General features: G+C 40.6%; 17 protein-coding genes and 3 long non-coding RNA genes across 30 annotated transcripts; 11 read left to right on the top strand and 9 right to left on the bottom strand.

Annotated features, from left to right (window-relative positions):
• The first annotated feature begins 1,166 nt into the window (after nucleotides 1-1,166).
• On the top strand, nucleotides 1,167-7,805 carry LOC112567518 (ficolin-1-like). Its single transcript, XM_025244213.1, has 7 exons — nucleotides 1,167-1,303; nucleotides 1,506-1,589; nucleotides 3,216-3,327; nucleotides 3,864-3,985; nucleotides 4,354-4,450; nucleotides 6,955-7,119; nucleotides 7,555-7,805. Exons 1-7 carry the CDS (start codon nucleotides 1,301-1,303, stop codon nucleotides 7,803-7,805), a joined length of 834 nt encoding a protein of 277 aa, XP_025099998.1. The 5' UTR covers nucleotides 1,167-1,300.
• Nucleotides 7,806-19,110: 11,305 nt separating this feature from the next.
• LOC112567519 (ficolin-1-like) lies at nucleotides 19,111-28,333 on the top strand. The gene is made up of 9 exons (XM_025244214.1): nucleotides 19,111-19,282; nucleotides 19,568-19,650; nucleotides 20,403-20,530; nucleotides 23,638-23,790; nucleotides 24,256-24,519; nucleotides 25,554-25,675; nucleotides 26,475-26,571; nucleotides 27,034-27,198; nucleotides 27,633-28,333. Exons 1-9 carry the CDS (start codon nucleotides 19,280-19,282, stop codon nucleotides 27,878-27,880), a joined length of 1,263 nt encoding a protein of 420 aa, XP_025099999.1. The 5' UTR covers nucleotides 19,111-19,279; the 3' UTR covers nucleotides 27,881-28,333.
• A 9,391-nt stretch (nucleotides 28,334-37,724) lies between these two features.
• On the top strand, nucleotides 37,725-48,561 carry LOC112567520. The gene is made up of 8 exons (XM_025244215.1): nucleotides 37,725-37,859; nucleotides 38,142-38,224; nucleotides 38,984-39,111; nucleotides 39,356-40,603; nucleotides 47,016-47,168; nucleotides 47,641-47,898; nucleotides 48,209-48,303; nucleotides 48,478-48,561. Exons 1-8 carry the CDS (start codon nucleotides 37,857-37,859, stop codon nucleotides 48,559-48,561), a joined length of 2,052 nt encoding a protein of 683 aa, XP_025100000.1. The 5' UTR covers nucleotides 37,725-37,856.
• Nucleotides 48,562-50,679: 2,118 nt separating this feature from the next.
• Nucleotides 50,680-53,042, top strand: LOC112567521 (ficolin-1-like). The gene is made up of 4 exons (XM_025244216.1): nucleotides 50,680-50,861; nucleotides 51,658-51,754; nucleotides 52,214-52,378; nucleotides 52,813-53,042. Exons 1-4 carry the CDS (start codon nucleotides 50,835-50,837, stop codon nucleotides 53,040-53,042), a joined length of 519 nt encoding a protein of 172 aa, XP_025100001.1. The 5' UTR covers nucleotides 50,680-50,834.
• A 4,147-nt stretch (nucleotides 53,043-57,189) lies between these two features.
• LOC112568995 (ficolin-2-like) lies at nucleotides 57,190-61,951 on the bottom strand. Its single transcript, XM_025246627.1, has 9 exons — nucleotides 61,942-61,951; nucleotides 61,532-61,631; nucleotides 61,074-61,213; nucleotides 60,710-60,862; nucleotides 59,979-60,107; nucleotides 59,556-59,677; nucleotides 58,969-59,065; nucleotides 58,485-58,649; nucleotides 57,190-57,661 (listed from the first exon to the last, which is right to left on the bottom strand). The coding sequence occupies exons 2-9, from the start codon at nucleotides 61,606-61,608 to the stop codon at nucleotides 57,414-57,416; spliced, it is 1,131 nt and encodes a 376-aa protein (XP_025102412.1). The 5' UTR covers nucleotides 61,609-61,631; nucleotides 61,942-61,951; the 3' UTR covers nucleotides 57,190-57,413.
• A 480-nt stretch (nucleotides 61,952-62,431) lies between these two features.
• On the bottom strand, nucleotides 62,432-70,693 carry LOC112568993. 2 transcript variants are annotated; one of them, XM_025246622.1, is made up of 11 exons: nucleotides 69,893-70,693; nucleotides 69,519-69,557; nucleotides 69,154-69,239; nucleotides 68,693-68,805; nucleotides 68,045-68,203; nucleotides 66,980-67,129; nucleotides 66,468-66,578; nucleotides 66,056-66,129; nucleotides 65,801-65,897; nucleotides 64,599-64,763; nucleotides 62,432-64,157 (listed from the first exon to the last, which is right to left on the bottom strand). In XM_025246622.1, the coding sequence occupies exons 2-11, from the start codon at nucleotides 69,537-69,539 to the stop codon at nucleotides 63,910-63,912; spliced, it is 1,224 nt and encodes a 407-aa protein (XP_025102407.1). In that variant the 5' UTR covers nucleotides 69,540-69,557; nucleotides 69,893-70,693; the 3' UTR covers nucleotides 62,432-63,909. The 2 variants fall into 2 exon arrangements, with proteins under 2 accessions (XP_025102407.1, XP_025102408.1); XM_025246623.1 differs by having other exon boundaries at nucleotides 62,434-64,157; nucleotides 68,693-68,802.
• Nucleotides 70,694-70,813: 120 nt separating this feature from the next.
• On the bottom strand, nucleotides 70,814-77,485 carry LOC112568994. 3 transcript variants are annotated; one of them, XM_025246624.1, is made up of 8 exons: nucleotides 77,206-77,485; nucleotides 74,574-74,897; nucleotides 73,450-73,473; nucleotides 73,024-73,080; nucleotides 72,712-72,738; nucleotides 72,345-72,443; nucleotides 71,916-72,134; nucleotides 70,814-71,160 (listed from the first exon to the last, which is right to left on the bottom strand). In XM_025246624.1, exons 1-8 carry the CDS (start codon nucleotides 77,402-77,404, stop codon nucleotides 70,973-70,975), a joined length of 1,137 nt encoding a protein of 378 aa, XP_025102409.1. In that variant the 5' UTR covers nucleotides 77,405-77,485; the 3' UTR covers nucleotides 70,814-70,972. The 3 variants fall into 3 exon arrangements, with proteins under 3 accessions (XP_025102409.1, XP_025102410.1, XP_025102411.1); XM_025246625.1 differs by having other exon boundaries at nucleotides 72,345-72,434; nucleotides 77,206-77,483; XM_025246626.1 differs by lacking the exon at nucleotides 77,206-77,485 and adding an exon at nucleotides 75,113-75,472.
• Nucleotides 77,486-78,073: 588 nt separating this feature from the next.
• On the bottom strand, nucleotides 78,074-83,071 carry LOC112568986 (zinc finger protein 184-like). The gene is made up of 5 exons (XM_025246608.1): nucleotides 82,769-83,071; nucleotides 81,791-82,082; nucleotides 81,023-81,198; nucleotides 80,249-80,296; nucleotides 78,074-79,651 (listed from the first exon to the last, which is right to left on the bottom strand). Exons 1-5 carry the CDS (start codon nucleotides 83,043-83,045, stop codon nucleotides 79,104-79,106), a joined length of 1,341 nt encoding a protein of 446 aa, XP_025102393.1. The 5' UTR covers nucleotides 83,046-83,071; the 3' UTR covers nucleotides 78,074-79,103.
• Nucleotides 83,072-83,460: 389 nt separating this feature from the next.
• LOC112569004 (zinc finger protein 239-like) lies at nucleotides 83,461-103,421 on the top strand. Of its 3 annotated transcripts, XM_025246640.1 has the most exons (4): nucleotides 95,862-95,953; nucleotides 100,666-100,712; nucleotides 101,113-101,617; nucleotides 102,027-103,421. In XM_025246640.1, exons 1-4 carry the CDS (start codon nucleotides 95,929-95,931, stop codon nucleotides 102,392-102,394), a joined length of 945 nt encoding a protein of 314 aa, XP_025102425.1. In that variant the 5' UTR covers nucleotides 95,862-95,928; the 3' UTR covers nucleotides 102,395-103,421. The 3 variants fall into 3 exon arrangements, with proteins under 3 accessions (XP_025102427.1, XP_025102426.1, XP_025102425.1); XM_025246642.1 differs by lacking the exons at nucleotides 95,862-95,953; nucleotides 100,666-100,712 and adding an exon at nucleotides 83,461-83,574; XM_025246641.1 differs by lacking the exon at nucleotides 100,666-100,712 and having other exon boundaries at nucleotides 95,819-95,953.
• On the bottom strand, nucleotides 84,148-95,687 carry LOC112567522 (zinc finger protein 37-like). Its single transcript, XM_025244217.1, has 4 exons — nucleotides 95,584-95,687; nucleotides 93,995-95,190; nucleotides 89,646-90,013; nucleotides 84,148-89,119 (listed from the first exon to the last, which is right to left on the bottom strand). Exons 1-4 carry the CDS (start codon nucleotides 95,656-95,658, stop codon nucleotides 87,951-87,953), a joined length of 2,808 nt encoding a protein of 935 aa, XP_025100002.1. The 5' UTR covers nucleotides 95,659-95,687; the 3' UTR covers nucleotides 84,148-87,950.
• Nucleotides 103,330-105,724, bottom strand: LOC112569037. Its single transcript, XR_003100276.1, has 2 exons — nucleotides 105,588-105,724; nucleotides 103,330-105,103 (listed from the first exon to the last, which is right to left on the bottom strand). It is a non-coding gene; the product is annotated as an uncharacterized LOC112569037 (long non-coding RNA).
• Nucleotides 105,725-105,832: 108 nt separating this feature from the next.
• Nucleotides 105,833-138,933, top strand: LOC112567523. The gene is made up of 19 exons (XM_025244218.1): nucleotides 105,833-106,382; nucleotides 107,072-107,818; nucleotides 112,123-112,193; nucleotides 112,565-113,411; nucleotides 115,795-115,865; nucleotides 116,239-116,946; nucleotides 119,647-119,826; nucleotides 120,031-121,048; nucleotides 124,114-124,218; nucleotides 125,326-125,526; nucleotides 125,860-125,909; nucleotides 126,924-127,678; nucleotides 130,888-131,095; nucleotides 132,403-133,046; nucleotides 133,683-133,689; nucleotides 135,164-135,889; nucleotides 136,087-136,985; nucleotides 137,251-137,269; nucleotides 137,504-138,933. Exons 1-19 carry the CDS (start codon nucleotides 106,103-106,105, stop codon nucleotides 138,392-138,394), a joined length of 8,427 nt encoding a protein of 2,808 aa, XP_025100003.1. The 5' UTR covers nucleotides 105,833-106,102; the 3' UTR covers nucleotides 138,395-138,933.
• On the top strand, nucleotides 115,872-119,717 carry LOC112569014 (gastrula zinc finger protein XlCGF7.1-like). Its single transcript, XM_025246651.1, has one exon. It carries the CDS (start codon nucleotides 116,269-116,271, stop codon nucleotides 117,085-117,087), a length of 819 nt encoding a protein of 272 aa, XP_025102436.1. The 5' UTR covers nucleotides 115,872-116,268; the 3' UTR covers nucleotides 117,088-119,717.
• Nucleotides 138,934-149,328: 10,395 nt separating the features above from the next.
• LOC112567525 (hemicentin-2-like) lies at nucleotides 149,329-167,258 on the bottom strand. Its single transcript, XM_025244219.1, has 33 exons — nucleotides 167,128-167,258; nucleotides 166,681-166,822; nucleotides 166,107-166,372; nucleotides 165,278-165,541; nucleotides 164,568-164,831; nucleotides 164,202-164,461; nucleotides 163,685-163,945; nucleotides 163,269-163,529; nucleotides 162,772-163,032; nucleotides 162,239-162,514; nucleotides 161,777-162,040; nucleotides 161,275-161,546; nucleotides 160,847-161,087; nucleotides 160,169-160,429; nucleotides 159,532-159,652; nucleotides 159,234-159,376; nucleotides 158,921-159,044; nucleotides 158,532-158,674; nucleotides 158,100-158,223; nucleotides 157,828-157,964; nucleotides 157,348-157,611; nucleotides 157,010-157,083; nucleotides 156,704-156,902; nucleotides 156,266-156,449; nucleotides 155,778-155,857; nucleotides 155,193-155,359; nucleotides 154,758-154,869; nucleotides 154,367-154,550; nucleotides 153,918-154,051; nucleotides 153,273-153,572; nucleotides 152,741-152,884; nucleotides 152,127-152,243; nucleotides 149,329-150,924 (listed from the first exon to the last, which is right to left on the bottom strand). Exons 7-33 carry the CDS (start codon nucleotides 163,926-163,928, stop codon nucleotides 150,875-150,877), a joined length of 4,881 nt encoding a protein of 1,626 aa, XP_025100004.1. The 5' UTR covers nucleotides 163,929-163,945; nucleotides 164,202-164,461; nucleotides 164,568-164,831; nucleotides 165,278-165,541; nucleotides 166,107-166,372; nucleotides 166,681-166,822; nucleotides 167,128-167,258; the 3' UTR covers nucleotides 149,329-150,874.
• Nucleotides 167,259-177,236: 9,978 nt separating this feature from the next.
• Nucleotides 177,237-182,329, top strand: LOC112569036. The gene is made up of 3 exons (XR_003100275.1): nucleotides 177,237-177,525; nucleotides 179,807-180,399; nucleotides 181,368-182,329. It is a non-coding gene; the product is annotated as an uncharacterized LOC112569036 (long non-coding RNA).
• Nucleotides 182,330-183,333: 1,004 nt separating this feature from the next.
• Nucleotides 183,334-191,703, bottom strand: LOC112569015 (splicing factor U2AF 35 kDa subunit-like). Of its 3 annotated transcripts, XR_003100273.1 has the most exons (9): nucleotides 191,601-191,703; nucleotides 191,001-191,088; nucleotides 190,798-190,864; nucleotides 189,176-189,252; nucleotides 185,117-185,188; nucleotides 184,661-184,794; nucleotides 184,368-184,466; nucleotides 183,708-184,023; nucleotides 183,334-183,628 (listed from the first exon to the last, which is right to left on the bottom strand). XR_003100273.1 is itself a non-coding variant. In XM_025246652.1 (8 exons), the coding sequence occupies exons 1-8, from the start codon at nucleotides 191,642-191,644 to the stop codon at nucleotides 183,801-183,803; spliced, it is 804 nt and encodes a 267-aa protein (XP_025102437.1). In that variant the 5' UTR covers nucleotides 191,645-191,703; the 3' UTR covers nucleotides 183,334-183,800. The 3 variants fall into 3 exon arrangements, 2 of the variants coding, with proteins under 2 accessions (XP_025102437.1, XP_025102438.1); XM_025246652.1 differs by having other exon boundaries at nucleotides 183,334-184,023; XM_025246653.1 differs by lacking the exon at nucleotides 189,176-189,252 and adding an exon at nucleotides 185,980-186,053 and having other exon boundaries at nucleotides 183,361-184,023.
• Nucleotides 191,704-191,743: 40 nt separating this feature from the next.
• Nucleotides 191,744-194,103, top strand: LOC112569033 (gamma-secretase subunit PEN-2-like). Its single transcript, XM_025246682.1, has 4 exons — nucleotides 191,744-191,880; nucleotides 192,241-192,350; nucleotides 192,976-193,080; nucleotides 193,373-194,103. Exons 2-4 carry the CDS (start codon nucleotides 192,290-192,292, stop codon nucleotides 193,510-193,512), a joined length of 306 nt encoding a protein of 101 aa, XP_025102467.1. The 5' UTR covers nucleotides 191,744-191,880; nucleotides 192,241-192,289; the 3' UTR covers nucleotides 193,513-194,103.
• Nucleotides 194,104-194,251: 148 nt separating this feature from the next.
• LOC112569039 lies at nucleotides 194,252-196,131 on the bottom strand. The gene is made up of 3 exons (XR_003100278.1): nucleotides 195,940-196,131; nucleotides 194,965-195,119; nucleotides 194,252-194,740 (listed from the first exon to the last, which is right to left on the bottom strand). It is a non-coding gene; the product is annotated as an uncharacterized LOC112569039 (long non-coding RNA).
• An 11,941-nt stretch (nucleotides 196,132-208,072) lies between these two features.
• On the top strand, nucleotides 208,073-236,913 carry LOC112569035. Its single transcript, XM_025246684.1, has 12 exons — nucleotides 208,073-208,227; nucleotides 226,497-226,571; nucleotides 227,088-227,298; nucleotides 227,667-227,786; nucleotides 228,077-228,268; nucleotides 229,030-229,319; nucleotides 229,469-229,733; nucleotides 229,768-230,221; nucleotides 231,511-231,609; nucleotides 232,665-232,685; nucleotides 233,699-233,812; nucleotides 234,271-236,913. Exons 1-12 carry the CDS (start codon nucleotides 208,202-208,204, stop codon nucleotides 234,513-234,515), a joined length of 2,112 nt encoding a protein of 703 aa, XP_025102469.1. The 5' UTR covers nucleotides 208,073-208,201; the 3' UTR covers nucleotides 234,516-236,913.
• Nucleotides 236,914-237,856: 943 nt separating this feature from the next.
• On the top strand, nucleotides 237,857-251,982 carry LOC112568978. Of its 4 annotated transcripts, XM_025246587.1 has the most exons (14): nucleotides 237,857-238,022; nucleotides 238,616-238,774; nucleotides 238,999-239,088; nucleotides 239,355-239,509; nucleotides 240,935-241,149; nucleotides 241,496-241,537; nucleotides 242,856-242,987; nucleotides 244,361-244,479; nucleotides 244,688-244,892; nucleotides 245,307-245,453; nucleotides 246,149-246,269; nucleotides 247,057-247,169; nucleotides 247,605-247,723; nucleotides 248,118-251,982. In XM_025246587.1, exons 1-14 carry the CDS (start codon nucleotides 237,976-237,978, stop codon nucleotides 248,119-248,121), a joined length of 1,668 nt encoding a protein of 555 aa, XP_025102372.1. In that variant the 5' UTR covers nucleotides 237,857-237,975; the 3' UTR covers nucleotides 248,122-251,982. The 4 variants fall into 4 exon arrangements, with proteins under 4 accessions (XP_025102372.1, XP_025102374.1, XP_025102373.1 ...); XM_025246589.1 differs by lacking the exon at nucleotides 242,856-242,987; XM_025246588.1 differs by lacking the exon at nucleotides 241,496-241,537.
• The last annotated feature ends 4,016 nt before the right edge of the window (nucleotides 251,983-255,998 follow it).

Genomic DNA, 255,998 nt, shown 5'->3' on the forward strand with positions numbered 1-255,998 from the left:
AGATGTTACTGACTCTGCATAGCTGGTTACTATTATTCGTGGCGTTAATGATGACTTGGATGTCACCCAGAAGCTGCTTTTGATGGAGTCAGTAAAGTTTCCAAGCTCTTAGTTGACAGTATTGACAAACAACAATGACTTTAATGCAAGATGAGGACGTCCTCCTCGCGAAGTCATTCGTTCTGTGAGACCACGGTAGCTGTGAAAGGAACTCGAAGTTTATTAAATCTTGAAATCATGGCAAAACAAACGTGTATTGAGTGAGTCAACATAATAAGTGAGGGAAATATTAGCGATACGCAAGTAAGGTTCATGTCAGGACAAACAGGACACAGACGAGCACGTGACGTCAGAGGCACGTATGCTTTTAGTTGGTTGCCTGTGTCACGTGACTCAATGTCTGTGACGGAATGATCGTGAAGGTATGGTCTGCGCATGAAGACTGTCGTTACCGCTGTGTATATCGTCTTGACCGTAACACGAGGTGAGGTCGACAGTTCACAAACGTGTGGTCATCAGGTGTCGCTGGCAGTGAAGTCAATGGACAAGGACTAAATGAGCTTTGTCCATTTTCTTTGCCGTCAGCAAAACCTGATCGTCATACATAGGTCAACCGTCGTCCACAATTTGTTTTATTGTCCAGATTGTAGAGAGACCTATAACTCTTACAATCTTTTTCTCTGTTGCAGCCCCTTTCTAGGTCTTGCATGATTAAAAAACAAAAAGCAAAAAGCAAAAAAAAAAATTATTAAAACTGCCATTAGTATTCCCTGACAATATACATATATCGACCACTCGTGTAACATGTCTGGTCAGCCATTCACAACACAACACCAAGGAAAACTTTTAGATTGCCTGTCCTGGACATGGAAGCAAGACCCTCAAAGTACTCTATACTTATCAGTGATCTTTTCAATTTCTATCAGTAGTGCCTTTCAAGGACGGCAATAAGCCAAAGAAAAAAAAGTTGCACGTGAGCTGCTTCAAATATTGTACGATTTGTGATGTGGACTTTGTCCTTTTTAATCGTTATTCGAAGGGGAACAATATTAGATGTCCAATCTTAACGTGCAAGAAAATGAAGTTCATCAACAGATGTTTACATCATCTGCTGCTATCAGATCTTCAATTTCTAATTATCTACAGCAATCAAAATAAAATGTATCTCTCAGATCGGTTTCCAGCGCTCGCCCATCACGTGCAGTAAATGACTCATTGGCAGAAGGCTCGGTACAAATGGTATTTAAGAAAGTGAGTCCCGACGATCACCTGTGTGAGACTGTGGCGCCTCCTACGACATATGGTGAGTTGACAGGTGAACATGTTAAGAAATGTTAAGAGTAAACAATTTGAACTTTCATTTTATTATATTAATAGCTTGTGCACACTAGCAACTACACAAACAGCAAATTACTGTTGACAAGACTTGGAGCCTGTGTTTAATTAAAAGAAATAAAATCATAGAAGAATGTTTAACTCATTTCTGTCTTCCATTATTCGTACAGGTGGTTAACAACATTGACGACAATGATTTTACCCTTCATAGTTCTTTGTGTGGCCTCTTGTCTTCAAGCCCAGACGAGAGGAAGGTATGTCCTGTGTGTCAAGGGTGGTCATAGTAAACACAAATATGTTGTCTGACATGCTGATAATGTGTTACTGGTGTAGCTGAATGTTGTGTACAGCACATTGAACTTGTAGGTTACGGCGTCTGGATACATTCACTACATACTGTTACACGTCATCTTTGTAAGAAACATTTGAAAGATTATCTTTCTGATAGAGTTTTATATTTCTACAGTTCCTAAATATCAAACATCGTTAAACTAAAGTAGAAATATTTTTAATAATACCGCTGCTAACAATAATATATATATATAATTTTTAAGGGTAACATGTTTCCTTTAAATAAACTGTTTTATTTATATTCTAGTAAATAATTGTCTTTCATCGATCCCTCTCTCCGCGTAGTTGTGGGTCGTGGTGTGCTACGAGGGTAGTGTGGTACAACACCTGGGGTTGTGGGTAAACCATGGAGGTGTGTAGGTGGCCTGCTGTCTGTCTGCCGAGACCAACGCTTAGCCACTTGCGTAGTTCTCCGCTGTTAGTCTCGGCGAGCCTGAACAAAGAATGTGACTAAACCGGAAGCTATGTACACGCGTGCCTCGTTTTAGCAGTTAATCTTAAATGTGAATAAACTCGAAGCTTTGTACATGTATGCCTCGTTTTAGTTGCTTAACTGAACACAAATTATTTGTCCAGTATAATAAGTTCGTGCTGAAATGAATTAAAAATACAGAAGGGAGAAAAATCCTGGTTTATCCAGGATTACTTTTAACGTTAATTACTTCCCTTTGTTAGCCGAAAGTGTGAGCCAATCAGGTGTTTTGTTATGTTTTAAAATAGTTGACCATGCGCCATTTGTACAGTAGTTGAGGGATACTCAATTTCACATGGATTTTTCTTCAAATGCAAATTACAAGAAAAGAGTAATACTTAAACAATAATATCTATTTAATAAAATACGTGTGTTCTTGCATTAAATGTTTAAATATAAAGTAGAAATACTTTTTGTAAGAAAATTTCAAACTTTTTTGACATTTTTTCGATTTTTTTAATCCATACCATACTGCTACAATATTTTCTCTTTTGTTTAGTACAAGAATACAAAACGTTTTATTGTTATAAATCACACCATGTAATACTTTTTAGAAAAACTCAAACGATGTGTATAAGTCGGTTGTCTTTATTAAAAGTTGTTCGTTACAAATATTCAAAAGAATTCAACCGAGAGCTTTTCAGCCCAAAGTCAGGCGCAGCGAAAGAGAAATAGTTCGTTTCGATCATTCTAGTTGCTTGTCAGGTGAATATTGCTTATTTTAAAATATTATTGCAGTGGACAATAACATTTTTAAATAACAAACAATAAAAAGTGTTAATTTCTAAATAAAAAAATGGAACCGATTCAAATCGACTGCTACTTTACTTCAGCAACTCTTGTTCGATCTCTTTCTTTTCACACACATCTAAAGAAACCCAGACTAGGATACACAAACACAAATTCTTTTTTTTTTATTGTTTAAATCTTTTTTAAAGATGCTCACGATCTCAGTCTATCAAGCACTCACAGATATTTAGTGTGACAGTCTCATACAACTTATAATAGCACTGTCACTGACACTCTGATGACAGTCCATGATGAACTCTTCCTGCAGTGTCCGCAACAAACAAGTCATGCTACAGTTACTTGCCATGGTCTACTCGCTGTTCGGCTTCAACAGTCTCAGGGATGCCCTGTGACCTCAGGACGTGACCCTGCTTTTACTGGTGAGTTTCACGTGACCCCAGACTTTCGCTATAGCGTGCCACGTGGCGTGCTTCTGTCCCACGATGTGTCATGTGACACGTCGTTTACGTCGAAGGTGGTGGAGACGCCGTACGACCTGACCACGCTGCTGACTGGCACCGCGCGACTCGGTGCTGATAAGTGGGGGCCTCCCTTCTCGGCCAGCCGACCTGACACTTCTGCTCACGGAACCGCCATCCTTTCATCCGTCGTTTGTGGACTGGATGATTAAACTCAACAACACTGATGACGTGGACATGCACATTAAGTTTATTGACACCTACGGCACATACTTTATGTCACGAGTCTGTTTTTTTTTTTTTATATATACTTACCAGAGGACTTGCAGAAAAAACCACATTATTTGTTAATAGACTTTCACCCCCACTGCTGTGCTACAGGTCAATTAAACTGTGACAATACCGGTGTTGTTTGCTGCGCTTTTAGCTGACTATAGTGCTATACAATGAGTAAACATTTTGATGAAATTAATATACAAACATTTGTACGGAAACAGATTCATGTGGAGACTGGAAGACAGAAGGAGGCAAGTCAGGTGTCTACTTTATTCAACTGGTAAAGTACAGAGAGAACCTGAGAGTGTGCTGTGACATGGACTCTGGCAGTGGTGGCTGGCTGGTATGTCTTTGTGTTTGTCAGTGTGTAATTTGCTAATTTCTTCAAAAATAACTGTTCTTAATCGTTAGGCAGTAAGATATATTTTAGAGTAAGGGATCAAAGGTTGCAAGTGTACATCCGGGCTTGAAGTCTGCATGTTGTTAATGACTGTCCTGGTCATCTGTCCGTAACATGGATCCCAGGGACCAAATGTCTGTACAACATGTCACAACTTTCTTGTCGCAGTCAGAAACAATCGCTGAACATTTTCACAAACCATCTTTACTGTTCCCAGCTGCTAAATGACAAATGTTGACCAAGCACTAAACCATAAACAAACGACAGAGTTCCTATGTTTCCAAGGCAACAACCTTGTCTGTCACCGTCAGGTGTTCCAGAGACGCACTAACGGCTCCGTGGACTTCGACAGGAACTGGACACAGTATGAACAGGGCTTTGGTGACATCACCGGGGAGTTCTGGCTGGGTGAGATTTCTGTTTAATCTTTCTCTCACTGTCTTGCTCGTGTTTTACTCAAACGAAGCTACTCTTGACTTCTTGCTAAAACTGTTCAATATTTTATTTGAGAAAGGCACCTTCCCATGCGAATGGTTCAAATCTATCATAGTACCAATACATAAAAAAGGAAATATAAACGAACCAGAAAATTATAGAGGAGTGGCACTAACTAGTGTTATTAGTAAAATTTACACAGATATATTGAATAGGACATTATCAAGATGGGCAGAAGCAGAAGAAAAGCTTATAGAGGAGCAGGCAGGCTTTAGAAAAGACTATAGTACAATTGACCATTTCTTCACTTTGTTTGCTATAGTGCAGAAGCATTTGCTAAGAAATAAGAAGATGTATGTTGCATTTGTGGACTTTAAGCGAGCTTTTGATTCAGTTAATAGAAATTTGCTCTGGAGTATTCTGAGAAAGAATGGTGTGAAAGGTAGAATGTATATGGCTTTGCGGGCAATATATAGATCAGTTTTTGCATGGGTTAGAGATAACTCTGTAACTACAGACATGTTTGAATGCCCTCAAGGAGTCAAGCAAGGCTGTTTACTCAGTCCTTTAATGTTCTCCTTCTTCATTAATGAACTAGCAATTGAAATAAGCAAGGGAGGTAAACATGGACAGTTAATACCTGAGGCTGTAGAAATTTTTTTACTATTGTTTGCAGATGATGTGGCTCTTATTTCGAATACAGTTATTGAATTACAGAATCAACTAAATTTACTGAAACAAGAAGCAGATAGATTGAAGTTGACCGTTAATTTGGATAAAACTAATGTTATAGTTTTTAGGAAGGGTGGTTACCTCTCCTCCAAAGAGAAATGGATGTATGGTAATTTAGAAGTTAAAGTAACAAATAACTACAAATATCTGGGAGTATATTTTTCTACTAGGATGAGCTTTACTACAGCATGGAATGAATTATGTATGAAAGGAAAAAAAGGAGTGATAGAAATTCTTAGGGTACTTAGAAAGCTGAGCTCAAATAATCCATCCATCTTTTGGAAACTCTTTGACTCCCAGGTAAAACCAGTGTTGACATATGCTGCAGAAAATTGGGGCTTATATATAAATAACCCTATAGAAAAAATACATACATTTGCAATTAAACGTTTTTTAAATGTTCCCCTGCACTCTTCAAATTTGGTTGTATATGTGAAACTGGTAGATACCCCCTGTACATAGATACTTACATGAAATGCATAAAATTTTGGCTACGCATCCTTAAGTTACCCATAACAAGACTTTGTAAACAAGCTTATGAAATGCTTCACCAGCAGCATGAGTCTGGAAAGCTCAACTGGATATCTAATATAAAGAAAGTACTTTCAGAAAATGGGTTTGGGATAGTGTGGGTCAACCAGGGGATGGGGGATGAAGATATGTTTCTTTCAGAATTCAAAGACCGTATAATATGTTCCTTTAAGCAAAACAGACACGCCAACATGGAGAAAGGCACAAAATATGAATGGTTCCTATCATTTAAAGATAATTTACAGCCAGAAAAATATTTATCGATTATAAACAATAGGTGGAACAGAAGTGCCCTAGCTAGACTTAGAACAAGAACCTTAGGTCTTAATGCGAATAAAAGATGGTTTGAAGCCCCTTTGGAATTACATCTAGGTTGCCCAGCTTGTGGAAAAACAACTATCATAGAAGATGAAGAGCATTTCATGTTTAGGTGTCATTATTATAAGATCCTTCGGATGAATAACCAACTCTTCAAATCACATACTGTTCAAACAATAGAGGTATACCTCTCCCTTTCTAACGAAAAGTTACTGAAATGTTTAGCAAAATTTGTAGCTGAAGCTAATAAGACGCGACTAAAAGAACTCCTTAATAAAGAAATAATAAGTAGAACAGAGATTAGTTAATTAGTAGGTTTGTTGCAATAGAGTTAGAACATGTAAGATTAGTAGTGTGTGTGAGGGTAAGCATGTGTAAAGTCTCACTCTCTGATGGCCAAAGAACTAATACAAAGAACTAATATATGGAGATGTATATGTGATTGTTGTAAAATATGATGCATTGTGTTATCACTATGTATAAATACCCCATGTCAAAATGACTGCATGAGCCATTGACATTAAAAAAATGTGTCGTGTTGTGTTGCTCATGTTTTATCTTTAATCGACATATAAATATGTCTGGTAGATTATAAGGGACTAAGAAGGTTTCTGCTTTTTATGTTTTTAAAATATTCACATAATGCAGTTTTTTAATAGCTTTACTTGTTATATCCCGAAAAAAATAATACTTTTAACGAATTGCTCAAGCGAAAGAGAAATTTTTTTTAATACTGTTGCAGATGACAAAACAAAGCTAGTCCAGTACTTAAAGATAAAGATAAATGTACAATGAACCATCTCATCTCTCCGCTTTTCTCAAAATTCTGAGTTAAGGTTTTTCAGATAGTATGATGTTTTGACACTTATCGTCTTCACTTTGATTCCATACTTTAGGTTTGTCAAAGCTTCACACCCTGACCAAAGGGAGACCCACCCGACTGCGTGTAGACCTCGGCGAGGTGAATGGACATCGTCACTACGCTGAGTACTCGACATTCAGGGTGGGCGGTCCTGAGACAAACTACAGACTGACCGTGTCCGGCTACTCGGGTAACGCGGGTACGTGTGTCTAGTAAACAATATTCAAATGTAGCAGTAATACTGCTTAACCAATTGTTATTTTACAGCTTGTGTGTACAATAACCAGCTATGGAAATGATGTGTTAATAAACGTTTGTGTCGACTCTTATATTGTCTTTCAGCACAACTCTCATGACTACAACCACATAGACACAAATCAGTTGGTACAATGCACAACATTTGATGAGCGACATCAACAAATCAGCTGATAAAATGAATTGCACGAGACTAGTGACATAAACAGCAGAATGCACATTCTACATTTGTTTTCTGTGATTCTTTTTTTTTCTCTTGTTTTCATTTGTGTTCGTATCGAGTGGGCTACTATTGATGAATTAATCCAACGAGAAGTTTTTTTTTCCTTTCACATTGGAACTTTATAACTAATTTCTTACTATGTGTGTGTGATTACAGTTGACAGCTTGCAGTTACACAACAACCAGAGTTTTTCAACGTTTGACCGAGACAACGACAAGTGGTCTAACTCTGGCAACTGTGCCGTTGACCATCACGGCGCCTGGGGGTACAACTCGTGTCACTTCACCAACCTCAACGGCCGATACAAGGCTGACGGCGCTAGGGGTCCTGACGGCGTCAACTGGTTTTACATCCACAATGACAGGAGGAGCTTCAACTTCAGCGAGATGAAAGTACAACCAGTGTAACACCGCCTTGTCTCCTGTACTCTCACTGCTTACACCCTCAGTCTACTGTACACCACACGTGACACTCGTGATGTCACCTCAGTGCAGATGACTGGTCTCGTAATATTGGAGAATATAAACTCAGTGCATCCTGTTGTCCCTTAGTTGTTTACATTGATGATGTTGCTAAAAGATTCTAATATACAAAGCTTAACACCTTTGATTTTTATTAATGAATTTAGCATATTAATTGCTCGTAAACATGTCATGAACTGTAGTGATATATAATAGTTTATACAACTTATGTTAGTGTCACACGGTGTCAAAAATATAACTGTTAACTGTTAGTTTCATTTTCAAATAATACAGAAAAACTGATTGTATGGAAGACTGTTGCTTACTGACGACAGTAATACATGACACAATTTGCATTGTACGAAAAAGAATTAAAAATAAAGTTTAGTTGATATTATGTTGTGAAGCTTACTCTATCTTGTCTTCCATGGATTCAAGCGAAATTTCACACTTTGCCAGACCTTAGAGCAAAGCCTACTTTTTAGATAAACTATTAATTGTAAAGAATCAATTGGCGTTTTCATTAAAGTAAACAAAATTGTTAGTTGTATTGTTGGTGTGAATTTCAACATTTGACTACATAAAATAACATTTTTATAATATATACTAATATACTTGTGTCGCTGACAGTAACACGTAGTTGTGTGGACTGTGTGAACTGTCCCTTGATTCTCCCCATCCGCGCGCACACACCCACAGACAGGTCAGCACAGTACGGGACGCCCAACACTGACAACAACACAAATCGCCGACACGCGACACAGAGTAGAACACAAAAATAGTTTAAAAACTAATTTTATTTACATTTAGTCTCAGAAGGCTCTTTTTCTTAATGAGCACATAAAAAACACATAAGTGTAATAATTATGATTTAAACAAAATATAACTGATCACTATGACAACAGATTAAACCACAAGAATGTCATCACAGTAAATTAGCTGGCAGTTCAGGTGTCTAGCAAAGGGAGGTAACACGTTAATGCGCCTGTCACCATGAGAGTGAGAAGCGTTGTCTTGGGTTCGTATCTCCACTTCAACCTCTCTCTCTCTCTCATTCGACTTTTTTCTGGATATAAGCTATTGAAAAAGCTGCAGAGAAAGTGTATTCAAAGGAACATACATTGAATACTAACTAGACCTCAGCTTGTAAAAGTACGTGTACGCTCTAGGACTAGTCTCTTTGACCTCCCTTTAGTTGAAATCAAGGTTATCCATCCTCTTTTGTAGTTTCTTCCCACCCTGCTTGAGCAGCTCAGCTGCCACACTATCAACACCTGGCGACTTTCCTCCCTTCACACTGTGTTCACCTCTCTCGACCTCTTCCCGTAGGTCTGGTAGGTCTGCAGGTTCACTGTCTGTAGTCTGTTGTCTTCAGCTGAAAGTTAAATAACTGAGAGAAGCCTGATGATATTTTACATCGCATTTTGATAAGCTTTTGTTTCTTGGAGTGTAGAATATTGCATTATATATACATACACATCTAAACACATAGCTGTGACAACAAAACACTACATGGAGTGTAGAATATTACATTATATATATACACATATACGTAATGATAATTTTTGGCTACAACTCACTACACGGTGTGTAAAATATTACATTTATATATATACGTGCACTCATCTACAGAATGATTGTTTTGGCAACAAGGGAGGTCATGACTACTGTACTTTACTACTCGGTTCCCAAATTATCTCCCTTTGATCACTTTTCACAAGCTGATCCATTTCCTATTTCTTGATTCAGATCACGTGCTGATCAATGACCAACGTACATGCAGTTAATTTTACACATATGAGGACACACAGGCAAGTGACTATACATGCCAATGTGCAGAAACCAGCAAACTAAAGGTCAGTCATCCCCTGACCTTCTCAGGTGAGAAGCGAACACGGAGCCAGCTTGACATGAGGGTGGAGCCCATCTCCTGTAGAGAGAGAAACAGGAATCGTCAGGGAGCGTCGGTTGTCGGTGTCGGGTCTGCTGTTTGTGCGATTAATGTTTATGTTTGGCTTCGACATTTGTGTAATAGATCGGTACGATTTTCTTTTTTATCGTACTCATTATTAAATGTAAAAATTACAAAGAGGAATAGCAGGTAGGTATGTAATGACATGAAGTCAAATGTTTCAATGAATTTTAACATTACAGCATATAGAGCTCCGCTTTTGCAGTAGTCAAAACACTCGACTATAACCACAAGAGCCAGAAACTCAGGGTTCACATCTCGTCTCGGGACACTGTACATAACACTAGTTCGAATGGCTGGGCGTAAGGGGTTTACTATGGGTCGCCATAGTGTGAAAGGTGAAAGCAGGAGATAAAAGAACCAACGGGCGAGATATCATCCTGTTCGACAAAGTGGGAGGGGATCATTCCGTCCCTTTTCCCTTGTTTGGAGTAAGGGAGAAGCAACAGTGGTCGGTGTAGGTGTTGTGATACGCCTAGAAGTGGTTCACGTACCTCGAAATATCGCCTTTATTGCAAACCGCATTTCGAGTAGGTGATGTAGATGTTTTGATTCCTTTTTAAGTGGCTCACAGGTATCACAATCGTTTGTTTTCCCTTTCATAAATATCTCTGATAATTAGAGATATAAAAAAATAATAGATTTATGAGACCTACTCGGAATTAACACTTTACATTAATAAATCTATTTGTTATCAAAAGTGTGTAAGCAAAACTAACGGGAAAAAAACAATACAACAATTTTATTTCAACCGTTTAGCTCATCGTTTAAATCATTAGAAAAGGACAGTAGGCTCCATTGAGTCTTCACTGCGAGACCAGTCATCTGCACTGAGGTGACATCACGAGTGTCACGTGTGGTGTACAGTAGACTAAGGGTGTAAGCAGTGAGAGTACAGGAGACAAGGCGGATGTTACACTGGTTGTACTTTCATCTCGCTGAAGATGAAGCTCCTCCTGTTCATTGTGGGTGTGATACCTGTTGACGCCGTCATGACCCTCGGCCCCATTCGCCTTGTATCGGCCGTTGATGATGTAGTAACTTTTAGTTGACACACGAGGTGTACCACCACCGTTGTCTCGGTCATAGTTTGTAAAACTCCCATTGTTGTGGTTATTCATGCTGTACCCATAAAAATGTCTATATACACGCAACTTACATAGGAGCATACGTACTCTGTAATGTAACAACCTGAGTTAAGGCCAGACCACAACTGCAGTCTATGTTCATGATACGTACGTGGCGATCTTGCTGGTCCAACTGTGTGTCACCTGTTGTCATCTCCGTCAGTAGTGACAGCAGTGTGAAAAGCTAATCCTAAATCCGTCGATTGGTCGTCAAGGAGAGTTAGTTATATGCATTTTCTTAACTCAAAACGTAAACAAAAAAACATAGGCTTACATTACTATTTATTATTGTCGTGGTCTCTCGCAGGACAGATTTGCATCCGCGAGCACAACTGCAGTCAAACATTTAGCAGTTATTCAACAAGTCCAGAGATAATGCTAATCAGTCCATGAAGAACGATTTTTTGTGACAAATGAACATTATAACCTCGCTGAATGTACATCACCTGTAACATTCCTTCTTTCCACACAAGCGTATCCACTCAGGGCCTTCCTCCCTACAGACATCACCAAGCCTGACTGACATGATGAAGACTAGAAATACAACTGTAACAGATCCGCTCGTGCAATGAAATTTTTTGTGAAGCTTTACAACACCACTGACTCAACCACCTGCATCCACACAAGCGAAAAAAGGAGATATTAGTAATAATGACATGCAATTACGGTAAAGAGCCAAATCGTGTGAATAAAATATATACAGCTATGAAAGTATACAAATCATGCACACTTATCTTTGCAAACTCTCGGGATGTCGTGGTTGTAGAACCATGGACATGTATCCATTGTTAAATCTACTCAACTGCAGTCCTTACAATTATTCTCTTCTCTTGCTCTCTCTTTCTCATTTTACGGACAACTATCATGTGTCAGCGCACCGAGGCCTACTAGAGCTCATTACCAATTTAAGACCAAAATTGACATATAGCTTATTAAAATTAAACATTTTTTAGAGAATTTGTTCTCTGTCATATCGATTGCACACTGATTCAGACAAGAATTCTGCAGCACCTCTTTCTTGTCGTGTTTGCTGTTTGGTCTCAAACTCAGTCTGTAACACCTTCTACCATCTACACCACCCTAGCCACAGGATCCATTCTAACGAGATACGCTAAAACTACAAAGTTTCGTAAGGTTGTAAGTGGTGTCCAGGTGCTTCCATAACACATTCCAGTAGCCAGCCACACTCGCTGTCTCACCTGATAGAGTTTGTTTAAAACTACAGAAGTATATAGCCTCCAGGTCTTAATATTCATTATCTCTTAATAGCCAACCTAAAATATTCTGTCGATACAGCATAACATCAAGCTATACGTTCACACTCTATGGAAACAAATAAACTCTTTCGTAATAAAAAATAAATCAAGATAAACAAACATTACAATCTTAGAAATAAACCCGTTGAATCCAAAATAATTCATAATAATTAATCTATCTATTCCTCTTCGTGCATCAGGTTGTCCACACAAGGCCTCAACCAGAGTCCGTCACCGATGTCGATCGGCTGAAACCCGCTCTAGGTGACCCCATGTCCAGCCCTTTCCCTTTCATCTCCCTTTCCACTGTTCTTCTCCAAGTTTCCTTTGGGCGGCCTCGTTTTCTTCGGCCGTCTGGAGTCCATCGTAGGGCGACTGTGGAGAGGTCTGCTGTCTGCTGGCGGAGCACATGTCCAATCCATCGCCAACGCCTTCGTTGAACCTGCGTGGTGATGGACTCGGTTTCAGTTCTTCGGTGGAGTTCTTCGTTGGTGATGGTGTTTGGCCAAAAGATGTTAAGTATGCGCCTGAGGCATCTGTTTTGGAAGACGTCAAGCTTGTTACTGATGGTTTTGGTCATCTTCCAAGATTCGGATCCGTAAAGGAGGGTGCTGATCACAGTTGACTTGAAGATTCTCAGCTTGATCTTCTGGCTGATGTTTTTTGCCTTCCATGTGCTCCTGAGTGAGGTGAAGGCCTGGCTGGCTTTTGCCAGTCGGGCTCCAATCTCCACCTCCACATCTCCGGTGTTTGACATTTTGGACCCAAGATAGGTGAAACTGTCAACTTCCTCAATCTCTTCTCCATTTAGTTTGATGCTGTCTTGGATTCTGGCGTTCACTCTCATACTGTTAGTTTTGTTTGTTTGGTTTTTTTTTTTTGTGCTGACCTTCAAGCCAAGGTTTCCAGCTGTTTCTGAGAAGGCATTTATTGTTTCCTGCATGTCTTGGTGGCGGTGTGACAGCAGGGCAATGTCATCAGCAAAGTCCAAGTCTTCCAGCGTTGTTGTTGCTGTCATAGACATGGTCCATCTGATCCCTCTCCTCTCACTGTCGGTTGAAGTCTTCATGATCCAGTCCATGGCCAGGATGAAGAGGAACGGCGACAGAATGCAGCCCTGCTTCACCACAGTACTGACGTTGAAGGGCTCTGTGAGCTCCGTGTCACAGACAACCTGGGATTTGAAGTCGCTGTACAGCATTGCAATGACCTGAACAAGTTTTGCAGGGACTCCGTATTGCCTGAGGATCTTCCATAAGGACTCGCGGTGAATGCTGTCAAAAGCATTCTCCAGGTCGATGAAATTGATGTACAGCGGTGTGTTCCACTCGTTGCTCTGCTCCAGAATTTGTCGCAGAATGAAGATGTGTTCAGAGCAGGATCGCCCAGGACGAAATCCTGCTTGTTGTGGTCGGAGGTCTTTCTCAAGGGTTGCCGTCAGTCTTGACAAAACAATCTTGCTGAAGACCTTGCTGGTGAGGGAAAGAAGTGTTATGCCCCTCCAATTGTTGCAGTCTCCAAGATCTCCTTTCTTGGGTAACTTGAAGATGAGCCCTGTCTTCCACGCAGCCGTGTCTGCCCTGATTCCCAAACTTGCCTGAAGATTTCAGTCAGCTTTGGAGCTATCACATTCACATCTGCTTTCAACATCTCTGCTGTTATTCCATCTGCCCCTGGTGCTTTCCCACTCTTCATTGTCTTGACTGCTGCTGTCACTTCTTCCAGGCTTGGCGGGTCTGCGCAGATGTCAAGGTCTATAGCTGCTGGCTGGATGTCTGCAAGCTGAGGGGGATCTGGTCTGTTAAGAACCGACTCAAAATGTTCCTTCCAGCGCTGTAGTTTTTCTGCCTCACCCTCAACGACATTACCGTTCACGTCTTTCACTGGCACATCACTGTTCTTAAACCCGTTGTTTAGCTGTTTGTTTATCTTGTACAGTGTCTTCAGGTCATTTTTACTTGCTGCATTTTCTGCATTATCGTCCAGTTTCTCTATGTGGTCTCTGTTGTCAGTTTTTGTCATCCTCTTTACCTCTTTGTTTAGTTTTGTATATCTTTGTCTGTGTTGTTCCTTCAGGCGTTCAGATCTGGTGCTGTTGATTCTTTGTGTGGCTGACTTTGTCTCGTCTTTCTTCTTCCATGTCTCTTCTCTGATCCAGTTTTTTTTCTTTTCCGTTGAAATCCCAGTATTTTCTCTTCTGTTTCCTGTAAGACTCGATTGAAGTCGTCTAAGGTCATCTCTTGTTGGTCTCCTAGTGCCTGGAACCTGTTCTTTACTTCCATAGCAAAGGCCCTTTCGGTGGCTGGATTTTTCAGTTTGCCGGAGTCCACTCTCTGCTGACGTGCCTGTTTTCCTCGTGATCGACGCAGCTTCAGATAAACTGTGGCTATCACAAGAGTGTGGTCACTGGCAATGTCTGCTCCTCTGTAGGCTCTAACATCTTGAAGTGAGCTCCTCCATTTTCTGTTGATGATGACAAGGTCTATCTGGTTCTTTGTGATCCCATCTGGTGATGTCCACGTTGCCTTGTGGATGTCTTTGTGTTGGAAGAGTGTGCCTCCAATCAGTAGGTTGTTTTCTTCACAAAAGTCTGCCAGTCTCTCTCCGTTGTCATTGATGGTTCCAATTCCATGCTTGCTCATGACATGCTCCCTGCAGGTGTTGTCACTTCCTACCTTGGCATTGAGATCGCCGATGATGAGCAACATGTCGTGGGCTGGAACGCTTTCTGAAGCTGCCTGAAGCTTATCGTAAAAAGCATCCTTGTCTTCTCTCGGAGTCATTTGTTGGTGCATAGCAAGCTAGCACTGTCAGCTTGGTGTACTTTGAATGGAATCTTGCTCTCAAAAGCCTGGGTCCTTCAGGCTTCCATTCCAGCAGTGCCTTTTCCGTTTTCTTGTTGAGGAGTAGAGCTACTCCTTCAGAGTGCTGAGCGTCTGATCTTCCTGAGAACAAGATGGTATGTCCTGACCTCTTTCCGATGCCGGTCATCTGACTCACTGACTGTTAGGAATAGGGGGTTGTTGCCCCTCTCTGTGTTAGTCGGGGATTATTTGCCCTTACCAGTATCAGAGAGTTTTGTTGCGTCGTGTTTAGCGTCAGAACACGACGTCATTTTATGACGCAATTTGAGAGGGACGTAAGGGGAAAATTATTTGGAAGAAAGCAGACGGCTGTGTGGAGTTAAGAGAGGCGGACTGAAAGTGTGTGGTGTCCGCTCTGGATCTTGTGTGTCGATCCCAGAGAAATTAGTTGTAGTATTCGCTTTGGATCTTATGTGTTGATCCCAGGGAATATATTCGTGGTGTTCGCTTGGTGTGTTGATCCCAGAAAATATATTCCGAGTCATCAAGTGTGTGCTGGAGGTGTCTGCCAACTCAGCACTTACTATTATTAAGTATCGGAGCGTGTATGTGGTTTCCTCTAAAAGTTTTGTGTGTGGATATCCGTCAAGTGTTGCCAAGACTGCACAACTTCTAGACAAGGGGAAGGGAGGATTTTACCAGGACGTTTCCTTTTTGGGTGTGAGTAACTAAGACTCTAACGAATTATTCAAAAGCATTCGACAGTTTTGAGTTACAGGCCGCTGCGTGGAAGACCTACGGACTTTTTATATATTTAGTTAATGTTGATTGATATAAAGTTTTGTTGCCCACGACAAATCTATGTGATTTGTGATTGAAAGAACACGAAAGGGGACGTGAGCGTACAGTGAGTGAAAGTGTGATCGAAAACCGCGTCCCTGACACTGACTCCCAGGATGTCCAAGTTGTAGTTGTCAAATTCCTTGACTAGTTGGAGCATCCTGCCAGTCTGGTACAAGGTCTGGAGTTCCAGCACCCCACCCTCAACTTTTGCCTCGGCTTCAGTAAATCCACTGTCGGGGCGCCAGCTCTCTTTCGGGTTTGGCTGTCGTCTGTCATTAGTCCAGTCTCCTGGTGTGCTTCATTACCTCCGCCATCTGTGACGAGTTCTCTGGTTTTAGTTTCGGTAACATGCTTTTTTTTTTACATGGTGGGATTGTTAGCCCTACCACAACCTACTGTACCTCTAGGTGAGGTGTCCACCTTAGTCGCCTCTTACGACATGTCTGGCTGGATGGCAGAGACCCTATTCTTACAATGCTCGTTAGGCAAGCATACCCCGGGGTCCCACAAAAATAATTCGTCATAATTAATAAAGAAAGGTAAATATTCACGACCTTGAGTAAGTACAACAGTATAGGTGGTCAAATCTTAACTCATTCGTTACGTCAGGGTTCAGCTACGTCACATTCCCCTTGCCCCCATGGAAATTCACCAATTTCAAAAAATCATAAAAAAAATAACTGTAAGAGATAGAAAAATATTGTAAACTGATAATACGAGATCAAGCTGTGTGAACAAAATTGTTTACATTTGAATCCTACATGAACAATCACTTATTAGGTAATGCAAAGCAAATTAGGTAGGTGTAATTGAATTTTAATAAAACATTTTCACACAGGGTTGCGTAGGATATATCATGCTAGCTCAAGTTACACCTCCAGGAATCACAGTTTGATAACCGCATATAAACTTGCAATGAAAAAAAAACCACTGTTCTTGTAAAAAAAAAAAATCAGAATGACGCATTTAATAATATTATTAATCCCCAATAGTGTCATCGCTATGAGTGCTTTTGTACTCTTATGAACAAGTACAGTGTTTGGCAGGAAAGTTGATTTTATTATCTTTCGATAAAAGGCAATGCTTCTCGATGCACCCTTTCACTTTCCTAAGATAATTCTCGCCTGTTGTAGTGTCTTTCATTGACTCCATCAAAAGCAGTTTCTGGGTGACATCCAAACCATCATTAACGCCTTTATGCGCTTACTGACCAATCACAGCACAGGTCAAACGTCATAGGTGTATTACGTTCCAAAACACACAACACTAAAGAAGCATCAACGGGTGGCTTCACTTTGTCCTGCAGACTGCACAGGATATGTCTGAATATACACACGACTTTACTGAATAAAAATTGTTCTAACAAGCTTAACATATCACAAAAGTTAATAGTTTCTTATCATTTTTGTTAAATTGATAATTATTTATTGTATCATGCGATGTTTCTACTGTATAAATCTAGTTAACCCCAACATTATCTATCTCAACAACAACAAAAATCTCGAAACTTGAAGAAAAGAAACTAATGAAAATAGTCGCAAATTAGTACCTGCTAAATGTGAAACTTGATTTTATTTAACTTATCAAAGTGGAGAAAATATTCTCAAAAACGCTTTGCGTTTGAGTCGCACAGATGTGTCCGGACATTCGTCCTCTTGTGTCTGTCCTCTTTAGTATTATTTACTCCTAAACCATGTCAAAGACAAGATAGAAATTCAAGCATTTATCAAAGCAAGTAGCATTTAACAGATTGCATACCACAGCAAGGGAGCTAAAGACCTTTATTTGAAGATTTCAATTATTTAGGATGTGTAGGGCTCTGGGTAGTGGTCAGAGCACTCGCTAGTCACCACAGCAACCACAGGCCTGGGTCCTGGACTCATCTTGAGACACTCTGTATGTCACACCTGCTTGCACCTGGCAAAATATTTATCTTCCTCATTATTCAAATCCACTAAACGCAGATGTGGATTCAATCGTGTGGAAGCAAGTATCAAACTTTGCTGTGTGGAAGTAAGATTTTGAAAACCTCCTTTTCTGTGCATTTAAAAAACCGCGATTGTGGGGGACAACACACTCGTTATCTCTTACTCTCTGACTAGACATGTTTACAAGACAAGCCATCGCGTGCGGGCGTGTATGGCTGTGCGTGCATACGAACGCACAGTCAGTACAGGGATCTCAATGACTTGAATGGAACGATGGGGACCGTCCAGCCCGGGAAGTCATTCGTTCTGTGACGCAAAGGTTACCGCGGGAGGAACTCGAAATATATTATATCTTGTATTCATGACTAAGCAAACGTGTATTGAGTCATCATAATAAGTGAGAGGAGAGACACGTATGCTTTTAGTTGGTTGTCTGTGTCACGTGACTCAATGTCTGTGACGGAATGTTCCTAAAGGTTTGGATGCACATGCGCATAAAGACTGTCGTTACCGCTGTGTATATCGTCTTGACCGTTACACGAGCTGAGGTCGACAGTTCACATACGTGTGGTCATCAGGTGTCGCTGGCAGTGAAGTCAATGGACAAGGGCTAAATGAGTGTTAACGAGACGAGACACAAACACGATTATAAAGTCTATCGTCTGCACAATAAAACAAGGTGCGGACAACAATTCACATGCGTATGTCGATCAGGTTTCTCTGGCAGTGAAGAAACTGCACAAGGACTAAATGAGCTTTGTCCATTTTCTTTACCGTCAGCAAAACCTGATCGTCATACGTAGGTCAATCGTCGTCCACAATTTGTTTTATTGTCCAGATGATAGACACAGCGATAATAAACTCTGTCTCTTGCAAACTTTTCCTCGGCTGTCACCCTTTTCTAGTTCTTCCATGATTATGGCACCAAAAATACAGAAATTAAGAAAACGGCCATAAGTATTCTCGTCAATATATCACACTCTTGTTAACAAGTCTAGAAAGCTATTCACAACACAGCATCCAGGTAAACTTTTGAATTTGGCTGTCCTTTTTATGGGTTCACATCCCTCTAAACACTCTTTACTAATCCGTAATTCTTATCAATTTATATCATTAGTCCCTCTCAAGGACGGCGACACGTCAAAGAAAAAAAAAGTTTTTCCACATGAGGTGCTTTAAATATTGTACGATTTGTGATGTGGATTTTTTTCTTCTTATTCGTAATTCCAATGGGAACAATATTAGATGCCATATCTGTAATTGCAAGAAAATGAAGTTTATCAACAGATGTTTATATCATCTGCTGCTAACAAATCTTTAATTTCTAATTATCTACAGCAATCAAAATAAAATGGATCTCAGATCGGTTTCCAGCGCTCGCCCATCACGTGCAGTAAATGACTCATTGGCTGAAGGCTCGGTACAAATGGTATTTAAGAAAGTGAGTCCCGACGATCACCTGTGTGAGACTGTGGCGCCTCCTACGACATATGGTGAGTTGACAGGTGAACATGTTCAGAACTGTTAAGAGGTTAAGTCCCCTACGAAATGCACTCTACCTATTATTGAACTATTTATTTTGTTATCATTATTATTAGTAGTAATGTAACATTACTAATAGCTGTAAACATTGATTTAATAATTTTAATAGTTTGCGTACTCTAGTGACTTCACAAATCCTACTTTATGTTTACATGACTTGCAGCCTGTGCTTTATCGGAAGAGATAAAATCGTACAAGAATATTTCACAAATCTTTGTCTACCATTTTGCTTACAGGTTGTTAACATGTTGACAACAATGATTTTACCCTTTATACTTTTTTCTACGGCCTTTTGTCTTGAAGCCCAGAAGACAGGAAGGTATGTCATGTGTGTAAAGAAATAGTAAATGGTCATAGTAAACACAAATATGTTGTCTGACATGCTGATAATGTGTTACTGGTGTAGCTGAATGTTGTGTACAGCACATTGATTGTAGGTAAGGGCGTCTGGATACATCCACTACATACTGTTACACGTCATCTTTGAGTAAATATTTTAAAGACTATTTTTACGATAGAGTATTACGTTTCTATATTTCCAAAATAGCAGACATTGTGTTACTAAAGAAATATGTTGTAACAGTACCACCACTAAAATAAAATTATCAAATTTATTACAAGTCACTTTTATATTTCTATATAGTGTTTCTCTTAACTAATTTCTTTGCTTTTTTCATATTTCAATATCTAATCGTCTTTTATTGTTAATTTTAAATAATTTGTTTATATCCTTCGAGTTATTAGTCTGGTGCATATTGCTTATTATATCATCGCAGCAGATCATTGAATTCTAAGAGAACAAACAATTAAAAGCGTTAATTTCTAAAACAAAAAAAAATTAGTACGAATTCAAATTAACTGCTACATTACATCAACAACTCTTATCCCTTCTTTTCCTTTACACACACACACAGAAAGACAATACTTTCAAATATTTGAATTATTTTTACAGATGTTCACTATCCCAGACGGACAAGCACAGACAGACATTCACTCTGACAGTCTCCTAGACCTTACGATATGATTGTCACTGACACACTGATGACAGTCCATGATGAACTCTTCCTGCAGTGTCCCCAAAGCACAAGTCATGCTACAGTTAGAAGGCATGGACTACTCGCTGTTCGGCTACAACAGTCTCAAGGGATGCCCTCTGACCTCAGGACGTGACCCGGGCTTTACTCTCCCCATCTTTTCTGGTGAGTTTCACGTTACCCCAGACTTTCGCTATAGCGTGCCACGTGGCGTGCTTCTGTCCACGATGTGTCATGTGACACGTCGTTTACGTCGAAGGTGGTGGAGGGACGCCGTACGACCTGACCACGCTGCTGACTGGCACCGCGCGACTCGGTGCTGATAAGTGGGGGCCTCCCTTCTCGGCCAGCAAACACTTTCACAAACTGTCCGCGCAACTCACACAACACGTCTTGGTCGTTTCCACAACTGTCTGCAGTTTGTACGACCTGACACTTCTGCTCTCGGAACCGCCATCTTTTCATCCGTCGTTTGTGGACTGGATGATTGAACTCAACAACACTGATGACGAGGACATGCACATTAAGTTTATTGACACATACGGCACACACTTCGTGTCACGGGCCCGCTATGGGGCTTCCATAACGGACATCTACAAGATGGACGACAATGTTTATCGGCTTCTAACAGAGGATCATGTGACATCAGCTGCCAGCTACTCCACTTCTGGACACCCCCAAACCTTGACTTCTGAACAGCAAAAAGCAACAGCAGAGTTTCGAAATCACGAGACAACAACTTTTGCTGTCGGTGTTCCTCTACCTGATGGCGGTAACAGCGCGACGTGGTTGACAGCAGCGAAAGCTAACCCCTCTGTCATCGACTATGACTTGACCTCTGTAGAGGTTCTCTTTTCAGACACTTTCATGGGTGCCGCAAGTCGTACACAAGAATATGGCATTGACCACGACAGGATCAAGAAGAACATCATGGCTGTCAAGACCAAATACTGTCGGACTTTAAAGAGGAAAGACCTGTTAGTTGACTGTAGAGATACCGGTAGGACACTGCTTTCTACAAAGTTGATTGGTAACACGAAATATGGAGCTGCCGAGTCCTCTGACCAGTGTCTTGAGGAATGTTGTCAACTTGCAGGCTGCGTGGCTGTGAGTTTTTGTCGTGGGTGTACGAGGGACAACAGAGGCAGCAAGTGTCAAGTGTTTAGTGCTGGCGACATCCACAGGGCAGTCACCGACCGTCAGTGGCAGACGATCATGTTAGTTGACAAACTGGAGACATTTGTAAAGCTGCACAACACCACGGTTGTTGTCAACTCTAGTTCTCAGTCTGACGTCCCTCCTGTCACCTCCGTACAGGACTGCTACCCATCTTGTATTCAAGATACCCAGTGTGTGGCCTTCACCTTGATTGACACTTCAGGTTCGTTAATTAAATGCACGCACCACACAGACTCACTTCTGTCCTTGACACAGGGAACAGGTGTCAGCGTGTACTTCGTCTCCTTGATGGTCAAAAGAATTATCACAAGTGGACAGACGAGAGGCCTTGCTCCCTCCTCCATGCTGAACGACTGGTACAAGGCCGCCTGTGTCATCGACGACGAGTGTCGTCAGGAAAACTCCATGTGCTTTCTAAACAGGTGCCGCTGTCGACCTGGGTTCTTCTTCTCAACACGTGACTACACGTGCTCTGAGAGTGAGTATTAAAGGTTCACAGATTTCAGAACAAAATCTTTTCACAACACTAACCTATACTTTTAACAGTTAACTGTTTTAACTTGGTTACGACACACAAAATAGTTTTAGAAGAATCAATAAACTGTAAAGGTTTATGCAGGTCGTGTCCTATCTTGCCCAATTTTCGCTTTTTTATGTCTTGGCTCGAGTCAATTCAACCTGTTCTTTTCCACACTCAGTTATTGGAGATGTTTTCAGGCCATAGTTTTACCAGAATAGGGCGTAAACATCGTTTGGTAAATGTCGGATGCTTGTTGTGGATGGTGTTTGTCACTTTCTCAGTCCATACAGTAGGACTGCCTTTACCTTGGTGTTAAAGATGCGGGTCTTACTGTTGAAGACCAATGCTTGGGATTTCCAGATGGGGCGTAGGCTGTTAAAAGCTAGTCTGACCTTGTTGATGCTTTTTTTGATGTCATCGTTGACTCAACCGTCCTTATTGACAATGGTCTTTAGATACGTGCAGTGGTCTGTTTTTAGAATTTCGATTGGGAGCTCCTGCTTTTTGTTTAATCTCATCACTTTGGTCCCAATATATATATATAGAGAGAGAGAGAGAAAGAGGACTTTTATTCAGTAGACTACTTAGTGATGATAAGGAGGGTGGTACTGTTGTCGGTGCTTGTTCTGGTCTCAGTCTCTTGTCTAGTGCCTTCATAAGTCTCTCTGCAAATACCCTGTATAAGTCATCACTGGGTAATGTACAGAAGCATAAACATATGCCAATTGTTACACTGAGACAGGTCAAATTTCTTCTGTTATTACTGCTATAGATACTGATAATAAATAATGTCCTTAGAAGGTGCTTAAGATAAAGAATTAAGGAGGAAATATATACCCTAAAACCTAATGTTTAGTCCCGATGTACTTGGATCATACATTTGAGCTGTGTGTCTTGTTTCAAGAGGAAAGGAGCTACACCGTACTGCTAAACATCTTCTTGTACAACATTATGCGAAATGATCCCACCATACCTCCATTTTTTGCGATAAACAGAAACAGGATCATTGATACCATCATTGATACCATTATCCATACCATCAGCCTTTCTGCAATAAACCAGTCCACAGTCTACATATTTCTGTTTTGGCCTTTCGGATAAAATATGAAGACTATGATTGAGCATATAAAAATCGACGATTTTTAACCTAGCTTAATAAATAATTTGCACCATGTCTCTGGGATGGTCAACTCACCGTCTTCCCTGTACCTGTACGACTATGGTCTTTTTGAAAGTACCCTGGGGTGAGACCGTCTCTGCAGAAAACAACAACAACAAAAAATTATAAACAACATGAACGCCACATAACAGGCCGCGAATGACACACAGTATCAGCAGCATAGCATCGCAGGTCATTAGCTGCTGCTAATAAAATACTCAATAATTAACAATTAAATTAAATATGTAGGAGTAAATAAAGAGAAAAAGACATCTCTATATTTAGAATCACACAAAGATGTATGTGTGTATAAGTACTGCTCACAACATTCTGTAGAAGAAAGCTGAACACTACAGTTGTATTTAAAGAGCGAGTTGTGTGTAAGTAGTAACTGAGAACAATGATGTGTATCAGCATGTAGTCCAGCCCACCTGCACAACACCTTCATGGAGTATCCTGAGAGCGGACTGAGGGGACACAGTATGGTGGCACGGGATGGAGTCAGTTTGCAGACGTGCAGCGACCTGTGTGTCAGCAACAGAGGTTGTCTGTCCTTTGACTTCAGAGGTTTGTATGGCTGTTTGTTTGGTCCTAAGTTTACAAAATATACTGTTAAGCTTGGGCATTATTTTGATTTATATAGTGTTTTCATTACGACTTTTACATTTTAATACATATTCTACTAGACGTTCGTTCACATATGTTGCATTGGTGAACGTATTTTCTTTTAATTACTCAATCGCAAACATATTGTAGTTATGTTACCTTGGATATTACTTTCTCTAACATTAATCAGCTTTTATATCTTTTACGTGTCAACCACTCATTATCAAATGTTTTGTTGCCAAAGGCAAGTTTTAGAATTAGAATCTTGTTTCCTTCTGTTAGAAACATGCCAGCTGTTGTATTTTACATAGATTCTACATTGGGTTTTTGAACATACAATATATGTTGTTTGTGGCGCAATACTATTTGGCTTCTTATCTCTTTAATGCAAACTCTGGGTATCGCGGTAAATAATGCTTGTATTAGTCACAGGAGGGCGCTGCCTGCTTCATGACGTCACCGCATGTGACGCTCAGTCAGGGTGGTATCCTCACATCAGTACAGGGTGGACCCACTACCAGAGAAGCTGCCTGCAACCTCCCGCCTCATACCCGGGACCAGAGTGGTACAACGCACCCTGCAAAAGACACGTGGAATGTCCTGAGCCTAACAGTCGGTGTGTGTCGGGTAGATGTGTGTGTATTGACGGCTTGGTTTACATGGAAACTGACTCCTCGTGTGGTGCTGCAGGTAAGTTAGAGCACACAGACACTATGTGCCCCGTTACTTTATGAGCTTTTATCTAAATATAATCCCTTTCTTTGGTTTTGCTCCATCTATGGCCTGCTTGAGAGTCCTACTTCAAAATTTTCGATCCTATTCATCATCAAGGGCTGAGCATTTGTTTGGGATCCTTCCCACCACTCCTGTACAAAGTCTGTACGCAGAAGCAGGGGAGCCTCCAGTTTCTCTCCGTCGTCTGAAACGCATGCTATCCTTTGTCTGTCGTTAAAGAGCTCATCCTGGAAACCCTGTGTACCCTGCTCTTTATCGGCCTCAGATTGCTGCTCTCCATGCCCTCCGTACCAACAGCAAAAGCCATCATCACTCCCTGTAGGAAATTACTTACAAGCTGCCGGAGTAGATATTCAACAGGTAGAGCCTCTCCCTCTACTATGAGTTCCTCCTTGAACTCTTTATGTTCCAGAGAAATTCATTTTGATCTTACAGCCTGTATGAAATGAGACACTAGTGCGTGGTTTGAAGGAAATAAGAATTAGTATACAGAGTTTAGATGTCAGAATGTAAACCATTGTTTGAGGATATAGTGTGAGTAGTAAGCATTTTCTTTAACACACTCATCTAGAGGAGAGTATGAGAACCGACAGAGTACAAATTCCAGGCGCTGGTGTGCAAATACCGCCTGAACATTATTTTCCGCTCGTCTGTCAGCCTCCCCTCTACACTGACACAAACACAAACAGTTTGTATTGGCACAAAATGTCCATGTAAAATACAACAACAATCGGAGAAGATAGCATAAAAACTGCCAAATATTCGCCTAAAAATATCCTTAGTGATAGTGAGGGTGCGCTTTCGGAAAATATGTCATCCGTGACGAGATGTACCTACTACTGTACTGTCAGTTAATTCAACTGTAACTACTGTCCTGGTGTGTTGGTGCTAATGACTACTGCACTCTTAGTTAACTGTGATGTGATGTAATGAGTTTATATTTTGATGGAAATGATACATTAATGGAGAACTGTGTTAATGGCAAACAGAGTCATGTCGGGACTTGCAGACAGCAGGAGGCAAGTCAGGTGTCTACTCCATTGAACTGCCAGAAACCAGAGAGAAACTGAGAGTGTGGTGTGACATGGACTCTGGCAATGGCGGCTGGCTGGTATGTCTATGTGTTTGTCAGTGTGTGATGTATGCTCGTTTGTTAGTGTGTTAATCATATGTTCGTGTATGTCAGTGAGTGACATTGTCATATCTATCAAAGTGTGTAGTGATGTCTTAGAAAGTAGATGTGTTTCAGGTGAATGTAGTAAATCTTGTGTTTAATGATAATCCTTTTAATTTTATGTTTTAATTATTTTGCTGGCATCTGCCCTGATTAATTTTCTTTACTCCTCTTCACTTTAGTCCAAGCCATAAAGCTGTGCTCCTCGTCTGATTATCGTCTTCTTAATCTTCCTATCACCAGACAAACAACATATGGCCACAAGATGTTTAGTTATTGTGCAGCAAAACAGTGGAATTCTCTCCCTTTCCATACCCGCCACCTACTCACTATTGAATCCTTTAGACTTGCAGTTAAAACTCACCTCTTCCGTAACCATTACTTCTAACACCCTTAACCATAATGCTAGTCCTTTGTCTCTTCTTGTTGCGATACCATGATACTCTTAGTTCTTGTTGTTTGGTTCCTCTTTGCGTTTTCTGTCTTTGATTGCTTTCTTTGATAGTGCTGTTGATTATTGTTTACAATGAACGAATGTCCTCATTAAAGTATGTTCAAACATTCATGTCAGTCAGTCAATATCGTGCAATTATCTTGAGTTTGATCAAAACTAGGCAGATTCTTTATACCTAGCACTTGCTAAATGACACGTGTTTACCAGTCACGTGACGATGTGAGTGTAAACAAATGCTAGAGTTCACGTTTCCAAGGTAACGACCTTGTCTGTCACGGTCAGGTGTTCCAGAGACGCCGTGACGGCTCCGTTGACTTCTACAGGAACTGGACACAGTATGAACAGGGCTTTGGTGACATCACCGGGGAGTTCTGGCTGGGTGAGATTTCTGTTTAATCTTTTTCTCACTGTCTTCCTCGTGTTTTATTTTTAATCGACATATAAATATGTCTGGTGGATTATAAGGGACTAAGAAGGTTTCTGTTTTTTATGTTTTTAAAATATTCACATCATGCAGTTTTTCATTAGCTTTACTTGTTATATCCCGAAAAAAATAATACTCAAGCTCAAGCAAAAGAGGAAATATTTTTTAATACTGTTGCAGATGAAAAAAGAAAGCTTAAGTGAAGACACTTTTTTTCAAACTAGCTGTGCCGTCGTTAGTCGTGTTTTGTATCAATATAAACTTACACATTAAGCAATAGTCCAGTATTTAAAGATAAAGATAAATGTACAATGATCCATCTGATCTCACCGCTTTTCTCAAAATTCTGAGTGAGGTTTGTAAGATAGCATGATGTTTGCTGTCACTTATCGTCTTCACTTTGATGCCATACTTTAGGTTTATCAAGGCTTCACACCCTGAGCAAAGGGAGACCCACCCGACTGCGCGTAGACCTCGGAGAAGTGGATGGACATCGTCACTACGCTGAGTACACAACATTCAGGGTGGACGGTCCTGAGACAAACTACACACTGACCGTGTCCGGCTACTCGGGTAACGCGGGTACGTGTGTCTGGTAAACAATATTCAAATTTCGCAACATTACTTGTTAACCAATTGCTATTTTACAGTTTATGTGTACAATAACCAGCTATGGAAATGATGTGTAAATAAACGTTTGTGTCGACTCTTATGTTGTCTTTCAGCACAACTCTCATGACTACAACCACATAGACACAAATCAGTTGGTACAATGCACAACATATGATGAGCGACATCAACTAATCAGCTGATAAAATGAATTGCACGAGATTAGCGACATAAACGGGACCATTCACCTTCTAAATTAATTTTCTGTGATTCTTTCTTTCTCTTGTTTTCACTTGAGTTCGTATGGAGTGGCTACTTTTGCTGAATTAAACCAAAGAGAAGTTGTTTTTTTTTCTTTCACAACGGACCTTTATAACTAATTTCTTACTATGTGTGTGTGTTTACAGGTGACAGCTTGCAGTATCACAACAACCAGAGTTTTTCAACCTTTGACCGAGACAACGACAAGTGGTCTGATGGCAACTGTGCCGTTGCCATTCACGGCGCCTGGTGGTACAAAATATGTCACGAGACCAACCTTAACGGCCGATACAAGGTTGACGGGGCCGATGGTACTGACGGCGTCAACTGGTTTTTCACCCACTATGACAGGAGGAGCTTCACCTTCAGCGAGATGAAAGTACAACCAGTGTAACACCGCCTTGTCTCCTGTACTCTCACTGCTTACACCCTCAGTCTACTCTACACCACACGTGACACTCGTGATGTCACCTCAGTGCAGATGACTGGTCTCGTAATATTGGAGAATATAAACTCAGTGCATCCTGTTGTCCCTTAGTTGTTTACATTGATGATGATGCTAAAAGATTCTAATATACAAAGCTTAACACCTTTGATTTTTATTAATGAATTTAGCATGTTAATTGCTCGTAAACATGTCATGAACTGTAGTGATATATAATAGTTTATACAACTTATGGTAGTTTCACACGGTGTCAAAAATATAACTGTTAACTGTTAGGTTCATTTTCAAATAATACAGAAACACTGATTGTATGGAAGACTGTTGCTTACTGACGACAGTAATACATGACACAATTTGCATTGTACGAAAAAGAATTAAAAATAAAGTTTAGTTGATATTATGTTGTGAAGCTTACTCTATCTTCCATGGATTCAAGCGAAATTTTTCACTTTGCCCGACCTTAGAGCTAAGCCTACTTTTTAGATAAACTATTAATTGTAAAGAACGAATTGGCGTTTTCATTAAAGTAAACAAAATTGTTAGTTGTATTGTTGGTGTGAATTTCAACATTTGACTACATGAAATAACATTTTTATAATATATACTAATATACTTGTGTCGCTGACAGTAACACGTAGTTGTGTGGACTGTGTGAACTGTCCCTTGATTCTCCCCATCCGCACGCACACACCCACAGACAGGTCAGCACAGTACGGGACGCCCAACACCGACAACAACACAATCGCCGACACGCGACACAGAGTAGAACACTAAAATAGTTTAAAAACTAATTTTATTTACATTTACTTTCAGAATGCTCTTTTTCTTAATGAGCACATAAAAAACACAAAAGTGTAATAATTATGATTTAAACAAAATATAACTGATCACCATGACAACAGATCACGTGGGATTAAACCACAAGAATGTCACCACAGTAAATTAGCTGGCAGTTCAGGTGTCTAGCAAAGGGAGGTAACACGTTAATGCGCCTGTCACCATGAGAGTGAGAAGCGTTGTCTTGGGTTCGTATCTCCACTTCAACCTCTCTCTCTCTCTCATTCGACTTTTTTCTGGATATAAGCTATTGAAAAAGCTGCAGAGAAAGTGTATTCAAAGGAACATACATTGAATAGTAATTAGACCTCAGCTTGTAAAAGTACGTGTACGCTCTAGGACTAGTCTCTTTGACCTCCCTTTAGTTGAAATCAAGGTGGGTTATCCATCCTCTTTTGTAGTTTCTTCCCCACCCTGCTTGAGCAGCTCAGCTGCCACACTATCAACACCTGGCGACTTTAATCCCTTCACACTGTGTATACCTCTCTCGACCTCTTCCCGTAGGTCTGGTTGGTCTGCAGGTTCACTGTCTCTAGTCTGTTGTCTTCAGCTGAAAGTTAAATAACTGAGAGAAGCCTGATCATATTTTACAGCGCATTTTGATAAGCTTTTGTTTCTTGTAGTGTAGAATATTACATTATATATACATACACTTAGCTGTGACAACAAAACACTACATGGAGTGTAGAATATTACATTATATATACATACACATCTAAACACATAGCTGTGACAACAAAACACTACATGGAGTGTAGATTATTACATTATATATACATACACATCTAAACACATAGCTGTGACAATAAAACACTACGTGGAGTGTAGAATATTGCATTTTATATATACCCAATACTATTTGATAAAAAACTGAACATATAAAATACATTTTACTAGAACATAATACTGTATATACCATACAAAATTCAGCGTCGTTCAGCTTTTCGTCAAGAGCGCGATGTGAGATGTTAAATTGTTCTCCTCCGATTGTTGGGGAAAAGCCGCGCGTGTACTACAAGTTAGTTTGCGCATGCGCGCACGTGGATTTTCATTTGTTTACAGCGTGCAGCAGGTGGGGCTAGGAATACACAACGAAAAGTGCTGGACTTAGTTTTCCTTAAACACATTTGATAACACATTAATTAATTTATTAATTAAATGTTGATTTTGAGTAGGTCGCACAAATGTATTATTTTTTAAATCTTAATTGTCACCTCATCAGAGATATTTATGAAGGTAAAAGAAAACGATTGTGACACCTACATGTACATCACCTGCTCGAAATACGGTTTGCAATAAAGGCGATATTTCGAGGTACGTAAACCACTTCTAGGCGTATCACAACACCTACACCGACCACTGTTGCTTCTCCCTTACTCCAAACAAGGGAAAAGGGAAGGAGGATCCCCTCCCACCTTGTCGAACAGAATGACATCTCGCTGGCTGGTTCGTTTATCTCCTGCGAAAATGCTTCCACCTTAAGGTGATTTCACACTAAGGGGACAGACAGGAAACCGGTTGACCCATAGTAAACCCCTTACGCCCAGCCATTCGGACTAGCGTTACGTAGTGTCCCGAGACGAGATGTGAACACTGAGTTTCTGGCTCTTGTGATTATTATCGAGTGTTTTGTCTACTGCAAAAGCGGAGCTCTATATGCTGTAATGTTGAAATTCATTGAAACATTTGACTTCATGTCATTACATACCTATCTATTATTCCTCTTTGTAATTTTTACATTTAATAATGAGTACGATCCATTGCCAACGCCTTCGTTGAACCTGATGGACTCGGTTTCAGTTCTTCGGTAGAGTTCTTCGTTGGTGATGGTATTTGGCCAAAAGATGTTAAGTATGCGCCTGAGACATCTGTTTTGGAAGACGTCAAGCTTGTTACTGATGGTTTTGATCATCTTCCATGATTCTGATCCGTAAAGGAGGGTGCTGATCACAGTTGACTGGAAAATTCTCAGCTTGATCTTCTGGCTGATGTTTGTTGCCTTCCATGTGCTCCTGAGTGAGGCGAAGGCCTGGCTGGCTTTCACCAGTCGTGCTCGAATCTCCACATCCCCGGTGTTTGACATTTTGGACCCAAGATAGGTGAAACTGTCAACTTCCTCAATCTCTTCTCCATTTAGTTTGATGCTGTCTTGGATTCTGGCGTTCACTCTCATACTGTTAGTTTTTTTGTGCTGGCCTTCAAGCCAAGGTTTCCAGCTGTTTCTGAGAAGGCCTTTGTTTTTTCCTGCATGTCTTGGTGGCGGTGTGACAGCAGGGCAATGTCATCAGCAAAGTCCAAGTCTTCCAGCGTTGTTGTTGCTGTCATAGTCATGGTCCATCTGATCCCTCTCCTCTCACTGTCGGTGGAAGTCTTCATGATCCAGTCCATGGCCAGGATGAAGAGGAACGGCGACAGAATGCAGCCCTGCTTCACCCCAGTACTGACGTTAAAGGGGTCTGTGAGCTCCGTGCCACACACAACCTGGGATTTGAAATCGCTGTACAGCATTGCAATGACCTGAACAAGTTTTGCAGGGACTCCGTAATGCCTCAGGATCTTCCATAAGGACTCGCGGTGGATGCTGTCAAAAGCCTTCTCCAGGTCGATGAAATTGATGTACAGCGGTGTGTTCCACTCGTTGCTCTGCTCCAGAATTTGTCGCAGAATGAAGATATGTTCAGAGCAGGATCGCCCAGGACGAAATCCTGCTTGTTGTGGTCGGAGGTCTTTCTCAAGGGTTGCCGTCAGTCTTGACAAAACAATCTTGCTGAAGACCTTGCTGGTGAGGGAAAGAAGTGTTATGCCCCTCCAATTGTTGCAGTCTCCAAGATCTCCTTTCTTGGGTAACTTGAAGATGAGCCCTGTCTTCCACGCAGCCGTGTCTGCCCTGATTCCCAAACTTGCCTGAAGATTTCAGTCAGCTTTGGAGCTATCACATTCACATCTGCTTTCAACATCTCTGCTGTTATTCCATCTGCCCCTGGTGCTTTGCCGCTCTTCATTGTCTTAACTGCTGCTGTCACTTCTTCCAGGCTTGGCGGGTCTGCGCAGATGTCAAGGTCTATAGCTGCTGGCTGGATGTCTGCAAGCTGAGGTGGATCTGGTCTGTTCAGAACCGACTCAAAATGTTCCTCCAGCGCTGTAGTTTTCCTGCCTCTCCCTCAACGACATTACCGTTCACGTCTTTCACTGGCACATCACTGTTCTTAAACCCGTTGTTTAGCTGTTTGTTTATCTTGTACAGTGTCTTCAGGTCATTTTTACTTGCTGCATTATCTGCCAGTTTCTCTATGTGGTCTCTGTTGTCAGTTTTTGTCATCCTCTTTACCTCTTTGTTTAGTTTTGTATAACTTTGTCTGTGTTGTTCCTTCAGGCGTTCAGATCTGGTGCTGTTGATTCTTTGTTTGGCTGACTTTGTCTCTTCTTTCTTCTTCCATGTCTCTTCTCTGATCCAGTATTTTTTCTTTTTCCGTTGAAATCCCAGTATTTTCTCTTCTGTTTCCTGTGAGACTCGATTGAAGTCGTCTAAGGTCATCTCTTGTTGGTCTCCTAGTGCCTGGAACCTGTTCTTTACTTCCATAGCAAAGGCCCTTTCGGTGGCTGGATTTTTCAGTTTGCCGGAGTCCACTCTCTGCTGACGTGCCTGTTTTCCTCGTGATCGACGTAGCTTCAGGGAAACTGTGGCTATCACAAGAGTGTGGTCACTGGCAATGTCTGCTCCTCTGTAGGCTCTAACATCTTGAAGTGAGCTCCTCCATTTTTGGTTGATGATGACATGGTCTATCTGGTTCTTTGTGATCCCATCTGGTGATGTCCACGTTGTCTTGTGGATGTCTTTGTGTTGGAAGAGTGTGCCTCCAATCAGTAGGTTGTTTTCTTCACAAAAGTCTGCCAGTCTCTCTCCGTTGTCATTGATGGTTCCAATTCCATGTTTGCCCATGACATGCTCCCTGCAGGTGTTGTCACTTCCCACCTTGGCATTGAGATCGCCGATGATGAGCAACATATCGTGAGCTGGAACGCTCTCTGAGGCTGCTTGGAGCTGATCGTAAAAAGCATCCTTGTCTTCTGCCTCGGAGTCATTTGTTGGTGCATAGCAAGCTAGCACTGTCAGCTTGGTGTACTTTGAATGGAATCTTGCTCTCAAAAGCCTAGGTCCATAAGGCTTCCATTCCAGCAGTGCCTTTTCCGTTTTCTTGTTGAGGAGTAGAGCTACTCCTTCAGAGTGCTGAGCGTCTGATCTTCCTGAGAACAAGATGGTATGTCCTGACCTCTTTCCGATGCCGGTCCATCTGACCTCACTGACTGTTAGGAATAGGGGGTTGTTGCCCCTCTCTGTGTTAGTCAGGGATTATTGCCCTTACCAGTATCAGAGAGTTTTGTTGCGTCGTGTTTAGCGTCAGAACACGACGTCATTTTATGACGCAATTTGAGAGGGACGTAAGGGGAAAATTATTTGGAAGAAAGCAGACGGCTGGGTGGAGTTAAGAAAGGCGGACTGAAAGTGTGTGGTGTCCGCTCTGGATCTTGTGTGTCGATCCCAGAGAAATTAGTTGTAGTGTTCGCTTTGGATCTTATGTGTTGATCCCAGGGAATATATTCGTGGTGTTCGCTTGGATCTGGTGTGTTGATCCCAGAAAATATATTCTGAGTCGTCAAGTGTGTGCTGGAGGTGTCTGCCAACACAGCACTTACTATTATTAAGTATCGGAGCGTGTATGTGGTTTCCTCTAAAAGGTTTGTGTGTGGATATCCGTCAAGTGTTGCCAAGACTGCACAACTTCTAGACAAGGGAAAGGGAGGATTTTACCAGGACGTTTCCTTTTTGAGTGTGAGTAACTAAGACTCTAACGAATTATTCAAAAGCATTCGACAGTTTTGAGTTACAGGCCGCTGCGTGGAAGACCTACGGACTTTTTATATATTTAGTTAATGTTGATTGATATAAAGTTTTGTTGCCCACGACAAATCTATGTGATTTGTGATTGAAAGAACACGAAAGGGGACGTGTGCGTATAGTGAGTGAAAGTGTGATCGAAAACCGCGTCCCTGACACTGACTCCCAGGATGTCCAAGTTGTAGTTGTCAAACTCCTTGACTAGTTGGAGCATCCTGCCAGTCTGGTACAAGGTCTGGACGTTCCAGCACCCCACCCTCAACTTTTGCCTCGGCTTCAGTAAATCCACTTCGGGGCGCCAGCTCCCTTTCGGGTTTGGCTGTCGTCCGTCATTAGTCCAGTCTCCTGGTGTGCTTCATTACCTCCGCCATCTGTGATGAGTTCTCTGGTTTTAGTTTCTGTAACATGATTTTTTTTTTACATGGTGGGGTTGTTAGCCCTACCACAACCTAATTTACCTCTAGGTGAGGTGTCCACCTTAGTCGCCTCTTACGACATGCCTGGCTGGATGGCAGGGACCCTATTCTTACAATGCTCGCTAGGCAAGCATACCCCGGCGTCCCACAAAAATAATTCGTAATAATTAATAAAGAAAGGTAAATATTCACGACCTTAAGTAAGTACAACAGTATAGGTGGTCAAATCTTAACTCATTCGTTACGTCAGGGTTCAGCTAGGTCACATTCCCCTTGCCCCCATTGAAATTCACCAGTTTCAAAAAATCATAAAAAAATAACTGTAAGAGATAGAAAAATATTGTAAACTGATAATACGAGATCAAGCTGTGTGAAACAAAATTGTTTACATATGAATCCTACATGAACAATCACTTATTAGGTAATGCAAAGCAAATTAGGTAGGTGTAATTGAATTTTAATAAAACATTTTCACACAGGGTTGCGTAGGATATATCATGCTAGCTCAAGTTACACCTCCAGGAATCAAAGTTTGATAACCGCATATAAACTTGCAATGAAAAACCACTGTTCTTGTAAAAAAAATCAGAATGACGCATTTAATAATATTATTAATCCCCAATAGTGTCATCGCTATGAGTGCTTTTGTCCCTGAAACCAGCTTCAGTGTTTATTATGAATAAGTGTGACACTTCTTCAGACTTAGGATAGAAGAGAGAAGGTGAACTGGTGAGCTGGCCACTGTTAATGTCCTCTCAAGTAACAAGGTTCTCCTGTCATACATGTACACACCAATTAATACATGTACACACCAATTAATACATGTACACACCAATTAGCACGGTGGTTGAATTACAAGCAAAGATGTCCTGCTAATGTCATGCAAAGAAAACTATATTTTCCCCGAACATAATCCATATTAAAAAAAAACACAAACAAACGAACAGCAGGCCGGTTCTACCAGTAGGCGGTCACTCAAAGATCAGTGACGGAGAGGGGAGCAAACATAGCTACTGTTCTTTGTGGAGGTAAAGGGAGGAAAACACACTTAAAGCGAGCCAGCGGTGGTGTCCCTTTCACCTTTGGCAATCTAGTCTATCCCTTGTCTCCACAGTTCTGCCACACTTACACACACACAATCTGCAAGTATAATCAATTAGAAAAAATCCATACAATGCATAATAATAGTTTCAATAAAAAATAATTAATAACTCTGAAGTTAAAAGAATTATTTCTACTTTGTTTATCATGATAAAGTGAAAACCACAAAGGCAACAAAACAGGTAACGGTTGCAGAGTCAACTTCTTAAAATACATAATTCATCCTTAAAGCAGCCTAACAGTTAATATTTACAATACATTAGAAGCTACTCTTATCAACAAGTACAGTGTTTGGCATGAAAGTTGATTTTATTATCTTCCGATAAAAGGCAATGCTTCTCGATGCACCCTTTCACTTTCCTAAGATAATTCTCGCCTGTTGTAGTGTCTTTCATTGACTCCATCAAAAGCAGTTTCTGGGTTACATCCAAGCCATCATTAACGCCTTTATGCGCTTACTGACCAATCACAGCACAGGTCAAACGTCATAGGTGTATTACGTTCCAAAACACACAACACTAAAGAAGCATCAGCGGGTGGCTTCAGTTTGTCCTGCAGACTGCACAGGATATGTCTGAATATACACACGACTTTACTGAATAAAAATTGTTCTAACAAGCTTAACATATCACAAAAGTTAATAGTTTCTTATCATTTTTGTTAAATTGTATAATTATTTATTGTATCATGCGATGTTTCTACTGTATAAATCTAGTTAACCCCAACATTTTCTATCTCAACAACAACAAAAATCTCGAAACTTGAAGAAAAGAAACTAATGAAAATAGTCGCAAATTAGTACCTGCTAAATGTGAAACTTGATTTTATTTAACTTATCAAATTGGAGAAAATATTCTCAAAAACGCTTTGCGTTTGAGTCGCACAGATGTGTCCGGACATTCGTCCTCTTGTGTCTGTCCTCTTTAGTATTATTTACTCCTAAACCATGTCAAAGACAAGATAGAAATTCAAGCATTTATCAAAGCAAGTAGCATTTTAACAGAATTGCATACCACAGCAAGGGAGCTAAAAGACCTTTATTTGAAGATTTCAATTATTTAGGATGTGTAGGGCGCTGGGTAGTGGTCAGAGCACTCGCTGGTCACCACAGCAACCACAGGCCTGGGTCCTGGACTCATCTTGAGACATTCTGTATGTCACACCTGCTTGCACCTGGCAAAATATTCATCTTCCTCATTATTCAAATCCACTAAACGCAGATGTGGATTCAATCGTGTGGAAGCAAGTATCAAACTTTGCTGTGTGGAAGTAAGATTTGGAAAACCTCCTTTTCTGTGCATTTAAAAAACTGCGATTGTGGGGGACAACACACTCGTTATCTCTTACTCTCTCTAACTAGACATGTGTACAAGACAAGCCATCGCGTGCGGCGTGTATGGCTGTGCGTGCATACGAACGCACAGTCAGTACAGGGATCTCAATGACTTGAATGGAACGATGGGGACCGTCCAGCCCGGGAAGTTATTCGTTCTGTGAGGCAAAGGTAACCGCGGGAGAAACTCGAAATTCATTTATCTTGTATTCATGACTAAGCAAACGTGTATTGAGTCATCATAATAAGTGAGAGGAGAGACACGTATGCTTTTAGTTGGTTGTCTGTGTCACGTGCCTCAATGTCTGTGACGGAATGTTCCTAAAGGTTTGGATGCGCATGCGCATAAAGACTGTCGTTACCGCTGTGTATATCGTCTTGACCGTAACACGAGCTGAGGTCGACAGTTCACATACGTGTGGTCATCAGGTGTCGCTGGCAGTGAAGTCAATGGACAAGGGCTAAATGAGTGTTAACGAGACGAGACACAAACACGATTATAAAGTCTATCGTCTGCACAATAAAACAAGGTGTGGACAACAATTCACATGCGTATGTCGATCAGGTTTCTCTGGCAATGAAGAAACTGCACAAGGACTAAATGAGCTTTGTCCATTTTCTTTGCCGTCAGCAAAACCTGATCGTCATACGTAGGTCAACCGTCGTCCACAATTTGTTTTATTGTCCAGATGATAGACACAGCGATAATAAACTCTGTCTCTTGCAAACTTTTCCTCGGCTGTCACCCTTTTCTAGTTCTTGCATGATTATGGCACCAAAAATACAGAAATTAAGAAAACGGCCATAAGTATTCTCGTCAATATATCACACTCTTGTTAACAAGTATAGAAAGCTATTCACAACACAGCATCCAGGTAAACTTTTGAATTTGGCTGCCTTGTTATGGGTTCACATCCCTCTAAACACTCTTTACTAATCCATAATTCTTATCAATTTATGTAAGTAGTACCTCTGAAGGACGGCGACACGTCAAAGAAAAAAAAAAGTTTTTCCACGTGAGCTGCTTTAAATATTGTACGATTTGTGATGTGGATTTTTTTTTTCTTATTCATAATTCCAATGGGAACAATATTAGACGCCCCATCTATAACTGCAAGAAAATGAAGTTCATCAACAGATGTTTATATCATCTGATGCTAGGAAATCTTTAACTTCTAATTATGTACAGCAAATCAAAATAAAATGGATCTCAGATCGGTTTGCAGCGCTCGCCCATCACGTGCAGTAAATGACTCATTGGCTGAAGGCCGGTACAAATGGTATTTAAGAAAGTGAGTCCCGACGATCACCTGTGTGAGACTGTGGCGCCTCCTACGACATATGGTGAGTTGACAGGTGAACATGTTAAGAACTGTTAAGAGGCTAAGTCCCCTACGAAATGCACTCTACCTATTATTGAACTATTTATTTTGTTATTATTAGTAGTAATAATGTAACATTACTAATAGCTGTAAACATTGATTTAATAATTTTAATAGTTTGCGTACTCTAGTGACTTCACAAATCCTACTTTATGTTTACATGACTTGCAGCCTGTGTTCTATCGGAAGAGATAAAATCGTACAAGAATATTTCACAAATCTTTGTCTACCATTTTGCTTACAGGTGGTTAACATGTTGACAACAATGATTTTACTCTTTATACTTTTTTCTACGGCCTTTTGTCTTGAAGCCCAGAAGACAGGAAGGTATGTCATGTGTGTAAAGAAATAGTAAATGGTCATAGCAAACACAAATATGTTGTCTGACATGCTGATAATGTGTTACTGGTGTAGCTGAATGTTGTGTACAGCACATTGAACTTGTAGGTTAGGGCGTCTGGATACATCCACTACATACTGTTACACGTCATCTTTGAGTAAATATTTTAAAGACTATTGTTACGATAGGGTATTATATTTCTATATTTCCAAAATAGCAGACATTGTGTTACTAAAGAAATATTTTGTAACAGTACCACCACTAAAATAAAATTATCAAATTTATTACAAGTCACTTTTATATTTCTATATAGTGTTTCTCGTAACTAATTTCTTTGCTTTTTTCATATTCTAATATCTAGTCGTCTTTTATTGTTAATTTTAAATAGTTTGTTTATATCCTTCGAGTTATTAGTCTGGTGCATATTGCTTATTATATCATCGCAGTAGATCATTGAATTCTAAGAGAACAAACAATCAAATGCGTTAATTTCTAAAACAAAAAAAAATTCGTACGAATTCAAATTAACTGCTACATTACATCAACAACTCTTATCCTTCTTTTCCTTCACACACACACACACACAGAGAAAGACAATACTTTCAAATATTTAAATTATTTTTACAGATGTTCACTATCCCAGACGGACAAGCACATACAGACATTCACTCTGACAGTCTCCTAGACCTTACGATATGATTGTCACTGACACTCTGATGACAGTCCATGATGAACTCTTCCTGCAGTGTCCCCAAAGCACAAGTCATGCTACAGTTACAAGGCATGGACTACTCGCTGTTCGGCTACAACAGTCTCAAGGGATGCCCTCTGACCTCAGGACGTGACCCGGGCTTTACTCTCCCCATCTTTTCTGGTGAGTTTCACGTGACCACAGACTTTCGCTATAGCGTGCCACGTGGCGTGCTTCTGTCCCACGATGTGTCATGTGACACGTCGTTTACGTCGAAGGTGGTGGAGACGCCGTACGACCTGACCACGCTGCTGACTGGCACCGCGCGACTCGGTGCTGATAAGTGGGGGCCTCCCTTCTCGGCCAGCCAACACTTTCACAAACTGTCCGAGGCAACTCACACAACACGTCTTGGTCGTTTCCACAGCTGTCTGCAGTTTGTACGACCTGACACTTCTGCTCACGGAACCGCCCTCTTTTCATCCATCGTTTGCGGACTGGATGATTAAACTCAACAACACTGATGACGAGGACATGCACATTAAGTTTATTGACACATACGGCACACACTTCGTGTCACGGGCCCGCTTTGGGGCCTCCATAACGGTCATCTACAAGATGGACGATAACGTTTATCGGCTTCTAACAGAGGATCACGTGACATCAGCTGCCAGCTACTCCACTTCTGGACACCCCCAAACCTTGACTTCTGAACAGCAAAAAGCAACAGCAGAGTTTCGAAATCACGAGACAACAACTTTTGCTGTCGGTGTTCCTCTACCTGATGGCGGTAACAACGCCACGTGGTTGACAGCAGCGAAAGATAACCCCTCTGTCATCGACTATGACTTGACCTCTGTGGAGGTTCTCTTTTCAGACACCTTCATGGGTGCCGCAAATCCTACACAAGATTATGGCATTGACCACGACAGGATCAAGAAGAACATCATGGCTGTCAAGACCAAATACTGTCGGACTTTAAAGAGCAAAGACCTGTTAGTTGACTGTAGAGATACCGGTAGGACACTGCTTTCTACAAAGTTGATTGGTAACACGAAATATGGAGCTGCCGAGTCCGCTGACCAGTGTCTTGAGGAATGTTGTCAACTTGCAGGCTGCGTGGCTGTGAGTTTTTGTCGTGGGTGTACGAGGGACAACAGAGGCAGCAAGTGTCAAATGTTTAGTGCTGGCGACATCCACAGGGCAGTCACCGACCGTCAGTGGCAGACGATCATGTTAGTTGACAAACTGGAGACATTTGTAAAGCTGCACAACACCACGGTTGTTGTCAACTCTCGTTTTCTGTCTGACATCCCTCCTGTCACCTCCGTACAGGACTGCTACCCATCTTGTATTCAAGATACCCAGTGTGTGGCCTTCACCTTGATTGACACTTCAGGTTCATTAATTAAATGTGCGCGCCACACAGACTCAATTCAGTCCTTGACACAGGGAACAGGTGTCAGCGTGTACTTCGTCTCCTTGAAGGTCAAAAGAATTATCACAAGTGGACAGACGAGAGGCCTTGCTCCCTCCTCCATGCTGAACGACTGGTACAAGGCCGCCTGTGTCATCGACGACGAGTGTCGTCAGGAAAACTCCATGTGCTTTGTAAACAGGTGCCGCTGTCGACCTGGGTTCTTCTTCTCAACACGTGACTACACGTGCTCTGAGAGTGAGTATTAAAGGAATCACAGATTTCAGAAGAAAATCTTTTCACAACACTAACCTATACTTTTAACAGTTAACTGATTTTAACTTGATTACGACACACAAAATAGTTTTAGAAGAATCAATAAACTGTAAAGGTTTATGCAGGTCGTGTCCTATCTTGCCCAATTTTCGCTTTTTTATGTCTTGGCTCGAGTCAATTCAACCTGTTCTTTTCCACACGCAGTTATTTGGAGATGTTTTCAGGCCATAGTTTTACCAGAATAGGGCGTAAACATCGTTTGGTAAATGTCGGATGCTTGTTGTGGATGGTGTTTGTCACTTTCTCAGTCCATACAGTAGGACTGCCTTTACCTTGGTGTTAAAGATGCGGGTCTTACTGTTGAAGACCAATGCTTGGGATTTCCAGATGGGGCGTAGGCTGTTAAAAGCTAGTCTGACCTTGTTGATGCTTTTTTTGATGTCATCGTTGACTCAACCGTCCTTATTGACAATGGTCTTTAGATACGTGCAGTTGTCTGTTTTTAGAATTTCGATTGGGAGCTCCTGCTTTTTGTTTAATCTCATCACTTTGGTCCCGTCTTCTTATCTTTGTCTACTAGGTTAATCTCTTTGGTTTGGGCTTGTTGTTGTTGGTGAGATAAGAGACTAATGTCATCTGTAAAGTCCAGGTCCTCTAGCTGTTTAGTGAAATGTCCACAAGATACCGACGTTATTGTCTTGGGTTGTTTTGCTTAAAATCAAGTTCATGTGTATCAGGAAGATTGTTGGTGATAATATTCAACCCTGTCTTACGACTGTCTTCATTACAAAAGGTTTCGTGAGTCTGCCATTGTGAATAACTTGGCAGGACCAGTCTTCGTACATTCCCTGAATAATGTTTATGAGCTTAGGTGGAATGCCGTAGTGGATCATCAGCCTCCAGATTACGTAGTTGTCTACACTGTTGAATACCTTCTTAAAGTCCTCAAACATATATATATATAGAGAGAGAAAGAGGACTTTTATTCAATAGACTGCTTAGTGATGATAAGGAGGGTGGTACTGTTGTCGGTGCTTGTTCTGGTCTCAGTCTCTTGTCTAGAGCCTTCATAAGTCTCTCTGCAAATACCTTGTATAAGTCATCACTGGGTAATGTACAGAAGCATAAACATATGCCAATTGTTGCACTGAGACAGGTCAAATTTCTTCTGTTATTACTGCTATAGATACTGATAATAAATTATGTCCTTAGAAGGTGCTAAAGATAAAGCATTAAGGAGGAAATATATACCCTAAAACCTAATTTTAGTCCCTATGTACTTGGATCATACATTTGAGCTGTGTGTCTTGTTTCAAGAGGAAAGGAGCTACACCGTACTGCTAAACATCTTCTTGTACAACATTATGCGAAATGATCCAACCATACCCCTGTGGGACCCCGGGGTATGCTTGCCTAGCAAGCATTGTAAGAATAGGGTCCCTGCCATCCAGCCAGGCATGTCGTAAGAGGCGACTAAGGTGGACACCTCACCTAGAGGTAAATTAGGTTGTGGTAGGGCTAACAACCCCACCATGTAAAAAAAAATCATGTTACAGAAACTAAAACCAGAGAACTTCTCACAGATGGCGAAGGTAATGAAGCACACCAGGAGACTGGACTAATGACGGACGACAGCCAAACCCGAAAGGGAGCTGGCGCCCCGACAGCGGATTTACTGAAGCCGAGGCAAAAGTTGAGGGTGGGGTGCTGGAACGTCCAGACCTTGTACCAGACTGGCAGGATGCTCCAACTAGTCAAGGAGTTTGACAACTACAACTTGGACATCCTGGGAGTCAGTGAGGTCAGATGGACCGGCACGGGAAAGAGGAGACTAGCATCAGGACATGCCATCTTGTTCTCAGGAAGATCAGACGCTCAGCACTCTGAAGGAGTAGCTCTACTCCTCAACAAGAAAACGGAAAAGGCACTGCTGGAATGGAAGCCTTATGGACCCAGGCTTTTGAGAGCAAGATTCCATTCAAAGTACACCAAGCTGACAGTGCTAGCTTGCTATGCACCAACAAATGACTCTGAGGCAGTGTAACGGACAACTGCGTAGTAGAGGGGGCAAGACGGGATGGGGGAAGGTTGACATCCGGTGTTGACGGTTTGTTTTAGAAAATGCTTGCGACGCAATTCAGCGAAGACCACGTGCGGGCCCGGCAGTGCTGACACCTGGTCTAGAGGGACTGGGGTGGTTATATTTAAGCCCGACCATAAGTGGCCAGGGGGCGGCTGATAATAATTTGGTGGATTTGTGGTTTTAATTCACCGACTGGACGATCTCTGTGGACGTGATACTGTGTATGTATTACGGGAGAAGTACTTTGTGGTTTTACTATCTCTGTGGACGTAATAATATGTATGTATTACGGGGGATCTACTTTGTAGTAGTACCATCTCTGTGGACGTGATACAGTGGCTGTATTACGGGGATGTACTAGTGCAGATGTACTACTGTGGATGTACATCGTGTTCTTTACTCCTTATCATCGCCGTGGGAGCTCTGTGGTGAGAGCATCCGGCCGTGCAAATTCTTGGGGGCCAAGAAACTGCACACCGACGTGGGCGAGCTGGAGCAGTGGACTCGGAGTAAGGAGGGGGCTACCCTGCCCTTCCTTACGCGGACGTACCGACCACCACCAGGGAGGGTGCCTGGTCAGCTGAAACTAACCGCCGGAGGAGGGATGGTTTCCCTCTTAGTTTTATCCCAGCTGCATATTGTTCTACCCCGCCTGACAGTAACTTATCGGTATGGTAAAAACACTCTTTTATCATTTATTGAACTGTAGAAGAAAGGATTTAAGTGGACTAAAAGAAACCGGGGACTGGAGAGCTGCAGGGACTAAACGGCTATTAACATGTTGAACTTTGATGGTGTGTTATTATGGCAATTCTTCATTTGATGCCGTGTGGATTCCGGCAGTGACTTGTTAAACTTTGATAGTGTGTTATTATTGTGACTTTAAATTGGTGCCGTGTGGATTCCGGCAGTGACTTGGTAAACTTTGATGGTGTGAACGTGATGGAGTGTTATTATTAGTGACTGTGGATTACTGTTGATATTTTGTCTACTTGTAAACTTGTGTTTGGTTCTAATAATTATTGGTGCCTCTAAGGAGGGACGCCCACCCTTAAGCGATCTTATATTGGTTTTTGGAAAGAATGCGCATGTCTTCGGATGGTCCGTGACAGGCAGAAGACAAGGATGCTTTTTACGATCAGCTCCAGGCAGCCTCAGAAAGCGTTCCAGCCCATGACATGTTGCTCATCATCGGCGATCTCAATGCCAAGGTGGGAAGTGACAACACCTGCAGGGAGCATGTCATGGGCAAACATGGAATCGGAACCATCAATGACAATGGAGAGAGACTGCAGACTTTTGTGAAGAAAACAACCTACTGATTGGAGGCACACTCTTCCCACACAAAGACATCCACAAGGCAACATGTACATCACCAGATGGGATCACAAAGAACCAGATAGACCATGTCATCATCAACCGAAGATGGAGGAGCTCACTTCAAGATGTAAGAGCTTACAGAGGAGCAGACGTTTCCAGTGACCACACTCTTGTGAAAGCCACAGTTTCTCTGAAGCTGCGTCGATCGCGAGGAAAACAGGCACGTCAGCAGAGAGTGGACTCCGGCAAACTGAAAAATCCAGCCACCGAAAGGGCCTTTGCTATGGAAGTAAAGAACAGGTTCCAGGCACTAGGAGACCAACAAGAGATGACCTTAGACGACTTCAATCGAGTCTTACAGGAATCAGGAGTGAAAATACTGGGCTTCCAACGGAAAAAGAAAGAGCAGTGGATCAGAGAAGAGACATGGAAGAAGATAGAAGAGAGAAAGTCAGCCAAACAAAGAATCAACAGCACCAGATCTGAACGCCTGAAGGAACAACACAGACAAAGATATACTGAAGTAAACAAAGAGGTAAAGAGGATGGAAAGAACAGACAAAAGAGACCACATAGAGAAACTGGCAGATGAAGCAGAAAATGCAGCAAGTAAAAATGACCTGAAGACACTGTACAAGATAAACAAACAGCTAAACAACGGGTTTAAGAACAGTGATGTGCCAGTGAATGACGTGAACGGTAATGTCATCGAGGGAGAGGCAGGAAAACTACAGCGCTGGAAGGAACATTTTGAGTCGGTTCTGAACAGACCAGATCCACCTCAGCTTGCAGACATCCAGCCAGCAGCTATAGACCTTGACATCTGCGCAGACCCGCCAAGCCTGGAAGAAGTGACAGCAGCAGTCAAGACAATGAAGAGTGGCAAAGCACCAGGGGCAGATGGAATAACAGCAGAGATGTTGAAAGCAGATATAAATGTGACAGCTCCCAAGCTGACTGAAATCTTCAGGCAAATTTGGGAATCAGGGCAGGTCCCTGTTGCGTGGAAGACAGGGCTCATCTTCAAGTTACCCAAGAAAGGAGATCTTGGAGACTGCAATAATTGGAGGGGCATAACACTTCTTTCCCTCACCAGCAAGGTCTTCAGCAAGATTGTTTTGTCAAGACTGACGGCAACTCTTGAGAAAGACCTCCGACCACAACAAGCAGGATTTCGCCCTGGGCGATCCTGCTCTGAACACATCTTCATTCTGCGACAAATTCTGGAGCAGAGCAACGAATGGAACACACCGCTGTACATCAATTTCATCGACCTGGAGAAGGCTTTTGACAGCATCCACCGCGAATCCTTATGGAAGATCCTGAGGCATTATGGAGTCCCTGAAAAACTTGTTCAGGTCGTTGCAATGCTGTACAGCGATTTCAAATCCCAGGTTGTCTGTGACACGGAGCTCACAGACCCCTTCAACGTCAGTACCGGGGTGAAGCAGGGCTGCATTCTGTCGCCGTTCCTCTTCATCCTGGCCATGGACTGGATCATGAAGACTTCCACCGACAGTGAGAGGAGAGGGATCAGATGGACCATGACTATGACAGCAACAACAACGCTGGAAGACTTGGACTTTGCTGATGACATTGCCCTGCTGTCACACCGCCACCAAGACATGCAGGAAAAAACAAAGGCCTTCTCAGAAACAGCTGGAAACCTTGGCTTGAAGGTCAGCACAAAGAAAACGAAAAGTATGAGAGTGAACGCCAGAGTCCAAGACAGCATCAAACTAAATGGAGATGAGATTGAGGAAGTTGACAGTTTCACCTATCTTGGGTCCAAAATGTCAAACACCGGGGATGCGGAGGTGGAGATTCGAGCCCGACTGGCGAAAGCCAGCCAGGCCTTCGCCTCACTCAGGAGCACATGGAAGGCAAAAAACATCAGCCAGAAGATCAAGCTGAGAATCTTAAAGTCAAATGTGATCAGCACCCTCCTTTACGGATCAGAATCATGGAAGATGACCAAAACCATCAGTAACAAGCTTGAAGTCTTCCAAAACAGATGCCTCAGGCGCATACTTAACATCTTTTGGCCAAACACCATCACCAACGAAGAACTCCACCGAAGAACTGAAACCGAGTCCATCACCACGCAGGTTCAACGAAGGCGTTGGCGATGGATTGGACATGTGCTCCGCCAGCAGACAGCAGACCTCTCGACAGTCGCCCTACGATGGACTCAGACGGCCGAAGAAAACGAGGCCGCCCAAAGGAAACTTGGAGAAGAACAGTGGAAAGGGAGATGAAAGGAAAGGGCTGGACATGGGGTCACCTAGAGAGGGTTTCAGCCGATCGACATCGGTGGCGGACTCTGGTTGAGGCCTTGTGTGCAACCTGATGCACGAAGAGGAATAGATAGATAGATAGATCCCACCATACCTCCATTTTTTGCGATAAACAGAAACAGGATCATTGATACCATCATCGATACCTTTATCCATACCATCAGCCTTTCTGCAATAAACCAGTCCACAGTCTACATATTTCTGTTTCGGCCTCGCGGATAAAATATGAAGACTATGATTGATCATATAAAAATCGACGATTTTTAACCTAGCTTAATAAATAATTTGCACCATGTCTTTGGGATGGACAACTCACCATCTTCCCTGTACCTGTACGACTATGGTCTTTTTGAAAGTACCCTGGGGTGAGACCGTCGCTGCAGAAAACAACAAAAAAAAAATAAATTATAAACAACATGAACGCCACTTAACAGGCCGCGAATGACACACAGTATCAGCAGCATAGCATCGCAGGTCATTAGCTGCTGCTAGTAAAATACTAAATAATTAACAATTAAATTAAATATGTAGGAGTCAATAAAGAGAAAAGACATCTCTATATTTAGAATAGCACAAAGATGTAAGTGTCTATGAGTACTGCTCACAACATTCTGTAGAAGAAAGCTGAACACTACAGTTGTATTTAAAGAGCGAGTTGTGTGTAAGTAGTGACTGAGAACAATGATGTGTATCAGCATGTAGTCCAGCCCACCTGCACAACACCTTCATGGAGTATCCTGAGAGCGGACTGAGGGGACACAATATGGTGGCACGGGATGGAGTCAGTTTGAAGACGTGCAGCGACCTGTGTGTCAGCAACAGAAGTTGTCTGTCCTTTGACTTCAGAGGTTTGTATGGCTGTTTGTTTGGTCCTAAGCTTACAAAATATACTGTTAAGCTTGGGTATTATTTTGATTTATATAGTGTTTTCATTTATGACTTTTACATTTTAATACATATTCTACTAGACGTTCGTTCACATATGTTGCATTGGTGAACGTATTTTCTTTTAATTACTCAATCGCAAACATATTGTAGTTATGTTACCTTGGACTTTACTTTCTCTAACATTAATCAGCTTTTATATCTTTTACGTGTCAACCACTCATTATCAAATGTTTTGTTGCCAAAGGCAAGTTTTAGAATTAGAATCTTGTTTCCTTCTGTTAGAAACATGCCAGCTGTTGTATTTTACATAGATTCTACATTGGGTTTTTGAACATACAATATATGTTGTTTGTGGCGCAATACTATTTGGCTTCTTATCTCTTTAATGCAAACTCTGGGTATCGCGGTAAATAATGCTTGTATTAGTCACAGGAGGGCGCTGCCTGCTTCATGACGTCACCGCACGCGACGCTCAGTCAGGGTGGTATCCTCACACCAGTACAGGGTGGACCCACTACCAGAGAAGCTGCCTGCAACCTCCCGCCTCATACCCGGGACCAGAGTGGTACAACGCACCCTGCAACAGCCACGCGGAATGTCCTGAGCCTAACAGTCGGTGTGTGTCGGGTAGATGTTTGTGTACTGACGGCTTGGTTTACATGGAAACTGACTCCTCGTGTCATGCTCCAGGTAAGTTAGAGCACACAGACACTATCTGCCCCGTTACTTTATGAGCTTTTATCTAAATATAATCCCTTTCTTTGGTTTTGCTCCATCTATGGCCTGCTTGAGAGTCCTACTTCAAAATTTTCGATCCTATTCATCATCAAGGGCTGAGCATTTGTTTGGGATCCTTCCCACCACTCCTGTACAGAGTCTGTACGCAGAAGCAGGGGAGCCTCCAGTTTCACGCCGTCGTCTGAAACGCATGCTATCCTTTGTCTGTCGTTAAAGAGCTCATCCTGGAAACCCTGTGTACCCTGCTCTTTATCGGCCTCAGATTGCTGCTCTCCATGCCCTCCGTACCAACAGCAAAAGCCATCATCACTCCCTGTAGGAAATTACTTACAAGCTGCCGGAGTAGATATTCAACAGGTAGAGCCTCTCCCTCTACTATGAGTTCCTCCTTGAACCCTTTATGTTCCAGAGAAATTCATTTTGATCTTACAGCCTGTATGAAATGAGTCACTAGTGACCTTATTTTTGTCTAACGCTTTCGGGAACTTCATTCTGACTACATGTATATGGAATTTTATTCTATCTCTACAGACGACTCCAAAGTTCCAAGTGGTGGCACTGTTGCTGTGGTATCAGTTCAGTCCTGCCAACCGCAATCTTGTTGCCGTGATATAGTCTTAGTCGCTGGCACGGCGTTGAAAACAAACAAACAAACCTCACTCAGTATGTTCACGTCCGTCTCCAAGACCATTTATTGCTAAGGCGAGCGATTGTGGCTTCTTTCTCTTATTCGCTTTCACTTTCTTTGGTCCGATTACACATAATTTTAGTAACAAAAATACGAAAAATTGAAGGCTAGTGTAATAAGCTTTGTTTTGGTTCTTTAGTATTTGGTCTGAAAAAGCGGATTGTCTCAATAAGCAGATTCCACTTGACTTCTTCTAATACTTAAGTAGTAGTCAGAGACACATCCCATGTCCTGTACTTCTATTGCTGGCTGTGTGTCAGCTGCACAAGCTGCTCATTAAGTTTTCGCCTAGTTGGATATGACAGACGAAGAGGAACCCATCACCTACTGGCAGAAACATATACAATAAGCATGTACAGCTGCGCATCGAAAGGGTTAATTCTTTATTAACGAGAGGTAAAATAAGCAAGAACATGTTTTGCCCACTTAACCCTCGCCCTTTACGGTAAAAAAATAAACGTAACTGAAGTAAGTAAGTACTATGAGAATAATTAGTATAAACATCAGGTAAGGTATCACAGGAGAGTGGAAGGTGAATATGTACAAAAGTGGTCGCTACCAAAAACATATATTTAAAAGGTTTTCTGGAGTTAGGAGGTATCTCTAGAGGCTTCATCTAATTTTCCTGCATGTATTTCAGTAGATGACATCAAAAGCAGTTCAGGGAGTTCTGTTCATTTAAAAAGGTCTCATGAAGGATAATCGCGGTCTGGAGCTCCGAGTCGACCCAAACTGATTTAAGGCTGTGTTTATCAATGTCATTGTCATTGTCATTATGATTGTCTTCAGTTTCACTATTTATTTGACCTATTTTCTGTCAACTAGCAATCAAGAGAGATTTAGTGTCTTTTCTGCAGATGTTTATAAAATACTTTACCATTTTGTAGACTTGCAATCGCCTTTATTACCTTTGAAGTGTTCCTATCAGTACTTTAATTATTATTGTGAAATTTTTAGTAAATTGAAGTAATTGAAGTGATGTAGTAATTCTCGAAGACTGTTCAAGTAACAGTGTCAGAAAATAAATCTTAGGAATATTGTCAGTATTCAATTACTTTTCAATTAATGTCATCTATACTAGAGTACTCAGTATGGTGTTAGTAAAGTAATTTTCCTCAAGTAATAATGTCAGCACCTAAGTACTCTACATAGCCTGGGTCATTAAACAGTTATTGGTGCCCAGGGTCTTATTGTGATACCTTTTAAAGATCACTTTGTTTGTAAAACACTTTAACACATAGGTATCCTTTTTGTCTCTTTGTATATTCAGGTGTTGTATTTGTTGTGTCTAATCAAAGAGAGGGGCTTAGTATAAAGCAGGGGTGGGCAATTAATTTTCCCAAGGGGCCGGATGAGAAACTGGAATGGTTCTAGAGGGCCGGACTAATATAGTTAACTCAGTTTTACCCAATACTGTATATATAGTATATTTACTGGTGGGCGGCCAGCGGCCGGGCCGGTCAGAGACAGGAGGCGGGCCGGCGTTTGCCCAGGTCTGATATAAAGGGAAACATTTCATGAGTGTGGGCATAGCTGTATGAAAAACTGATCACACGTATAAATCGTGCGTGGTTTGAAAGAAATAAGAATTAGTATACAGAGTTTAGATGTCAGAATACCTTATATAAACCATTGTTTGAGGATATAGTGTGAGTAGTAAGCATTTTCTTTAACACACTCATCTAGAAGAGAGTATGAGAACCGACAGAGTACAAATTCCAGGCGCTGGTGTGCAAATACCGCCTGAACGTTATTTTCCGCTCGTCTGTCAGCCTCCCCTCTACACTGACACAAACACAAACAGTTTGTATTGGCACAAAATGTCCATGTAAAATACAACAACAATCGGAGAAGATAGCATAAAAACTGCCAAATATTCGCCTAAAAATATCCTTAGTGATAGTGAGAGTGAGCTGGCATAAAATACGTCATCCGTGACGAGATGTACCCCACTGCTGTACTGTCAGTTAATTCAACTGTAACTACTGTCCTGGTGTGTTAGTGCTAATGATTACTACACTCTTTATTAACTGTAATGTGATGTAATGAGTTTATATTTTGATGGAAATGATACATTAATGGAGAACTGTTTTAATGGCAAACAGAGTCATGTCGGGACTTGCAGACAGCAGGAGGCAAGTCAGGTGTCTACTCCATTGAACTGCCAGAAACCAGAGAGAAACTGAGAGTGTGGTGTGACATGGACTCTGGCAATGGCGGCTGGCTGGTATGTCTATGTGTTTGTCAGTGTGTGATGTATGCTCGTTGTTAGTGTGTTAATCATATGTTCGGTATGTCAGTGAGTGACATTGTCATATCTATCAAAGTGTGTAGTGATGTCTTAGAAAGTAGATGTGTTTCAGGTGAATGTAGTAAATCTTGTGTTTAATGATAATCCTTTTAATTTTATGTTTTAATTATTTTGCTGGCATCTGCCCTGATTAATTTTCTTTACTCCTCTTCACTTTAGTCCAAGCCATAAAGATGTGCTCCTCGTCTGATTATCGTCTTCTTAATCTTCCTATCACCAGACAAACACATATGGCCACAAGATGTTTAGTTATTGTGCAGCAAAACAGTGGAATTCTCTCCCTTTCCATACCGCCACCTACTCACTATTGAATCCTTTAGACTTGCAGTTAAAACTCACCTCTTCCGTAACCATTACTTCTAAACACCCTATACCATAATGCTAGTCCTTTGTCTCTTCTTGTTGCGATACCATGATACTCTTAGTTCTTGTTGTTTGGTTCCTCTTTGCGTTTTCTGTCTTTGATTGCTTTCTTTGATAGTGCTGGTTGATATTGTTTACAATGAACGAATGTCCTCATTAAAGTATGTTCAAACATTCATGTCAGTCAGTCAATATCGTGCAATTATCTTGAGTTTGATCAAAACTAGGCAGATTCTTTATACCTAGCACTTGCTAAATGACACGTGTTTACCAGGCACGTGACGATGTGAGTGTAAACAAATGCTAGAGTTCACGTTTCCAAGGTAACGACCTTGTCTGTCACGGTCAGGTGTTCCAGAGACGCCGTGACGGCTCCGTGGACTTCTACAGGAACTGGACAGAATATGAACAGGGCTTTGGTGACATCACCGGGGAGTTCTGGCTGGGTGAGATTTCTGTTTAATCTTTTTCTCACTGTCTTCCTCGTGTTTTATTTTTAATCGACATATAAATATGTCTGGTGGATTATAAGGACTAAGAAGGTTTCTGTTTTTTATGTTTTTAAATATTCACATCATGCAGTTTTTCATTAGCTTTACTTGTTATATCCCGAAAAAATAATACTCAAGCTCAAGCAAAAGAGGAAATATTTTTAATACTGTTGCAGATGAAAAAAGAAAGCTTAAGTGAAGACACTTTTTTTTCAAACTAGCTGTGCTGTCGTTAGTCGTGTTTTGTATCAATATAAACTTACACATTAAGCAATAGTCCAGTATTTAAAGATAAAGATAAATGTACAATGATCCATCTGATCTCACCGCTTTTCTCAAAATTCTGAGTGAGGTTTGTAAGATAGCATGATGTTTGCTGTCACTTATCGTCTTCACTTTGATGCCATACTTTAGGTTTATCAAGGCTTCACACCCTGAGCAAAGGGAGACCCACCCGACTGCGCGTAGACCTCGGAGAAGTGGATGGACATCGTCACTACGCTGAGTACTCGACATTCAGGGTGGACGGTCCTGAGACAAACTACACACTGACCGTGTCCGGCTACTCCGGTAACGCGGGTACGTGTGTCTGGTAAACAATATTCAAATGTCGCAACATTACTTGTTAACCAATTGTTATTTTACAGTTTATGTGTACAATAACCAGCTATGGAAATGATGTGTTAATAAACGTTTGTGTCGACTCTTATGTTGTCTTTCAGCATAACTCATAACTACAACCACATAGACACAAATCAGTTGGTACAATGCACAACATTTGATGAGCGACATCAACTAATCAGCTGATAAAATGAATTGCACGAGATTAGCGACATAAACGGGACCATTCACCTTCTAAATTAATTTTCTGTGATTCTTTCTTTCTCTTGTTTTCACTTGAGTTCGTATGGAGTGGCTACTTTTGCTGAATTAAACCAAAGAGAAGTTGTTTTTTTTTTCTTTTCACAACGGACCTTTATAACTAATTTCTTACTATGTGTGTGTGATTACAGGTGACAGCTTGCAGTATCACAACAACCAGAGTTTTTCAACCTTTGACCGAGACAACGACAAGTGGTCTGATGGCAACTGTGCCGTTGCCATTCACGGCGCCTGGTGGTACAAAATATGTCACGAGACCAACCTTAACGGCCGATACAAGGTTGACGGGCCGATGGTACTGACGGCGTCAACTGGTTTTTCACCCACTATGACAGGAGGAGCTTCACCTTCAGCGAGATGAAAGTACAACCAGTGTAACACCGCCTTGTCTCCTGTACTCTCACTGCTTACACCCTCAGTCTACTCTACACCACACGTGACACTCGTGATGTCACCTCAGTGCAGATGACTGGTCTCGTAATATTGGAGAATATAAACTCAGTGCATCCTGTTGTCCCTTAGTTGTTTACATTGATGATGATGCTAAAAGATTCTAATATACAAAGCTTAACACCTTTGATTTTTATTAATGAATTTAGCATGTTAATTGCTCGTAAACATGTCATGAACTGTAGTGATATATAATAGTTTATACAACTTATGGTAGTTTCACACGGTGTCAACAATATAACTGTTAACTGTTAGTTTCATTTTCAAATAATACAGAAACACTGATTGTATGGAAGACTGTTGCTTACTGACGACAGTAATACATGACACAATTTGCATTGTACGAAAAAGAATTAAAAATAAAGTTTAGTTGATATTATGTTGTGAAGCTTACTCTATCTTGTCTTCCATGGATTCAAGCGAAATTTTACACTTTGCGAGACCTTAGAGCTAAGCCTACTTTTTAGATAAACAATTAATTGTAAAGAATCAATTGGCGTTTTCATTAAAGTAAACAAAATTGTTAGTTGTATTGTTGGTGTGAATTTCAACATTTGACTACATGAAATAACATTTTTATAATATATACTAATATACTTGTGTCGCTGACAGTAACACGTAGTTGTGTGGACTGTGTGAACTGTCCCTTGATTCTCCCCATCCGCACGCACACACCCACAGACAGGTCAGCACAGTACGGGACGCCCAACACGGACAACAGCACAAACGCCGACACGCGACACAGAGTAGAACACAAAAATAGTTTAAAAACTAATTTTATTTACATTTATTTTCAGAATGCTCTTTTTCTTAATGAGCACATAAAAAACACAAAAGTGTAATAATTATGATTTAAACGAAATATAACTGATCACCATGACAACAGATCACGTGGGATTAAACCACAAGAATGTCATCACAGTAAATTAGCTGGCAGTTCAGGTGTCTAGCAAAGGGAGGTAACACGTTAATGCGCCTGTCACCATGAGAGAGAGAAGCGTTGTCTTGGGTTCGTATCTCCACTTCAACCTCTCTCTCTCATTCGACTTTTTTCTGGATATAAGCTATTGAAAAAGCTGCAGAGAAAGTGTATTCAAAGGAACATACATTGAATAGTAATTAGACCTCAGCTTGTAAAAGTACGTGTACGCTCTAGGACTAGTCTCTTTGACCTCCCTTTAGTTGAAATCAAGGTGGGTTATCCATCCTCTTTTGTAGTTTCTTCCCCACCCTGCTTGACCAGCTCAGCTGCCACACTATCAACACCTGACGACTTTCCTCCCTTCACACTGTGTACACCTCTCTCGACCTCTTCCCGTAGGTCTGGTAGGTCTGCAGGTTGACTGTCTGTAGTCTGTTGTCTTCAGCTGAAAGTTAAATAACTGAGAGAAGCCTGATAATATTTTACAGCGCATTTTGATAAGCTTTTGTTTCTTGTAGTGTAGAATATTACATTATATATACATACACACATATACGGAATGATAATGGTGGCTACAACTCACTACACGGTGTGTAAAATATTACATTTATATATATACGTGCACACATCTACAGAATGATTGATTTGACAACAAGGGAGGTCATGACTACTATACTTTAGTACTCTGTTCGCGAATTATCTCCCTTTGATCACTTTTCACAAGCTGATCCATTTCCTATTTATTTATTCAGATCACGTGCTGATCAATTACCAATGTACATGCAGTTAATTTTACACATATGAGGACACACAGGCAAGTGACTATACATGCCAATGTGCAGAAACCAGCAAACTAAAGGTCAGTCATCCCCTGACCTTCTCAGGTGAGAAGCGAACACGGAGCCAGCTTGACCTGAGGGTGGAGCCCATCTCCTGTAGAGAGACACATGAATCGTCAGGGAGCGTCGGTTGTCGCTGTCGTGTCTGCTGTTTGTGCGACTAACTTTTAAAAAAATTATGTTTGGCTTCGACATTTGTGTGATAGATCGGTATGATTTTCTTTTTATCGTACTCATTATTAAATGTAAAAATTACAAAGAGGAATAGGAGATAGGTATGTAATGACATGAAATCAAATGTGTCAAAGATATATAATTTCGTCTACTTTTGTTGGAAACAAATGTAAAATACAGAAAGTCTCTAATGGTCATGAATTTTACCAATTTGCAGTGCACATTACTTATCTGCAAAATGTCAGGCCTGGTTATAAGTATTTTACCTGTCCCAGTACAACAGAAGTTTGACATCAGCCAGCAGAAAAACAAACTTTGCCCACACTATTCCTAGCCCCACCTGCTGCACCCTGTAAACAAATGAAAATCCACGTGCGCGCATGCGCAAACTAAGAAATTAAGTTAGCACACGTGATTGCTGTTACAATGTACAACCTAAGGTGTGTTTACTGTTTGTTTAACCGATGAGGAAAGGGGAGCTAATGTCAACTGTCAAAGTCACACAACTCTCAACACCTACATGAGATCAGTAGAGTTAAATGATTTGTAGCAAAGTACAGGGGTGAGTACATACCATCATCAACCAATCACTGAAGCAGAGCATTTCACAAGTTCTCTCTAAAGGTCTGTAAGAGTCACGAAGGTCTGACCCCAGGATATGATGATATACATTGAAGTTCTGCAGTGGAAACAGACCGTTAATGAGACTAACAGCCAGGCAGATGACTGAGCTCTGACTAGACTCAGTGTCAGTGTAATGACCTGTACTTCTTATGACATCATACACAGTGTGCTAGAATGATTTCACATGACCCCTGAATAAATGTGACCCTCCACGACGAGGGGAGTCTTTAGTCGCGCTGAGCATTTTGGGGCTAGAGGCCATGAAATGTCATATTTTGTGCAGTTTAACTTTTTTTTAATGGATTCCTTGGGTTTAAACTTTCAGGAAAATACGCTGCGATGTTAAAATAAAAGTTAGAAATTGACTTATAACACGTTTTATTCCAGCTACCCTACTGCGATCCGTACCGATACTACTTCTTCTTTCTTTTTTCTTCTTCCTTCTTCTTTCTTTCTTCTTTCTTTCTTCTTTCATTCTTTTTTCTTTTTTCTTCTTTCTCTTTTCTTTCTCAACGGCAATGCACAAGTTGCCTTTTTTTTGGTTTTGTACCGACCACGTGTTATAAACACTTTTCCAAAATACAGTGATACCTCGGTTCTCGAACGCCTTGACTTTCGACCAAATCGGTATTCGACCAGGAAATTCGAGAAAATTTTGTCTTGGAATCCGAACAAATATTTGGAACTCGAACATCCGAACGTCCGAGATGAGCCGAGTTGAGCCGAATGGCGTTCATTGGGCCAGCGCGCCTTGCTTGCGTCATCAGTGTCAGTGCAGAGAGAGAGAGAGTGTGTGACGTTTTTGTGAAGAGAGTCATGAAATGTGTGCAAAATGGGCAGAAATCGCAAATTTTGTTGAACAACATCACCCTGATAAAGTGGTAGCAAATAGAGCAGTTAACATTTTTAATGACAATGTTATGTCCACTTTCCAAAAAATTTTGCAAAGGAGAAAAAAACAGCAAACAATTGACAAATTCTTCCGTAAAGAAATCAGACAAGCAACTGCAGAGCAAGATTCTGATTCTCCTCAGCAAAAGATACAGAGAACAGAAACACCGAAGAGCAGTTACCCTCTGTTTTTATTGAAGAGGACTCCCCTTCAAAACAATAACCATCCCCCTTCCTTCCTCCCTCCACATTCATTCCCTCCTGCCATAAAGTTTGGTACAGGTACAGTAAATGAAACACAATTTACTGTACTGTACAGTACATTTTATTTTTTGTTTTGTTTTAATAAATACACTTTTATTTCTTATTTCTTGTTGAGACTCATGTTTTTCTACATATTATATACAAATTAGGCCAGTAAATAGGCATTTTCTGGGGCTTGGAACGAATTAATCCAGTTTCCATTATTTCCTATGGGTTTCATTGCTTCGGTTCTCGAACAATTTGGTTCTCGACCGTCTTCCCGGAACGAATTATGTTCGAGAACCGAGGTATCACTGTAATAATTACCATCTAATATTAACAATAACACAGGTTGTTTGTCCAAATCAGATTTAGAGAAAGTAATTTTATTTTGATTATAGACATCCAGTTTTACTAGCATACGTGTCAAGTATAGTATTGTAGTCCCGAATGTGTGAGGATAAGTAAAAATTAAGAAAACATCAGTAGGGGAGTAGGGGGTCAGTTTTTGCTCCACAGTATAGTTGCAGGAAATTCACTGTTGTGGTTAGTACAGTAAGGTGCTGAGTTCAAAGAACAAAGCGCGGTACTAGGCTGGTTTGATTTTCATCTCGCTGACCCTCTGTCTCCTATACCTCCCAGGGCTGGAGGACCAGACGACGCCCATCAAAGGACTTTTCCCGGGGTCGTTGTTGTGAATGCCGTTAAGAGCGGAGGTGATACAGTCATGATACCACCAGGCGCCGTGATACTTCTGGGCACATTGCCCAGGTGTCTTGTCATTGTCATAAGTTGAAAAACGATGGCCATTGTGACCAATCAGGCCGTTGCCAGCACCTACACACACACACAAGCAAGAAACACATACAGAAACAGCACACTCACACAGACAATACACATACACACACTGTCACTCTATTCTATCAGCTTATATTCATGATGGTCGCTAAAGAACTGACTGCAGCACAGTCAAACAGATCTTCAACTATGGCTTCCTGATAGAAAAACATATTCAACACGGTACAGACCTTTACTATAACTTAACTGGGGTGAAAAAAATATCAAAGGCCTTTAATAGATTCGATGCATCATGCGAACCATGCAATCGCTTTATCCTAGAAATATAAGCTGTATAATATTGTTCAACGACGGTATTGGATGGCCAAAGCTGACAGTGTCCCCTGTGTTTAACATCTGTCTTGGAGAAAACTTTGAAAGCGTGGGCACAATATCTTCCTCATTATCGGAGAAAGATCACTAAGAAACCTCTGCCTTGAGGCAGCAACAGCTACAGGTCATCACGAGAACGAAGACCACGAAGTACAAAGAGGATAGAAATCAGCTCAGGCAGCAGCACAGAAGTGATGAAACTATCGGTTTGTCTACACAAGGTTACAAAGTAATTGTCAGTTATTATTGTTTACATAAACTGACAAAGCAGCTCCACGTCGCTCGCTCACCGAGACAAGAAACTGTCTTCTGGACGCCTTCCTGGTCGCGAGCCAGTACACACACGGCATTGCTATTTGTTTACAGGACATTTCTATAGTTGTTTACTGTATTCACACAAAGTGCACTTTTCTTTAAAAACTTACTGCTTTTTGCAAGGTATAACAATACACTAACGACATTTTAATGCAGGGTTAATGTATTCACATACTTGAACTTCCCAAGTAGCCGAACACGAGAATTCTGTAGTTTGTCTCAGGACCCTCCACACGGAAGGATGCGTACTCAGCGTAGGACATTCGTTGAGAATAGTCTTCCAGGTCAATACGAAGTCGGTGTGGTCTCCATGTTGTTATTTTGTGAAGCTTGGCTAAGCCTGAAGTAAACATCACATTGAGAAGGTCATGGTCACAAGTTAACAATGTTCTTTGGTTGCATACAAAATATTACAGCAGCTTAACGCATTATTATAATTCAGGAATGCAGTTGATTACCCAATAACCCGTTTTGTGAAATAGATATAACACACTGATTTCTGAATGTTTTTCTACCGCTGTTCAGTTTCTGTGTTCAAGTTCCGTCTTTCGGAGTTCTTTTTGAAACACAGCACACACCTCTCCTACTTTTTGTACACCTGCTTATTGTAGAAGAGGTAAGATGTTGAGAACAGTGAGTGAGTGAGAAAAGGAACTTGCCCAGCCAGTAGTCCCCCCGGATGTCCCCAAAGCCCTTTTCATATTCAGTCCAGTTCCTGAAGAAGTCAACTACCCCGTCAAAGCGTCTCTGGAAAACCTGTGCGCGACACACAAGGACAATGATCGTTGCCATAGATACTGATGCGAAGAGATGGGTTCTGTGAAGAATTTAATCTTTTTTTAATGAACACACATACTGTACTTATAACTGATCGTCATGATCATGCATTCTTGAGGAACTCGAAACAACCTGGTTTTGTACCTCCCTGATAATGATCGTACTCAGACTAGGCACAGTCCGTGTTACAGTCGTGTCACGTGTTAACTGACAGTTTAATTTTTTTTAAAAGAGGCTGTAATCGACTGTTGTGCCAAACCTGTTCTACGAGTGAATACGAGGAGATATATCAACATTAGACATTACTGTACGATGAGGTTGTAAATAAAGAAACGAAAAGATGATGAGAAAAATCACTGACTAAATATACACATCATGGCTTGGTTATCTAAAACTAAGATGCTTACAATGTGTATGTGATGTGCTGAGTAATAAGCTAAGGCAAGCCAATGAAATATGTGATGCTTACTAGCCAGCCTCCGCCACCCAAGTCCATGTCACACCAGACTCTTTGGAGGTTTGGTGTGTGGGGCAGTGGAACAGTGTAGACACCGGACTTGCCATCTGGCTTCTGTCGATCGACACATGTCTCTAGCCAATGTAAGCAAAGTATAAACTGTACTACACTCGGTAGAACAAGGTCATAATAGTAATATTTATGCGCATTTCTCCACAGACCACTCAAAACGCTTTACAAATATTTTCGGACTACCAAAAACTTGAAACACACATTCAAACAAGTACAATATGTATATAAATGTATATAGCATTCATACATACACAGTGAGACAGAAGCTCAGGTTAGGTATTTTATTTCACAACAAAAGATAAGAATTGTAAGCTCCTATACACAGCAGCTAATGTAATTCCAAGGTTTTGTACTTATTATTACCAGGATATGTGTCCGGATTCTCTAGGCAGGTCTTCTGGTAGTGGGTCCAGCCGTGACTGATCTTAGGATACCATTCTGACAGCGCCTCTTGTGATGTGATGTCATGAGTCACACATTGTCCTGTATCACCTGAGGTACATCAGCACATACAAGCCATATCTCAGTACAGACAACAACCACAGCTCAGGACAGACAACTGCCTCCTCAATATTGTTTCAATTTAAGGACACTGTCAAGAACTGGCCAATTCACCGACTCAACAATTACGCATTCTTTCAACAATAGAACAAACGATTGCCTTGGGTTGCCCGGATAGAATGTATTGGTTTATTGGAATGTATTGGTGAAGGACTTTCACGGGACACCACAAACCCTCACAAAGACCAACTGCCGTCTCATCTGCGTTATCAAGCTTACTGAATGAATTGTTATCATTCAAATGGTAGATGGTTACAGTCGTGAAAGGGAAATGAAACAATATTACATTCAAACAACACAAATAGTTATGCAAAAATAGAATACCTATGTTTCTATTCTAGTCTTATGCTTTCAAGTCTTCTTTCCTTTTCCCTGAGGCCAGCAGACTAAAGAAGAGCCAGAGAGCTAACAAAATCATAATAATGAGAAAGAACTGCAAAAAGGGTGGCAAATGATCTGAGAAATTAAGAAAGGCTTATGTATAAAGAAATCGTCCTTGTAAATATGTAAATTGAGACACTTGCTGCACCAACCTTTAAAGTCAAAGGAAAGACAGTTCGTAGCTGTAGTACACAAGTTCTTGCATGTCTGCAAAGTCAGTCCATTCTGTTTTACAATATTCCCTTTTCGTATTCTGCTGTCAGGGTACACCGTGTAGTCACCCTGCAGGTCGGCCGGGTAGCATACTGATACATCATTGGAATACGCAGTTACTTTTTTTGTACTTATACAAATATATTTTTTACTTTCTTCTTGCATTGGTTATAAATATTTTTAAAACTCATCGCAGTAAGCAGTAAATAATTTATTCAACATCTTTTCTTTCTTTCGACAGCAGAAATATGATTTATTTCCTACTTTTGTCTTGTATATCGTAAGAAATATGTTCATACTCACAAGAAGAGCACGTGCCATCGTATTTTGTGAAAAAAAGGCCCGGACGACAGAGGCACTTGTCCAGAAAACACACAGAACCTCTCTGACTACAGATGCGATTGGCGGGGCAGGTTGAATTAAACCAGTGCGCAGTGTGGTGTCTGTAACATTTTGTGAGTTAAATTTTAGAATACTATTTATGTTCTATTACGTAGGCAGTCATGTGACCTGACCAAAAGAGTAACTAAGGAAACGTAGGTCAAGAGTCGCAGATGACTGAGTCATCTTGCCGCTATAGGCGGATAACTATGTTGTGGTTGTTAATGATGCTAATTAGTAGACAAGTAACACCCTAGACGCAGGTCTCTTTGAACATTAAAATATCAAACTATCACAAGCTGCAGACATAAATGATAGGAAACAGTTCAAAGTTGTGCTGCCTTTGTCATGAATATGGTCGTACTGGAAGTAATAAATACCTGTTTATACTTTGTGCCATATATGATGGTCTCAAAGAGGTAGCCAGAAGAAAAATCAAAGTAAAACTTGTTGACATCGTAGGAAACTGTTTGGATGAAACTGTTAGAGACATTTGAATTCAGAAAATCTCAGGCGCATTTCTGTGTACAATCTCTGTGTACATGACAACATGGCAAAACTCAGTAAATGTTTATAAAAGATTTTAAGATAAGGTTAATGTAAGGTCAAAAGACTGAAATCAAAGGTGAAAATAATGCAAAGAGACCGACGAGAAATGTGGGAACACACACACAAGATAAAGAGAGATGTTTACAAAGTCAAACGCGTCAATACACTAGTAAGACATCCACACCTGACAGTTTACACAGATAATGTTTGAAGCAGTGCTAAGTGTCGCTCCTCACATCACCTGTCTCTCTCTCTCTCTCTGCCTCCCAATAACCTTTCGGAGCGTTAAGAGAACGTCAGGCAGGTAACACGGTGACGTCGTCATTATTTATCTTATCATCCACTCTCGTCTTAGCCTGTGACGTCATGTGTTTGTGTTTACATGTCGTATATTCCGAGCATTTCCTCTTAACGATCTTATCCTCTTCTTTCGAGCATCATTCCCATCCCTTCAGTCTATTAAGGAAATTTGGATTTGTTTTAACATTCCCTAAGACATACAAGGGTCATTAATCGATGCCACAACACTCTGAAAGATAAGAAAGAAAAGAGTTATCCCCAAGTTACTTACAGAGGGAGGCAGGAGCAGAGTTTAGCGTATTGTAAACTACGAGATTCGATGGGATCTCTTCCTCAACTTCATCAGCTTTCAAAAACAAAACAAAAAGTGTTCGACACAGCTTAGAAGAGTCCGTGACGAGACGAAAATTCAGTTTAACTCAGTGCTTCGTTGAAATTATCAAAAGGGATGTACAAGCCATTGAGGGACTGAGTGACGATTAACACACACGACTTTCTTACTGTTAAAACACCAGAAATGCCAGTGAAAGACTTACCTGATGTCACAGCACCACACATTGCAGTCAACACGCGAAGTCGTCGATGAATCACAAACAAAGGGAGGTCATCATCTTTAGAAGACACGAAGTTGCACATGCAGTTGCGTACCTTGACTGGGTTCTTGGCGATGACTTTGCTTGTGACAGGCACAACTAAAACTGTAGTGATCAGGCTAGAGTACGCCCTGCTGTGGTTGTGAAGCTGCTCAATATAAGCGCTTTAGTAGTAGTAGTAGCAGTAGTACGCTCCCTTCTACTTAATGTTTTAAAATCTACCTACTCTTACTAACATCAGCAGAAGGCAGCAGCAGCGTTGTTGTTGGTAATAAATTGTAATTGTACGAGTGATAAACTATTACAAACCAACCAAAAGTGAGCGAGAAGAATACAAAATCAGTAACGGGTATATCCGTGGCACTTTTACTATTTTAACTTATTTAAGATTAGTTAGAAATACAATAAAACAGCCTCTCCCCTCATCATCGACTGAAGCAATGATAGTATATATTGCTCTTGACACGGCAAGCCACTTGAAGTATGTGACGTCACAGGTAAGGTAGGAACAGCGGCTGATAAAATAACTGATAGTGACGTCACGTGTATCTCAAGAATGGTCTAGATGCAAGATTGCATTTGTGTATGCTTTCTATGATGCACAATCTTACCTTCCTCTTCTCCTCATCTTTGTCTTGTAACTAGCGGTTATTTTATTTATGATTTATCTGGTAGCTAGTCCTTGTTGTGTTTATTTTTTTCTGTACTTTTATCTCAAAGCACACTTTCCTAGTACACCTGCTTACTGGAATTAATAAACTTTGTCATCATCATTGTTCTTGTTACCTGCTGGTCAGTTCTTTTGTCCATGCTGACAAATATGACAACTCAAGCCCCTCGCAAAGACTTTGCAACTGGTATTGAACCAGCCTGCATTAGGGTTCAGATGTCAGCAATCTAAGCACTGTAGATACTCTTCATATACCCGTATACCAGGCATGGTGAGATGCACTAAACATAATCTTCATATACTGCATGTAGCAGACAAGGAGGTTACTCATATACCACGGACATACTACTGATTTACATCTACATACGTATGCAGACATAAGCCATATTTAGAAGAAGGGTTGAAGGAAATATGCTGTCACATAAAATATTTCTTTTTCCAATTAGTCAGACACACGCTGATGTGACAATATTTATTTCCCCTTGCTTAATTATTGAGAAAACTTTAAAATTTTGTTTATTTTCAATGTGAGAATATTGAACATGTTAAAGATCTCAACCAACGTCAAAATCACAAAATTAAAAGTCTTATATTTTCGTCTACATCATCAACATTAGCATCGACTTCACAGCAGACTGTACATGGTTCAGGGGTTTGGCCGTATTCTCATCTCGGTGAAGAAGAAGCTTGTGGAAATGTCTGTGGGCTCAAGCCAGTTGATACCATCAGTGCCTTCTGTCCCATCCTCCTTGTAGCGGCCATTGAGGTTAGCGTGGTGACAACTGTTATACCACCAGCCTCCATGCGATTCCTTGGCACAGTTCACTTTTTTACGGTCATTGTCTTGGTCATATGTTGTGAAAGCCATTTTGTTGTGAATTTTCATGCTGTCACCTGCAAATAAACACACACACAAACGCTGTTGCCGCCTGCTTTGACAGCAACGCCACCTGGCTGCCATCGTTGTCATCGCCGATTCGAAATCAAGAAACATCTCGTTATCATCTCTCCTACCCTCAGCGCCTCTCACTCCCCCTCCAGTGACCTTATAATGTCTTTGATGACTCCTATTTTGCATTGCTTAACGGATTCATTGCATCTGTTCTCTAATCTCACAATGTAGACAATGTTTATTACATCCGACGCATTTATCCATGTGTACACAAGTTAACTCTGTAAACCCAGTTATTAAGCCAGTCATTAAGTTCATTTTACCATCGAGACTCAAATCATATGAGGATATGGAAGAATAGCAGTTCCTGCACAGACAAAACCTGAACTTCAAAAGAAATGAGCACAGTTTGAACTGATTTTATTCATCAGTTTCCACAGTACCTGCAGTCCCGGTGTAGTCGGACACACTTAGTCTGTATTTCGTCTCAGGGCCCTCGACAGCGAACGTTGAGTACTCGGCATAGGGACAACCTCCTTCGCCATCTCCAAGGTCTATATGGAGTTTGTACCTCATCCGGCTGGTGATGTTATGAAGCAAACTCAATCCTGTTATCATCAGATGAAGCCATGAAGTATACATAAGATAGTTTATACAGTAAAGACAAAACTTTAGAAAAGTATTTATAGGAGAATATCTTAGGATTATATTCTGTGTGTTGGGGGTGAGGTGATCAGAGAATGCGTGTTTTCATGTGAATTACTTACAGTATTATGTCACTTCATCGTGATGTTGATAATACAAAGTTTTCAACCGTTCATGTTTCTTTAAATCTTTTTACCGTCGCTTCTTTTGGCTAAGGTTCAGACATGATGGACAAATGATGGAATACAAAGCTGGCATTCGCTTCTGTCTTTATGGTAAACATTGCAAAGAAGCTGTTGATGACACGAACGATGTGTCAGGATGTGAATCCCATAATTTTATCGCAGAATGTCACTCAGGCCACGTGATTTCTGATGCGACCCGGTCATTGATCACACCTTTTCACGTTCCATCAGTCATCAGGACTGAGCCTCGACATCTTTACACCCTTCTCAGCTTGCCAATGCTTCTATGTTACTCAGCTGCTGCCACTGCATCCTACTCGCATCACTTATCTTCATCACAAACTACTTTCTTGAGACACTTTGTTCAGTTACCACGTTTGCTGGGAATTATTTAATTACTCGTACGCTGCTAAATGCTTTCAATGCCGTTTGACAAGGTTCTATAAAGAGCTGATGTTATTCGAAACCAAATGAGAAACAATTTGTTCAGAAAATAGACGGTACAATGAGATGAGTTCAGTCTGCAGAACCGCAGTTTTGTATTAGTCCTCGCTAAATATAAAGCTGCGATCAACACGTGTACATATATATATACTGGATAATGTTAACTCCTGATTAGAATTTTGTTGCCTTAATCTTGTGCTCAAGGGAATGTCCTCAATCCTAAGAAGATCTTGGAACTCACGCCAGTCCAGGAGAAAATTCAGAATCAAGAAAAAAAAAAAAGCTGGATAGGCAGAAATGTAGAGATGCACATAAAACAGTCAGACATGATGGATGGTGAAGAAATGATTACGCTTGAGAAAGGTACCTACCCAGCCAAAACTCGCCCTTGGGGTCACCAAAGCCCCTTTCATACTCGGTCCAGTTCCTGTAGAAGTCCACAGACCCGTTCATGCGTCTCTGGATAACCTGCGGATTTTGTAATTGTTGGATACAAAGAGGTGTTGACAGAAGCCAAGCGTTCTTATTCTCCTGCTGATATGTACTAACAAAACTACACCAGCGAGAACGAAGCAAATACTAAGTCATCAAACCCTCCATCCAGAAGCTGCATGAAGCGAACGTACCATCCAACCGATCCTTTCGTCATCCTTCACACATCTTCTAGCCAATTCGGTGAGCTGTGCTTCCTTCGTCCAATCTTTTCAAAAATAGGAGACAAAATACAAAGAATATTTTTCTCCTTTCCATCTCACTGGACTGCTTAAAATGATGATATTACTAATTATTAGGATGTCACTGGTATCTTGCTGATGTTAAGAAAGAATCCACTGGAAAAGATCATGTCATTTTAAAAAGAAGCAAACAGTAATAAATACGTTTTACAGAAACTGTTATGTCTTCCATAAAGTCTGCTATCAGTCATCGTTTTGAAGTACCTTGCATTTCTAGAATCGTGCAGAATTCCTTAAATAATTCAATGTCTGGCATCTACATTATCTTTAATGTATGGTATGCATCACTCTTAATTAAAAGTACCTGGTAGACAAGTTCGCTGGTAGTGGGACCAGCCTTTGCTGCTCTTAGGACACCAGAGTGAAGAATCTTTGAGTGCTGTGACATCATGGAGCAGGCAGCGACCTCCCCAGGCTAAAGAGAAAATTAAATAAAACCAGAAATAAAATAAAGAAGGAATAACTTTGACTGTCGGACTGAGTCACGACCATCATACCAACACACAAACAATTGAACGAGCAGACCTGCTTGGGAACTTGAACCCAACGCACTAGCGTTCACCCCACTCACCCATATGCAATATCTATAATAAAGACAATTTTTAATTCGTATTTTGCATTTTTATGTATGCTTTAATACTCTTACCTGAACCTCACCCTATGTTTATAAGCGTGTGCTCTGCGCAAGAGGTAGGAGCAGCTGCGTTTGCCCATGGTGTGGTCCAGCAGTAGTAACGATAACCAGCAACAAATGAAATACAAAGCGAGATAATTACTCTTCCTCTACAGTCTACACGACATGGCGAAGATGCAAACCTCGGTAGCCGAAGGACAGGCATTTATATTGGATGCAGAGTTTCATGCAGTGGTGAACACTCAGGTGGGTATGGACGCCTATGTAGTAGCCATGGAGGACACTCACGGGATACTTCACAAACGTGTTGTGCAGTGTGGAGTCGTTGCATGCTGTAATAAGATAGGTCGTCAGGGTCACTCACTCTCTATCTCTCGTTCTTTGCTTTACATTTCAACGGCTTAGATACTAACATAAAATGTCTCCTTGCACTACCTAGAAAATACTAAAGATCTCCTTTCAGAAAATATAGAAATTAGAAGGGCAAACGACAAACGCCTTATTAATGGTGAACTAGCTTATTAAATAGTAAAAATATAGAAACGTAACAAAATAAAGGTACAGTATAATAATATAACGGGTCTTCTCGTAATGGAGTCGTGTTTGACTATAGTCACTATACCGTCACGTGCACTAATACCGTCACGTGCACTAATACCGTCACGTATTGCAATCACGTAGTGTGAGGGTGAAGAACACGCATGGTTGAGGACAGTCAGTGATGGTAATATTGTCACGTTCCAATCGCATATACAGTAGTATTGTAGACGCATCGTGATGTATCATAGTATCCTGTGTATTATAGTCGCTTGTCTATAACCATCGACTTCAACAAGAAGGTTAAAGGTCAAAAAGTAGTTGAACGGTGTAGGTACATCACAAAAACATGGCGAAGGTAAAGGTCATCCTCTAACCGTTTGTAGTTTGTGGTGGAAGGGGGAGGGGGAGATAGATGATTACTAAAGACTGTGTGTGTGTCTCCTCCTCTCTGCCTTATCCTTCCTCAACCCTCATTTTCAAAAAAAGGTACTGAGCTTGGAGCTCTAAATGACTCAGCTATGCCACCTGTTGTCCTCCTTTGAAAATGAAGAAAAACCTTGTCGTAAAGTGCATTCCAAACTGTCTAATTAGGACAACAGTGTACAAATCAGTCTAAACTAACATGAATGTCATGATCCACGCCAACATCATCAACGTTGTTATCAGACACGTGGTACGTGACACGTGACACAAGACACAACACTTACTGGCGGAGCAGGCGCCTTCCATTGTCTGTAGAAAGAAACCCGGTTGGCAAAGACAATTGTGGAAAAAACACTCGACGTTGTGACCTGGGCATTGGTTGTCATGGCGACAACTGTTGTTGATGTTTAAGGCCCTGGCATCATGGGGCTGGCCTGATTTCACTGAAAGAACATTTCAATCAAGTGCATCAGTTGCCATTTGTATTGTTTGTTTATGATGGGTATATATATATAGGGGACAACAAATTGAAAGTAGATACATTGACCTGGGAAATAACTGTCAACAATAAATATTAAACAATAAACAATAATCTGTTTCAAGGGAATCGCTGTCGCTGCAGTCACCATACACAATGCTACAACTGTCATTAAACACCATTGTGACATTCCTGATTGCTACTGCACAAAGACAACAACAATCTTTATTAAACGGAAGTAATGAGATGCAGTTGCTCTCACTGTCACCAACCACGTCAACGGCGATGTAGGTCCTGCTGCTGCTGGTGGTGTACATATTGCGAGTGGTTGTACAATGTTTCTTACTGTAATGAGCATCATGTCAGCTTATTGCTGCTCTGTGTGGCGTGTGATGTAAACATGTGTGATGTAAACATGTGTGATGTAAACATAGTTGCTTGTTTGTGAGCTCACTTGTTTGTTGTTTCGTTTCCATAACCCTTCTTTTCACCCGGGGTGTGTTTGACCCTTGCGCAGGAGATGACCCTCCCGGCGTCTGCGTTGGCTTTCGGCTGAGCTGTGGTCTGCTGGTCAAGATAACGACTTGGATGATTACAAACCAAGTTTATAAGAAACTGTGGTCAGCACACTGCTTCATTATGATATTTCTTGGGTAAATTTCATGGTCGTGTTTTATTTTGAAGTTTAGTAGCATTTTATAGAATGTTGCATGGCGAAATTCAACAACAATTCATAGCGACATAGTTTCATTTTTATTGACATTATATGTTGCTGTTTACTTTAGTGGAACCTGTCTGTGACATTCACGGATTTCCTTCTCTCCTCTAAACAAACCACGTGCTGCTGGGTTAAAATAAACAAATGCTATAGACAGTCGGATGAGGACTTCTAGTACTGGGGATCGAAATACTTACCCTTCCTTTTTCTCGTTCCACATGTTTGACATAGCAACAAGAGTAAGGATGAACGACAACATCCCCCACTTTGTGACCTCAATCAGCTGCAATATCCAATTGTCAACATCATTATTTTTTCCCAAGTCATGTATAAGTATTGACGTATGATGCATACAACACCTTGGCAAACTTATTTACAGAGCCACTCACTCTACTAAGAATAGTACCTATATCTACTCATCTGTCAACCTCTCAGTCCGCCAATACAGAAAGGATTCATCCAAACGAAACATTAAATGCTTGCATGTGTGTGTGTTTGTCATGTCTATGATAGAAATTTCAAGAGAAGAGGAGAATTGTAGTATTTGTAATTTTTATTTTACCGTGCTCCTTTGCCGTGCCATCTTCTACTTGTTAGCTATCTATAACAAACAAACAAAAATAAACAAAGGGGCCATAAGTTAAACAAAAAATAAGATCAAGTCAAATTTCTTCAGAGCTACAGGATAATTTACTGACAACATGAGCCGATGATGATGATGGTAATGAGCATTATGTTCACAGACACAACACATTTGTGACTTATAAACACGACAGGCACATCTACAGACAGTGTTGTAGACGAAGAAACATGACACTAAACTATTTATCCTCAATTAATCTGAGATACTTTACCCACTCCCACAACATTGTAGCATCTGCCTTGATGATGATTAGAAATTACCCTTCCAATTATTAAAAAAAGTAAATGAATCACCGCCAGGCGTTTTGTAGACCACACATGGAGACGACCACAGACAGGTGCAGGTTCAGGTGTAGGACTCAGACAGGTAAAGGTAATATTCTAGGACGCAGGTGCAAGAACAGCGAGTGTTGAAAACAAGCTAACGATGACAATCTCACGTTTGTCGTCTCTTGTGAGCCACCAACACTAGCAGCAACATCACAGCAGCCACCCGTGTGTGTGTCGTCACAATCAGGATTGTATTTATCACCAACGACTGATATCTTCCTTTAGCATCATCGCTATTTTTGGAAACAAACTGTATGGTTGCGATCCTGCTACTTCTAAAGATGCTACTCTACCAGGGTGACTGTTGTGCTCAGGTGTGTCTACCTGGTCTGATGCCAGCCTCTTCTTCTGCTCGCAGCTCCACAGCGATGGTGCTGATGAGTTTCTGTATTATTATCAGCATGACTTTGATAAGGCTTCTGATTCTTTAGTTCTGGCACCGTTTGATGTTTCATTTTTATTGTCAGGAGTGTGACTGGAGACATTCTTTGGACCATAGATACGAAAAATAAACATTATTCCGAATTGGTGGAGGGAAGAGGAACATTGACGACACCTTCTGTGGGCAGACTTAGAGTGGGGATAGCAAAAAAAAAAAACAAAAAAACAAACAAAAAAACCAAACAAACAAAAGCAAAAAAAAAGATCATGACGAAAACAAAACTCATATCAGAGGATGTGACATCTACAGGGGTTAGTCATGACAAGTTGTATACAAGCTGTACACACCTACATCAGCTCATGCACATGATGTTCACATTAAAAACCATTTCATTGCTAACCCATTTTAACATAGAACTAATGTGGTGTAAAGATCTCATAAACATGTTTAAAATGTTTAATCTCACAGGCTCTCTCAGAAAAAGACAAACAACCAAACGTGAAGCTTTTGAGAAATGTCTGTATTGGTCACTAAATGAATTATTTAAATATTGTTTAGGTGTGTTCTACTGCAAGGCAATAAAGCAAAAGTTGTATTTGTGGTGGACAGTCTCGAGGTCTTTTTTCCAAATGTCAACCATCGTTCTGTGAGGTGAGGTGTGGTCATTGTCCCGCGTTGTCCTCCAGTAGTTCCCGTGGTTCCCCCCTCATCATGGTTCCCTCGAAGCCCGGCAAGTAACACATGACAGGGTTTGGTCGGAACGTGGTCAGTCGGTTGGAAAAGTCGTTGTCCAGGCAACTCCAGGGCTCCTGGTACTGCCCCAGTAAATTATTCCCATGGTTTCCATTCTCTGTACATCACAACGCAAGAGTAAACGTCTGGAACTATTTTGATGATGATTTGAGAACAAGTAACGGTTACTAGACGGTAGACTACAATAGTAGAGGCATTGACATTGAGTACTACTCTGCTTAAACTATTTTTCATCAAGAAATAAAAGTTCCACCCTGTAAATAAGCACAAACTTAGAGAAGTAGCCCACCTTTACACTACAATATCAACTAGACATGACAAACAGCGAGCCAAAAAAAAAAAACCCAACAAAAAATAAGAATAAGGAACAGTGAAAGCAAAATATAGCAAACATGCAAATTACAAATAAAATAAACAATAAAATTGCAAACAAAGGAAAGAAAGGCAAACATAAGGATAAAAAAACACTTTATGTTGGTGTCAGTACGTGTCTATAGATGTCTGTAGATGTCTATATGAAGCTCGTGTCTAGCCTCACATCATCAATCACATCAAACCGTAAGTCACGAAACAAGAAAGCAAGGACACACAGAAACCAATTCCTCTCAAATCTCTAACTCTACCCTGAGGGAGTTGCAACTCGAACCCTCCCTAATTTAAAACAAAATCGTAAATATGTACCTGTATTAAACTACCAGAGCGAACCAGTCAAATAAATTAAAGGACAGTGAGCACTATGCTCCTAACACTTCTCGTCTTCCCAATGCTGTCTGTTGTGCGAAAAAGTTTTGGGTTTTTTTTTTTCCTCTCCCCAAAAAGATAGAGACAGATTGGAGGAGGAGCAGCGCGCACCTCTATACGTCATCCCATCAGACGACAGGGGGAGCGGCCTCTGGTACGGCATCACCAACACACTGGCCGGCGTGTCGGGGGGCGAGCAGGCGGGCGGGGGGCACGACACGTGACGTTTGAGAGTGTGATGGTCACGGTCGTACGACCCGCCCCCGAAACTGCGCCGGAAGGACATCAGCTCGAAGTCACGTGATGCTCCCGCCTGCTGTTGTTTTCGGGCTGTGGAGTAGAAGTCGGTGTTAAAATCTTCTTCCTGTGACTGTCTAACCCTTCTCTCTCCTTCTCTCCCCCCTCTCTCTCTCTCACACGCGATTTTTCAGGTAAGTAGAGATTAAAAAAAAAAAAAACCATGTAAAGTAAGACAATATGTGGGTAGGTGGGCGTGCGCTTATTTGTGAATATTTGTGAATAAGCGAGATCTTTACTTACCTCTGATGAGGATGCACAGCACGACGACAAACAAGGCGATGAAGATGACAAGGAGACTGGCGATAACCATGACGATGGTCGTCAGTGCGCCTGGAAGACCTCAACAGTTTCAAGCAGACAAAACATGGCCACAGCAAGATTTGCTGCAAGATTTCGTGTGTGTATGTGTGTGTGTGTGAGTGAGTGAGATATATATATAATTGTTTCGAACACAGTAGGCAGTTAAAGAACTCGCCTCTGGATGCAATGTATTCTTATCGAAATCCTTCATTGCTGTGTTAACATAGTCAAAGAATGTCAATTATGTTTGTTTGTTTGCTTTTTTTGTTTCGCTTTAGTTTTAAATCTGACTTCAAAAGACTTCTACCTTCGTCAAAGAAGTTTGATGATCCAACTGCGATGATTATGTCCCATTCACATGGCGCATTTTGGAAACGTCATGACATTTTGAAAAAAGGGCAAAGTTCATTACACATTAAGTAAATAGTCATCACACCATTAAACTACTTTCATTACCAGAGTTACACAACCGTAATTAAGTTACCAATTACGAAAGAATATTGAACTAACAGTACACGTCTGATGTCTGAAATACCCATTAACCTGTGATATAACCGCTCACCTCTCACATGACCTTTCACCTATGACAATCTCTCTCACCTATAAAATACTCCCTCACCTGTGTCGCTGCGTCCGACTGTGGGTGTAGTACTCACTGCTCCTTCTCTCTCAAGCTCTGAATTGAGAAAAGTGTCAAACATTTCCTGTAATATTTCTTTTAATTTCTATTATATCTTTTACTTTTTACAGTTAGAAGAAAAAATAACTTTTTTATCGAAAATTAGAGTTTAAACATGATCCCCCAAAATATGTCTGAAGCTTCTGGGATATGTTGCCACTGTCACGTGTTTCTCTTAATACAAGTTGTATGATCAACACGCCATGTGTTTTATATTTATTCAACCTTTATTCACTTTATACTTAAACGTATTCCATGATCACGTTTTATACCATGTTCGTATAAATAAAATTTTAAACATCGCTTTTATTTTGTTTTAAAGGAGTTTTGTTTCCGAAGACCTCTGTGTACGCGGCAGACACTTACCTTGAGTCGTGTGAGTTATTCTCTCTGAAACAAGGAGACAAAATGCTAAGATAACTCAAGTGGATGACATTTTTATATCACATCTACATTATTTCCAACAATATTGCTCTCTCTTTCTCTCAGTCTCTCCTTCACGCTGGCGCGCGCACGCACACACACGCGCGAGGAGAGTAATGTCCCTTGGCCTACCTGGCTAGACGGGATTAACTCTCCCTCGCTTCTCGTCTTCTCCTGTTAATCTGGGAGGTTTTTTTTTTTGTTTTTGTTTGTTTATTTTTTTTTTGGCAAGATTGCTCTGTGCATCTACAATGCAATTTCATATATTTCATGTTGTTTCTGTGCCACTTTTCTTCATTTCTACACAATTTTATTTCTACTGCCTCGTCAGCACCATCTTGTCAAGACACATTTTACATCTGCTTCATCAGTGTGAACCTCAAACTGAATCATTTTCTACAACTGCTTAAGTTTTGGTGATGAGCTGTTACAGCAAGCTTCGTGCACAGTAAATGCAGGTCTGAGAGACTTACATTGTGCATCTCTCTGAAACTGGTTTCTGACCGCTATTGTGATGCTCTAACAAGAGTTGTCATTATGGAAACTTATTTCTGTCTGCAGAAGTTGAGTCCCTCCACCAAAGATTGACAGTTGAGCTTCCAACTATTTTTTAAAGCGAAACTTCATTGACTTACCAAAGATTTCATACAATGGCAAGGATACAGACCCCATATGACACACACACACACACACACACACACACACACGCACGCACGCACGCACGCACGCACGCACGCACGCACGCACGCACGCACGCACGCACGCACGCACGCACGCACGCACGCACGCACGCACGCACGCACGCACGCACGCACGCACGCACGCACGCACGCACGCACGCACGCACGCACGCACGCACGCACGCACGCACGCACGCACGCACGCACGCACGCACGCACGCACGCACGCACGCACGCACGCACGCACGCACGCACGCACGCACGCACGCACGCACGCACGCACGCACGCACGCACGCACGCACGCACGCACGCACGCACGCACGCACGCACGCACGCACACACACACACACACACAGAGACATGTCTCTTCCAACCTATGCCCTTACCTGGAACACTGACATTGAGGTAGCGGGTCAAACTTTCATCATTCCCCTGATGACTGTAGGTCAGTTTGCAGCCGAGAGCTACAACACTGCTGATATTTTCTATCAGAATCTGGAGACTAGCCGTGTGTTCTTTTTTCTTAATTAGACATTTTGACCACAAGGCGCCATGTATGCAGTCCTCACTTGAAAGGCTTGAATACACGTAAGTATTGTTGCTGTTGAGGTCCCAGAGTCTTGTTGACAACATCCCCTTAATATTCGCCGTGCACTCCACCAGTCGGACACTTTCAGTCCCATGAAACAAACTTTCTTCCAGCTTCAAGTCTGCAAGAATCATTCCAGACACTGAAGATTAGTTTTAAATAATCTTTAAACATAATGAAGCGCATTTGTCTCGATATTAAATGTTGTTTGGATAAGCTTTATTTTTTTCCTTCTAAATCTCAAAATAGGTGTAAGTGTACGGTGATAACGAGCAATTGATGATGTACGGACAGATGTGTGAATGTGAAATCAGAACGGTTACTTTATCGCCTCACCTGAGACGCGACCCTCTTCATGAAATGTCCCGTTTGACTGTCCATCGTCCTTTCCCCACATCAGAGAGACGACTGCCCTCCCGGCGACACCGAATTCGAACGCTGTCACAGTCCAGGGCAGTCACGTGGCTACTTCAACGACTGACTATTCATCCCTCTATACTGTTATTCAGTACACAGCCACGTACAACCGCCGACCAAACACCACCCTGGTGTTACATGATCCTCCCGACTCCAGTCATGAGATAACGAAAAAGGTGTTGATCGTCGTGATTAAGTTTAATAGTGATGTAGACGATATAGGCTGACTGGTTACAGAAATCTGTCATGTCTCTTAGTCCGGTCACAGAATTAAGCGAGTGAAACATCGGTCCACCTACAGGTTGATTTAATTTGTAAAGTTATAACAAAACAGAACAAAAGACAACCAAAACTATCTTTTCATCCGATCAAGGAGACATTAATGTTGTTTGCTTCAGAATATAAACGCATCTTAAAACTCATGGTCTTAAATTTGTCCATTTATTCGCACAATCTGACACACTCTCCTCTCTTTCTCTGTCTCTCTCTCTCTCACAAACACACTAACGCACCCACGCGTCTACACATGAAAATCTTCAGTGATCCTTCTTGCCGTGGGTCTGTTCCGACTACTTGTAAGAGGAAGAGAGAAAGGTATTTTCCTCTTCATTTTCTGTTCCTTCCTCTCAGTCTGCTCACACTGTATACAACAAGCCTTCCTTTTTCAACTAAATCATCGTCCACCTCTTTGATAGAGAAACATTGTCACAAAATGTGTCAAGCACCATCCCGCGATGCTCGTGAAGTGTTTGTGCCAGAAATACTCCCATACAAAAAAATATTACACATGTAGACTGCTTTTGGTTTTGATGTTCTAACTTCCGGATGTGGAGAGGGTCTCTATTCAGCTCTCATCTGCCATCTAACCTCCCTGACCTGCCTACAATGTCATATCAGTGACATTCGAACATTGCAACAGGGCAAAATCACTGTGATTTACTTTTATTCTCCCATGTATTATTTTTTAACAGAGCAGATGCTAGCCGAGGTACATAAGCACAGAAATGAGCGTAAAGTGCAGTACAACCCCCTCCCAGAAGGCTGGGGCACCTAGAGGTTAACATGGCCTTTGACGGTAGACAGGTATGACAATACGGAAGGTGGTTTGACATACGAACGAACGCACTGAAACACTGCTGTTAAGCATAAGGCGGAAGTGACCTCTGACATCTGACATGGTGCAGCATCCAGTTGCTGCTGTTGACTACAAAGCGATCCCGACCACCATCCCCAGCCCCCAACAGCCTCCCGGCGGTAACAGGAAGTAGACTGAGTTTGAAGTGTGATGCAACTGGAAGTGATGGCGTGAGGATTGTGCTTTTTCAGCAACTGAAATCCTGTTTTATTTATGTCAACAACTCTGCCTGGGTGCTAGGCAGTAGTACTTAGTGAGACCATTGTTATCTCGATGACATGAGGGTAACATTCATTTCAACTCAGCAGAACAGATTGGTGTCGACAGAAAGACTAGCTAGCAATGATTATTTACCATCGTTGTGAAACAAACAAGCAAACACCAATTCTTGAGACCGACCACCAAAGACTCGGCACATTACTGATTTCTTGAAAATGGTTGGCATACTAATGGCGCTTCTTTCAAAAGATAAAATCTGAAGCTAAATTTCAGTTGAAGGACCTGGAGAACCTACTCACCTATCCCTATCTGGTTTCAAGAAAGGTCTCACAGTCACAGAGAAAGTGGTTCACTGTGACTAAAGAATGACATCTTCAAGGTAAAAGGCTTTTTTTCCATTGCCCTTTTCTTACGTTGATAAATCAGCAAACGCAAGTGATAGGTTAAAAAAGCAGTGTTCCAGTCAAAGGTCGGGACTAGCTTCCAAGAGGCAACCAGCTATGGCGACATAGAGTATGATGGCTGGAGGTGGGGACAAAGAAACCTCTAGAATACCTCTGCATAACAACTACCTGTCCGTTTGTTGTGTTAAAGTAAAGTAAGTGTTTAAACCTTCTCACCACCTGGCTAAAACACAAAGAGACCGACATCCACTCACGTTGGTCGACCGGAGTCTCGGCATGTCCCAGGAGCAGCTGGTCAGTGCCAAAGGTCAGGAGAAGCGCGCTGGACATGAGAAGTGAGAGAAGAGTTTCCATGGCGACTTGACGGCCCACGTCACAGCTGGTCTGGTCCCAGGCGTGAAGTGGCTGACAGTGGGTGTGGGTGCCAATGGTGTCTGGACTAGGACAACGCATCGTCTACCACTTGACTAGTCGCACTGGGCTTTAGAGTGGAGTCGACAAAATACTAATATTTGTTTTGTTATGTCCCAACACTCGCGCATGCGCACTTTCGCGCTCTCTCTCTCTCTCTTTCTCACACACACCTACTCTTTGACGTCCTCAAACACCTAAACACACACGCATGCACGCACGCGAATACAAAACAAAAATAAATGTAGCCTTAATAATTTATTAGCCGTCAGAAGAAAAAAACCGGCATGTCAACAAAAGTGCTAATAAGGTTTTGATATTGTAACTAATAAGTAAATATCCAGTGTTGTCCATAGGAATGGGAATCCCATGGGAATCCCATGGGAAACGTCCCATGGGACGGGATGGGATGGGACAGCACACATTTGTATTTCCCATGGTAGTCGATACTTGATATTGCAAAATAAATTTACTGTTATTTCATTCATCAAGGATTTAAATCTTTCCTCTGAATCATCTATTGTATGTGAAGTAGCAGGAATTATAGAACAAAAGCCGAAAAGTGGTTTTCAGTGTTGTCCATAGGATTGTTAATACCATGGGAATCCCATGGGAAACGTCCCGTGGGATGGGACGGGATGGGACAGGCATAAATTGCCATGGGACGGGATGGGACGGGATAGAAAAATATGTCCCATGGACAACCCTGTCAATATCACATTAGGAAATATATAAACAAGATCAACCGGATCATACAGACACATGATCAAACACATAGCTTGGACATAGTAACGCACAATTACAGCATTTAGACAAATAGCAGTGCCAGATAATGTGTGACCACGCTAATGTCGTGTAGGCATTAATTTTAAAAGAAAGAGCGTGTAGACATTAATTTTATTGATGCGTGGGAAACTTTATGGTTATGTCATTAAATTTGACATAGTACGTAAAGACACAGCTGTCCTGTATTTTGCGGAGCAGAGCACACAGATGTAAACGCATGCATGAGAGTTGGGGTGTATGTCATACCAGATGCCTGTATGCAGAACAAATCATCACCGCAACTCATTCATTCCACGTGACATTCACTCGATCTGTTCTACTGGCCGTGATCTTGTATTAGCCGGAGGTGACCGCAAGTCACCCACTCATCTTGCTGTTGCTGGGAGCAGGTGTATATACAGTGTGTGTGAGATAAATTGTTTTAACATGTATATATGTACTTATCTGTATATTGGTACCAGCTGAGCACTATCTGGAATAGTCCTTGTGGTTTTATAAGTCGTATTTTTGTTATAATGCTTATATAAGCAGATGCAGGCTTCCTTTGGGCAGATCTGATTACATGATTCTCTTCATCAAGAGGTCTGCAATTATGCAACTAGCACTGAATGAAGGTGCAGGGCAGCTAGGAGATATAACCTCCTCCATTCTCAACTACCAACCAAAACAGTTTATGTGACAAATGTGACAACACAAAGGGTAATTATCCCATCCTGTGCTGTGTTATATGAGGTGCAACCAGTGGCAGTGGTGGAAAGACCAATGCTGAACATAGGGTCAGATTCAGTGCTTATGCGCTTATAAATTAACCCTTCACCTCCCAACCATAAGGTCTGCCTTAATTTCAACCTTTGCTAACAGTCAGCAGAGATGGTTAGAGCAGCAAGACTTAAGCACTTTTTTCAAAAGCTGGAATGGTCAAGTCAATGCCAATTTAGGACTCATCTAGTATCTTCTAGTTCATTTTTTTTACAGCTGAACAGGGTTGTATACATTTTTTCTGATGTCTTACTAATGTAGTGCGCCAAGTAAAACATTTTCCACACAATATACACCTGTGATATTTGCCCTCATGAGTGACAGCTCGATGATTGTGCATTGAGCTTCGACTAGAAAAGCTCTGGTGACATACCTCACATTGGTACGGTTGCATTCCACACCGAGCCTTATGTTCTATCATGTAGTGTTTTACTCCAAACCTCTTTCCACACTTGGGACACAGGTACTGCTTGACCTCTGAGTGAACTGCTGCTAAGTGTTTCTGTAAAAGCTCCACTCGTGCAAACTTCTTCTTGCAGCCAGTCCTTGGGCATAAGACAGGGTCTCTCTTCATATCGTGTTTGTGTTGACGGTGTCGGAAGAGTGCTGATCGACTGGACAAGCAAGCACCACAGAGATCACACATGGTCCTTTTTGTTGAAAGCTGTTTACAGCAACTTTCTTGAAGGGATTGGGTCTTGCAGGATTCCAAATCAGTTTGATTGAGCATGAATGTATTCATCACCTAATTTTAGAAAAGAGGCAAATAACAGGTAAATACTATTCTAAACACATTTAAACAGCACCAAATTCAAGTACTTACAAAATTTCAAGTGTGTGCAAACCCATAAGCAACCAATTCTGCATATTAAATTGTTTACCTTGTATGAATTCCTGTATAAACTTCATATACAGTATTACGTTTATTACACAGTAAAACCTATTTCCCATTGTAATTACTATATTTATGTATGAAAGCCATATTGTTCGTTCTTCCAGAAGTAGCACTCTAAGAATTATGTTATGCTAGCAGTGTATGTGGAAGGCTTGTTGAAACAGAACAGCAAAGCTCAAAGGAAAATGTATATAATTCTTTTCAGAATCTGCTTTGATTGCTACAGTACATGTTATTATATTCCCAATAAAACCTTGAGGATCACAAAAAAACCCACCTCATATTTGTCCTTCAAACTGAACTAAATTTTATTATGTATAAAATATCAACTGCCTTTTTTTGATTTCGTTTTTGCTAGAAAAAACAATAGCCTCAGAAGGAAGATAATTTCTATCCCAAACACACACAGAGGTTTCATATCTGCCAAATGAGGAAAAACAAGTCACCCTGAACAGGATTTTTTATGTGTCCAGCTTCTGCCACTTCTCGCTTCCCTGAATGTTCAAAAATAAATGCTATTATGTACAACAGATGTATGATGTTATATCTTTCTCTTCTAAATAAAAAATATTGGTTCAAGCTTTAGCACCAAGCAAACTGTCCACAATATAAACACAATGACTCCTTTTATGCTATTGGTGAACACATCTGTCAAGAAATAAAGATTTTTTAAAAAGTTATCTCCTATATGTTTCAAACACTCTGATGCCAGCTGGGTAGTGTCACAAAACACATATAGTGTGTAAATAAATAACTATATAACAGAAGATTTCTTTATACTATAAATTATTTCCCTTAACCCTCTTACCACAGCAAAGAAGTAAAAGTATGTACCAAAAGCAAGGGCGTATAACTGAAGATGACAGTGGGTAATGTTCGTTTTTATTACTGCTGCTCATGTAAACATAAGACATTTTTGGAAAAGTAATGAAAATTGCTTGCTTTCGCTCTGGTGACAGCAATAAAAAAGTTAACACATTTACGTGGCTACCTGCCTTCATTGAAAACATTGGCAAAAACCTACTTCCACCAAAGGAGCGAACCTGTGGAATGTGGACAATTTAGATTGCAGTTAAGTAGGCAGGGAAGGAACTATCAAGAGCTCCTAGTCTATTGTAGCTTTAATTGGTAGCCAATGAGGAGAATGAAGAAGTGGTTTGACAGGTTCAGATTTGAAAGTCCGGAAAACAAGATGACACAAACATGTAATAGTTACACACCTCCTTTCAATTCCCTTTTCTGCTTTACAGCTGACATGACAGCAGGTTCGGTCTTCAAACTATTTCCAAAAGTCAGGCTATGCAATGGTTGGAGGCACAAATCTTTTGGTCCACTTGAAGCAGTAATACAGAGTGGTACATCTCTCTCTAGACTGGCACTGTTGATGTTATCTGAACTGTAAAAAGTGATAAAATTGTCACTTTTTCTTTTTACATTACTACTGTGTCATTGTAGAAATATTCTTTCAAAAAACAGCTACTATTATTTGTTTGCTATGAGCTTAACACTTATCCACATATGCAAAAAATCAAATAAGCATCTGAACAATTTTAGGTCGTGTTGATTATTTACAAGATTATTTAAAAATGGTAGCAGCTGTGCATTCTGTGGTAAGTCAAAAGCTATGCCAGGGAAGATCCTTTTCCCCTTTAGCTCATAAGAGTCACTTTGTAGGGCGTTCTTACAGAGGCCCGTGTGATCACTAAGGTCGCTCCGTAAGACAGCATTATGGAAGGTGTTCAATCCTCTCTAGTCAGTGAGGAACATCACTCTCGCTATATTGCAATTACAACCTTCTTAAAAACTGCAGAAGCCTACCTGTAGCAGAACATTTTAATCACAAAAGGTAGAGTTGTCTCCTTTGCTGGTGTGTTTAAAAATGTCATTTCTGCTACAAATTTGTGCTTTAGATAAAAATTTAACAAATTACATTTTTTTAAGTTTGCTGACCAATTCCGAAAAGAAGTGTTCTCTCAAAATCTTATTACCTTAAATCTCTACCAGCTGCCTTTGACCCATCTGTCAGACCTCCATGCAGATCCTCACTTTTCAGACAGTTGTCCTCAGTTGGTGACTGTCCAACAGTCAATGCAGGTCTTCTTATAAAACCTGCAGCTTGTGCCTGTGCTGTCAATGAGCTATGATGTGCGTCATCTCCTCCAGCTAAAGGGTGCAAGGGATGTGATGGTGGAAAAGATGGCAGCATGAAAAGCGAGGATGTTGGAACCTCAAGGACAGCAAGGACATTCAACAGATCTGGAGATCCATACTGTAAAAGGTCTGGACATCAACAATCAGGAAAGAATTAGATGTGTGTGTGTGTGAAAGCAAATAAAGTGTAAAGTTGGGGGAAGCAGCTAGTTGGACAATACTGTGAACTTTAACCAAAAATGTAATCTAACAGACCAGTAGACAGTTCTGTCACTATGAACATTCACACTGTGGCATACATGTATAAACTTGTATATAGTACGAAGAAGGCTTAACAACATATTTAAATCTACCCTTGATTTTTTTTTTCCATCCCACCCCTTCTCCTAAAACAGACTATAAAGACTACCTGCATAATGCAACAATACATACCTCTGCCACGAGAAGAAATTATTGTGGAGTTTGGACACCATACTGAACATTCTTACAAATAGTACTTTGTCATACATGCATATTTCTTCAAATAATGCTCACACACAGCCTATCAAGTCTACAACCTGCATATAATTTTTACACCTAAGGCACTGACCCTTAGCCAATGTAATGTAAAGCAGCTAATTAATATTATCAAAAACCATACAATTAAGGATAGGAAAAAGGAACTAAATGTGGGCCTTTTCATTATTTACCATTGGTAGCATGAGACATTCTAACTTTGAATTCTCAGCAAAAGGTAAGATACTCATAACTTTGTGACGTGCGACAGGCACAATTCCATATTTACAGGTGTCTACGCAAAGCTATGTACGGCTTACCAACTACTATATTGATGTTGATATTGTAGACCGGTCTTCCCTCGCTAAGATCTTTCTTGCTACACGTGTGTACTTCATTCTTACTTCCGCACGGACGACAGTGGACAATCAAAACACTGGCCAGCCCGACTCTTGTTTCGCCTTCTGTGAGGTTCAAGTCAAGTACGCAGCCACAATCTTTACAATACATTTGCTTCGCGAGTTCGCTCAGTTCCACAATCCTCCTGCCCACCTTCCAAGTTGTTCCTGAATCTTCCATTTTTATGCGATCTTCCATTTAAAGAAAACAGTTCTTTATTTTTGTAGCCGGCTTTTCTTGAAGTCTCTCATCTCACTCCCGCGTATTTGTGAAATGCTGGACTGGCAACAAAGATCGTAGTGGTGAAACTTTGTGACACCTGTTGCAGGGCTGGTATTCTCAGGGTTGAGTGGTATTCAGTGGTATTCTCCAGTTGAGGTCAAGTGGCGCAAAGCATGGACCGTCATTTAGAGCAACGAATGAGACACCCCAGCCTGCAAAACTAGTGGGGTAGTAGTGGGCCCTACTACAGGTTGCCCACCTGTAGGTGGGCTGTGGGCTTTCCCATCACTTGCTACACTATGCACCTACCAGTTTTGCACCAGTTTGAGCTAAACGCAGTTGTGTCCCCAAAAGTGGGCCAACCCGCTTGGCGCAGTGCCAGGCAAGTGGTGGGCTGCCCACCGGTCAGCGGTAAGTGGGCTAACGTGCTCGGCCCTAGCAATGCCCGTCGTATGTTATGGTGGGCTACTTTTCTCACGCCTGAAGAGACAAGCGAGCTACACACGTTAGTCAAGCTTTTCATCCTTTGATCTCTCTCGAGGTAAGTTTGTTTACGCACAATAAAATTACTGTAGTTAAAAATTCTTTTATTTAAGACAAGTATTATATATTTACTTTTTTAATTCAATTATTATCAAAGTGCTTTTCTGTGAATTTTATCATGTAAGGAGCCCTGAATTGTCTGCTACCACGGGGCAGGTTCGCGTGCACGTGCTGTCGCCGCCATCTTTGTGAAGCCAGTTTTTCAGTTTGGGATTTTAAATACGCTGTACGAATGTTGATGCAGGGTTGGATTTGAACTTGAGCAGCTGCTATTTGCAGCTACAGATTAATGTTGATGGCATACAACTTTTTCAATCACCAGGAACTCAGTTTTGGCCTATACTTGGCCGAGTTTCCTTTTATTTGTTATTGAGCCTTTGTTATTGGTCTTTACTGTGGCCGAGTACTTATCCAGTAATGAACGTCCATGGTGCAGTTAAGTTAGTAAGATCTTCAGATACATGTTCAAATGGGTGAATGATCAAATGAAGTTTTATATCATCATACATTTTCACTATTCAGTACAAGAACATGCTCAAATGCTTAACAATTTAATGTTAATAAAAAATGCAATACACATAAATGCGCATCTAATGCTTAACTTTCTTTTTCTAATAAATCCATGACTGACAATCTTTTACCTTCAAGTATGACATGCTGTCACTGCCTGCATTTTTTAAATTCCAGTTCATGCAATTTCTTCGGTATCTCTAAACACATTTTGTTTTAACATGTTTAGTAAAAAAAAAAACAAACAACAAAACACATACACACACATATAATACAGACGAGCAAGAAATTTTCGTCACAATGAATTAAGCTCACAAATCAAGTACTTACCCCTATCTACGCTCTGTAATTTAGCTAATTTAACAACCAGTCTCAAATTTGCTTCTGAAATATCTTCCTGTTTATGCAAAAAGGATTAAAGTAAAGTATCTCTAAATGATAATAAATAAAGGAAACATAGACTGAAGTTTACTTTATTCCTTGTTACTCCTCGAGGAGCGTAAGATTCATGGACTGAAAATCTTTATTTTCTTCAAATACAAACCTGCAGTTTTGATTATTTAATCCTAGAGTCAGTTTTTGTCCTTTTATCTCATGCATGGCTAATTTAAAAATTAAAATATTCATGTTTGATTTGTTGGTAGTCTTTGCTTGCACTCTGCATTTGTCATCTTTTGTGTACAGCACATAGAACTAGTATCCACATGGGGAAATTTGCTTTACAAATCCTGTGACTATTATTATTGGTTAATGTACTGGATGTAGGAGAAGCGGCTACAACCAATATTCCAGTAGTGATTAGTGTGGGCCTATAAAAGTATTGTGAAGAGTTTAGTTCTGCAATGGGTGTGTAAGAGTACAGCAGAGACCAGACATTCTAGGAACCTGGTCAGCAGCAAAGAAAGAGACAGCTGTTGTGTTTTGTCACCACTCATGATATGATGCTGAAAACTTGCTGTGCAGGAAATGTAGCCATAATATTTGTTCAAGCCCAATGGTAGTACATTTGCTACCACCATAAACCCCACCACTCAGTTACAGGGGATTTTGAGTAAAGATATTAAAGGAAGAGAAAAATGCATTATTGTACACTATCATTCAAACTTTTTTTTCAGAAGGTACTTGCTTTAACAAATGAAATGCAAAGTTGCAACTAATACATGTCTTTTACATGTATATGTTTATCAAATGTATCTGTATAATTCATGAGAATAAAAAGACAAGTGTTTGTTGCCAACTCCATAAGATAGCAAATAAATGGTTCTTGAGAACAAACAATTTTAGAAGATATGACAAGGGAACAAATAGACACCAGTATGCCATCATGTTCACAAAAAGCACCTGCAAGTTTAAAAAATGTAGCCAAAATCACGTCATTCAATTAGAAGAATAGAGTGCTTCATCTTTACACTGTAGTAAAAAACAAAAAGAAATGACCCAGACATTTCACACTACCATTCCATAGTTGAAGTAGGTGCAGGAGTTGGACACATTTGCGAATTAGGAAAGGCACTTCAAGTTACAGTATTCTTAATCTTTTTAAATATGAATGTCTTGGCTGATTTCCAGATCAACTTTTGTAACATTCTAGTAGGTGACTTGAATGAAACTCTTTAAGAATTGCTCAAGACCTTTAATTAGCTCACAAGTGGACATGCAACATAGTACATATATCTCAAGTTGTTTTGTTGTTTTTGGTCTCACCTTATTTTAAATAATAATAACTTAAAAATTTTTAAGTTCTAAAAGATAATTTTGACTGCATGCTGGCAGCTTCTAAGTCAGCATGAAATCTACTATTATTATAAATATGATCGCCACACTTCAACTTCCCATATACTTCAGACATTGATGACTTACAGGCTAAGGTAAAGAACCATGAGGCAATATGATGCTTAATGCCTAATGAAGTGATTTGGCTGACATCATCCCGTTCATGAACCTCTTCCTTTCCTCAAATGATGATAATCTTGAAATTTTCTATTAGCCAAAAAGACAACCTAAAAGATATTTAAATTTCACCCTGTGATTTTTCACTTATGCTTTTGTGGTGCTAAAATGTATTCAACACTGCATTTAAAAATAATAATAATGAGGATTTATACAGCGCCTAGCCAAAGAAATTTTTGCTCAGAGTGTTTTACATAAATCATATATAGACTAAATCATAAGCAACCATGCACCCATATTTACACACAAAAGACACACTTTTACTACAGATGCTACTCACAAAGTAAATACCAACGCACATTATGCATGATCAGGGTCACAGTGAAGTTGTTCTTAAAAGATGAGTCTTAAGTTTTGACTTAGAGGAGGTAAGAGAATCAGTGATGAAGTAATCTGTTCCAAGTAGACGGGGATTGCTAGGAAAAAGACCTATGTCCATAATCTTTGTCTTGGTGAGACTCTCAGAAGCTTGGTTTTAGATGATGAGCGAAGAAGTCAAGATGGGAATGAGTTCTGAGAGGTACCGAGGACCAGTGCCAGAACAGCAAAGTCTAAGTGGAAAGTTTGTAGGCCATATGGTCCGTGATTGTATATCGCTATTATATAGTTCGTATCTAGATGGTCTACAGGTGAGCTGAGCAACACTATTCTGGATCCTGTGAAATCTGTCAAGAAGATACTTGGGAATTCCAGCTAAAAGAGAAATTCAATAGTTCATCCTTGAGAGCACAAAGGCAGAAATTAGATTTTTAGTTGCATCGGTGGTGAGATAATGATTAATGGTACTGATCCAACAATGCTCAAGGTAAGCATTTCTGCAGACGTGAGAAATATGGTGATGGAAAGTCAAACGTTGATCGAGAATGACACCCAAGCTGCAGACAGAGAAAGGAATAGCTGAGTTGTTTATAAACAGAGACTAAGGGAGAGAAGGATGACTTAGAAATTTCTTTGGACAAGTAGCAGCAGTTCAGTCTTATTGTCATTCAGTTGCAAAAATGGCACAATAGTAAACATTTCAAATAATTGAAGTCTTTCTTTTGTTTTGTATTTCCATATTCTAGATCTGTACTGCCACAATTTGAATGTAAAGCTAATGTTATATTTTAATCAGCTATCTTAAGAACAACCCCTAAAGTAATCTGATTTATTTAATGTCAGAAAAAGAAATATATTATCCTCAAAATATCAAACTCGTATGAACAGCATGAACAAGTAAACAGGAAACTGGTAACAACAAAAGCATAGTCTAAAAACTTTAAGAGGATTTGTAATAAGCCATAAAGGATGTAAATATACGTTCAGTACCTGCAGTAACGACTTACTGCAACTCAAAACTCAATCACATTAGCGTTTGCCAGCAGTGAGCTATCCCCTTTTAGTTATGATACGACATACAGCAACAGTTGTGATGGTGTGCTAATGTAAGTCCCCCTTTTACAACCTGGAAGGGCAAAGGCTGAGCTTTGTGCTTGATGTTTTAGGAGAAATGATATAAAATAAAAATCAGCAGCACAGATACTTATCTCAATTAAAAAAATGCTAAAACACATGCATCAAAAATTGAAGAAGCGTAAGAATATGCTTAAAATTAAATTTGATAGAATGTTTTCCTAAAATTGATTTAAAAGTGTAAAATAGCAGATATTCAAGCATGGCTTAATGAAGCAACACAGTATATATGACTATATAGTCTTCCAAAAATATTTCAGCAGTTACTGCAGTTTGTGTTAAAAATGATTTTCTTTTCTTCATCTTCCCCTTCCCCAAACAAAATTAAGATATGACGGCAAATAATTTTCTTTTAAAATAATTGCATCTAAATAGTTTGGCTGTCAAACAATTTTATGCACATTAACATTCTATTTACTCATGCAGCTAATAAAACATGGCAGCAGACTGTGCCTGTGGAGGGATATGCATGTCACACATGCCAACAGCAGACATGGATTCCTGGACATGTGGATGTGGAACATGTACATGCAGGTGAGGCTGCAGTGTGGGATGCACTAAGCTGCTGGATGTGGTGGCAGGACCTGTTGCAGGAGCAGCTGAACCTACAGTATGTTTTGCCTGCATATGCTTGCACAAGCTGACACGCTGCACAAACGAGTCCCCACAATGATGACACTTATATGGCCTCTCTCCTGTGTGCTGCCTCATGTGTACAGTGAGGTAATCTTTCCGTCTGAATGTCCGGTCACACACTTCACACTGGTATGGTCTTTCACCTGTGTGAACACGGACATGTTCACGAAGTTCTGTCTTGGTAAATGTTCTCTTGCCACAAAAGTTACAGACATGAGAGTTTTCTTTCATGTGGCAGCGTTTAACATGCTTGCTGCGCTGTGACTTTTTGTGAAAACATTTATCACAGTATTCACATTTGTATGGCTTTTCACCTGTGTGCATTCTTGCATGATCTTTCAATTTTCCTCGCTCAGGAAACTCAGCTGAACAGTCTGTGCACTTAAAACGCTGTTTCTTCCTCAACTGGGGATGAAGAATTTTGTGAATGCGGTAATGTTCTCTTGATCGAAAAACAATTTTGCAAACTGTACATTTTGTATTGACTTTGGCATCATCCCGTTCATCTTTAGACAACTTGGCCGCTTCAGGAGACTTCTTTGTGGGTTTGCTGTTATTGTGATGAGGACAAGGTTGACAGTAGGGACATTTGTCAGGTCCTCGCTTCTCACCTGCAAGTTTTTGTCCTTCAGCTATCACCTGAGCCTGCTGCTCCTTGTCTTTGTGCTGCTGTGGAACACTTAAAGGCTGTAGCAGCGGTGGTGGCTGTTGCTGCTGTTGATGCTGGTGATGATGATTATGCTGTTGTGGCTGCTGCAGCAGATGTGACTGCTGAAGGGAGGGTTGAACTAATGTGTTGAGTGAATGATTGTAAACTGATGGTAGAGAGGAGGGTGGAACATCAGATGCTGAAGCAACAGGAACAATCAGAGATGTATCATCAGCAGGAGGGACTGGAATGTCAAGAACTGCAAGGAAGTTGATAACGTGTGAAGCCCCCATTCCATACAGCAGCATATCTGCACAAATACATTTGCAAAAAACTGCACAATCTTGAGACAACGCTCAAACAAAAATAAAGACCACTACCACATGTCTTGAAAATAATTGTAAAAGATTGTCATTGTTTTAAATGAAAACTATTATGATAACAATATCATATAAGCAATACAGTGTTTGTGTCTCATTTCATGGCATCGTGGTTTCCCTCGTACTATAATATAACCAGTGCTGAAGAGAAATATCTATTTACTAACAATTTTGATTTTTTTATTAATAACTGGTGTGAATAAGCATGCCTGCAAATGCAGTTATAAATTATATCTGGATGGAAAGACCCTCCATAGTAAGGAATACCAAGTGACGGCAAGCTACAATTAAAAATTTTAAATGCCGTAATAATTCTTAAAAAATGCATATCAAATATTATCTCATGTGTCATTTATTTATCATAAAGCATGATTGCATAACTGTCCTGATATGTGTGTGTCTTCCTCTCGATCGTCATTTGCCCGACCTCCCTGAGGCCAATTTATATAGTCTTACTTATAGATGCTTTGATGTTCACTTCGTACATGGGTCGACCAGTCTCTGTCTCCTGCTTTCTGCCAGTGTGAACATCGTTCAGCACACCGCACTGGCACACGATGAACAGCACACTAGCCAGTCCATAGCGAGACTCCCGCACAGTTCGATTCAAATCGAGTAACGACGTGCATTGTTTACATCTCATTTGTTGAGCCAATTCATTCAAGTCGACGATTCGCCGACCCTCGCGCCAGGATGGCATTCCTCCGAGTGACAGCTCCATTGTTGTATTACGTGACAGTTCGATCCTTTGTTTTCTGAAGAAAATCAAAATGCACGATGACTTGTCAACAATGTTTATCGTCCTTCTTCTGTGGAAGACGTTTTAAATCGTCAGTGAAAAGACCTGAAAAATGCAGTGACATGTGTCTTGATAACTTTCACATTGATTTATGTCTGTACTTTGTAAATTTACAGCATTTTGATAGTGTTAACGAAGTCCACACGACTGTCTGCTATTTAGCCGTCCCCCCTCCCAAAAAAAAAGTACAAGGGACATCACTCTCTTCACATTTTTGGGGGAGGTGGTAAAACATGGTGTGGAACCAAGATTTGTGTTTTGGATTACTACGTTTAATTTTTTTTAAAACCCCAAAAGTAGATAGACATAGACTATTCATGCATCACTTCGTTTTGCATTAAAAGATAGGTATGACCGTTTTACGTTATCCTTTGACATATTTGACGTGATTTGCTTGAAGATGACATTATCATATAATATTATTGAAACAGCTGTTTGTCTTATAACTTGTCATCATATAGTCGTTTCTCTTTCCGTCCTTCGTATGCTGTCTATGTCTTCTACATGCTGAGAGCATGCTCCTTCGTGAGCATGCATGTTATGAGCTACATAGATCACATGTTTATCGGGCAAACTGACCGCGGCCTCCATTCCTACGCGCTTTTTCATATATATATATATCAGGCTATCGTAACCTAACCACGGTTAAAATATCCCCACTTTCACGTTTGGCCGGGTCCCTTTTGCTTTATACAAATAACATGCACTTCAATGTCTCGAGCGTATTTAGAACCAATGCATTTGAGTGGGAGCCACGGGCGGTAACTTCGCAAAAATACGGAGTTGTAGTTCTTATTAGTCTCTGTAACACTGTCGTTGTGACGCCTTTTCACTACTTTAGATGTAGCTGCTTCAGCAGGCGGTCGACGTGCCTTGCCCATCAAGATTACGCCTTTAACAGAAGGCTGTGGATGTCGAGAATGTCCAGGCCTAGGGTATGTGCCAGACCCTCGACGCCACGGTTTTAATCAAAAGTGCGGAGCCCCTGACGACTATCAGAAGCGCGGCGCCCTGCCTGCAGGCACCCCACTGGATTAATGTGTCGGGAATGTAATTATGCCATCGAATGTGCAGCACACGGCGGAGGCAGCTAACGCGAAACTCAGATTCTTGACATGTCTTGACTAAGTATAGTAGTGTGGGATATGGGCTGCATATCCCTGCACCTCCATAATGTCGGTAGTCGACCCCCTTCCGCTCTCCTTCGTTCACGGGTTGTCATCCGGCCAGTAACTACCCTCACCGCCAAGCCTGTACCACTGGCTAAAGCAATCCCCATCGACCAAGTTATATAAATAATCTCATTAGCATATGAGGATGGGGTGTAGTGTAGACTTTCAGCCTGGTGATAAAGCTGAGACCACATATGTTTCCAGACATTTTGGTCATATATGTGCCATAGGCAGCACTCACTTTTGCAAGTCTGTGTTTAATATCCACAGCAATGTTTCAGAAAGTGCTGCCCAGGTAGGTGGTGCTCGATTGCCTTGTGGTTGCATCTCTTCACTGTGATATGCATCTCCTAGAAAGGTTTGGCAGGAGTAGATCAGTGCATAATTTGGATCTTTGTAATGCAGATGGTCAGACTAAAGTTGTTACATGCCACTAACAGGATGCTTCATCTGACACTCAGTATTGGCATTCATAGCATGGTGATCAGTAAATAGTAGATTCTTCATTGTGTTGACCATAACAGTGGTCACTGCTTAATTGTTGCCTTCATAAACAACAGTTTGATGTGCATTTGATGTTAGCCCCTCTTTGTAGCAATGGAAGTCATCCATTTATCATGGCAGAAAAGACAATATTGACAAGTTTTGGAGTAAGCATGCAGTCCTTGACACCATTGGTGATGAGGAAGGCCTTAGATTCATTTATTCCTCTCCATTATCCTAACTCTTGAACAACATCCTGTTGTGGAACTGCCAGTTGAATCTAGTGAACTTGTGGGCACCCAGTATACTCCAGAGGCTAACCATGTTAGCCTTGGTCAAGTCAACAAAGATCATATAGAGGTTATGGCAATGTTCTTGGTACTTTTTCTGAATGACAGAGTGCACTACGTTTTGGCATTATTAAACATTTAACATTTTAACAGACTAAGCATCACTCACCAATCCATTTAAATATGCACACTTGGTAACAAATAATGTGAATATGCATCATTCAATAACTAGTAAAGAATAATCTTTGAAGTCAAAGTTTCAGTTTATTTATTCAAAACCTGTTTCTTCATTTGTAAACTAAATATAAAGCTTTCTGTTTAAATGAGGTTACAGTTCAATAGGACATGACAATAGCATATATGATGCCATTGGTTTGCGCTCATTTCTGCCTTTAACCCTTTCACCTCTCTAATTTCTAATGCTTGCAAAAATGCAAATCTTGCATTAATCTGTAAGGTGTAATCTTCAGGAAAAAATAAACGTATGCTTTTAAATTTAAAAACAATACTAGACAGAAACGCACAATGAAACACCTTTTCATTCAAAATCTTGAAACTTGTCTAAATCTCTTTAAATGATACAACACAACCTCACTAGGCTCTGCCTAAATTGCTGAGCTTCTTTGATTCGAGGAATGCAAAAGGATGCAAACAGTATGTTAAAGAATCACCCAGCACCAACTGAAAAAACATGAATGTCTGCTGTGCTAGTTCCATGTACCAGGTAGCCTAGAAGGGAAAAGAGGAATGGGACATTTAGCTATCAGCATGAAGAAAACTGCTGTAGACTGTACCTCCCATACTTAATTCAAAGATGATATTTGGCCCTTAAATCACAGCTCCAGCAACAAAACAAAAAAAAAGGCATATGTTTTAAATTATTATGCACATTCATAATTTGTAATGCAAGACAAGACTAAAATTACCATCTTGCAGGATTTCACCATTCTGACACTAAAAAAGCATTTCACAGCTATATCAGTAAAACCTTTCATAAAATTATTATTTTTAATCCTTAACACATTCACTATCAAATCTTATTGAAAAATGTAATGGTAATATGACCTTTCAGCCATTGGCATTGTTGGCATTCCTTCCCAACTGTTCATGGGATCAGCTACCCATCCAACAGGTTAGCTAGTTTTTCTCTGGCTTTGAACGTTGGATGCTGAAGATTTAACTTCTGGGATATCCACTGCCCTTTTACTTTTAAATTATAAAAATTATTAATGTAAATTTGAAAGCAAAGATACAATATTAACTCTTCCTGTACAGTTCGCACCTGCAGATGCAAATGTCTTCAATACACATCAATATGCATCAATGTATTGATCTATATATCTTTATAAAAATGCTTCAATACTCCTGCAAAAAATATCCAAGCATAGTCTTGTTGTTCGGTGTACACTGTATTTTTTTTTTTTAAGAGAAAATATTTTTTGTCTATCAAATGAATTTTGACTTGTTCAACTTGGTTAAATATTTTTAAATAAAATGTTATTCGAAGCTAAATTTTCAGTAAAATTAAAACTGGTCTTCTGCAGCATTCATTCCCCTATAAACTGAAGCTGGATCATATTAAAGGTGTCCTATGGTCAGTTTTAAATTTCACACACAATTTAAAAAAATATGCCTTTTAGAGAAAAAAAAAAAAATCTACTACTGGTTTACCTGTCTGCCATGCTCAAAGTACCACAATTCACAAAACTATTATCCAAATTGTCTTCTTCAAGTTCCTATTGTTCATGTATATGAGATCGTAAACTCAAGGATGCAGAGAGTGCGTGACAAACTTTAAATGTATATTGCACTTTTCAAATTTATTCCAGACTTAGAGTGACTAATAATCAATAAAACCATAAAGCTATTTAACTACAGGCATGCTTTGTATTTTAAAATTATTTGCATAATATCCTTCTCTCTAGTAATCATAGCCATGTAAATAATTATATGAAAACACACCAACCACACATAATGCATTTGATCTGTAGGCAGTCAGTAGTCTGTGGTGGTAGTGGTGGTGGGAGGAAAAGATAAGGAAAATTAGATGGTAATCAGTACATGACATCTCTTGAATCATGATATCGCAAACTGCTTGGTTCAGACAAAGGGTCATGGGATGTCAATGGCTGTAGTTGTGAGGTCTTGTAAGGGTGGTGTCCTAGCCCAGCATTGGCCAAATGTGCTGGGTGCACAGCAACCCATTCATTGATGAGCCCTGTCACTAGCTGGCCCTCCTGGTGTTCATCAGTTGTGCTCTGTCTGTCAGGTGGGCATGCTTTCCTTGCACGTCCCCTTTGCCTCCAAGCAACATCAGTTTTCTGGACACTTGCCCCCTCCTGAGAATCCCGATTGGCTGGCTGTATCTTAGAAGCAAATGCAGTAGACACTATACCATCATTAGAAGTCCCAAGAGGAACAGATCCTGAAGGTTGTATGTTACCATTGTCTATGATGTTGTGTTTATTTTTGAGATGTGTGCGCAGACTTACTCTAACTGTGAAGGCCTGGCCACACTTATCACACACATAAGGTTTTTCTCCTGTGTGCTGTCGCAAATGAACATTCATAGCATTGCTCTTGGCAAATGCTCTGGAACACACTGGACACTTAAATGGGCGCTCACCGGTGTGAGTGCGGTAATGTTCTCGAAGCTCTCGTGGCCCACTAAACTTTTTGCCACAGTGATCGCACAAGTGTTTGCGAATCATGTGATGGAACCGGTTGATGTGATTCAATCTTTGAGAGCTCGTGGCAAATGCCAGGTCACACAGACTGCACTTGAATGGTTTTTCTCCAGTGTGTCTTCGTCTGTGATATTTCAGTTTACAAAGGTGAGGGAATTCAGCGGGGCAAAATTCACATTTGTAAATCTGATTTTTGATGCTCACAACATGAACCCTCCTGTGGATTTTCAGGTCAGAAGTTGTGGCAAACACTTGGTCACACACATCGCAGATATGTGGTTGCTCCACGTTGTGAGATGAGGCCATGTGAGCATTATAAGTCATGCCATGAAGAAAAGGCATGCTGCATTTTCGGCACTTCCACCTGGGCTCCAGCTGATGCTCAATCATCTTGTGGGTTTCTAGGACTCTAGGAATAGCAAATGACAATGTACACAAGCTGCACTTAAATCGCTTGATGCCCATGCCTGTCTGCTGAGGTCTGGAATCTACTGCACACCTTCTGCTACCTTTTCTTTTGGCGTAATTTGATTCTTTGACATCATCTTCCTCAGCTGGAGAAAGGTCTTGCTGTAACCATAAAATTTGCACTGATCAACAGATATCAATTAAGATGATGTTGTGCATAATAAAGATTGTTTCTAAAAATTTGATGAGGTTGTTATTAAATTTTCTACATGTTTAATTAAATGTGTGTAACACTCTCTTTACAAGTAATATTTTATGTTATCAAACACAGGATTATCAAATGTAAACAATTCCCATTGTTCCTGTACACACAGAGATGCAATCATACTCTAACGATATATTCACACAGCTATTGGCTGCTGAACTCAGCCAGATGCCTTGAGGTGCGAATGCACGAACTTTAGCTTATCTGCTTCTAAAGCGAAGAACAATACTAATCACTATAAGCTGTCACCAATAACATTTTCTAAAATTAACTATGAAAAGTATCACAACCGATTCTGAACTGATATCCGCAGACAAGAGAGTTTCGTCTTCCACATTAGTTGATTTAGCTTCGACGGCAGCCATTTTGACAAAATTGATTATTTTCGGAATATGACTTTTTTCAGAATATCTTTACTTTACATTTAATTTGTGAAAAAAGTGCGAATGTTTTCGTGGTCTAACAATATTTTATACACGGTATTTTTTATATGACTAGATACACTTTATTAAACCATAGTTATGTATACGTAGTTCTGACCTAGTAACAACATACAATTTTTTTCAGAAATAATGTAAAGGTAGCTTAAATTCTATGACAATAATGGCAGAAACCGATGTGCAAATGATAAACCAATGCAACAATCAACTCTCGTTAAAGGTAGGGTAAATAAAAATTTTGCTCTGACTGGAGTCACTACAAAAAAAGGAGTTGTTATCTGGTTGTTTGGACATTTACTCGCACACACTGTGTACTTCATTCATATTACGGTCGAGATCTTTTAATATCGTGAGCTTAATTCCTTATGATCATGAAGATGACGATCATGAGGTATGCGAGCACAAACGCACGCACATCCAGATGCAGTCATACTCTAATAATGTATGATGCCCTTAGATAGCATGCCTAATTGTTTGTTTTGGTGGTTTGCTGCTAATTCCCTGTCTACTTGCTCTTTTTCTCCCTCTGCTTTTTTCACTCCGGTTTTAAAGAAGTCAACCTCAACCCTGAAGCCCTAAAGAACTACCTTCCAGTCTCCAACCTTCCTTTCTTATCCAGGATCCTGGAGAAATTCGTCCTTGACCAGCTGCTACAACACTTCGACACTTACAGTCTCCTGGAACCATTTCAGTCGGCCTATATATGTGCTTGTGGCCGCAGCATCAATCCTATTTATGCTCGATTTGACCACTGCTTTCAACACTTTGGACCACCACATTCTTCTCCAGGTGCTTTACACTAACTTTAGCCTCTGCCACAATTCTAAGTTGGTTCCACTCCTATCTTGTCTTCTCGCACCTAGTCTGTCCACAGCTCCTCATCAGAACCTTCTGCTGTGCTTCATAGAGTGCTTCAGGGTTCAGTTCTCAGCCCTCTCCTGTTTACTGCTTATGTCCAACCAATTGGCTAACCCTAGGCTTTGTCAAAAACTGAATGTTGGTATACAAGTTTAATGGGGAGAAAACTGAAGTCACCCAGAAAGCCTCTGCCCCTATGCTTAAACATCTGCCTCCATCTACATCATTTTCTCCCAGTCTGTCAGAAAGCTCTGAGTTATTTTCGACATATTATTGTACTTCAAGAAACATGTCAACTCAGTTTGCAAATCCATCTTTCTCAAGCTGTGCAGGATCACCCTCATGAAGCATCTCTTTGTTGCCTCCACCAGGCAGCTTATGTTGGAGTGTGTGATGTCCAGGCTTAACTACTGTGACTCTCTGTTCATAGACATTCCTGGCACCTGCATGACAAGCTCAAGAGAGCTCAGAACAATGTTGCTCACATTGTGTTTGGTAAGTGAGTGGCTGTCCATACCATACTGCTTCTGTGCAATTTCCACTGGGTGCCAGTTTGAGCTTGCATCGAATTCAAGATCACCATGCTTTGCTGTGGCAGAAGATTGGCTTAAAGGTCAATAGAAAGAAGACTGAAGTGATGAGAATCAACAAGTAGAAACTCCCAATCCAACTTCAAGGAGAGAACATCCTGGAAACAGATCGCTTCATATATCTAGGGAGCATTGTCAACAAGGATGGTGGAGCTGACGATGACACCAAAAGCTGCATCAACAAAGCCAGGCATGCTTTCTACAGCCTAAGAACTGGAACTCTGGAGTATTATCCTTCTGCAGTAAGATCCACATCTACAATACCAATGTGAAAGCTGTCCTACTATGTGATTCTGAAACCTGGAGAGTGACAAACACCATCAACAGCAAGCTCCAGACTTTTACCATCCGATGCCTACACCATATTCTGGGAATAAGACGATATGAAAAGATCTCCAACAGCAGTCTGTGGAAAAGAACCAACCAGAATGCCACTAACCAAGACATCAAAAAGCGCAAATGGGGCTGGATAGGACACACCCTGCGTAAACCAGCTGACACGATTGCCAGGCAGGAAATTGACTGGAACCCACAGGGGAAGAGAAGAGTTGGAAGACCAGAGCAGAATAGGAAAAGAACAGTAGAGAGCAAGGCAAAGGAGGTTGGAACCACATGGGCCCAACTGAGGAGGCCTGCCTAAAATTGGGTCCACTGGCAAGGTGTTGTTGTGGCCCTATATTTCTCAAGGAGTAACAAGAAATAAACTAAACTATGTTTTGCTGTCATTTTGTTTATGGCCTTGCCCCAATCTATCTGAACTTGTGTTGCCATGCCAGTTGCAGGTCAGTTTGCTCGCCTCATGCCAGTTTTCTCCCTATTCTACATACCAGACTGGAAATGTTTGGCCTTCACACTTTCTCCTTCTGTGGCCCCAGTATTTGGAATGACCTGCCTCCATCTCTCCACACAAGTTGAGCCAGTTCATGCTTTCTGATATGGACCTAGAACTTTCTCTTTCAGAAACACCTACTATAACTCATCCATCCTGTTGTCCTTTCTCCCCCACACTCATAGCTCTTTTTCTTCGTGCTCTTTTGGTACTAATCAGTGCATGTTTTGACCAGATTTTGATGTCTACATCACACGGCACCTTTCCCCACTATCCCTGGTCTCTTGTGAAGCACATCGAACTTTCCTCCACATGTAGAAATGCACTATACAAATCCTATTATTATTACCATATGTCAACATTGGAGTCTATCATACTGTTTATGCTCAGCTAGTGCGCACACACACACACATAGGGTGCATATGATCCTTATTAGTGCTTACAACTTATGTTTTTGGGAATGGTCAAAATAAGGCCCTAGAAGTGCCAATTTTGAGCAAACAGGTCCTTATAAACTGTGTTTAGGTCCTTATAAAATAAGAGAGGTGCTTGGTAGTATTTTTTTTGTGTAAAGTGTGTTCACATCTTTTTTTCTCCAGTTCAAAATTTGTAGTAGTCCTGTTTGAATATGAGAGGATATAATAAGATCAAACTTCTACCATCTCACATAAAAGAATGAGTCCGACTCAGGTGAGGATATTTGAGAGGCCAGATTGAAGTGATTAACAAAGCGTATCTATTTAGTTAACATATGCTGCTTATACTGCCCACCTTCCTGAATCAAACCATTCTTTTCTGTTATAACCATGGATGGGAGTACGAGGAAGTGAATCCAGAATGAGGAGGAACTACAGGAAGATTGTTCAAACAATTGCAGTAGTATAAGTTTTGCACAAATTTGGGATATTACCTGTCGCCATCCAGAACAGGAATGTCATGAAACTGAGGTTGTAAAAGGCTATAAAGGGTTTTCCTCCCCCTTCCTCTCCATAGTGCAAAATCACCTCTAAGTGGAAGCACGGAAATAACCAGCCAACCTTGTGAGAACCAGAATGCAAGATTGAAACGCACCACTATACTGGAAGGCCAAAGGAGAATGTGGGATTAAAAAAAAAGTGCAGGGCTGCAGTAACAGACAGCTATACAGAAAACAAAAAGGGGGGGGGGGCATGATTTCATAGTCTGTTGCTATTTAGCTCAGCATTAGCATCATTGTTACAGGTTATCATTTTGACTCAGTTTTATTGAACGTTTCCTGCTCCCTCCAGCCAATTATGGAGGCTGTATCTTAATGGCATGCTCTGATCTTAGATTTCTGACTAAAGAAAAAGGTAAATTATTTTTCTTATTATTTTAAAAGAAAGATGCACTATTTCAAAGGCTTTCCCTCTTGTTCACACACACATATATATAGATACACACTGAAGGAAAAGTGAGGAGGTAGGAAGAACATTCCTCTTGCAGAACAGAACCATTAAAAAGATTCATTGTCTCATATTGAATGAGATTATTTCAGGAAAAAGTAAACTTGAATGAAGGAATAATGTAGACATAGAGGCATGCCGGTTCGATACCCTTATAGCACAGCAAACTTCCCCAAATTGACCAAACTGGAGGTAATGGGAATGCTGTAGTAAAGTTAGATATTGTGATAAAGATGGTCAGAGTTTCTTTGACATGTGGAAATAAAATTTGCATCACCATACGATTGTACAATATCTCCCAAAACAAGCAAAATAAAGAAACTTCCCAAGGCAAAAATAGCTGTAACTGTAATTGTTCAGCTAACCAAAATACATCTTACGAAACTAAAACTAAACTGTGTTTGTCTAAATATCTATCTATATTATATAAAAATATATGCATTAAATCACAGCATTGCTCAGTTAATTTTCACAAAAAGTTCCTCAGCTTTTGTGAACTTCAAATATCATGAAAAATTAGGATTACGTAAGGATTTTACTATACTTTTGTATCACGAGAAATTTTGACTCCCAACCGTGGATAAGTTTGATTTGCTTACATGGACAACAGTGAAGTGTGGTCAATCCTTTGTGGACCCTGACAGTGCAAATGCAATCAAAAATCATATGGTCTGCAGGGCTTCTGCTTACGCAAAAAATTGCGTACAGTACGCATTAAAAGTTCGGAGGACACCTTCAATTTTCGTCAATGGGGTCCCATTCAAATTTGGGCGAAGAACAGGGACCCCTTAAAAATCTGAAGAAGGGGTCCCTGGGACCCCAAAGAATTTAGCCTTAGCAGAAGCCCTGGTCTGCATTTAACAAATTACAGTTAAACTGAAGATACTAGCATGTAGGCCATCACTTTACAGTCTTTTTATTGCTGCTTTAGGTCATAGATGAAGATGCACATGAACAGGCACATTAGTTGGCTACATGACACCCTAAGTCTTGCCTACTGGAAATGAGGCAGACCTCACAAAGTAGGCTCCATTACGGTATCACCATTACCCAAAGTCAGACGCATGACTTGAGAAGCCTAGGTCTAATTTTAAACTATGACAAATAAAAACTTAAAAATATCTCTATCTAGTTCATTAAAGGCAGTTCATCAATGGCACATAAATCCAAACTTCATATCACTGTGTTCATGTGTTCATATCAAGCTGCTCATCTACACTCTGTTCAACAGGATCTACTGCTTCTGTAATCAACATGATGTCATGCCACCAGAATAATGTATGTGTATAGATAACACATATTCAAACTTTCATTTTTTTTTTTTACACCTGCCCTAAATACATGCAAACACACATATGCACTAGTACATATGCTACACAAACTCAGAAACATGAGAAGAATTAAGTGTGAACATGACAGTCCATTGGAGTGCAGCAAACAGCAGCACACCATTAACAGTAGAGCAGACATGTTTACTTGTTTGCTAAAGTAGATGCAGAATGTCAATGCTAATGTTCACATTCATCACCACACTGCTTTAACAGTTGTATTAATGATGCTCATTGGCAAACATAGTTATAATGATGTGGCCAAACAAAATTTGTCTTTACAGGATATATGATAGCATTTTGATGCAATAACAAGTTTGCTGTGCTAAGCTTTAAAAACTTTTTTCCAGGTGAAAAGTGACGAAAGAAAAGATTCTATTATGATAAAAAATGAGGACCATTTGACATCTGAATCTGTAAGCAGTAGTGAAGTTTTGTGGGCAAAAAAACATCCTTGTTTGACTGACAGCAAGGCAGTTATTTCATACACATCACAAGAGGTGTTGAAGCATTTCAAATGTGATTTGTGCGAGACAACATTTGCACATTCCCAGGTATTGGATGCTCACAAAATTATTGAGCACCACATGGAGATCCCTCGATGGCATTGCAGGCTATGTGGTCTTGGTTTCCTGCGTAATGATGCTTACAATACACACATGCTGAAAACACATCAGGAGGACAGCCGCAATGCCTGTATTACCTGTGGCCAGGTGTTCACCAACTGGGACCTACTACTGCAGCATGCCAAAGCCCATTTAAAACAAAAAGTTCCACAAGTGCACAGATGCGAATTCTGTCCAGCAGAGTTCTGTCATTTGTCCAAACTTAAACGTCATCGTCAGCAGCACACAGGTAACTAGCCCCTTCTATACAACAATCATCACTGGCAAAGTATATTTAGTATCACAGTTTTGTTAAAAGGTTCCTATTCCAAATGTATTTCAACAGTATGAACATACACTAGTAATAGGAATTATTTTGGGGTTCAAAGCACATATTGCATATGATGCATGCAGGCAAAAAAGTACCCAGTTTAGTTTTCTTTGTGTAAATTAATTTATTTGCAATTATACAAATAATTTTTGTAACATTTGAGTACAAATTAGTTTGATTTGGACCTAGATGAAACCAACTCAAGCTTGAAGACAGACATGCAGATTCTATAATTTTTAAAAATCATGTCCGAGACATGAAATGTATGCATGTATTATTACAGACACTCATTTTGGACTTAGCAAAATGCATTATTTTTTTGTGTCAGGTGAGAGACCATACAAGTGTAACTACTGTGACAAATACTTTGCCATCAGCAGCAGTCGTCTTCAACACATACGGAGACAGCATTTGAAGCAGAAGAAACATTTGTGCCAGTACTGTGGACAAGGGTTCAGTGACTCCACCTCCCTCAAAGTTCATATTCGGACTCATACGGGAGAAAGACCATACAAATGTCCAGTATGTCCACGAGCCTTTGCTAAAAGCAATGGCATGGTGGTTCATTTAAGACAGCATACTGGTGAAAAACCATATGTGTGTGAACAGTGTGGCGACAGCTTTGCCCAAAATGTCAGCTTGAGGACTCATGTGAAAAACAAACATTCAGACTCGCATGCTCTTCTGTGCACATAAAGTTAAAAAGTCACAAATGTCAAATGACTTCCCAGTTTGCATTTTTTTTTTCAGCATTTCTTATGAATGATTTGTGCTTGAACAAAAAAAAAAAAAATCTGAAATTGGGTACTTGAAAAGAGATTGTGTTTAACAACAGACATTGCATCTTAATTTTGAATGTTTTAACCTCTGACTACACCCTTTGAAGGTTATGTATTTATATCAACAGACCAATTTCAACCTACATTTTAAACTTAAGAGCAATAATCAAGAAATGTAAACATTTTAAAACACTGCGCAAGAGTGATTCCTTATCTTTATATTAAAAAAAAAAAATTGATTACATGCTTGCTTTCAAATTTTCCAAATTCCTGTATTGAGCATGTTATTTATATATATTGTGGTTGGTCAGCATCCAATTAACCTTTTAGCACCCCAAGCAAACACTGTAAATGTGATTAGCTTACTTGAAGCTATGCATGGGATTAACTATTTTCATATAAAATTTTAAGCCTGAGTAAATTGAGACTTAAGGCCATTGAGGTTAAGATGTGCTGGGGGGAAAAAAATGCAGCAAAATTGTAGTGTGTCCTAATGTTCGGTGTACTGAGCCTTAGGGATACCAAGGGAGACTTCATTTCCGTCAGCTTTTGAAATTAAAGCAGTGAATTAGGAATTGTGCATAAATGCGTGTGTATGTCTACCAGAACAAATAAATAAAGAAAAGTGAGCAAAAAAAGTTTGGGAAACTCGACGAAATAGCAACAATATTGAAGAAATAGAAGGCAGCAGAAAGCTTTATTAAATTTTCATGTTAAAAAAGAAAGTTACTCGGTCCAGAATGCATCATAAAATGGCAGCTAAATGCCCAACATAGCAGTTAGCTGAGAGCTACAGATTAATCATCCAGCTAGCATCTATCAATGTGTTGTGCACTTGGCCCAATAACAGCCTGACTCTTAAAACATAGTTTATTGTTTTGGATAACAGGTTTTAACAAACAAGCAATACCAGTTATTCTGAAACAAGAAACTTAAAAAAAAAACTTCATTTAAAATGAAGCTATAGTCATTTCCATGACAATGACAATGACAGCTAAATTTAAAAAGGAAACATACAGAATAGTGTTAGGGGCATAAGGCAGATGATGCAATTATTGCTCCAGCCATTTCAAGGACTGCAAGAGGAAACTGTGCGAGTGATCAGTGTATAGAAAGCATAGCTCTACATCGCAAAGGCCTAAAACTTGGGTGAAGCTAATAATTATAGAACATGTTTCAAGCTCCTCTTCTGCACACAAATGTAACACTATTAAATGCAAAGATCAAAGAAAAAAGAGAACGTAAAATGCTAAAAATCAGAAGTAAATGTATTTATAACTTACAAAATAACTGATGCAGGTAGCCAGAATTATGGATAAACACCACAAAATGACTTAAGTCACTAGGTCAAGGAACATTGCACAAACTGAATTAAAAGTCATAAACTAAGCTTAGTGACTTAAGACAGAAGTTATTGACTAACTACTGTCTTACATGCTAAAATGCCTGACAAGACCTCATGGACAAACTCTTCAAAAACCAGAGATTTCACTATGACATGTTTAGACAAAAATTGTCATGATTGCTGTGCTCATTCCAGAATCTGATGTCGACTAGGAATTTATATCTGCCAACAATATGTTTAAATGCATAGACCTTACATAAATCTCAGGAATAATGATAAATGCATAATGTGAAACTTGCACAAACAAGGTTTAGGAACTAATTAGAAAAAGGGCACTAACAGTACGTTGTGGTCAAAAAAGGTCCTACAAAACTTGTATCATTAAATAAAATTAGTTGCACTTGTAGTGTTTCCAAGTTAAATATTCAGAAACATGATGTCGCCGCACATGAACATTTAGACGACTGCCAAGCCTGAAAGTAATGTGACAAAACTGACATTCATATGGTCTGTTTCCATCATGGCTTTTCTTGTGTTCTTCTAATCGCTGTGGATCACGAAACATAGAAGGACACAAGTCACAGTTATAAAATTTGGGGTTTTTCTGTGGTGGCTTTCCTTTACTAATGATGGTTGCACCAGAGTGATGGCTCATATGGACCCTCAAACCCTGTGAAGAAGGGAACTCCACAGAACAAACACAGCATTCATAACCAAAATCCTTCTCCTTGTCCAGAGAATGTTTGATTAGATGAGTAGAGTATGTGCTTGCATTAAAAAAGGCCAAACCACAAACAGGACACTTATGAGGAGGATCTTCTTTGTGCTCTATCATCTTGTGTGCTGCCAGTGATGCATCTATCACATATGCACGATCACATAAGACACATTTGAAAGGTTTGATAGGCACATCCATTCCGTTTGGCGAAATTCTTGGCAAAAATACCACACAGTTAATAAATTATCATGGTGTTTAAGAAGGTGTAATGAGTTAACTATTGAACCATCTTAAAAAAAAAAAAAATGAAAAGCTTACATTTTATCCAAATGTGCAGAATGAAACCTTCATTTACAATTGCTATGTACAAAATGCCTCAAGGCTTTCCAGCATATTTCTCTTTGAATGTGTTGATAAAAAACTGGTTTCTGATAAGTGATTGATGTGTTCATGTTAAAATTTGCTTGTGCATTTTGTTTTTCGTCCAGTCCCTTCTTCCCGAAAAATGCGAACTGCTATCAAGTTGACTTGGAACAGCTTTCGTTTCTTCCATGCAAAGGCATCTGGAAAAAATCCACATTTTTATTCAACTTTCATCGCTGATACTTAATGCAATAGGAAAAGGTTGCTTATATCTTGTACTTAACTGTTCAAGAAATGCTACTGTCGTTGACATAGATATTGTCAGTTGCCAAATGATTTGGATTCTATTTTGTGCGAATAATAGCTTGCTGTAATCATTTTCTTTCTTTCCTTAACTTAAAATTGCTACCAAAATTACAACCAAAGCGATGACATATAAGCGTCTGAAGAACCCATTGCAATGAATCGTGTCGTATCTAAAACATTTCTAAAAGAAATATGCAAACTGAATACACTTATTCATTATCGAGAAAAACAAAAGTACCTTTCAAGGGCACTAACCCATGATATACGCAATCCCCCTTTTGTAAGAGAAGCCCGGATCCAAATTAATTAAAAATAGAGAAAGCTACATATCAAAATAATGCTACAAACGGATTTGGCTTTTTACAAAAAAGAACATACCGTATAATCTGCTGAAGATGTAAGATTACCGAGTAAGCATTAAAACGTACTTATACTGTAATCTTTATAATCATATAAATAAATAAGGGTGACGGTCGATGGGCACACCTACAACTGTAAACGGTTCATAAACGAAACGGAGAAAAACAATTTCGCAATTTGCATATGAATGTAAAATACTACGTTTAGATATAAATGCAATCAATGTAAATATTAAATCACAAAGGTCGATTTTATTTCTTACTGTGAGTCGTTGTTGGTCCGGAAGTGTGATTTACCGCCCAAAATTTTGTGACGTCAGACAGTGGAGGCGATGAAAATTCAACTAGAGAATTTTTCATGTGAAAAGTGGTTAAATATTACTGTTGTGCACATGCTAAATTTCCCCTTACAGTTGTTACCGTTTTGATAAAGTGATGCATGCATAATCTTTGCACATTGCAAGTTGTTTGGCATAATATACAGTAACAAGTAATCTTTGAACCTTTCACTCTCGGACGTGCTGGAGTGTCAACATGGATACCGACAATCCGTGGACAAAGAGTGAAACGTTTGCTTGGAATGAAGGACGCAGAATTGTTGATTTGTTTGAGCTTTCTAAACAGCTTCTGTGCAAGCGCTGTGAAGCTTTGTTAGATCTAAGAAGGATTGAAAGGGAAGACCGATTTGGGTTCGCAAGTGTACTTTATGTGCCTTGTGTTTGTGGTGTTACAAATGAACTGCACACCAGCAGAAAACAGGAGCCAAGTAGCCCATCAAATCCTATGTATGAAGTAAACATCAAAGCATCCATAAGTGAGTTCCGAAAAGCAATACTTTTATTGATTATATGGAAATATTTTGTTCATTATTATTATTGCATCCATATCTTTTCACAGCTAAACTTGCACAGATTTACCTACAGTTTGGGGGCAATAGCAGTTCTAATCTCCTGTGGGTCTGGGGCCTAATCAGTGACAATGTATGATGATCATAGGAACACTAGCATTCAAAACAGAAATGTTGAAATTACATTGATTGTTAAATTTAGAAGAATGCATAGTCATCATATAATGACAGCAAAACAAACAGTGCTATGCCATTCGGCTTATTTAGTGACTGCAACTCATAGTACACAACTATCAGATACTCAGCTGTCATGTATATTCATTTAAGTATGCATTCAGCTATGACACCATTTAACCTTTGTAAAAGTCCATTTATACTTACACATGATATTTTAAATTTGAGTTCAAATGGTTATAAACTGAAGAGATAATTAGTCATGTCTCTTGTCAGTGCCCTTTCTTGTATAATTTTTAAAAAGTTTTAAAATGTTTTTCATTTGTCATTGTGCTTATAATAAAAAACTTTATGGGTGTTTACAAAACTAAAAATACCTCGGAGATTTAGGTGGTGGAGTTCTAAATAGTTGGAAACTAGTAAACATATGCTAAAGCTGATTTTTTTAATAATTTACTAATGTGTAAATTTGTTGTGCACAGATCTGCTTTTGTATGGCACTGGAGCCTCTAATATTCTGGGCTTTCTGGCAGTTTTGGATATACCTGTTCCACCTCCGGATGATTCTTGCCTTATAGTCCCTGTGACATCTGACCCTGGCACATCATGTACTGTGACAACTTCCATGTCGTCTTCGGGAGCATCTGTGGCATCTCTTTCTCTTCCAGTTTCTTTTGACATTCAGAGACAAATGTCATCCGCTGGGGTCGTTTCTATGGACACAATTCATTCTTACCACCTTGAGCATTCACTTCATTTTCTTCATCAGGAAGCTGATGACAAAGCAGATGAAGAAGAAATGAAGCATTCAGTAAAAACTGACATTGTCAGGAAGGATGGTGTCAAGCAGCAAAAAGGACAGCCACAAGAAGTCACAAGGGGAAAGGGGCAACCACAAGAGGTCATACCAAAAACGGCTGAAGGTAGTGATTATGAAGAATTTGTGAACCCAATGGAATGGTCATCAGACTCAGATGTCCCGGAAAAAGCAGATAGTGACAGTAGCTGGAAGGCTGAAGATGAATTTGAGGAGAAAGTACTTAAGAAGAGAGCAGTACGTCCAAGGCCTGTCTTCACAAGAAAACAGAGAAAAAGCAACCCGTCTGTGGAGCCATCTGAGGCAACCACACTGAAGCTGAGGTGTGAAGAGTGTTCCAAAGATTTCCCTACTTTGAGGGGCTACAATATTCACATGAAGCGGGTGCACAGTCAGGAGTCAGAAGCCAGAGGTAGGTTGTAATCTTTATTTTAACAGGAAAGTAATGGCCAGTGCACAATCCCATATGGGCATGGTTAACAATTTCACTGAACTTGCTGGTGGCATTTTGAAATGGTGGTGTTCAGACCAGGCAGCTATCAAATTCTTTAAAGTGAAACAAAAAAATTTACAGTAAAAACCTTGTCCGTTGAAAGAAAGTTGCAGTTGTCCATGTTTGTTTACCATTTAAGATACTTGTAATCATGAAGAGTATTAAATGCCGGATATGTACTCTGTGTGTGTGTGTGTGAGAGAGAGAAAAAGACGGATAGAGAGACATTGCCCTCATCCTTAAAATAAAGAAATGCGGCGTGCATGTCTGAACAATAAACATCAAAAAGGACTACTTGTTAACAGTAAAACCTACTGCTTCTTGTGGGTGTATCATCCCTGAAATAATTAAGAAACAAACTTGCACCACAATTCACTGCACATGCCAAAAGCATGCTGAGAAAGTACAGGGCAGATGTGGACCTTTTTCCTAAATTTTTATTGCGTGTATGCATGTGTGTGTGTGAGAACCTTTCTGAAATTTCTTGTGTGAGCTGTCTTAAGTTGTACCTAGCTTTTCACTGCACCACTATTTGCACACGCTGCTTGACTATTAGAAATAGAAATTATTATTGTTATATACTCATGATTTTACGGAATGCAGTAGTTTAGAAAGAAAGTCAGCACATTTGTTATATTAAGTGGCATTCATCTGGCAAATACTGGTGCTTGGCTAAAAACTCAACTTTATTGTAATTCTTTATGGCTTTTAAATGGTAAAAACAACATTGCAAAGCATAGCTGAGTTCTTTAACTCAAAATGTGTTATATATCTTATGACCATGGCAAGACAATGAAACATTTGCTCACTGCCTTTGTTTCTATACTAAGGAAATGCCAGATAATTTTTTATTTATTGGATTTTGTAAAGTAAACAAGACAGTTTTTCTTTTTTTTTTCATCACAGTTTGTGTGTAGTTTTTTCGGTGAGGGAGATGATTAAATGCGACATTGTATGACTAACAGAGCTGTTAGAAGAAGCAACTAAAATTTGCTTTAAAATATCCTTTGTCTATTTTTTTATTTTTTTGATTTTCAAACATTTCACCAAGTAATCCATTTAAGAAACACTCAAGAAAAGAAAATTATTTTGAAATAGATACATTATTTCTTTCTCTTAAATGACTGATAGGGGAGGGTTAATAAATGTAGCTTGTTATTAATGTGTGGTTTGCTTCATTACAAACAATGATGCATTTATAGATAAATTATTTATGGGATGCTCTAAAAAACCATCTTAACTTTAGAAGTGGTTTTATAGCCCTTGTGAATTTTTGACAAAACTAGTAGATAAGATAAGGTAAGATAAGACTTTATTTGTCCCGGTGGGCAATTCTGGTGCATCTCGAGTAAAATTAAAATTCATACACAATTCCATGCACAAAACTATTCATATCTCATTCATAACCCATTCAAAAGTCGCACGGCTGAAACAACAAAAGACAGCCGCAGTCTGTCTGTCCTGCATGCAGACATACATAATAATACATAGTAATAGGTTTACTTAATATAGAAACCATAATAAAAGTTTTTATAGAAATATGCAAAATAAATTGTGAAAAGACACAAATGCACAAATTTCAGAGTTTACTGTCCATAAATGCTAGAGGTTTTTAGACCCTTAGTTAAAATTGATGGGGATTTTAATATTTCTCTTATACTACATTGCTCTCAATTTTATTAACCATTTGCAGAAAAAAGTACACGTGTTAGTATCATGATTTCTGATGTCAAAGAATCATCTTTGTTTTTGTTATAAATTTGTCTCTTATGTTTGATAACTAATGATGAACTTTTGATTTTCATGTCTTATGTCTTAATATAATTTTACATTTTCAGATCCTTTTGACAAATTTTATTTACATAATTTATGTGTTGGAAGTCCAGAAAACTCTTGTCCATTGTTATAACTGCATTTATTGTATCTTATTAAAATCTAGTATGTGTATATAGTCTTTGTCAAACAATGTGTTTGAGGAATTGTTGTGTTTACCCTTTCACCCCAATGCCTATCTAGCCCCTCCATGAGGTGAGGCACACTGTACAAGAAAACTATATAGCTATATTTTCCAGTAAATATTCATAATGGTTGGCCACATGCTTCAATAATTATATCATCTTCCAGCATTTTGAGAATGTCATTGACATCTTTTGTCACAAAAGTACAGCAATCGTAAGCCACTTGTTTTTTCAGAGCTTTTGTGAAGTACTTGTTTTCCATGGTGTCAGAGCACACTTACAGTGTGATGGTCTATGTAAACCTGCATCACTGCAAGCTTCTCACCCCTGGGCACAAAGCATCCTATAAAATAGGTTACCTAATATATCCAGCAACATGATTGATTCAGTTTGGGAAACCCCAGATTGGAAGTATGGATGGAAACTGCAACACTGAAATCATGTTGATTAAACTTGTGATGGAGATGTTTATAATACATATCCACATGACAAGTAAATTTGTCACATGACAGGAAAGGGATGTATATATATCTTCTCACAATGAGCTGATGATTAGTGGACACCATTTGCCCCAAGAACATTGCTCAGTTTGTTGTCTCTGTTTTTCAATTACTGTATCAAAAGCCAAGGTGAGTAATTTCTTTTGTGTGTGTGTGTTCATGCTTGCCAGCTATCATTTAAATGTGCCAATTAGTAAAAATAATGTAACTGTTCAGGCTGAGGTACTAGAATTTTTCCTGTAAAATGATGGCAAAGGCTTATTATTGCTTCTAAAGATGTGCAAGCAGGCATTTCTGTGTTAGCTGGGATAGAGATAAGACTTTAGATAAGACATCTCTTTTTTTCAACATTCTGCAAAATAAAATGCATTTTTTATCATATTTTTTAATATGTTCACCTTTATTTTATAAATGCTACACTGCCATGCAGAAAACACCAGACTCTTTAGGTTTTTTTTTTTTTACCAGAAATGAACAAATGCATTCAAACTATATTGTTTTAAGACAAAAATAGCTTTGGTTTGATGGAGTTACATTTTTGGATAAATTCTGAAATATAAGGTGTGATTTCTTTTTTAATTAAAAAGAAAGCTCAATGAGTTATAAACTTTTCTTTGCTGACGAGACGAAATAATGAGTTCTGTGACTTTTACTGGCCTTTGCTAAAGAAACCCTCCAAACTATTGTACAGGAGAAGAAGAAAGTCAGACATTTAAGCAGCCCCTGTCCTGCTCCTGTGTGTGGATTAAAATATTTGTCTTCAAAACAAATCTGAGTATAAGAATAGTAGTAAGAAGAAAAGTTGAAAGCTTATTTCTCCATCTACAAGCCAGCTCAATGTGTTGTGAAAGACAGACTACAAGAGAAGTAATTATTAAGCCTAAAACTAAGAAACTCAAGCATCAGAAAATAATATATGTTTCAGTAAATAAACAATTAACTTCAGATTGTTTTCTCTTTTCTTTTTTAAATTCTTGTGATTGTGATGTACACAGTTTTCAAACTACATGTATTAATATGGCACACTTGATATTTGTAGGTACCATTGACAGTCCTGTTCATATTTGTTTACTCTTACCATCACTTTGTGTCTCTTTTCTGAAAGAGGAGAGAAAGGGCAATAATAAGCTGATTTTGTTATAGAAATGACAGATAGGCAATATTGAATTTAAGTTGAATGTGTTTTTCTCTTTACATTAGAAAACAGAAAATGTGTGCTTGTGCATGTACCTAATAGATACAGATTAAGGTGACCAGACGTCCCGCTTTAGGCGGGACAGTCCCGCTTTTGACCTCGTTTCCCGCCTGCTCATCGGGCGGGACGCCCAATGTCCCGCTTTCTGGCTTTCTGGAAAGTCCATCAAATGTGCTGGTTGTCTTTAAAAATCACTTTTTTCGGCGTTCTTTGACGGTGACGACACCATCATCGGCCTGTGTCCCGCTTTTGCCCCCGAAACGTCTGGTCACCTTAATACAGATAATGGTTGAGGTTGGTGACAAGTGCAGACCTTTATATCTTTATTTTACATAACCCTGGGTCCTGCTGAGGATATAAAACATCCTTATTAATGAAATAATGCAGCGTGACTTGTCAACCCTTACTTCAGCTTGCGTGCCCGCTTGAACTCTTGGCTTGCTGAAACACATGGGGTGCCTACATCTGTCCTCTCTCCTTATCCATACAGCATGTCCAATCGCCTTAAATCAGAATTGGCCTCCATTTCTCCACCCTATGTGGCTACATCTTAGTGTAACTTGTTTTCAGTGTATGCTGGTAGTCCTACACAAATCTCTGCTAAGCAGTCTTCTCAGGGCAGTTCTTCAGAGGACCATGAAGTGAGTACATCTCTTTTCCATTCTACCTTTTACATCTGGTGTGCTGTAGTATAATGTAAAAACTGTAAGTCAAACTTGCAGTGTGTTGGTACTGCCAGCATTATTCCTTGAGAATGTGATCTGAGGTTTAAAAACTACAAGGTGCTTTCTTTAGTGTGTGTCATAATACATTGTGTCAAGTAATATTTTTTGGGTCGTGGTGGTATATCTCATTGGAAAAGTGACCCATAATGCCTGCAGAATGGACTAGTTGTGTGGCAATACATATTATACATATTGATAATTTATTTAAGTTTGAAAGTGTGTTAACACATTCAGGATATACATACAAAGTTAAATTCACTTGACCCACATTGTTTATTTCACTTTAGGAAGGCACAAGCAATGAGGAAAAAGAGCTAATGGAAGAGAGTGATGATGAATTTGATAGTAATTCCATCTTGCCCTCTTCAGATGACGATGTGAAAGAGAAGCGTTTTCCTTGCGGTCTTTGCAGCAAAGCATTTACAACCAAGAGACAATTCACTGACCATGTCAAAGTGCATGCACGACACCCCTGCTCCCTGTGTCCATTTACAGGCAGTACCGTCAGGTCTGTTGGACTTCATGAGCTAGAGGCACACAATGGGAAGATACAGCACAAGTGTCCCGAGTGTGGCAAGACTTTCCGTGCCTTACATTATATACGGTCGCACATCTCAAAGATCCATCGTCGTCAAAGCAGACACTTGGCTAAGACCTGTGAGGTTTGTGGGAAAGTTGTCAGTAGCCATTTCAGCCTTATAAATCACAGGAGAACACATACTGGTGAAAAACCATATAACTGTGATCAGTGCTGGCGTTCTTTTGCTGCTGAAAGGAATCTAAGATGCCACATGCTGGTGCACAGTGACAGGCGCAAGAGATTTCAGTGCAGATTCTGCCCCATGGAAGTGTTGTCACAAGCAAGTTTGAAAAGACATGAAAAGATCCACCAAAATCTCCTGGACACATATCCTTGCAAGTTTTGTGGGAAAAACTTTAACAACAAGTATAACCTGAAAGTCCACCTTCGAATTCACACAGGAGAGAAACCTTATGTATGTAATATATGTGGGGTTGGTTTTCCTCAGAAAAACAGTATTGATGTACATATGAAAAAACACAAAATTATAGTCAAATCAGACGACCTGGATGCAGAAATTGGTTTGCGTGGACAGCCAAGGTTTAGCACAATGTGAGGTGCTTTCTGTGTTAGCTGATTGCATGCTGATTTCTTTTGAAAATAGGTTTTGTGTTATTTGTAGAGAAAATAATATCAGAAATATAATTTTCATGCTTTTAGAGATTGCAAGCTATTTTCTTATTCACTCTCTTAGTTTTGTGATTGAACATGGTGTTAATAAATAATGTTATTGAAGAAAGTGTTTGTGCTATTAAATCATTCCTTTTGAACTGTTCACTGCCATTGTGCTACAGTTTTAAAGTTTTCTTACCAAATTTATTTTGATACAAACAATAAATAATTTTTTTTCATATGCTTCTGGAAAATTGAGTAATAACAAGAATTTCTCCTGGGTATGTGTGCCACAGAAATTTCTTCCCCATAAAATTAAAGAGGTTTAAAGCAGGCATGCCAAACTGATGGTCCCATGAAGGCGTCATGGGGCACATTTGTGTTTTCACGTGGGCCGCACACATATACAGTGTCCTTTGTGTGGTTGCAGATGGGCTACATGTTTGACAGGCCTGGTTTGAAGAGCACAACATAAAAGTCTTTGAATTTTTAATTGACTCGCCACAGAAAAAAAGTATATGTGATCAGTGTATGTGTGTTGATATTTTTGTGACATTGATTCCTGTACATTCAAAAGTTCCTTTACTGTGAACATCATCTTACTATGAATGTAAAATTGTGTCATAGTTATTGATTATAATTGACCACATTGTCCAAGTGATGATGAAATACCAGTTTGGTGTGTTACAAACTATCTTCCAGCCATGATTTCTGACTGAATGTTTTCAGATTGTTTATAACATAGTTATTTGACTAGTGAAATTGCCATGTTGCATTAAAAAGGGGGTAACATAAATGCAAACTCACTATGAGCAGATGGTTACTGGACACCACTTCCCCTGAGAACATTGCTCAATTTGCTGTTTTTCAATTACTGTATTAGCCAAAAGACACGGTTGGTAATTGCATTTTATCTCTTCATGCACGTAAATTATCATTTAAATGTGCCAGTTAGCGAAAACATGTAGTTTTTCAGGTTATGTTATTATAATTTTTCTTGTTAATCTCAAGTGATAGCAGAAGCGTCTGCCTGCATCCAAATATTTAAGTAAACATTTCTGTCAGCTGAGAGAGATAAAGTTGCAAATGCCTTTAGAGCAAATATCTCCCTTTTTTGTCAATATTCAGAAAAATAATGTGCAATTGTTATCACATTTAATAAATATGGTCATTTCTACTCACTAAATACTTAACTGGCATACAGAAAAGACTGAGGCAGCAGACTTCAGAGTCCCTTCCCCCTGCACTCAAATAATGCATTCAAAATACATTGTTTCAACAGAAAAATATGTTTGGTTTGTTGAAGAAAGATGTTTGGATAAATTCTGAAATATTCGAGGTGATTTTTTTTTTTAATAATTACAAAAAAAGCTCAAAGACTTAGAAAATTTTCATTGCTGATGAGATGAAATAATGTGTTCTGTGACTTTTACTGGCCTTTGCTAAAGAAACCTAAACTATTGTACAGGAGAAGAAGAAAGTCAGACATTTAAGCAGCCCCTGTCCTGCTCCTGTGTGTGGATTAAAATATTTGTCTTCAGAACAAATCTGAGTATAAGAATAGTAGTAAGAAGAAAAGTTGAAATCTTATTTCCCAATCTACAGGCGAGCTCAATGTGTTGTGAAGGACAGACTACAAGAGAAGCAACTGTTGACCTTAAAACTAAGAAACGCAAGCATAAAAAAATGATATGTTTCAGTAAATAAACAATAACCTTCAGTTTGTTTTCTCTTTTCTTTTTTTTAAATTCTTGTGATTGTGATGTACACAGTTTTCAAACTATTAATATTTGTAGGTACCATTGTGTATCAAGGTACACTTGATATTTGTAGGTACCATTGACAGTCCTGTTCATATTTGTTTACTCTTACCATCACTTTGTGTCTCTTTTCTGAAAGAGGAGAGAAAAGGCAATAATAAGCTGATTTTGTTATAGAAATGACAGATAGGCAATATTGAATTTAAGTTGAATGTGTTTTTCTCTTTACATTAGAAAACAGAAAATGTGTGCTTGTGCATGTACCTAATAGATACAGATAATGGTTGAGGTTGGTGACCAGTGCAGACCTTTATATCTTTATTTTACATAACCCTGGGTCCTGCTGAGGATATAAAACATCCTTATTAATGAAATAATGCAGCGTGACTTGTCAACCCTTACTTTAGCTTGCATGCCCGCTTGAACTCTTGGCTTGCTGAAATACATGGGGTGCCTACATCTGTCCTCTCTCCTTATCCATACAGCATGTCCAATCGCCTTAAATCAGAATTGGCCTCCATCTCTCCACCCTATGTGGCTACATCTTAGTGTAACTTGTTTTCAGTGTATGCTGGTAGTCCTACACAAATCTCTGCCAAGCAGTCTTCTCAGGGCAGTTCTTCAGAGGACCATGAAGTGAGTACATCTCTTTTCCATTCTACCTTTTACATCTGGTGTGCTGTAGTATAATGTAAAAACTGTAAGTCAAACTTGCAGTGTGTTGGTACTGCCAGCATTATTCCTTGAGAATGTGATCTGAGGTTTAAAAACTACAAGGTGCTTTCTTTAGTGTGTGTCATAATACATTGTGTCAAGTAATATTTTTTGGGTAGTGGTGGTATATCTCATTGGAAAAGTGACCCATAACGCCTGCAGAATGGACTAGTTGTGTGGCAATACATATTATACATATTGATAATTTATTTAAGTTTGAAAGTGTGTTAACACATTCAGGATATACACACACAAAGTTAAATTCACTTGACCCACATTGTTTATTTCACTTTAGGAAGGCACAAGCAATGAGGAAAAAGAGCTAATGGAAGAGAGTGATGATGAATTTGATAGTAATTCCATCTTGCCCTCTTCAGATGACGATGTGAAAGAGAAGCGTTTTCCTTGCGGTCTTTGCAGCAAAGCATTTACAACCAAGAGACAATTCACTGACCATGTCAAAGTGCATGCACGACACCCCTGCTCCCTGTGTCCATTTACAGGCAGTACCGTCAGGTCTGTTGGACTTCATGAGCTAGAGGCACACAATGGGAAGATACAGCACAAGTGTCCCGAGTGTGGCAAGACTTTCCGTGCTTTGCATCACATACGGGCTCACATCTTAAAGATCCATCGTCGTCGAAGCAGACACTTGGCTAAGACCTGTGAGGTTTGTGGGAAAGTTGTCAGTAGCCATTTCAGCCTTATAAATCACAGGAGAACACATACTGGTGAAAAACCATATAACTGTGATCAGTGCTGGCGTTCTTTTGCTGCTGAAAGCTCTCTGAGATCCCATATGCTGGTGCACAGTGACAGGCGCAAGAGATTTCAGTGCAGATTCTGCCCCAAGGAACTGTTGTCACGAAAAAGTTTGAAAAGACATGAAAGGATTCACCAAGATCTTCTGGACACATATCCATGTGAGTTTTGTGGGAAATGCTTCAACAACAAGTATAACCTGAAAGTCCACCTTCGAATTCACACAGGAGAGAAACCTTATGTATGTAATATATGTGGGGTTGGTTTTCCTCAGAAAAACAGTATTGATGTACATATGAAAAAACACAAAATTATAGTCAAATCAGACGACCTGGATGCAGAAATTGGTTTGCGTGGACAGCCAAGGTTTAGCACAATGTGAGGTGCTTTCTGTGTTAGCTGATTGCATGCTGATTTCTTTTGAAAATAGGTTTTGTGTTATTTGTAGAGAAAATAATATCAGAAATATAATTTTCATGCTTTTAGAGATTGCAAGCTATTTTCTTATTCACTCTCTTAGTTTTGTGATTGAACATGGTGTTAATAAATAATGTTATTGAAGAAAGTGTTTGTGCTATTAAATCATTCCTTTTGATCTGTTCACAGCCATAATGCTACAGCTCAATGTTTTATCAGTCAAATTCATTTTGGTATAAAAAGAAATCCTTCTGCTTAAAAAGTCAGTTAACAAAGAACAAGAATGCCCTAAGTGCTGTGTGCCTACCTGAACATTTTGTGTTTTGAGATTTCTGTTAAAGCATTTAAAAGAACATAACAAAATATTAATTGCAATATAAAATTATCAAATGTCAGATAATTGATTAAGATTATAAGTCTTTCATCATCTACGTAATTTACCATCTATCTTTTGCAAGAAACCATTGGAAACTGTTTCCCAAGTATATTGTCAGCATTGTGTTTTAGATGAAATTTTTAAATAATCACAAGAAAACAATCTTTCTAATTCAACTAGATGCACATGTTTCTTCAGGCATAGGTTTTTGTGCCTAGCAGTACCTGAGTTTTGACTTTGTGTCGCAGGATTCTGTACCTTCAAGTTTTGATTGAGATAGTGTAGATGTGGCATATCATTTCACTTGAGATATAGTCTTTTGCAGATGAAGATTTTTTAATTTTTTTTGTAGCTTTGATAGTTTTGCAGTCATTGAAAAGGCTTCCAGAATGCAATGATATATATATATTGAAAATGCAAAGCTCTAAAGATTTTTGCATCAGTAGTGGTGATACTGTTTGCAATCAGAAATATCTGCACCATTGTTGTCCTTTAACATTAATGTATCCAAATGATTTGTGAAAAAGGAAAATGCATGCATGTGTGTGTGTGCTTGCATGTAGGCATGCTCAAGAAAGAAATAAAGGTGGCAGGTGTGAAACTTGCACATTACTCTGTTATTTATATGTTAACTATTGAATTATAACTGAATCTCTTATTTAACAAGTAAGCAGTGCACTTATGCACATCACTTGACCCCTCTCTTTGTCACACACACATATACATATATGAGTGTGCATACATTTAAACAAGCTTTTCATCTTTTTCATAATTTTTTTTCAAAGCATTTTGTTCAGAAATAAAATTTTCTTTTTCAGATGTAAAGATTACCAATTTCTGGTGTTAATGAATATACTTCCAATTCCTGTGTTTTTCTATCATTTTAGACATTACTTTTATTAATCTGCCATTTTTTTAATCCATTACACAGTCATGGTGGGAACCCCTAAAGTTTGATGTGCACTCTTCAGGCTGACTATAGTTGCTTAAGAAAGGAATAGACAGTGATAAAACAGTAGGAACACTATGTGACATGAACGAAAACAGGTTTGAATGATAGTGGTGTTTCCTGTTACATTTGAAGACAGGACTGCTAGTATTTCCTTGCAGAGAATGAGGATGAATTCACAGTGTTTATGCTTGAACGTGTTTTCATGACCATAAGCAGCATGGTCCTTACAGACAGCACACACTGTTTCACACCTATACAAACTGCTAACACTCTTTTCTCTGTGTGTGCTTTATCAAGGCTTGATTACTGTGACTTTGCTTTTGGATTGCTCACTGCATTCACAAATTCTAGAAAATAAAAGACTGAAGCTACTTACCTGGAACTTTAAATCTAAGAGATGGGACTATGTCTCACTTGTCCTTCATTAATTCTTTGCCTGATTGTGATGAGAGGAATTCTGTGTGTGCCATGCTGAAAGAATATCTCTGTTATAGAGTAATATTTTACATTCTTTTTACATGCATGACTTATTTTACATTCCTCTTACATGTGTGACATTAAAAGAGGAAATGGCTTTGATATATAATGAATTACTTAGTCTTAAAAGTATTATATCACTGAACTTCAGTCGTGAACAAGCCTTCATCGGTGTTTAGGTAATAAAATGTCTTCAGTATGGCTCCAAGATGACTTATATTAAAGTATTTCAGCTTGAACGACACTTTAGTCTATAGTCAGAGGAGGCTTAAATGAAGGTATATCTGGTTTTAAAAAATTCTTTTCTTTTGTGAAAAGATTTGAGTACCATGCACCTCACACTTGTAAGGAGTGTGTATTTGGATACTGTTTAACATATGAGTGATTAAACTGCTGGGTAACTACCTGGAATCCAACCATCTGTACATGTGCAGAAACATGCATGTGCACATGCACATTGCGTTTCTCTGCTCTAACCAAACAAACAAAAAATGGTGTTAAACATTCACCTTGACCCTGGTGTGTAGGATGTATGCATGTGGCATGTCAGCATGTGGATAATTTAGCTGAATGTGGAAAGCTAAGCATGCACGCACCACTGCCTGGTGCCATTCCCTCATACAAGCAGCTTACAGATACAGTTCGTTGCAAATTGCCATATATGAGTAGAGTGAATAGAAATCACTAATGTTGCTGTTCACTCACATGCTTACAAACAGGCAAACAAGGTGCATGCACTCCTGCCACCACAGCCATCACTGGCCAACAGTACACTCTGCTCTCTTGGCTGCGTTTCAGCGGGCCGAACTGCTAGAATTAAAAAGACTGTTGGCCTTGACCCTGAGCGTGCATTTCCTGACTTCATGCAGGGAGAACCTACTTTGGCAAAACATAGGAATGTAAGTAGCTTCTCATGATACTGTCTGAAATGAATAGCATTTTCTGTTTGTCAACAAGTAAGCTGACAAATCTGTGGAATTCAAACCTCTGACATGAGCATTGTTCATTGTTCTGCTGATTTATCAGTGGAAGATGTTTATTGAATAACATTCATACTTTTAGTCCAGTAGTCTACAATTGACTTTTTCTTTTTGTGTGTGTAGGGGTCCGAGAAAAAGCCCAAAACAGACCTGTATTTTTCGTCGAAAGGCGCAGAAGTTACAAAGCGAAAATCATCCTCTACACCTGAGCATAGACTTGAATCATCTGTCCAAGAACTTAATGACTGCAGTGATCACAGCAGTGATTCTGAAGAGAAATATGAGGAAAAAGATGCCGATGGTGAGGAAGAAAATGAAGACGACATAGAAGAGGAGGATGGTGGGGGTGAAGAGGGAGAAAACGAGAAAAGTGCTGATTGTGCAATGCAACAAACAAAATCAGCCCAGTCTTTTACTACAGAAGAGGAAAAGCGATTCAGGTGTGAATTTTGCAAGAAAAGCTTTGTAAAAAAGAAAGGCTTAAGAAGGCACAAGCGGCTGGTGCATACAGCCAGGAAAGGTCACAGCTGTTCCAAATGTTCCTTTCGAACTAAGTCCATCCTTGAGCTTAGCAAGCATGAGCGGTCCCAACACCCTGGAGAATACTCCTACCACTGCCAACACTGTGGAAAAGGATATGCCACGCAGATAAACTTAGGGGACCACATCAGCCGTGTACATGAAAGAAAATACGAAAAGACTTGTGAAATTTGTGGTCTGGTGCTGCCGGGGTCATCCAGACTGATAGAACACCTGCGAACACACACTGGAGAAAGGCCGTACAAGTGTGACAAGTGCTGGTGGAGCTTTGCACAGCATGCCACATTTCGGAGACACTTGATGGATGTTCATGCTGAGGTGCGCACAACATACACATGTAGCATCTGCCAGCTACAGCTGTTGTCCAAGAAGTCTCTGAACAGACACATTAGAAATCATGCTGGCCTGGATCGGTTTCCTTGTGAATATTGTGGGCGTATCTTGTCCTCTAAATCCAACCTAAAAACTCATGTCCGTCTTCACACCGGTGAAAAACCATACACATGTCAAGTCTGTGCTGCCTCGTTTGCACAGAAAGCGGCTTTGGATGGTCACATAAAGAAACATCAGCAGAATACATCTGTAGAGAATGCACACTCCTGCCAATGAGAATAGGCTCATATTTGAGTGTTGAAAAGACATGAAATGAAAAGTGATGATTTCTTGATCTATTGTTCTAGTCTTGAGCCATCGTGATTTTGGTTATCAAAAGCTGTGGGTGATTGAACCTTTAGTTTTCTATCCAAGTGTAAGGAATTGTTACCAATTTAACTTGTAGAACTGTTTGAATTTCTGTGATAGTGTTTATTGATTTGTTATGAGAGCTGCTAAATACTTTCGGGCTGACAAAAGTCTGCTAATCTTTGTAAATTATGCTGCTGCATAAATTATGTGAAGGGTTAAAATAATAAATTTGCTTTTCTCATCCTAGTTTTTACATTTTTTTTCTTTGATCTTTAATCCACTTTCATGTCTGGAAATGTTTTGTGTTCTTTCTGATCTTAATATTCTGCTTTATCTTTTTTCGCTCGTCTTTTTTTGCCACTTTACGCTCAGTAGCTTTTTCTGTAGTCTGCATTATAATGAAGAGATCATGTTTGCAACATTCTGAGCTTCTGTTTGGAATTCCAGTATAATCAAAATATTGTGGTCATATGTTACTGTGATTGTTCAGTCAGTAATACAGCTTAGTCCAGACATTGAAATATATTTAATAAAAGCACTTTCTTCCTAGAAAACAAAGCAAAATGGTTATACCTTGAAACACTTCTAAAACTGTTTATTTACTTTGATTGTACTAGATCATCGCTTTAATAGACATACTAAGTCATAACCATGAAAGTGAAGAGAAATCACACCCTACAACTCATGAATCAAAATCAAATCAAATCAAATCAAAACAAACTTTATTGTCTGTAGAGGATACCCAGGACAGAAATTTTTCATCGCTCACAAGGGCAGGCATACATACTCAACATTTAACACACAGTTAGGAGTGAAGATACAGGTACAAGTACAAGAATAAGGTTGATAACGATGGAAACAATTTTACCTTCATGTTCATAAGATCTTTATTAAGATTATTAGTTTGGGAATTACTAAAGCTGTCATCTCTCTTTCTCTCCCCATTTTGTGTGTGTGAAAGAGTGCATGTATCTATTTACTCATCTCTCTCTCTCTGTGGAATACTGGAGAAATGGCTAGTTGAAGGAGAAACAATAGATTAAAAAACTTCATAAACTTTATAGTGATCCTGCTTGCTCTTGCGATGATAATGAAAAGGACAGAGGTAAAAAAATAAACACATGAGCCCACAAAAGTCACATGTTTTATAACATGTGAACAACTTCAAGGATTCTGTTTCAGATGAGATGAGGATTCTGTTTCAGATGAGATGAGGATTCTGTATTAATAATCATACTAGTTACTATATTAAATTGTGAAGAAAGATAATGTTATGTAGGCAGGTGGCAGCTCACATCTGTTAGTGCTAAACTGTACTGGTATTTAAAGTTATTCTATGCTAACCCCTATGCTACACTTTAGATATATACTCACTCGTGCATCTATACTTCTGAAATTAAGCATTGTTTTGAAGTTTCTGTCACAGTTGATTTTTGCTTTTATTTTTTACTTGTTCCTGATATAATTGATTCATCATTGCTTAGCTTGTCATAGTTTTGCAGCTAGTATGATCTATTCGACATGCTTAGGTTTTGTAAAGGCATTTTACAGGTAAATAACACAGTGTAGGTACGTCTAGATTTTGTGCAGCTAATGTTTGTTATATGAGTTGGTTATGCCGAGAATAGAAATTCATCTTATTGAACACTTCTAGACACACTACTGGAAAGAGGCACATTGAATAGTTCCATCATGAGTTGTGGACAGCTAGATACAGCAATGAAAAATGTGCTTCAGCCATAGTTTCAGCATATTTTATGGTCATAAGCCATATTTTTTATTGTGGAGTAGACCTTTATTTAGCAGGTATAGCAGACAAAATCAACAATTATATATACACTGTATAGGGCAAACATTTAAAGTTTTAAAAAAAAGCTTACCAAGTACAGTTTTGAAGTCCTGAGGATTTTCACTGCTTTTGCAAGGTGAACATAAGAATTATTCACTTTTTTACCAAAGACTGTAAATATTATTTAGTGATACATTCATGATTTTATTTTTGTGTAGGTGCCAAATAAAAAAAAGCAAATGTGAAAAAAATCTAAAAACTGCATGTACTTTGGGAGTTTTTCAATATAGTTTAAGTAGTTGTTTCTCATCTGCTTTTTAGCTTTTCACCCTGTGTCAAACAAATGCTTTTAACTGCACACAAGCATGTACACAGATATACATGTCCACTATTAGGCATAAATTATTACAAGAATAATTTCAGAAATGTTAAACTTTAAGCTTCGTGTTAAGTTAAACTACTGACAACAGGGCTGCTCTGTACCAGCAATGCTCTTCTTAAAAACTTGTAAAAAATGCCATTAAAAAAAAAATCTTATTCGCAGCAATGACTAGAATTCTATCTTCAATCAAGAACTAGTATATCATCATGGGAAAAATTTACCATCACATAAAGGTTCTGATTAGAACACAATTTAAAATTTCTGTGATGTGTCAAACCGTAGCATACACTTTCATGAAGCTGGGAAATAAGTCAGTGTGTGCACATACACAGGCATGCCTATATATGTGTGCACATGAGTTTGTGTGGGGAGGGGATCGAGTCATATACTTTCTGTACATATAGGATTAATGTATATTAAGCAAGAGATTTGTTTTTATTTAGTTCGGCTACTGTTACTCTTTTTATATTTTACATTATCTTTTTAACAGTGTTTTGTATGATTCATTATAGTTTCTTCATTCTAACTTGCTTTTAAAAAAAAATTGTGTTACAATTTGTATGATTCTTTCCTTCTTTTTTTTATGTAATACTTTCCTAAGAAAATGTCTTGAATCTTCTTGTGGAGTAGAGGTAATATTTTGAATAAAATCTCACAAAGTAGCCGTCTGCAGAGATGCATATTTAGTATTGCCAACAGATGATAGCATTTTGCAGAACATGTATGAAAAATTCGTTTGATTCACTTCTTTTGATTTATTTTTAATAAGATATTACTGATTTATTTTAATTAGTTGCTTTTATTGCCCCAGGGGAATCTCAAGATATGCTGAAGAGTTCAGGACAACACGAAGAGAACAAGGAACAAACAGAGGGCGAGAATCTGGATGAGTTTGAAGACAACCAGCTACTTAAAGGTGAGAGGGAAGTCAAAGAAGAGGGTGAAAGACACATGAAGGTCAGCAACCGTTTTTATGCATGAGCTGTGTACATCATATTGCACATCTTGGACAAAGGCTTTCTACATGAAAACTCTTCTTTCCTTCCATTGATGAGTATCCGATCAATCAGTGAAGTACAAAGTTGCTGAAAGAAAGGTTACAAATGACAAATTAGAAATTTTGCAGATCTGAAATAAAAAACAGGATTTATTTTGTGTTCGTACTAATTAATATTAAATATTCTGATTAAGCAAATTGTTCACATAATGTATAATATGAATATGTTTGTTATAGATGGCTTGCACATTCAGTCTAGAAACTGCTGTTCACATGCAAAATGTATTATGTGGTGAAATGTCTGTGGGATGACATGTTCTGTAATATGTCATTGTAAGTAAATGTATGTGCTCATTGATGTTGGTGTCGATACACATTTGTTGTTTCTTTTTACAACTTGATTAGAATTTAATGTTTAATCCAGATGTTTATACAATTTATGTTCCAATTTATAAAAATTGTGCCACAAAGAGCATTAATTCCACCTAATGTTGAAGATATTTTAAGACCACAGGTATATTTATTATGTTGGCTCGTCAGAACGGAATTGACTGATGCAGCATTGTGGTTAATAGTTTGTGGGACTTTCCACCATCTCTTTTACGCTGACTTTTTTTTATATTTGTGTTTATAACATTTTGAGACATATTAACACATTATATTACCAAAGATAATGGTTAGAATAAAATGTAATATATGGTAGAAATTTCTTTGATTTCCTTTGAAATATAATAAAAATGAAGAAAAGTATGCATGTGTTAAGTATGCATGTGTACATGCAAAAAGGTATAAATTCTTTTTAAAGTGGTTCAAAAGGGAGAGGAGTTGGATTTGTTTCTTAAAAACTAAAGCTCATTTCGCATTCACTGCAAACTGTTATTACTCATCATTAGTACACACTTCATTTTTATTTCTATCTTTAGATGTTGAAGCTATTTTCAAAACTAGTGAGTGATGTTATTATTTTTAATATCATTATAATATTCTGTGAATATTAGGTCATTTTTCTGCATTATGTATTCTCAGATGAAGACAACTTGGGTGACTCTAACTTCGAGGCCACATTTCCTTGTGATTCTGAAATCGAGGAGGAGGAGACTGAGGATGAGATACAGGAGAAGATCAAGGATGTGCTGTATGCATGTTCTATCTGCAGCAGAGCATACATATCCGATCTTGGCTTTCATTCCCATATGAAGAACAAACATCAGATTCCCAATGCAGATGGTAAGAACAAGACCAAAATTAAGGGTAAATTATGTGCACAATTTACATTTATATTTAGAATGCATGAAACTGTTTCTGAGACAAAAATGTCTATCAACAGCTGAGAATACACTGTGCTGCAAACTTACTTTATGGCATGATTTTTGACAAAGAAAATCTTTTTTTTCTTTCTGATGTGTTTACATGTGTGCCTGCACATACACACACGTGTGTGTATATATGCTCCCTGTGTATAAATTGTTGTCTGTGTTCATGGTTGTAGACATGACATTTGATGTGATCTGGAGTTGACACTGATTAGACTAAGAAAAAATATGTATTTTGTTTTCACAGTCAAACAACATGAGCTGCCTGTTGGTGGCACTGTGGCCAAATGCTGTAAGGTAAGGATTGTGTCTTTTTCTGAGACTTGCTTTCCCACCAGTCCCTTTTTGCGTTGTAAATTTGTTTTAATTTACTTATTCAGAGAGAGGAGGGAATTGTGTGCATAGTCATATATCGACAGTTAACGTTACAAAAAGCTTCAAATGCTGGCACACATTTAGTATCTTCACAATTGTGTATTGTGTTTCTGCATGACATTTGTGTTTGCATAATATTTAATTTCATCCTTTTTATGATTATTGTTAACACATAGCCATAAGCTCATGTCTTTGTGTGCATGGATGGGTGCTGATTCATGGAGAAGTATTGTTTAGAGTTAACCATTTGTCAGAAGAATTGGCAATGGCTTCAAGTCAGATGATGGAGCAAATAGCATGAAAAAAGGCAGACAGTTCCCCTTCTGTCCCTGATAAATAGCAGAGAAAAATTATCTGATGGATATGCTGTGAAACTAACTTTTAACTTACAATCAGAACATAAAAGAACATATGAATGTTCAGACTACTTTCTCCCCCGATGGATATCAATGTCTAGTGGTGTATGTAACAAATTGAAAGTATTTGTGGATGCTTATGCCTATGGAAATGCATCCATACACATATAAGCTTATTTCTGTTTGTAAAAGGAAATTTATGTAATGGCTGTTCAATCTGATTCAGTTTTTTTTCATAATAAAAATGCATGCATCACATGAGGCATTTGAACAGTCAACACGCGAAGCATGCATAGTTTTCAAAAACTTAATATCAGAAATATTTACAACTGAGTTCTTTTTTTATTATATTTTTGTTTGTTTTTGCTGCCCTTTCCCCTTAGAATTCAGTAAATGAGCTCTTGACATAGAATTTGGTTTCACTGGCACTTTGTAAACCAACAAAGAGATGCAAAATTTACCAGACGTCCTTAACAGAGGGAAAAAATTGCTAAATTCATCATCCACATTCCTGTGATGGGTCCATGTATCCATGCTTCCTGTGTGGGTGAAGACATTCAAGACCTGTTCCTTTGTGCAGGCATCAAAACCAGGCTTTTGGTACTACCGCTGTCTGACCTGCAAACGAGTATTTGGAAAACCTGAGAGCATGGCTCGACACTTGCGTATTGGTTTTTACCTGCAGGTTACTTGTGAGACTCTGTGTCCGGAAGGCAGGAAGCTAACCATTCATGGAAAAAGTGAACTCTTTGCACAACATAAGCGCTTTCTTTGTCACAAGTGTGGCAAAGAGATCTTAGGAAAAAAGTCTTTTGACAATCATGTGAGAAAGCATATCCCTCCTAGGAAAATTCTCAGCTGTGAAATGTGTGGTTTCTCCACCCGACTTCACACATCTTTTAAAGTGCACCTAGAGACACACAAACTGGTGCGTGTAAGACCCTGCATGTGTGATATCTGCGGCAAAACATACTTCGATAAATCTGCTGTTAGAGATCATAAAACACGAGCACACTTACGAGACAAAGAGTTCAAATGTTGTGTGTGTGGTAGAGTATTCTATCTCAAACAGGACATGGTGCGCCATGTAAAGACTCACCAAGGATTGCGCCCACACAAGTGTGAAGAGTGTGGACAATGCTTCTCTACTGGCTACAACTTGCGGGTCCACCAGAGGATACACACTGGAGAAAAACCATACAAGTGCAAAGAGTGTGAGGCATCATTTGCTCAAAAGAATAGTTTGAATGTGCACATGAAAAAGCACCCAAAACGGGAGACCGGTGATTTATTTGAGTCTCATGACTCAGAAAAGAATTTAGAATCAGATATTTAACATCATTGTTTCTTATTTTCCTTCTAGAGATTATTTTAATTAAACTTTTTAAAGCCTGTTTGAGCATTATCTTGTATTAGATAACACTGATTGTTATTCAGGCTCTAGTACCTTTAAAGCAAATGTTTCCAAGTAGTGTGATCATGTAGTGAATTAAGAAACATAATATCATGTAGAAATAAATTTTGTAAGGCAAATGTCAGTGTAAAGAAGCTTGTAAATATCTTCACAGAACAGCATGCTATAGCCACTCAGCCATTGACCTTGACAGTGTCTTTGGCAGTTCTCTGAAAGGTTTTTGTTTTCCTGGCATTGACTGCTTCCAGCAATGCTTTACTTGTCATGGCCTTAACTCAAACATGCATTTACGTATAAAGTTATCTCCAACATCTGACCATTACGAAACTTGAGATTGGATCCCAAAGTTTCTATGAATCAGGTCATTGTACTAGAGCACCCAACCTTGCTGCAACTGGCACCCATCAGCTCTTTGTCTCTCACTTATATTCATCCAATGACCATGCAGCTCAAGCAGCTCATCCAACGAAATAACAAAACTCTCATGTGGCCATTGTGATTGACTTGCTGTGGGTTTTTTTTTCCTAGGGGCAAGAAGGCTGGCATATTGTGATTACAATTTTCTTTGAATCTTTGAACTTTGGTGGAATCTAGTTGAACATCTATGTATTATGTGGTATTATGTTCTGTTGAGTTCTTCTTGTTCATTTTATTGGTACATTGCAAAATGTTTCAGAGTGACATATTGCATCGTGTGGTAGATTACATGGTTTGATGCAAGAAATGTGATACAGACCATTTTATTAGATTCTCACCTTTTTGGGAGAATATCATTGCTTTTGTGTTACCGAAGACTTTTCTTGGAAATTACTAGCATAGAGCTGTCTATGCTTATGCTTTTTCAGTGTTATTGTTTATGCAGAATGAGGCAAAACATGAAATATGATTCTTAATGTTGTTTTCATTAATGTAACATGTCTGTTCTTGCTCAAATCATTGCTTCAACTTGCCACTGTCAGCGTACAGCACAAGGAGACAGCAGAGTAGCTAGTTAAGAAGACTGACATGGCATAGAAAGTCAGATACAAACAAAACAATTTACTTTGTGAAATAACTAACATTTGTTATTATCTTTGTTCAAACCAAAGAAATACAAAAAAAAGCTAGTGCATTGCTTGGGGTTTTTGAGGTCTTTTCTTCTCTTTGTTCTTTCTTTTGCTGTTTCAGATATACTTTTTTGAAATAAAATCAAGTAGATTTCAAGGGTTTACTTATGTGCAATTTATGGCTTAAGGTTGCTACATCATCACTATGAGGCCATGCATGTGTGCTGTCCCATCTTTCATAAACATTGTGACTTTAATTGGGTATTCAGGTCAAACAAAGTTTTTAATGGAAACTATTTTTCTCTCTTTTCCTAACAGTTTAACAATTTTTACAAAGAAATTCCATTGAAAGCATCTGAGATGCGACAAAGATTAGCAGAGTCAATATTTTTGAATCATCTTGATTTTAATTAAATCTGTTCATATTTCAATAAACAGCTTTGAGAATGGGTTTTGACTCGTCATCTGTTACTGACTCCATTATCAGGTGTTTGACTTCAAAACCTTTAAAACTACCATGCCAACAAGACTACAAAGTGATTTAGTGTAGAAAGACCATTATCCACCTATCTGCCACCCATCCACATTTCCTGTTCAGTGAAGATTCAGCTTTTGTGTTTAAGTGTTTGCTACCAAATATATTTGGAAAGTATTTGCAGAAGGCAAGATTTTTACTATTCACTAGAAAAGTGTGAGTTTTTCCTACAGACTTAAGTGCATCCTTTACCATATAAATGGCAAAAATGTCTGTGGAAAAAAGTATTTGAACTACCATATGAAAAGGCATTTTCTGTATATGTACTGCTTGAAAAATGTTTATCTTTGAAGTGCATGACTTCTACAGCAAACTCATTCATTTAAGATGCAAGCAAGATTACAATTTTCAGATTCTTTCTATGTGTTGTTTTTTTGTGGTAAAACATATTTTGAGACAACTGCACAAAAGGAAGTTTCCTTGTGAAAGAGATCCCTCAGATGTTGCGTATGCTGCACCCAAAATCTGCTCCACCTTTGATGGATTTTCATTTTCTTAATTTCCTTGGTAGCCTATGTCACTCATGACAGTTCCTACAAAGCCTTTGTGAAAGCTGAAGCCTCATGACTCAGACTGCAAAGATTATAGATTTTTATTCCCTATTTAATCAACTTTATATACATCCTGAACTTACATTAGATACAAGGTCTTATCAATGCTGATTAGCTGGCCCAGATTGCAACAGTCTGAAATGTAGGAGATGTGCACTTGATTTCAAATGCCTGTATTCTCCTCACCATGTCAGCAAGCAGAGTATGCATCTCACATCTGTATAACAGGATTGGATTTAGTCTGTACATGGTAGTAACGCTGCTGGTATTGCTTTGCAATATCCTGTCCGGTCTGGCTATTGTCATTGTGTTTCTGATACAGATGCCTGCCATAGAGCTGGTATCTTTGGAAAGGATGGCTCACAGTTACAGCTGTTTACCTACTCAAGCTAATCCCATTTATTTAGATCCATGTATTGCTATCACTACTATAACTTTGCTTTTATCAATTCTTGTTTCCATTCCATTCACTTTTTGTCGGTAAAGTCTTGCCCGTCACTGTTTGTGACTATTGTCAGGTCTTCTGCAAAACATAGCAAAACATGTGTGCTAAAGTCCTCAGCATGGAGCATGTAATGAGCACAGTAACACAAACTGTCAACTTAATCAGAGCCAAAGGGTTCCATCCCCGCCTGGTTCAGTCCTTTGTGCAGGAAATATTCCCAGTTTGGTGGCATGCTGTATCACATAGAAGTGTGGTGGCTAAGTCGGGGAAAAGTTGTCACTCGAGTTTTTCAGCTGATTGGGGAAATTTGTCAGTTCATGGACAGCAGAGGAAAAGACTCCACAATCTTGCAGGATGAAAAGTGGAAATGTGAGTTGGCATTTCTGTCTGACATATCCACTTCATCTCAACGCCTTGAACCTGCAGCTCCAGGGACGGGGCCACTTGATCACTGACCTGCACGATGCAGTGAAGGCATTTCAAGTGAAGTTGTTCTTATGGGAAAAACAAATGAACCATTGCATCTTGTTTCACTTTCCTTGCTTCAAAACAGTGATGTAGTCAGCGCCATGGTGTTCCCAAATGCTTTTGCTGAAAAACTGAACTCACTTCGTGCTGAGTTTAAATGCAGTTTCAGTGACACTGAGGTGCAGAAAAACAATTTCCAACTATTTCACAACCCATTTGCCATTGACATGGAAACTGCACCTATGCATTTGCAGATGGAGCTCATAGAACTGCAGTGTAATGAGTCACTGAAGGCAAAGTACAACTCTGTGGGGCCTACACAGTTGACTCATTCCCTCCCATAAACGATGCCCCAGCTTCGTCTACATGCGACTTAAATCTTGAGCATGTTTGGTAGCACATATCTGTGTGAGCAACTTTTCTCTGTGGTGAAAATCAACAAAACATCACACAGAAGTCGTCTTACTAATGCACACTTGCAGTCCATCCTGAGAATCTCCACAACACAGAAACTCCAAACATAAACGAACTTGTTGCCAAGAAAAGATTTCAAATGTCCACTTCTGACAAAGTAAATTAAGAACAAAAACTGCTAAGCGTTGGTTTGTTATTACTTTAACTTTGTTTTAGCGTATGATTTTGTTCAAATAAAATTAATAACGAAAAGTTTAGTTTTCTACTGTTCAATAAAAAGTTATCGGACTTAAATAATAACGTTCGGCCCGCAACCTTGTGTACGATGTGATATTTGGCCCCCTGTGTGATTGAGTTTGACACCCCTTCTCTAGATGTTTCTCTGTCACTTTGTGACAGTTAAAAAATTAGATCTTCACACAGTGATGTGTTAGCATCACAGTGTGGTATATGGCTTTACTCCCTAAGTCTGTTTCTTTCCCAAGATTATCCACAAGACAGTGAAACCATTGGTGGTAGGATGGAGAAGCATGAGGTACCCTTCTCATAGCATAAGTATTCCGAGAGGATGTGTGGAAATAGATATTCAAATCAGAATCTTTTAATCATCTCTAATGTCAAACATGGCATCTAGCAGAGTGCTTTCAATCAGATGAAGAAAACAGCAAAAGGATGCTTTAATTAGCTCTTAACAATTCATGGAAACAAATCCATTCATAAGTTTGCTTACTTACCTTTTTCTGTTCTCTATTCTGCACAAATATGAGCAGAACACATGTACAGTGGGTTTAGTTGTTTCACCCATGTATATGCTACCTTGTTGAGATGTTTTACTGTCATAAAGCAGAATGGCCCAAATGAAAGCATTCCAAAACATCAGCAAGCATAGCAGAAATTCTTCGCCAAACCATCTTTTTCCAGTATATGCTGTTCACATGGGCAGATGAGATGTCTGTACACTGGTTTTCACTCTTTAAAACTTGTTTTGTTTTCACTGACTTGGTGTGATATAGTTGATTTTAAAACTGTTAATGCTGTTGCACTAAAATTGGTTCCAGAGCTCAGAGTTCTCAGTCTGAAAAAAGAAAATAAATATTCTGCCAATAAAGCAAACTCAGTCCACTCCTTCCTTCCTTCCATGCTTGCTTTTTGAATGAAGATGTTCAAAACCTATTCCTCTGTGCAGGCATCAAAACCAAGCTTTTGGTACTTCCGCTGTCTGACCTGCAAAAGAGCCTTTGGAAAGCCTGAAAGCATAGCACGACACTTGCGTGTCACTTCTGGCAAGCATGTAACTTGTGAGACTGTGTGTCCAAATGGCAGGAAATTTAACGTTTGCGCTAAAAGTGAGCTTTTTGTACAGCACAAGCGCTTCCTTTGCCACAAGTGTGGCAAAGAGGTCTTGGGGAAACGATCTTTTGATGTCCACATTAAAACTCACATCCTTGCTAAGAAAACTTTCAGCTGTGAAGTATGTGGTTTCTCTACAAGAAAGTGTACATCATTTAAAGTGCACATACAAAGACACAATGTTGTGCGTGAAAAACCATGGAAGTGTGATATCTGTGGCAAAAAATACTTTGAGAGATCATCTGTTCGAGAGCACAAACAGCGGGCACACCTACGAAACATGGAGTTCAAATGCCCAATATGTGGCAGAGCCTTTTATATCAAATACGATATGTTACGCCATGTGAAGAGTCACCAAGGATTGCGCCCACACAAGTGTGAAGAGTGTGGGCAGTGCTTCTCTACTGGCTACAACTTGCGGGTTCATCACAGGATACACTCTGGAGAAAAACCATACAAGTGCAAAGAGTGTGAGGCATCGTTTGCACAAAAGAATAGTTTGAATGTGCACATGAAAAAACACAAAAAGTAGAATCTTACAATCTTGAAAGTAATGAGAAATCTAGATTTTGATTATTTTTTCTTTTGTTTAGACATATCTCCTTTTGTTGCATTGAAATTTGGTTTAAATTAGTGTGCATTTTTAAAGCTGTTTTTTTTTTGTATGGTGACTGATTAATGTAAGTCATTACTTAAATCACCTGATTTAGATAAGTTTTTAAGATGTTAGTGTTCTGGTGGATTCTTTACCTACCCAACCATCAGACAGTCAAGCAAAAAGCACCCCAACAGGTGTATAGTGAAGTTATTGGTTGTCAAAGGTCTGTGTCTGACCCTGTTATTTCTTTACAATATTATCTGTTAGCTTTGGTTAGACATGTTTTTTTTTTAAGTTTACTTTCTTCATTGGAAGAAAAAATTTGTGCGTTCATCAAAATTTTGAGATAAAATTTTGTGAACATTGTGACGCTAAGCCATGCATCAAAAGGGTTCAGATTTTACAGAAGTAATTCATTCTTTCTCAGCAGGAAGGGAATGGGATCACAAACTCTCATGAATTAAATTTTCTATGCTCTGTTAGGATTAAAGACTTTCAAGATCTGTTTATTTGTGCAGGCATCAGGTAGTACCATTGTCTGACCTTTAAAACAGTTTACACAAAATCTGAAAGTATGGTTCAACTATTCCGTGAAGTTGAGTGTGCAAAACCTTGCTCCTGTGATATTTGTAGGCAGAAGATACTTTGAAAAATCAACTATGAAGGATCATAAGGCATGGACACATATGTGAGACATGGAGTTCAAGAGTCACAAATATGGCATGATCTGTCTCAAGCAGTCGTTCAAATGCCATCTGAATGTTTACCAGGGATTTCAGCCGCACAGACCTGAAGAGTGGACAGTGTCTAACTACTCCTCATATCTTGTAGGTCGGTCAGAGGACTGACACTGGAGAAAAACCATACAAGTGCAAAGAGTGTGAGGCATCTTTTGCTCTGAAGAGTAACCTAAATGTGCACATGAAGAAGCACCAAAAATACTAGACTGCTGATTCAATACAGCCTTGTGGTCTAGAAATTAGCAAATTGCATTTTATATTTTGCTACATCTTTCTTTTTTCATCTCCTTTTTACAAGTTGCTATTTTATTTAAATGACTGAATTTTAAAGTTTTTTTGGTTATATTTTGACTTAATACAACTTGAATAACCCCATAATCATTTAAACATTGATAAATTTACAAGATGCTGCTGCATATCATCACTTAATGAAATGTGATGACATAAAAAAAACTTTCACAAGGATTATCAGCTGACTTATTGCTGACCCTTTATTTAGTGCCACTGGCAGTTCTTAGAAATTTTTTCCCTCCCAGTAAGTAATGTAAATAAAGATTACTTTGATTTTCGTTTTCACTGTTATTTCAAAAAATCTGCTCTTTTATAATCATCCATGCTGCTTTTATTAGCTATTGTTATCGTCAGTGCATAATGATTGGTTGAAAGAAAAATGGAAGCATTTTTAGTTTGTTTCATGAACAAAGTAAGTTTGCAGGAATCAGCTAAATCAAGAGCACATAGCCTCAAACTCTCGATAAGACTTTGTGTATGTGTGTGTGTTTTTACTTTAGTTCATATAGTTTCAGTTTAGATGTGTTATTTGCATATATGTGTTACTTCTTGTTACTGAACCCAGTGAATATGACTGATGCATATGCAATTATAGTTAAGATGTTTCCCCAACACAAATAGAGGATGGTCATAAAAGCATTCAACAAACTTAGCAACTTTAATATTTGCATAAAATTTTGCAGCAGATCATGTTTTTTTAACTTGTACCACTCACATTTTAGTAAATGAGCTGTCTGTACAATGGTTTTCATTCAAATTCTTTTTTTTTTTTTTTTTGCCTCCACTGACTCAAAAGTGATGTTTGATTTTAAAACTTTTACAACCAGTGCACTAACAAGGGTTGTAAAATTCATGCAACGTTCTGTGTCTCATTTGGGGGAAGAATCTCTTTCACTGTATCAAACTCTATCCATCCTTCTATGCTTCCTATTTGGATGAAGACATTCAACACCTATTCCTTTGTGCAGGCATCAAAACCAAGCTTTTGGTACTACCGCTGTCTGACCTGCAAAAGAACCTTTGGAAAACCTGAGAGCATGGCTCGACACTTGCGTATCAGTGTTTGCCAGCAAGTAACTTGTGAGACTGTGTGTCCCAGTGGCAGGAAGCTTAATGTCCACAGTAAAAGCGAACTTTTTGTGCAGCACAAACGCTTCCTTTGTCACAAGTGCGGCAAAGAGGTTTTGGGGAAAAAATCTTTTGACCACCATGTGAGAAGACATATACCTCCAAGAAAAATTCTTAGTTGCGAAGTGTGTGGTTTCTCTACAAGAAAGCACACATCATTCAAGGTGCACCTAGAGACACACAAACTTGTGCGTATTAAACCTTGCATGTGTGATATCTGTGGCAAAACCTATTTCGATAAATCAGCTGTTAGAGACCACAAAATACGGTCACACCTACGAGACAGGGAGTTTAAGTGTCACATGTGTGGGCGAGTCTTTTATCTCAAGCAGGACATGTTACGTCATGTGAGAACTCACCAAGGATTGCGCCCACACAAGTGTGAAGAGTGTGGACAATGTTTCTCTACTGGCTACAACTTACGGGTCCATCAGAGGATACACACTGGAGAAAAACCATACAAGTGCAAAGAGTGTGAGGCATCGTTCGCACAAAAGAATAGTTTGAATGTGCACATGAAGAAACACCCCAAACAGGAGACCGGCAATGCTGTGCAGTCTCATTATTAAGAAAAGAGTTAGGAGTCAGGTTCTTGACGTTTTTCGGCATTTCATTTTTTTCATAACCATCCTTTGTTTATTATTTTTATTTGGGTTAAATTACTGTACCTTTTCTTGTGTGTTATTGTAACACAACAATGAGGACCTGGTTGTTATTCAAGCTATGTTAAACTTGGTCTAGTTTATGTTGTCCCACATGAAATAGGATGGTCATGTGCAACCAAATTTTGCATCTAAACATGCTATTTTGCTCAATAGTACAGTATATACTGAGATTTTTTCCTAGTTTTCATCACAAACACATCCCTTCATCCTTTATTCCTGTTCAGATGAAGACTTTCAAGATCTATTCCTCTGTGCAGGAATCAAAACCAAGCTTTTGGTACTACCGCTGTCTGACCTGCAAAAGAGCCTTTGGCAAGCCCGAGAGTATGGGCCGACACTTGCGTGTGAGTGTTGGCCACCAAGTAACATGCGAGACTGTGTGCCCCAATGGAAGGAAGCTTGCCATCCACAATAAAGTTGAACTTTTTGCACAGCACAAGCGCTTCCTTTGTCACAAGTGTGGCAAGGAGATCTTGGGGAAAAACTGTTTTGACCACCACATTAGAGGGCATATCCCTCTCAACAAAATTCTCACGTGTGAAGTGTGCGGCTTCACCACCAGATTGTACTCAACCATCAAAAGGCACCGAGATACTCACAAAACCATGCGTGCTAGACCCTTTGCATGTGATGTCTGTGGTAAAATGTACTTTGAAAAGACAACTCTCAGATATCACAAGGAGCGAGCACACCTGCGAGACAAGGAGTTTAAGTGTCACATGTGTGGAAAGATCTTCTACGATAAGTATAAGCTGAAGCGCCATGTCACTTCTCATCAAGGGTTGCGGCCACACAAGTGTGAAGAATGTGGACAGTGCTTCACTACCCTTTACAACTTGCAGGTCCATCAAAGGATCCACACTGGAGAAAAGCCATACAAGTGCAAAGAGTGTGATGCATCTTTTGCACAAAAGAACAGTTTGAATGTGCACATGAAAAAACACCAAAAACAGGAAAGCAATCATTCTCTAGAGTCTTGTGGGTTAGACAAGAATTAGCATTCATTTAATATTTTCTGGGTTTTTTTAAAATTTGTTTTAAATTACTATTTCTTTTAAAGCTTTTTTTATTATTATTATTTACAATAACTATTTTATAGTTATTTCCAGGCATTATTATTTAAGATGCAGAACTTGAACATAATCAGTTTGATATTGTTAACTCGAAAGAAATTGGTTTATTGTGTCATTTATATAACCTGATTATATATACTATGAAAGTATTGTGTCATTTATATAACCTGGTTATATATACTTCAAAAGTATTGCAAATAGATTTTGGGTAGGTGCTGTCCCTATGTGCTTATCTTAACATAAACTGAAAGAATAAGCACAATAAAAATGCATGATGAAGATGTTAGCGGACGAGAAACCTGCCTACCTCCTACCTTGTTTCTTACACTTGCACCTTTTGTTCACAGCTTAGTTGGTTGACTCTCAGCAGAGGTTTTAGCTCATTTTTTCCTTTTTTTTTTTTATATATCTTTGTATGAACTACTCTTGAAACATCCCATGAAAGGGGTTCAAAATTGACAGGTGTTGCATTTCTTGTTTCTCTCGTGGGGAAAGAATGGTGTCAGTACGTTATCTACACCTGCCCACCATTCCATCCTTTTATCTTTCTGTGCTTCTTGTTCGAATGAAGACTCTCAAGATCTATTCCTCTGTGCAGGCATCAAAACCAAGCTTTTGGTACTACCGCTGTCTGACCTGCAAAAGAGCTTTTGGAGAATCTGAGTGTATTGCTCGACACTTGAGAATTAGTGGAATTAATGTTTGCCAGCAGATAGCTTGTAAGACTGTGTGTCCTACTGGAAGAAAGCTTGCCATCCATGGAAAAAGTGAACTCTTTGCACAGCACAAGCGCTTTCTTTGTCACAAGTGTGGGAAAGAGTTGTTGGGGAAAAGGCCTTTCGACCGACATATGAGATGTCATATTCCTCTCAGCAAAATTTTTACCTGCGAAGAGTGTGGCTTCACCACCAGCTTGTACTCATCAATCAGAAAGCACCGAGAAACACACAAAGCTGTTCGTGCAAGACCCTTTGCCTGTGATATCTGCAGTAAGACATACCTGCATAAATCTTCTGTTACACATCACAAGACATGGACACACCAGCGAGACAAAGAGTTCAGGTGTCACCCATGTGGGAGAGTGTTCTATGTGAAGCATTTGCTTCAGCGCCATGTTAAGACTCACCAGGGACTTAAACCTCACAAATGTGAAGTGTGTGGACAATGCTTCACTACTGCATACAACTTGCAGGTCCATGGGAGGATACACACTGGAGAAAAACCATACAAGTGCAAAGTGTGTGAGGCATCATTTGCACAAAAGAACAGTTTGAACGTGCACATGAAGAAGCACCCAAAACAGGAGGACACTTGTGTACCTAATGGTAATTAACTTTTTTTTTCTGTTTCTTTGGTTTCACTTTTAAAATTCATTCTCTTTTGTTGTATTGCTTTGAATTACTGTGCCTTTGGAAATTGTATTACTGAACTAACAGTTTCACTAACCTGATTTTGTGATGAAATAATTTGTGCCCAGTTTATAAAATTTGATGACATATCATATACATAAAAAAATGTGTACAAAAATTACCCCAGGCCTCATTATACTGTGCATAAGCATTTCCTATCCTACACAAAGAGTGATACATATAGAAACTTAAGAGTATTTACAAGAATGATGGCATTGTTGTCTTAAGTGTTGTTGAATGTTCAGACATTTCTGTATTTGGTAAACAAAATTTACAGTATTTTAGTAAATAAGTTTCTAGTTAGGGTGACAATGCTAATTGTAGTTTCCCAGCTGTACTCTTAGTCAGCCATTCTTTAATAATATAAATTTGTAAAATTATATTTCTCTGTGTGGATTTGAACCCAGCATAGGAATTTTTTTTCTTTACATCCACATGGCTTTTATCAAAGCCTTCAAAGATACAGTGGAACCTCGGTTAACGAACTTAATCCGTTCTTGAAAGCTGTTCGTTATCCGAAATGTTCGTTATCCGAAACAATTTTTTCCATAAGAAATAAAGGAATAGATTTAATTGGTTCCAGCCTGTTGACTCGCTAATATTTGAAAGTTACAGGCTATATAGGTATTGTTTTAATGAGAGCAGTTATAATGCAATATAAATGGAGTTAAATAAACATTTAACGAAAGTGGAATTACTGCTTTGATTCCCCCTCCATGAGCACACGTGACATTATAAATCGGGGGAGACTTCCCTTTTCTTTAACTTTGAGGTTACAGGAAAAATCTTGTCCAGTGTCTGTTCCTTCTGCCTTTTTGTAAAACTCTGCGGTAATACGACATCACATATAGCTATTAATTGCTCTTAATCTTCTTTGGAGCCATTATTGAGATTATCTTATTAAAATAAAGCACAAAAATCACTAAATAAGAAGGATGCGCATAGATAAGGAACGACCGATCGTAACTGTGTCTCGAGCGCGAATGACGACATGCTGGTCGGTCACGTGTGGTTCACGTGGCTGTTCGTTATCTGAAATTTTGTTCGCTATCCGAGACAAACTTTTAACGAAATTTTTGTTCGTTAACCGAAATATTCGCTATCCGAGGCGTTCGCTAACCGAGGTTCCACTGTATAACAAAAAAATCCTGTAGAAGAGTTATCAAAATATATAAAGCAATGTGTAAACTTGGAGAACTTACTCCATCAATATTTTGAAGTTGTTTGATAGCCAAATCAGACCCATTCTATTGTATGCTTCTGAAGTCTGGGTGTGAAGCAATATCATAAAATTAAGCTGGTGCACTTGTTCTCAGGCTATCAGGTTTGATGTTAAAAAGGTTACTAAATGTTAACCCTTCACACCCAGGTGTATGGTGAAACTGGCTGTTTTTCCTATATAATTATGTACATGCAATGGCAAGCTGCATTAGATACTGCCTTCGCATCACTGGAATGTATACCCAGAGGTTGCCTTACAAGGTATACAAAATGCTGCTGTTTCTCCACAACAGTAAGAAGTCCTTTTGGGTATCAAAGTATGTAGTGATCATTACATAGAAAGAGGTTTCTGTTTGTTTTAGTACATCAGGAGTTGAAAGACAATAAATGGTTTCTCCAAGTCTACAAAGAACGATACAATTGTTTCTCACAGAATAAGCAGACCTAGTAGTGACAAGTTCACAGTGTAAAGACTTTTTACATTTGATATTATGTTTTTAAACTTTATTTTGATTGTATTCCTAACGAACTCTTATGAGACATTCTGATTCAATTCAGAATTGATGCTCTGAAATTTACACATAATTTACATATTCTACTCCCAATGCTAAGTTTTTCTGATGCCCCTTGTGTAATTCCAACCTTGATGATGAAAAACACTTTTTTTTTAATTTGTGTTCACATCACTGAATGATCTGAAGGCTAAAAATATAGAAACACCACAGTGTATTTAAAAATCTTTTGACCTTAAAACCATTGCAAAATGTTGCCAGATTCATATATAAGGGACTAAAACCAGAACAGGAAATAGTTAACAGTTATATAATATAAGTATGCATGTGCATACAAGAGTATCTTTCCTTTTTAACTGTTAGATTTAATGTGAAATGTTGCCTATATTACAACATTGGAATGGCATCTACTGCCCTGGCATGTGAAGCTCATATATCTAGTTAGAAGGGTCAGTGGCCTAACAATAATTTGAGTGCATGAGTTCCCCTCTCTGAGCAGTCATTCTTGTATATTTACACATCTCAAAGGTATGTCATTCTCACTTTCATCCCTGTTCTGGTGACATTACTTCTTCCCCAGGCATGCTTCATGTTTAGTAGCTTCAGTGGGCAAACACTTGGTGGTGACACAGGTCTTGAGGGCACTTTCTATGAAAGTGTTCACCTGCACATTCATTTACTGCTTTTATATTAGTAACTTGCAGTTGCTTTAGGCTTTTTAAAGACATACATTCTTTGCTGTTTTTTTTGTTGCAAATGAATGTTTCGTTCTTGTTCATCTGGTAATTATGAGCACCATTAATGAAACCGCTGTATTGGTCTTCAAGTAGAAATGTGGCTACTATTGAAGTGCAGAGATGGCAGTAAAGAATTACTGAGAATGTCAGAAAGCTGTAATGCATTTCAGAGTAAAAATGTTTTATCAACGTTATGGAATTTGGTCAGTTGTGAACAGTTATGGTTTGTAGAGCTCTTGCTGATATTTGAGGGAACTAATCACATTAAATAGGTGGGCAGTTTTACCTTTACTTCCAATGACAGGTATTTTTCAGTAGGTCTCCATTGTAGAAAGGAAGGGGGGGGGGATGTTTTTCGTGGAGTCAGCAACTAAGGCTATATCACTGCAAGGCAGCTAGCCCAGTAAACAGATGCCACATCCAAAGAAAGAACTGTGCCCAAGACAAGAGCTGAACCCAAGAGAGCCAACTCTATCTACACATGTCCCCAACACATGTTCTTTCGCACCACATATAACAAAGACTTAACGTGGGCTTACTCTACTATTTGGTGGGAGCTTGTATTTATTGTAGATTGGCAACGAAGTTTATACAATTCAACATTAAACACATACATTACTGCAAATCATTAACAGCATATCAACGGCATAGATGTCTTTCAACCTGAGTCATTCAATTAAGTTAGACAACTGTTTTTACGAATAGTTCCCAAAATTCTTACTTACTGTTTGGATTCTGTCCTGGGAGATTCACACTTACACTTCCACACTTCCCGGAGTAATTGTCTGTGAACTATCCTTCTACAATAGTCTTCCTGGAGTAACTCACACTTTCCAAGTATCTGCACTGTAGGTTCTGACTCAGCAGACTCCTGGTGGCGTCCGCGAATAATCCTTCTGGAATAAGTCACACTTTCCAAGTCTTTGAACTGTAGGTGCTGTCTCGGCAGACACCTGGCTGGCATCCGCGAATAATCCTTCTCGAAGGCAACTCCTCTCGGGGTAATTTCTCCTTACTGGGAAGGAATTACTGGTAATCTCTAATCTCCCTGGTAATTTCTGGAAAGCTTATAGTGTATTAAATATTCGTACTGACTTTCTTACTCTTACAACAACCTTAAAATAAACTCTTTCATTCAAATATTACATCATTTTGCACCATTCATTCGCGTATAGGGAGTTAGACAAAGCTATTAAAACATCTTATCCCGTACCTTGTCTAGGCAAGAAATTAAACTGATTCACCACTCTCTTCTTCTCAAATTATGTTAGACTCTCTCAGTCAATGACTCGTGCGGGAATGATCAACTCGGTACTTTTCCCATGGTGCAGATTTGGTAAACTTTTCGCTCATGCATGCACGCTTTTTCTTAACATTCTTCCCTTCCACGCATTCTAGCTCACGCACGGGTAAGGGCGATAATCCCTGCCTACAGACAGAGGTAACCACCTTCCCTAAGGCTTTCACCAGCATGCGTCATAAGCTCTTCTAGAGAGGAATCTTCCTTACCAAGTCCTTGTTGTGGTACTGTTTAGGTTTCTGTATCAGCTTTTTTTTTTTAATAAACATGAGGGGGTTGTTAGCCCAATGCAAAACCCACAACCTGGGGTCCAGGGAGCAACATTTTAGTCTCGCCTCTGCCCTGACAAACCTGTTCGGCTTGATTAGACCTGCCAGGAGCACAAGACTCCTGCCAACAGAGCTCTGTGTATGACAAGGCGTGCAAGCCAGCACACCACTACAAGATAAGTTGCGCCAGTTGGTGGTGGCTTGCTGCCTTTGGCAAGTTTCCACCTTTGATACTGGCTGTTAGCCGGTTACTAGGACCAAATACTCCAAATCATATTCTCTAGTCCAAATACTTCATGGCATTTGCCAGATCCAAACACTTACAGCCCATCTCCTGGGCCTGTAGACTGTTAATATTGACAGTTAAAACAATTCACATATTATATCTTTAAAAGAATACAGGTATAAGTCAAGATAAAAACAATCCAAAGAACTAAAAAAAAATTAACATTGCACCTTTCTAGGAAGATGCAGCCTCCACTCCCCTACACGTAATGCCCCTCCACTTGCTGTGTCTCCTTGGGAAGTGAAGCGCTGGCTGGCGACAGTCAATCATATCATTTTCCCCTTTTTTTCCACTTTCAAAATAAAAAACTGTTACTCATGTAACAGGTGTGATGGCCACCCTCGCTGTGCTGGCTGCTTAGTCTCATGTCACCCCTCTATGACACTCTTTTGAAATTGTGAAAGATTATAATGGACTTATCAATCTTATTTGAAAACATCACCACAAACATTTACTTGCTTACACTAAAGATCTTTCAGAGTGTGATTCCTATAATGTCATATTTCCCTACACACGTTTTATTTCGTTGTGCATTCGCTGCATTTCCCACTTCTGACACCATGTATCGTGCTGTGAGCTCTCAGCCGACCAACACAAGACACTGTCGATTTGATGACAACCGTGTTTATTCTACTAGAAGACAATATGGCTACTCGCCAACCTTCACATCAATAAAAAACTGAACATAAAGCCCCGGATGTCCCCCCGGGATAACTTTATCATTACAAATGTCATATTTCCCTACACACATATTATTTCGCTGTGCATTCGCTGCATTTCAGTGTCATATTTCCCTACACACGCGTTTTATTTCGCTATGCATTCGTTGCATTTCAAATGTGTACCTTTGAAGGATATTATATTGAAAGATTATAATTCAGTGTCACTGTCAAGCAGCGCTCACACTTAAGGCTGTACTCAATGACACACATAGTTGCAGTAACCGGGGACTGATACTCCCTAAATCGACAACTATATAAATTTCTCATGAATAAGAAAGATGCCACCTCTAGGGAACAGACGTTGAACTTACATATATTATCCAATCTAATTTGAAAACATCACCACAAACATTTCCATGTTTACAGTAAAGATCTTTCAGAGTGTGATTCCTATTTTGTCATATTTCCCCACACACGTTTTATTTCGCTGTGCATTCGTTGCATTTCAAACATGCACCTTTGAAAGATGTTTTCTCTTACCAAGCATCAAGAATCAGACAAAATCTCAAAAAATTTTGCAGTATTCTGTTTGTGCTGAAGAAAATCAGTAAACTTTCAGCCATTTGAGCAAAACTAGGGCTGGTATACATGCTCACCTAAATATGTTTTGCCTGGAGGTGGGGGTAACCTCCAATATTTTAAACCCATTAAGGTTTTAAGAAGTGCCTGGTCAACCAGCAGCAGATATTATTTGCCTACTGGAGAATAGATTTGCCTTTAAACAAAATATCTGTATTCTACCTAATCTGCTGAATCGGACTGACTGGTTATCATTTTCCCTTAGTTACTGCTGCTGGTGCATGATGAATTTGTTTGGGGCAGGCATTCCATCAATCTGTCTCATGTTTCATTGTCCAGTCATAATGACATTTCATTGGCGCAGCTGTGGCTAAAAGAAAAAAAAATGAGCAAAATAAACAAACTAATCATACTTACAAAATATGTCCATGTTATCGACAGTGTCAATTATCACTTCGAACTAAAGTAAAATGTCCATGTTATCTATAGTGTCACATGAAACAGTTTTCTATACGTCATGTGAGTTTCTTGCCTGTCTTCCAGCAAGTCGCTGCAATCTGCATGGCTGGGGTACTACAGGTACTGTCACTTCTGACATCATAAGAGTTCTGGGTTGATGTAGTGGGAGAGTAGCATACTAAAATGACTCCTCCGGCAGTTGAATGTCCTCTAACTGCAGAGGTGTCTTCGCTGCTTTGATGTCTTTCCTATTGAGGGTAAGTGCATACCCCCTGCAAGGGGCCTGACAATAAACAGCACTCTTATCCCCAAATAGCCGGTTGATAATCACATACAAGTCCAGTTTCCAGATTTATTGCATTTTGTTGCGGCCAGTGACTGTTGGTAATGTACACATACTGCCCAATGTGTAGTGGCTAGTCTCTTGCCTGCTTGTCTGCGTGCCACATCCTTTGTGTTACTCAGGGCCTTATAGAAGGCCTCCTGCAGCCAAAGGCGATGTTGCACCCAGTCTGTTGTGCTCACAGCCAAAGGGGCTGGTCGGCCCAGAAAATATTCAACTGGAAGACATGTCTCCCGACCAAAATAAAAAGAATAGCAGGAAACCTGTTGACGCTTGTGGAGTGTTGTAGGCCTGAAGTAAGTCTGGCAGGTATTCTGGTAACCTTCTAAGAAAGTCGTGCATAGATTAATTAAATCGCTCACACTGACCAATCCTTAGGGATGGTATGGCGTTGTGCTAGTCTTCTTGATGTCACACAGTTGGCACATCTCTCGCACAACTTTGCCTTCAAAGTCACAGCCCTGATCACTGTAAAGTCGCTGAGGGACACCAAACCTCTGAAACCATTCCTTCACCAACGCCTTCACAACAGTCTCGGCTTCCTGGTCCCTTGTGGTGATGGCCTGCGTGAATTTTGTAAATACATCAGTCATTACTAACTGTAAAAGTTTGGCAGGCTGGCCATTTGTACAGGTTTGGTTTCTCTGTCACGCAATGGATACTTAATCTGACCAGCATTCGACCGCACCTAATTACAACACTCAACCACTTCGTAACACCACACACGTGCATTCACATGATCAATAATATGGATATGTTTATGTACATATAAAAGAAGATATATTATTAAGCAAAAGGAAGACATAAACCATATATATATAAAGCAACTATCTCAAAACTGAGGCTAGTTACATTTCATAATTATAATCCACAGTCCACATGTGTAATTCACAGTTGACCTGTATCAGGCACATTTCATATATATAATTCCAGTTCAAACGTATATAGATATAAATTCACCATCTTTTGGGAAGCTGTACTCCCACCAACTGTGCTGGGGAGCACAAGTTTGCTTCTTACAACTTAACTTTTCCTCAAGACAGAGCTTCGCTCATTAGCATGCAGATTCGGAAAGTGGTGTTTCTATTTGTCCAAGGCTGAGTTGCCTCTTCCTGTTCGTGGGGTGTCTATGGTCACTCTTTGATCTTCGACTGATTCAGGGGAGTTTGCAGGTACTTAAACTTTTGACCCTGCTGCTGTGTCTACAGGCCAGCATGTCCCATGTCACTGGTCAGACTTATGCTTTCTACACTTACATATTGTCTCTGTCGTTCTAATTTTGTAAAGTCAATAGCCAGCACTTCAAGTAGGCAATAAGGTAACAGATGTCCTGAAAATGTACATACGTTGGTTGGCAGTTTAGGACACATCTGTCACACTTTTCTATATAGTTTTTCACATCGGAGTACATTTCCAGTCAGTGTGCCCTTGGTTTTAAAAGTGAAATGGTTCGTTCATATCCTTGATGACCCATGCAACTATGTACTAATGCAAGAACATCCAGTCTGAGAATGCTGGGGAGTGCAAGTTGTTTCAGCTGACCAAGTATAGCAGCACTCACCCGTAGAAACAACTGTTCATCCTGACAAAAAAGTCTTGGTTTTTGTTTTCCTAGTACAAGTGCTTCGTGTTCCTGTGAAGGCAGGGGCCTCTTTGGCCAGGTGTTAGTGACAGCACTGAGGATACAATCCTCGGCCTGCAGTGTATCAAGAGATCGTCTTGGTATGCAAGAAGCATGAAAATAAAAAGTCCTACATGGTCATCTGTGTTAATTTCTGGAAGGTTGCTGGTGTGAACATCAGACCCATCCTGGTGTACTCAAATAGTCCCATAGGTGTCACGAACACTATTTTGTCTGTCCTCTGGGTGCATCACAATCTGGTGGTAAGATCTTCGCTGGCAAGATCAAGTGTTGAAAAGTACTGGGCCCCACCAGCACGTCAAATGACTTCTGGATGGGTGGAAGAGGGTAGGCATCTTTGTATTTTCATTCAGCCGTCTGTAGTCCACACACAGGCATACGCTACTGTCCTTTGCCTCAGATTGGTATGCTTTTATAAAACTATATATTACAGCTTTGGCAACTCCAGTGGGATTCTGTGGAACACAACAAACTCCACTCAATTTTTCCAGAACTGTCTGACTGCATAACCCAAAAATCTCTAAACCCACGAGAAGAGGTGGTCTTAAATAGATAAGATCAGACTTTATTTGTCCCAGAGGGCAATTCTGATGCAGCTCGATGAAAATTAAAATTTATACACAATTGCATGCACAAAACTATTCATGTCTCATTCATAACCCATTCAAAAGTCGCACGTCTGAAACAACAAAAGACAGCCGCAGTCTGTTTGTCCTGCATGCAGGCACACAAAATCAGCGGCCCAACGGGAGCCGGACAATTTCTGTCGACAGAGCATGCCTGTCATCACGAAGGATGGCAGACACCTTCAGAAGAGCCCGCCTATTATACAGAGTCTGAAGAGAACTCTGAGTTGACCCAATGACTTTGAAGCATGTGGATACGATGCAGGCTGCTCTTGTCCTTCACCGATAAACTGTTGTAGAAACAAATAAACGAGAAGGACAATACACTCTCTATGTGCAATCTGTAAAAAAGCTGAAGAAATTGGTGGGAGACAGAGAAAGACTTCAGCTTCCAAGGAAGGAAGAGGCGTTGTTCAGCCTCCTTCACGACATGTTGAGTGTTGACATCCCAGCAAAGTCGCCTATTGAAGATGGTGCCCAGGTATTTAAAAGCAGGAACAATTTCCACCTCCTTGTCATGGATGACACATACAGGACATGGTGGAGAATTCCGACGGAAATCAAAGACAATCTCTTTTGTCTTACATTAAGCTCACATTAAATAGGCTGAAAACTGGCCACACATTTATCACTCATCATTTTTTACTTAAAGGAAAAAAACTCCCCACTCTGTCCATGGTGTCATGACACGTTAACTATAAAACATTTACTCCTTACCTATTCCAAACTCTCAACAGCTCATTAAAACTTTTTCAGGGCCCAGACTCTCAATGACCTTTTTATCAAGTCTTCGTCCAAATCAATCATAGCTTATCTGAAATCTGTCCAAAAGTTTCACCCTATATAATAGGCCCTGTTCATTCAAAAACTTCTTATTTTACATAACTAAGAACAGAATAATCTCTATCGGCTTCTGATATCGTTATGTCAATCTTTGAATGGTCTTGTATATTGCTCTCGCTGTAAGACAGCCTCATTTGCTGACAGTGTAAAACACTAACTTACACAGTCATGAGGGACCTGCTGTCGCCATGGTTTTATGGTCTTTTTCTTTTGGGATTATTAGTAGTATTATTCTTGGGAAACATAGCTGGGGAGTGGTTCTGTTTCTCAGTCCTACTCTGTCTTGGAGTTTCTTATGCCTTTTTCTGCGTGTGACCATTTGAAATATACCCTTATATACACCTCTCAGGGCAGAAATTTTTGTGATGCTCCTGTAGGCCGGCTTCAATCACCACCTTAAATGCTAACCAATCACTGCCGAGATCTATCTTCCGCCTAAATTCACCGCTGTGCTACTGGCCACCCCTGTACATTGTTAACATGGGCTTGCTTCACAGTCAGGTCATCTGGTTGCATGTATACAAATAGGTTACAGAACCAAGATTGGCTGAGATTCTCAGAGTGGCACATTGTAGTAGAGAGGCAATGTATTTCTTACCTTGCCAGGCTGGATCACATCTTTGACCTTTTCTAAATACCCACGTTTGAATTACGTGCAGTTGTTTTATGCCAGCAAAAGAAACAGAAGCCAACAATATTTAAGATGTTTACTGCATGATACTTTTATAAAACTCTTCACCTCTTTGTGTACTCAGGCCTACAACTAGTTTCAAACTGATAAAGGCTTTATAGGTATGGCATGTCCATGTGTAGCTGTATCTCATTCTCCTCACCCACTATCTTTCTCAGCATGTGGCATGTGCTTACAGGGCTGGCTGCTTTGCCATGATATAGCCTTAGTTGCTGGTTCAGTGTACAACACTAATTCACACCACCCTGTAAAATTGAAGCGAGGCATAACTTGGAACTCGATGTATAAGGTTTAATGGAAACGAAACATATTACATTAATTTTAATTGAAGACAAAAGATTGTATCTAACAACCTGTAAATCTGTGGCAGTAGTGTGTCAGACATTTTACCTTTCTGCTGTCCTGGTGAAAATAAAGTCAGATCAAATGTATGCACTTTGCTGTACTGAAAGTGTTGGGTCTTTCCTTTTTTTTTCTGTTTACATGCATACTTTGTTCATCCTGCTTGCAAGTGCAATCTATCTTTGGTTGTGGTGCTGCACATAACAGATACCCATTGTTATTGTTATTATTTCCGACATTTTAAATCACGCAGACGGTGTGTTATAATAGTGTTAGCACACACAGACACACATTTGTTTGTTTTTCTGTCCCTTGTATGTTGGTTGTATCACGTTCTCCAGTGCTAAGAGCATGCTCCTTAGGAGTGTGAGTATGTTCTTTACAAAATTTTGCATTATTATAAATGATGACCTGTACCTAGGTGGTGCGAATTTTGAGATATTGTCCCCAGAGTTGATATGATTATTTATCGTGATAAGTGTGGATAAAGTGATAATTGTAGATTCACCTGATTTTTGACATGGAACTTTGCCATTGTGATTGATTGATTTTTTCAATGTCTCTGTTGAAAATGCTTCCATGCCTAAGTTGGATTAATAGATCAGTTCTCATGCTGTATAAAATACTTGTATATATGACTATACAAGATTAAGACGCCAGCCGATCATGTAAAATATATGTCTACCTGTATTTCGTGAATACATTCTGTATTTATTTATGCAGCCTGTACTGCGTAAAATCCATTTCTGCCTGTGGTGAACACATTGATGACTGTGCTGTATAGATCAACGCCTTTGTGGTGTTGATATGCCATTGCCTTTTCTGTATTAAATGCAATGTCATAATTACATGTGTTATATTAAATACCTTGTAACAAAGTTCAGTGTTCCTATGGTGTTTGGTGTGTAAGCAGAAGCTGGCATGTACCGTGTATGGATGCATGCAAGTGCGAGTGTACATACTTTTCACAAAGCGAGAAAGAGACCAGTAGAGATTGTCTCGCCTCCTTCCCAACCTACACAGCTAAATCCAGTATTTTGTTACAGTGTCATTTTAATTAAAAACGACATCGATCACAACAGAATATGATGTAATTATGTGGATGTACATGCATGGAATTCTGGGTCATGGCATGAGCTCATTCTAGATACACTCTCTCACACTCATACTCCACACAGACTCTGGTACTAACACTGCACACAGACTTCATGCAGACGCAGAAACTAGTAGGAAAAAAAGGCGACTACAATGACCTATCTGAGGTTTCACTGGTTGTACAAAAGATTGTGAGGCCCTGATTAAAGCATTGAACATCAACACAACATTCTGATACTTGTTTGGATTACTAAAATCAGAAATTTTCATGACTGAAAAACACACTTTTGGCTAGAGATCAGAAAATATAAACTGGATAGTCAAACGACCCATAAAAACCTGGCATACAAAACAAGGCAGCGGAACAATGGAAAAGAATGTTAGTTTCAAGCTTTGTATTAACTGAATTATGAAAGTAAATAAAATTTGCTATTGTCTGGTAAAAAAAAAAAAACAAACAAAAACATTCTCACACAAAAATAGCTGCACTGCTCTTTTTTCTGGCAATGAAGACCAACAGTAATGCTTGACCTAGTAGGAGTATTAGCACTTGTAATTGTGTAATTGTATGCTCTGTCATTTTGATTTGATCAGAATTTTCTATTTTCATATTTTTCTGAATTAAATATTTGCAGTTTTGTGGCAATGCATATTTTGATAAATTCCTACACAAGTTCAAACGAAATTATGTTTTAACGGTTGTCTCGTGTCACTATAGTTTTACAGAAGGTAAGGTCTAACACAAGAAATGGGGGAAAGGTTTGGGGCAAAGAACATACTGTAGTTGTCTTCCACCACTAAATTTTGTTCTCTGGCTGTTTGTAGTCATAGATGTCATCGAACCGACCTGCCGAGAAAGAGATAACAGTAAACACAGCTTTAAGAAAGCTTTTAAAAATCCTGGTCCTCAACATATATTGCTAACTAGGGTGAAAGCATCTTACAGAGCTATGTCCCTTGCAAACAAAAATGTCCCCAACAGACTAATCTTAATGCATGTTTATCAAGTAGTACGTGTTGTAAACTTTTGATGTGACATATCTGGTCATTTGCATTATTATGTGATTAATTCTAATGAAATTTTCTTTTAAATCATCTTTGCTAAGATGGGTTCCCTTCCATATTGAAATTAAAGGGAATAAAAAGGCTGATAAACTACCTCGAGCAGCAGTAAAGCAAAATACTGGTCCTAAAATCACCAATCTAATTGTTACATTGTTATTTCACCGGCAGAGAGAAGAAAAGCCATAAAGCCAGCAATAAAAATAAGTGAAGGCAAAGGAACTAGGAGACTTAAATGACTAGCCTTGTAATACCCTTGCTTTTCTTCAAATCAAATAAGCCCCAAACTAGCTAGAATGAGGCTTAATGGAGAATATCTAACTAGATTAAAATACCGCCTACATGCACACATTGTGACAGGCTCAGCACCTATATGCTGTTGAAGTGTAATGAAAACAAACAAGAAAGAACTCAAACAGGTCTTAGATAAATATAGACTGACATAAAACGTAATAAAAGCTATCAATTTTGCCATAAATGAGTAGGCTTAGAGGAAGTGGAGAAGACTGGCCTAAAAGTCAACAGACTGATGACTGGTGATAAGAAGCAGGAACTCCCAGTCCAGCTTCAAGAGAGAACATCCTGGAAACCGACCGCTTCACATATCTGTGGAGCATCAAGGACAGTGGCAACATAAAGGATCTGACAGTACAGTGCACCACCACTGCTGTCTCAGCACGCCTCCCAGACACCAACAGCAAGTGACAACAACAGGACAAGGGCACCATCAGCAATAAACATCTGCGGCGACCCTCTACTCACACCTCCCCTTGGAACATGCAATACTCCGGGTGGCAGAGCTGGCTGAACCTGCTTCTAAGACTGCTGATGCTGGTGCCACCAGGGACCTACAAAGACTTCTTGTCCTGTTGGTGTTGATGCCGACAAAGACCGTAGGAACTGGTGTTGCACCCAACAAAGATCCCCCTCTCTACTCCCAGGAACTTCTCGTACTGTGTCGAGGCCGACAGGACCCAAGGAACTTACTTCTCGTACTTCCGGTGTTGGAGCGCAGCTTGATGTGGTGCTGCGCCCACAGCGCGTCCCGCAGGTACAGCGTGTCGTATGTCGTGTCGCTGCGAGCGTCGTCGATGGGGCTTTCGTCTACAAAATAAAAGTTGTGCAAATGTCATTTCTACCATTAAGGAAAGAAGAGTATTCACATCAAGGGCCTACCGCGGAACCAATCTCAAAACGTGACAATATCTGTTTTAACTGCCCGCTGTGTACCAATTCAACAACATGAGAAGGCCTTAAGGAGAGTTTACACCATTTCGGAAGCTTTAAGAGTCAAAACAAAGTTTCAGAAGCGAGAAAACTGTTTGATGAAAGTTACAAAGTGTTGATGTTGTGAGCGCAATTCGTTTTTGTGCAAATTTGCATCGTAGGATTTGTGTTTCGAAGCGAAGGAATAGAAAATAAAGCTAGGTTCAGACATTCACGTTTTAAGAAAATCATTTTATGACACTAGCGGAAGAGAAGACGATCATACCATTTTCCCTGCAACAAAAAAATTTGATGAGATTGATTGGATGATGATCATGATGATGATTGCATGATGGTGATGATGTTGATGCACTTGACCTTCGCTTGCAACTAACCTTTTCTCGCACGAGGTCGACATCGAGAGACCACTACGATGGCTGTAATACCAGCTCCTACTAGAAAACCGACCGCCAGGCCAACTCCTAACAACACGGGCAGGGTGTTGACGTTGCCAGGGGCAACCAGACCGTCCGGAGCCGCTGACAAAGTAAAACAATAATAAACGAATACAGAAGAGTAAGCATTTTTCAGTTAATCAAGTAAAAACTGCTTTGGCTGTGTTACGGCAAATACAGTCTAAGAACTTATCACTGAGTGCGTGTCAAGATAGCTGGCGAATGAGAGAGGAAGGAGGAAAAGGCGGAGACAATGATGAAGACGAGGACAAAGAAAGCTGTTGGAGAACAGCATCTTATACACATGAAAGCAAATCGTGACTGAGTGTAGAAAGCTGGTCCTCCAACTCGCCATCAGGGACCACGCCCACAACTCGCTGTCAGTGACCACGCCCACAGGTCGTAACCACGCCCACAACTCGCCATCGGTGACCACACCCACAAATTATCAGTGACCACGCCCACAACTCACCATCGGTGACCACACGGGCAGTGTTGGAGTAGTCACTGTAGCCGTATGTGTTGCGCGATCGGATGCGGAAGGTGTAGGCGGTGGCGGGGTTCAAATCCGAGACGTTGACGCTCAAGGAAGTCGTCATGTCGTCGATGGTCGGGTCCAGCGCCAGGGCCCGCCACCCATTCGTGCCGTCCTTGAGGTACTCCAGGCTGAACTGCTGTCGCGCCCCGCCATTGAAGCCCGGGGACCACGTGACCTCCACGGCGTGAGCGTCGATTGGGCGAGCCGTCAGGTGACTGGCGCGGTAAGGAGCACCTTGCAGATTAAGCGATCATCATCATCATCATCATGATCATCTTTGTTGAGAAGATGGTTTTAAAAGTATCGAATAGAACTTTTATACGGAGAAGAATTCATCAGCTATGGAAATTATCCACAGCAAGCAGCTGTGCCCTATGTTCTAACATCTCACAACTAAAGAAACAGCAGCATCTGAAGAAAGAAGAAGGGTGGAGAAAAAGAACAAGGATGGTGAAGAAGATGATGATGAGGGGGAGTAAATGACAAAATATGAAGAAAGAAAGGGAACGGACAGAAGACAACTGAAATAGGAAGAAGAAATAAATTAATGTAAAATAAAAGGTGAACCCAAGACTTTACTTTTAGGTACAACCGAAAACGTGTAGTTGCTCGTCCCGATGGTGTTGCCCATGGTAACCAGGTAGTCTCCGTAGTCGGCCACCTGAACGTTCTGGATCGTCAGCGTGGAGCTGCTGGGGGTCGACACGAAGAACCTGTCGGAGAAGAGATGACGGTCACCCTCCTGTCTACCTGTCTCTCTACCTGTCTATTTGCCCGACTTCTCCCTTATCACACACCCGCAGCACCATAGTAATACTGATATAATACAAGATAGTAACACTGCTAGCAACACAAACAAAATACTGCTTTAAAAAAACGTAAACAAAGAAACGTTAATGCTGATGCACAACATCGCTAAGAAAGCAGACGAGCTGAGGGAGAGACAATAGAAGTCGGAATATGTAGACTAAGAGGCAAAACTAATCTGACAACGGAGACGAGAAAGCAGCAGCCATGGTTGAGCTTACTTGTCGCTCTGGCCACGCTGGTCTTTGGCTGCTAACGGCTCACCGGGTACCCCACCGTGCACCCGGTACCACTGGAAGGACGGGGTGGGCTCCCCGATGACGGGTATGTGGATGACGGCCGTGTCACCCAAGTTGGCGGCCACGAAGGGCAGTTTGAACACACGGGGGTCGAGCCGTGGTACACCTGGGGGCACGAGGAGTAGATACGTACAATCGTCCTAACAATGTGGTTATACATGTTGATGTAACAAACTGTATGGCATCTGTCTGCATGACAAGCTTTTTCATGGACAAATTTTTATGCGAATCACCTCTTCGCGCACGCGCACACGCTCATGTATACGTACACGCACATCTACCCATCTACGAATTAACGCACAGGGATACTTACAATGTACCCGGAGTTCCGCCATAACGGAAACTAGAGGTCCCACCCCGTTGTCGGCTCTACACGTGTACATTCCAGAGTCCAGGCACTTGGCATTTTGCCAAGAATATTTTGCCTGTAAAAATAGCAGCTCATCAGTATGTCATCAGAAAAGGATGTTGATGTGACAGTGACAGTGGTATCGATGACGATTTTGATTGGCTGTCTAGTGTTCCTTCTTGTGAACACGCATCATGCTCTTGACCTGGATGGAGAGTATGAGCAATGTATGTCTATGTCAATGAGCAATGTATGTCTGTGCGACAGTATTTGGTGTTCACCTTTACCTGTCTGGTGACCTCTAATATCTCGGGTCATTGATCCGTGAATAACCAACTGACCGAAGGAAGGAATATCGACTGAACACAGACACCTAGCAGTAGGATTTAGTGTGAACACCTGTAACGTGCTGGTCATGGCTGAAATGAGGGTGGAGCCGTTGTAGATCTGGATGGTGGAGGGTGGCATGCTGCTCACGCGGCAGTTCAGGGTCACGGGGTCATTCTCGAGCGCGACGGAGGAGGCGCGCCTCTCGTTGATGGTGAAGTACGTGATGGACGGCGCGTCTGAAACACGCGAGAGAACACTCAGGTAACACTCAGAGACAACACTCAGGTAAAAAGCCGAGTTGCAGACAGCTCTGGAAGGCTTTGTACTAGAATAAGCTGACAAGACTGAACTGGCGGACACAAACAGACCTCATCCCATCCCCACCAAATAAATATAGAATAAAACCCCTGGCAGCAAACATGTTTTTAAAAAACACTAAACTGCATGAAAAGCGGTTATTCTTCTCTTAATGTACCACCCTATGACGTCACTTCCCCTGTGCATTCATAAAGTCTACAGTTTATGTCTGCTGCATGGCACGGCGTTAAAAACAAACAAACAAACAAATTTTTGGTTAGCATCAAACTAAGGAGACAGGGAGGAGAACTGAGGCTATCAAGATTAAAGTGACGGCAGTACTGGGCCTTGACTCACAGTTGACGTTGATGGTAACGTTTTTCTCGCGTTCGCCGAGGTCGTTGGTGGCCCTGCACGTGTACACGCCATCCGCCTGTCTGTCAGCACACAGCAAAACACGCGCACACATAACACGACAGTCTTGCCTTGCCTTTCTAATACCCTCAGTCTGAACACGTGACTATGGCCAGTGGCAAAGAAATTGAAGATAATTACTGGCTTACTGAAAATTGTGGGTTAATGAAAGTTGCTGGACAGATTTAGCCCTGACCTCGATATCCTACACCCTGGGCTGATTATTGTGTGGCTATCGTAAAAAATAAAACTAATGATGCTAGGTCACGTGGCTAAATTAATGCCGGATAACCAGCCAGTCACTTGCTCACAAAAGTAAATGAAGGCCATTGGATGAACGATAATGTACGTCACTGACTGTTGGTCAACTGTAATTCTGTTTAAATCCTAGCCACGTCACCGGATGGTCAAAGCACAGTTCCAGTACCAACCTGTCGGGAGTGGTCAGGGCGAGGACGTTACCGGAAATATTCAGCGATTGGCCGTCCTTTAGCCACGTGATGTTACAGCGCGGGTTGCAGTCGACGTAGCAGCGGATGTCCGACACGCTGTCGATTCTCTCTCTGATGGTGTAGGACGTGCTGGCAGGGTCAAAGGTCGGCAGGTTGGGAGGAACTGTAATGTCGATGTGTGAATATCATTTTGATGGGATTTTCCTGTTGTTCATTTCGCTGTAAAGCGGTCTGTATGATTATGTGGCAACGTCAGTGAAACAATTGCATATTGCATACACTTTCACATGCACTCATGTTCACACGTGTTCACACTTCAATGTCTCTCTATTCCACTCTTCGCCTTTCAGTCAGTTTTGGGGAAAATGTCTGCGATTAAGCCTGTGGTTGAGCGAGAGGAGTGTGGGTGATTCTTACACCTGACGGCCAGCTGCAGGTCCTGAGTCACGCGCCGCCCGACGCCGTTGTCCGCGTGACACGTGTAGGTGCCAGCATCCTGCCGCGTGACCGCCGGCAGGGTCAGCAGCCCGTCACGTGACACCACCTTGCTGCTGCCGTCGCCGCCATAGTGCCAGGTGTAGGAGCAGGCGGGCAGGCAGTGGGCCGAGCAACGCACCTGTAGAGAAAATGTTAGAAGTGTTTGATGCTTTGTCTTCCACTTTCTCTCTCTCGCTGTCTTCTCCCCACAGTCACAACTGATGTCAAAAAGAAGAGAAAGCTCACCTGAAAAGTCTGTCCTTCAACGATGGATGGAAAAAGATCTGACGGCTGGAACATCACTGAGTTCTCTGGGCCAACTGCAGGAAAAAAACAACTCAGGCTCGTACATAGTGTACACTGGGAAGGCGGAGGAGAAGGTGAGAACAAAGAGGAGAGGGAGAGTATGGACAACGACGTTCGTATGTAGACAGGGATGTAGTCATTCAAACAGACAGATACACGTCTGTGTAGAGATATGGAGAGAGAGAATGGAGAGAATGACAAAAGAAGATAGCGAGTGGAGTGGAGAGAGAAGGGGGGAAAGATTTGTAACGGTTATGACGTCAGGAGAGTGCACGTACAGTTGACGTGGACAGTGAGGTTGACGGCGTTGTCGGTGCCGACGCCGTTGCCGGCGGTGCAGGTGTAGACGCCGCTGTCGTCGGACTGGATGTTGGAGAGGAGCAGCACACCCTCCTTGCCGCTCAGCACCTTGTCCTCCTTGGTCCACTGCACAGAGCACGGAGGACTGCACGTCGCCGAGCACTTGACACTCAGGGTCTCGCCCTGCGTCAGCTCGCGCGACCTCTCGGGTGGAAACAGCTCCACACTTCCAGAAGGACCGTCTGAAAGACGAAGGAAGTCAGTTCATGGAGTTCTACCTCGCGAACGCATGGTCAGGGTATGCGATAGAGATCGTCTGCTCGTCTATAGGTACTCAGCTTCACATGTTAGGCATCTTGTGTAAGTTTACATCATACACACATCCACTGTCTGTCTGTCTGTCTGTCTGTCTGTCTGTCTGTCTGTCTGTCTGTCTGTCTGTCGCGCGCTACACTCACACGTGACATCAAGTGACAGATGTTGAGTAACGTTGACCCCCAGAGAGTTCACGGCGTTGCACTGATAAACTCCCTTGTCGGCCCTCTTTACTGTCCTCAGCTGCAGCAGCCCCTCTTTCGACACCACATTGCCATCTCTGCACATCATCACCACCATCAATCATCATCGAAATCGTAATCGTCTTCGTCAACAACAACATCAATAAAGCTTAAAACATTTCGTCGTCAGTACTACTAGTATCATCATTTTGTCGTCGACAGTTTCTTTATACCTGAGCCAGGAGAAGTGACAGGCCGGCAAGCAGTCGCCATCACAGGTAACATTGAAGGTTTCTCCTTCTGCCACCCGCCTGGTGAGACCGGAGGGAGTGAAGCGGATGGACGCCCCAGGACCCGCTGTAATGGCGAATCAAGTAGACACAACACTTGGGAAAGTGAATTATTGTTTTTAATCATAAAATATGTTACGCTGATTCAAAAAGTCCATAGCTGGCATAGAAATGAAGATAACTAAGATAAACCCACTACATAGAAATATACTGTGTAGAAAAAAACATAGACAGGAGTTAACATTCAGTAAAACACCACATGACATCAAGAAAGACATTGTAGAAAGATGTACTGTCAAGAAAGAGAGAGAAGAGTAAAAGGAAGAAAGACATGGTACAAAATGTCACAGGAGGACAAGAGCAGGTGGTCCTTACACAGCAGCTGGATGTCCACGCTGGCCGTGGCGGCCTTGCCGATCGTGTTGGACGCCGAACACACGTAGGCGCCTCTCGCCTCGGGTTGTAGGTTCCTCAGCAGCAGCACCCCGAGACTGTCAGTCTGGATGTGCACCCCACCCCTGATAACATCACGGGTACACTGAGCTTCAAGTCAACACACAGACTGTAATAAGTACATTATATATACATTACATATATTATCTCAGCACGTGGACAGAGAGCCCTAGGTAGATATTACATACTCTAGTAGGTCTGCCACGACTCTGATGACATTAGCAAGTCTGCCACTCTTTTTTGATTGCGTCAGTAAGCAGGATGAGGGTAGAATGTTGATTACAATATTGTATAATGAGGTCAGCACCCACCTGGTCCAGGTGTAGTGGCAGGGGGGACTGCAGTCCGCTGAACACTGTACAGACAGCGACTCCCCCACTGGAGCCGTTATAGTCGAGGAGTTTGGAAAAAGGTTTGCTTTATCACCCGGGCCGTCTGCCACATAAAGTACATGTCAACAGGTAAGATACTGCGTCTGGACAGCTTGGACACAGAAGCAAGATGATTATTTTTTTAAAAAAATACTAAAAGAATCTGTTGGTTGTTTTATCACCGAAACTGTCACCTACACCTACACCTCACCTCTGCCCGCATTACTTGTTCATCTCTATCCACAGTACTTACAGTTCACCTCTACCTGAAGTACAGCTGTGGCCTTGCTGCCACCGTTGTCAGCAACACAGGTGTAGTAGCGTGGGTGGGTGCGGTTGAACCCGGGTATGAATAGAACGCCGTCTCCTGATGTCACACGCTTGGTGCCCTCGTACCTGGACAGTCACAGTGAGAAAATCTCTGTATCCACCAAATTCTCTCATCCTCGTGTCACCCTGAATGTATTGCACACAGCCCTAAAGTTCCTGTTCTGAAAACTTGTTTATTTACTTCTGTGCAGATCGAAAATCGGCCAAGAAACATGACGTACCAAGAGTAACTGCACGCAGGACGGCAGCGGGCGGAACACGTGACTGTCAGGTCATTTCCTTCACTGATAACGAGGGCGGGGTCAGGCGCGGGGTGAAGGGCGATGCTGCTTCCTGGACCGTCTGGAAACGAAGTAGAGTGAAGAAGCAAAATATTTTTAGAGCATATATTAGTGCTCAGTTCTCTGGGATCATATTCATGAAGAACTTTTACCCAGACTCTTACTCTACCCTACCAAGCTGGGTAGATCGGGTAGCCGGAGATATTGGCTCAAATCCTAAGTTCATGGACTCGAGACAGGCCTACTTCTAAAACTCTTCCACCTTAGGGTAAATGAAGCAGAGATCAAAACTAATTAAGTTTGACAGAAGCGCTCACGAAATTTGACAAAACCTTCTAATGGAGTAGCAGTGGAACGTTGTAAGTTGATCGTCCTATGACACGCTTTTACCAGGAATTCCCAATATGCCAATCGGGTTAGTAATTTCATGTCCTCAGTGGCTCCTGAACCGTGTTAGTCTGCCTGTCGGAGTAACTTAACTAGCTGGTTCCCTTTCCAAACTGGAATAACTTTATTCATGGGGTCAATTTGCCGATTTCTATAAATACGATCACCACATTACTGGCTTACTACTTACAGTTGACTTCCACAGTCAAAGGCTTTGACGAGGTCGCCCCCAATTTGTTAGAAGCGCGACAAGTGTAGTTCCCAGCATCCGCTTCGCTGGCTTTTCCGATATTTAGCTTTCCTCCCTCTGAAGGCTTGATCTGACCTCCTAGACTCCAAACGTAGGAACAGGGAGGGCGACAGTCGGCAGAACAGCGCAGGGAGAAGGGGTTTCCTGCCTCTATTTGCAGAGCGTTCTCTGGATCGAGCTGAATACTGTCCCCGGGTCCATCTGTTGGGTAAATTTGTGTAACTGATGACAAAATCTTGAACCATGCAGATGTAACCAAAATATCTTAGTCAAATTATGGGTAATTTTTTTTCTAGCTATTGGTATTGCTGATGAAAGATCTGGCCAGTGGTTCTATGGAAGTAAATGAAATCAAAGATTTGCCTCCAATGATCCAAAGACTGAGACGTGAACTTAAGTTTGCAGCAGGAGAATATTTTGAGCGTTGAGTAAATATCATTCCAAACATTTTGTTAAGCACGTGATTGTTCTCGGAGAAAACGTTTCTCATTTTGTGTTGGTCAGTGTGTACGTTTTTAAATAGCCGTGTCCTTCCCACCCACTCTGGACTTATTCGGAGCAGTAGTTCCTCACACTTTGAAAGACGCTGAGACCCAGAAGAGAATGAAGTCTACTCACAAACGACGTCAACTTTGATTTGATTGGACCCCTGGATGCCGACGTCATTGGCCGCGTAGCAGATGTACGGCCCGCTGTCGGCCCTCGACACGTTCGGTTTGAGAAGAATGCCGTCCCGAGCCTTCACGCGCTCGAAGTCGAAATACCACGTGTACGTACAGCGGGGGGAGCACGTGGCCGAACACTTCATCTGTAGGTCCGTGCCCTCGCTGATCTCGTACACAGCGAGACTAGGCTCTATCTTAACGGTGTTCCCTGGTCCAGCTAGAGGGTAACATACAAACACACACACACGCGCACGCAAGTGAGTCGCATATTCTTTCACAAGAATTTAGTGTGAAAATGGTTAACCACAAACATATCAAGACTAAGATCCAAAAATCTGCAATGAACAGATAGAACGATCAACACAAAGACGCTGAACTCACTTTGAACCACAACAGTGACCTCGATGTGGCCTCAAGTCCGATGCTGTTCCGAGCCGTACATCGGTAATTTCCGGCATCTTCCGGCCCCACGGTCACCAGGGTCAGCACGCCATCTGTCGACGACACGTTCTGTTTGACGGCGGACCCACGTGACCACACGTAGACGCACTTGGGACTGCAGTCGGCGGAACACTTGATGGACATCGAGGCTCCTTCGTTGAGGGTCTGCGTGGTGTTGGACGGGAAGAGCGAAATGGTTGAGCCTGGACCGTCTGTAAGAGGAAAGAATTTCAAATCTTACACACCCTGACCCACATTCTCTAAGACCCGACATTCTCGTGTATACACAATCACGAAACCAGGCCGAGAACATCGTCTGTGTCCATACAGCCTGTAACTTACACCCACACAAGCCAAAGGGTGGACCAAGGAAGGAGTGAGGGCCGCACACTCTGTAACACACACCCAAGCGATGGAGCAGGTGAAGGAAGGAGGTACATACACTGCACGTCCACGCTGAGCTGTCGCGTGCCTTGGTTTCCGTTTCCGTTTTGAGCGATGCACGTGTAGAGTCCTGATTGGTTGCGGGAGATCACGGGCAGGTCCAGGTGACCCCCTGCTGTCGTCAGCTCCTCCGTGCCGAACTTCCACCTGTAACTACAGGGCGGCGAGCAGTCGGCAGAGCACGTGACCAGCAAGTCCCCGCCCTCCCGCACTACCTGCCGATTTCCTTCCGGTCTGAAGGTGAGATTGCTTCCGGGCCCAGCTGTGAATAGATCATCATCATCATCATCACATAATCATCAATACTAATTTCTCATTAATTATAAATTATCAGTCTCCAATTAACATTCATTATCATTGATTACCATCTGTTATTATAATATATTCATGCCTTCATCATCATCATCATCATACTTGTTTTCACAGCGGTGTCACAGCAGCAACTGGCACTACGACTTACTGTGGATGTCGATGTAGACGACATAGGAGCTCCCTGTACCCACGCCGTTGGTGGCCTGGCAGGAGTAGGAGCCCGTGGCATTGAGGGTGGCGGAGTCGGAGAAGAGCACGCCGCTGGTGTACTGAGGTTCAAGTCGCGACCCGTAGAACCAGCGGTACGTGCACGGCGGGTGGCAGTCGGCTGAGCACTTGATGTTGTACGGCGACCCTTCCTGGAACCGGTAGTAAGTGGAGTTGGTGCCGGGTGGAAACAGCAGCACCGACCTCCCGGGCCCGTCTACACCAAGAACAGGAATAAGTTTTTAGAGTGTGTGTGACAAACTGAGCAATGAGAGAACCCTTTGTCACTAAATACAGTATTACAATATTTGGTAAATAAAAGTGAATGCTACACACAAAGTCGATAAAATCTCACGAGACACAGATGGGTACAACTGAATGAAAGAGACCAAAATGAATAAAAGTAGATGGTAAAGACGAACAATGAGTGGATGCTGAATGACAAGCGGGGTAATGAACTCGGGTGGGACTCACACTGGACATCCACCTGAAGCGGTTTCGAGGCCTGGTTGTCGGCGTCATTGGACGCGAAGCAGGAGTAGCCACCTGCATCCTCCCGAGTGATGGCCGAGAACCGCAATGTCGGACCCTGTGCCACCTGGCGAGTCCCCTTCTTCCACACATAGGTGCAGGCGGGAGAGCACTCCGCGATGCAGTCCACTACCAGTTGTCTTCCCTCTACTACGATGACCGAATCCTCGGGAGGGTTAAACCGGATGCTGGTACCAGGCCCGGCTGGAAGCAAAATGTCGGGAGGATGTGGGTGTGAGCAATAACTGAAAATTCTACAAAATGTTCTGAAATAAAACAAAACATTGCCTTCCCGGATAGTGAAGCAGCATTCTAGAAACCACAGCTTCCTACTTTACAACACGTGGTGTTTATTTATATATTTATAAGCTTATATTTCACTGAAAAGTGCCATGATGACTGCGGTGACCTAATGAACTATGTCATAGACAAGTGCTGACCTTTGACTAAGATGTTGACGAATCTGGAGGAGGAGGGGTCGATGCTATTGGCGGCCTTGCACTCGTACTGTCCGCTGTCCTGGGTTGACAGGGAGGATAACATCAGGACGCCGCTCGTAGAGGGGACGACTCGCGCCCCTTTGTACCAGGTGTAGGTGCAGGAGGGATTGCAGGTGGCAGAGCACTTCACTGACACGTTACTTCCACGTGCCGGGAACAGTTCTGTCACATCCGGGAACAGCGTGACGTCACTGGGACCATCTGTAACGTGGACAACAACGCTCAGCATGTAGTCAGAGTTCAAAGTACGATGTCGTCTTCACTCGGGATGTACATCGGGATAACATTTCCTAGTGCCAATGATTATATTTGTTGTCTTTGGTAATAATTGTGAGAGACAAGGGGAAGGAACTCACATAAGACGGTAAGAGTGACGACCCTTGAGGACGGAGCATGCACCACGTTGTCCGCCAGACACCGGTAGTCCCCCGCCTGGTCCCGCTGCACGGCAGGCAACGACAGCACAGCCCCCTGGGCCACTGCGGCGCCTTGTTTCGTCCACCGGAAGTCACAGGCTGGCTTACAGTCCGCCGCGCATGTCACGGTCAAGTTGGCGTTTTCCTGCACCGTGTGTGACGTCTTGTCGGGGTTAAAGGTCATGCTGTCACCAGGTCCGTCTGAGACAGCGAAAAAGTCATTGAAAAAAAGCAAGGCGATAGTTATCGCTACGAAATTTGAAAGGCAACAGACCAGAAAAAATAGTAGTAACAAAAAAATTAAAAGAAAAAAAATCTAGTTAATAACATCAATAATAAAAAAAAAAGACACCAAAAATTTCCCTGTCTTTGCTCAAGCCGCCATTTCCTATCCTGTCCATTCTTGGTTGCTGGTGATGTGTTGCTGTGGTGGTAGGGTCGCTGTGGTCAGACTTACACTGAACTTCCAGAGTTATTTTCTGAGTTCCTTCTCCGCTGAGTTTGTCGCCTGGCAGCTGTACACGCCATCTTGCTGTCTGCTGACGTCATTGAGTGTCAAGATTCCATTGGCTGACGACAAAACCTGAGCGCCTTTAGTCCACTGGTACGTGCAGGAGGGCGAGCACCCGGCAGAGCAGGACAGGACCACAGAGTGTCCCTGCTTCAGGGTCACCGTCGGACCTGGCGGGGAAATGGTAATCCTGCCGGTGGGGCCGACTGCAACACGAGATGAACAGTTTCTTTGATGCTATTATCATCATTATTTTATTATTAAGTCCCTAATTAGGAGTTGTAGTGCCTTCTGGGAGTGAACTCTGCTTACCGAGCGTGTTGACCTGTATTGACCTTTCTGCAGGTGTGCCAATCTTGTTGTCGGCAACACACGTGTACTTTCCAGAGTTGTCTGTCCTCAACGTCGTCAGGCGAAGAGTTGCGTCGCCTGCTACCGTCTGCCCGGTGCTGTTTCTCCACCGGAAGCTGCAGGGTGGGTCACAGGTGGCACTGCAGGTTACTGTCAAGTTGCCTCCTTCAGCCACATCGTGAACATCCTTAGCAGGACTGAGGGTGATGGTGCTGCTGGGGCCGACTGGAGGAAAACAGTAAAGTTTGCCAGTGAAGCATCTTTGTGTCGTCACAGATCGTGCTCTTGTCTTTGATAAGAAATAGTTATATTTAGTTTGATCGCGTCGATTCAAAGTTCATTGTCCTTTAAAATAATCACAAATTAACCTTAGGAGTAACGAACAACAGGTAAATGTTTTAAAAAATATATAAAAAGGTAAAAGTTTAAAATAACATAAAAGAATAATTAAAGGAACAAAGAAACGAATTTAAAAATCAAAAACACAGATGAAATAAGACAATATAAAACAAACTGGTTAATGTTCCAGCATTCAAGAAATGAAATCCGAAAAAAAAAAAACAGATCGCAACAAAAAAATGACAGAAAGACAAGAAGGATGAATATGACGTAATATAAAGCAAAGAAAATGTTAAACAAACCAAGCAGACGAGAGGAAGGAAGAAGCTTACACTGTACAGCAAGTTCAAACTTCTTGTTGGCCATGCCGTGTGGGTTGGTGGCTACACACTTGTAGATGCCAGCACTACTCTGTGTAACACGATCCAGAGTTAACGTCCTTCCCCTGGTCAACGGCTCCGAGGCATCGTCCTTGACCCAGGAGTAGCTGCACCCCGGGTTGCAGAGGGCGCTGCAGGTTATGGTAGGCAGCAGTTCTCCTGCGGGTACAGCCACCCTGTCTCGCGCGGGGTCCAAGGTGACAGAGAGAGGACCATCTGTAGTGGGCAGGTAGATACACAAAGACAAACATGTCCATCATTTCAAAAATGCGATTTGCAGGCCCCGACATTAATCGCAGCGAGTGTACTTCCGATTATCTTCAAACTTACATTCGACGATATTATTCACCAACCCAACAAACAACCCGCTCACTTTCTCCTTTCTCTCTCTCTCTTGTCTCCATTGACATATTTCCGTCTCTCCTAACCCCCATTTCCCCTCCCTGTACAAGTTTTTTTTTCCTTCCACACAAATAAGTGCCTGTCACCAGTGATGATTGTCTGTCCTGGGTTCAAATCTCGTCTCGAGCACGCTGTTTTTTCTCGGTGTGGGGCATCTTTTACAGGTCTGGCTGTTTTGGCCTTGATATAGTCTTACCTGCTGGCTCGGCGTAAAGCACCAACTGCCACAACCCTCCGTCCATTTTTACCTAATGTTTCTGCTTCTGACCATTAGTCTCTCAACCTATTATTATGTACATATCTATCTGCTCTATTTTTTCTTCTTTTCATCAGTCCTCTCTCCATCATCCCACTATCACTGCCAGCACACGCAACTCACGGAGGACGCTGACGCGATCTCCTTGTTGACCTCCCCGAGTCTATTCCACGCGCGACACCTGTAGGTCGCGGCCTTCTCCACCGCAGCTGCCCCCAGGGTCAGCGACGCCCCCTGTTGAATGGGGTCAGGACCCCCGCCCTTGAACCACTGGAACTGACAGGTCGGGTTGCAGTTTGCGCTGCACTTCACTTCCGGTATGACGTCAGCACCGCTCACCACCGTATAAAGTGTGGAGGAGGGAGTGAGGGTGGCATTGTTTGGTCGGTCTGCAAACAACGGACAGGGTCATGGCAGTTACACAAATGATGGACAAATCAGGAATAAAAGAATAGGGAAAGAAAAAAAAAAACAATTGAAAAGACTGTAACTGAAAAACTGTGATGGATACAACATGAAATGACTGAGATTGCTGTTCAGAGGCACAAGAGAAAGCAGAATGATACCAGAGTACAAGAATCAGTTGGACAATATGCAAGTATCTTACACTCAGTCAACACAATGTGTGAGTATCTTACACTCAGCACAATGTGTGAGTATCTTCACACTCAGTCAACACAGTGTGTGAGTATCTTACACTCAATTTGCACGTCAACCACGACGCTGGCGTTACCGAGGCCGTTACTGGCCGTGCACTTGTAACTTCCGGTGTCGTCACGCTGTGCCGTGCCAAGGGAGAGGATCGGGCCTGAGTTGTAGTTCAGGTTGTTCTTAGTCCACTGAAATCACATCGAGATGACATAATTATGTGAGAAAGATGGAGACGACAGTCATGCGAATGATGGGGTGATGACTAAAACGATGGTGATAATGATGAGGTTGAGGTGGAGCACAAGAATGACGATGATATTGAATTTCATCCATATTTTGTAACTTTTCTGTAACGTCCAAGATCTGTAATGATAATAGATGGTAATTGATGTTGATGAAAGGATGAATGATTTATAAATGATCAATGATAATGGTTGATCTGTGGTAATGACGACGACGACTACTGGGAAGGACGAAGTGCAGGAGCCAGTACCGTGATTGTGCACGAGGGGTTGCAGCTTGCGGAGCACGTGATGTCTGGAAGGACCACTGCGCCCTCTTCTGCCCTGTAACTTTTTGTTGCAGGGGAAATGAAATCTCCACTGGCCGGAACTGCTGGAGGGTCTGCAACCAATTACTCGTTTTTCTTGTACATCAATTTTTTTTTTTAGAAATAAATGTGATGAAATAAAATAAATTAGAAATAAAAGCGAAATCAAGACACAAACAAATGATAACAGAAACAAATTCATTAACAAATGGAAACTTTGGCTACCATAAGAGTGACTGAACATAAGAATGAACATAAAGGAGGAAAACAAGCAGAATTTCAGGAAGAGAAAGCTGAAAAAAAGAAAAACAATTTAAAAAAAACTAAAAAGTACTCAGATAAAAAATAAAGATAAGAAAATTATATCGAACAGGAACATGAAAAATTGTCATTGTCTCCTAAACAGAAAGGCATTTAAATGACGATACGTGACATGACAACTCACACTGGACGTGACATGACAACTCACACTGGACGTCAAGAGTGAAGGAGACGCTGGAGCTGTCAGCGCCGTTGCTTGCAGTGCACGTGTACCTGCCGCTGATGCTGGGGGTCACGCTCCCCAACCGGAGGGTCTGGGTGGCCACCCCGAGGCCTGTCCGTCACGTGCCCACGTGTAAGTGCAAGCTGGGGTGCAGTCAGCCTGGCACACAATGTCTGGCAGGGCGGTACCCGTTGGTACGGTGTACTGTGAGGTGTCCGGAGTCAACCTTGTGTTGCCCAGCTGGTCTGGACATCAATCATCAATCAATCATCAATCAGTCATCAAAATCAATCAATCAATCATCATCATAATCATCATCATCATCATCATCTGTGTAGAGAACTGGTTAGCTTTAGTTTGGTTCCCTTACCTGTGACAGTGATGGAGACCGGCGACTCTTTCTTGCCTTGTGTGTTCTCCACCCGACAGAAGTAGTTGCCAGCTTTACTTTTGTCCGCGGAGCCGAGGCTCAGCTGGGGGCCCTTGCCACACACCACACATATAAACATCATAAACATGACATAATGAAGTCACGTGACACACTAGTGTAACACTAGGAGTCAATATTCACAATCAAACTAAGCCAGCCATGATATCACACATCCATCTACCTGCTGACCAACCAAGCCATATGAGTGACCTACCGTCTGTGTGATGGCGGTCCCTTTGTACCAGTTGATGTCACAGGGCGGGTTACAGTCGGCCGAGCACGTGACTGCAGGGATGAGGCTGTTGGTGTTGACGCTGTAGCTGGTGTTAGAGGGGTTCAGTATAGCTCTGTCAGGGCCGTCTGAGAGACAAAAGGTCATAAAGAAAAAAAATGCTTCTGGGCTTTTGAATTTCAGTTTTAAAGTGTTGTTGCCGTGTGTGCAGCAGTCTGTGAACGAGAGAGCCTTCATCAGTGAAGCATACACAGCTGTGTAAATTACATTTGATTTTGACTTTTCATTAGAAGCTTATAGGTGAAGCAAACTTATTTCTAAAAAATTAGCAAAGCTTTCAAGTCAACGTGGAGCGACTTACAGCCATAGCCAAAACATTTGCGTGGAGCAAGATGTCGCCTCAACCACTTGGCTGTCAACGAAGATGTAATAGTCTACATTATCTACACAGCAGCTATGCCAGGTGTGCACACAGATATGGGAAGGTTAAGGTCCGAGGTTTGACGAGCGTACATTTAGGATTGAGGATGTACTCGTTGCTGTCGTCAGACTGGACTCCAGTGAGGGTGTTGTCCAGCGAGTTTTTCTCCGTCGCCACGCAGGTGTATCGGTAGCCGCTCCTGGCCTTGGTGACGGCGGGGATCCTGAAGCGTGACGACTCGGTGGGCTGAGGCAGCGCCAGGCGGCCATTCTCCTTCAGGTTGTACACCAGCCGCAGCTCCGTCACCTTGGGAACCGACGTGGAGGAGGAGCTGCACTCCAGTATGACGTCACCTCCCACCACCACCGGCTCCGTCTCCACTCGCAGGACGGGCTTGGTGGGCTTGCCTGTCACACAAAGGGAAGACAGCTCCAGAAGAGGGAAATAGAAGACAGTATTCCTACTTATGTTTTGTTGCTGCTTTTTCGCTGATGATGACAGCAATAACGACGATAGAGTATATATATATATAAATTGATATACTGAGCCATACTCAACCACACATACGTGCCTACACTTATGTGAGGACGAAGTTTGTGTGTTTTCAGACTGCTTGACAGATACCTAGTAAACCAGACATAAATACTCGTCCGTAGTAAATACTTTCGTAACCCTAATTGATATTAAATCCTGTGGGTATGTTTACTGTTCTCTGTGTAAATATCTTACAAGCCTGTGTAAATTCACAATTAATTCCTACATTAATGCTACATCCTTGTCAAATATCCTGCACCTTCATCAATATTCACTGAACCTGTTTAACTACACAAAGCACTTCATGTAAATGTTTACCGAATCCTGTGGAAGTGGTTCACCATATACTGAGTGCAGGGATGAAAACTACTTACTGGCGACCACGAGCCGGTGTCCGCTGGGACAGTTGGGGGCAGACCTCTGAAACTGGTCGACACACTTGAAGTTGCCGGCGTCCGTCCTCTGCACGTTGCGGATGGTCATGGTCAGACGAGAGTTCTGGAAGGACGGCGAGAAGTTGCTCACTGTCACACGAGTCTGGAATTCCGCCTCCACGGTCGGGGAAGAAAAAAAATCTATTCTGCACAGTGAGGGAGGGGCGATGTGAGGCCAAAGGTCAACACGTCAGCTCGCGCTCTCACATTTTCTCGGCGAGAACGAAAACTAAACGAGAAATGTTTGGACAGACACAGGTATGTAAGTGCCGACAGAAAGCTTAATACATATAATTACACGTCGCGTTTCTTTCTTTGCAAAACAATCATGTTATTTTGTAATTTGTAAATAAAATCATTAAATTAAGAAAAAGTACAACATTGCAAACATATAACCCAGAAATATTCTGCATTGATATTACGATTAATGTCTCTGTTTCTACCGGTAAAGCATCTCTTCATTCAGTTGTTTCCAGAAGAAGCTGTATAATAGAGACAAGGTCGTAAACATGTATCAAAACAACTCATTCATTATTCCATTCATCTACCCGGTCATCTATAAATTGTAAAGTTAGACATTACGTCAGTATTCGTTTGCCCGCCTCTGTAGTCACGGATCCCGATGACGACGGCAACGTGAGGTCCGTGACAGTAGCCGTCCCTCCTTCAGGCGCCACCACCAGCGTCTGACCTTTGACCCCTACATCGGAAGAATAGCAAATGGTGTCAGGTCTGGGAGCGGAGGGTCCAAGCAGACACCTCCAGAAAAAGCACAAAATGCTAATTGGAAAATTTCAGAGGCCATGATGTCACAGTTATTATTCGCAACAGGAAGTTGGGTCTGTCTTGGTATCAACAGACCCCAACAGTCAGGTCAAAGGTAACTGTTACAGCACTTTTCATCCAATATTTAATTTTAATCTTCCAAATGGTATTTCGTAGAATTCTTTAGAGGCTGACAGTTCTGCAGAAGCTTCCAATCAATCAGAAATAATGTTCCTTTTCCTGCCTATTGAAAATGGCAGTGTAAAAAGATCAAAAGATTTTCCCTTGTTGTAATTTGTATTGTGCAATAGCTGAAAGAAACTGTAATTTCCTGTAAAAGCATAATTTGCTTCAGAAACTTTTATGTGTTTCTGTGGACAAATTCAGCGACAGGCGAGTGTGGAATCAGAACTCGGTCAGATAGCAATGGCGGGGATCAGCCCTGTAGTTTGCACAGCACCAGACTTGAAACCTTTGCTTCTTCCATGTTTTACAGGTGTCACAGCTTCACCAAACGATTCAGTGTTTTCTCCAATTCTTCAAGGCAGATTGACATGTCTCATAACATCAGCTTTTTTGAAAGACCTGAGATCCAGTCAACGAACACAATGATGTACCGAGACACAGTTTTGCCAGGCGAACAAATATTCTTCTTCCGTTCAATCAGTTAAAACATCTTTCTAGCAGACAAAAACGTCCATCTTTGTCACCCTCTGTTTGAAGAAAAGATGCATTCGAGGAAAGCCTTCGATAAAAACCCATCTCATCCTCAAATATCTTGTCAAGCAGCTCGTCATACAACTCGTCAAACTGGTCCGACGGTGAATCACTAATGGACTGTCTTCGGACCACCTAGTAACCATCCTTAGTCACTAGGTCAACGGGAAGACATGAAGACATTAAGTTGGTGACATTTTAGGTGACAAGCTTTTTTTTTTTTAAATAGCATTTATTATCTGATACAATTGCTTTGTCTGTTCTTAGCCAAACCAAATTTATAAATGAGGGGAAAACAACTTTCGAGCGATCTCTTGGAATTCACTCCTTCTGTACTTTATTTGTTTTTAATGATATTGTAAATATATTTTTTTTCTTTCATCTATATTAGTAAAGCGTCTTATAAAAAAGCAGCGCAGAAAATGCTTAAAATCTGTGAAACCGATGTTAAATGGTTACCGCATACCAAATAAATGAATAAATATGAGAAATAAGAGAAAAGCAAAGAAGGAGAAAGAAATTTTAGAGACAAACAGACAGATAGACAGAAAGACAGACAGACAGGCAGGCAGGCAGACAGACAGACAGACAGACAGACAGACAGACAGACAGACAGACAAAGAGACAGACAAGCAGGCAGGCAGACGCACAGACGCATAGACAGAGGCAAAGTGATCTTGGCTCTCAGAAGATTCCCACTGGAGGTACAGACCCCTGTGACCAGTAAGCGTGACAGCTGAGTCCACATTTTATCACGGACTTCTATTTTCAGATTGATGGCTTGGATTTAAAATGTATTTTACCTGCGTCATGTGGTTGTCGGTTTATCCACGTTCACGGTCTGCTGAGCACAGGCTTGGAGACGGGGATGGTTACTACAGGAATGCTATGAACAATTCTCCTCCTCCCTCAGATAAATAATACTCGGTACTCAGTTAATAATGAGCATTTCTAAGACAGGGGAGCCAAGCTACATTAGTGAAGGGACCGCATTTATGTTGCTAGACGGATTCTTCAAACTACCTTAGTGAAGGAAATGGTTGAAATGTAAAAGAAAAAATACATTGAAAAACAGTGGCTCACACTCACCTAATACGTAATAAATAAACAAACAAATGCATATACGCATAAATAAATGGAAGGGTAGAATAATAAAAAGTGTGATGGATAAAACAGAGGACTCCAAGCATTTTGGTGATGATTTATAATTCTGCCCGGGGCTTCATTGCTCCAGTAAACATCTCCATAGCAGCCAGAGACCGGGTAGAGGAATGCCAATGAAATTTATGCCACGTTTGTATCTGACGATGGGAGGCAGAAAAACAAGCTCTTATTGTTAGGTGAGGATGTTGCCAAATGTCTTTGTGGACAAAAAAAGAAGAAAAATCTTTAAAAGGGAGGGCGGGATCTGACTACTACACCTGTAACTTTTCTGGGAGATGCAAGATTGTCTCCTCATCGTTCTGTTCATGACTGCCCTGTGAACATCCTCAGGCTGCAGTCTGTAGGCTTTACTCCAGGCCGTGTGGCATCTCCTATCTTAATTATGTTTGTCTGATACTGTTTGCTGTTCTCTGGAGAGGGAGCACCGCATGCTCCAAGCTGTCCACATACACGTTCCATCTTCATTTCTCTCCTCGGGTACCTGTCCTCCCTATTTCCCAACGGAAAGCAGCTCCTTGATCTTCCGAACTCTTACACTCTTACAAACTGAAGTCGTTGGCATAGCAACGAAAACCAGAGAAGAAAATAGGCATAAGATGGTGAATCAAAAAAAAAAAAAACAACAAAACAAAACACACAAAAAAAAAAACCAGGTAAAAAATCATTCAAGTAAAAGGTAGTTCCAGGCCATTAGGGTAGTTGGGAATGACATGTGAGTGATCTCCCTTATCTCGGGGACCAGCGTTTTGTAAGGTCAGTGCCATCTCCTTGCTCCTCAGTCCCTTACCTTCCTCAACCCTCAAAGGGATCGAGTACCCATTCCACAGCTCGGTCAACTTTGGGAACCAGGCTGCGTCACACCAACCGGCTTGTGTGCGCAAAAACCGAACAGCTCAATCAACGAACGAGCAAATGAACAAATTGACCGAATGAATGAATACAATCATTTTCCTAGATTAGTGGCAGATGCAGACTCACCTAGGAGGACCACGCCAAGAAAGATGATGATGATGATGACAGTAGAGAAGACGCGTCGCATGGCTGACATCGTCTTCATCACTTATCTACAGACGATATTTAGTCTCCTCCGTACTCCTTTCTTCAGCTCCTTGCTTCAGCCCCCAAATACCCTGCGATAATCACACCCGACATGGGTGCGTCAGTAATATGCGCTTCTCCCGTAAAGCACGGAAAAGCCAAAGTCGGTTTAACTTTTTTTTCCCCTTTTGAGAATGACTGACGGAAACTTGCACTTTTTTTTTTTTTTTTTTTTTTTTTTTGCTGGTCGGAAGAGTCTTTCAATCAAAAACGTCACCGCCAATCAAAATGCTCGTTTCTCAGACAGAGGCACGTGGTATGTGTGGGAGGGTCAGGCAGAGGTTACGTGGGCTGGACCCATAAAGCCAATGACGTTCTTCCGTTCGGATTTATTCGTTTGTAACGGTTAATCAGGGTCATGAAAGGACGCAGGCTCCATACGAGTTTCTCAATAAAGCAGCGAACAAAGGCTGTAACTTGTACACGTACTTAAGCAAGTCAGGCGGAAAATAAGACAAGTTTCAAGCGTGAAGCCGATTGGGTGGGCGAGAAGGAGCGACCGTGTGAAGAAAGAGACAGAGAGACAGAGATAAAGCGATGTGTGTGGGTGACAGATAGATATATACATTGAAATGATGCTCCAGCTAAAGTATAATGATGTAGCATCAGTAACACCATGATTGTATTTTTCACAGTGCAAACCCACTTTTCCAGCTCTAATGTACACAGTGTCTATTTAAGATTTTGTGATAGTCTACTGTTTAAAAGAAAAAAAAAAGTTTGATTAAAAAAAGAAGAAGAAGAAGAAAAGAATAGAACAGAGATAACAAAATTAGCAGTGCTCAGAATCAAATTATCGGAGTTCGAACAAACTTTCTACACAAAACCTGTGGATTCACGGCAGTAGGTCGTGTGGACATGGCTTCCTGCCGTTCATCAACACACACACACACACGCGCAAACATATCTACACGCACGCACACCCTGATGTAGTTCTCGATGTAAATGTCTCACAGAAGAAGGGGCCTGAACCCCAGTCTCGCACTCGGGGAGTTGTCCCCCACCCGCATCCATCGTCACGTGCTTATGACGAGGATGTCGGGACATCAGAAGCGTTGCCTCCACAGCCATCGTCACGCTCCCCCACTGTGCTATAAATATGACAAACATGGCGCTCTCACGGTTTGTGGTAGTTACTCATGTGTAGGGGGCGCTGACAGAGTTCCTGACTAACACATTATTTTGACCAGTGAACGTGTTCAGTAGTGCACCACACAGAATGAACAACAGCGACAAGTACAACGAAGAATTTTTTGTTAATCCTTGTAAACACAGAGTGATGCAACCTATACAGAAAATAACAATATTTATGAGTTTCTAACAATAAATGCTGCTCTGCCTATGAAAGAACCAAAGCCAATTTGAAGCATACTGGTTAATGTATTTGTAAATATCCTACAAAGTCAATCATTATCAGCTTCAACAATGTTTATGTTCCCCAGAAAGTAAAGCAAAGCACATCGTAGCCCCAGTTATTCTTTACTCAGTGTTTACAACATTCCTTGTTTAAACTCATTATTTTGTGGATTTATAAACTGTATCTTTTAATCGTCGTGTAATAGTTATCATGGATATGTCTGGGCTATGGTGATAACTATTATGGTCTTCATTCCGAGACAGGAGGAGGTAGCTATAGCATAATGAATCACAAGACACTAGAAGACTGTAATGGTATAACAGACCTTTCCACAAAGAATTAATTTTACATGATATTAAACAACAGGAACGTGTCCATAAACCTTTTGTTAAACAATACATACAAATGTTTTGTATGCTTTTAATTAACACCTAAACTATAATGTCGTCTAGAGAACATTCTCCTTCTCTGGAAGATTTACCGTGAAGTGGGTGTGGGTCCGGTGACCAAAAGGGTTTCATACAAAAAAATGTCATGTGACTGTGTCGTTATAAGCAACACAAAATGAATTGTTGCTATGTATTTTAAGGATAGGCCATCAAAATATAATATAAATAAGAAACCTACAACAACAGTCGAATGGGAGGTTAACAAATAGTCATGGTCTTCTGTAGGTTACAAACTGCGGGCCTTACACACAGTAATGTTGACACTGGCGTCTACAGTGAGTTCTCTTCACAGAGCACGTGGTCACAGTTTTTCCATCGAGACACAACAGGCCGGAAGCATGTTCTCACGCATGCGTAAAACACGAACATCCGATGTGAATCGAGTCCGTTTCCTCCACGCGTGTGGTGGTGCCTCCTGCTGCTGTGCTCACGGGGCGTGACGTTGCCCGTGACAACAGTGACGTGGAGAGTGACCCGTCGCCTGTCACTGGTCACATGCCTGCCTGGTGTCACACTCACACCTTGACTGGCGCTGGGCTCATAACCCAGTGGGTCAGCGAAGGTTTGTCTTCAGACGCACCCATCAACTCACAGAAGCTCCAGGCAATGAAAGGACCGTAACTGCCACACGAAACGTGCATAAAAATATAAATAAAAATACTACTGCGCCATTGGTAGCAATAAAAACTATTTAAAAAAGAATTATCATTTTCATCATCTTCCTTTACCTCCTCCTACTACTACATAATATTTTTTACCAATACGATATACATACTTTCCCTCACTCGCCCATTCATTCGCTGGTTGGTTGGTTTGTTCGTCACTTCGGTCACCTGCTTCACAACTTGACAACTACCTTAAAATAAGAAGTTTCATTCGTTCATTCATTAATCCGTTCATCCTTTTGTCATTAAGTCAGACTGTGAATCACATTTATTATCATTCTTAAAAAAACAACACAGCGAATGCGATGCAATATTATTAAAGTGTCATTAATGTCAGCAACAATCGCCATTACGAGCTCTGCTACAATTTCTTTCTCAGCCATTTTGCAAGGGAACAATAAGAGTGCAGGTATATTTTGAAAATAACTCAGCCCAGTTTGAAACAAGATAGCAGCATCTTCTCTAGAGTAAAGTTTTATTTTGACGGTCAATCCAGGTGGAAAGTGATGACCTATGAGTCTATGACCCGTCCTTGTCTGATTTGTTGCTATGAGCTTAAAGGTGAGAATCGTGACGTCACGGCAGTTAGAGAGCAGACGAGACGTATGGCAGTCGATCAAGCTTGTATCCCAATAAAGTTTATATATATACATGTATATCCATTAACCCCTGAGTTGTGTATTTGATAGAAGACATGAAAGATGGCATTTCACAAAATCGGAGAATCACTTCCTTTGTGAAGGAAACATCACCAAACCAGACACCAACACCAAATAACAGACAGAAAACGCTTCTGTTGTCATGGTTACAGTCAGTGGAGCTGACGTATTCGTGAGTAAAGCTACAGTTTCAAACTTCTTCCGTGAGTCGTGATCTCTGTAGGCTGGTATGTCGAGAGTATAGGAAGCTTACTCACAGCTCGTGAGTAATACAATCATGCACTGAGCTAATCAAGGGAATTACTTTCTCTCTTTGTCTCTCCCTCCTTCAGAATGCACGCTTGAAAATGAGCGGAATTCCCATTTCTTACTGTCCTTCGGATACCACGGGCTTTTTGAGTGAGATGCCATGGCGTTCCTGTGGCCAGTGCAGAAGGCAGTGTTGTGTGACAGACTGGAGATTATACTTTGCTGACATCATTTCCTCTCTTCCGCACGATTCACGCGCCTGTATAAACAAGCACGCGCTGTGAGAGCAAGACTGGGTAAAGTCCTGTGAACTGTGAATTTTGTCATCACACTCACATAATGTTCAGTCTGTACTACACTAATGAATAGAATGTCCCGTTCAAAGCTTGGTCATTCGACTTGTGGACATTGTCCCACTTCGCAGTGTCACGACTGGTTCAGGGATTTAAACTTCGTTGGTTTCGTGCTTACTGTTGTGTTTCCAACTTTTTGCATTAAAAACCATTTTCGTCACCAACATTCTCTGCTCACGGAGGGTAGTGTAGGGAACCATTGAGAATTGTTTGTATTTCCGAGGCAGTGCTTATGACTGTTAGTAACACTGACAGCGGAGAGAGCTGTACTTAGGTACAGTCCTACATTGTTAACGGCGTCGTCTGACCGAGCCACCTTCTTCATACAAGGTCAGTAATTATTGTTGGATCATTTTAAGTGAACAACATTTTTTTATGACGACGACGACGATGATGGAGATTTCTGTAGTGTTTTTTCCCCGCAGAAACATTTACAGCTGCGCAGAAAAGGACTGTCACGGGTGTCGCATCAAGGAAACAGATGTAAGGATAATAAAAGAAATAGGAGGCAGAAGTTTAGGTCAGAGGGTCTGTCTATGCTTGTTGACTCACATACAACTAGAATCTAAAGGAAAATGTGTCTGTAGTGCAGAAAGCGTGCACAGCTGCCTGCCGTTGTCAAGGAGGAAGATAACTTGAGTGAATTCTGCCAGAGACACAAGGACTACATCAAGGTAGTGTTTGTTTGGCGGATGAACATGGCATTGTTCAACCGGCGGGGACCACTGTTTTGTAAACCAGTGTCGTCAGGTGAACAAGCGGCCGTGTAAGAATCCATGCAACGTCCCCAGACTGGGACAGCGCTTGGTATCCGTGTCGCCGGGGTCAGAGGTCGTCGCTGTCTGACGTGGTTGGCGATGTGATGAAGTGCCGATAGACAGTCGGACAGGGCATTAGGAGTGGATCGTCACCGGCGTGGAGCAATTATCGGCTTCAGACCGGCTACTCCCCTCATCAAAAGTGTGGATTGGCAATTTGCAATACAAGAGCTGCAGTACCAGCTGCAAACTGCCAGAGCTGCGTTGATGTGTGTATGTATGTGAAAGTGAATGGTGGGCTTAACGGAACTTAAAGACACTGTAGCTTTGAAGCACTGGGACCCTCTTTCGATGAGCCACAATGTTCTATGTATGTTCTTGTAGTTTTGGTTCTCAAATCTTTAATTCTTTTGTTCTCAGAAAAGCAGGAGTGTGTCGTGTGGCGAGATTTGAAGTTACATTGTCTATTATTGAGCATACTCGAGCAAGATTTTAAAAAAATACATCAAATCTTTATTTTAATTATTATCATTATAAAATTAAGAAATGTGCTTATTATTAATCCAATATGATTATACATTAGTTTATATTGATTATAGATGCTTGAATTTTTGTACTATGATGCCCACCTGAAAATTATTAATACAACAGTTTCAGGCCATTGTCAATACATAGTTGTCTCACAAGCATGTCAGTTAAGGTGAAGGTCGTCCTGCAACATTTTTTAGATCGTTTGAGGAGTAAGATGCTAGAGACTTCCAGCATGTGCTGCTAACAACTGCACAACATTCTCAATACATCCAGACATACACACAGACATCAAATCATCCTTTGGTATCAACTAGCGAGCGGTTATGTTCATCAGTTAGTACTGGTCGTCATGGCAACATCTAGATAGAAGGAGCGGCTGACAAATATCGCCTCGGTGGCCTTTCTTGAGCAGTGGTGAGCTGGTCCATTCTTTCACATTGCCATCCAGTTCTTCGTCTCTCTCCACCTTGGCGTCGACCTCCTCTAGGACACCATGAAGGACAGTTTTAAACAGAGTGCCGTGTTGGGTCACGTGGCCAGACTAGACCAGCTTGCGCCCTTCACTTCTGCCAGAAGGTTCCTAGTTTCCTACAATGGTCGCCACTGTCCTCCGCACGAAGTCATAGGTTTTGCGCTCTTGTACGAGATTCAGAACATCCTCCTCCGACACTTGGTATCGAATGCATGTATTCTCTTCTCTGTATCGGCAAGCAGACCAATCTGTCAGAAAGATGAGGACACAAGAGAGCTAACCGAGGGTAATTTGCTGTCCAACTCGGTCATTGCTGCTGTCGCTGTAGAGATCCTGATAGGGATGTCTTTCATGCAGCTTCCGTCTTAGGAAGAAAAGCTTCCAAGTACTTAAAGTTGTTCGCCTCTTCCAGCTGTACTCCATTCATGTAAATTTCCACTTTGCTGCTTCCGTTGGCGTTAACCATGACAAATGTCAATTAATCATCAGATGATATTGTCAAGGCATCGTTATAATAAAGGTCTATAACACAACTGAACAATTCCATTCCTCTGTTAATAATGTAAAGTTCTAAATAAAAGAGCCATTGCTGTACATAGTTGTAAGACACTAATATTTTTCGAGCATTTCAGATAAAGGGTGTCGGCTACTTTTGAGATCAAATAAAAATCGAAATGGCGGATGAAAGGCCTCTTTCTTTTTTTATCTTTTCTCTCTCTGTGCGTGCGCGCCCGCATGCGCGTCCGTGTGTGAGTGCCCGTATGTGCTGTGATGGTGCATTTGTCGTAAAGAAAACTGGAAGGAGGGGCAGCTAATCACCACAATTCTTTTTTAATACTCTGTCCACCAGAGAAGAGCACTCCTACAAACGAGGGGCGGAGACTTCGCTGACAGTTGAGCGAACGGCAAAGATAAAAGAGCAGGACTCCTGACCGCATGGTCAAGCAGGGCAGATGTAGGCAGAGAGGCAGAACTGTGGACATTCTGTAACCAGAGCCGGGATCCATTCTCCAGAAGACAACTACTTAGCCGGCATGAGCAAGACAGCTATGTCAACGCCACTTTAAGCGGACCTCACCCATTTTCCCACAGTTATCACAGTCTCCCTGGCAGACGACAGCGAGGAATAAAAACTAGTCCACGAGTACACCAAACAAAGCTTTGTCCAAGGGAATAAAAATTACAGCAAGGGAGACATTCTTCGTGAATTTTCAACTCGAACCCAAGTAAAGGAGGCTCCACGAACTTCTCTCCTATATTCTGACATCACTTTGCAGACTGCCTGGACATAGCAACAAATAGGGTAAAAAATAAAACAAAAACAAAAGAAGAAGATATATAGACTAGCTTCCGGTGACTGTTTTCACGCAGGTGTAAGAAGCAAAGGACAGAGCATCGACAAGCAGATCAAGGTTGGAGCCAACTTTTGGTTGTACACAGCAGGTGAGCAACGGTTTCTGACCTCTACTATTTGATAGCTAGCCAGTCATCACGATAAATAGAAATGTATATTATAAATACATATATACATGTGTATGTGTGTATATATATACGACAGCTTCTTTTCTGTCGCACTTTATACTTCATACATGTCAGACGGTTTTCATTTGGACTTACCGATTATTAACGATGTATCAATTTTGGGCAAAGTTCTGGTGCTGTTTCAAATAGTTTGTATTGCTTTATTTTTAAAAAGTAAATCTCTGTGTGTGGGGCGGGAGTGGGGTTGGGGAATAACGGAGAATCTTAGTAAGATCATTCATCGCATGCTAGAAGGACACCTCGTGAAGTGAAAGATCGTTTCTTAATTAAGTGACGGGGGAGGAAATTAGGGGGACATCCTGGGCATCACCGCACTCGGAAATTGCATCTCAGCCTAGGGACATCAAGCCACTTCTTATGCCTAAAAAAGATATTTTTAAACTTGTTCATTCATGATGGCCTGCGTTCGTGCCTCTCAGGTTATTGTTTTCTAGACCGTTGAGAAGCGCGGCGCTATACAGTATTTAGAGAACTTTCAGTTACCGACTTTCTCAGAGAGTACAAGAGTACATCAAGATGTGAAAGAGAATGATGAGGATGACGATGATGATGATGATTCCTCATTGCGTATTGCACGTGCTCTGCGTTTGAAGAAAAGAAAGATAAAAGATAAATATTGAACTAATATCGTCAAAGAACATATGTAATCGGTAGATGAGTTAATAATAAGTCAGGTGTCAATAAAAATCATTATGAATATAAATACTTGAAATCCTTCGTCAAGAGATAAAGTCTTTTTCTTTCTACATAGTAAATTATTTTGTTGAAAGAGATGTTTTTCAGTGAACATAAAATTGTATGCTATGTCTAAGTACAGATGTGAGAGGGAAGAGAAGAGTGACTGCAGTAATCCCATTTGTTTGTTTTAGGCTGTTTTCGAGCATCCACGGCTGATTGCTTTTGGACCCTTTGGCCTGATTTTCGTCTTCCTCGTCTGAACCAAACGACAAAGAAAAAAAAAGTTATCTATTCGCTTTTAACATTCTTCCCAGACTACAAGACCACTTCTGTGACTGGGTCACCGCTCCGAAATTCAGATCGTCCTAAGGAAGTTTACCTTCACCCCTGTAACCTTTACTCCTGACCTTTACCTTCTCATCCCTCTTCGAAAGCAGCGCCATGCTGAAGGTCGTCGTCGCCGCGGCAGTTGCTGTCGTCGTACTGACGTCACTGACGGTGTACACGCCAGTGATGGGACGCCACGTGTTCACCAAGAGCGACTTGTGCCCCACCTGCAACGTCAGCCACCTGACGGTGGACACCTTCAAACAGCGCTACCTGGGCGCGTGCCTGGTGTGCGGCGAGTTCTACGGCTCGGAGATCGAGCACTGCTGCATGTGCCACGAGCGCTGGTTCGACGACTGCTACATCGCCACCGCCGGCGATCTCGTCCTTCCCGCCGAAGTCGAGAAGCTGGACATTTGAGGAATCCTTTTGTCAGACCTTCTCCCCTTCCTTGAAGGCTCAGCCGAGTGCAGCATTATTGTTAACGAGGGGCCGTGGTTCTGAAGAGGTTAGAAACCAAGAGACTGGATGCGTTGAAAGGTTCTCTTAACTGGACAACGAGGTTGATTGATAATCTAGAGGTCCTTTGTCTCGTGTAATGTCCACCGTTACGGTTGTGTTTGGACTCTAGGTATTGGGCAGAAGTAAAGCAGTCTTTCAGGTTGTTAAACTTAAAAAATATGAATAATTCATTTTAAGAAAGCATCTTTGTCCTTTTGATCGATTGCTCATCCCTGGAGTTAGTTTCCCTATATATCTTCAGTAACGTCTAACAATGGAAGAATAAGCACGACCAAGTGAAAGCAAAAGCGACAACCAAAAAAAATTTTGTTAGGGGCATTATTTCAACATTTTAAATAAATAAACTTGAATTTACGGGCGTTTGTTGTCATGGTTTTTATATCATGTATATATTTCTAGTATGAGCACCATCTTGAATTGCCCCTGGGGATCAATAAAGTTTTGTTCGCGGAATGAAAGCAGACCGGTTGATCAATCCCTCATTTGCCGCCCGTCTGTGGATTTTAGCCAGTCTTAATAGAAAGGTTTTATTTTTTTATTTAGTACGTTCTCCTTCACGAAGTACCACAACTTGAATACTAATTTCGAGTTTTGGATGGTAAAACCTGATTTCACACTTTGTCAAAAAGAGATGGGGGCCACGAATGGCCAGCGACTTGCTAGCTCTAGTTCGTCGATCCGTAAAAAATGTAAATACCATGTGATTTTCTCAACAATTTTATACCGCATTTTTGCGACACACGACACATAGTACTTATTTGCATTTCAGCCAGGTTAGCCTACAGCAGTTCAGAAAATGCCAGATTTCTCCAGGTGATGCAGCTAGAGGGCAGTAATGTGATTTGTTAGTGGCGGTACCGGTGTGTGCATGAGTTACTCATCTTCTCTACACACACCTTTGCCGACATATGAGGAGCCGCTGACGATTGACACAACTGTTTAAAGAAAAACCCACTAGATTCAATAGAGGCAGATATGTGAAGTTCACACCAACAAGCACAAGGTGAGAACACATTAAGATACAAACTTCGTGAGGACAACGATTTACAAGTTTTGTCAGCTCTTGTCACTGTGCCAAGAGATTACTCTGTGTACGACGGTACCAGACCACCATGAAATAAAAGTGCACAACAATAAAAAGGCTTAAGCCGCACCATTTGTAGGTGTTACCATCACAGCTCAGATTTTGTGCTAATGCCTGCACTTGAGTACCTGCTGTCACCTGTGTGTGTGAGCGCGCGCGCGTGAAGTACATATGCTGAAATGATGACTATACATCCACACTCAACTACCACAGAGGCTATGCAATCAACTTAAAATTGCGCGAACAGAAAATCTCTGCTTTCACAACATTTATTCCCATAAAAATAACTGAAGATGAGTGAACAAATCTTTAGAAACTTGATGATCAAACAGCACTTGTGGGTTTACAAAACTTCCCTACCTGAATAGGTTTCACGCGGAGGAAATAAGAATGGACACAAAACAAAGATCTTGGCCTAGCCCCTTAATTTCTACTTACACCACTACAAACAGTATATCTGAATTTTATTTAAATGCTCTGAATGCTGCCTCACACTTAAGTGAATAGATGTCCCAACTGCAGAACACACTTAAGGGAGACTCAACCCTGTTTTTTTTTTAATATTCAGAAGTTAAAATCTATTGAATCCTGAAGTAAAAAAGTTGGAAGTAGTCTGACAACAAACTAACATTAGGGCTGTTGCCATTTCCCACAACTGACAAAAAAAATATGACATGATGGGGAGGAAAAATTAGTAGCGTCCATGGCGATCTCGAGAACGTGATCTTCGCTTCTCCCTGCTGCGAGAGCGTGACCTATGTCGTGCACGGTCGCCGCCGCCGCCGCCGCCGCCGCCACCGCCACCACCACCACCGCCGCCGCCGCCACCGCGGTCGCCCCGCTCTCCACGTTCAGCACCACGTTCAGCACCACGTTCTCTGCTTCGACTTTTACTGCGCGAACGAGACCTGGATCTGGAGAAGACGAAAACGCACCGATAGAAAACAGATGCCCAATTCACAGTGTAATAAAACATAGGAACAAAAATTCTCAATGAAATCTAATCATCAAAAGATAATCACCAAATACTAATCATTAAGAAGCTTAACGAATGTTAAACAAAAGTAGAAGTAGTATCCTTAGTAGTAATCAACCTTCATACAGTCTTCACTGGCAATGTCCATTCGGATGTTGATGGTCTCACTGGGGTAGCGCCACTGCTCACACCTCATTACCCCTAACAAAATTAATATTCACGCAAACACAAAAACTTAGCACGGCAGTGAGGACAAGTTGAGAAGGCATAACCCAGTCTCACCTCCGTGACTTCTTGCGACGGCCATACAATTCTCGTCGTAATTCTCGTGAAATTGGCTTCAGATGCATGAAGTTGCAGAACCCACCTCTTGTACATTCCCTGATCACAAGAAAAATTCATGTCCAGCAGCTCACATATTTTTTTCATAGTTGTAAAATTAGGAAAGAGACAATCACGTTTGTTGTGAACAATAACACATGACAGATCACAAAATGTTAACCAGTTGAATAATAGAAGGCTCTAATATTACTGGAAATGTTAATCAAAAGAGGGAGATTATATGCATTTCTTACCCCATTTCATACTGACGACAACATGCTTCTCTAAAGTCAGTGACAGGAGAAAGTTCTGCGTTCACTGGTCGCCCATTGAACCAGCGATTGTTCAAGTCAGCAACAGCTTTATCAGCATCTTCCTCACGATGGAACTAGACAAAGTCAAGGTCTACTTATTAGGCAACTATGAATGCAAATAATATCAAACAGGTAAATAAAGGTAAGTCAAAAAAGCCTCTATTACCCTGGAAGTGTGCAACTATACTTCTAACATGAAATCATTTTTGAGAAAGGAAGGAGTGGGGTGAACTAGGCAAGAGAAAGAGGTAGTGATGGTCTTGTTAACTCGTAGCAACTAAGTTGGTTCATGATCTGTGCTTTTTGTTATCCTCTTGAATGTCTTACAATAAACTGGTCATAGCCAGTCTATGTTCTGTAGAGCAACTTCTGCAAAATAATGTAAGCTAAGCTTACCTTGACATACACATTGCCCACAAGATGATCACCAAGGTTGTCGCAAACATTCATCTCTTCAATCTCACCATACTGCAAAAAAAAAAAAAAAAAATTAAAGCATGAGGCTTACATACTATCAACAATAATTAACAGAATTACTAACAAATGTTTTACTAGACAATGCTTAAAGCCACAAAATTATTTTTAAAATAACTTTTGCTTATGTCTTTAATAAATCTATTAACGACTCCTCAGTTATAATGCTACTAATCTAAGAGCATGTCGTTTTTCGTGTAGTTGCAGATCACAGCTGTACAACCATTGTGCATTGATAAGAAAACTAGAATGGCTTGCATAAAAAAACCTTTCACACTAGCTACAGTAAGAGTAACTGTGAAGCTAAACTAAGTTCTGCTTTTGATAAGTGCTCTACACCACACCAATAACATGATTAATTTCAGCAGAAATATATTTAGCATCAATCTATTACTGCAATTCACACAAAATGAAAATGGCTTAACACTCCTTTTTAGTTTCTTCTCTGGCATTAGCCTACGGCACTAACAGAACTAATTAACAACTAAGCTGCCATTTTAAATACTGCAAGGCTGAAAATTCTGTCAAGATCCTAAAGCCACCTGACCCAGCAGAGAGCTTAACACATTACTGAATGGAAGGGAGGGAGGATTAATACCCGATTATAAACATACACACAAAAATCCCAAACCAAAACAATACCATTTTAGCAGACTATGAAATGCAGGAGAACTTTTAAAATAGTCATACTTTTAAAATCATTCCTATTCTGTCCCAAGTCTTGTCACCCCTCCCAACAACCACAGAAAAGGCAGTTACAGGATTGACAAACGATTGATTCCTACCTTTTCCATCTCTACAAAAACTTCTTCAAAGAACTCGTCATAGTGCTGTTGGATCTCGAACTGGTCGAACTGAACTACAATAGAGATGGAGCAGATCACATTATAACATCTTATGCACCATTGTGCAACAAAAGAATCTGTTTCAAGCATAGCAAATTAGGATAAAATTACTGGGCCCCGCAATCTGAAAACATAACAAAAACCATGCTTGGTACCTTCTGCTGGGGAGGATGGATGGAAAGCTCTGTTTCTGTAACTTGTCAAAAATTATGATCAGTATACTGGGCTGAAAAAAAAAACCACCCTCGGCCTTGATATCTTGAAGGAAAATAAAAAATTAAGATCATGTTTAATGAAGATGGATCACTTAAAAAAATAAAACTGACCATGTTTCTGTGAAACGGACAAGATGGAATGAAAGATGGTGTCAAGGACTGATGCTGATGAACCCATGACTGAACTTTGTACGCCAGTAAGGAGTCTGGCTTGACAGCTGTTTATCGTTTCCAAGTCAACTGACGTTACTGAATTGTAAGACTATATCCCACAAAGTAATGCCCTCTCTTATTTGGACTGCATCATATGACCCAGCTGAATAATTATTTTTAGTAATTATTTCTAATATATATATACAGATGACTGCAGGATTAGAAGCCAGACTTCTTGATGGTGAGTAAGCAACTACCTGGGTTAATTTTATGAAAGTAAAGGAGGCGCTGCATCAGCCCCTGCTACCTTGTGCTGCAAAGAAAAAAAAAAAAAAGAAAGGATGGGGTGCTAATATCAGGTTGAAGGGGGAAGAAACAAATCCCGTGAAAGCAGCTCTGCTGGGCCAGTGTCCATGTCTACAATAGAAAGAAACTTTAAAGATGAACCAGATTTAAGAAACTGTCTGGTTTTCTGCTAAATGCTCAAAAAAACAAGTTCCTAAAGCAGTAGGAAATAGCAGGCCAACCAATTTAAACTTTGCCAAACTCCCCATACATAATGTTCTATTGCATTAGCTGAGCTACTGGTCTTCCTCCTTTCCAATTAAAACAGATTTTAAAAACTTCCTGTTCTTTTTGTCCCACAAGCACAAATTGATCTGTTGATCACCATTAATCATTGTTGTAGACTTGAAACAAAGTTTCCCATAGGGCATACAATGTTTACATGAAATTACAAGTAGAGACTAATGGAATTTGTTTTTATGGTCACTCATACCTGAAACGGTTGTACTCTTTTTCTCTAGTAAATTTCTCACACTATTTTTTAAAGTAATGTTTACTTTTGTAGGTAATTATAATCTTTGTGTCATAAAGTAATTTATTTTTTGAAGATATTCTTACACTTAATTACATGTATATACAGTAAAACTGCGAGTTTTTGTTTCTCAAGGGACCGCCAAAAATAAACGTCCAATCAAAGAAACACCTTTTTGTTCTTCTTCATATCACATTCTAACATTGAGAAAGTATGATAGGCACTGCATACCACTAGCCTGTCTAAATATATTAGGTTGTAAAAGTGGAACACTTGAGCAGCAACAGCTGCATTTTTATATAGTACTTTTACAGGGGTGTATGCCACAAACAAGAAAACGCGTATGACTACACACGAAGACAGGTTCCAAGTGGGAATCAATGTTGGGATATGGTTGTCGATGACAGCACGGTTGCTGTAACTGGAGTGGCAGTTCTTGTTCAGAACACTGTGATCAAATACAGCCATGAGTGGTGTTTGGGCATTTTCTTAGTGAAAATATTACTTTGGAGACAGTTTATGCATGATATACATTGGAGGGTCCAGGAAAAGTGAACCTTAAACACTAAAAACCGTTAAATTTAGGTTTTACTGGGTAAATACTTATGTCCTAGAGAACTTTGGGAAACGCCCAACATCTTTTCCAGAAGTGGTGTCAGAAAAGGTTTATTTTTGCACATTTAGATCTATAATAATAATAATAATTTGCCTTTTACTGCAAATCTAGAGTCAAGCAAGACAAGTGCTATAGAGCAAAGGAAGTTTTTTGAACTATCATAAATGCTTGATCTGCCCTATAAGCTGGAAAGTGAAGAAGACAGCAGCATCGTTGTGTCCTATATCCATATTATCAGAAGATTTAGTTTATTGAAATAAGGAAGAATCGTAACTGGTGGGTATGGAGCACACAACTGATGGCAAGGAGACTGTTGAAGAGGAAATGGAAACCAAAGACTATCCCAATGATACTGCTTCTCACATAAATATTAACAGTGAAATCAATGATACTGAGCACATTCCTGTCTCAGTAAATGGCAACAGCAGCTGATGTAGAAATCCTTAGAAGATTTCCTTCTGAACAATTTTCTTTACCTGGACCACAAGGCCCACTCAGGCTGTCAGCCTGGGAGGAGTACAGATCTGGTAATTTGTATCCATTGTTTATAATGAAATGGCTGAATGTATAGGAGACTAACATATAAACCAGGCAGATTACAAATTAGGTTTAAAAAAAACAAACTCTGTCATCCTAAATAAACAGATAGAAACCTAAGTTCACCGAAACTTTTTGGAAACGAGTGCACGCAACTGTTGTGCACATGCCAAAATTAATGAGAAAGACATTTTACTCCTTACAACTGATGTGCCCCATCCTACATAGTACTGAGTCATTTCTTCAGCTAATATGCTATTCAAAAAGATTTGTACAAGGTTAGGTGGTGAAAGTGTTTATGCTGATTACATCATGAGACAGCAAGTGGAAACATACAATCACACTTGTTATTCTGAAGCCTATTAAATGCATTACAGCTGTTTTTCCATCACCATGAGTCACAGTAATTTATTTTTACTTAATATGTGGCCATTAAAATCTACTGCATGCAGAACAGAGTTATCACAGGACACTTTTGTTTCTGTAAACAATCATGATTTTTTCTAAGAAAAAGCTTTAGCGCACTATGGTTTTAGATGTAACCTTGAAAAAGTAAGCTACTAGAGAAATTGTTCACCCCGTTTTAACCTGTAATAAGGGGCACCTTTCTTCTTTGCATCACGCCTCATGCTTGATAAGCACATAACCTGTCCCTGATAAACTTATTAGCGAGCAGTTGGGATGGCTTTAGATTCCTGTATATGCCCTGGCATATGAATAAAGACCTCCCTATATACTGGTGGTAGATGGTTGGGTGAGGAAGCAGGGGAGTAAGCCCCAAGAGTACTCAGGTACTACCTTGTCTTCCAACTCGGTAAATACCTCCTCAAAAAAATCATCAAACTCCTGTTGGGCTTCCACATCATCAACCATGACTGCAAAACAAGTATCCAAATAGCATCATGCAAGATCATAAACAATTGAAAAAGCATATGAAATACATGCAAGAATTCCTGTGCACATTTTACTTATCCAAAACAAAATCATCATACACAGCCTGAAAAGAAACATTATTAAAATTGAGTTTATGAATAGCTTTTAAATATGCCAAACTGGAATTTATCACACAAAATACAAAACCTATACTTTATTTCATAAAGAATTCTGCCTGAAGAAAAAGCATTGCATGCAACAATCAAATACTCTTGAGTTGAAGCTAGAACAAAACCAATGCTATGATACTGTTTATTGCTCTTGAAGAACCATTCAGCAATATGAAATTACCAGTTCTAGTGGGTACTGGCAGACAAAATTGTTGTTTCTGGTATATCACTTTGAAATGTTGTGATGTGTAGGAAAATACAAGAAAAACAAACAAGAAGTATGGTTCTAGCCTTGTTTGAAGCAGAGATACACCAAAGGTAGAAAGGTGCGTATTCATCATAGGCAGAATCCTTTAATTATATGTTTAATTAACCCCCGCCCCTTCCCTTTTAATGCTGATCAGTCATTTACTGCTTGATAAAACCTTATAATTTTCAGCTGGTTGTCTAAAAACTGAAAAATAAAATATACAATTGAGATGCCCAAATGACGTAGGGGATAAGACAGATAACAAATGACATAAGAGATAATAAATGTAGCGCATGCTCCACCACCACCCAATGCCCTTTATTTGTTCACACCACGTATGTCTCATACACATTTTCTTCAGCATCTGATGAGCAATTTAAATTTGATGAAGTATAGTTAGATTTTGTTTCATCTAAGATTTGTATGCTTTCTGCAATGGATATGTCAGGGTTAGGGTTAGGGTTAATAATCTCTGACTTGTCATTTTATAAAGAAAGTGACTAAGTTTAGGAGCTTGAAATTACCTGGAGGAACAACCAAGCAATGCCAAGATAAGTAACCAGGAAAATCTGATAGATACAACTTCCCTTTCTTTACCTCTAAATACTAAATAGTCTTTATCAAACTGTGTAACAAAATGACTTGGGAGCTCACATGGACTTTCGTAATAACCATACATGAAAAGACTCATTAGTATATGCATTGTCATCAACATGTTACTTGATAATAATTTAACAAGGAGTAATAAATACAAACATTTTAATCCACACTAGACACATTAATCTAGTTACATAAATAATCAGCTAAATGGAGTTCAGCAAATCTAGTAAAATCTGCAAGCAGCCAAATGGTAGCTTTTCTTGCTTGAGAAAATGTACTTTGCATAATGAGACATGCAGATATCAAAATAAACTTTATATTTTTAAAAAACATAATTCTGTAAACCAAATTACTGACGTACCCTACAATTATAACAACAAAAGAAAAAAAATTTGAACTGCAACTCAAAGATTTTATACCAGCATGTAACAAAGCAGAATTGGAAAACAAAGCAGAAATAAATTTAGACAATGGTGAAAGCTGCTTGTATTTTTTTTTTGCAGTTTTTTTCTTTTTCTATAACTTACTGTGGGATCCATCTGCTGTAAGGGCAGCATTCTGTGGATTGAGATATAAGTTTTGCAGCAGCACAGTCTGAAACAAATCAGCATAACATTTAAATACTTGTAATGTAAGGCTACTGTTAACTCAGAAATGCTAAATTTCTATATGAGCATATGTAAAGTAGCAGAAAACCACTGGATAATAGTTTATAAACTTGTTTCTTTACCTGACTGAAAGTGGGTTTGTTGTGCAGACGCGAGCATCTCTCTCCATGACGACATGCTCCAATTTTAAAGTAAAAAGAGCAATTCACCCTGTCAGAAAATAATTTTAAATATATATATAAAGAAGCTGCCTATTTTTAAACAGCCATGCAAATAAGTTTTACCACCATTTTACAAAACAAAAATGGCTCATTGGCACATGCACAGGCCAAGGTTTTCTTTACTATCTTTAGCAATCTACTTTTCATTATCTTTACAAGTTTTCCTAATTAACCTTGTACAACTTCTTACCTTTAAATATTGAGCATTATCCATCCCAAATTGAGAATGTAGAGATCTTTGATATAATATGCTCTTCTTTTTTACAATTCTCAAAACTAACCTAAACATATTTGCTGGTTGAATTAATTTTGTGTGTGTGAACTCTCTGCTAAGTACATACTTCTCCGCGGGACAATGCGGTACACTAAGATATGCAAGTAAACTGCTAGTCGAATGCTAATACTTATTCTAATTTGGCATAGCAAATAACTACAGCTGATATATCTATATCACTACTATAAATAATAATGACTGATATTTATACACAACGAAACACTTACTTGTCTTTTTCTGTTCCAAAAATCGACGCAAGATACTCCGCCATTTTGCTAAATCCGTTCAACGCATGAAGCGCCCTCACACTATCAATAAAATAAATGAGCATAGTTTGTCATATTTTATTCATAATAATCACTATTAATTAGTTTAAACTTGATGTATCTTATCTTTTACAAAAATAACAAAGTATAAAATATGAATGTAAACAGTTTAAAGGACAAGGGACTGTACTCTTGCAAGAAGGAAATAGAAATCCGTTTTCGTGATCATTTTGTGCTGGAGGTAAATTGCTTGTTTAGAAACTACATAAAAATAAACAATTTCACTTAAGTGTATGACACCTCTGCTTGCTGGAAAATAGTTATGAAACCAGACTTTACACTTTTTACTTTTCGTTAAGACTTTTAGCTAATCGAAGAACAAGATCAAATGAGTGGGGGAAAAAATATCATTATTGACGTACTGCTACGGTAACAGGCCCATGATTAGTTCAATCATTATGTTATATAGTATGCAGTAGTCCTACATGAAGCGAAATAAGTATGCAAAAGTCGTATTCGAGAGCTATGGTTTTAATCCGTATGATAGTCTTTATGCTTATAAACGACTTTACCACCAAAAATATTAATTTGATTGTAACAGTGTTTTCATCAGTAATAAAGTACCAGACCAAAACGATATAAGGAAGCAAATGGATCTGCGACGCATGAAGGATGAAGACAAGTTGAGCTTGTGCCGAAAGTATTATATTGGTAAGTTATAGTAGCATGATTATAATTGTGTTGTTGCAACAATTGGCCTTATATAAATTTTACACATTGTATTGACCTTTGAGAAATCAAGAAAATTAAATAAAATAAGAAACCAAGAAAACTAAATGGAAATGAAAGATAAATACATTCTCATTGTATTATATACAATGTTCTCATTGGGTTTTTAAATAAAGGGGTGTCAGCCCAAAGAACCAAGTCATTAATGAATTAAAGTAATGCAGCAAATAACTCGATACAGTCCGAGAAGTTTGATTTTTATGTTCAGAAGTGAAAATTTCTTTGATGACACTAATTAGCATTGTTAGTAATATGTACTAAAGGGTTCTCACCCTTACAGTTGTATGTGTGTCTTAGGTCCATGTTTTCTACTACTGAATTTTTACTTCTTCAAATAACTAAACTATCCATCTACCAGGAGGCCAGGAAAGTGCATGTTATTGGTTAAAAACATGCACAAACCTTGAAGCAGAAAACTTCTAAGAGGCCAAGCACATTAGTTGGCAGGCAATGTCGTCTCTCACTAGATTTGGAGAACATAAAAAAGTTTTTGTCATTTATTAAACATAAAAAGAGTACATTAAATTATAGATGTTTTGTCATACAGGTGGATTCGCCCTGCTTCCATTTCTATGGTTTGTGAACTCATTGTGGTTTTTTAAAGAGGCATTCCGAAGACCACCCTATGAGCAGCAAAAAATGATTCGAACCTGTAAGCAAAATCTGTAATTTTTAATGTTTTAAACTCACCTGGTTAAGTTAACTTCATATTTTTGGTATCTTTATAACCAAGTTTAATAACAAGTATAGAAATTTGTAAAATTATATAGAAAAATTGTTTTACTATTTATGAATGATTAAAAATAATACAATAAATTTATGCAAACTAACAAATACTATTTCTTATGAATGAAAAAGTTATATATCCAAATCCACATATTATTTTTTTTTTTATAAATTAAGATGACTTCTCTTTATAAATTTTTGTTTTCTTCTGTCTTCAGATGTGATCCGTTCTATGATTGGAACAGTAGTGTGGATAGGAGCATTTGCGGCTTGGATTACAGTTTTCCAGTTAAATCGAGCAAGCTGGGGGGCAACTGCTGACTACATGTCTTTCATCATTCCCTATGGCATTCCGTAGATGAGATATTTGCATGTGATGGGTTGTTTTATATGTTTGTGGGTGTGCACGAGAGAGAGAGAGGAAGAGAGGCAGGCAGGTGTCTGCGAATATCGGTATATATTTATAATTTGTAACATGTATAAAATTTCCTTTCTCATTGTTAAAACTTGTACAGTTTGCGTATCTTTTGCTGGTAGTGGAGTCCTAATGGTAGTGTAATGCCAAGGATTTAAAAAAGTTTAGAAATTGCACTTTTTCTTGCTAAGATAAGCATCTGAGACTGTTTCAACAAGCACGTAATGTCATGCTGTAAAATTTGCTAAAATGGTAGCTTACACACTTCTATAAATGTGACATTCCTCAACTGATTTCAAAAGTCTTCTTTTTAATTTTCTTTTTACCACCTGTGAAAACAGGTTATTTCCTAATTTTACATGAATGTATACTTATGCATAGATTGTAACACAGATGCAAATGCATATGAACACATAGCCATTCACTCGCACATATGAACATCACATCACAAATGTGGAAAAACATGGCAAATTTAAAGGCATATTTATTTATTTAGTGTTGCATGTTGACAAAATAAAAAAAAATGTAAAAGCACAATTGAGGATCTGTAATTTTAGTACATGTAACAGAATGTGCATGCTTATGAAAACTCTTAGTGGCAATTGGCTTTATCCTGGATATCCTGTAGACTGAGACAGAACGTACCATACATATTCTGGCAACATATGGCTTGGTCATAACTTATGCATTTAGCCATTGACTAGTTGAAAGAAATGAATACACCAATTTTCAGTCCAAAATAATAAATCTTCATGACTGAAGACAGATGGTAAAATGTTTAAATATATAGTCTGCCAAGTTTTGCACTATGCACATTTTTAATGTCAGAACATGTATAACAAAATATAACTACCCTATTTGAGGAAGACGACACTTAAGTCTCCTGAGTCAGTGTTTTTTTCCTGTTAATCAAAGCATTTAACAGCAAGTGCTCATCATGCACAGCTTGTTCCAGTGCAGTCAGATTTTTTCTAGGAAGAGTCTTGGACTTTTGTATTGGATGGTCCATCAGTGACACCTGCCTGTGTTCATTGTGCATAAAAAGCACCACTGCCACAACCTCTATAGCTATGACTGCAGCCAGGAAAAGTGCAAACCTTCGCTGGTCTTTACGACATGCTGGCATGGTTGGACAAGTTTACCTCAAACCATGGTTGAGAACTCACCTGAACTGCAATATAAAGAGATGGAATATAATGAAAAATTACACAATATTTTTTAAAGTGCACAGAAATAGAATAATCATTTAAAAGCTAACTCATGTGTAAAATTATGTTCAAATGAGTAGGAGTTTTCCATTGAATAAGATAATAATCTGACCAACAACAGCAAAAACAAAAAAAACCTTCTCTGATTCATTTCAAGATACAAGCCTTTAAATACTGCATTTGTCACCTGAGTTTTGGATAGAGGTGAAGACCTTATCTTCCTTGACATCACAATTGCTAGCTGATGATTGTTCAGTGTCTTAGTAAAATGTGCTGAATCTCACATATTGGGCTTGGCATTCAATGACATCAGAAGTATGAATTTAAGTCAGTCCATGAGTGCTTTTGAAAAGAAAAAAAGTTTTATGTTTTGCTAATCTGCTATAAACACTCAGCTTTTCTTCGCATTGGACTAGGGTTAGACTTTACAAAGGACAATTCTAAAAACTAGAATGAAAACAAAAATTCAGAAAAATGGTAAATCATGTAAAACAAGCAACATATCTTTTTAGGAATCTTAAGAGGAATAAAACACCAAGTTTTAATGAGCAAAATAATAATGTTTCAACTGTACATTCTATGAAAAGGATGTGAAAACAAAGAATAACATCTTGCTATTCTGCAGACATATTTAACAATTAAACAGTGCCTGGAGGTAATACAGGATTTTGATCAGCTTTGAAAGACTGCAAAACGATAGATCTTATAATCTGCTGTTTTCATACTTCACTTAAGTGTGGAAGACGGCAGAAAAAGTGTGAAGGATAACATATTATGTAACAAGCATCTGTTGTGTTAGCTGATGACTGCCCAATGTGGAATTGACGGGTTGTAGACGAAGAAGTACAAAAACATTTACCAGCAACAGACAATGGTTAAAATGCACTGAGTTCTGCATGGTAGCCTCATCATTACAGTCCACGCCGTTCTGTAGTCTCAAAATCATGCTTTTCGAATTTTGAAAATTGGAACACGTTTTACATCTGCTATAACAGTTAACAATTTAAAAAGTGGATTCTGAAGAATAAATATGAAAATACCAACACCTGCGTTGGCTGAGCTATTATTAGAATGTTTCGTGGATATTTCCGGCAAAATCTTACGAATGTCATTTCTGATGCTACAAAGGGAGCAGACGACAGTTCGTCGTATTTCTACTCACCAGTGATACGCTTACAAAAAAGCTTGCAAATGCATATGAAATGTCTGCAGCGAGGCTGCGCTGGTTACAGTAATTATGGGAACAATGTCTGGCTCGACGTGGAAGCATCGACGAGTACGCCAGTGCAAAACTGCAGAAATCGATGTCCGTTGCCAACTGAACCATTCTCTGCCAGCGCAGATGTTGCAAGCAGGGGACGCTACTCTACTGAGTGCGAGAGCACCGAGGCGTCATGATTGCTTCCCTTTGAAAACACCACCTAATCAGAATAGTTACTAATACACTGAAGTCTTACCCCAAGTCCCCAACCAGCATCTTAAACATTAATGTATGCATCCGTGCATCATGAATTCTATTACACGTAGTTTTAGTATTTATTGTAACTTAATCCCCTGTTAAAACTGAAAAAGCGATCCTGCAGCTTCCAGATGTTTGATCAACTTGTTAACAAATTATTTTTTTCCTAAATACCCTTCACTGATGATACTTTGAAACACACGAAAGAGATGAGGAGGAGGTTTTGAGAAAAGAAACTGGAATAGTGCCTCGCGGTAGCTGCGCACATCCCAAGTGTCAGATGGACATGTACATGTCAAGGTGGAATTGGCGACATTTCTAAAAGACTACTCACCCTCCCGACACATACACAGAGAAAGGTCAAGATTGACATCACTCACGACACGAAAGGGCTTGATCAATGCAAATATTTCTTACAGTAACGCTGATCATCGTTGTCCTCGACGTCATCTGGATTATTATTTCATTAAAAAAAAATATGCTTAGCTAATACAGATGAACAACATTTGCAGGTATGCAATGTTCTTATGATGATTCCACCCTCTTTCGCTATGGGACCCTTGACCTTACCTTGACCCCTCGTTGCCTTTGAAGCACACGAAGAAAGATATTTACGTCAAAGATGACGCAATGGCAGGCTAGTCGTCATGTGAGTGACGTAACATGACAATGTGTCGGGAATGATGGCGGCTCGCAGACGTAGAATGTCTCCACAGTTCAGCAGGTCTTAAGGTCCGGATGACCGAACAGCAGACGACTTTCTCTCCTGACGACCGTTAGCAGCCTCTGATAACACGTCAACAAACTACAATCGACTTCTCGCTTCTGTGTGGCGAGGCTGAGGGATACTGTCTCCTACAGTTGGTGAAATTCTCACAGGTACCTTTCAATTTCCACAGCTGGCCGAATGTATTACATAGTGCGACAATAACAGGCAAGTAGAGAGTGAATGACCAAGAGATAGAACAAACAGAGTAATGAGACAGAGGAAGAATAGACGAGAAGGAGAACAGAGCGTGTTTGTGGAATGGCGAAGAGTTGGTAACATGCAGATTATAACAGAAAAATTCTGTGACTCTTGGTTGAAACCCATGTATGACTGGTGATTATAATGCCAGTCAAGCAAGGTGGAACAGAGTAGAGAGTCAAGCACTGGGTTTCTTCTGAACTGCGAATAACTGCCATCCCACCCCTCCCCCCTTCACACACTGAGACTTGACTAGGAAATAATGTCAAAGGGTATCAAATGATATCCGAGTTAGTCTTGGACAATTTCATTGATCGAAATCTGTTTTGGCGAGGTTCCATGGGTGCCAAACAATTAGCAGTTAGTGATTCATAGAACGCCTGGAAAAAGGAAGAGAACGAGAGAAGAATGAAGGGGGCATAAAAGAACTAGTAACAGGGGAGAGAACTCGAGACAAGAGATAGACACAGCGACAGAAAACGCGAGAGAAAGGCAAAGTGAGATTATGTTCTAGGATTAGATAATATAAAAGCGAAACAGTTCTGAGTCTCACTTAAGTGTTCTCCGTATTTATATTACGTACATAAGTACAAGTTTACGCATGCGCCCTCTCATACCCGCCTCAGGCACCTGTTCACGTGACATCTCTTACTAACCACACGCAGGTTCACTGACAAAAATTACTCTCATAATTAAGCAGAGAGACGTAGGGTGAACTTTCTGCTATTCATACAGTACACAGAGATAGATGTCATGACACATGTCACCGATACTGCGTGTAAAGTCCAACACCCATTGTGACGTCGTCAAGGGAGGCAACTCGAGCGTGTCACAAGATCGGTAACTCTAGGCAGAGTTCTGATGAGAGCGTCAGATAACCGTTTCTGACTAGTCTTTTCACAGAAACCATCATTGACTAATATCCCTCTAGCAAACAATCATTACGAAGAGTGAGTCCTTGTTATACACATCTCTCTGACGATGCTCTTCCTGCAGGAACTCTTCTCTGATAAATTTCTTTTTCTTAAAAATAATCTATAAATTCAAGTAAATAATAAATGACGAAACACTCTTTCTTATTAATAACCATATTTAATTAGAGTGCCCTTACAGAAAAAAAAATCTTTACATCGTCTTACAGATCATTATCTGTAATTAGTAACGTTATAGATATTAACCTCATTCGTACAGAATTTCGATTACAGTGTTCTTGCAGACATTTTCTGATGAATTTTGTTGAATAAAAACAACAGATAAATCTTCCTTCAATCTCCTTCTTAAAGAGAGTTAAAAAGTCTAACTACAGTAAAACAGGATGTATTGTCTTAGTTATTATATCTGGATGTATTATTTCAAACTTATATGTCAGGTGATTGTGTCTGTATCGACGACCATCTCTAGTGTTTCTTCTTTTTTGCAGATATCCATTGTTGACTAGGATCTTCTGCTGACAGATCCCGACGTCTAACGCACGTGGTACAGAAGCCGGTTAAGTTGTTGACACGGAAGCGAAAGCCATTGACCCCTTTCGTCACGACAGCGACCCCGCGGGTCTTGGACTGACGACTTACAGGTGGTAGACACGCTCGCAGCCAGACGACGATTTCCACTTCGAAGATCGTGCCAGTTGCTGCTGTCGTCGTCCGCGTGCCAGTCACACCACCAGCACCAGGCGACACGAGGTCGGCGGTCTCTCCGCAGCAGAGTCGTGCGTACGACTAACCCCAGATTGCTGCTGACTGCCAACAGAAGTGACGTCACACCAACTTACCCTGGCAGCTCTCTTCACTCTAATGTGAGGCATCTGCAAGCTGCCTGTCCTCCATATTCTCAGTTTTTCTTGGATTCGACAAACACCAGAAGACTTTCAGTCTTTGCACTCTGATAAACGTTTTTTCATCACGGTACAGAGGAGAAAAAGAAAAAAAAAACTTTTCTTGATTTCATCTTAGCTACTCTCTGCTTTTGTTTGGTCATCTTTGAAGTGATTCAGCGGATAACTCTACGAACTTTAGGAAAAACCAACAATCAGTTAGTCTTTTTTGCCAATAACACAGAAATGATCCCCATCAGCAGCTGACAACCTGTCTTTGAGGTCAGTCACTAAACAACATCTGCAACAATGCTTCGAACGAAGGAGGCTACACAGAGGGAAGAGACCATGCCGTCACCACTTAACGAACTTTCACTCCCGAGAGACGGAGAAAAGAAAGAAAAAGTAAGAGTTTACTGATACATTATGTTCTTAAATACTCATTTGTTGATATATCTTTTAAAAACTTTTTTTCTTCCAGTTCACAGAGAAAGAGAGATAGAGAGCAATCTTGAGAGAAAAGTAACATATATTATATATATCTTTTTTCACATTTTCTTACATTTTCAGTATTGCTACTTGCTATCTCCTTTTTCAGTTTTCTTTGTTCTATGGCTTCATTGTTTCTCAGATCTTATTTTTCTAATATCTCTAATTTCTTACCTTTTCTTATTGTGACTTCAGTGTTTGCATTACTTTTCGTGGTAACGATTGAAACGTTAACCTTGATAATGTTATTGTTGAATGTTAATATTTCAGAGGTTAAAAATACAGGCTGCTTTTTTTAATATTTCATTACTTTATAACAAATGTCTCATCTTTAATGCATTTATTTGTTTTTGTTTTAAGACACATTCCTTGAAGACAAAAGATTGTTTTTATGCTATATTTCTGAGAATATTTGCTTCGTCAAGTAGTCTGTGACAAAGTTTTCTAGGACCACGGCAACCATTGTTTCTCTGTGGGGTAGGTCTTGTGGATATGTGCGGTGCAATGTTAACTTTAAAAAAAAATCCTAATTGGCATGCCGAAGTACACATTCATCGTGATATTCATTGCGATCTTTTCTTCAAGTTTAAAGGAGAGTAAAGTATTAACAAAGATTTCAGCTCTTGAGATTCTAGTATAAGTTATTTGATATATATTGCGGGAAATCTCGCTCTGAAGAGTGAATACGATGGAACAAATATTGTTTACAACTACTACCGCACTTGCTGTGAAAAGTGTCAGCTGATGGCTTGTGGACCAGAACCAAAGCAGGTCTACAAGCAAGTACTGCCCGCTATAGTCTTTACATTCACTACTCCACAACTTCTGTTTTCTCTCCTTCCACCAATACCCCGGGTGCATCCGGCTTGCAAATTGTTGCCCGCAGCGAGTGTGGTGAAGGCAGTAAGTTGTTACCGGTACCCACTTAGCAGTCATTGCTATTGTTTACCAGCCATTGCTGGGTACCGTCGATAAGACATTCAGACAGGCGACGTGTGTTCAGGGTATCGCGTGCAAGGACCGCGTTCTTCGTGTCACTGTGTGATTTGCAGCCACAAAAGGCGCAATATGATTGACACACCTGTTCACAGAAGCGATCATCTAGTGTTCTGATTATCTTTTCTTTGCCGTGGTGCAGATGTTAGAGATGGTCAGGACGTTGTCATCGATCATCGTCGCTTGTGTCGCTGCTAGAAGCAGCAATAGCGGAACTCCACTTTCTGGCAAAACATTTTCCTGAAATAACGGCGTTGTTTGCGTTTTGTATAAAGGTCATTCATTCATTTACTAACTTATTCACTCATTCCCTTGATTAGTCAGTCAGTCAGGCTTCATACTCACAAACTGATTCCATCTGTGCGAGCATGCTTGGTGTATGGGCGACAAAGAGCAATCGAGGACAGCGGAGACGCAAACCACATATAATTTCTCAGACAATATGTAACAGATATTTTCAGTCAGTTAATAATAATAATAAATGCTAAATTTGTATAGCGCATACTCACACTCCTAAGAACAAGAAGGAAACATGGACAGCATACGAGGGACAGGAAAACAAACAAATAACATAAGAGCTTTAAATTAATAAACAACCGTACAAAACGAAGAATAAAATCAAATACAGAAAACACAAAGAGGAAACCGAAGAACAAGAACTGAGAGTAACATGATATGGCAAAAGGAAGGGTGTGACAAAGGACTAGCATTATGGGAAATGTTTTAGGAGTAATGTTCAAGAACTCTGTGTAATCTAGTGCATGCGTGCGTGCGTGTGTGTGTGTGTGTAAGTTGACAAATCCCATTACAAAGACACCAGACGGATCTCTTTCAAGCAGAAACTTTCAAATGTTCCACATCAGCGTCTCTATAAGCCTCACTGAATGAATATTCCCCCACTCTCCCTTCATTTTCTGCTCTTGTTTACATTCTGAATGTTAAGTTGGCATGACGTGGCCCTTTATTCCCTGTTCAAACATGTCTTCAGAGATAGCCACTCCACCCCTAGTCAAAAATTCTCAGTTATGAATATTTATTGGCTGATTATTTAAAAGCTTTTAAGAACACTCTGTCCATGTTTAATTTAAAAAAGTGTGGCGGGGTCTCATTAATTCTTTCCCTTCAATGCTCTTTGGCTTCATAAATAAAATGAGTAAGAGGGAAAAAAAAAAACTCGTACAAAGTTCCTCGGGCAAAATTGTCTCATTAAAAACAAGATTTTGTCAAGTCTTACTTTGAACCTATAGTTTATCAGGTTCGCGAGCGTAATGTTTTATTTTAACTTATATTGCTTGGAGTTTCCTGAACACATTTATTTTACTGATTCAATTCATTGCTGAATTCGATCGCAGCGAACCTGAACTTCATTACCAGCTGTGCAAGACAAAGTCTGTGATTGACTTGTTAGCTCGAGCCACCATTGGTGATTCGATTAAAGCTCTTCAGAAACTCTCTTGACTTGAAGACGCATTACTGGCAGATGTCTCTAACATGTGCTGTTAGGAAATCTTGGCAGGTTTGCATGTGAGGTCTTGAAAATAAATCATAAATCACCGGAATCTCCAGACCAAACTTGTCAATGTCGACTTGTCCCTTGAAGCAGATGACTCAAGACCTCTCATGCACACCAACCGACGGGGATGTTTGGATGTTAAGCCCAAGTTTTTCAGCTTAACGTCAAGTCCGACCTAAGCCCTCCCTCACCCTCCCATGCAACCAATGTCAGGTCGAAGAAACAATGATTATTTGGAAAAGATGAATGTCGGATCTCTGCATTTTCCAGAAATCAGCAAGACAGATGTCTGTGTCTTTACTAAAGGTCAAAGATGAACATGGCAATGGCTTGTCGTTGTTGCCATTGTATCAAAGCTGTAGAAGGTCTAAGCTGGACTGACGGCCAACAGTCAGACAATGAAGTCTTGGCAAGCTGGGTGCACACAGGCAGGTTTGCAGGAAAGAAAGCAGCATTAGTCCTTTACATAAGTGATGTTTCTTTTCTAAAATTTGCCTTTTATTGATAATTTGACCAATGACAGCCCTATGTTCTCTCCTGATCTGATGACTTGTTGAGAAACATCGTTATAGTTTTGTAGTTTTCTGAAATAAACTTAATTCTCACGTAGCGGTTTCTAAATGAAAGAATGAACGATCTCTCTCTCTCTCACACAGATTTCACTCACTCAGAAATATCAAATCCTTATCTACAATAAACATTGAATTATGTTTATTTTCTTGGACACGATTAAAAAACATTCCTGAAGTATCGGGCCTCGATAGGTTACATGAGTTCGACTGGATCCCATTAACCATCCATTTTACCAAATTACCTGAATAAAAGAGTTGTCATCACGCAGGCACGCACACGCTCAGAAGAAAACATCTATCTGTTTCCACGACTGAGTGTTTCTCAGTCCTATTTCCCTGTAATCTGACTTCTCTATCATCGAGTCCCACATGCCTGTTGTTGATGCCGCAACATCCGCTATTATTCATACTCGTCTTTCGACGCATGCGCGCTGCGACCGTCTCCCTAAGATCATTGAAGGGGAATCAATCAAGGTGGGCAGCACAATAATAGACATGTCCTCATGGCAGCTATTCCCAGCCTGTTAAATCCTCGTTTGTCGTCAATAAACCACTTGCGAGCCGCACACTGATCGAAGCGCCGCCTGGACAATGAGACTCATTATGAGGAGACAATCCATAGTGTACAGCCGCTGTATATGAAAATCAGATGCTCGTGTTTTCCCCTTCTATTATCTCCCTCACTTTAACGGCTTCCGGAGAAACATCTTTCAGATGCCAAACGGAATGTCAGATAGAAGTGATTATGGAGATTCAAGTTGGGTAGAGCTTTGTTCGTCTGTTTATTTGTGCTCCACTCACCCTGGTTCACGCTCATCACTGAATGCAGCAGAACACTCAAGTACTCAAAGGTTTAAAAAAATGAAAGAAGTTTGTGTCAAACCTTGATTACAGTCGTCTAACTATCCAGCGGACTCCGTAATGTCTTCGTTATTACTCATTGCTACCAACGTTTGACGACGTTGAAGACAAATAATCTGATTCCATCCTAAATAATTCTTTTCGCCATTTCGTGACATTTAAGGACATTTAAAAACTGCTCTGAAAATCTTGTCTATAACAGTTCTTGCAGTTGCACACGTGTCTCTCGCCAAACTAGTAGAAGTAAGCTTTGACCGACAGACATAGCGCAGACTGACGTCACATCCGCCATGTGCAGAGCCAAACATTTCGTAGTCTATCGTAGCACAGCTGAGGTCAACCCAAGTGTTATCGTGAACCCAAGGAACCGGATTCTTCTCCTTTTCGAGTTCTGGTACACTTTAAGTTTAATGACTGGAAAGCACATTGCCGCGCACTTAGAGCAGCATCCGAACGAGATGATAACCGGTTCGATACCTGTATGATACAGGGTACGTCCCCCATCTGACAGGTGGACAATGTGTAGCTGAGTCCTTGAAGGGTTAGACAAGGTAAGTCAGCATGGGAGAGGAGATGATCATCACCCAAACAAACAAAGGCTGTCCTAGAGATCAAGTGGAGTCTATTGCAGGGGAAGGGTAGCGAAGTGCGTTCGAGAAAAGATAGGATTGCTGTTTGGTTGTTGATGTTTTACGTATCAGTAACTTGGGTTATATAACCACGGTCAGTTCATTTTTGTACAAAGACACCATATCCAGAGAAAAAAATTGTGTCTTGCGCGAGTTATGAACCTGTTGTTCCAGGTCCTCACTGTACTATGGTCGTCATCGTTTGAGGAGAAGGTGGAATATAAGCAGAGAAGGATCTCTGACCACTGAAGTACTAATAAGTTAGAAAGAGACAAAAACCACACAAACAAACAAACAAACAAACAAACAAACAAACAAACAAACAAACAAACAAAAAAAAAAACAACTCGCGCCGCCTTAAAGAAATATGTCTGAAGGCAGCAGCTACAGCCGTCACGCTGGCTGAACACCACTCACGGCCTTCAAAGTTCTCGGAACAGTAAAGAATAAAGAGTCCACACCAGGACAAAGGCTCGCGACTTTTAAAGTGTTGATGGTCAGAAGGCCGTGTTTCCTGCATGCATGGAGGCTTTGTCATACTCCACTGAATCTGTTCAGCCACTAGTCTACCATTTCCACCTGTGCCCTCGCTGTAACGAGGCTACGTCAGCACCGTGTCCTTGTCTTTTAAAAGCGTGAGTTCGAATTGCGGCTTGGGTTCTGGATGTCAGAAATCACTTTGTCAGCTCATCTGTCTCCGTGTGTATTAATTAATTGTACAGCAGCACAACAGTCAGACATTTGTAGCCAAGACATGATAGGCTCCTCTGGGTTCAGATGTCGGGCAAATTGTTCTTCCTCTTGGCGTGATGTCCTTGCTGAAGTAGTAAAGCCCTCTTCCACTTGTCTGTCTTCACTGAAGCATGTGATCACAATAAAAGTAGGCGATCGTTCACTCCTGAAGAATAGAGGACAACAGTCTGTTAGAATGGTACCTGGCACTTTGTGTGCTGCAGTAACCGTCCTCCCCTTCCCGGTATTCATGAAGAGTATGTAAGTAATTAACCTGAGGGCAAAATGGGAAAATACTGAAAACTTTTTTGTCTTGAAGTTACAACTCTATGTCCAGACCCCGCGGATATTACTTCGTTACTTGTGTTACTTTATTAAAGGGAATTCATCACTGCGGTCCCAGGGCAGAGCAACCACGGAGTCTGGACATGACTTTGTGACTAGGGAGACAAGATGTTGTCCTTGACTTTCAACAGACGATAACGGTCTGTGAGTGTAAGCGGGTCCTGTAATTAAAACAGGCGCAAAGTGCTGGACAGATGGCATTTATCAGAAACGAAGCAACTTCTGGTTCAAAACTCAATCCATTGGCCATGTCAGGATTCTCACCTGAGTCAACATACGGATAGGGTTGCCCACGTTTCAAATCCCCCACATTTCTTTTTAATTTTGTTCCCAGCTTTTTCCCTCTCTATGTTTTAAAATTACGTGAGGCTTAGTAACATCGTTTGCCATCCACACTTCCCTGTTTTAAAACTTCGTTCTCAGTGTTTTCCTGGTGTTGTCTCTCTATCTTGCCCACGCTCTCTTCATCTCTCGCACGTCGGCGCCAGAAGCAGTCAGTTCCCACTCTCTGGCATCCAAGAGATCAACATCTCGGTGCTGGATTGATGACTTGATTGTGCTTTGACTGCCAAATACAATGGAGCAATTCACATCCACACTGCTCCTGTCACGACCTCTAAGAGCCAGGAAATGGATCTTTTGTCACATGCCCTCCGACATAATTCACAACTCCGCCAAAACAGTGTACAGCTCGCAAAAAACCCTCAAAAACAAACGAAACAAGAACCATGAAAATTTATAACCATACGAGGCTCTGAATTATTGTTGATGTGTCTGCTCAGTTTATGTGTTCAGTAACGAAAGATCTACAAATAACAAAAAAGAACCTATTCAAAGCATAATAATAGGTTATCAAATGTTAACACGAGCTAGAAAACACGAAAAGCTTCAAACTTTTTATTTTTTCCGAGAAGAAAGCACGCCGCTCATAATAAAGCATGTTGCAAGCCACAACAAGAAAGCCAAATGTTGTTGATGGTGGTGTTTGTGTCAAACAACACCAGAAAGCTACCTGACTATGATAAGAATACATCACAAACAACCCAAGAAAGCAGACTCTACTATGTTGATATGTCTCACAGCAACGCAAACAAGCATGGCATGTGTGTGGTGAGAAAACAACAGCAAAGCAAGAAAAAGAAGACAGAGAAAGAGAAAGAGAGAGAGAGAGGAAACAGGGAGATTGAACCGAAACTGCTGCATGCCCGAGACCTCAAAGGTTGAGAGAAAGAACGACAGGTGACTTGAAAGCGATTCTGGCTAATGATTTTGTTGTTTTTGCCATTAGCAAGCTTCCTACACAAGCTTGTCCACTTCGTACAACTCGTCCTTCTATTGTCATGGAAGTTCAGATCAGGGCCACGCCCATCTTTTCCCGCTGCTTTACCTGTCCCCCAACCCTCTATAGTGGGTGTCCGATAGCTGAGTCGACTAGGGGAGGCTAGCTGCCCCTCACGAGTATCGAACAGCCCACCTCCGCGTTAGAGCTCCAAGGCTGTAACTGTCGGGTATCGACTTTCCTCTATTTCATCGCCAACAATAAAGTTGACTTTTTGGATATTTTATGTCTTCTAGTATCAGATCTTTTTACTGCTCAGTTTACCACGGTGGTATTTTCTGCCCCACAGAGTGCTTTTTTCTACTGTTCGAATTTCCTTGCTCATAATTATTAGAGTGCTTTACTGTGTCATTATGGATAGTTTTACAGCGTTACATTTTGTTGTTTATAGCCGTCTTTACTTTACAAATACTTCGATATGAGTTAATATTCCTCTCGACTATTTCCAGTCGAGATCAGTTTGCGGGCGGTTAATATTGTTGGCTCATGACGTCACGTGAAGGGGGCTCGTGCCGCTGTCGTCAACTGACAGGTGAGGTCAGAGCAAAGAGAGAGAGAGACAGGTATTACCGCTTGTTACCTGCCGTTCGTCCGTTACTTGCCTGGCTATTACGTCACGCGTCATTTGACAGCCGAACTGGATTCGTTGACGATGTGGGGAAGACTGAAGTGGTATAGCAAGTGTCGTTGAAGGTCCGTTAGACATTAGACACGAGAGAGAGAGAGAAGGGGGAGGAGAGGAAGTGGAGGTGGTTCATCGTACACTTTGGTGTGTTCATTATGCAAGTGCGCTGTACGTATCACAAATAAACACGAGACTTTTTATGCTTGATAACGTCGTTTTTTTTACCTGTAAAACACGTGTCTACATATTTAACCAAGGTCGCCGTAAGCATACAAACGTTCGTCTCCGTGTGACAAATGTATTACGCGCGAGAAACGTGTGATAAAAATAACAAATATTTTTGCTTTTTGTGTCCATGCACAGTTTTTAACATTGACATGCACTTTGTGTAAAGAGACCTGCATTATAACACCATGTTAGTCAGAGAAGGCTCAGAGTGTGTCCAGGTATGATAACATAACAGGCAGACAGGTTCCAACACCGCGAGGGTTACCGGTGCAAGAATACGCTGTCAACATTGTACCTACACAAGCAGTTACACCACAGTACACATTAACATCCAGTTACGCAGACATAAGACATTACTATACTTAAACAAATATATATCCATTTATAAAAACAAGACTTAGACACCAACACCAGACACCTCCAAACATCAACAGATGCCGCTACACACAAGGTCCTCGACTCCTTGCACCCGGGCCCGACCTGAGAACATCTTGTTCTTGCTTCTGGTCTACTGTCTACTGTATAATATCTACTGTCCAATGTCTACTGTCCACTATCTACTGTGTACTCGAGCACCCGAGACCAAACTCTGGCACTGCCATACAAATCACACCCGTGTAGCAAGCAGCGTGACGGAGGGGCAGCCCACCCCAGTCTGGCCGCACTCTGTCAGGTACCCGACAAGCAGACACCACAAAAGGCCAACGGTGCCGGGCAAACCGGGTGCACGAGACACCTCCACCTGCCTGTACCCGAGCGTTAGCTGGCGAATAACAATGAGACCCCCTTAACTGCTCACGTCGCCTGTTGACATTCCTGAGCCGCAGGTAGAGGAGCGCACCTGCTGCCTTTAACCATGCCGACAAGTGTCTCAGCTCCCAGGTGAGTACAGACCGCTGTAGTTTTTACATGTTTAGAAGCAGGTGTCACAACTGTAGAGGAAGCTTTTTACACAGTGTTCGTTTCCCGTACCCGCGTGACTAGAGGTAGGTAAAACTTCTTGTTGGTTTGCTGGCCGGCTCTGGTGACCAGTTCTGTGAATGAACCCTGAACTTCTTGCTTCACGCTCTGGCGCGCGAAAATAGAGATAGAAACTACACGAGGCCCTGTCCTTGATTTGTTGTGGCTTCTCAAGCTTGTATTATTATTATTCTTGCTAGTGTCAGCAACACATACGTCTTTCACATCATCTATCTGATCGTTTTGGACGCCACAGTCTTCAACAAACCTGGACTAGTTCGTCCATATAATTTACCTATAGATAGATTCACCCAGTCATCAGTTCACCCAGTAAACCCCTATCTACCCCTTTCACCTCCCCCGGCATTCAGTTTGTTAGAGTTTTCTGTCCTTCAAGCCTGCAAACAGATGTATGCTATCCAGGACACGCACGCAAACAAATGGCTTGGTTATTCATACATGCGATGGGTACTCAACACTGCAATTATCAAAACATCTGCTTCACATCTGATGTCAGACAGCTGAATGTTGTTGCTGATGCTGTGCTAAGCAACGAAAGTGCGTTGTTATCACCCAGACCGACACAATGCCTGCACTTGTTCTACATTTCCGCCGGCCCTCCATCCACACTTTCTCCTGCTTTGCTCACACAAAGAAACCCCAGAAGCATCGGCGAGTCTTGTAAACAACCCGTACACGGGTATTACCACCCTTGAGACAAAACCTCAGTCTGTCTGCTGTCAAAACCAACATCTAGTTTCAAACAAAACACAGAATCGGATGATCTTTGTTTTGCTCCATTCACTCCACCCTTCCAGCCATTCTCCAATACTTGTGGACAGACAGGCGGGTACAATAGTGAAACTAGCGGGTACCTACCTACAGTAAAGGTTTGCTTGTGGTGGTGGTTACAGGTAGTTGTAATCAACAAGTGGAACAAGTGTTCAGACGACAAGTTTTTACCAAAATGAATATTAGAGGTTTAAAAAAAGTAGATTCTTTTTCCAACAAAGTCAGTACCTGAGGGTTTTTTTCTACAAATATTTGAGGCTGGAAAAAACTCGTGTCCTTCGCACAGAGTAGTTTTTAAAGCGTTCTGAAAAGTGTCCTGTTGGTGTCATTAGTCATTTGTTGGAGGGTGGATGGGGATGTAGAAAGACACGCCTACCTGTCTACCTTTCCCAAAGAAAGGTATTCACGCACATACGTATGTGTACACCCACACAGATACACGTGTCTACACGCCCGCCACGGTTCACTGCCCTTCATCTGTGTGTAGCAGCGCCGCCTGTCGTAACACGTTGGACTGAGTGAACTCTGTCTGACTTCCGCCTGCTTCCTGACATTCTTGTTATTTCTTTTGATATCGTCGCCCTCGACCCTTTGGTGCACATGTGTTCACAATCCGCGATTTCAATTCTGCATTCAGCCGCTCATTGGCCACAGGAAATGGTCTCGCTTAGTTGATCACAGTCACGTGAGCGAGGTCACAAGACATCTCTCTTTCTTTCTCTCTGTGTGTGTGTGAGCACATGATGAAAAGTAAGTTCATTAGCTTTCTCTAATCAAGATCGAATACGGACGGTGTGTTTCCTTGTATTTCTAAATGTGATTGTGTACAAAGTAGCAAAACTCTTGATCAGTAACAATCATCACACTTTGAGTCACACAGTTCAGTTACTCAACAGAATAAACAAAACAAAACGAAACAAAACGAAACAAAACAAAACAAGACAAAACAAAACAAAACAAAACAAAACGAAACAAAACAAAACAAAACAAAACAACACTAATACCGAAAAAGCACTGTGGATGTGTTTGCTTTGAACTTTGATATTTCGCACCCTTGCATGATGTTCATTTTGATGCTTCCTCAATCACTTCCTTCATTCCTTTGAACTTATCTCTCCTGTCGGGCCGCCTTCCGCTGGCGGAATCCTCCCGTTTGCCGGTGAGGGGAGATCAATGACTTCCTCCTTCCCCGGCCACCTTCACGCATGCGCAGAACGTGCAGGCAGATTAATTGGTGGATCCATCAGAGCCGTCAGTCGCCGACCGCTGTTTACTTTCACTGAAACCCAGGAAAAACCGGACATTGTCGTCTGCATCCGTGCTTCCATCGATTAGCGATGATGCATGAAGTGGCGGTGGTGGTGGGGTGGACGGGTAGGGAGATTAAGCCCCGCGAAAACAAGTCTTTTGCATTGCTTTAAAGCGAGGCTTAGGTAGGCTTTCAGCAAGGGGCAATACCCGACCTGAACACAGGGGTACGGTGTGTTGTGTCTGGTGGCGGAGTGAAACGGGTGCTCGCGGCATGCCAGACACGGTCGGCGGGTACAATAAAGTTGTTGTGCTGAGCCAGCATGTTGTCAGGCGAGAGATTCGTCATTCGTGCGTGTGAAACAGCGCTGACATCTTTGGGGCGAACTCACAAACCCTCCGACCTGCTCTTGTGTGATGTTGCCAGAAACTCGCGCGTGAAACTCGAGATAGACTTCCTCTTGGCCAGTAGTCTGCAGGTGCCAATAGGATTCTATTACATGCCCATAGAGGCCACTAGATGCCACTAGCTTGGACTATGCGCAAATAGGTTTTGGTGAGCATCAACAGATGCCAAACATTCTTCTCTCAATGTCTGTGGAGCTAATGAACGCAGGTGTCGGGACTGCATTCCGTTGTGTTGACAAGTATCGCGCCTCACTAATGGCCGGGGTGAGAGGTGAGGCTAGAATCCTGCAAATATCAGGCCATGGCTGACTGCGAGAACAAAACCTACATTCAAAACACAAGCATGACTACGAGGACAACCTCTGTGGTAAATACAACCTGACTATAAATGACTAAAGTATGATACAGTTTCTCATTAACTCATGGTGTTACTGGGGCTACAAAGTAACCAGATCCTGGAGTTCGTGACCCTGCTGGAATACAGAAATGTTCGTGAAATAATTACAATACATAAACTACAAGCCCTCCACTTTGTATCCTCCTAAAGTCCTCCTACATTTTATTTATGAGGCAGTCGTGGAATTGTCAGTGGAGGACCGACCCCGCGATGCCCCCTGTACAGTGTTGGGTGTCCGAGGGAATGGCGAGAGCATTGTAGTAATGTCGGCATCAAACCTGAACATTGCTGCTTGTGTAATTAAGCACAGATGATGTCTTGGTGTGATTTCTGTGCTTCTGCAATTCTCCAAAGCACTGTGTGCACCATAGGTTAACTTTTGGTAGTGAATCATCAATCAGAGAGAGAAACTGTCTGTCCGCGTGATGGGGAAGTCCTGCCTCAGTGGCTGATGGCCTGTTCACATTTGGGACTATGACTGTCAACATGTCTACATGGCGGCCTAGAATTGTTCTCTTCTTTTTCGGAGTAATATGGTTAAATATACACTTGGGAATATCAATATTTTCAATATTGCAATAGCATGACTATTAGTATTGCAGAAATGTACACTACCGATCGTAATTATCAATGTAAAATAATATATCTGTGTGACAATACAAACAGACAATAAAAGAAATTAAAGTTTATAATTCAACATTTTTTTTATGAATATAATCTGCATTCTATGTTTTAGATAAATGTGCACCACTGTATATGGCTTTCAGTATATCCCAAACCCACGCTGTCTATAACAGGATAGTCACGTGCTCAACGTATTGTCCCCACCCCCCAGTGGATGGCTGCGGTCTGACTTGATGAGGATGGACAGTAACAGTAGATGAGCGGATAAGTAACTACTGTGTGCACACCTACTTACCCTGCTTTCCCTGAAACTTTATTATTCAAATATTTCTTGTGGTACAATATACACTGGTACTCATCTTGAAATCGTCTTGAAAATCGTACGGGTACTGAGTATTTTTAGAACAAGGTCATTCTCTCTCGGGTGGCTGAAGACTTTGTGACTTATAACTTTGTTTACAGTCCGCTGTGAATACTTGTTTGTGGCTTCCATTAGCGGCTGACTAGTTGACTCATTGACCTACATTAAATACCACTTTCCACACACAGGGCAGTGAGTGCTGCTCATCTGGAAAAGTCGCACATCATTCCACTTCACAGAGCACTGAGGAAGGGAAGAAAACGGTTTTATGCTTGTGTCTTCCTGTGTATGTGTGTGTGTGTTTGTGCATGTGTGTATGTATGTGTGTTTGGGTTTGTGTGTGTGTGTGTCATACGAGCATGCTTCAGTGTCATATTGTATTTGTTTCTTTGCTATTTTTACTGACCAATGTGTGCTCTCTTGCGGTAAAGCTTTCATTTTACTATTGTTAGAAAGATGATGGTAAAGGTCTAGGTGGCTAAGTGCCGGGAAACATTGTTTGTTGTGTCTGAGACACAGTAGGTTATTTTCTGAAGTTTAGAGTATTTTATGACCTGCAGTTGACCTCCTCCAATCTTCTTATGAATCCGGCTGTTGTTTGTCTCTGTTGTTTTCCATACCGGAACTTCCTGTGTTTTTCAGTGTCAGGCTCATTGTTCAGACACTTGACCACCTTTTCCCCGCAGCGTTTCGTCTAAATATTCTGGAAGCTTCCATTACCTTGCCTTGGACGAGGGCAACCTAATTACTAGTTCAGACTTTTTAACTTCACAGGTATGTGCGTCGCAAGAAGAGCTTCATTCTTCTCCAGACAAGTACCCGGCCGAGTAACGGGTGCAGGGTAGTTTTCTTTGTGAGTAACGCTAAAGGGAGGGAAAGCTCGGGCTTTCTTCTCCCTCAGGCATTCTTTTTTTTTCCCACTTGAAGAGCTCTGCTTATTAGCACTCATTCTAATCAAAATCGACAGATTGGCTCCGGGCACTACAGTTGCCATGCCGGCACATCGGGGTCACAGGTCAGAGCTGACTGTTGACAGTTTAACTCTGACAGGACGGCGCTAGAAATGTCTTCATCTCCTGGTTTAGTTAGTTTAGTCCTTGTTACTCCTCGTGGAGCATAGAGCCGCACCTTCAGTCTCCTAGTTCACTCAAAATTCAATGCAATAGTGTTCGAAACTAAGCTGAGTTGTCACAAATATGAAAAACAAAGAAAGGCACACAATGAAATCTGAGCTTAGCTTTGTTTTAGATTACCAGCAACACCATCATGGTTATGTTTTGATATTCATGACAAAGAAAATTCATCTTATAGCAAAAACAATTAGAAGAAAGTGTACTTTCAATATGTAATAACCACTCTATTTATAAACGTCTATCAGTGATACATTAAAAGTTGTTAATTAAAGGAGAATGTATCATAATTGAAATAAGAATACTTTATAATAATAACTCTAGCGGACAGAAGTGAACAAAGTATAATATTTAAACTAAAAAAGTGTTTTAAAGAAGAGTCTGTAATAACGGTCTTACCTGTTCAGGTGCGCAAAGTGTCATTACAGGAAGGGGAAGGACATTGTGATTGTGGATCAAAGAACAAGATTACTGGTGTTGCGGTTTCCAAAAGACAAAACAAAACAAAGAATTGCTAGTTCTTGTTCAGACCGGCTTGGGAATGGAGTTAAACATAATGAACACCTGCTTCAGGGATATAAACATAATGAACACCTGCTTTAGTCAGGGGAAAATAACTGTATTCCCCGATCTCTATACCCACAGTCCCTGCAAAACCCACCCGCCCACCCACCCACCTACCCGTCCTTGTCACAAAGTGCAATCAAAGCGAGAATGTAGATGTCTGGTAGCGGTGACTATCTCACGACCCTCCGTTGTTGTTGTTGTTGTTGTTACACCTTGAGTGACAGCCGTCAACAGCGGCACACAAGACAACAAGTCTTTGAAGTCAGTAACACCTGTTCGCAGTCTTCAAAACAAACACCAATGTATCCTCCGTCTTCCTCAGGCCACGTCTGCCACTAAGTTTCGGTGCTGGCGTGAGAAACCTTTGAGGATCACAGGAGGATCACTGGAGGATCATTCTCTCCATCATTATTCCAGCCACACCATTCTGTGGTTCCTCTGTGACTGAGGCTCAGTCGCAATTTCACTGTATACAGACATTGTAGGCAGGCCATCAATTATTCAGAAAAATAATGAGCGAGGAGCGAGAGTGTGGTTGATAGTTGGATAGTTTATTCACTTCTTTCAAAGTCAGACATTGAAGTGGGGACGACGACAAGGCGGTCGTCTCTCACCTACATGAGAGTTTCTCTTTTGAATCGTGCCGCCAGCACTCGGCTCACCTGAATACAGACACAATAGCGGCAACACCTTTTGTGTGACGCCGTTGTCAGCAGCATGTATGTCAGCTTGTTCGCACATAAAAAGCCATTTGTCTAGATATAATATACTAGAAACTTACAAATGCTATTGGAACTAGGCGGGGACTGAGAAAATAAACACAACAAAGCCAGGTTCTGATGAAAGAGCTGTCAATGAGAGGCGCTGCTCACTCAAAGGTGTGAACACTCTGCCTTTGGCCTTCCGTAGGACTGACATGTCCGTACAGGGAATGAGAATGTCAGTGAATGGCATGAACTTGTCATGAGATTGTCATGAGACTCCATGTCACCGAATGTCAGGTCACTGTGTCTGTGGATGACATGAGGTTGGCCAAAGATTGCACTCGTGTGAATGTGAACAGATTGCCGTAGTGTGACCATCCCGACACTTTTCTCACCTCCGACAGACGGGCCCCCATGAATTGCTCAGTCCCCTGTACACAAGGGCGTTAGAGAGAGAAGGGTAAATAAAGTAGAAAGATTTACTTGGTGCTGCTGGTCTACCATGGCAAGTTGCCAAAATATTTGAATACGAGCTGGGTGGGAGGATGTGGGGACGGGTAGGAGTCCGGAAGAAAGATGGAGTAAAGGGGAACAGGGAACACGAGAATTTCTTTTAAAGTGAGAAAAAAACCCCGTAAGCCTGAAACATTGTTAACATGATAAAAAATATTGTAATGGATACCGTACAGTAGTGACACATTTAACGACATTTTGTTTTTTTAAATCTTTTGATGTAGTTGTTAGCCGAGAATGTATTGTGTGATTGAGTAGCACAAGCTGTGGATGTAGCTGTTAGCAGAAGTTTGATGGAGTTTGTAGTCAAATCAATTTTGCATTGAGCGAGTGGAAACATAAACACACAGAAAGACGGCGACTCGTGAGAAGTGAGAGAGAACACGAGCATTAGCCGCGTGGCTGCATGGAGTGCAGGATGAAAGAAGAAAAGATCAATTTCTAATCAACCCCCGTTGATTATCTCTTCAAACAATTACAAAAGACACAATCTGCTTGGAATCGTTGGCGTTTTCAGCGGTTGTAAAAAGTAAAAACGGGGTTCGACCTCGAACCCTGCAGACCTTTGCCCACATCATGATGGATAACTGCCATTAGCTCCACTTCCTGTCGGACGCAGGGGCTTGTGGGAAGGCAGCAGCCTGCCAGCCATTCATCTGTCAAGAGCTCACTGTTTCGTGCAGCTGTGCGTTAATAAGAATTGTACCTGCAACATATTTTTATTATTAACGAAGGCTAGCAGAATGTGGAACACCTCAGTGGCTAATGATTGCTATCCACAGTTGTGGGACATTGATATACAGGTAGACACCAGCCGCCACTAGTGAGTGAGAGAAGGAGAAACATTGTGACGCACACCTACCCCTCCCAACCCTCAGGTATCGCAAGGTGTGCAAGGTAGAAAATAGCTGACAGGTCATAAAGTGAGAAAATGCTTGCTTGGCAGGATTGTCGAAGTTCAGCTCCGCCGTCACTCAAAATGAACAGATAACAAGTGGAGACGATGATAATGATGATGATAAATGTTATCGTAGTACATTATTCATGATTCAAGTATTTATGGAAGCATATGTTATTTTGTGGTTTTTCAGCTTTTATTTTTATAGAAAATCCTACAAACTACAATGCTATACATATGCCTACACCATACATATGCAATATCTGAGTGACAGCAAGCAACACGAAAGTAAGAGATGCTTAACAACAATATGAGGTGGGAGGGGGAATGGTGTCCAGTATTCAACGGTTAAGCAGCCAACCCCTTTAAACAAATGTTATATACAACAAAAGAATATGCCCTAGACGAGATGTGAACCCAGGACAACGAATCCTATCTGTAATGGTGACAGACATTACGCATTGCGACACCTGGTCGCATCCATCAGGAGCAAGACGAAAACATGATCCTTCATTAGGTGGACAGGGTAAACAACGTGACAGCAACATCAACCCAGTGACAGCTTTACAGAAGGAAATTATCCCTTTATCTCTCTCTCACTCGCTGTTCGGGGTAATGATGCGCGCACCATAAATCCACGACGCTGCCATGGCAACGGAATTGGATTTAGCGCAGTGCAGGTAGTCACCGCTACATACATTGATTGGTCCTCCACTGCTCTGTGTACACGGCCATGTAGACAAAACTCTTGACATGTCACTGACCCCAGGCTGTCTGGCTGGAACCACACGACCACGGCGTCCCCCTTTCACTTGGAAGACAAGCCAAGCGTGGAGGAACACCAGGTAGGGGCGACCACCTAGCGTTTGTACACAAGACGAGAGCTGACCAAACATGCTTTTCTCTTGAGACTAGAGACTTACTGGGACATCTTAAGACTGTAGACACAGTGAATGGCACAATGGACTTGCTTCATTTGTAACCAGACCATGCAGGTTCATCTTCTGGAACCGTGCTGAATCGATACGCAGGTATAGTGATCGGCAGTTAACGGAGGATCCCATCATGCACACAATAATTAGATAAAGACAGCCTTGCTTAAAGATAGGTTTTGACAAGGTCTTCCACAGCAGTGTTATTAAATAAAATGACTGGAGAGGTGATATCTTAATGTCTCTCCCAATATGTCTTTAGTGTTTAAAAATAGTCATTGGATGATGGATATTCATCTTAGAAAAATAGAAAAATAGCGGTGTTTAGAGAGGCGATATCTTAATGTCTACCCCGAACGTCTTGTCTGTCTAAAGATAGTCATTGGAAGGACAACACCTTACAAAAACAAGCAGCCTCTCTTTCCTAAGGGTATTATCTAGAGAAGCGATGTCTCTACAGTCTACAGACTCACCAAAACTTTTACAGGTGATACTTTCAGGTACTCAAAAAAGACAGCCTCACCGCAGAGGTGTTACATTCACTTATTAGGAGTAGGGGAAAATAAAATAAAATAAAAAATAAAATGAAAAAAGCTAGAGGTGTCCTTTCGTACGATACACACTAAGAGGAGCCACCATGGAGAGGAGAGAGGCAACACCACTAACAAGAACAGTTGTCAGTTCAAAGAGAAATGCAGAAGACAATCACAAGGAAGACATGACAATGACGCACGTTTTGGGGTGGGGAGGGACGAAGACAAAGGAAGGAATCATTCAATGACCATGGAATGTATCGTATATCATCCAGTGTAGCCACGGACTGGTGACAGAGGTCTCACCCGTGAAAATACAGTAACTGATCACGTGACATGCCAGCGTGTCATCAAGTAACAATGTCACTGTTTACCTGACCGATTTCTGTAGGGCTGCACCATGCTTAGAAATGTAATCTTAGCTAAATAGTTTCTGTCGATGCTGTGTGAGTGTGTGTAGGAATCAGCATGTTGTAGTTGCTCCTAGAAATAAGACAGATTGCTGTATGTAAGCTGGTAGCTGTTTCAGTCGTAAGATGATAGTACTTTGCTGAACATTACAATGATCATTATTTTTTCTTACAAATTCGATTGTGCATTCTTCTTTTCTTCTTTTTTATTGCTCAATTCTTTCTTTTGATCTTTGCACCTCACTTTCTTTCTGTCCTGTTTCGATTCTTAGAACTTTGTTTGAACTTGTCCACTTCCTCTTTCTTTGGTTGTTTGGCTAGGGATTGCTTGCAAAGTATTTTTAACGAACATATTGACAGAAAACGACCGCCATCAGAGGCTTGACAGCAAACACTGAGCAGACGACCTCATTATGGGGGGACACGCACGTCGGGGGTTTACTAAACTGATTTCCTGAGTCTGACTTGACTCTTGTTGAACTACCACACCTGCATCATTACAGAACTTTTCTCGGCTTCCAGTCCCTCTCTCACGCTGGTCTCTCTGAACCAACAGGTGGATACGCACTGTGGAGGGGTGGGGACGCGGGGAATAGGGAGGAAAAGGGTTCAGAGGTCAATGAAGAGGTGACGATATAGGAGGTGTGCCGAGGGCGAAGGGCTTGATTGTTGGGTTTTGTGCTTTTCTTTCTATTTGAGGTTCTTTTATCTGGAGCAATGAGGACAACCAGGAACAAAGAGAGAACAACCGTTTATGAGGCTATCTCCCTTGTTTGTGTCTCGTCCTCTCGTGATTTCTCGTTGTCTGCAGGTGAGAGCATAGTTCACTCCCCCTCATGGATTTGCAGCTCATGTAGATCACAGTTCACGCATTCACCTGCATTTGCTGACCTGACCATCACGCTTCACGCACTCGCATGCATTCACCTTCGCGGAAACATGCGCACAGTGCACGTGATCTCTAGTGGTGGAGGTAGCATCGCGTGACACACGGACATCAATGAATTCCGACTCGCTTGACGATCTTTTGTCACACTTCTCACTCCTTGACACAACTAGTGCCGAACCTTGTGACATTGTCACAGTTCCCTGGAGAGAGAAGAAAGTAACAAGATCGAGACTATGCTATTCCTCCCCTTCTTTGTGATGATTTTGTGACTGACAGGTAGCGTGTCCCCTTTCAAGAGATAAGGATGTTCAACCTCCCCCACTTTGTACTTTGTTTGTGTACTTGTTCACACACCCACCGTCTCATCACCATCATTATCGACCTTAATTAAAGTGAGTTCAACAAAACACACCGTGTCTACACTACTAGTTGTCTCTAAACTGGGTTGTTGGACATGCGCAGCCTTTCAGACAACGGACTTTGTCTGTTTCTACCGGCAGCTATAGAAACCTTAGAATTTCAGATCATAAACTTTCTTTTTGTCCGCAAACTTTCTGTGTGATCGAACCTGGGTTCGGGCTGGAACAATAAATTTGTTCTTGAAGGAAGTCACATTATCGGGAAAATATTTCCCAAGTAGACAAAAACACGAGGGCAACCAGGCCATGCTTACTCGATCATACCCATGACTGAAATTATTTAAAGTCCCGTGTGTGTGTGTGTGTGACTACACCCCCAGCCCTCCAACACTCAGCTCTGTGTTACCCTCCACCCCTATTAATTGCACGCGGCCACCCGAAGTTTGTCCACCTCTTCAAGTCGCGCACCATCAGGTGAGGCGTCATTATCTGGCGATGATATTCATATCACCGGAAACATCGTCTATCGCAGGACAAGAGTGTTGCGCACGTCTCTCAGTCATGTTTGGCCCCCATTATCGTCCGTGCACGGCCATGGCTCAGTCCACTTACACGTAAGCAGAGCCCGTCACTCGGCGTCTTGTGACAAGCGCCGCCATATTGGTAGCAACGGCGGTCGCTAAGGACGCGGGCGAGAACATGGAGAATGACGAGGCCGTGCGACCCTAGAGACGCCGAGCGCCTGACAGGGGCGCCGTTAGGAGAAGGAAACTCTTGTACATTGCTTCCCTTACTTTAAAACATCTTTTATTGCAGAAGTTTACGGAAAATAAAGTTTTTACTGGTGGTCAGGGTTTAATATGATTTTTATTTTGTGTAGGTATTTTTAATAATTCTGGTTTGACAACGGTAAACAAAAACATTATATTTATAAATTGTTCTGGTATTCATATCCAGTCGTATTTCCTTAACATCAATTCCACTCTGTACCCGTTTAGTGAGTGGCATCAACTAAAAGGTGTTACGGCGTAGTTACACCCGTGTCAGTGTGAGAACCATGTACCCCTACCTGTTTGTGTAAGAGGGTCTGAATGAGTCGCACAAACATCAGATTAACACACCCTCCATGTGGTGGCACTCAGTACTGGGGTGAACAGCGTGGTGGGGGATGCAGCGGAAGGAGGGGGAAGGCAAGGCGCCGTATTTCAAAGCGACTACGTACCCCGGGTGCAGCGTCAGTCAGTGACGGCGCGGTGCACGAGTGGTTACCGCACTCGGTACAGGGGGTCTGGTCAGGTGGGGTCATCGTATAAATTGGGACAAGACACTGACTGCACTTCCTGTTCGGAGGGAGTATACTTAAGAAAAGCCACCCGAACACCGCAGTGATCAGTGAGAGACACAAAGCTGCTGCTGAAACAGGACTAATAGTCACTTCAAGGTACGTTGGCTGGCTGGCTGGCTGGTCGTGCGTCTATCTCTCTCCTTGTCTCTTCCTTTTCCTGTGATTTCATTCTTGCTATCTCTCTGTGTTGTCTGTGCGTGTATCAGAGTTACCATGGTGCCCAAGCCCCAGATTATGTTCGCGTGTTATGAAATGTTGGTCTTGTCTTTGACCAAAGGGTATTCAATAACAATGGCCTGAAATAATACAAAAGACCATTTTTTTCTAGCTCAGTCGAAAGTTTTCTCTCGATTATCCTCCGTCGACCATTGTCTTTATCACCTGGTCATACTCTCGTTGCCATGGTTACCCGTCACACGTAACAGTCCTGTTGAAAGCCACGTAGTCTAATGAATGGCTCCGTGACTCAAGCAGACCAGTCACACCAACGGTTCCGCATAGTTAGCCTACATGGAGGGTCTCCGCTCTATATTTTTAATAAATATTTCACGAAGCTTTAATATAGATTTGTTTGGTTGCTTGTTTTTGTCTTTGCTGTTACTTTTCACCGGAGGGACACTCAAGGTGTGGACTTTAAAGAGTTTGTCTGTAGTATGAGATAATAGGACATGAATAATTTATGGAACAGGACAGCGGTTCATTGTGTCTGCGCTTCCTTCTGTGACTCTCTGCAACCCTTTATCTGCTCCTGTCTTCATCTCTGTCTCAACATCTCTTCCTTCTCTGCCTCCCCCTCTAATTCAGACTTGCTTCCTACCTGCCGTGAAATTTATTTCGGAGACTCAAATGCGCACGGACTTGACCTTTGAAATATTTTATCAGAATGATATCGCCCTCAGCTAAAGCAGAGTAATAGTTTAAAACATTACTAACACCGTGTAAAATCACTGCTTCCATACACAGCCACCTTAGGCAGACGATTGCATTCATCTTTGTCAGTACTTTACAGAGAAAGGTGCTTTGATGATTAACTAACACTTCACAGTATTAAAGACATGCTGGAATGAAGTTTTAAGTGAATGGGCTTAGTCGCAGGATAATTAATTTGCAAACTTGACAAAAAAACAAACAAACCGCTCAGTTCACGAGATACAATTATCCAAACAACTTTAAGGTCAGTCCCGTTAGGACAGGTAGGGAGATGGAAACGATTCTTATTAACGAGTTTTGCCTCCCACTGTGGACGATGGAGAAGAAGTTTACTGAAGGCGTGTGTCCACCCAAATAAGAGATTGTTATTTTATTAGAGTGAGAAAATATGAATATTATCCTTTAGAGACCCAAAAATAATCATTCTTGACAAGAAAATCACTTAGGTAAACCATTAAAAGCTTTTTTTAAAAAAAGATGTGGCTTGTCGCTAGGACAACTCTTGTTATTGTTAATATGTGGTTACGCCGTGGTATTGAGAAAAGACATATACAGTGTTCTACAGAAAATTCCAGGTAAGCACCACCTTAATACATCCATTGATTTGTAACGGAACACGCTTGACGTCCTCATCATTATGCTTTTGTTTACCTTGTAAGCATTGAAACCTGGGTTGTACAGGCACTGGAATCCTTCTGTCTTCTGAGACCTGAGAGTGAGACAAAGACAGACAGGCAGGTGTGTGTGTGGATAGGTATGTACATGTGTTGTCTACCTGTGTGTTGCTGGGTATGTACATGTGTTGTCTACCTGTGTGTGGCTAGGTGTGTATATAGGTTGTCTACCTGTGTGTGCGCGTAGCTATTTTCCTGGATTTTCTCGGTCGCCAGTGCTCACCTGATCTTCTTACCTGTGGAGTCAAAGGTGACTCAAGCCTCTGTTCAACGCCTCATTTGCGCAAGACGGGCGTGATGCAGTGTTTACCTGTCCACTACAGCCACAAGCTACGACAGGTCCACACACAGAGAGTGGTTCACCTGTCGACTTGTCGGCGTGTTAGTGCATGCTGCTTGTGTCTTGCATTTCTCCTCGGTTTTGTTTGCTGAAAATATGAACTGACGGACAGAATAAATGTCAGGAACTTATTGACACGAGGAACAGAAAGGTGTGTTCCATACGCAAGTCGTTCTGCAAAAAGACGGTTGCTGGTTTCGAAGCCTGCTCCGTCTAAAGACTGGGTACCTGATTTATCAGGAAAGTTGAAGAGGGCGAAAAGTAGTGTTGGGTTGTTCCCTAGAAACAGTGAACCACCTACCCATACTACCTCTTCGGACTCAATACATTTACCTGTAGATGAATGGACAGGTAAAGGGATGGAAGAATAAAAATATGAACAATTTTCCCCACGCAAAAGTACGTTTACTATATTAAGAAGTATACTTTAATTAGGTTGATCAGATCTGTATGTAGAATGTGTAGGTTTTGTGTATAAGTTAATTTATTCACGAAAATGTATATTTACACAAAAAGTTATATCAGGCAGCATTCATGGAGAGAGATGCGGTTTTTTCTGTAAGGACCTACGTGAAAAAATGTCGACAGTTAGAGTAAAAGAGGAATACAATATTTCATGTTTACATGCAGTGACGAGCAAGGTGTGGGAGGAAGTTGATAGACTTGACATCGACTGTATACATCGCCGGAGATCAGGTGACTCTATTATCAGAGACAGATGACGCATTAGTCATGAGAAATCTGGCACAGGTCAAAGGTCATCATTCTCATTGTCAGAGTAATCCCGGTGTCTTTCATGATTATGCATTCCTGTCGGCTAACCTCTGACCTGTGTCTTCAATGCGTCTTTCTTTGCTTTGCCGGTCCTTGCCACGGCGTGTCCTATAGATGAGCTCAAGGCAGCGTTGGTGTTTACTTAGGATTACAGACAACATTGTTCATTTGTTGAGCCACTTTATGTCATGGGAGTTTAATGGCCTGTCACTGCCGGTAGGTGGCAGTAAAAACTCTGGCCTGGAAGTGTCTAGAAGCGCCGATGTCTGTTTGTTTGACTATCGCGATGTTTTTGGTGGGAACTACGATTTGCCGGGAATTCATTTTTTTCTCATCTCCTACCTCTTTGCCCACTGCACTCTGTTAACCAGACAAGAATGGTGCACTCTGGGAACTGCTTTTGACCCTAATAGTAAGGTCTCTGTGGTGTGCTACCTGATAAAAGGGAATAAATCATTCTTTCTCTCCGGTCTTCTTTTACCCACACGGAAACACACACTCTTCCCTTTCTTTAAATATCTCACCCTCACATCCTGTCACACACACACTCCAGAATAAACACCATGTTGTTCTAAGCTGCAGTGACATTCATAAGGTTTTGTCCAGTGAGGGTGGAATGTGAAGTGTTGTGATTTGTCAGACTCACATTCTCTGGTGATGCGGGGAAACGAGATTTGAACAGATGTCCGCTAGAAACTTGGAACCAATGGCGCAACTAGTCTTGACATGACTTTGTTAAAGATATGTATCATTATTATAGAACAACTGCTTTTATTAATTGTAGGAGTGGTTGCTGGTGGCAGTGTCGGTGGTGATAATGGTGAATGATAAAGGACGACGACGTCCACAGCTGCAGCTTCTACTGTCATTAAACTGATGGCGTCTTAGGTTTGTCAGAACATTCATCACACAACTTGCTCAAGCTCCTGTGGGCTTCGTTGATAAACCTTCTCATGTTTTCGATCTTCCTGAAACAAAAAAGACCAAACACCTTCCAACATCACGTGACCATCCAGTTCACCCCATTCCCCCACTGGAAAATCGAACATGTTTTGATCACGTGACTGGCGAGTGGCTTGTGAGATTAACCCTCGTGTTTCTGTTTCCAGCGAGAGAACGGAGCACCTTTATTTCAATGATTATTGTGTTATTGTCTCATTAAACTTTATCACAGTATTTTCCCCTGCTGTCGAGAAGAGTAGGCTTGGCATGTCCAGCAAGTGATGGAAAGGATAAATTTCAAAAGGTGTCTAAGACACTTCACAGGAGGTACTCTAATCAAAAGTCTGACAATGTAGCTCCTACAGGTGTATTCTATGTGCATTTTACAGCAACAACAACAACAACAACAACAACAACAACAACAACAACAACAACAACAACAACAACAACAACAACAAGGCTGCGCATTCCCCCACACTACAATTCTCTACGATCATCGGTTTACAAAAAACCGACAGTTTAACATAAAACTTCAAAGCACACAGTTAACCCTCCGAAGCTCGAAGTGAATACAGACTTTATTTCTGTTCCTGTGATGCCAGGATGTGGAATTCAAGGTTTACCATCGTAATCCTGTCGTGTTCAGGATGCAGGATTTCGGGCTTAAGTTCGGTCAACGGTCAAGTCCCTGACTGCCGGGTGGTGTTCTCGCTTGTGACTCACGTGACACGTTTGTCATTTGACCCTAACCCCTGAGCTTAGAGTTCATCCGGCTACAGTCTGGCATCAGAGAACATTTTCCCTCAGACTGCAGCCACTGCCTCCCACACCCATGAAAACACGAACAGATGGAGTCGTGCCACCCGGCGCTGCTTCATCACAGATCGCAGTGGCCGGGTGTTTGGCCAGAGCGTGAGTTACACCCGGTTATCAACCCGAGCCTTTGGCCGGTCAGGTCGAGCGAAATCCGCGTTTTGTTTGCTTCAGGATATGATCCTGACGTGGAAATGCCGGCACCCGGCTACAGCAAGCTGCCCAGGGTGGGTTTCTTGTGGCTCAGTCCCTGGGTACTAATCGTCCTGAAATCTGTTTTCCGTCATTCCTAATCTTTACAGTTTTCACATTAATTAATCATACTGTCTTTTATTTTCAATCTTTAATTCTAGCAGCTGAAATGATCAGTGAAAGGGAACAGATAGAAAAACGAATAGAAGGAAAAGTTTAGTATAGAAAAGAATAAAAGGGAAATAAAGATATGATAAAGCGCCTAAAACAAATATACACATAAAAAGACAGAAAAGAAGAGAAACTGTCCCGGATCTTGCCTGTCAGAACTCTCCCAGACACAAGAAGACAGCTGCCTGCTTGCTACCTTCAGAGAGAAACATCAAGAGGATGTGAGAAGCCTGACATCGATATCTGTTGACAGCAGTGATTAGACAAAGACAATGAAGTCTTGTTATCTCCTGCCACGTCATCGCCTCCTCCTCCTGACATCAATGACGAGGCTTTCCTCACTTTAGTTGTCAATGTTTTACAATCCTGAACTTTCTTTGTGCTCAAAGCAAAATTCCTTCTATTTTCGCGCTCAAATGCATTTTCGCAAAGTTAAAAACCATCTCTCATTGCTGGAATGGCGCCCCGAGCAAAGACAAAGTAAGAATTCTTTGATTTTAATGAACTTGTGATCAGTTTTAATGAATTTATAACCAGACCAGTTTCATTCATGACATTGTGAATGTAGTCAGGTTTGTCACTCGACTCAATAGAGTCTCCAGTCACTTATTTTGTAAAGTTAGATAACAAGGTTTCGAATCGTGAAATCGAAGTCATTCTGTACGTTTGTAAGTAATTATTGTTCACTACCTGAGAGTATTTCTTATGTTTATTTTACTATTGCCTCCAAGTGGGTGTAAGCTTGGTCGTTCATCTCTCTCAAAGTTTGTCTGTGAAAAGACTTTGTACTTTTGAAGCTTCGACTTTTGTGATCATATGGCGAAGCTTTTCTTCTGTTAGTCTTTGTTTTTCTTTCTTCTCATTTGTTGTTGTTACTCGTGTTGTTTTTTTTCTACAACTAATTTTCCTCCTTAATACTATTTTGAATTCTTCTTTTTCTTATTCTCCTGTTTTGAACCCTATTTCGGTTAGCTTCCCCAAACCTTGGCAGTTGTGTGCCTGGCGTACTTGATATTTCTGATGTAAAGATGTAAATTAATGAAGACTTCATGGTGATGTCTGTCGGTGAGATTTGCTCAAAAACAAAGCTCAGTTCTCTCGGTTTTAGCAGTCTGTGCGGCCGCTATACCTTGTAGGATTCCCAGGGTTAGCTTTGCCAAAACACCAGAAGCAGTCGCAATATTTACTTGGCCATGTGCGTCAGACACACTGTCGTCATGTGACTTCTCTTCTTCCTGTCTTCAGGTCCACCACGACCTCGCGACGGAATGCTGCCATGGCTTCGCCCTCGGAACACTCGATCGTCGTGGAGGAGTGCAAGTGAGTAGCTTTCAGCCGTCTGCCACCTACGACTTTCAGTTTCTTGTTTTCTTTGCCTTTTCATTTTGTTTCCAGTTTTGCTCGTATTCCTTGATTACAGTTTAGGGGTTAAAACTGATGAAGGGTCTGGGTTAAGGGCTCTGGGTCTTCATCTAGTCACAATAGAGATTTAAAATAAAAGCGGTTGAAGTGGTTCATTGTGTTTAGGACAGGACATGCTGCAGGAGAGGGTTAGTCTCCTCCTGTCGCTGTTTACTTTCCTGTTATATCAGGCACACGGACTAGGTGGAGGTAGCATGGTAGCACGGACTATTTTCCACTCACAGCCCAAACCAGTTTTGGAATCGTTGCGTTCCTGTCCAAAGTCATTCACCGATAGGCTAGACTATAGAGGGCCAATCCTTTCTTTTCCTGAATTGAAGATAACAGACAAGAGAAAGAAAGGGAAAGGAAATGCAATCTTGTGACCACATACCCTGACGTTGACCTGATTGTATGCCATGGTTGTGACAACAGACTCAAAACATCCTGCACCCCGTCCAAGGGCGGAATCTTTCTCCTGGCCATGGGTGCCAAGGTGGAAATGCCAGAAGGCGTGACGAGCAAGAAGGAGGTCGTAGAGTGCCTGGTGGTCCCCCCAAGCCAGCGATGGCAGTACGAGCTCTCTTTTCCGGAGGAGTACGTGACGAGCGAGATTTTCGTGCTGTCTGGCAACGTGCGCTGCAAGGTGAGTCCAACGCACCTGTGGTCCGCCACCCGACACACAGGACGGTGGTCTCTGAAGCATGCATACTGTTTCCCCTCTTTCTGCTTTCCCCCATCATATCATCATCATCATCATCATCATCATCATCATCATCATCATCATCATCATCATCATCATCATCATCATCATCATCGTCGTCCACTCTCCTACCCCAGTTGACATTTTGCTGCAACAACTGTTGCAACCTCACGTCCAACAGACTTTTCTAACTAAAACTAGTTTGTACTGAGCCCACCGTTGACTGATACAATGAGACTTTTTATACATTCACACGGACAGCCTATCGCGCAATAATACAATCCAATGATGTGAGTGACTTTGCCTCACAGGACAAGAAGATACTGTTCCATCTGCCGTACTATCCTCCCACAGACCGGATGAGGGAGATCAATGTTAAAGTTCGTTGGAGCGGCGAGGCCAACTGGGTAGACATCAACTTCCCCCGCAAGGTGAGTAAGGCGCTGGACGACGGGTGATCTCAATTTTTATTCTTAATACTTTAATTTAAAAAAATGAATGATCAAATGACCAAACGCGAAAGAATGACTGGGATTGAGAAAAACGAAAATCAACTAGAGGCTCACGTTAGATTAACTAAACGGGTAAAAAAATATTTTGTGCGGGATAATGGAGACTCCCTGCACGCATGGGAGGTAGCTGCTTGTGACGTCAGACGGTTTGCTGCTTGTGACGTCAGACGGTTTGCTGCTTGTGACGTCAGACGGTTTGCTGCTTGTAGCAAAAGGACGAGGCGCCGGTGGTGGAGCTGGAGCTGGACAGGCTCGGCACCTTTGTGGTCACCCAGCGCCATCGGCGGGAGGAGTTCAGCGTCACCCCCTACGGCTGCCTGTACAACCCCCGCATCGCGCGCCACTTGTCCCTCCGCTTCCCCAAGAAAGCGCTGGACACCACCGTCAACTACGCCATTAGGGTATTGAGGCCTTACACACCATGGTCTTTGTACGGGTAGTGGGTCACTGATCTTTATTCTTACGGGTATCTACAAACTATGGCTTTCATTACTACGGGTGTGTCCACGCCAGGGTCGTTATTGTTACGGGTATTTTAATATTTCCACACCATGGTTTTCATACTTACGGGTAATGGGACATTCACACACCACGATTATTTTTTTAATGTCTTCCCCGTTATTTGTTTTTCCATGTTTATTTTTTGCTTGTTTGTTGCGTTCTTTCTTTTTCTTTAATTTTTGTTTGCTTCTTTGAGTTTTGTTTTCCTTGATCAAACGGGTTTGATTTCTTTAGTTTGTTTCCTTTTCAAATACTTTTGTCTCTTTGTTAATGCATAATTCTTTTTTTATATTTATTTTTTTCCACTGTCCCTCTTTTTCTGTGTTGTTTTTCTTTATTTGGTTTTGTTTGTTTGTCTTTTTGATTTTGGTTGATTTCTATTTTTTTATTTTCTTTTTAACGTGTTCTCTCTTTCTTTCTCTTCTTACTTATCAACTTATTTCTTTTTTTTCTTGTTGACCCTAATATTTCCCTCTGCGGCACCATTTCCACAGCCCAATAGTTGCGTGACATACCGATCACCCTCTTCTTTTATTTTATTATTTTACTAATTTTTAGTCTTCTTCTTCCGCCTTTCTTGTGCCTCGTTCTTCTCTTCTTCGAATTCCTTTGACATATCAGTTCATTGACTGCCTTGTGTGGATCTTGTAACCTTTTGCAGGTCTATCCTATTCCGGAAGAAAGAGTTCAATTTGTTAAAGACAAGTTTCCACTAGAGTGTGCGGACATCCAGAAGGTCACAGAAATCATTGACATTACTCCTGATAAAGAGTGTGAGTTCCGGCGACCGGCCACAATCAAACTTCCGCTTCCGGAAGGAGTGGAAGTTGAGGAAGAAGATTCCAATGACGTCTTTGTTTTACGGAAAGTGAAGAACCTTTGGGAGAATGTAGGGAATATCCATAAGTTTACCCGCTACACGGTGGCCGTGGAGGTGAAGAACCCATCAAGGTAACAATGTCGTGTAAAGAAGTAAAGTAAGTGTGAGAGAAAGAGAGATGGGTATTTGAGAAATTAAATAAACAGACGAGATACTCGCTGCATGAAAGAATGGATGACGGCGAGGATGATAATGATGTTGATGCTGATGATGATTTCAGATTTTGCGTGGTAAAATCCAAGCCTGAGAGGGACAGGAAGATGAAAGAGGCGCTGGCCGTGGTAGAGGAGCACCTGGAGCGAGAGAAAGGTGAGGTGTCCGTCTTTCTCTCCATCAAGGAGAAGTCGTGGATGGTGGTCGTGGGGGTCTTCCCTCTGGCTCAGGCCGCGGACAAAATCACTGGCCCGTCAGCAGCAAGGATGTCTGGTGATCCCCCGGCAGGAGACGCCTGTCCTTGGGAACAACCGCCGCGCAGTCCGATGGGGGTCGTCCTCCCCGAACAGGGCCCAGAAGGAGAAGTGTTTGGAGATTTGGGACGGCCTTCGATGGGAGATCGAGCTGAATGGCGACCTGCAGTGTGACGTCACCAGCGACCTGCTGCAGAACAAGGAGTTGCAGTACTTCAAGTACTTGCCGGACTCCTACCGCTCCTTCCTCATCCAGCCCGTCGGCGAGGAGCTGCGATCCTTGTCAGGGGTTCTCACCTTGACCCCTATCGGGGTCGACGAGGTCGGCATGAAAGCAGCATTAACTTTTACCATTTACATAAATGAAGAGGCTGTGAGGGCATACTTTTATAAGGAACCGGAGCCGGTTCCAGCACCGGAACCTCAGTTGCGGAAAGCCAAAGTTTTGTTGAGCCAGAGCACGAGTCTGTCCAGCGAGCACCAGACGGCGCTTTTGCCGGGGCTGACCAAGTCCACTGAGTCCACGGTGGAGAGACTGTCGCGCTCTAGCCGCCATCCTCGAGCTGGTGAGTTGTCACGTTGTCAGGACGTTGTGGACACGTTGCCGGCACGTGACCATTCACTGTCGATACGTTGCCGTCACGTTGACGTCTCTGTTCTTCTTTCTTTCTCTCAGTGTGTATATGTGCGTGTGTGTGAGAAAGAGAACTAAAATTCACTTCCTTTCCATTTTTAAAGCACAGCATCTTATTCGATTTAAGAAAGAAATATTGTCCTCGTGCTGAGTAAGCAAGCTTACTGTGTGGAAGAATGCGATACCTTCGACCACTATTGACGTGCACTCCTGCTTCACCCTTGGAAAGTAGTCCATCTTTTGGATTTCTTTAGTACAATGCGGTCATTGTTCTGGAACTTTCCAAGTACAGCTTCGTTGGTGTACCTGAGGAGACTGCAAGATATAGTGTCTTTAATGTCTGAACCATAACCTTTGAAATGACGGGATGATTGCGTTCACGATCCATTTATGTCGTAGTAACTCGAATAATTTTGTAGAAAACTTTAATATTCCTGAAGATTTTCTTAAGACACAACCTGTTTATGTTCAGATTTTGATTTTTTAAATTTTTCATTATATGCAGCTTCATTTTATTTTCAGCAAAGTTGATATAACTGTAGACGTGCCACGTGACATTGTTAAATGATTCAGTACTGATGCCATTCGTGTAACGGGTTTGCAAACATCTTTCTACTAGACTGTTTGCACATTTCACATTCACTGTCCGTTGTTTGTAATGTCTGTGGTCAGAGTTTTACAGTTTACATATCTCTGGAATGTATTTTTGTACATGACCAAAAGTAAAAACAGATTAAAGGTTGTTGTTGTTGTTAGTAATGCAGTACAGCCATACAAGTGTTTACAACTAGACGGTAAAATAACTTTATTGCATATTGTAATATTACTGGAGGTTTCCTCCTTCAAACGCAATCCCTGGTCCAGGCGACTGGGCACGTAGGTGACAGTAGTGGACGTAGTTGTGACCGGCCACGTGAACATAGTACTACAGGAAAAACGTTTTCTTACTCATTTGATGCATTGTCCATCCCATTTTGGTTGTTATTTTTCTTTTTAGTATAGCTCTTTCGTTTGCTTACGATCGTACTTTGAATAGAATGGTGAAAGGTTGTTATTGTAGGACAATATATATATTGGGTCAGTAAACCTGTTTCTGCTAAACTGCAATAAAGTCGCCACAATTTACAGTAAAGGGAAGTAAAGCTCAAATCTCGGACCAGTTAAAACAAATAATTTTAGAGAACTCAGGTGGCTGGGATAACTTGTGGCTGTGTATTACAGAGGCTCACAGAAAGCACACTGCTGCCCCCAAGGAGAGTTCCAGAAGGCATTCTGACCCGGACTCAGTCCGTTGTCGTTTGTATCAAAATCGTACGTCGGGTTAGTGTTGGTGTCGTTGTGTTGAGTCGTAGTCAGCAGTCTTGGTGTTGCTGTTTTGTGGTGAATAGTTACCTGTTTATCATAGACAATGGCAAGTGCGCTCCCTCCCGACATCCCCGTCGTTGGTGGACCGCATGTGTCCTTGGTTTTCACTAAGTTTGTTTGGATGTTTGTTCGACTGGTTACATTACTCACTGTGCTGTTGTTACAATGTGTCATCGTGAGTTATTACTACCTAAACATACAACGTTCAGTTGTTTACAGGTTGGTCTTACTATAAATGGTTCAAGGACGAAAATCTAACCACGTAACATTAAAAAAAATTGTTTATGAAAGTTTATTCGTAAAAGAAAATTTTTTAAATATATATATATATATTTTATGTCAACATCTACCAAAATAAATGCATTAATTAATTACAACCTTTGAAATTTTGTAGTACACGTAACTCCCTTACTCACTGATTATTAACGATTGGTCGACTGATTTATCGTCCTTTTCAAATATTAATGTGCGTTTTGTTGTTGTTTTAACTCTGGTTGTGTTAATGTATATAACAAGGCCATCTTGTGCTGTTGTTATTCTTGTCCTTTGGTGTTTACCCGAGATCTCAGCAATGTTTTTGTCCTCTTTGCCATAACGTGGGTATCTTAGCGGACATGCATGCTCTTTGGTCTTTACCTGGAAATGTCAACACCTCTTACATGTTTGTTTGACCCTCTCACTCGCTTACCAGTAATTCATTAAATATTGATAATGTATGTCTGAGGAAGTTTTAAAGTTTTTAATAAGTCTGATGCATTTATCGACTTTACATAAATGAGATGAATGTCATACCTGAAACGTTACCTGTATCCTTAAAACACTGCAGTAAATCTGTTATTAAAGTATGTTATCTGTGAAATATCTAAACCCATTTTCCACAAAATCAGGCTGAAAGAGGAATTATTTAAGATAATTATTACTGTGTTTGTTCACAATGCCGAATATTGCGAGTGAATTGATGCTCTATCGTTGTGGTGTCCTCTACATTGTTTGTGTCTGTCTTTGTGCAGCAAGCAAGATCAACCTGATAGGTAACTTCACCTGTACTTTATATTATTACTGTTACATGCTTTGATAGTCCATTGTTGTCAAGTCTCTGTAGCTAGGCAACCCATACTAACAACCAAACATCGGTCTTATTAGAGTTGTTGAAACGCATATGAAGCAAGTAGTGGTAGAATGTCTAACATCGTTGTGAAGTTTAAAGTGGGAGGCGGAGAGAAGTATAGTCAGTATAGTCGTGACATTTTGTTGAGGACTTTCCGAGTTTTAACTAAAGCTATGGCTGCTTGTAGTTGTAGCTCTTAAGCACCTGCAAACATTTGTTTTCTTTTCTGGTTCTGAAAAAAAGTAGACAACGAGTAAAGCTAATAGACAGCTTGTTCATTGTACTGTCTGCAATGTTTACTTTGTACATGAAATATTGTAGTTATGAATTGTCAGTAGTTGAAGCTGTAGTAGCTCTCAGTTTGTGGCTTGTGACTAATCAGCACGTGATGCACGTGAGACTCAGGGCCACTCACCTAGCAGTCATAACCCTGCAAATATTGTAAATAGGATGCTATGGACAAGTTTTAAGATTTTCTTTGAAGTAAAGCTTTAACTGTAATTAAGAAAATGCATTACATGTTATGGGTGCAATAAGTGCTACGGAGCATTGACATTCTATTTTTTCTACTTGTTCTACGGTTAACGCTTTCCATGTACAAAGTGAGTTATTTTGGCAATAAATTGCCTGTTTGTTCTTCAGTTTACACTCAAAAATCTTTTAAAAAAAGCCAAAGAACGCTTTCTTTCTCCCAAGTTTTTTTCATTTCTACCCATTTTCAATATTTCTTTTTTCCGTTTGTCTGCCATCATAAACTGTTGTTGTTGAGGTTCGTTTGTTAATGGTTGACATACGTCGTTAAAAAGTATTCGAAATATGAACCAAAAGTCATCTCACAGACAAGTGTGAAGACTTTCTATTCTCCTAGAGGGGCAGAGACTATGTGGCTGGAATTAGTGGGAAAGATGTTAATCTCGTGATTTCTCTTTCCACCAGTTGACCGTGAGTCCAAGGTATTATCGGGTCGCAGCCTCATGACCTTGTCACGGGTGGTACCTGAAGGCCTCACCTTGGCTGTCTACCTGGACGTGCCGGACACCGTGATCACAGGTGAATAGTGTGGACAGGGGACACCACTTTATCCTGTAACTGAACAGGCAGAAAAGACATAGATAACAAGAGACAATAACTTTTGTTCACTGATTGATATTGATTGATTGACTGATTGATATTGACTGATTGACTGATTGCCTTTTATACATTTAGCTATTGCAGAATTTCGATAAGCGATATTGATAGACAGGAGGACGAATGCATAGATGGATGAGTGAGCTGGATTGTTTGTGCCATTAGATGAAGGCATTGACTAAATTTATTAGATTGGATGCTTTATTAAGTTGATGAATGGTGCACTGACTGAACTTATTGATTGGGTTGATAAAATAAACTAAGGGATGGGTAGATGAAAGGCTAGACAGGTCTGAATTGATAGGGGAATGAGGATTGAGAATTGGAGAGGAGAGAGAGAGGAGAGAGAGACTGATTATTGTTTGTTGTGGTGACTCCAGGGATAGGTTTCGATGCCCTGGCGCAGGGTAGCCGCATGTGCGACATCACCTACAAAATTCTGGTGCGCTGGAAGCGTGAGTGCAAGGACAAGCGCGACGGTGCGGTGCAGACGCTGGTGGAGGCTCTGGAGAAGATGGAGAAGTCGGGTGTGGCCAAAGTGGTGCTCGAGCAGCACATGGAGAACAAAGAGCTGACCCCCGACTGCTTCCTGCAGGCCGCTGTGCACGGGGTCCACCTCAACTGACCCCAGCGCATGACCCTGACCCTCCCCTTCTACCCCACCAGTGCCGGCCCCCTGGCGCCATCTTGCGACCGTAAGGCAGGGCGCGATGCTGGACACAAACTGGCCTCGTTATGCCATCTCCATTATGGTCTTGATGATGGGCGTTTGTGTTTGGTTGCCTTGTTGTTTGCTCGTAGTCTTGGATTTGAATTCTGCAACCATGTGACCTAACCCGCTGGTTGCATGACCTGTATAATTGTCTCCCTTTACGCAGCATTGTCCAACATTGTTACTTCCCCTGATGTGTGTCGACCCATAAACCCAAATGTGGTAGTTGGAACTGCTGGGACGAAACCATCAAAAAACACTGTTATTTTACCTGATGTATATCTACATATAAACTCTGAACTGCTGTGATAAAACCACCCACCAGAGTGGAAAGCTCGTGTCACGTGTCACTGGTCTGATTATACACGTTGCATGGTTTGTCCCCTCGAGTATTTGATTGCAAAGTGTGCGACCTGGCTTGTCTTTTGTTGGCTGCCTTGCTTTCTGTGACCGTATTGTTGCCTGTATTATATTTGTCCATCTACTGGCCAGATGTGTTGCATCGAATACCTTGGACATCATTAATCTATTCACCAACAATAATAATGACACCTAGTTCTTGTTCGTGCGGAAGTGACGTCACTAGGAAGCACCGACTGCAGTTATTAAGTGAGGAGACCTCAGTCCTGCAGTCAAAAGTACCATTACTAATAAAACACTGGATTTACATATGGCATCTGTGTGTCTACGACATTTAGTTTTGAGCAATCCACTTCCCAGTCGGACTAGATGCCAGATATTTGATATGTAATTTATATGTGACTTTCATAAGTAACTCCATCGTCGGCTTTTTCGACCGCATGGCTTTAGGAAGGCTTTTGTTTTATACTTCAGAAATCTTTTCCCTGTTTTCCGGAGCTGTGTGTGTAAAACATGCTCAGCCAGGGAAGACAAGCATTTATTTAAGACATCAGATCTTGGTAACATGAAGAAATGGTTGTTGATCGTCCTGAGCCATTTGAACTGTAATAAAGTTGCCGCTTCATTTTTACATTTACTCCTGTGTCTGCAGTCTGTAATCTGTCCTTTGCTTGTTTTGTCATTTATTTATTTGGTGCATTGTAACTCAGTTGTTCCGACTGTAAAAATAGATGACAACCGATAATGTCAGACATTGTAAACATACGTGTTTATGTCGAGTGTGAATCCATTGTGTGTTTCCTGTTTGAAGCTAAACTGTGATGTGATTTCAATGACCAGAAATCTGATTTTCTGTAGGCATAAACATGAAGGAACACGAAGACTGTATAGATGTGTGCGTGTGTGTTCGTGCTTGCACATGTCTGTATGAGTAAAAGACAGAACGAGTCTCGTATGGACAAATTTTTGAATGAGTTTCTGTAAAATGTTTTGCAATATGTGATTTGCGATGACCTTTGAGGAAAGAGTAATATACTAATCTGTAAGATTTGAGACTGACTAAGTTTCAAGAAGTATATATGACAGTCGGCATAGATATGTACCCACATGAAGTCAAACATTACCCACAAGCGCCTGCAAGGTACCAGTCAATGGACGATCCCCACATCGTTAACAGCGTGTGAAGAACTGGTTCTTATGAAAGAAACGTTAGCAGGAGGTTTTGATAACAGAAAACTGTACAGGACAAAGCATTAACAGGTCGAAATGCTTGACATGCAATCGCGTGTTAACACTCAATGTTCATAATGTTCTGTTCACACGCTCTGCATTTTCAAGCGCCGTCACGCGATTGTCGACCTGGAGAATTCTGGGGATGTACATCTCTCTACAAAGTCAAGGTGCTCTCTACGACACCATGAGAAAATTGGATAGCTAGAGAGGAACAACACTTTATTTAAATTGTCTATTTTTAGGAACAGTTTAGCTAATTATTTTTGCATTAGAACATGACAGCAATCACCTCGCGACTCGCTTTGCATCTAGACTAAGGTGACAAGGAGAAATAATCAGATCTTGATCGATTTTGAACATCGCATCATATACTAAAGGGGGTGAATACACCGCAACGGTCGTCATTTTGTGGAAAATGGCAGAACACAGGAATGACAGGTATTTAGTAAAACACTGCTGCTCTCTGCGCAGGACGAAGTCGTTACTATTTTCAAAATGCATGCAATGTACGTGTCGTTCGTTCCGGAGGTTGGTAGGACAAAATATTTTATTATCAACTGCAATAATTGCTGTAATTAGCTACAAAGTATTGGCGTAAATGGAATTCTGCAGTACATGATTGAATACATATTTTGATGAAGAAATTAAAGTTGCTAACTTGTATTTTTATTGATTTATGACTTGCAAAGAAAGGAATAAAGTTTTCTCCGCCATTTGAGTCGAAAGTTGTGAAGACGTTAAGCGAGATGAAAGGTCAGAAAGTGAGCGACAGAATGAACAAGAAACTAGCAGACACAAAATTACATCAAGCAGTCTGTGAAACTCTTCAATCTGATGATTTTCTACCTCATGCCCATATTGTCACTGCACTTCCTCTCATGTTTGGCTCCTACATTCAAGGCTCGTTAGGCACACGGTAGGCAAAACTAGACATGGTAGACGACAGTAGATATGACAGACAGCACAAGACAAAGAATACCAAGAGTTGTATCTAGAAGTTTCATCCATGGAGGCTGTCATCGAGATTCCATGATTTCGATAGTTCCTTGTAGCTGTTTCTGAAAAGCCTTCCAGATGTTAGAATCACTCTTTATCGGAAAGACACCAATGGAGCTAGAAGTGTTCTTTAAACTTAAAAAAACTGTTACAAAATAAGTGATTTTTTCACATATCTTTCGTTATTAGCAAAGATCCGCGTGTTACTGTGTGTGGATGCGCAATTATTGATAGAAAGACAAATGGATATACATGCATGTACTAAGTAAATTGACATTTGTCATAGAACCAGCCATGCACTTGTCGCTTCAAACATCGCATTACAGGTTCTTTGGAAAATAAAGATAAAAACCCCAAGAAAGTCATTTGGCAGTCCCATGTCTTTAAATATCAACGGCAGCTAATATTGAAAAGGTGTCCCAGGTAAGTCGCATATCTTCCGTCTATGCAGTTAGGCAAATGAAATACAGTGGCAGCTTCAGAAAAATATTTAAACCTTATAGTTCTTTTAACTTTTTCTTTATTCTGTAATGTTTATTTGCTGCCTAAAGTAAGATTGAACTGTAAACACGGTGCAATACTAACAGTTCAGTCATACAGTTTACCAGTTGCTATGGACGCCGAGGTGATATCAGGGGAGAGCAGTCTCACAGCAAAGAGGTCGCTAGTGAAGTCCATCATGGCGGCGCGTCAACAATGTTCCTGGGTGACGACCATCAGTCCTGTGTTTACATCGTGACATTTATTTTCTTTGACTGTAACAACTGTCACAGCAGTCTGAAATATGGCGCTTTCTTCCGAGGAAGCATTTTGGAAGGAGCATCAAGATTCGTATGCGCCATTTTGTTTTTTTAGCATCTTATCAGCCGCTGTTTCCTGTCCCACTAATACTGACAACACTTTGTTACTGTTCCTCTAGTCCAGAGTAGTGAGATAAACTCTTACCTTATTTCTCATCATCTTCATCCAGACCTATAATGTCCTGTACTTGTATCATTTCAAACTACCTATCAAACTACTACATTAACGACGTTCCGAATTTACGTGTCTGTAATGTTGCAACTCAAATTCCGAATAATAAACTAGTTGACTGGCAGATTACGTGACTGATTAAGCGACAGTCAGATTTGCTTATTTTGTATGTCTGGATAAAATGGGACAGACAGATCCTTTGGCTGACGGTGTGACTAACTGGCTGATTAACTAATTAACGGGAATTATGATTCAGTATGTGTATAAGCATATTGCGTTAGGAGCATTATGCCTTCTATTCATGAATACCAACTTAGATTGAGCTTGAAAACAACAATAGATTCATTACAAGTGTATACTTAATTTGTCCTTTACAACATTAACAGTAAGTGTGAATAACATAAAGAATAACTCCTACTTCAAATTAATAATATCATGTATAACTGTTCCAGTTTGATCCGAATCAGAAGTAGACTAAGTGATAATGACAATCACAGAGCTGTACGCAGGGGCTCTTCACTAACACAGGGGAGAAAAGCACGTACAACTCCCAAGCAGAGTCATCCACCTTACGGCAAGTATCGGCAAACACCTTCACCAATTTTGCCAAAGTGAGTCAGAATGAACCAATTTACTCAAAACAGTGCTTCTGTTGCCACAGCCTTTTATAATGTAACAGATGTTTTTGTATGAATGTCAGATTAAAACTATTTTTTGTAATAGTGTTCATACATTTGTGTAATGCTTAAGAATGTGTTGGTTGTACCTAGTCAGTAAGAAATAATTTTATATTTAATTAGAGAGTACACCGGCTTCACTATGGGTTCTTAAACAGGGTGAACAGTCCTCAACCAAACACACCACCTCTGAGGGGCAGCAAGTTTGATGTTGTGCCTCCTGTCAAGTCAAGGCAGGCAGCTACTAGGTAAAACCATGTGTGTGTGTGCAAGAAAGAGAGGGCGAGTGAGAAAGATTTGCTGTGATCTTCAAACAAAAAATGCTAAGAAAGATTCAGAATATTGCTGTGAAAGAGGCTAATGGTATCAGTTTTGAAATCCTCACCAAGATGTAAACAGGTGAGCATATGAATTGATCGATGCACAGATGATGAAGGATGATGAAGCTCTGACAGAGAAATGAAAGGAACAACGTGTGACATTTTCATGGCTGAAAAAGAACCTTTTTTGACAGATCAAAGCCAGACTATGACAGCTGGGGTGAGGATAGTGATGATGAAGAAGAGAAGGAAAATGACCGTTACCGATACAAACCCAGACCATACCCCCAGCAGTCCCCTTTTATGTTTGGGGCACCTTTACCTGTATACTACCCTCCACCCCCGAGAGGTCAGTACTGCTAACAAAGTTATTTCTGTACTGTTGAGAGGTAGGGAAGTAATTTAGTACAGTAAAGCCTCCTTATTGAGACTTGCTAAAATTTACCAAAATCAGATCATAACTTGGAGTGGTCTTAGTAGCGAAATCAACAAGTTTGCTTTCATTCCATGAACCATAACTTCAGACACCTATAAATTAAATTTTGTTTATTTTAATGTTAAAAATAAAGCTATTAAAATCATAGTGATTTTGTCTGCTAGTTTCACATTTACTCCATCATGCTTGATCTGTTGATTAAAGATTAATAAAAAAGCTAACTTTCCAGGTAAGAAGAATCAATACACATGCACCAAAGTAGACAAAGATGCTATCTTAAAAATCAGTATTTATATTTTTAAAATATATTTTAAAAACAGAATTTCTGCAACACAGCATCAATAGTCAGTCAAGAGAATTTTATTATTATAATCATAAGACTTGTTAAAGGTTGTTAATTAAACACAATCTACTGAGGAGTGTTGGTAAAGAGAAAACAGTGTTGAGGGCTGGTCATTTTGATTAAAAAACCATATCAGCCAAGCAATATCAACCCTGCCATGACCATATCATTTCACACAAGGCCACATTGTCTTAACACCAAAAGTCAAATCAACCAAGGGCCAGTCTAAATAAATGTTCAGACAGTGACACCTGTTTGATTTAACCAAATGTCTGCTTATACATTTAATATGAATCTCCAAATAAAAGAATAAATGATGAAAAAGACATTTTCAAAAATTAATTTAAGGGGAGCTGTCATCTGTATTCATTTGTGAGATTTGTTGTCATAATGTGTATTGCCAAACAGCCACTTTTGTTTAATAAAATGTTGGCTGAACTTTTTCAAACAATGCATGGATCTGTTGTTAATAGTTGATGTTAATAGCTACTAGTGTCATTGGTGATTAATTTGTCTTTTGGACCTGGATCATAATCAGTTGAACTCAGGCAAGTGGTGGATATAGCTGGAACAATATAGTGGTGGATGGAAATGACTTGAGACCTAGTGAAAAAGCAGTCTTTTTCAAATTCATATTTCGCATTATCTTTGCAGAAGGTTGTAATATATAATATAAATGGTCAGCCAGAATCTGTCTAGGATTAATGCGCTTAATACTTTTCAACATATTAGTTCTGCAAAAAAGATCAAAATAGCAAATGGTTGTTCATAAGTTGTGTTTGTGACATATTCGTAAAAGAGATGATGATTATATTGCAAATTACGGCTTTTTTTTAAAAGAAGGGTCATATTTTAGGGAGATGGAAGTCACAATACAGAAGGTCTCAATGAGTAGGTTTACTACTTTTGAATTGCATTGACACACAGTATGTCTTGACTGCCTTTATGCTGCATCTTCACCTTTTTATTCTGAATGCTTGTATCACTATAAACAGGTGAGGGTCGCCGCAAAAAACGACAAGATCGGCGAACACCAGCTTCCAAGACTTACAAAGACATTTATCAGAATCGAAAGTCACGTGCATCACGGAATTATGGCAAAAGCAAGAAACAGAAACGTGACACTGAGCGCTATCCTCTGCCACTGTATGGAAGTTTTATGGTTCCTGTTCCAGTTGCATTTCAGCCTGTTGATGGAAGCAAGTTCAAGGTGCCCCTTACAACATTGCAAAAACGAAAACTAGAAAAGCACATGATATAATGGGTACCAACTGAAAGGCTCATAAATCATGTTCTTTTTGTTACAGTTTATTTCTTTTATTAGTTATTGAGTATATTTTCTGTAGTACTAGCCTTTTAAGTTATACCACCTTTCATGCATGTTTTCATTTGGAATGTTCTTGAGATTTGGCACTTTGAATGGCTTAATTCATAATTCAATATCTCTTTTGTTAATGCACATGGCATGTTCTGTGAAGCATTCAATTTTTGTTCAGACGCAGAGGAAAGGTTGAAATAGATCATAAATTGTGTTTATTCTGTATTTTTTTAATCAGTACATATATGGGGAAGAGGAATCAGAATCAGAAGATGAAATGGTATGATTTTATTTCATTGATTTAATTTACATTAAGATTTTTATGAAGCTTAAGTTGACTGTGTGATTATAACTTCATACTTCCATGGCAGGTAGCAAAACTGTGGTACAGCTGAGTAATATGGCATAGGAAACATGGACTCATACTGTGTTCCATATGCCATTTTGGTCATTTCTTTCACTAGTTTATTCTATCTTAACTTATGTCTGATGAAGGTGAATACATCTATAATGCCACAGTCAACGCAAGGTTTGCTAAAGAAAATAAATCCATCCGGTGCATCTCAAGAGATCTGTCAAATTTTTGTACTTTGATATAAAAGAGGAAAAATGTTGACGCTAAACTCTTTGGCTGTCAGCACTTGCAGATATTATCCAAGAATTTTGTTTCTTAAAAAATAGACCTAATGGTCCTGGCTATAATAGAAATGGCAGCACATATAGTTATAGTTCTGTGTAGAGAAAATATAAGCATAGCTGCTAACAGCTGAAAAAGGGTGTAAACTTTTGAGTTTTAAAATTTTGTTTTAAAGGCAGTTAAAAAGAAATGGAACTCAGACTTTCGAGTAAGGAACCTGCAGTCCTTTTCATTTCTGTAGTTGTAAAAGATTCTAACTGAATGGTAACATACTTAGAGGTTTTTGAATAAATTTTCTGTAGATGAGAATGATGGAGTGTTAGAAATCGTGTCCACAATATGTAGATTTTTAATTTTGAAACCTATCTTGAATACTCTTTTGACAAAGATGCCTTTTGTGTGCATTTTGCCTTAATTTATGGAGGTGGATAGCTTTTGTAAAGGGAAAAACTTTTTCCTTTATTTTTGCCTTATATAGTCTTGCTTTTTGGGGTGTGTTATCTGTTCATGCACATGCACATGCATTGGTGAGAGAGAAATGGTGGGAGGGAAGAGAAATGCATGCTTGGATACATTCACTTATTTCATTCGCTAGTTTAGATAGAATTCTTTTCTTTCATGATTTTGGTTGTTTTATTTTGTGATGTTTGGCCAAAGACATTTTTCAAAATTTGCAGCTAAATGCGCGAGCCTTGAGATTTTATTTGCATAGTATTCTTTCATCTGCCTTTAGTTCCGCCGTTGGAGAGCATGGCTATTGCAATAACACACAAATGCATGCATGTGCAGGCGCCACACACATACAACCCCTACTTCATACAATAAATGTATATATAATTCTGTCATCAGCCATTTGTGTCCTTATCACAAGATTATAATTATGAATCTGGACTTCCCTTCTAAACATTGTCATCATCTTTGTTATGTCATCGTATTAATTGTGTTGAAAAATCTTTTTCAGGATGTTAGGTCGTATATCAGAAACAACCCTAGACTCATGGATGTCTTTGCCAATGATCTAATCAAAGAATTGCTGGAAGAAGAGATAATTCCTGACACTCTTGTTGAAGCCCTTGATGAATTTGAGCGATTGGTGTGTAAGCTGGCAAAAGAAAAAAACCAAAAAATAGTCAATGCTGTATAAACCTGCAAAAATTGTTTTGAGGCTTAACCCTGTTTCCCTGTAGTAAGTTTTAGGAACTACTCACCCCTCTTACCTTTCTACCACCTTTGGTTTGTTCATTTTGGGCTTCATAATAATATAGTTTTGTGCATTCCCTTGAATTAATGCCTTCAACTTCATACATAATCTGGTTCCCTTCAGTGTTCTTACTCTTGCTTATTAATTATCCGTTAAACAAACTTTATTTTTAACCTGTACATTCATGTATCTGTTTGTATTAATTTTAATTTTGTGGTATGTATTATATGACTGTTTCATTTGCTTTTAGCATTGAATATTTTTCTGCCTCTATATATATCTTTATTTGTTCTGTATGGCTTTTTTTTAATTTGCTGCCTCCGGTGCTTGCCACCCGAATATAAACATTGTATGTTATGCTTTTTCAGCACACTTGCATTTTAATAATGGTGTTAAAATCCTTGTCATCCTGTCAGCAACATCGCAGTATTTAATTCAAATGTCCATTGCTGTTTGCTGGAAGGACAACAATATTTGCATCTCCTTGCATAGTTCAGGATGACTTTGAACATCAGGTTACTGCAATGGCTTAATGAGCTTCTGTTTTTTCTGTGTTTACTAACTCTAGTGTTTGTTTTGGTTAGTACTGTGTTTACAAGCCTAGAGTACTTCCCAACATATTTATCTGTTTATTGTATAACTGTCTTCAGGGACATACATTGTTAATGATATTTCATTATTTTTTTTTTTCAGAATTGCTCTCTTTTATAGCATGTAGAAATAGTCTGCCTAAAAATCTATCTTTAACTGAAAAGTGTTACTTGCTAAATGTTTGGCATAATGACTGTTATTATGGTGGTCAATATAGTGGCCTACACTTACATTATTCATGACATTGAAGCTCTTAATATTATTCTCTATTATATTTTTGCATATTTATATTTTGAAATCACTAAAGAAACTTTAAACAGATACTTCAAAGTATCTAGTTAGCACAAAGGAGAAAGTGTTAAAGTGATGAAAGTGATGTCTTTGTTTCTGATGGGTCCTTGGAATTACAGGCCCAGCACCAGCGATTTAAATTAAATGTCAGGAGCTCCCTGAAATTTTGTTTTAAAATGAAACTTAACTTGTAGATCTGTTTTACATTCTTCCCACATAATTAAAATATTTTAGATCATCAGTTTCCCTCTATTCTTGTGCAGATTAGACAGGAACGTTCACTTGGGTTTCATATGCTGTTTGGTATTCACTTTAAGAAAACAAGTTTATTTGGAGATATAATTCTTGGTTATCATGTATGTATTTGTCTCCATGGTTTATAGCCCTATGACTACCCTGCCTACCTGCCAACCCTGTATGCCTGCGAGGATGTCATGACAGATGGAATAAAAGAGTTACTTCATGACATTGTCAAGGAGTCAGCTTCTGAGCTTGCAGAAGAGTGAGTGGAAATTTGGGCTATCACGTCAATATAATCCATTCTGTTAAAACCTGAAGATGTTTTTCTCATACAAGAAAGCTGTTGTGAAGTACACATCTTTACTTATTTGTTTAAACATGTCTGTTATTAGTATTAATCCATTAAAGACTTGATATTTTAATTTTATGCATATTATTAAATGATTATGTTAATTTCCATACTGTTGCAGCTACTTGGAGGAGAAAAGGCTGCAGCATGACCCATTGGATGAGTTCCTCACCTCACTGCTGTCAGACGCTGTTGACCTCAGTGTGAGGGAGTTGGTGCGTGAGGCAGTTGTAGAGATGGCAGAGAGCCACATGCTTGACACGCAGGCCACACAAATTTATCTGGGAGTTTTTCAGGATCATCTGAAAGAGATTATGCCCGATGTGGTAAGCAGATATGGTTCTTGGCCTTTGAAGTATAGAAGAAAGTATCGTCTTTAGGAAGAAAATAAAAGGGTCTTCAGAACATTTAAGAGGGTGAGGGTGAGAACTCTTTATTCAAGCGTTCTTTATTTAATTGGCATTTCCCTTTGACTTCATAATTCACAGTTTTTAATTCCAATGCCAGTGGAAATTATCAATACTGTCTGCACTGTCAGTGATTGAAGCGAATAGTTCTGCACAGTTATGAATGACATTCAGTTGGCAGTTCTCCAGTTTCATGCTTCCAGTATATATCTGAAATGCTAAGCATGTTTGATTTTGTGCTTTGTTGTATGCTAAACTGTAGGTTTTTTGGTAGTCCTGTGAACATAGCACATTATTCCCTGCAGTTTATTGACTTTTGATTTTGTGACACAGCTAAATGAAGTGCAGTTTGAACTGATAGCAGAAGAATTCATCCAAGAGGAAGTAATTGCACCCGAAGTGGAGGAGGAATCTACCTCCATTGCGAAGGAAACACTAAAGCATTATGACAATAAAGTTGCTCGCCGAGAGTTCAGTGAGGTAGGTCAGCTTTTGCGGTAGTGTGACTGATGAATGATGTTACAGTGTGTTTAGTTGCAGCGCGATGTCACTGCACCCAACTGCCTTAAGGTGAGGCCTCTCTGTCTTTTTGTCTCCCCTGATGTATCGTTCTTTCACTGGACATTGTTATGATGTGAGTTTTGGGTCATGCCAGCCAAGACGTTTGAAGACAATGGCATGGCAGCATGGACCTTCTGACCCATGTTGATCTGGGGCTTGTTTGTGCGAGAAAGAAAGGGAGACATCTTGCATTATAACGCCTATTAAAACTGTTGGACATACTATTTTGAATTTGCTTTTTCTACAAATGTGGTGTGCTAATCTGGCTTAGATGTCTGGAATAAATTCTGCTTTACATACATTTTTTTGTGAAGCCCATTGAGATGTCTAACCAGTGAGAAAGTGCACCATATAAGTCCCCCTTTAATTTATTATTATTTATTTTAGTTTGGTTGTTTGGGTGTTTTCATTAGCAGACAATGCATGATTGCTGTCAGATGCTTTGGGCTGTGGACTATGGTTTTCAGGGAGAGTTTTACGCTGCTCTGTGTTAAATGTTACAATGGTTGAAATCCTATAGCTCAGGATATATAAATGTCACGTATTTTTCTTTGTTAAGCTTCAACAGGTTGTTCTAAATATAGACTAAAACTTCATTTTATGGTTTTTTACAGGTGTTCCGGAAGGCAGGTCAGCAGCTAGCAGACTCCATGCTTGTGGGGTATCTCATGTCGGTCATTGCACGACAGGGCAAGCTTCACACCCAGAATGACCACAATAATAAATACCTCGATAGTGAGTGTCACAAAGGAGAGATTCTGTTAAACTCACATCCTGCGCCAAGAGTAGCAGAGAGGATACATATTTAGAGTGTTATTATAAATGTATACAAATATATCCTATTACTACCTTTTTTACTCGATGATAGTTTATTGATTAGCTGTGATGCTTCCACTCTGCAGCACCCATGCCCCAATGTTGACCCTTACTGCGCCCACCAGCCTTCCTTACCATTTGCTTGGTGGTGATCTCTATGTTACAAAACAGAACATAAGCTCTAATAGTTCTTATTTAGGTATTGACTAACTACTCATCTATCATTATCTTTTAATTATCGTTCTTTTGGTTCTACAACCCCCAGTTAATTTTATCCATGGTGGTGTATGCTACTTATTTTGTGTTAAAAAAAGCTATTTTTCCCAGTTGTGGCCCTGCATCCCTTGAAATCCATACTACCTTTAAATAACGCCATGCTGATATCTTCCTCACTTCATGCCATTTTAACTGTTCACTGGTCCATCTACCAGAGAGAATGAAACTAGCCTTATAGATGTCTTGCCCTATAAGCACCATTCTTATTAATGCCAAACCCTGTGTGTGTCACTATAGAGGTTGAGGTCCCTCTGAGTAGTTTTTGTAGCGAGCTATTTGTGGCACTTACTGATCAGGCAAACAAGCACACCCATAATGACCCCTAAACAGATATTTAGTGGTGTACTTGTTAATATGCATTGGGATAATGGATTAAATTCACATTAAGAGTCTCATGATGTTTAGTTTGGAATTTATATTTAAATTTCAGACTTGATCATGAATATTGCCATGGAGCAGTACTTCAATGTACAGAAAATGCGTGACAAGACAACGCAGAACAGACCTCTGAGAAAGTTGCATGAAAAGGCCTTCATTGATGTGGTGAGTAGTAACTGTCGTGCTCTTTTGACTGGGACACTTTGTTTTGACCATCATTTTCTGCATCATCTTTTCCATAGTCACCATATCATTATTACCATTTTCACTTTTGTTATTTTTGGCGTCATCATTGGTAGTAGCATAATCACCATCTTCCTGACACCACCATCTACCAGGACTACCTACCACCATGTTCATCAGTATATGATGTGAATTATCGACATTGTTATCAATGCAAAATGTTCCTTTTGTGACTTTTCTGTCGCTTGGCTACATTAAATTCTTTCCTTGTTGGCTGCTGATGCATTGTTTTACTCACCAAGAGTTGATTGTACATCGTTTGCATTGTTCATTAACATTGATCAGTGTTAAGTCTGTGCATGTTGTTTTTAACCTGGATGTAGTAATGTTGCGTCACTGATTTTGCTTTTCATACAGTCGTTAGATGCCTGCCTGAAACAGTTGACCGCCTCCCTTGATGAGGACCTTGCTGATGTAGATGAGTATGAACGAGGAATCAACGATGGAACAGTACAAGCCATTACCCTCTCAACCAGGTAGACATTAAGCTGGAATTTTCTTGCATCCTTTTTGATTTTGTTTGCTATATTAAACTTGTTCAATGACTGCTTGATAGGTTTTTGTTAGACCTAACTGTTGTTACTGATACAAATATTGCCTCGTTAACAGAAGTTGATTGTGTAGGGCATTGTTAATACTGTTGTATGTGCAAAGTGTTCATTTTTTAATATGAGTGCTGCTTTTATGGATGATTCTTCTTGTTGTTGGTTGTGGATGCTTGTTGTTTCTGTTACTCCACTCTCGGGGAATTTTCTTTATTTCACTTTGGTTTTTGTTTTTGGTGTTTTGTGCTTGTCCCTGATAGTGATTTTTTTCCTAACATATATTGTGACATTTCTTCATGCTATTTTTGTTTGTTTGTTTTGACAGGTAGCAGAGGAACTCCTTGTTTTGCCACAATTCCAGTGGTTCTAATCCCATGACTTCATGAATGGACACTGTCACCAGCTTATGCATTTAAAGAGTGCCGAACCTGCAGAATCAAATCACTAGCTTTATCACTGGCATTTTTACAAAGTGCTACTTTCCAGACATCCCAGGAATGCCACACCATGTCACTTTCTAAAGCAAGACTTATTGTTTGCAGTGTGCTACAGATATGCAGTGTTATGTGATTATAGCTTTGTTTTCTGCTTTGGAAACTTGTGCTATAGGCTCAGTGGCTTGTTCATCTAATGGGAGGGAAAAAAAATGGAAGTGCTTGCGGTGTCTGCCTTTTCATGAGTATGTGCATAAATTAAAAAGTCTTTAATACCTTATGTCATTCTGGGGTGACACAATGTGCACTAAGGGTCTGGTATCAGAATGTGCTGAAGAAACATGCAAGCCATTGGGGGACACTATAATCAACATGCAGAAGTTTGACAGCAGATTACAAATAAACTTCCAGCAACATTGTGACACAACCCTCTCATTGGCTGATGGACCAGAATGAAAGATATTTGGAGTTAACAATCAGCTGATATACAAGGTTTTGTGAATTTATTACCAGTGTGGCAAATTGAAAAGTTGTTTTGTGACATGGGAATTATTTTATTTTGCATCTAGAGATGAGCTTCCTTACAAAAGTCCTCTGATCATAGACAGTGAAGTAAAAATTGTGAGGAACATCTTTCAATGTGAGCTATGCTCTTTTGTCATGCAGGACATGAGACAAAGATGCATGTGAATTCAAGGATTTATGCAAAATATTGCTCTAGAGACAAAGGCTTGCTTTGCAAGCAGGATAGCCTATTTTTCAAGAGATATATATACATGTATGCACTAATTAAACCAGTCCTACATTTACTCTGCTGGTACAATAGAGTGTTGTTGAAGGGTACCTAATGATCATGAAGCCAGAGCTGCAGTACTCAGTGACGCTGTAGACGACTTTGACTGTGTGAAAATGAAAACATATCAGCATGGACAGCATGACCACACAACCATCAGAAAGTGCTGCTGAGATGTGCTGTGTATAAATTCTGTCAATAGCCACAGAACTGTGTTTAAAGAAGAATACGTCCCAGAAATGAGTCAGTCAAATTTGTGATATTTACACAAGGTAACTGGCCTGAATATTGAGACATAAACATGTTTTATGTTATTCTGGAAGATTTGCTTTTGGCAACAACAGTCTGGTTGAATGGTGGTATTGTGTGACTGGTAGAATGTAAACTTGGTGCTTGTCAGATTCTTGTTGATTTGCATGATATGTCTACATCATTGCTCTCCTGCTCAAGGTTTCGCCCATCTTACTGAAAAAAGAAAACAAAAGTATGCAATGTATGGCAATTACACTTCACCCTAACCTGAACACACAAAATCACAGCTGAAAACAGATTAAATTATAGGCTCTGTAATGCCCTCACTTAAGTTTGTAGCTTAACATGGACACATAGGTTTTTGCCAATGTAATCTGGAAATGTCCAATCTGTTTTAAGTTCTTTTTCAGTGAAAGATACTGTCATGATTTGACCATTGTCACCATTTGTGATCATATTGTCATTATTAAGAAATTTTTCCAGAAAGGGAACTTTAAAGGCGGTAAAAGATTACTGAAGAGGAGTGGAGTTTATGTTTGAGTATGACTTGACATAGATAATCTTTGCAGTGATCTTGATAATGTTTAAGAGTACACTTGTTAAATGCCTGCATTCAACAAACCTTTGCTTGAATGTCTAAGTAAATAAAGGAGATAAAATTTATTCTGGAAGTGCAATAAATCAGTAAGAAAGATGATGCTTAAAAAAAGACAACCCAAAACATGAAATCAGACATTATAATATTATGTTAATATTGACTCTTCATTAACACTCTTAGATTTCAATTTTATGTTAAGTTGGATGCTTAGTTCTCCTTTCACAGGTAATTAGGGGTGTTGGTCTCTTACACAGATAAATATGTATTGCAAAATTATGGACAGAATAAAATGTTTATAAATAATAAAGAATAATGTTTAGAGAAGGGAAAGGAGAAGACAGTATATGTTGCTGTTACCTTTATAACGGTGCAGCTGATACACAGATAAAATTACTATTACTGTGATGTTGATGGGAAAGAAAACTGCAGATGCTTCCACCTGCCAAATTCTGAGAAACCCATTCATTCCAAAAAATAGAAAATATATGTGTACATCTTAGTTGTATCGATGTGTATCTGTAGGTGAGATCATGGGACTATACCCATGAATCTGTGTGTGTGTGAGATATATAAAGTGTGTGTTCGAAAGAGAGTGACTAAAGGTGCAGGTAACTGTTGTGTAAAACATGATTTTATGGATGGACATATGTGTGTACTTGCTTCTATGCATTTGTGTATGCATGTATATTTACTTTTGCATGTGGACATGTGCAGGTGTGACCTTTGGCCTTTTATCATTTATTGACATCATCATTCGTTCATATCAAGGGGTTAGCCATCAATATTAAAAAAAAATATTGTGTGTGAGAGAGAGATAGAGGCAATGCACATGCACGCGTCATACACATTTGCCTACATCTCTAGTGAAATGAGAAATCTGTTTGATTCATTTATTGAAGAATGATTGTCAACACAAACGGTGAAATAAAAAACCAGTAACAACACTACATCTGCTGTATATCTTGAAAATCACTAGAACAAGAAAATGGATGCACGTTAGGTATCATAATATACACTCACATTATCATTTCTAAATGGAAATGCACAATCTAAATAAAACACTAAACCATTCATAACAATCTTATTTGCTCTCTCTCTCACAAACACACACAATAGTCGGCCCACTAAAGGTCAAACAGTTCACATTGAAAAGAGTGACATCAACATATCAGTGTTGTCAGCAGTGACCCTAGTGTAAATACCATGTCTATTGAAACTCTGCAAACAGTAAGGCAGGGTGAATGGTGTTTTGAGCCAGCAACTAAGGCTATATCACTGCAGGGTGTCCAGGCCTGTAGACTAATTCTACATGAAGAGACAGAACATTGTGCCCGAGACGAGAGTTGAACCCAGGACAGCCAACCCTCACTGTCTTGCAAGCAGTAAGAGAAGTTAAACAACACCATGAGGATATTTCAAACTACAGCTACATTTTAGGTTTTGTAGGATGCTGTTGAACAGGATAAAATGTATTAAAGTTAACGACAGCCTCCTCTGTAACTGTATATCCGCTTCAAGCAATTGAAGGCTCATATCTCATGTCTCCTTGCTGTGCCACAGTAGGGTTGGGCAACACAGGCATTGCCTTACAGATCGTGCCTCTTAAGTCTTCCTGCTGTCAGAAGCAAGTGTTAGGACTGGTGAGAAGGAAGGAATAAAAGCAGCCAACAGCACGAGCACTAATTGTGTCGAGACTTGCATTACACCAGTTTCCCTGATGACTTCTGACCTTATTTTTGTTACAAGCCGTTGACACGTTCAAACGAGGGCTTGCAGCCCCTAGACAGGCAAGGTGGAGGAAAATGTGTTGGGACAGCCAAGAACTGAGAGAGAGAAAGGCCGCCAAGTGGTTTTAGTGTCATTCGATACATTTCACGCCCTTCTTTTTTCCTTCTGTTAAGTTGAGGCGGTGGGACTTTCCCTGTATTAAAGTTCACTTCCTGTTCATGTAGGGAACTGCCGGGGTGGCTGGTGGCCCTGAGGTTGTGTGAAAAGAAAATAAAAAGTTGGCGTGGGTGTAGGAGAAGAAAACCCTGCTTAGTGTGTGCGGCTAACACTGCTTTGTTGAAGCAAAGAGAATACAAATATAATCTATTTGAAAAAAAAAAAAAAAGAAAACACATTTTTATTATTGTCTCCCTAGTCGTAGGCTGCTTGGATTTGATTCCTCTTTGCGTTTTCTGCATTTGTTTTTATTCATCATTGTTGTGTTATTGGTTTGTGGGTATTAGAGGTGGCACTCATTAAACTGTCCAGTTAGAAAACACACAAGAGACAGCTTCATGTCGGCTCCCGCCCAAGTATATTTAAATCTCTCAACCGGAACTAAACCTATACGGATTGTTTCATTTTGGGAATAAGGCCAACACTGCCTTATGTCACATCTCCCTTTCTTTAAATGGACATTGTTTCAATATAACTTAATTAACATTAATTTTAATGTTCTTGAATGTCCTATTCAAGTCTATGTGCGTTTGATTCGAGTCAATCATTTACAAGTCAAGTCTCTGTGGGATCTTGATGGTGCGACCACTTTGGTAGTCTTGACAGGCTGGTCTGGAGGAGCGATGACTTTGGACGCTGGCACCTTCCTGGCTGCGGCTCCTGAACAATAGCTCTGAATTGTCAACAGGAATGTCTGATCGTCTGAGTGTAGACCAGACAAGGGGTCGGGATCCTCTTCGGACTTTGGGTTTGTTGGAATAAGGGACGACAGAGTCTTTGGGATAGGTCTGGGATTCTCGGGATTGGGATCTCTGGGAATCAAGAGACGCGGTTGCGTCGTTGGCGACCGTAGGGAGTCTCTACTCATATGATCTGTTGGGCAGAGACTTGATGATTGTCCCTGGTGTCTGGGTTGGCTTCACCCAAACTGGCTGACCTGGTTCCAACTCAGCGGCTGGTCTGGCACGGTGTGCTCTGTCGAAGTTCTGTTTATTTTTCATCTTCTGCATCTCGTCTTTCTTCTGAAAGTCCTTCCTTTCTTTTCCTTTTCCTTTTGCTCGGAAAACTGAGATGGTATGGTGGGGACCAAGGTGCGTAGTCTTCTCCCGAACAACAGTTCTGCTGGACTGAGACCTTGCTGAAGTGGCGTAGCGCGATATGTGAGAATCGCTAAATAAGGATCATCTGCCTTCTTCAGGATTGATTTCACAGTTTGAACGGCGCGTTCGGCTTCGCCATTCGCTTGTGGATAGTACGGGCTGCTTGTTGTGTGAGTGAACTCGTACTGTTGAGCGAACGTTTGGAACTGCTTGCTGGAGAACTGCGGGCCGTTGTCTGAGATGACAATTTGTGGAATTCATGGCGGGAAAAAATGCTCTTAACATGGTTGATGACTGTTTCCGCCGAAGTATTCTTCAAGTGTGCCAACTCAATATAACGTGAATAATAGTCCACCACCAGTAAGTACTGTTCTTTTTTCAGTTCAAAGATGTCCATGCCAAACTTTCTGCCAAGGAATGCTGGTGTGACAGAGGAATGAGTGGCTCAGGGGGAATCGGCCTCTCCTTGATGCAAATTGTGCACTTCTGTACCATGGACTCTATCTGCTGAGAAAGCTTTGGCCACCAACGCTCTCTCTGGCCAAGGCACGACATTTTACGATGCTTGATGTCCAATGTGAAGTCTGTGGAGAATGTCTGTTCTCAGTACTTCAGGGATGATCAGTCTTGATCTGTAGAGAAGAAGTCCATCATGTTCTGTGACTTCTGAACGTACTGTCCAAAACGCTTTCAGTTCTTCATGTTCTGGACTAGAACGTGGCCATCCATTGTGGAGATAATACAGCACTGTCTTACAAACAGTATCTCTTGCAGTCTCATTCTTGATTTCTTCGATGCGTTTTTCACTGGCTGGCAAGCTCTGAATCACTTGCTTGATGAAGATCTCTTCTTCTTCACTTTCTCTCATCTTTCTGAGTGTTTCTTACTGGGGCTCGTGAGAGTGTGTCAGCAGTCACGAGATTCTTGCCTTTGTGTAGACAATGTTGTACTGAACTATCAGGCGCATCCGGAATCTCTGAATTCTCGGAGGTAGATCTTCAAGGTTCTTTGTTTTCAGTAGAGCAATAATGGCTTGTGGTCAGTTTCGATTGTCAGATCACGAAGTCCTGTGATGTAGTCACAGAACTTTTCACACGCCCAAGTCACTGCGAGTGCTTCACGCTCAACTTGCGCGTACCTGCGCTCAGTTTCCGTCATACTTCTTGATGCGTAGAAAACTGGCTTGAGGTGACCATCTGACTGTTTCTGAAGTAATACTGCACCGAGACCGAAAGATGAAGCATCTGTTGAGACGACGGTCGTTTTGTCAGTACCATAGTGTGCCAACACTGGCGCTTCAGTCAGCTGTTTCTTAATCTTCTCAAACGATGTTTCTTGAGCAGTGTCCCAACACCACTCTATGTTTTTCTTGAGCAGGTCACGTAGCGGTTTGCTGTCGTTTGCGAGGTTAGGGCCTGCAAACTTCGCAACGTGGTTAACCATTCCTAACAATCTTCTGAGATCAGAAATGTTCTCTGGCTTGGGAAAATTCTTCACAGCAGACAGTTTCTCTGGGTCGATGGCGATCCCATCTTTCGAGATGATGTGCCCGAGAAAGGATATCTTCTCTTTGGCAACTGGCACTTCTCGTCGTTCAGGGTAATGCCCGCTTCTTGAAGCGTCGACATCACTTTCTTCAAGTGACGATCATGTTTCTTGCTTGTTCTTACCGAAAATGAGCAGATCGTCAATGTCACAAATCACATTTTCATGGTTCGCCAGAAGTTGAGACATTCGTCGTTGAAATACTTCTGGCCCTGAACTTATCCCGAAGGGTAAGCGTGTATAACAGTACCTTCCAAAAGGTGTAATGAAGGTTGTTAACTCTTGACTTCCTTCATCCAGTGGAAGTTGATGGAAACCCTTTTTGCAATCAAGCTTTGTGAACATTTTTGCTCCTGACAGCTGGGCTAACAGTTCATCTGTTGACGGTAACGGTAGTTCTCTCTGCGAACTGCTTCATTTAGTTTGCTCAGATCGACGCAGATTCTGACTCTCTCGTCGCTCTTGGGCACCACTACTATTGGGGCGCACCAATCACTGGGCTTGGTGACTGTGCGAATCACTCCCTGTTCTTCGAGTTGATCCAATTCTGCCTGACTTTCTGTTTCAAGGGCAAAGGTAAGCGTCTTGGAGCTGCTACTGCATATGGAACAGCTTGTTTCTTTCAGACGAATCTTGTAAGGATCTTGTAGACTTCCTAGTCCTCTGAAGAGTTTTGGGAATTCTTCCTTGTACTGTTTTTCGTGGTCTTCTATAACTGTGTTGATTCTCTCAATCAACTTCAACGCTGTAATGGCTGGTCGACCTAGCAATGGTTCTTCAAGTGTTTTTACGACATACACATCTTGCAGTGTAGAGACATTCTTGTATGTCAGTTTTGCCTTGAACATGCCTTCCACAGCTATCTCAACACGACCTGGACCATACAGTTTCTTGCGCACTTTCTGCAATGGTCGCTTGGCTGCTGGAACTGTGGTCTGAGGTACGACGGTAACATCAGCTCCGGTGTCGAGCTTAAATACATTCTCTGTGTCTTCCATCAGGAGACTGACTTTCCAAGGATCTGTTGTCACGCTGCCCACAATCATACCCATGTAAGCTTCTTCGTCTTCTTCTTCCTCTTCCACTGTGTGAATCTTAGAAGAACCTGAAGAGCGACAGACTGCAGCGTAGTGACCAATCTTGGAACATTTTCTGCATTTAGCGTTCTTTGCAGGACAACCATCTCTGTTGTGGAACCTTTTCCGCATCGAGAGCATGGCTTAGTCTCTGGTTTTCCCGAAGGCCTGGCTTCGTACCGCAACGAACTTTTCGCTGACCTTTCTGAATCTTGTTGATGGTTTTCTCAACTGTACTCTCGCTGTTGCTTGCCAACATCGAGTGTGCTTGAGTCTTGGAAGTCTCATGAGCTCTGCAAATTTCTATTGCTTCTGTAAGCTTGAGTGTTTTCTTCTGCAACAATTTTTCACGCATAGTGTCATCTTGAACACGATCACAAGTCTGTCACGAATCATGCGGTCAACATCCTTGAAATCACATGATTTTGCTTAACTTGCGTAAAACTGTGACGTAAGTTTCAACT

This window comes from Pomacea canaliculata, linkage group LG7 (genome assembly GCF_003073045.1).
Source record: "Pomacea canaliculata isolate SZHN2017 linkage group LG7, ASM307304v1, whole genome shotgun sequence".
Lineage (NCBI taxonomy): Eukaryota > Metazoa > Mollusca > Gastropoda > Architaenioglossa > Ampullariidae > Pomacea > Pomacea canaliculata.

What these genes read in the sequence shown, in the direction of transcription:
- LOC112568993 (XM_025246622.1), bottom strand. Translation starts at nt 69,539, where the DNA reads ATGGCACGGCAAAGGAGCACG. An exon ending in TGGAACGAGAAAAAGGAAGG is followed by an intron (nt 68,806 to 69,153) that starts GTAAGTATTTCG and finishes TATCTTGACCAG; the next exon opens with CAGACCACAGCTCAGCCGAA. An exon ending in GGAAGGCGCCTGCTCCGCCA is followed by an intron (nt 67,130 to 68,044) that starts GTAAGTGTTGTG and finishes ATCTTATTACAG; the next exon opens with CATGCAACGACTCCACACTG.
- LOC112567522 (XM_025244217.1), bottom strand. Translation starts at nt 95,658, where the DNA reads ATGGCTGCCGTCGAAGCTAAATCAACTAATGTGGAAGACGAAACTCTC. An exon ending in CGGATATCAGTTCAGAATCG is followed by an intron (nt 95,191 to 95,583) that starts GTTGTGATACTT and finishes TTATGGTTACAG; the next exon opens with CAAGACCTTTCTCCAGCTGA. An exon ending in GAACATCAAAGCATCTATAA is followed by an intron (nt 89,120 to 89,645) that starts GTAAGACTATAT and finishes GTATTTGTGCAG; the next exon opens with ATATGCTGCTGTATGGAATG.
- LOC112569004 (XM_025246640.1), top strand. Translation starts at nt 95,929, where the DNA reads ATGCAACAATCAACTCTCGTTAAAG. An exon ending in TGTCATGCCACCAGAATAAT is followed by an intron (nt 100,713 to 101,112) that starts GTATGTGTATAG and finishes ACTTTTTTCCAG; the next exon opens with GTGAAAAGTGACGAAAGAAA. An exon ending in TCATCGTCAGCAGCACACAG is followed by an intron (nt 101,618 to 102,026) that starts GTAACTAGCCCC and finishes TTTTTGTGTCAG; the next exon opens with GTGAGAGACCATACAAGTGT.
- LOC112568978 (XM_025246587.1), top strand. Translation starts at nt 237,976, where the DNA reads ATGGCGCTTTCTTCCGAGGAAGCATTTTGGAAGGAGCATCAAGATTC. An exon ending in CTCGCCGAGAGTTCAGTGAG is followed by an intron (nt 245,454 to 246,148) that starts GTAGGTCAGCTT and finishes GGTTTTTTACAG; the next exon opens with GTGTTCCGGAAGGCAGGTCA. An exon ending in CAATAATAAATACCTCGATA is followed by an intron (nt 246,270 to 247,056) that starts GTGAGTGTCACA and finishes TTTAAATTTCAG; the next exon opens with ACTTGATCATGAATATTGCC.
- LOC112567523 (XM_025244218.1), top strand. Translation starts at nt 106,103, where the DNA reads ATGGATACCGACAATCCGTGGACAAAGAGTGAAACGTTTGCTTGGAAT. An exon ending in GCCAAGGTTTAGCACAATGT is followed by an intron (nt 113,412 to 115,794) that starts GAGGTGCTTTCT and finishes ACTTGTTTTCAG; the next exon opens with TGTATGCTGGTAGTCCTACA. An exon ending in ATGCTGTGCAGTCTCATTAT is followed by an intron (nt 135,890 to 136,086) that starts TAAGAAAAGAGT and finishes CCCACATGAAAT; the next exon opens with AGGATGGTCATGTGCAACCA.
- LOC112568995 (XM_025246627.1), bottom strand. Translation starts at nt 61,608, where the DNA reads ATGTCAACAAGTTTTACTTTGATTTTTCTTCTGGCTACCTCTTTGAGA. An exon ending in CGATGGCACGTGCTCTTCTT is followed by an intron (nt 60,863 to 61,073) that starts GTGAGTATGAAC and finishes ATGATGTATCAG; the next exon opens with TATGCTACCCGGCCGACCTG. An exon ending in TCTTTCCTTTGACTTTAAAG is followed by an intron (nt 60,108 to 60,709) that starts GTTGGTGCAGCA and finishes GATGTACCTCAG; the next exon opens with GTGATACAGGACAATGTGTG.
- LOC112568986 (XM_025246608.1), bottom strand. Translation starts at nt 83,045, where the DNA reads ATGGAAGATCGCATAAAAATGGAAGATTCAGGAACAACTTGGAAGGTG. An exon ending in CAACATCAATATAGTAGTTG is followed by an intron (nt 82,083 to 82,768) that starts GTAAGCCGTACA and finishes GTTGATGTCCAG; the next exon opens with ACCTTTTACAGTATGGATCT. An exon ending in CATAAAAAATCCTGTTCAGG is followed by an intron (nt 79,652 to 80,248) that starts GTGACTTGTTTT and finishes TCTAAAATTAGG; the next exon opens with TGATGAATACATTCATGCTC.
- LOC112567521 (XM_025244216.1), top strand. Translation starts at nt 50,835, where the DNA reads ATGGACTCTGGCAATGGCGGCTGGCTG. An exon ending in CTGGCAATGGCGGCTGGCTG is followed by an intron (nt 50,862 to 51,657) that starts GTATGTCTATGT and finishes TGTCACGGTCAG; the next exon opens with GTGTTCCAGAGACGCCGTGA. An exon ending in CACCGGGGAGTTCTGGCTGG is followed by an intron (nt 51,755 to 52,213) that starts GTGAGATTTCTG and finishes GCCATACTTTAG; the next exon opens with GTTTATCAAGGCTTCACACC.
- LOC112567518 (XM_025244213.1), top strand. An exon ending in CTGGCAGTGGTGGCTGGCTG is followed by an intron (nt 3,986 to 4,353) that starts GTATGTCTTTGT and finishes TGTCACCGTCAG; the next exon opens with GTGTTCCAGAGACGCACTAA. An exon ending in CGGCTACTCGGGTAACGCGG is followed by an intron (nt 7,120 to 7,554) that starts GTACGTGTGTCT and finishes GTGTGATTACAG; the next exon opens with TTGACAGCTTGCAGTTACAC.
- LOC112569014 (XM_025246651.1), top strand. Translation starts at nt 116,269, where the DNA reads ATGGAAGAGAGTGATGATGAATTTGATAGTAATTCCATCTTGCCCTCT.
- LOC112567520 (XM_025244215.1), top strand. An exon ending in GAAGCCCAGAAGACAGGAAG is followed by an intron (nt 38,225 to 38,983) that starts GTATGTCATGTG and finishes CTCTTCCTGCAG; the next exon opens with TGTCCCCAAAGCACAAGTCA. An exon ending in TCTGTCCTTTGACTTCAGAG is followed by an intron (nt 47,169 to 47,640) that starts GTTTGTATGGCT and finishes TATTAGTCACAG; the next exon opens with GAGGGCGCTGCCTGCTTCAT.
- LOC112568994 (XM_025246624.1), bottom strand. Translation starts at nt 77,404, where the DNA reads ATGCGTTGTCCTAGTCCAGACACCATTGGCACCCACACCCACTGTCAG. An exon ending in AGTCGGACGCAGCGACACAG is followed by an intron (nt 72,739 to 73,023) that starts GTGAGGGAGTAT and finishes TAATCATCGCAG; the next exon opens with TTGGATCATCAAACTTCTTT. An exon ending in ATCAAACTTCTTTGACGAAG is followed by an intron (nt 72,444 to 72,711) that starts GTAGAAGTCTTT and finishes GAAACTGTTGAG; the next exon opens with GTCTTCCAGGCGCACTGACG.
- LOC112569015 (XM_025246652.1), bottom strand. Translation starts at nt 191,644, where the DNA reads ATGGCGGAGTATCTTGCGTCGATTTTTGGAACAGAAAAAGACAA. An exon ending in TTACCGAGTTGGAAGACAAG is followed by an intron (nt 185,189 to 189,175) that starts GTAGTACCTGAG and finishes TTTTTTTTGCAG; the next exon opens with TATGGTGAGATTGAAGAGAT. An exon ending in TGGGCAATGTGTATGTCAAG is followed by an intron (nt 184,795 to 185,116) that starts GTAAGCTTAGCT and finishes GACTTTGTCTAG; the next exon opens with TTCCATCGTGAGGAAGATGC.
- LOC112569035 (XM_025246684.1), top strand. Translation starts at nt 208,202, where the DNA reads ATGCCGACAAGTGTCTCAGCTCCCAG. An exon ending in GTATCAAAATCGTACGTCGG is followed by an intron (nt 231,610 to 232,664) that starts GTTAGTGTTGGT and finishes GTCTTTGTGCAG; the next exon opens with CAAGCAAGATCAACCTGATA. An exon ending in AAGCAAGATCAACCTGATAG is followed by an intron (nt 232,686 to 233,698) that starts GTAACTTCACCT and finishes TCTTTCCACCAG; the next exon opens with TTGACCGTGAGTCCAAGGTA.
- LOC112567525 (XM_025244219.1), bottom strand. Translation starts at nt 163,928, where the DNA reads ATGACCTTTAACCCCGACAAGACGTCACACACGGTGCAGGAAAACGCC. An exon ending in GCTTCAGGTGGATGTCCAGT is followed by an intron (nt 162,515 to 162,771) that starts GTGAGTCCCACC and finishes TTCTTGGTGTAG; the next exon opens with ACGGGCCCGGGAGGTCGGTG. An exon ending in TCTGTCACTTGATGTCACGT is followed by an intron (nt 157,612 to 157,827) that starts GTGAGTGTAGCG and finishes TTCGTCTTTCAG; the next exon opens with ACGGTCCTTCTGGAAGTGTG.
- LOC112569033 (XM_025246682.1), top strand. Translation starts at nt 192,290, where the DNA reads ATGGATCTGCGACGCATGAAGGATGAAGACAAGTTGAGCTTGTGCCGA. An exon ending in GTGCCGAAAGTATTATATTG is followed by an intron (nt 192,351 to 192,975) that starts GTAAGTTATAGT and finishes TTTGTCATACAG; the next exon opens with GTGGATTCGCCCTGCTTCCA. An exon ending in GCAAAAAATGATTCGAACCT is followed by an intron (nt 193,081 to 193,372) that starts GTAAGCAAAATC and finishes TTCTGTCTTCAG; the next exon opens with ATGTGATCCGTTCTATGATT.
- LOC112567519 (XM_025244214.1), top strand. An exon ending in TACTCTCCCCATCTTTTCTG is followed by an intron (nt 20,531 to 23,637) that starts GTGAGTTTCACG and finishes GATGTGTATCAG; the next exon opens with CATGTAGTCCAGCCCACCTG. An exon ending in CTCCTCGTGTGGTGCTGCAG is followed by an intron (nt 24,520 to 25,553) that starts GTAAGTTAGAGC and finishes AATGGCAAACAG; the next exon opens with AGTCATGTCGGGACTTGCAG.